The 272,614-nt window shown below is 39.2% G+C and overlaps 7 protein-coding genes across 22 annotated transcripts; 6 read left to right on the top strand and 1 right to left on the bottom strand.

The window, feature by feature from the left end:
* Positions 1 to 11,589: 11,589 nt before the first annotated feature.
* Positions 11,590 to 56,040, top strand: ippk.L (inositol-pentakisphosphate 2-kinase L homeolog). 4 transcript variants are annotated; one of them, XM_018258930.2, is made up of 14 exons: positions 11,697 to 12,107; positions 15,489 to 15,600; positions 24,833 to 24,880; positions 27,615 to 27,710; positions 29,195 to 29,261; positions 34,733 to 34,851; positions 35,652 to 35,741; positions 37,904 to 37,962; positions 41,992 to 42,064; positions 42,775 to 43,057; positions 44,728 to 44,878; positions 46,971 to 47,073; positions 49,860 to 49,939; positions 52,176 to 56,040. In XM_018258930.2, the coding sequence occupies exons 2-14, from the start codon at positions 15,520 to 15,522 to the stop codon at positions 52,393 to 52,395; spliced, it is 1,470 nt and encodes a 489-aa protein (XP_018114419.1). In that variant the 5' UTR covers positions 11,697 to 12,107; positions 15,489 to 15,519; the 3' UTR covers positions 52,396 to 56,040. The 4 variants fall into 4 exon arrangements, with proteins under 4 accessions (XP_041446686.1, XP_018114419.1, XP_018114421.1 ...); XM_041590752.1 differs by lacking the exons at positions 11,697 to 12,107; positions 15,489 to 15,600 and adding an exon at positions 11,590 to 11,688; XM_018258932.2 differs by lacking the exon at positions 15,489 to 15,600.
* On the bottom strand, positions 55,899 to 206,474 carry cenpp.L (centromere protein P L homeolog). Of its 4 annotated transcripts, none has more exons than XM_018256348.2 (10): positions 206,255 to 206,394; positions 199,257 to 199,398; positions 197,275 to 197,432; positions 195,482 to 195,570; positions 194,322 to 194,410; positions 191,327 to 191,423; positions 129,504 to 129,560; positions 58,311 to 58,390; positions 57,479 to 57,570; positions 55,991 to 56,209 (listed from the first exon to the last, which is right to left on the bottom strand). In XM_018256348.2, the coding sequence occupies exons 2-10, from the start codon at positions 199,391 to 199,393 to the stop codon at positions 56,070 to 56,072; spliced, it is 939 nt and encodes a 312-aa protein (XP_018111837.1). In that variant the 5' UTR covers positions 199,394 to 199,398; positions 206,255 to 206,394; the 3' UTR covers positions 55,991 to 56,069. The 4 variants fall into 4 exon arrangements, with proteins under 4 accessions (NP_001108261.1, XP_018111837.1, XP_041445014.1 ...); XM_041589080.1 differs by lacking the exon at positions 206,255 to 206,394 and adding an exon at positions 205,635 to 205,715; NM_001114789.1 differs by lacking the exon at positions 129,504 to 129,560 and having other exon boundaries at positions 55,899 to 56,209; positions 206,255 to 206,474.
* Positions 82,688 to 106,166, top strand: ecm2.1.L (extracellular matrix protein 2, female organ and adipocyte specific, gene 1 L homeolog). Of its 4 annotated transcripts, none has more exons than XM_041590747.1 (10): positions 82,688 to 82,884; positions 89,288 to 89,647; positions 91,588 to 91,776; positions 93,104 to 93,784; positions 94,968 to 95,083; positions 98,700 to 98,835; positions 100,714 to 100,871; positions 101,031 to 101,170; positions 102,230 to 102,556; positions 105,915 to 106,166. In XM_041590747.1, exons 2-10 carry the CDS (start codon positions 89,359 to 89,361, stop codon positions 106,081 to 106,083), a joined length of 2,205 nt encoding a protein of 734 aa, XP_041446681.1. In that variant the 5' UTR covers positions 82,688 to 82,884; positions 89,288 to 89,358; the 3' UTR covers positions 106,084 to 106,166. The 4 variants fall into 4 exon arrangements, with proteins under 4 accessions (XP_041446681.1, XP_041446682.1, XP_041446684.1 ...); XM_041590748.1 differs by having other exon boundaries at positions 82,688 to 82,831; XM_041590750.1 differs by lacking the exon at positions 82,688 to 82,884 and adding an exon at positions 86,124 to 86,174.
* Positions 123,279 to 142,394, top strand: aspn.L (asporin L homeolog). The gene is given in 8 exon segments (NM_001094736.1): positions 123,279 to 123,434; positions 130,840 to 131,130; positions 131,870 to 131,982; positions 132,120 to 132,333; positions 137,245 to 137,355; positions 137,903 to 137,996; positions 139,886 to 140,024; positions 141,668 to 142,394. Coding segments are annotated over 7 exon segments (1,140 nt in total). The 5' UTR covers positions 123,279 to 123,434; positions 130,840 to 130,859; the 3' UTR covers positions 141,866 to 142,394.
* Positions 154,440 to 160,487, top strand: LOC108714577 (osteomodulin). The gene is made up of 3 exons (XM_018258933.2): positions 154,440 to 154,523; positions 156,984 to 157,933; positions 160,110 to 160,487. Exons 2-3 carry the CDS (start codon positions 157,006 to 157,008, stop codon positions 160,430 to 160,432), a joined length of 1,251 nt encoding a protein of 416 aa, XP_018114422.2. The 5' UTR covers positions 154,440 to 154,523; positions 156,984 to 157,005; the 3' UTR covers positions 160,433 to 160,487.
* Positions 174,783 to 189,899, top strand: ogn.L (osteoglycin L homeolog; the record flags this gene model as incomplete). The annotated part of the gene is given in 9 exon segments (NM_001086695.1): positions 174,783 to 174,887; positions 175,263 to 175,505; positions 180,783 to 180,864; positions 182,175 to 182,333; positions 183,047 to 183,249; positions 184,516 to 184,611; positions 186,406 to 187,879; positions 187,966 to 189,635; positions 189,672 to 189,899. Coding segments are annotated over 6 exon segments (873 nt in total). The 3' UTR covers positions 186,580 to 187,879; positions 187,966 to 189,635; positions 189,672 to 189,899.
* nol8.L (nucleolar protein 8 L homeolog) lies at positions 206,440 to 232,048 on the top strand. Of its 7 annotated transcripts, none has more exons than XM_018258926.2 (17): positions 206,440 to 206,579; positions 208,584 to 208,753; positions 209,742 to 209,804; positions 212,427 to 212,505; positions 212,996 to 213,143; positions 215,427 to 215,495; positions 215,706 to 217,736; positions 218,049 to 218,162; positions 218,256 to 218,381; positions 219,640 to 219,733; positions 220,018 to 220,165; positions 220,676 to 220,762; positions 221,434 to 221,717; positions 229,073 to 229,199; positions 229,330 to 229,400; positions 230,135 to 230,217; positions 231,656 to 232,048. In XM_018258926.2, the coding sequence occupies exons 2-17, from the start codon at positions 208,621 to 208,623 to the stop codon at positions 231,707 to 231,709; spliced, it is 3,711 nt and encodes a 1,236-aa protein (XP_018114415.1). In that variant the 5' UTR covers positions 206,440 to 206,579; positions 208,584 to 208,620; the 3' UTR covers positions 231,710 to 232,048. The 7 variants fall into 7 exon arrangements, with proteins under 7 accessions (XP_018114415.1, XP_018114418.1, XP_018114413.1 ...); XM_018258929.2 differs by having other exon boundaries at positions 206,443 to 206,579; positions 208,587 to 208,753; XM_018258924.2 differs by lacking the exon at positions 206,440 to 206,579 and adding an exon at positions 206,789 to 206,897.
* The last annotated feature ends 40,566 nt before the right edge of the window (positions 232,049 to 272,614 follow it).

The following is a 272,614-nucleotide window of genomic DNA, read 5'->3' on the forward strand; positions in this document are numbered from 1 at the left end:
TAGTGCAGTCCCATTAAGGGGAACAAGTGACTGGGATATTTTTACACCACAGGTGCATGACTTTACATTTATCAACATTGAATCTCATTTGCCACTTAGACGCCCAGATTGCCAGTTTGTCAAGATCATGTTACAAGGATGCCACATCCTGGATGGAATTAATTGGGCTGGATAGTTTTGTGTCATCTGCAAACACTGATACATTACTTACAATACCCTCCCCTAAGTCATTAATGAACAGCTTAAATAAAAGTGGGTCCAATACAGAGCCCTGAGGGACCCCACTAAGAACTTTACCCCAAGTAGACCATTAACAACCACCCTCTGTACCCTATCCTGTAGCTAGTTTCCTATCCATGTGAAAACTGAACTAAGCTCACTAAGCTCACTAAGCTCACAAGTGTTCAGGAGTTGGAACATGAAATACTTGTAACCTCAAGTTTACATGGTTGCCTTATCATGGCTGATGTATTATGTTGATGCACTGTGTAATAATTTTGTACTGTTTGGGCCACTTTAAGGTTAAGACCCATTGTAAATATTCTTTCTGCTTTATTTAGAACAGCTCAGGTAATTAATGTAGTTTCATTGTCATTGCCCGGCACATCCTGCCATTCAAATGGTTTATTACTACTTTTCCAGATTGCTCCTCTGATGTCAGTCTATTTTTGCAGACTTGGAAGCATGTGTCAGATTAACTCCAATTATATCGAAATGTTTTTTTATTCTGGCAGATCCAATGTAAATAAGAGTAGTCAAAGATTTCCTGTTTATAGTTGGAATGAGCAATTTCCTCAAATTATTCCACTGCTTCCTTCATTTGTTATCCCTTGAGTTGATATTATACTATAAACTGTTTAAAGGACAGTAATTAAATTACTGGATCTGGCAATGTTGATTTTATCATATCATGAAGGCAGGGCTGCTGATTGGATAGAGCAGAGTGAGCTTTTATGCTGGGCCCCAGTATCCTCAAAAAGCTTCTTGGTCACTCCGAGTATGTTGTGACATCATTGTGTAGTGTCAACACAGAGAAATCTAATTGGCTGGCAGGGGACTGGATGAAGCCCCAATTCAATAGTGTAGAGGTGCACTCCCCACAGCAGTATAAGATGCAATTCCTTTTATTATCCATGTTATCAAGTTTAAGAAATAGCCATTTTGGGTATGCCATTGTTATGTTACGTTTGTATTTGTTTGTGGCTTTGTGCATATTTTTGTGTTATACATACATGTCTGCAAAGTTAGTTTTTCAGGCACTTACATTCCACGTCATAGCCTTGCCCAAATTTCCATAGGAAGAATTGTAGATGGTTTCTACAGGAGCTATCAAACTGATTTTCTATGCAAAAAAAAAATCAACAAAAAGTGGGCAAGTTGGGGGTTTATCTCTGCATTTTATCAGTAGGGAGATGAGCTCTGGGGGCAGTTGCTGAAAACCAGGATAAAAGAACACTGGAGATGAGTGCTGGAAAGAGAGGAGCCTGGAAGGAGAGAGGAGCCTAGAGAAGAGACAGAGGAGCCATTACAAGACAGTATGTGAGGACTACAGACCAGAGGGAAGCCAAAATGAAGCTGACCTCTATTCCATTGCTCTGGTGGTAACAATAATACAACTGTATCATTTTGTAACTATAAATATTGTTAATACTGAGTTAGTTTAATTGTAATCATTTATGTGTAACAATCCATTGATGTACTATGCAATATCCAATCATTTTAAGATACCCTTATTGGTGTGGATTCTTTGTCATAATCTTACAAAGTGAATCGCTTTTAATTTGCAAAAGTGGAGGATCGAAATATGAAAAAAAGGAATGGCAGTTTGCTGTGTGGTGTTTGGTTCAGGAAAGAAAAGAGAAAGGTGTTACAAGCACAGTTTAATGAAAAAAAGTGCTGTCACCCTGACTAGAGGAAAATAACTGCCACCATTGAAGCTGTCTGAAGACTAGATGATCAATTAAGCTACTGTTGGGACCTCTAGCCAAGCACAACGGCCTCCAGTGAGTGTCCCATTGATTACACCAGCATTGGCAGGGTACTGGCAGATATAGATAGATAAAGGGTCTTTACTGTACTGTGAGGTTCTTGTTTAATGCCTTCAGCATAGGAGCAACTGCTCATCTGACAGCTGACTGATCATTCCTAAGAATAATCATATTTTGAATACTTCCAGTAAATGATTCTGCATTACATAAAGAATAATGTACCTCCTGCTATTATTTGTAAGATCCACGTCACTTAAGATTATTAAGGATAATTTACTTTACTAAAAGACTATTAGATTTCAGCCAGGTGTTTCATAATTCCATAATAAACATGAGGCTGAACTTAATTTTTTTCATATTTCATTCTTTAGTGTATTTGTGTTGGAACTATAAATGTGAAAAGGTTCTCCACTCAAATTCCATAACCGGATCCATACTTTAAATCACTAAGGAGGTTGGGTAATAAAAGGCACAAAGTTTGCCCAGAAGCAGTAATCCATAGCAACCAATCAGCAGGTAGCATTTGCTGATCACCTGTTTAAAAGCAAACATCTTATTGGTTGCTATGGGTTACTGCTCCTGGGCAAACTTTGTGCCTTTTATTATAAGAATTTCCTAAAACACTTGAAGGCAATTGAAAAAAGCACAGCACCCAGCAAAATATATCCATATATTATTTGACAATACTTTTCAAAAAAGTCACCACTACAATATAAGTGCCATCTCCTCGCTGTCTTCCTACTGAGAAAGAAATGCTATTGACTGTCACCCCTTTGCTATCAAACATTTCATTGTCCCTTCCCCCACTAGCAGCTAATGAGGTAACAGATACAAGTATAGGATCTCTTATTCTGAAACCCATTATCCAGAAAGCTCTGAAGGCCATCTCCCATAAACTCAATCTTCAGCAAATAATGCTAAGTTTTAAAAATGATTTAATTTGTCTCTGTAATAATAAAGCAGCACATTGTACTAGATAACTTAAATTAATAAATCTATAAAGGCAGTAAATTGTTGAGTTTAATGTTTAAATGTTTTTTAGGTGACTTAAGATTCAAATTAAGGAAAGCCCCCCTATGCAGGAACCCTAGGTCTCAATAATTCCTGGAAACAGATCCATTACTTATACTGTATACAAAAATATGGTAGTAGTAGTAGCAGCTACTCACCTATAGGTTCATTAATATCCATGTCCATAAATAAGCATTAACCCTCAAATGTCACCCTTACGGCCTTAGTAGTGGGTCCCCCTACCAATGGCTTGGGTCCCATAGAGGGGACCATCCCAATAATTTATGATACATAGTAGAATACAAAAACCCAAACAACAACAATATGGCAGAAAACTAAAAACTGCCAAGGTGTAGGTTAAAATACTGTATATTCACAAGACTCCCACAAGCCATGCCTGTACACACTAATGCTACAGCTTCCTCAAGACAGGATACAGCAATAAATCCAATATAGGAGGAGCAAGCGGAAAACACATAACTGAGCTGTAGACAAGACTACTTAAATGTATAACAGCAAGTAAATATTTATACAGCATTATAACTTGTTCTTTTACTTGAGTACACCGTTTTATTGCATTAGTCGTCATGAAATCATGAGTTGGGCAATCCAGGAACACCATCCTAAATTACCTGGAACAATTCTGCTGTTGAACATAGCCAAGAACTGAGGAGAATGGAAGCTGCAACTAGCAGAAGCTTAGATTTGCTTAGATTTCTAATAATGTGTTTACCAGACAAAAATGGAACTGAAAATACTTTTTTTTAAAAAACTAAAGCTCACAAAAAAATTAGGGTATAAATATTACACCTTCTGTACCATCCTCCTATCTTCCTTACAGTAGCTATTGTGTTTTGCTACACAAATTGGAAGTGGTAGAACAGGGGTGCCCAGACATATGCATCTTAGTTGTGTTACATCAAGAAGAAACAGCAATTAAAAAAGCCATGAGAAGCAGAAAAGTTTGTTTGTGAATAAGGCTAGGCTGCTGTAACTTACCGGTCAAGAGTTACTGGTGAATCACAATCAAACTTTTGGGTGACCCTGTAGCAGAGAGCTGTGTGCTGTTAGTCATAGTTCAGAATACAAAGAGGTTTCTTTATTCAAAAGACGTCAATTTATTGCCTGATCGGGTTATGTAAAACAATTATTTTTCAAAATGTCACTATGCAAATTCTGGTAGTTAAGCCAGTCTGTGCATGGAGGTATGTTGGTGATTGGAAAGCATATAATTAGAGTAGCAGGTGTGAGAACCAGAGATCTGGAATGAACAGTCTCAGCTTCACGGATCACTGACATATTTTCAAGTGTTCTAATCCATGATAAATCCATTTTTTAAAGTTCATTGATGCATTCAAATCGAGGGGTGAGGAAAGGTTGTTTGACTTTGTGGTTCTTTACACATTTGTGATTTCAGTCTTGTATGGAAATTCTGTCCATGTAAATGAAGAATTGAGGAAATATTGATAGTCTGCCTCTGCTCTGACCCAAAGGGGCAATTTCCTCACACCTCCTTAAGCTGACCATACATCTAGAGATCCACTCTTTTGGTTTGCTGATCTTTTCCTCCATATGCCCAAATTGAACTTGGATATTTCAGTCTGATCTGATTGTCAACAATGGTAAATGCAGGCTGTTGGGGAGAGGAATTCATTAGCTCATTGATGTGGCACGAGCTGCAGCAGGCTACATTTATGATAGTTGACGATATTTTAAAACCTGCCCAACTTTGGCCAGATATCAGTTATGCATGCCCGTCAGGGGCCCCATACATGGCTTGCCAATCAACATCTGGTTAAAAAGTTACAAATTGCAAAAATTATAGTTTAAAGTGCATAGAGTCCTTCCTCACACCAGGGTTCTCTTTAAGCACAGAGTTCACTGGCTAGAAGAAATTTTGTGGACAAGATTGGAACCCTTGATAAATGCCAAAGTTGCTGGCCAAGTCACTGTCGAGCTTGCTTTATACCAAATAGTGATGTGTGGGCCACCCCGAAACCCACGGGTTGGGCGGGTTCAGGCCGGCTGCAGCATCAAATCTTTGGGTTGCACTCCCCGCCCACGACCTAACACTGCGGGCTCCTCCATTTATAGATTCATGCCTGCCCCGCCCCTTTCGTGATGTCACTGCGAAGAGGGTTTTTAAATGGAGGAGCTGGGTCGGGCCAGGTGCAGGTTGGGTGAGGGCGGGTTATGGTTGGGTGCGGGTCCAAAAAGTATTGATCTGCACATCACTAATACCAACAACATTGGTGAGTTTCCAAGTGCTCTAGCCCTAAAGCCAGAGTAGGACAAGCAGGATTAATAAATACTGAATGGCATGGGAACAGGTGCCCTAGGCAACCTGGCTGGCCACAGCGCTGGCTGCGTGCTTACTCGATCGTGCATGCGCAAAACTGCGCTCGAGCATGCATGCACAAAATGGCGTGTGCGTATGTGCAGAAGCGCGTTTATGCACAAAATACCAGCGTCAGTCAGGAAGAGACGGGACCGGACATGGAGTAGGAGACAGAGCAGGTTCGTGCCTGGCAACCCCCCAGCTTTGCGCCCTAGGCATGTGCCTACTCTGCCTACCCCTAGTTCGGGCCCTGCATGGGAACATTATGCCACGTTATAAACTTCTTAGGCTGGTGGTACACGGTAAGATTCAGGGGAGATTAACTGCCCAGTGACAAATCTCCTCTTCTTTGGTTGACTAATCCCCCTGCAATGCCTTCCCGCTGGCAAAAATGTGAATCGTTAGCGGGGTGGCATGTAGCGCGTCATTTTTCTACGTTGCCTCACGAGGAAACTTAGGGCGACTTCAGATAACCAAAGAGCTTGGTGTGCCATCCCCAGGGCCGGAACTAGGGGTAGCCAGAGTAGGCACGTGCCTATGGCGCAAAGATGGGGGGGCGCCAGACACGTACCTGCTCCATCGCCTAACTCATGTCTGGTCCCCTCTTTCCCCGACTGTGTGCGCTATATCCTTGTTGTGGTGTTTATACAAAGGGCCTGTAGGTGTCACTGGGGGTCATTTATCAACACTGGGCAAATTTGCCCATGGGGAGTAACCCATGGCAACCAATCAAATTGCTGCATTCATTGTTCTACTTGCATCTGACTTCAAAAATCTAGTCACTGATTGGTTGCTATGGGTAACTGCCCATGGACAAATTTGCCCAGTGTTGATAAATGAGCCCCACTGTGCTCAAGAGTCATACTGTAGACATAGTACTTTCTATATTGCTTAAAAGTATTAGAGTTGAAGCTACAGTTAAAGTGTAATGGATGCATGAACCTGCTAATAAAATACTGTTATACTCTACTCATTCTCTGCTATCAAAACATAACAAATTGGCAACGAGATGTCTCTTCTACCTCTGCAGCAGCCTGCACTCCATTAACCTGATGCTTGATACAGGTTCAGCTGTTTCTATACTACCAAAGGATATTTTCTTGAAATACTTAAAGGATCCAATACCTGTGCTTGGTTGTTTGCCAGTAACTGTACAATTTGAATCAAATACTGCAAATTGTGACTTTTACATTGTGAATAAGGGTACTGCTATACTTGGAAGGGATCTCTTTGCTGGATTAAACCTACAATTAGTTGATGGTCTCATTACTACAGCACCAGTGCCTGCCACACAGCCAGTGTCTAAAAGTTCACCACAAAGCAACACTTTACTGGGTTGTGCAAAGAACTTTGTACACAAAGTTAAGTTGAGACCAGATGTAAAACCAGTACGCCAGTCGCCAGAAATTGAGGCGATTGCCCTACTCTATAAGGGAGACTGTCTCACATGAGTGTCATTCTGTGGCTACTAAAGCAAATAAAGTTCTGTCTTGCATAAAAAAGGGCATTAACTCAAGGGATGAAAACATAATTATGCCTCTTTATAGGTCCCTGGTAAGGCCTCATCTGGAGTATGCAGTTCAGTTTTGGACTCCAGTCCTTAAGAGGGATATAAATGAGCTGGAGAGAGTGCAGAGACGTGCAACTAAATTGGTTAGAGGGACGGAAGACTTAAATTATGAGGGTAGACTGTCAAGGTTGGGGTTGTTTTCTCTGGAAAAAAGGCGCTTGCGAGGGGACATGATTACACTTTACAAGTACATTAGAGGACATTATAGACAAATGGCAGGGGACCTTTTTACCCATAAAGAGGATCACCGTACCAGAGGCCACCCCTTTAGACTAGAAGAAAAGAACTTTCATTTGAAGCAACGTAGAGTCACAGTCAGGACAGTGAGGTTGTGGAATGCACTGCCGGGTGATGTTGTGATGGCTGATTCAGTTAATGCCTTTAAGAATGGCTTGGATGATTTTTTGGACAGACATAATATCAAAGGCTATTGTGATACTAAACTCTATAGTTAGTATAGGTATGGGTATATAGAATTTTAATTTAAAGTAGGGAGGGGTGTGTGTATGGATGCTGGGTTTTCATTTGGAGGGGTTGAACTTGATGGACTTTGTCTTTTTTCAACCCAATTTAACTATGTAACTAACTATGTAACTATGAACTAAAGAAACTGGTAAAGCAAGATGTGATTGAAAATTCAGAATCCTCTGAATGGGTTTCACCAATTGTTGTAAACTGGAGGTATTCGATTGTGAGTTGATCTCCGTAAACCTAATAAAGCAGTTGTTATGGATAATCATCCCTTGCCACACATATTTTCAGAACTCTGAGGAGGAAAATTATTTTCTACCCTGGATCTTCAGAGTGCTTATCATCAAATATTACTGCATGAGGAAAGTAGAGACCTCACTGCCTTTATCACCCATGATGGTTTGTTTTGGTTCAAGCGTGTAACTTATGGACTGGCTTCAGCACCGAGTTGTTTTCAAAGACTCCATGGCATTCCTGGTGTACAATGCTACTTGGATGATATAATTGTCTACGCTCCAACTATGGATCTTCATGACAAGTTCCTAAGAAATGTTCTGAAATGCATTGATTCTGCAGGACACTTCAGACAAACTCAGCTGTCATTTCTGGGTCATATAATTTCACAAGATTACTGACTGACCCTGACCATGTCAACGCTGTTACACAAGCACCTACTCCATCTGATTTCCAGACCTTACAAGTTTCTTAGGTCTTACTTCATGGTATTTTAAGTTTATTCCCAACTATGTTTCAGTTGTGGAGCCACGTAGAGCACTACTACGTGGAACTTTGTTTTGTGTGGTCAGAGTCTGCTCAACATAGCTTTGAAATTGTGAAACAGCTAATTGTGAACAGTCCAGCGATAGCTTTATTTGATCCTGCACTACCCACTATGGTTACTACAGATGCTTCAGACTATGGCGTTGGTGCAGTTCTCACACAGATCCATCCTGATCATACAGAGAAAACTGTTGCATTTGCATCCAGAACACTTACAGAGGCAGAGTGTAAGTATTCAACTGTTGAAAAAGAAGCTCTAGCATGTGTTTGGGCAACAGAAAAATGAAGAACCTACCTATGGGATAGAGAATTTACCTTATGCACTGATCATAGCCCTTTAACTACACTGCTTACAACAAAGGGACTAGGAAGAGCTGGAATGTGTATAGCTAGATGGGACAGCAAGGCTACTGAATTTTAACTACAAAATGCAATACAAACCAGGTTTGAAAAATGTTACTGCTGATTGTTTGTCACTCTTACCTCTCAGGGCCGAATTTGAGTGGCGGGCGCCCACAGGTACACATGAGCACTGGGGAGCTGGGCATCCCAGTGCTCCCTATAGAGCGGCTGGGCAGAATTTGCCACCCTAGGCCCGGACCTTTGTGGCGTAGCCTGTTACCTTTACCTGCACCGTCTGATACAATGGATGAGGACATAGAAGTTGTAGCATTGACTGATTTACTATAATCTATAGTTACAGCTGCTGATTTTAAGCAAGCTTGCCTCACATGTCCAATTCAAGTAAAACTATGGGACATCTTACAAAGCAAATAGCCAAATGCTGAGAAGAAACTCAGTCCTGATCTTCAACCTTACTACAGGATTAAACATGAACTGTCCTTAGTAGATGGCTATGTTGTCCGTGGCGCTCACCGCTTACTGGTACCAGAGACCTTGCGAGAAAAGCTCATACAACTTGCACATGAGAGTCATCAAGGAATTGTATGTACAAAACAAAGACGAACTATACTGGTAGCCAGCAATGGATGCCGATGGGGTAACTGCTATTCATTCTTGTGTTCCTTGGCAGAATCATGACAAAACAGCTATCACACATACACAACCACTTCAGCCAGTACCATTTCCTTATTCCGCATGGGAAACACTTGCTATTGATATTGTGGATCCTTATACAGAAGCTCCTACAGACTGTAGATTTGCTATAACCTTGATAGACTAAAAAAGTAAATAGCCTGAAATTGCATTTATTTCTCACATAACATCAGCTACAGTGATAACATTTCTGTCTACAGTCTTCATCAGAGAAGGTAATCCAAAGGAATTAATATGAGATAATGGACCACAGTTTGTGTCATCTGAGTTTGAATTCTTTCTGAGAGAGAGAAATATTGTGAATCGGAAATCTTCAGTGTATTACCCACAAGCAAATAGAGAAATCGAACGATTCACCAGAAGTCTGAAAGAAGCACTACAGACAGCAAATCATACTGGGAAATCTTGGAAAGTATTTACAACAGAAATTCTACATAACTACAGAGCAACGTGCCATGCAACAACCCAATAATCTCCAGTGGAATTATTACATGGCAGACAGATGCGCACTAAGTTACATGTCGCAGGCATCAAACTTCCACAAAATACTGTGCCTACAAAATCATCTACTGCTGACATTGTCAAACATCAACAAGCCAAATGCAAGGATTATACGGACAGAAAACGTGATGCAAGAGAAGTGCACTTTCAGCTTGGATCTTTAGTCAGAATTAAGAAACCAGGAATACTGAAACAAGGACAATCTAAATTTACTACTGACTGTCTGATGGACGCATATGGAATGCAAGTAGTCTTGCACCTGTTAATAATGACTTTGGAGAAGCTCCATTTGATGAAGGACATTTTCCTACTCCTGATGTCAACTGCAATAGATCTGAAGAAAGTGAAGCTATAAGGCATACTAAGAGAATCAGAAAACTACCTGCATGGACCAAGGACTATGTGATCTGAATAATGCATAACATTGCTTTAAGATGCATACTGTTTAATTGTTTCTGTTTATTACATTTGCCCAAATTCTTTCCTACTACAGGGTGAATATGTGGTGCTTATACAAAGGGCCTGGATGTGTCACTATGCACAAGAGTTATACTGTGTACATAGTACTTTCTATACTGCTTAAAATTATTAGAGTTGAAGCTACCGTTGAAGTATAATGGCTGCATGAACCTGCTAATAAAACAATGTTATACTTTACTCATCCTTGGCTACTAAAACATAACACTTGTCTCTTTGCGTCCTACGCATGAGTGTCCGCCAGCGTCAACTCATGCAGGCATTCTGCGCATGTGCGCCAGCATCAACTCGCACATACACGCGCCAGTGTAAACTCATGCATAAGAGTGTGAGCTCCAATGCGTGCACTCATCCGGCGCCGCAATCAGCCAGGTTGCCTAGGGCTCCTGGCTTGCCTGGCCTGGCTCTGGGGAGATTAGTCGCCTGAAGTAGAGATTTGTCGCTGGGCTACTAAACTCTCAAAAATCTTACCGTGTGCCACCAGCCTTAGAGTACATCAGAGAGTTAATGTTGTTTTCCTCTTTTTTGCTACCATCTGTTTATTTAGTGTGTGTATTTGGATTTATTTACAAAGGTGCTTGTGAAAAAGCTTGTTAGTCTTGGCAAAATATTTGTTGTACCACACCCAAGTATGTTTGTACTGGAAGCCAAGAGGATGAGAGAACAAGAGAGAAACATAATTACAGCTTTTAAAAAACACCCATTACAATATCTGCACAACAGGGGCTCATTTATCAACACTGGGCAAATTTGCCCATGGGCAGTTACCTAAAGCAACCAATCAGTGATTAGCTTTTTAAAGCCAGCTGCACGTAGAATGCAGCAATTTGATTGGTTGCCATAGGTTACTGCCCATGGGCAAATTTGCCCAGTGTTGATAAATGACCCCCTGTTGTGCAGATATTGTAATGGGTGTTTTTTAAAAGCTGTAATTATGTAAATGAATGAGTCCTGACATATATTGCATGTTGCTTATAAAAGGTATGAGATTTATTATCTTCAGTGCTTGGGAACTACATTTTAGCTGTAATGCAAAGCAATATAAAATAGGGGACTAATTAACTTTTGCTGTACTATTCATGTTTCTTTAAACAAAATAAAAAATACATAACATGTCTTTTGCCACAGAAAGAGGATTGTGACGTGTGAAGACAACTGTGGAAGTGGGCAACAATCACAACATAAGAGCTGGGCACTGACAGAAGTGGGAGTCGCATTTTACTCATTCAGCCCTCCCTCCTCAGCCATCAGCCTGGCTTACCAGCTGAGGTCTGAGGAGGGAGGGCCTAGAGCTGAGGAGGGAGGAGCAAGGACAGAGGAGGGAGGCATTTCCTAGAGCTGCTGAGGACAGAGAATTTCAGCACTGAGGGCTGGGGAGGGAGGAGCAAGGACAGAGGAGGGAGGACCGAGAAATGGACACGAGGGGGAGATTGCAACATTATTGTGGCCAGGACGGAGGTGTGACTGCTTCTTCGGGAGTGTGAGTACACTAAGAGGCGAGTCTGCATTTTTCTTCTTTAGCAGAGCGCGCGCAGGAGCGTGTATTCTCCGGAAGATGTCCTAAAACGCTTTCCGTTATTCGCGTCGCTGCTTCTGTATAACATTCTCCTCTATCATAAACAACATCCGTACTGATTGGACGGCTGGGCGGAGCTTGGTGATGTAGTCGGAGTAGATGTGTCTGGAGCCGGGCAGGAGGATTGTGGTACAAACACTCACCGGGGAGTAAGCGGAGCTGCTGGGGAGGGAGGGAACGTGTCACGTTGATTGTCCCTCTCTCATCTGTCTACTTGCCACAAGCAGGCTCCGCAATTGCTCGGTGTAGGGTCTGGGGATGGAACCGGAGAAGATGGACGAGAATGAATGGAATTATCACGGGGAGGGAAACAAAAGTCTGGTAGTGTCGCACGCTCAGGTGAGTGAGGGGTGTCATTACTCGGATTGTACCATGTTGTGGGGGGCGAGGAGCTGAGAGGCAGGCGGGGAGGGAACACGGTGTGTAGTGGCGCTCTGTCATGTGCTGTAACATCTCTGCTGCACCTTGTCTGTCTGTCTGTCAGGGGCTCTCAGTCCTCCAGCTCGTGTGTAATACTCACTGTACTGCTCTCCCCTCTCTATCTCAACATCTGAAAGGAGAGACATGCATTTTTGGAGAAGGGCTGGGTGTCTGGACTAAATGGCCAGTGTCTGGGCTAAATGACCAGTGTCTGGGCTAAATGGCCAGTGTCTGGACTAAATGGCCAGTGTCTGGACTAAATGGCCAGTGTCTGGGCTAAATGGCCAGTGTCTGGGCTAAATGGCCAGTGTCTGGGCTAAATGGCCAGTGTCTGGGCTAAATGGCCAGTGTCTGGGCTAAATGGCCAGTGTCTGGCTAAATGGCCAGTGTCTGGGCTAAATGGCCAGTGTCTGGGCTAAATGGCCAGTGTCTGGGCTAAATGGTCAGTGTCTGGGCTAAATGGCCAGTGTCTGGGCTAATGGTCAGTGTCTGGGCTAAATGGCCAGTGTCTGGGCTAAATGGCCAGTGTCTGGGCTAAATGGCCAGTGTCTGGGTTAATGGTCAGTGTCTGGGCTAAATGGTCAGTGTCTGGGCTAAATGGCCAGTGTCTGGGTTAATGGTCAGTGTCTGGGCTAAATGGCCAGTGTCTGGGTTAATGGTCAGTGTCTGGGCTAAATGGCCAGTGTCTGGGCTAAATGAAAGAGCCAGCTTTGGGTAGAACAGGGGTTGGGGGCTCTGGGGTCCAGCACCACTGGAGGCTTTTGGGATGGGGAAATAGACACATTTATAATATTGTTTGCTATAATAAGGATATACACGAGGCATGTGCAACCTGCAGTCCTCCAGCTCTTGGCTTGTATGCGGTGGATTGCTGGGAGTTATCTGTATTACTAACTCACATTTATAAAGCACGAGTATACAAATACTGTCACAGGAGGTAGAGGGTGCTTGCTCTTAAGAGCTTACAATCTAAGAGTTATGGTTCATAAACAGGATGCTAGTGGGCTGTATATTTGTCCAAGCAAGTCCCCAGCCTTTCTACAGTGGCAGCTGTTCCCTAGTGTAGCAGGCCCTACTGATGCCTGTGTGCATACAGTATATGAGTTGGGGGTGCAGGCATTGTATCCCTCCACTTTACACCCTGCATTTAAATAGTGTTATTGCTTCACAGCAATGTTGTTGCTGAACTGTGCCAACACGTGGTGCTCTTCTTACACATCCTGCAAGTTCAGCAGTTGGATGGCTGCAGATTAAAGCAGTTGGTTGTAGTGAAGCTTATTCGCTAATAATGGGCAAACATGTCATTTATAATGACAACAAATCATCTTTGATCTCTGTATTGTGAGGGAATGATGAAAACATGGCTCTGGTTGCTTGGGGATATTGTTCTGTTGTACATAAGCACCTTTTGGGTTAGGGGCTAATGATAACATTCTCAGGTAATATTTCTCATTCCCAAATGGGGTGTAGTGCTGTAACTGCAATAGGGACAGTGTTGCCGGCATATTCCCACTATTATCTGGTGCCGTATGTATGGCAGTAACTGAGGAGCTCAGCTAATCACCAGGTTTAGAACAGTCCCAATCTGCTGAGTGGTACCAACAGGTGTCTGTGCTCTTGAAAAGCAGAGAACCACAGACCTGTATTCATTTTAGTATCTGCTTCTGTTTTCAAAAGGATTTAGGATATGTGCATTGTGATTACATTTTTAGCCGAGCATGTGGGTGTGTTATCAGATTCTCAAAATGCTCAGCTTCTTACACCGGTTAAATGCGCTCTCCTTACAAATAGGCCACACCACTCGACCATAGACTTATACTGAATCGATAAATGGTAGGAAGGGGCACACAAGCCGCAGTCTCAGCTGCAAATCTTTTATTCAACACATGTTTCGGACTGCATGGATCCTTTTTCAAGTGCAAAAATACAAATAAACACATTGCACCTTATACCACACAGCTCACATAGGCTTAGGACAGTAGCAAAATAATTATGTTGTAAGCCAATATCAAAGGAGTCTGAAAAGAGGGGGAAAATGCAGACTCGCTTCTTAAGGTGACCATACACGGGCCAATAAAAGCTGGCGACAGACCGAGTTGGCAGCTTATTGGCCCGTGTATGGGGCCCTCCAACGGTCCTCCCCGATCGATATCTGGCCAGAGGTCGATCGGACAGGACTAAAAATCCCATAGGATCGCGGCCACATCTGTTCGTTGATCAGCCCGATATCACCCACGGTGTGGGCATGTCGGGAAGAGATCTGCTTGTTTGGAGACATCGCCAATCTCTTAATGTATGGCCACCTTTAGGGTAGGGGCACACTGGGCGATCTGGGCAGATTAAGTCATCTGCTGACTAGTCGCCTCGTCCTTGCGGCAACCAATCTCCCCGAAACGCCTTCCCTCTTGTCTGTCCTGCGCCGGCTACAATGAAAAATCGCCCGCTAAAGCACACGCGACGCTTCGTATTCCGAAGTTTCCTCGTGAGGCAACTTAGGGTGACTTCAGAAATCGAAGCGCCGCGAGTGCATTAGCGCAGGCGATTCTTCATTTAAGAAGGCGGAAGGCAGTTTGGTGAGATTGTTGCCCGCAGAAGAGGCGATTAGTCGCTAGGCGACTAAATCTCCCCGAATCTGCCTGTCTGCCCCAACCTTTATTGTACTCTCTTATCTGAAGAGGCAGCAGTCACACCTCCATCCTGCACACATATCCTGTTCCAATCTCCCCCAATGTCTCATTTCTCGGTCCTCCCTCCCCAGCCCTCTGTGCTCAGACCTCAGCTCATAAGCCAAGGCCAAGAGCTGCTGAGGGCTGAGGAGGGGGGGGACTGTGAAATGAGACACGAGGGGGAGATTGGAACATGATATGTGGGCAGGATAGAGGTGTGACTGCTGCCTCTTTGGCCAGTTATATGCGTTGCTGCTTTTGTTTCTACACGTGCTACTCCAGGACAATCAGCAAACTACAACTTCTAGTAGGAACAATCTTGCCAGCACGGGCGGTTATAGCTCTATAGCCCCTCAATGTCCACTACTTATGTGTACTCGCTACCCACACTTCTGCCCCCTTCACAGAGGGAGAACCATAGAGATGCTATAACATTCTCCTCTATGGTAAACAACATCCGTACTGATTGGACGGCTGGGCGGAGCTTGGTGATGTAGTCAGAGTAGATGTGTCTGGAGCCGGGCAGGAGGATTGTGGTACAAACACTCACCGGGGAGTAAGCGGAGCTGCTGGGGAGGGAGGGAACGTGTCACGTTAATTGTCCCTCTCTCATCTGTCTACTTGCCACAAGCAGGCTCCGCAATTGCTCGGTGTAGGGTCTGGGGATGGAACCGGAGAAGATGGACGAGAACGAATGGAATTATCACGGGGAGGGAAACAAAAGTCTGGTAGTGTCGCACGCTCAGGTGAGTGAGGGGTGTCATTACTCGGATTGTACCATGTTGTGGGGGGCGAGGAGCTGAGAGGCAGGCGGGGAGGGAACACTGTGTGTAGTGGCGCTCTGTCATGTGCTGTAACATCTCTGCTGCACCTTGTCTGTCTGTCTGTCTGTCAGGGGCTCTCAGTCCTCCAGCTCGTGTGTAATACTCACTGTACTGCTCTCCCCTCTCTATCTCAACATCTGAAAGGGGAGACCTGCATTTGTGGAGAAGGGCTGGGGTTAGTGTCTGGGCTAAATGGTTAGTGCCTGGGCTAAATGCATAGTGTCTGAGCTAAATGCAAGAGCTAGCTTTGGGTCCTGGCGAAATATACAAATTTATAATATTGTGTGCTATAATAAGTATATACAGTACATGAGGCATGCGCAACCTGCAGTCCTCCAGCTCTTGGCTTTCATGGGGTGGGGTGCTGGGTGGTACCTGTATTACTAATTCACATTTATAAAGCATCAAGTATACAAATACTGACACAGGAGGTAGAGGGAGCTTGCTCTTAAAAGCTTATAATCTAAACGAGTTATGGTTCAGAAGCATGATGCTAGTGGGCTGTATATTTGTCCAAGCAAGTCCCCAGCCTTTCTACAGTGGCAGCTGTTCCCTGGTGTAGCAGGCCCTACTGATGCCTGTGTGCACATGTTGTGGTGCATATATGAGTTGGGGGCTGCAGGCATTGTATCTCTCCACTTTACACCCTGCATGTAAATTGTGTTATTGCTTCACAGCAATGTTGTTGCTGAACTGTACCAACACTTGGTGCTCTACTTACACATCCTGCTAGTTCAGCAGTTGGATGGCTGCAGATTATAGCAGGCCGGCAGTTGGTTTTAGTGACTCTTATTCACTACTAAAAGGGCAAAGTTGTCATTTACAACAACAATGAATCATCTTTGATCTGTTTATTTTTAAGGAATGATGGAAAAAAAAGCTCTTGGTTGCTTGGGGATATTGTTCTGGGGTACATAAGCACCTTTTGGGTGAAGGGCTAAAGATAACATTCTCAGGTAATACTTCTTATTCCCAAATGAGGTGTAGTTCAGTAACGGCAATACGGACAACCCTGTTTAACAACCAGGGCAAAGGGGGCAGTGTTGCCGGCATATTCCCATTATTATCTGGTGCCGTATGTATAGCAGTAACTGAGGAGTTCAGCTAATCACCAGGTCTAAAACAGTCCCAATCTGCTGAGTGGTACTAACAGGTGTCTGTGCCCTTGTAAAGCAGAGAACCGCTGACCTGTATTCATTTTAGTATCTGCTTCTGATTTCTTCTGTTTTCAAAAGGTTTTTAGGATATGAACATTGTGTTTTTTAGAAGGGGTCAGCGACACCCATTTGTAAGCTGCAAAGAGTCAGAAGAAGAAAAAGGCAAATAATTCTAAAAATAAATAATGAAAACTAGTTGCTTAAAATTGACCATTCTATAACATACTAAAAGCTACCTTAAAGATGAACCACTCCTTTAAGCATGGGAGGTGGGATGACTACATACCCCTTGTCACTTGTGGATACTGTGCTGACAAACACTGCCATGGCTGTTTTCATGTGGCTAGTCAGAAATATAGGTAAATGGAGGTTACACTGAATGGAGGTTACACTGAAAAACTAAACAAGATATAGTTGGAGGTGCAAGAAACCTAAAGTTACCCCTACAGAGCAACCAAATATTCACAGTGTCGCATATCAGGTCTGCACACTCACAAAAAACTTAATGTGGCTAGTCACCCGTCTTTCTGCTCAGAAATACAGATCATTGACCTGCTGCTGTAATTGCACACTGCCTTGGGGGCCATTAGAAGGTACACTAAGCAAGATGTAAATAGATAGGGCAACTCACATCTTGCTTAGTTTACCTTCTAGTTCTAGCTTGTACTTCATGGGTCCCCAACCTTTTTTTACCCGTGAGCCACATTCAAATGTAAGAAGATTTGGGGAGCAACACAAGCATGCAAAAAGTTCCTGGGGTGTCCAATAAGGGCTGTGTTTGGTTATTTTGTAGCCCCTATGTGGACTGACATAAAGTAAAACAGTAAAACATTCCTCCAAGCCTGGAATTAAAAAATAATTACCTGCTTTGGGGTCACTGGGAGCAACATCCAAGAGGTTGGAGAGCAACATGTTGCTTGTGAGCCACTGGTTGGGGATCACTGTTGTACTTTATTCATGTGCCTAGTACTTCTACCTCTTGGTAGTGAAACTGTGCTGGTGCTTGCAAAGGGAGACCGCGGAGATTGGGGTTAAACAGAGCATAGTGTTTATATTGCTATAATACATAAAAGCCATGAATATCTTGTAAGTTATATCCTTATAAACTGTGAGTAGTGATGTAATTTCTGTCACATGACTCACTGAAACTTGTGTATTATAATAAAGTATCCCTTTTGCAAAATATAAGGGTATTAGAAGTTACCTCGGAGTTCCATGACCTTCGGCCTCGTGTTTTTATATGGTCATGAAACTCCTCAGTAACTTACAATAACCTTACGCTGAGTGTTTTTATACAGGCCATGGAACTCCGAGGTAACTTCTCATATCCTTCTAATTTACAAGTGGGTACTTTATTCACTATAAACTTGGGAGAAGAACAGCAACTCTTTGTATCACAGCTCTGCTTCCCCCTATAGTTATATATAGTTTTAAAGGTCTTTGTGCCTTGCTTACAGTTTCAGGTTTCCTAAGCTGCCATTCTCTCTGCTATCTGGCTGCAACCTTCCTTTTCACCAGCAATAGCATTAAATAAACTAGAAGGGTGTGTGTCCTAGTCCTGCAAGTGACACAGTGAAACAGTGTGTTTGGCTAAGGAAGCAGTTTACTCTATTGCTCTGTTGCTGCTATAGCTGCAGTACAGACAGCCCTGAGGTTTCTTACAGACTGCACAGACAGATAATCATGTCTTTATTCCCTTCAGCACAGTTTCACTGGAGATTATTTTAGAATATGTATCCAGTAATGTGTGAAAAGAGCACAAACCTAACATACACTTGAGAAAGTCATTGTGTGACTTGAAACATGTTGTGTCAACCATATAGGATACTGTGTGTATACAGTCATGGCTTGGGCAGGGGTTAGGAACCCATTAGCACTGACCTTTTCCACTTCCATACTTCAAATAACAAAGTACTGAGGGCCGGAATTTTTCTAATCTACATGGTGGAGGGCCGATAACGGAAGCCAGTGTTAGCCACTTCCTGCTTTTAGATCACACCCACTTTAAACCACACCCATGTTACCGCAAGTCCATGTCCACATTAATAGCACACCAAAAAACCAAATGGTTGGTGCTCACTGCAGGGATCAGGGCCGGAACTAGGGGTAGGCAGAGTAGGGCGCCATCATTGAGGGGCGCACTTTTAAGGGGATTTTTTTTGTTTTTTAACTTTTCCGCTTTTTTCAAGTGTTTATTTAATAATTTGTTTCAGTAATCATGTTCACCCAGTTGGGTGGAATCCACCTCCTTCACCTTCTCCCTCTTGCCGGCAAGTAATAGCTCCTTCTGTGCGGTGCAGCGCGACGTGCGTATACACGTCAATGATGTCACTGATGCGTTGGGTGACAGAAGCATGGAACTGACGGTCTGCTTGGTGTGGCTCGCTGCTCTAAGCAGACACAGCAGGCAGACTTTGATGTGGAGGGCCACATAAGGGGGGCGGGGGTTGCGGGCTGCCAGTTGGAAAGCCATGACTGATGCAATCTTTGGCAAGATAAACAGTCCCATTGCTCAGTGGCTGGTACATGTTCGCACCACAACAAATGCTGTGGAAGTTATCAAAGTGGGTTGCACATTAGCTAACACAGCGCTGCCAATTTATGAAGCTGTGGGGAAATTACTTACAGTTTCCACTAGCATTTTGTGTTACTTTTACTCGCCTTCAATCAATGAAAACGTTTACATATTTACATACAAATCAAGTGCCGCATAATGCCTCATAACTGCAAACTGTGAACAGACAACATGGGACCAAAAGTGTGGCTAAAGCTGGCCATAGATGCAAAGATCCGATTGGACTTCCCCATCTCCCGACCTGCCATTAACCCTTCAGATCAAATAAAGTAGAACAGAACAGATCAGCTTATGTTCTGCCCCTGACAGCAATCGAACGAAAGTTATGTCCGACAAAAGTTAGTGACCAGTCTCCCACTGGAAATCGTACGATCGGCAATTCAAGCAGAGAAATTATCGGCAGCTGACAAATCTTTTAACCTGTCCGATCGACCGATCTCCGACAGGCAAAAAATGTCGGGACTCTCCACACACGATCCGAAAATCATTCGTACGATTGGATCTTTGCGTCTATGGCCAGCTTTAGGGCCGAAAGTTCGGATTCACCCGACATCGCCCAGCCGTTAGTGGGCATATCGGGTTAAGATCCGCTCGTGTATGGCCACCTTTACACATTTTACATTTGTCTGCTGTTGGTATATATGTATCTCTGTAAATAACATGAAATCAATCCTTTTTGAGCTTTTGACCTAAATCCTGGTTTACTTGGAAAGTGATTAGTGAAAACAATGGCCTTTTCTTCTGTACTGAGAGCACTCGGATTGCACTGAGCACACATGCTGCCATTGTCTCTCGGAAAGTCCTGCTATTTTCTTAAAGCTACTAGATGGAGACCAGCCAGATCTAAATGTACTTGTTGTGTACTGCTGTTTCAATCTGATGGCTGATAACAACACCAACAATATTAGTGCTTTATATGCATTCAACTATAATAACTGTTGCACCGATTTATATAATTTATATTGTTTCTATAAATAATATATAAAGCTGTTGTGTAGCTGTTGGGGCAACCATACAAGACACACATCACGAAAAGGGTCATTTATCATAATCATAATAAATATGATGTTGAATATAATTAGGATTCGGAAAGCACTGAATCCACTATTTTAGGATTTGGCTGAATCCTGAATCCTTTGTGTAAGATTCAGACGAATACCAAACCAAATCTGGACCATCATTTGCATATGTAAATTAGGGGAACAAGAACAACGTTTTTTGACTTCCTTTTTTGTGTGGAGAAAAGTCTCGTGAATTTTGTAATCCTGGACCAAATCTCGAACCGAATCCTGGTGCATCCCTACTTAGGATATAGTTGGTTTAGTTTGGAGGCAGATAAATTGGCTGAATGTAATTCGTGGTTCTTTGCAGGGCTATAAATTGAAAACCTTTGTCAAAATAGGACAGTTGTTGGTGCTTATTTGTAGGTGCTCAATTGACAGATTTAAACTTTGAATTTTAAGCATTTGTTATTGAAAATATACAGTAGGGATGAACTGAATCTGTGCTTCGGCCAAGATTTGGACTTTTGTTAGCAGGATTCAGCCAAATCAAAGTGCCTGGCCGAAAACAAATCTGAATCCAAAAAAATCAAGTGACTTTTTTTCGTCACACAAACAAGGAAGTCAATTATTAGGGGTTGGATTCAGTTTGGTATTTGGACGGTTTTTTCTCAAAGGATTTGGGATTCGACCAAATCCTAAAATAGTGGATTTGTGCATCGCTTATATACAGTATCTTTTACTTGATGAGTAAACCCATGTTAGTTGCAAAACATCTGAACTTCTAAATGCAGGCCAAATTAAGCCATGCCCCCTGAACCTGCCCTCTCCCTCTATTAGACACGAGCTCCTTGTCTAACTTCAGGCAACTTTGGAAAACTAAGCGCTCAGAGTGCCATCCCGCCAGCAATTAACATTCTAGCCGGCATAAGGCAGTTCGGGGAGATTAGTCGCCCCAAAGAAGGGGAGATTTGTTGCCAGGCGACTAATCTCCCCGAATCTAAGTGTGTGCCCTGACACTTATTGAGCATTTCCCTTTCTCAGTTATCACTTTTCCTGTGCTGCTGTGATCTGTTATCTATTTTCGGTTTTATGTTCAGGCCAATGAAAATCACACAATCATCCAAATCTGTCATTTTGCGGAATGGTCGCACTTTGTATCTGCTGAATGAACAAAATAATGAGAAGAATGAAACCACAGGCATATTTCCGCGTATATAACCGTTTGTTTACTGGTGATTTAATGGGAAGTCATGCTAAAGTATACATTGCTCTTTTATAAAACCTTGTGATTGTAAAAATGTGTTTCTGTCTGTGAAAGTTGTTTATTGACATATGTTTAGAACCTGCTGTGCCACTGAAAATAACTGTTCAAATCTTTAATGTGCTGGACGTCTGGTCTGCATTGCTCTCACTCCATAGACAAATACACAGCCTACATGTTTGTCTGTTCCTACCCATAGTCTAGTGATGTGCGGACTGGCCCGAAACCCGTGGGTCGGGGTTCCTGCACAAAATCTTCGGGTCGCGTGCTCTCCCTGCCCGTGACCTAGCACTGCTGGCTTCCGGCCCCAAAATTTAGACTCACACCTGCTCCCGCAATTCACCATGTATTGGTTACTTAAAATCATTAGGCGGGGTTGCAATGAGGCTGTGACCACAATATACAAATAGACAAATACAAGAGGTCCTCTGCACTCAACCCATTATCAATATATTTAAGACATTGAGACATTTTATACATACTGCTACTAATAAAATGCCTTACCTAACAAATCAGGGATTGTTTGTCCATATATTGCAATATATTTAAGCTGGCCAACTACGTCAAGGTCATCCCCGGTGTGTCCTACTCTCAATTTTCATCTGATTCATTAAGAATTCTATTGCTTCATTATATATTTTTCAAAGGGACTAGGTTTTACCTGCAACTTACTTGCTGCTTTCAAAGTAAAACTCCTAAACTTGGCTGCCCTGAGGTGCAGAAGACCTCTTGTATTTGTGTATATATATATATATATATATATATATATATATATATATATATATATTATATATATATATATATATATATATATATATATATATATATATATAAAAACATGGAGGAGCACACCCTAAACTTGTTTAGCTACTTGCCCGGGTGTTCGTTCACATTAGGGGGATCATGAGGACCCAACCTAAACAGCATGAGGGCTGTATTTTCAGGGTCCTGACCCAGCTCTTAAGGGAGTTATTTATCAAAGGTCGAGTTATGCTTTTCCCGAAAAATTCAAGGGAAGTTTTAGTAAAAACTTTGAATTTTTTTGGGATAAAAAAATATTGGTAATTTTTAATATGTCCTGAAGCTGAAAAAAAGCTTGAATCCAAAAATACTCCAAGCCAAAACCTGTCGAGTTCATGTAGAACTCAATGGCAGAGGTCCCTTGAACCATTTGAAGATGTTTTTAGCCTTCATGATTTCCGGGTATTCAAGTTTTTTGGGTATTCAAGTTCAGTGTTCTTGATATAACTAACGTTTTTTTTTTCTTGTTTTTGTTTCTGTGGCTTGATTACATTTTTATCTTTTGGACTCATATGCTGAATCCTCCTCTAAAGTCGACAACCACAAATGATAGTTTTCCCTTTTAAGGTTTAATATTTTATTTCCTGAATATAACTGTTACATTTACATAATTGAAACTAATAATGGAAAGGGAAGAACAAAGTAACAAATGGAGGATAAGCACTAGTAAATGTAGTTGAAGGAAGAGACGGCTTGCATGGGGAACAAGCCAACGCTTCCTTTGTTTCAGTACATTTAGCAGCCAGCAACTTGGATTAAATAAATGGCCAATCACAAGTTCCTCCTCTCGTATGACCAACTCCATTGTGCTATATATTGAACTATACACTTGTAATTGTAAACCAGCGTGAATGACTTGCCACTCTTTCTTTGTTACCCACGCAATGGTAAGAGCTATAAAGCTAACTCCCTTATCCAGAATATATATATATATATATATATATATATATATATATATATATATATATATATATATATATATATATATATATATATATATATATATATATATATATATATATATATATATATATATATATATATATAAGTTTCCCACAGGGCTGTGGAGTTGGTACATAAATCTGACGCCTCAGGTTTATGGTACCTCCCGACTCCTCCGTATTTTCCATGTTCATTGAAAGACGTTAAGTAAACAACATACAAAAAAAAAAATTTGGAAAACCTAAAACAACTTTATATATTAATTGATACTGACATTTAGTTGTACATTAGCTGTTAAATACAATCCAAAATACAGTATTGTTCTTAGCAACAGAATTGATTGATTTTGCCACATCTTCCTTCATAGAAGCTCTTAAATCTGATTTGATTATTTTCAGTGCTTGTATTTAAATTAGGAGTCGGAGTTTGATTCAGTACAGTCTTGGTGACTCTGACTCCTTCTCCAGATACCCAGAATTTATTCTGACTCCCAACTTCACAGCTCTGGTTTCCCAGCTTCTGTACTGCCTCTATTTTTATAGCAACAGCAAGTTACTGAATTACTGAGCTCCACCTGTAGTTAAACATACATTCTCCAAGCCATACTTGTGCCACCATAGAACACCGGGTGCCACATTTCTGGGCCCCCAGGAGGCAGCACAGCAGACCTATGTGTTATCTTCAGTTGCAAGTAATTCAAGGAGCGTGTTCTTTTAATCAATAGGAGGCTTTATATCTCTGGCAGGTTCCCAGTGTGCATATTCCAACTGCAGTTACAGTTACATGAGGCCAAAACTGCCACTTGCCTGTTACACCTTTAACCATGGAACACACAGCTGCTTAATCACTGATAGCTCAGGGTTTATGTGTAATTTTTGTGAAATATGAACCACAGTGTTTAGCTGAACCTACTAGACATTATCACTGTTTTGCTTATGGGAATTTAAACATAGACATTTACTGTGTTCTACCAAGTCTGTAATTGAACTTACTTTCCCACACTGACCTGCAAGCCATCCCACTATTACACTCATCTACAGTTCACCTCTTTCCTGCTTTCAAACGAGGATCACTGACCCTGGCAGCCAAAAAACGATTGCATTTAGAGGCTACAATTGTATCGTTACTTTAACGATAAAGGAATTGTTCAGTATAGAAAAAAAAAACTGTTAAATAGGCTGTGCAAAATAAAAAATGTTTCTAATATAGTTTGTTAGTCAAAAATGTAATGTATAAAGGCTGTGAATATTGTGTTGCAATTGCAGTCATAGTATCTGTGTAATAAAGTATAAATAAAGATGCCTTGTGAAAGGGATTGTCAAGCAGAGATGATGGGAGCAAGGTATTGTAGCTTACATGGAAAGCTGAAACCATTTATACCATATTGATTGTTTTTTTATTTCTTTCTCCCCAGAGTTGTGTGGTTTTGCGTTTCCTCAAGTTTCTTCCTAACATTAATAAGGTAAGAAGCCGTTGCCTCAACAGTGACAACTTTTCATACCAATTAGTTAAGTCGGTTGCACAGCCTCTTTATTATGAAGGTCCCAAAAACCAACAGCTACAGGGCATTTTACAATTCTAGTGTCATTTTTTACTCCAGAGTAGCGGCCCATTGCAGCCATTCAGCAGTTAGCTCTGTTAGGTCAGCACACACATAAATAACTAGTCTTAGCTACACAATTTTGTTGGGATGTATTAAGAGAAAAACAAACAGATCTCAGTTTGACCAGGTTTGGCCCCAGGCCCTCAATCTGATTCTAATATTTGACTATGTTGACACATCAAGAGAGGGGAAGTTAGTACGATAATGCGGTTTTTGGTCAACAGGATGTTTTAACCTGTCTAAGACACACGCTGCAATTCAGGGAGATTAGTCGTCTGGTGATAAATCTCCTCTTCTTCAGGACGTCTAATCTCCCTGAACTGCCTCCCATGCATTTCCACCATTTAGAATGAAAATGGCTGGCGAGATGGCACTCGGATCGCTTTATATTCCGAAGTCGCCCGGTTTCCTCATGAGGCAACTTTGGAAAATGAAGCGATAAGAGTGCCATCCCGCCGGCCATTTTCATGCGGCAGGGAGGCAATTCGGGGAGATTAGTCGCCCTGAAGAAGAGGAGATTTGTCGCCAACTATTCTGCCCGAATTGCAGGGTGTGTCTCTGCCCTAATAAGATGGGCCATTAAGAGCTTTCTATACACGAGCCAATAAGCTGCTGACTTGGTCTGGAGGTGCTGAGTCAGCATGTTTTATCTGCCCATGTATGGCTGCCCTCCACATAAATTAGAGTTTGTGTGTGCGCTCCTTCAACGGGATTAGTTTTGCCTCAGATTTATCTGTCCCAAAACAAAATATATTCTTCACAAAACGTAATATAAGTTTTCAAATAATATACCAAAAAAAAAAGAATCTTTCTAATGTTCTAAAATTTAAAAAGCTACAAAATGTATTCTACCATCCCCCATGTTTCCCAGCAGCAGCTCCTGAAAACAAGTCACTGGCTCTCTAAACTGTTAGATACACTCTGATAACATTTCTTAACACTGACTTGAGGCTTTGTCAGTATCAAATTGTAACTGTTTAGAGCATCTGTGATCAGTCTGAGCTCCAACTGAGCGATTTTGAAGGGCAGGAAATTGAATGAGCTAAAAATGTAAACTTTGGGAAATTAGTAAAAGAACTAAAAAGCCGTCATTGGGGAATATTCTTTGACCACAATAAGTTGTATGAACTGCTTTAAAGGCAATACCTCTTTTCTTTGGGAGGATGAAGCCACATGTGAACTACCCCTTTAAGAAAGCACATTGCAGTCCCTGGGTGCTTCAGTGCAGCTGCTGCGGGGGTCAGAAAGTGACCCTGCTTGATCAGCGAAGTGACTCTTGCCCACTAATTTGGGACTTAGTCTAGCACAATCTAGAAATGTTAGGCTGTCGACGAGCAACATTTAATATGCAGTAAAATTCACACTAGCTGTCGGTGTAACTAATATAGGTAACTACTATAGGTAGTTATACTGACATCCTTGGCGTGGGATCCTTGCGATGTCAGATTGACCCCATGCTGCCTTCTCTGCAGGGTGTGGCACAAAACTCTTATCCCACTGCATCTTCTGGTTGGAGAACTGTCCTGAAAGCTGATATGTGTAACACTGTGTCACATCAGAATGACACCTATAGAGGGGCAATGTAATAAAAGTTGCAATGTTTGCACTAGCTCTAGTAATCCAGAGCAACCAATAAGACCTTTGCTAAGAAGCAGATGCTCAGTATATGGCAGGTATTCTAGATCTGATAATACAAATAACATCAGAAACCTATTTTTAGAGACTCCCCACGTATATGAGGAGGTCCAGGGACTCTGCCTTGAACCTTCATCTTAGGGGAGCGGATATCACTGTGTTGATTGTAGAGCAGGCCCTCAAGGAGCAGTCATCCAGGCCGTTATAGTTAAAAAACAGGTGTTTATTGAAGTACAAACTTCATAGATTACTTACACGTTTTGTGTTCTCACAACTATTAGTCATAGGCTCTACGATTAAGTGTTGTGAGGACACGAAACGCGTAAGGCTGAATCTATGTTTGTACTTCAATAAACACCTGTTTTTTTTACTATAACTGCCTGGAGCACTGCTCGTTTAGTGTCTGCTCTACAAACGACACCATGATATTCTAGATCTGACGCAAACACTGAATTATCTCCTAGTAGTTCTAGCACTAACTATTTGTGGGGTCATTTAGTTTCCCTATATGTATGCAATGTTATATTAAACCATGCATTTCCCTCCAAGAACAAAGATTCTCTACGTTACCCTACATTTACACTATTGACATTTTTTTTCCTGAGTTTTCAAAGCTACTTATAGCTCTTATTTATTAAAGGTTGAAGAGACAGTTCACCAGAATGGAGATCTCCTCTTGGCTCTTTTTAGTTGTACAGGTTTTTTTTTGGCAAACTGTTTGTTGATTCCTTGTTATTGTTTTCTCCCCCTGACCCTTCCACCGAATCATATTTTTATCTCAGAATCATCCTTGTGTAAAGGTAATAGTGCAGCGCTTAAGTGGTCTATGGGTACTTCAGTTATTGTCTCTGCTACAGCAGATTCAGTGGTTACCCCCATGCTGCGACTGAGACTGCTTAATGCAACTTTCTCAGTGGTTTGAGACTAATTGCTGCTTCATTTTCATTTTCTTTCCCAGAGCACAGAAGAAGTCTACCAGCACCTGCACAATATTCTAGACTTCGGCAAACACATCATGAAGCAGTTTCTAGGGGAAAACTACGTTCACCATGGGGTATGTTCAGTTGAGAAATATAACACAGAAAAGATGGAATAGTAGCATACAGTGCGGATCACATGCTGTATCATAGAAGGATTCATACACATACTGCCATGAAGTACAAATTGCATCTACCTTTGTAAGCACAGGGCTGCAGACTGAATATATGTGTGGTTAAATTAAATTAAAGGCCATGTAAAGACTTCATATTACATGAAAGAAATGGAAATGTGATTTAGAAACAATACACAATTATTTGGATCTGATTCCATCTGCCTTTCCTTTCCAATTACCTCTGGTCTAAATAAATAAAAGAGCTGCTTGTAAGAGTGTTTGGGTTATTTGCTCTCTGGTCCAAGTTTAATGTTTAAATGTGTTTCTTCTCGGTTTTCCCTTATTGCAAAGTACAGGTATGGGATCATTTATCCAGAAAGCTCAGAATTATGGAAAGGCTGTCTCCCATAGACTTCATTTTATCCAAATAATCCAACTTTTGCAAAAATTATTTCCTTTTTCTCTGTAATAATAAAAACAGTACCTTATACTTGATCCACACTAAGATATAATTAATCCTAATTGGAGGCAAAAACAGCCTATTGGGTTTATTTAATGTTTAAATGATTTTCTAGTAGACTTAAGGTATAAAGATCCAAATTACGGAAAGATCTGTAGTATACTGATCAGCATTCTAACGTTCTACTAGAACGCTAATATTTGGTTTACATATCTTTGGAATTTTGATACCTTGTCTTGGTAAGGGTAGAGACACGTGCTCAGATTTGGGAGATTAGTCGCCCAGCGACAAATCTCCTCTTTTTTCAGGTCGACTAATCTCCCTGAACTGCCTTCCCGCCAACTAGAATGTAAATCGCTGGCAGGATGGCACTCGGACAGATTCGTTTTCCGAAGTCGTCTGAAGTTTCCTCGTGAGGCAACTTCGCCGGGCGTCTAATCTCCCCGAATCTGAGCGCGTGTCTCTGCCCTTAAGGTGAATTCCTTTTGAGATTTCCTAAAATGCCATTTTGAGACAGAACAGTTTAAAACATCAGTGGATTTTTTTTTTCCACTTCAGATTAAAAGGTTTGCTTTGAATAAAAAAAAAAATGTATAAATTGTATTTGTAATTTGGCATATTTATATAATTTATATGAAAATAAATGTATTCATATTTAAAACAATAATATTGCATGAAACCTCATTCATATGGTTTATAAATGCAGTTAGGCAATTGATTATTGGATATATTTTTTTTTTCAGTCAACTGAATTGTATAGTTATTATTTAAAGATTTACTAAAGTACCATTAGTTCAGTAGTTTTTAAATTTGACTGTAGTTATGTTATACATGCTGTTTCGGATTCTGAGAGATGAATAATGCTTTGCACTTTCATGCTGCTGTGTTAATAAATGTCAGAGGGAGCTCGGGCAGTCTGCTCTCCTCATTACAGAACAAAAGGAACACTGCAGTTTATTCACACGGAATGTTCTTGCCCCTACAGGAAGTGGTCCAGTTGCCTCTGGATTTTTTGAAACGGTTATGTTTGAAGGTTCAGTCAGAGAGACCTGGTAAGGAGAAAAATGTGAACCTTCCAATGATTTCTATATGAATATAATCCTCTCATATGTGTTCATAGATTAACATATCTAGTTTGCAATTCAACCAGAATAGACTCGCCACGTCACCAAAGAGAACTCTGTTTTGCCCGTTTGCTTTACACTGGCTGCATAGCCAAAATTAGTTTCAAGACACATTTCTGTATCTCGGAGAGTGATGTAAGTTTGAGGGGAAAAAAATTTGCCACAAGTTGCATTATTTCCTCTTCAAACGTACAACGTTGTACAGCTCTTCTGTTCAACTGAACCGTTCAGCTGTTTCTCAGAAATCCTCTGGTCACGTGTTGTCCCAATTACAAGATAGTACTCGTAACGACTTGAAATGGAGATCATGGTTGTATACACAATCCCTTTACTTCCTCCATTGTCTTTGTTTGTCTGTCTGGCTTAAAGATCAGGAGGATTTTGTTTTATAAAGGGGTTCAGTGGTTACTTAAATCCTATTACTCCATCCTATTCCATCAGACCTTCAGTTATAGTCATAATAGTCCCCTTGATAAGTTATTTTATATATATATATATATATATATATATATATATATATATATATATATATATATATATATATATATAGATAGATAGATAGATAGATAGATAGATAGATATATATATATATAGATAGATATATATATATATATATATATATATATATATATATATATATATATATATATATATAGATATAGATAGATATATAGATAGATATATAGATAGATATATAGATAGATATATATATAGATATATAGATATATATTCTCTCTCTCTCTCTCTCTCTCTCTCTCTCTCACACTCTCTCTCACACTCTCTCTCACACTCTCTCTCACACTCTCTCTCACACTCTCTCTCACACTCTCTCTCTCTCTCTCTCTCTCTCTCTCTCTCTCTCTCTCTCTCTCGGACTTCATGATGCGGTGGATGTAATAAAATTTGTCAGTCTTTTTTGCTTTACCTTCACCGGATTATGAAGTCCCAGAGTGCGTCTGTTGCTGAGAAACTACCAGTGATGTATGAGACAGCACCCAGGCATGTGTTGATTAGTGTGTGTGTATTCATAGGGTGGCACTCTGCTTCAAAATGATACCCAGTTACAAGGTAAACAAAGCACATATTTTTTTTTAAAAAAAAAGACCAGCAACACTCGGATTTTGCAACAAACAAAAAGGTCAAAGTGACTTTTCGGTCCCTACCTTGCTTCAGAATAAAGACATGATCTATAGCAATATGTTTAAATGTCAGTAGCCTATGTCCGAATTCAAGAAAATATTAGGCTACTGGTTTAGTCATTTATTGTCCCAGTATACTGTATTTCACCTGTGTGCATCTATACTTATCATATTCATAAATCGCTTAAGGCCAATGTCGTAAGGTTCCATTTATTTGCTTCCTTTTGCCTTGTTTTTAAACTTGCACTAACAGTCAGTGCTCACAGGGGGAAATCTTTAGTAAAAAACATAAAAACACAATTAGATCACAATAACCTTTTACAGTGAGGTCCATAAATATTTGGGCAGAGACGTTTTTCTAATGTTGGTTCTGTACATAACCACAATAAATTTTAAATGAAACAACTCAGATGCAGTTGAACTGCAGACTTTCAGTTGAACAAAAAGATTGCATAAAAATGTGAGGAACTGAAGCCTTTTTGTAACACAATCACTTCAGTTTAGGGGCTCAAAAGTAATTGGACAATTGATTCAAAGGCTACTTCATGGGCAGGTGTGGGCAATTACTTTATGTCATTATAAATGAAGCAGATAAAAGCCCTGGTGTTGATTTGAGGCGGGGTGGGGGGGCTTGCATGTGGAAGACAACATGCGGTCAAAGGAGCTCTCCATGCAGGTGAAACAAGCCATCCATAAACTGCAAAAACAGAAAAAACCCAGCCGAGAAATTGCCACAATATTAGAAATGGCAAAATCGACAGTTTGGTTAATCCTGAGAAAGAAAGAAAGCTCTGGTGAACTGAGCAACGCAAAAAGACTTGAACGTCCATGGAAGACAACAGTGGTGGATGATCGCAGAATCATTTCCATGGCGAAGAGAAACCGCTTCACAACAACCAAACAAGTGAACAACACTCTCCAGGAGGTAGGTCTATCGATATCCAAGTCTACCATAAAGAGAAGATTCCATGAACGTAAATACAGAGTGTGCACTGCAAGGTGTAAGCCACTCATAAGCTTCAAGAATAGAAAGGCTAGATTGGACTTTGTTAAAAAAAAACATCTAAAAAAGCTAGCACAGTTCAGGAAAAACATTCTTTGGACAGATGAAACCAAGATCAACCTCTACCAGAATGATGGCAAGAAAAAAGTACGGAGAAGGCGTGGAACAGCTCATGATCCAAAGCATACCACATCTCTATAAAACATGGCGGAGGCAGTGTGATGGCTTGGGCGTGCATGGCTGCCAGTGGCACTGGGACACTAGTGTTTATCCCTGATGTGACACAGGACAGAAGCAGCCAAATGAATTCTGAGGTGTTCAGAGACACTGTCTGTTCAAATCCAGCTAAATGTAGTCAAATTGATTGGGAGGCGTTTCATAATACAGATGGACAATGACCCAAAACATACAACCAAAGCAACCCAGGAGTTTATTAAAGCAAAGAAGTGGAATATTCTTGAATGGCCAAGTTAGTCACCTGATCTGAACCCAATTGAGCTGCATTTCACTTGTTGAAGACTAAACTTCGGACAGAAAGGCCCACAAACAAACAGCAACTGAAAGCCACTGCAGTAAAGGCCTGGCAGAGCATTAAATAGGAGGAAACCCAGAATGTGGCGATGTCCATTAGTTCAAGACTTCAGGCTGTCATTGCCAGCAAAGGATTTTTAACCAAGTGTTAGAAATGAACATTTTGTTTTCAGTTATTTAATTTGTCCAGTTGCTTTTGAGCCCCCAAAATGAAGTGATTGTTTTAAAAAAAGGCTTTAGTTAATATTTTAATGCAAACTTTTTGTTCAACCCACTGAATTAAAGCTGAAAGTCTGCAGTTCAACTGCATCTGAGTTGTTTCATTTAAAATTCATTGTGGTAATGTACAGAACCAAAATTTTAAAAAAATTGTCTCTGCCCAATTATTTATGGACCTAACTGTATATTATGACTGTCTAAGAAATCCTCCAGGCCACTAATAGAATTTAACACTGTCCAGCAGGTTATTCCACAACCTCACTGTCCTCACCATGAAGAACCACCAACGTTGCTTCAAATGAAATTTATTTTCCTCTAGTCTAAATGGGTGGCCTGTGGGTCTTTATTCTTGCCTATGAGAAAAAAAGTTCCCCCGATATCTGTCTCCTAACATCCTCTAAAGTATTATGTCCATACCTGTCTGCCTTGACATATCTAAAGCATTACAGGGAAGATAGAAAGATACTGGAAGTCACAGAAGAGTGCAAGACTGCAAATCAAATGCATCTGTATTGGGCCCGAAACTCTTTAGGTGACTTCTAAAATCTTCATATTTTAAACTAATTCTTATAATACGCAAGAATCAAAGAGTCACGCTAGATAAGCGATATCCCTAAGCACCATTTATAAGTGATGACAACACTAACCATCATTCATCTAGATTCTAGAGAATAACATAGCCCTGGTTTTATTTTATAAGGATTTTAGAAGGCACCGAGGAGCTCCTTGACCATATAAAAGTGCAAGGCTGAAGACATTTGTACAGGTTGCACATCTCTGAAGCGGAAGGGAGTGTAACCATAATGGGAGGGCAGTCTACTTTTTTTTAGACTATCCATAAAAGGAACAGTAACATTGAAAAAATGTAATGAAAATATCCTGTACTGTTGCCCTGCTCTGGTAAAACTGCTGTGTAACTTGAGCCTTTTCTCCTTTCAATGGCTGCCCCCACTGCTACACAGCAGCTTATTTATATAAACAATAGTAGTGTTTCTGAATCAAACACAGCAGTTTTACCAGCGCAGGGCAACACTGCACTTTCATTTTTTGATGTTACTGTTCCTTTAAGGAGTGTACGTGATTAGCAATGAGTCAGGCTGTGAGTAGCCAGTCCAGTAAAATAAACATCTGCTGACATTGAGCTGTTATTTCCCACTCTTATTTTAGACCATGATCTTTCTCTGACTGAACCTGGCCTTCTATTAATAATTCACTTTTTTACTTTCTTCCCCCTTAAAGGGCAGGTTACACTTTTGTATATCCTTAAGTTGCAACGGTAACAAATATATTTATCTGGGTTAGGGATCTTTCTGTGGAGCACCGAGGCTGCTAAAAACATTTACAAGTGAAATAAACCCAACAACAAATATATTTGGCTGTATAACTTTATATAGCACTAGTGTACAAGTGCAGCGCTGTATAAGTGTACAATGTAGAAAAGTACACAGAGGGAGGACACACATCATAATAAAATACGTATAAACGTTCAGAGATTAGGTGTCGTTTGATAAGATACACAGTCGGACTGGACCGGAGGGACACCAGGGAAAAACCCGGTGGGCCCGACCCTTATCGGTATGCGCCAGTTTGTGGCGGTGCGGGCTTGGAGGTGTGGAACCCGGTGGGCCCCTCATGCTTCAGTCCAACCCTGCAGTCGGAAGTAGGTCCTTGCCTGAGAGACCTTATTTTAATATATATATATATATATATATATGTATATATATGTATGAGTCAGTCCAACCCTGCAGTCGGAAGTAGGTCCTTGCCTGAGAGACCTTATTTTAATATATATATGTATATGTATATATGTATATATATATATATATATATATATATATATATATATATATATATATATATATATATATATATATATATGTATATATATATGTGTATGTATATATATATGTGTATGTATATATATATGTGTATGTATATATATATATGTGTATGTATATATATATATATATATATATATATATATATGAGATTTATACCAGTGGCCGTTTCACTGGATTCTATCATTCAGACCTGTCTATAAAATAGTCTATCTAGAACAGTGATCCCCAACCAGTAGCTCGTGAGCAACATGTTGCTCCTCAACCTCTTGGATGTTGCTCCCAGTGGTCTCAAAGCAGGTGTTTATTATTAAATTCCAGGCTTGGACACAAGTTTTGGTTGCATAAAAACCAGATGTACTGCCAACCAGAGCCTCCCGTAGGCTGCCAGTCCACATAGGGCTACCAATAGCCAATAACAGCCCTTATTTGGCACTACCCAGGAACATTTTACATGCTTCTGTTGCTCCCCAACTCTTTTTACATCTGAACGTTGCTCACGGGTGAAAAAGGTTGGGGACCCCTGATCTAGAAGGACTTTTCCTGTTTTCTACAAGGAGAGACACTGGTTTTATGCCCAGCATGAATTGAGCGATCTATAAGATATAAGTTGGAAACATCTCTAGAGCTAATAATAACCAACCCTGCGCTGCTGTTTTTCTGTTGCAGAATCTCGTTGTGAGAAAGAGATGGATGTCAGTGGATATGCAATGTGCCTTCCTAACCTCACCCGACTGCAGACTTTCCCTTTTTTAGAATGCAGGCCCATCTTCTGTATAGAAATTAAGGTTAGTAGCACATCTTAATAATGAACTCTCACTGCTACACCCCTGCACTGAAGGACTGGGGGAAGCCCTGTCAGGCACCACTTTGTAATAAGGGATCTGCAAAGACTTGATCGTACTGAATAGTAGGTACAAAACGAGTAGTGAGCATTTTTATTTTAACATTTTTTACTTTGGATTCTAGATATGCAAGAGGTCAGGTTGGGCTGGTGGGTGGTGCTTAAGGGTTGCCACCTGACCGTTAAAAATGTTGCATGATTGCAATGTTAAGTATAAGGAAAAACCATAAAAACATAGGAAGGCCGATATTTTTTTCTAGAAAAGGTGTCAACCCTAGTGGGGGGGGGGACTCGGTCTGAGTGTTTGTGTAATGTCAGCAGTGGGTGTGAGCCATTGAGGGTAAGGGTCAGTAGTGAGCATAGTGAAATTGCTGTCAAATGAATGTGTGTGTTCCCCTTCATGGCTTTAAACTACTGATTTCTCATTTCTATAGAGCAGACAGAAAGGGATTATTGCATAGGGAAAAATGCAAGGAATTGTAGCCGTGATTGATTTTCCTGTAATGTAAACATAACCCTCTTTGGTGTTAGATTTCCAAATTCCCACCCAGCATCAATGATTAAATAAAGAAGCCGCCATGCAGCAACAAACACACGCTGTGCTTTGTTCTCTGTATTACCATGTAACCTCCAGGCATCTGCAGACAGTGGGATTTTCATGTGGTTTTACTCTTTCTGTGCTTAGATAGGGCCATAAGGATAACTGTTTTGATTTTCAGTTGATGAAATGATTTTCATTTTCAGCCTAAATGCGGTTTCATTCCATCTTCTGCCCATATCACAAAGGAGATCAAGAAAAAAGTCTGCCGCTTCTGCATGCACCAACATCTAAAGGTAACAAGCTTATACGGGACCATCATGTACCCCTCCTATACTCACCCACGTTGTGCAACGGCATCTTAAGTATATTTCATATACGGTTAAGTTAACCGCTTTCCATTTGGTGTCCCATTTGTTGACTAATTAGGCAGTTCCTGGTAAGGAATAAGCTTGACTACCCAAGTGATACTGACACTTAATAAAAAATTATATATCTACATATAAATATAAGGCAAGATGCGGCACTCACAGGGACTTTGTGGAAAAAACCTTTATTGGGCTCAACGTTTCGATCCCCCACAGGGATCTTCGTGAGGATTATACAACAAACCAACACCCCCTAGCCTTTAAACCCACGGGTACGTTATGGCACCAAAGCGCGTTGCTAGGTAACCAGTGCTGTCAATCATTCTTACCGACTAGGCAAAAGAAGGTAAAAGTGCTAACAAAACAAATCTGCACAGGGGAGTTTACATTGCAGAGAAGAGAATACTTAATTAAGGTCAGAAGTTAAAAGCAAGTGTGCCAGATTAACACAACTATTCGCACCTTTTCCTTCCTGGCCAGTCGGTATACATATAAATAAATATATATAACTTGACACGGTGGAGTTAGTACTTGGCTCTCAGTCTAATGATTCATTGACTTGCTCCTGACACTGGATATGAAGACAACGTTGTCCTCTTATTTACCAAGAAGTTCCAGGGAAGCTAGAGGGGAGGTTTTTTACCTGCTGGAGGGTCACACTTTTCATTATATGAAAAATAATTATTCTCTCCTTTAGATTTGCTCACGGCCACCTTAATCATGACCCTGCCAGCTGTTACAGAGTTAAATCTTGTTTGCAGATTCGATGCAAACCGGAGGATTTGAAAGTCAAAACCTTTCTTATATACTCCAGTCTCCCTCAATTTGTGTTACTAAAGGGAAGGTAAAGGCAAAAAAATAAAATCCCGTTTTTACTTTCTTTAATGAAAAAGAAACCTATCTCCAATATACTTTAATATATATAATAATATATATAAGAAACCTGACTGTATGCAGTGAAATTCCCCCTTCGTTTTACTTGCTCTGACAGCTGCAGATAGGAAACTTCAGTCCACCCATAACTGCTCTGCAGGGAAAAGATCATACTTACGAACCACAGGGGGAGCCCCCTCCTTCCCAATCGTGCAGAACTCAAGCAGCTTTGTTTGTTTCCCTGTTGAGCAACTGTGTAGAGATTCATATTGGATTTTATTTTGGCTTTACATCCCCTTTACTGTTTCCAACTCCAGCTGCAGGAACAAGGATCATGGAGCCAGATTTAAACAGATAAACGGGGATTCTCATTAAAGGATTATTGTGCTGCAGCCACTGGTTCTGCAGAGTTGGAGAAAGTTTGTATTAAACAATACAAAAACAATTAGATTGCACGACAACTCAGGACCCAGTGCAGTCTGTATATTCTGATTATTAATCTGTCTTGCTGTATCGGCTTCTGGCAGATATTATTTGACGTAGGCTGTTTTGATAATTTATGACAATCCCCTAAACCTCCCAAAAGAAGCCCAGACCACACTGAGCATGTGCGTAGTCTTGGTCTTGCAAATATGTCTAACAAATTTACAATGTTGATGGTGACCCCTTGTGGCCAACTTTGAAAGCATAAATGATTTGTTTTATTAGACTTCTGGTGCAGTAAGTTCATGTTTATGTTTAGTACGCAAAATACAGCAACTCTAAACAAGATGAATCTGATTCCTCAGGATATGACTATCCCAATGAGGTTACATACAGACCTTCCTAATAAACTCTAAAGAGAGGAGCCATAAAGCTTTTGCAACACAGATCTCCTGTACAAGTCACCGTTCTACACCGATGCATTAGTTGCCCTTTAAGTGGGGGAGGGGGTTGTTCTGGGAAATATTGAAATTTCTATGATCATTTCATGTAGTATGTGAAGCTGTAATTCCAGTGTGTCCTGTTGGTGCTACTTCTTGTTTAGATACAGAGAGGCGGAAGGTATTTGCATAGGGAAAAGTCCTTGCTTTGCATAGGGAATTCTTCTTGTCTCGCTGAAAGTATTCCATTGGCAAACATGAGTATGAGTCCATACTGGTGTTGGAGTTCACTATAAGGGGGGCAGCCTATATTTTGTTCTGCACTGCATGTCTAATGTTTCCATTCATCTGTAGGTTGCCAAAGGAAAGTGGAAAAGAATCAGCAAATATTGTCCGCTGGATCTCTTTTCAGGGTAACTATTCCATTTTATCCCTTTTATATTTTCTGACACATGAATAAGTAAAGATATATTAAGTATTATTACCCCCGATAGATTGGGGGCTCATGAAACTTAAACCCTGCAGCACCTGCAGTTTGGTAGTAGTGCTTGTAATCTCCTGGCGGTGTATCTTATACAATTATAATATATAGAGGAAGTCTGTGCTGTTTTCTAACCTATAGTGTTTCCAAAACTTTATATTTCGACTTAAATTAGAGATTCATTTGTCAAGTGAGAGAACATTTCTGGGTATTGCACGAATATATGGCAACATTAATTCACATAGGCATAGAACCACTCAGATGATTAAAATGGATGAGAATGGGTTTTATTATATGCAGTAGTGACATAAAATGTAAGATCATTTGTAGGTTCTGCTATATTCAGAAACCCATTATCCAGAAAGCTCTAAAATATTGCAACCCCATTTCCCATATGGTCACACCACCTTACAAATTAAATTACCGTTGCTTAAATCTATACAGATACCAAATCTATCCAACTTGGTTTTAATCCTTAAAGGGAAAGTTTACCCAAATAATAAAAAAAAACGAAATAAAAATCTTTTACTTGCTAGAAGAAAATCAAAATCAAAAGGTATGAAAAGGTCCTTTATTGATGGACACAGGCAGTTTCATATATCTGCTGCTAGGTGGCGCTGTGGCTCCTCTTCACTGCTTTATGTTGCTGCATCAGATATTTTCAAATCCCCCTGATATCCATGGCACTTCGGTATTCACGTCTGAACTGGGAGTCCAAATAGGCCCTGGCATTTTTTTGTTAAAGGACATGTAAAGTATTTTTGTGGTGCCAATCTGTGTGCATAGAGCACCTTACCCTGACCTCAACCGCATCATTTTCGCACCCCCATTCGGATCCTACGTCCTGCACCGTCGCTTTGTGTGTAACTGCATTTAACTTTTCACCCGGCGGCCATTTTCCCTGCACGGCGTCATCGCTTCTGGCTTCCTCTTCTAAATGCGCATGTGCGCATAGTCCCTTCTGCACAAAAACTTGATAACGCAAGCTTCAGCTGTACTGAAGCAGAGAAGGGCGCATGCTCCCCACGCCAAACGGCAAGGAGAATTCTGAAGGGAGGGGGGAGAGGGAGCGAGCCAGCTGCCGATATGCAGACAGATCAAGGGAACGGAGCAGCCGCTCTATTAACTTCTCAGTGACCACAGAGGCAGGTATTTAAAGATCACAGTGGGGCTTTTTACAGATAAGATTTTTGGCTGGGGGGTTAACATGTCCTTTAAGGGTAAGGGCAATTCGGGGAGATTTTAGTAGTCTGGCGACTAATCGCCTCTTCTTTGGGGCGACTTATCTCCCCGAACTCGCCTGCGGCATTGCACACATGGAGAGACATGAGACAACTTCGGGCGACTTCGGAAACCGAAGCACCACGTATGCCATGCTGCAAGCGATTTTTCATTATAGCCGGCGGAAGACAGGGGGAAGCCGTTCGGGAAGATTAGTCGCCCCAAAGAAGAGGTCGATTAGTCACCAGGCGACTAAATCTCCCCGAATCGCCAGGTGTGTCCTTACCCTAAAGGTTATTTCTCCAAGCAGTTGCCTTGTCTTTATTCTGGGCACCAGTGAGTCAAAGAGGCCTAGCAAATATGGAGCTGGGTTAAGTATTTGTGGTAAGTGCAGTTCTGCTCCCATAAATTCCATGACATTTTGACAGAATTTCCGGTTGAGAGGACAGTCCCACATTAAATGTATAAAATTAGCCACCTGGGCTTTGGATCTCAGACAGTAAGGAGAGTCCCTTTTCCTCATTGTATACAATTTTTGTGGAGTAAGATAAGTCTGATGCATAATTTTAAATTGTATAAGCTTGTCTCTTGTGCTTACTAAGGGTTAGATAAGCAGTCTTTAATTTCTTCCCAATGGTCGCTTCCAATTTGAGTTTCACCCTAGGCCGTGGGTCGTACCTTTTGGTGATTAAGAGCTTATAGGTGTTTGAGAGCAACATAGATTTGCTTGGGGTGGGTTATGAGGAGCTCTATATGGGATTGCTGTAGTTGTGGTGACTGTGGGAACTGCTCAGCACAAAAATGTGTAATCTGCGCATACCTAAATTCTGACAGGTCGGGTCGAGCGATACTGAGAGCAGCGTGTAATTCTCCATTTGTGTATAGAAGGTCAATGTGTTTTACTCCTAACTTAGCTCAGGTTTCTGCTTCTGAGAAGGATGCAAATTGTGGGAGGTTGCCGTTTCCCCATAGCGGTGTTTTGGGAGACAGTAATCCTGCTTTATTAGCTAGTTGCCATATGGAGTCCCAGGCTTTTTTGGTGGCATCTAATACTGGTGCTAGCGGGCTTATGTCTTTCCTAGTTCTGTACAGTGTATTATGTAGACTTTCTATCGATGTAAAATAAAGAGTTTCTAATATTGAGGCTGGGTTCTCGGGGTCAAGTATTTTCCAGTTCTCTATGTGTGAGATTTGGGAAGCTAGGTAATATACCTCGTAGCTGGGGGGTGCTAACCCCAGTTGGTCCTGTGGGGCATTCAGGGTGTTTCTGGAGAGTGTTGGGGACTTATTTCCCCAAATAAATGTGGATTGGGTACGGTCTATTTCCAGTAGAGTTTTCTTGGGTATGTGACAAGGGGTGTTATTCAGTATGTAAAGAAATTTAGTAAAAAAAAACAAAAAACATTTTGTATATGTTTATCCTACCTATTAATGTAAGACGTAGCTTTGTCCAGTGTTTGCTGGTGTTTTTTAATTTATGATGTATGTGAAGATTATGCAGGGGGAATTGTGCTGGGTCTTTGTGCATAGTTATTCCTAAGTATTTTAAAGTGTTCACTACCTCGAGAGTGCATTCCAGGTCTGTCATTACTGGCGGTTGGTTATCTAGAGGCAAGTCAATGGATTTCTCCCAATTGATTTGGAGCCTGGAAAATGTTTCAAATTGCCTAATTATGGCCATGAATGAGTCATGGGGGTCTGACGCGTGTCTTCCGCATACATTTTTTCCTCAACTGTTTTGTATATAAGGCATTTAACCTGTTGGGAGTGTGTGACTGTAATTGCCATGGGTTCAATCGCCAATGCGAACAACAGTGGGGAAAGAGGGCATCCCTGCCGGGTGCCACGTGTGGGGTGGAACGGAGAGGACAGAATTCCATTCCAAAACTGCTTTTGGTTCACTATACATTAGTTTAAGCCACTTGACAAAAGAGGGGACAAAGCCCAGGCCCTGGCATTTTAAGTACACAGAAGCCAAACCAGTCCCTCACTAGCACAATAAATAGTGAGTGTCTATGGCATCTTACAGCAACCGCTATGGCATTTGCCGGAACTCACAGATTGCTAGTCCAGCCCTGTCAGCATTGGTCAGGATTGTTGGGCCACTGTACATGTACCACTTATCAGTTTGCACAGTTTTATTGGTATGAATATGGCCGGCTTAATACAACCAACTATTATAGACTTGAAAGCATGTTGATGGTGAAATGGAGAAAAAACTGAGTGCTCCATTTTATAGATTGACTCCTGATCTGCCAAAATCCTGAACATTCTAGATAATAGATCCCCTATTTTTGTATATATGGTTTGTTTAATAGGAGACTGGACTGAATCCCAGCCCATGTCTCGACTTAGATTCAATATAGGCCCTGGCATTTCAAGCACACGCAGGCCTAAACAACCCCCCACCAGCCCAATAAAGTGAGTGTCTATGGCATCTTACAGCAGCCCCTCTGGCATTTGCCAGAACCCACAGATCACCAGTCCAGGCCTGGGAATGATGGTACTGAGAATAATGGGGGAGGCTGGGAAAGGATAAAGTGTTTTGTGATGATTTGTGTGCTTTGTTTTTAATAGCCTTTTTATTAGAAGGTTCTAGGCAAGGATGGTGCAATGTGAGAGCTGTGTAAGCCATTAAAGTGCTAGAGGACCGCCCAGCAGCACTCGTTTTATCAAGATGAGCTGCATGATTTCCTCCTTTTTCCTTTATCCTAAATAAATGTCTTCTCCTTTTCTACAGAAATAAGCCGAGAATGCACTTTGCCTTGATGAATCTGCTGCAGGAGTCCCAAAACAATCTCAAGGTATTTAAGGTAAGTGATGATGCAAAGTGATAACATTCAAAAATTCACACATTCCAAATTTAATCTCCCTATTTGATTATAAATGTGAATGCGAGATCGCTCACTCTTCGACCATTGAAACAATTCGATTAATCGACCACCTAAAACCTGCCGAGTTCATGTACAAGTCAATGGCAGAGGTCCGTTGAGCCATTTGGAGATGTTACTAGCCTTCCTGACATTCGAGAAAAACTTGATTCGTACGAATCGAATACAAAATAAATACGATTTGAATTTCCGGGTCGGAATTATTCAATCGAAAATTAGGCATTCTAATTTTTTCATAACCTCCCAGTCGAATTGTGAGTATATTTGAATTAAAAAAAAAATTCACATGAATTTGAAATTCAACCTTTGGGCTTCTAAATCCAGTAGGATGAACTACAGCCTAGTTGGGACAATGTACAAGGTGCTATTTTATTATTACAGAGTAAATATAAAAAGTAAGTCATTATTAAAAAATGTGACTTAATTCTTTAAAATGGATGGCCCTTCTGTAATTTGAAACTTTGTGGATAATGGAATATACACACTTATTCAAGGAAACATGTACAGATACACCATACACAATATTTCTATCATCTCGCATGCTGCTTCTTTGTTATTCTTGAAAACAAATGCGTCTTGTTATTCAGTGTTGTTCCAGTGTATGGTAACCTTTCTTTTCCTTCCTCCCGTAGAATGGTGAATTAATATACGGATGTAGAGATGACCAGGAGCACTTTTTAGACCTCAACGAACTTGCTCACCACTTGAAGCCATTTTTCTTCCCTGCCAGTGGATTGATCAGTGGACCTCAATGCCCCAAAACTGTTGTGAAAGAGTTAATCCACATGCTGACGTCAGTCCTGCTAAATAACAGCACAGACACAGCCAGAGCAGCAAACATCATGCCTATTATCCCCTTGTCCCAGGGAAGAAACTACTGTGAAGCCAGCCATTTCTGCCCACACCTGTTAAACAGTAGGTCCTCCTGTCATTGCACATTATAACTGCAACTATTGCTGAACTCCTTTACATACAGTTGGAATGTTTCAGGCTCTTGCAGATCTACATGCAAAACACCCAAGCTACTGGGAGCTGTAGCTAATTCCTTGTTAAAGGAAAACTATACCCCCAAAATGAATACTTAAGCAACAGATAGTTTATATCAAATTGATAGATTAAAGAATCTTACCAAACTGGAATATATATTTACATAAATATTGCCCTTTTACATCTCTTGCCTTGAACCACCATTTGGTGACTGTATCTGTGCTGCCTCAGAGATCACCTGACCAGAAATACTACAACTCTAACTGTAACAGGAAGAAGTGAGGAAGCAAAAGGCAGAACTCTGTCTGTTAATTGGCTCATGTGACCTTACATGTGGTTTGTATGTGTGCACAGTGAATCTTACGATCTCAGGGGGCGGCCCTTATTTTTTAAAATGGCAATTTTCTATTTATGATTACCCAATGGCACATACTACTAAAAAAGTATATTATTATGATAATGGTTTATTTACATGAAGCAGGGTTTTACACATGAGCTGTTTTACTCAGTATCTTTTAATAGAGACCTACATTGTTTGGTGGGTATAGTTTTCCTTTAAAGGAGCTGTTCACCTTTATTATGATTGTAGAGAGTGATATTCTGAGACAATTTATAGTGATGGGCAAATCTGTGCCATTTGGGTTTGCTAAAATTTGCAAAACTGCGAAAAATTTGCAAAACGAATTGAAGCCATTAGGCGTCATAATAGTTTTGACGCCCGTCAATTTTTATGCGATCGACTATTTTGACCCGTGTCAATTTTTTGTTGAAGCAGCGGATTTTTCGGTGGCAAATTGTCACCGCAGTTTCGTTAATAAATTTGCTAGCGGCGAAACACAGAAATGCGTCGAAAGTTAGTGTCTGGCGAGTTTATTCGATAATCACGAACCAGCAATCTGGTTTCTAGGATGCAAATTACCCTAGCAATCATTGACTGATTTAAATAAGAGACTGGAATATGAATAGGAGAGGCCCTGAATAGAAGTTGAGTAATAAAAAGTAGCAATAACAATAAATTTGTAGCCTTCGAGAGCATTTGTTTTTGGTTTTTTTTAGATGGGGTCACTGACCCCCATTTGAAAGCGGGAAAGAGTCATAGGAAAAAAACTTAAAAAAAAAAAAGATAAAATATAAATAATGAAGACCAATTGAAAAGTTGCTTAGAATTGGCCATTCTATTAGATACTAAAAGTTAATTTAAAGGTGAACTACCCCTTTAAGTTTTACTTCTCCTTTAAACTAGCAAAGCAGTCTGTGCCTTTGTTATTTCCAGCACAACATTATTTTATTCAGGAAACGTTACTAACGTGGGAGAAGGCTGGATGTCCTGATATCCTTGAGCTCCTGGCAGAATTTCTTTGCCCACTTTAAAAACTGCTTGAGCACTTTATTTAAATAATATTAATTTTAATTAAGCACTTTAATGTAATTTTTTTTTTCTGTTTCAAAGCTATAAAGCCTTTTATAAAGTGCTTCTATAATAAGAATTGTAACCGTGCTACTTGCTGGTTGGTTCATGTTACTGTATAGTCAGAGATATATGTTTATTCTAATGTTCCTCTGCTCAGGAGAGAAATGGCCTTTTCCCATCTCTGCAGGTAAACATGCGACAGAGACAACGGGGTTGCCTACAGGCTGCATCTTGTATAAGACTCTGCAGACTCAGATGCTGGACATGCTGGACATTGAAGGTCTCAATCCATTGTACAAGAGAGTGGAGAAGTACCTGGCGGAATTCCCTGAGGAAAGGTGATTGTCTTTGTTTCATCCCATTGACCGGAAATCACTGGTATAATCCCTGCTGATCCTTCTGTGCAGGTTATGCTTGGGGATGGAGGTGAACCTTTTGTTTCTTAAAGGACACGTAATCCTACATTTTCCTACCATGTATATAAATTGGGCATATCTTCCCCACCCAAGCCAAATCATTTGTACGGACTATACCCCTTCCATTTACCAGCGCCATCACATTTTCCTAAAACAAATAGCAGCTCTTACCCGGCGGCCATATTCTTCTGGCAAATCATCAATAACATTGAGATATGTATGCTGTAAAGTTCATGCAATGCAGTATGCAGGTTACAAGGCACAACATACTGTAATAAAAAGTTCTGCTGGGGTTGAGCATTGTAATGGTTAAGCTGAGCTCAGTAGAGGTGGTTAGGAGAATAAAATAGGATCAGACAACTAGAGGACTATGGGAACCAGCAATGCTATCTCTTCATTGGCTGTTAGACTGGAGGGTGTGTTTAGTAATCTGAGCTGAGAAGAACATGCTCAGTAGCCAACAGCCAAAGTAAATTCCTGAGGGAGGGGACAGAGTGGCAGGTAACTAAAGATTTCAAAGAGACTGTTCACTGATTAAATGTTGTGTGTGTGTGGGGGGGGGAGGGAAACATGTCCTTTAATAAACGTAGGAGTTCCTTTTGGTTGATAACTTATTTTATATACTCTCTCTTTCCTCACATGTTACTAGTGATGGTTTGGACAAATACAAGATTCCTCTGCACTCAACCCATTATCAATATATTTAAGACAGCGACATTTTGTGCATACTGCTACTGAAAAATGCCTTCCCCTTTAAACAAAACAGGGATTGTTTGTCCATATATTGCAATATATTTAAGCTGGCCAACTACGTCAAAGTCATCCCATATCTGGCCAGTCCTATGCTCAATTTTCATCTGATTCATTAAGAATTCTATTGCTTCATTATATAGTTTACAAAGGGACTAAGGTTTACCTGCAACTTACTCGCTGCTTTCAAAGTAAAACTCCCAAACTTGGCTGCCCTTTTATTAGACACCAGTGGGATCACCTGACTATAGTTGGGAAGGGTGGGAGCTACAACATGGAGCTGGTCACTGCTCCTGTATAAACTATAACAAACAAGGGAAAGTTGTGCTCACCACTAGTTTCCAAAATCATTAGGCGGGGGTGCAATGAGGGTGTGACCACAAAATACATATAGACAAATACAAGATTCCTCTGCACTCAACCCATTATCAATATATTTAAGACAGAGACATTTTGTGCATACTGCTACTAGTGATGGTTTGCACATGCCTGTGTGTGATGCAACATTACAGTGTGTCCAATACAGGGGCCTATGGGGTTATACAGGTTACACATTCAGTACATGCCCCCACCTTCTGTGTGGCTGTATAAATAGATACAGAACTTTTCTGCATTTCCCAACAATCAGGATATATAAACGATTAAAGGAGATATTTTATGGGGAAAAAAACAAGAATGTGTCAGTGCATTTTACTCTTTAGATATAGAAGGAAAAAGTGGAGTTTTTGGTTTATTGGAAATTTCTGCAAAATCTCTATTAGTCCCGTCCTCCTTTCCCAGGATGTGCAGGGGAGCCGGCGGCTCTCAGCTCACTGTAGGACAGGAACCAATCAGCAGTTAGGCTGACTTGATAGGGAACTGAAACCTGTCTTTGCTTATGTGACTGCGGGGCTGTGATTGGCTGTCCCCCTCCCAGGGTGGGCGTGTCCTAATGGTCCCTGCCAGAAACATGGACAGTGAACATCAATAGGGAGCTCCAATAAAGGGGCCATTTTAAAAGATATTAATTTTTAGCACAATGTAAAACTAGCACCATATAGTATACACAATTGCCTACAAAATTAGGCTTTTTTTCATTTATTCTGTGTGTCGCCTTCAAGTCCATGTGCAGTTCATTGAATTACCAGAAGATGGCAGCAGTGTGTCATCTGTCTACCTTGCAGGGACTGCTTGTTTTTTCAAGAGCAATAGCAAATCATTTAGGGGCACATTCGTTTATCAATAATTCAAAAATTCTCTTTATTGGCATGAATTGTATTTACAGAAGCACATTACTACTGGATGGGCCGTATGATGAAACATTCTTTGAGAAGTTAAAAGACCTCTCTCTGGAAGACGATGGCAGCGTATCATATGCAGTGACCAAGGTAAATATTCACAGACTTCTATAAGATTTCTACCATTTACCTTGTGGAGTGAACAAGGGCTTCATGCGAAAAGCCAAAATGATTTATTTACAGGGTCAGACAGCTGCAGGTGGGCACATTTAATATAGAAAAAAATTACCGTGTAGTCTCTCTTCTCCCGGCCATCCTGGCTCCCTGGAGTGGGAGTGGCTAGCAGGTCGATGGCTGTAACGGCAGCATACATGTGAGCAGGACCTGGGCCAAAAGGAACTTGTCTTTGGCACAAGTACCTCATGGCCCAGCACTGTCCTTTTCACAGGAGAACTGGTCTTTATTAAAGGAACAATTCAGTGTAAAAATAAAAACTGGGTAAATAGATGGGCTAAAAAATGTTTCTAATCTAGTTCGTTAGCCAAAATGTAATGTATAAAGGCTGGAGTGACTGGATGTCTAACATCACAGAACACTACTTCCTGCTTTTCAGCTCTCTAACTCTTAGTTATGGTGGCCATAGACGTAACAATTACGCTCTTTCTTGGAAAAAGTCATTCCAAGAAAGATCATTTGTTTCAATACACACGTGTAGAGCTGAATCATCCATATACGATATACAGGAAGAAACAATTCTACCTGTATCTGACGATTCAGCACTAACAATGGGTGATTTTCAGGTGCCTTCAAAGGCGCCCAATCAAAATTGAGTCCAGCCTCGATCAGCGAGCCGACTGATATCCAAGTCTTTTGCCCATATCGGTCGGCTCTTTTCCCCCCATACACGCACCGAATATCGTACGAAAATTTGTTTTGTACCATATTATCTGTGCGTCTACAGCCACCTTAAGTCAGTGACTTGATGGGGGGTCCACATGGGACATAACTATTCAGTGAGTTTGCAATTGATCCTCAGCATTCAGCTCAGATTCAAAAGCAACAGATATGGCCCATGTGCCCCCCCCTCAAGTCTCTGATTGGTTACTGACTGGTCACCAATCAGTGGAAACCAAGAGAGCTGAAAAGCAGGAAGTAGTGTTCTGGTTATTATGTTAGACATCCAGTCACTCCAGCCTTTATACATTACATTTCTGCCTAACTAACTATATTAGAAACATGTTCTATTTACCCAGTTTTTATTTTCACACTGTGTGTCATGAACCCCGTGGCCCCCAGTCATCCAGTCCGACCCTGCATGTCTGGTCTCTCTGTAGTCTCCAGCTGTCCTGTCTCCCAGTCCAATGAGCCCTTACTTTTCCTATGGAATAATCTCATGGAAACCCGTATATTTATATATTACATTGTTCTATTTGATACTTTCCCCCAAGCTTCTATAAAGATAATAGGCCAGTGGCACAGGGAGCAGTTTGGAGCCTATTACCCACAATGACCCAATAAAATGCGGCATCTGATCCTTTCCTAAAATGGCTCCAAATTGACGGCTGTTTTTACTCTTAATTCAATTCACATTCTCTGCAAAGAGACAAACCAGTTTTATGTGACTTTATGTTCCATGTTTTTAGTAAGGAAAACACAAAGCCAGCAAAACACCAGCAGCGCCAGCAGCCATTGTCTCTCTGTGGGACAGAGTTTGTTTTGTGCTCACACAATTCTCTCCTGTTTCACAGGCTCGTCATAACCTTTAGACTGTAAGTCAGTTACAGAGCCTCACTGCTGTGATTGTTTTCATTGTTGTTCTGTAACACTGCAGAATGAGGGACTGTTCTCTAAATAAAGCTTCGTAATACGGCTGAAAACAAACATTGACTGCCCATTCTAGGAAAGATCACAGTTCGTATTTAGTTTAGTTTTTGTGGTTTTTACATTTATTTACTTTAATTCTGCCGTTCTCAGGCTTGAAATTCAAATTGCTATAATAAACAAGGGAAAGTTGCGCTCACCACTAATTTTTAAAACCATTAGGCGGGGGTGCAATGAGGCTGTGACCACAAAATACATATAGACAAATACAAGAGGCACTCAATCCAGATATATATATTTAGGCCATTGAGACATTTTGTGCCTCAAGCTACTAAAAATGCTTTTTGTAATACAGGGATTGTTTGTCCTATATTGCAATATATTCATAATGGCCAACTACGTCATCTCTGGTTTGGCCAGTCCTACTCTCATTTTCATCTAATTCTATTCTATTGCTTAATTTTACACAGGAATACATTTTACCTGCAACTTACTTGTTGCTTTCAAGGTTAAAACTCCCAAACTTGGCTGCCCTTTTATTGGCCACCAGTGGGATCACCTGACTATAGCTGGGAAGGGTGGGAGCTACACTTCTCTGATTGGTAGGGCTTCATCAACATAGCAACCAAGGACCCATGCTGCTTATACTGTTAGCTGGAATTGTATCCCTGTTAATATCTTGTTACGGTTACATATTATTTGCCTGTAAAGACAAGAACATTTAACCACAGGGTTGTTTTTTATTAAAGGAAAATGAACCTGTTTTTACAGAAAGGAATGTAATAATGTATTGGGGTGTAGTCTTATTGTGTGTGTATCAATAGAACTTTCTGTGCATATTGACATCCATGTGATGGAGTATGTAGTGTTTATAATTGACATCCATGTGATGGAGTATGTAGTGTTTATGTGACTGCACCAAGGCAAATTGTGTACAATAAGCTTTTTATTTTCATGGTTAATTGTGAATTCATTCAGTGTAAGATTACTGTCAGTATAAAACCTAAAGCAGGACCATAAATATATTGTATTAGGTTTTAATGATCATTAAGAATCTCCTTTGAGCCGGGTGGTCTCATCATTGTCTGACGGCACTTTGTGTTGTACTAATACAGATCCAGCAGTACCGAGTGGCAATGACTGCTAAAGATTGCTCCATCATGATCGCACTTTCACCAGCAGTACAGGAACAATGGTACGTCCTCTTGCTTCACACAAACACTGTTTAATGCATGCTCTTAAAGAGATACTGACACCAGAAAATGACCTTTTTTCATATCTATTATAACATTATCTTTGAATGCTATTTATAAATATGCCATAAAAGTATTTGCCTGATGCTTTTACATTACCTCTAGTACCACCATGTTCCTCTGTATGAGGGGGCTGCCATATTTGTGCGTCGCTTATAGAAACTCTAACTGACAGACCGAGACGGGACAGTCAGGTTGGCAAACAGTCAGGTTTAGGAACTTCAAGTAACAATTACTTACAAAAGCAGAACTATCCACGAAAAACATGACCCATAGGTAACTTTTAATGTAGATTAATATTTTGAGAAAATTTTTAGTGTCAGTATCACTTTAAAGGGGTGGTTCACCTTTATGTTCACTTTTACATTTTATAGAATAGCTAATTATAAGCAACTCTTCAATTGGTCTATATTATTTCTTTTTTTGATAGTTTTTTGAATTATTTGCCTTTTTCTTCTGACTTTTTCCAGCTTTCAAATGGGGGTCACTGACCCCATCTGTAAAGGTGGCCATACACAAGGATCTCTCCCCTATATGCCCACATTGAGGTAAGCGGTATCAGGCTGATCCGATCGTGGGCCTTAGGGCCTAACGATCGGATCAGAATGGAGGCCAAATGGGCGGTCGGATCACAGACCGCATCAAGGAAAAGACTGCCTGACCGGCATCTGCTCGACTTTCGGCAGATATTGATCAGGGACACTCGTCGGATGGCCCCACATACGAGCCAATAAGCTGCAGACTTGGTCTGTCAGCAGCTTTTATCGGCCCATGTATGGGGGCCTTAAGGCTACACATTTATTGTTATTGCGACTTTATAAACATCATCTTCCTATTAAGGCCTCTCCTATTCATATAAAAGTCTCTTATTCAAATCCTTGCATGGTTGGTAGGGTAATTTGGACCCTAGCAACCAGATGGCTGAAATTGCAAACTGAAGAGCCGCTGTATGAACTCCAACCACAAATAATAAAAAATAACCATTTGCAAATTGTCTTGGAATATCACTCTCTACTTAATACTAAAAGTTAATTTAAAGGTGAACAACCCCTTTAAGGTGATGGCAAGCTCTGCTTACACAACTGCAGCTCCTAATCACATATATGTGTCCATGTTACACGTTAGTGCATTGACAGATGAATTGCTGTGACCCAATACAAATGGAACAGTAGAAAGGTGCTCATATCCCGTATATCCCCTCGTGGCACCTATTCATTCGGACTGTGAATGCTGTACAGGATTGGCCAGTTGTATGTCTTGTTTACTAATAACCTCTGCACCTCTTGGCTAAAATCTGAAGCATGTTTGATGGGTCAGGAAAGTTATATCTACATAGCCATCAACTGGCTGGTGATAACATTCAGAGCTTGTATAAAAGATACACAGAGATCCCAGTTATCCAAACTCTGCTTGCATGTATGATATATAGTGAATAAAGTACCCCCTATTGTAAAATATAAGGATATTATTAGTTACCGAGGAGTTTCATGACCATATAAAAACATGAGGCCGAAGGCCGAGTGTTTTTATAAAGGTCATGGAACTCCGAGGTGACTTCTAATATCCTCATATTTTGCAACAGCAAGTACTTTATTTATTATAATACACAAGTTTCAGTGATTCATGTGACACAAATGACATCACTAAGCAGCAATTATAACCAATGACATCACTAAGCACCATTTAAGGATATAAGTTACAGGATATTCATGGCTCTTGTGTATTATAGAATTATTATTATTAGGATCTCTGCATGGTGCTGGCCTGCATGGGATAGTTCCTCATTGCTAGACTATTATGCAGAGCAGTTGAGGGCACACAGAGCATTTGCTCCGCTACTTTTAGCCTGCATTTTATTTTTGCAGGCCAAGAGTAGCAGATCCGCTCCTTTCTGCATCTTCCTTGTAGCTGTCCTGACCCCTTCCAGCTGTGTGTAACTACATGGAGATTGGCCTGAAATGGTTGCTCCCATGTTTTTGGGCTGATCTCTGCTTCCTCTCTGTAGCTACACACAGGCAGAAGCTGTTTTGTCATTTCAGCTACAGGGAGATGCAGAGGGCTCCGGGTCCTCACCCTAAGAACAAAAGGAATGGAATCCTGTTTCTTTCAATGCACTGGTGGTGGGATTGGCGGCAACTTTGTAGAATTTATTGTTACTAAACTCCTTTCTTCTTTCAGCCTCGATCCCTGGTCTGTGATCAGGAGCTCACAATCCAGCTTTATCCATTCTGTGTCCATTCTGGATTTAGACCTCAAGCCGTATGAAAACATTCCGCACCAATACAAACGGGACAGTAAGATTGTGAACCATTACTTGAAGAGTATAAAAGTCCAAGAGGATCCCGTAAACCTGTATAAGAAGAGCGAGGATTGCACCCTTCTGCTGCACAAAGTATAATATCCACTCCCCCAATCTGGAGCTGTGAATATGTTAACCCCTTTGTGGCCGAGGTCATTTTCTTCACGCTTCTTGCACATCCTTGCAGTGTGAAATCCATGACTTGTACTTGCAAAGGGGTCAGTCTGTAGCATTGCTGTTGGACTATGTAGTGCACTTGTATTGTGTGACACCCTAACACTGCCCTGGCTCTACATGAATACTAGGATGGTTATATAAGGGGCCTATGCATCGTAGGGCAGAGCCCACCCATTCATTTCAGTTTCCTGCCTGTTTGATACAAGAAGGCTGCTAACACATTGAAACCTATATATTGGAGGATTTTGTTTTACACACAATTAAGGCAAACGTCTGTCCTTGTGCATTAATTTTGCTGCTTTCCTATTGGGTGCCTACAGCTCTGAGCCCCACAATGGCCTGTGCAGTGTTATCTCACAACTAATCTCTATACTTGCACCATTTTGCTTCTCTGCTAACTGGCTTTAAATGTAGCTTTAATATTGCAGCAGTAATGCTTTATGGCGTTTAATGTAATGCAGCAAAGCCAGTTAGTTTGGTCACGGGGAGCCCTGCCTCTATTGAATAGCACTAACTCTGTGCATAACTAGCACCTCCGTTACCTTCCATTAAGGATCCAAATACTTGAAGATATTCTAAAGGAAAAGCAACACTGGACCCTGACAAGGCGGTGAAGTTTCAATTTGTCGTAATTAAACAGTGGAGGAGGGGGTGTGGAAGGAGATCTAAATGGGGTTATGTAATAAAAGGCACTAAGTCTGCCCAGGGGCAGTAACCCCCAGCAGCCAATCAGCAGGTAGAATTTACTAGTCACCTGTTCAGTTGCACACATTTTATTGGTTGCCATGGGTTTCTGCTCCTGGGCAAACTTAGTGCCTTATTTCAAATGGGTGAAAGATCATTAGGCACCACAGTTGCCTTGTTTCTAGTATCTATTTTAGTGGGACAGTGATTGTGACCGCTAAACCTGCTCTAGAGGCCCAGGGAATTCAGAATATGGCACCGGAGCTGCATCCCTTCTGTACAAAACGATTGTGGCAACACGTGTGTAGGAACAAACCTTTCATTCACTTACAGGTAATGGTTATTCTGGAATTGGGTGCAGGTGAAACAAGTGGAGACAAGTTGATTTTATTCTAGGCTGATCCTATAGATTCCCTTAGTGAGCATTTTACTGTCCATTTCTTTTACTTTTAGCTCAGATTCCCATAAGTAAATATCAAACAAAAATCTTGTGCCTTTTAAGAGCTGTCTGGGACCCAGGGGGTATTAGTGATAAGAAAAAATGTATATACATTATTTTACCAGCACTGCTCATGTGACTGCCCATCTGACCCATACATGACCAATTGTGATTTTTAGGAGAGAGACTACAACTCACGTGTGATAATGTGCATGAAATCATTGAGAATATGCGCCTGCAGCATGGAGTCCTCTATATACTCTGGGGCTCATTTATCAACACTGGGCAAATATGCCCATGGGCAGTTACCTATAGCAACCAATCAGTGATTAGATTTTTAAAGCCAGCTGCAAGTAGAACAATGAATGCAGCAATTTGATTGGTTGCTGTAGGTAAATGCCCCCCTATAGACTGAGGGAGGACCCGCAGACGTTGCAGTTGAACTTTACCTTTAAATCAGTATTGTAAAGATCTGTTAGAAATATTTGACCTTTTATCCACCAGTCTGGCACCAAAGTTATAATCCTGTTGCCCCCCGTTTTATTCCCAGGCTGCTGTGCTGGTAACGATTTAGTGACATTTACCTTCTGCAATTGCCTGAAACTTTCTTCTGTGACCTCAGACTGTAATTTATTGTTCAATTCTGCTTGTTCTTCTAAATTCAGGGCCATGTATGCTAAATAGGAATACTGACATCAGAAGTGTTTCCATCTGTGGGATTTATACCTATAAATATATATTATTAGGAGACAAATGTTATACATATGAATGCAATACCAGCAGTGGTTTGGTGAGAATGACAGAAAAAACGCTGTATGCAAATAGTTTCGGTTCAGTAATTCTAGCCCACAGAGCTAATGAGCGGGACTAGCACATACTTTCCCAACAGCACACATTTATTCTAAAGAAACCCAAAATGGGAAATTAAGTGACTCCGCTGCCGTTGAAGGACTGCAGTCTGTGTTGGTTCTATGACTGTACAGTCTGATTGGCTCTGGAGGAGTGCAGTGGTGTCTGATTGGCTGTGGAGGAGTGCAGTGGTGTTTGATTGGCTCTGGAGGAGTGCAGTGGTGTCTGATTGGCTGTGGAGGAGTGCAGTGGTGTTTGATTGGTTGTGGAGGAGTGCAGTGGCGTCTGGCTCTGGAGGAGAGCAGTTGTGTCTGATTGGCTCTGGAGGTGGATAGTGGTGTCTGATTGGATTTGGAGGAGAGAAGTGGTGCTATCAGCCTGCTCTCTGCAGCTGGGCATTGAGAAGTGCTGTTCTTATTCCTGTAAATCTGGTGCTCAAGCTATTGGCACAGGCCAGTAAGTAGTGATGCTATAGGTTAAAGCGCTGGGTAACTTGCTGGCACAATAGAAACCAATGAGGAGGATGACTATGAAACCTCAAATGTTGTTACAAATAGAGCAGTGCCAATGCCAGGAGCCATATACAGAGGGGCCATTGCCTTTCAATGTTGTGTTTTTCCCCCTCACTTTCTATAGAGTTAGTGTGTGTGTAATGTCACCCTGTGTGCAGCCATATTGGCTCTGGTAACACTGTGTCCTGAGAGGCTGGATTCTCTGCCAGATGAAATACATCAGAATCCACTGTATGTTCCAAGCCGGGTCCTTCACACAATTTTATATTCTGCCTAAATTAGCAGAGAGAGACACAAGAAGTATAAGGCTGCTCTTCTGATGACTGGACACTTTTCAGAATGCAAATGGCACAGAAGCAGCAGCAGAAGGCAAGTGATTGGCCTGGCCCAGTATTCACTTGTATGGCCGTTGCTCTGTATATGGCAGTTGCTCTGTATATGGCAGTTGCTCTGTATATGGCACTCACACAAGAGGGGCCAAGCGCTGTTGCTCCACTGAGCTGTTTTTTCATTGGTTCCCAACAACGGTTTTCTAAACCCAGGGGTAAGTTTCTAGTTTCTGGTCTTTCCCCGGGTTGTGCTCCCAGTGATGCCGGAATTTGTGACTATTAAACCTGGCAGCACAAGGCGGAGGAACTTCATACAAACACAACATCTGAACTTTTATTGTAATTGTATTTCTCCCCCTCTTTGCCCTGCATTGAGCATCTCCTACTGACTGTCCCAGGGCTGTGCCTTTAGTCTCTCTGCTCCCAGTACTTTCCTTCAGCTGCAACTGGACCAGAGAACAATAACCTACAAATTGGTTTAACCCCTTAGCTGCAAAGATGGTCTGAAAAACATTGTTGGGGGGGGGTTCTTGTGAGCAAAGGGCTACTACGTGGTGCCCCCTCCTCTTCCTCTCATCAGAAATGGAGTAGGAAACTTCCTGTCGTGCAGAATTTTGTATTTAATGCTTGTATTTATTTTCCAATGTATAATAAATTATATATAATGTGCCATACGTATTGTACATAGCGCATGAGCGAGGATATTGTTTATAAACGGACAAGATTTTTATTCAGTAAAATGCCATTGAGACAACGTTGCGATGGTTTTGCATTTATTCTGCGTCACACACTGGCCTCTGAGTCAGACAAACAGAAGGAGTGAATGAGCCGCTCAATGGAGCCCTGGATGCCAAACACACGCAGGAGATTTCTGAAGGCCGAGGCAGATCCTTCCACCGCTCCGTTAGTATCCAGGGCCAGGGCTGCACAAGAGACAGTGATACATAGGAACAAGGTGACAGGTCTAGGACATCAGCTACAGCTCCAATAAGAACTAGGGGAGCAAATAATTATCAGCCTCATCTTTATGCTGAGCTTTTGGTGTATCTGAGGGCAAATGGCCATTCTCTCAATTCCCATCCTCATCAACCCCTGCCATAGAGACTCAACAATCAGACAAGTTTCAATATTTGTCTTTAGGGCAATGATAAAACAAATGAAATATAAATCTCCTAACCACCTCCTACTGTCAGTCACCTCCCAAACATGATGAGTAATGCTTTAGGTCTAGAAAACATTAATGGGGTTTGTTCACCTTTGAGTTAACATTTAGTATGATAGAGAGGGATATTCTGAGACAATTTGTAATTGGTTTTTGAGTTATTTAGCTTTTTATTCAGCAGCTCTCCAGTTTGCAATTTCAGTAGTCTGGTTGTTGGGGTCCAAATTACCCTAGCAACCATGCATATGAATGAGAGACTGGAATACAAATAGGAGAGACCTGAATAGAAAGATGAGAAGTAAAAAGTAACAATAATTGTGTCACCTTACAGAGGATTTGTTTTTAGACAGGGTCATGGACCCCCATTTGAAAGCTGCAAAGAGTCAGAAGAAAAAGGCAAATAATTCAAAAACTATTAAAAAAATAATGATATATATCTATATATCTATCTCTATCTATCTATCTATCTATCTATATATACATACATACATATATACATACATACATACATACAAAGAATTAAGGTCCCCAATAGATACAAAGATTTTTCTTTGATGAACGACCGATTTTAGTGTTTAGTTTAGAATCAAAATCAGTCAAAAGTTTAGAATCAAACGATTGTGTATCTAACGATTTTTCGTCCGACATCGGTCAGCAAATTGATCGGCCAGGTTAGAAAAGTTTCATTGGTCACAGTGAAATCTATTGTCTAATTGTTTGTTTGTTTCTATGGCCAGCTTTAGCCATTCTATAACATACTAAAAGTTAATCCAAAAATGAACCACCTCTTTAATTCCTTTTATACCTTTATATGAGCGGGAGCTGACTTTGGTGTTTTGGCAGTGGTATTTTTTAGTCCTATAAATATGCAAGGAAAAAAAAAAAACCTTTTTCTAGCAGTTTTCTTTAAAAACTCAAAAAATAAAATAAAATTCACCCAACATGTGCCCCTAAATGTGTGTATAAATGGGAGAGCACATTGTCACACCCACACAGGCTTATATAATAACAATGTAATGTATGGGATTACCTTGCTCTGGAATTTTTGGTAATAAATCCAAGATGGGGATCACTGCCCCTTGGTCATCAATGTGAATCTTCCACACGATCAGCAGCTCACATCTGCACATGAGCAAAGGGACATTTTGGTTACAACGGAGACGGAGAGAAGGAGCAGCCGGGGATGTGAGGGAACAGGAGACCCTTGTGCCCATTTATATAGGGACAGCCACATTGTTACATGTATTCACTAGTGTATATATATATATTCCTGTAGCAGTGTTAGCCAGGCCATTACAGTGGCTACAGAGTGGACTTTGCCCAGAGAAGCTGAATCCACATAAAGAACAAGGTGAGATTGATGCAGTGAGTGGCTACTGGGCCCCACAGCAAAAATCACTGTGAATAGTGGCTAATGAAACGTATGAGTTGGTACCCCAGTAGCTCCCCTATACCTCCCAGCAGTTACACAATTGACTCCTCCCTGCATGACATTCTACAGTCATTCTAAATGAGACCAATAAAAGCACAATGTCACCAGGATCCTGGATATTGCAGCTGCAACACATCACAAATGTATATTGTATCTAGGAATATGTAGCTTTGTCTATACCAGCCCAAGGCAACCACAGACCTTTAGCAGCAAAGATCTGTGTCTCCAAAGATGCCCCAGTAGCTCCCGTCTTCTTTTCTGCTGATTCACTGCACATGCTCTATACTACTGTCACTTACTGAGATTAGGGCCTGAATGGCAGATGGAGGCTTCTGTGAATAGCCTTATAGGGTTGATAAACCTAGGGATTTATTATACACATACACTTATTTGTCTATTAATGTGAACAGCCAATCATTTGTAGACTTACCCTGGGTTTTGGGGATTTCTCAGAGTCATGTACTCAGCAGAGCCTCCAGCTGGCAGTCCCACAGCGAGCGGATACTTCTCCTTAAAAGAAAAGGTCAGAAGAAAGAGTCAGTTGTTGCGGCAGTGACACTTCCCAACTTCTAGGAATGAGACAAACAAGTGAGTGGTAAAGCTGCAGAGCATTTATGTGAATGTAACGTACTCCAGAATCTTATCTGGTTACTTTGCTGCTGTTACTGAGTGCAGTTACTGTTGGGCTCAGTGATAGGACAGATTCGCCCTGCTGAGCCGCTGATGTGATTGATGTCACAGGCAATTCCTCCTGTAGGGGGCGCTGATGAAGAGCTTGGTATATGTATGTTTGCTGTAGGTCATTGCTCTGGCTCAGGGGTGCCTAAAAGCTCGATTGGGATCTACCAGTAGATCTTTAGCTGGTGATCAATAGATCTCACAACAATGTCAACTAACAGCTTGTCTAAACCCCCCTCCTGTCTCATGCTTTTCAATCAGATATTTATGATGTTAAGGTGACACAAGAAATAGTGGTTTGTTAATTATAGCAATATACAATTTCCCATTCATCGGTATTTAAGACATTTTTTAAAGTAATATTTTCCATGGAGCAGAATGCCAACTAAAAGTTACAGAAGGCCGTCTCCCATATGTTTATTTCACACACAGACCAGCTTCCCAGTCTCCTCACACCATCCCCCAGGCTGCAACATTCTAACATCCTTCAAAGGTAATTAACTTTATAAAACTTAACACAGTTTATGCAAATACACAACACCATATACTCCATTTTATTCAAATAATCAAAATGTTTAAACATGATTTCCTTTTTCTCTGTAATAATAAGACAGTACCTTGTACTTGATCCCAACTAAGATATAATTAATCCTTATTGGAAGCAAAGCCAGCCTATTGGGTTTATTTAATGTTTAAATTAATTTCTAGTAGACTTATGGGGGTTATGTAATAAAAGGCACTAAGTTTGCCCAGGAGCAGTAACCCATAGCAACTAATCAGCAGGAAGCATTTACTGGTCATCTGTTTAAAAGCAAACATCTTATTGGTTGCTATGAACTACTGCTCCTGGGCTAACTTAGTGCCTTTTATTACAGATGGGGGTCAAGGTATGAAGATTATGGAAATATCTGTTTCCTGGTAAACCCCAGGTCCTGAGCATTTCGGATAACAGCTCCTAGACATGTACGGAACACATTTTAGGACATCATCAGGGGAACACATGATCCTGTGTGCGCTCTCCTAACAAAGAAGTATGCAGACTCGCTCCCTCCCCAGCTCTCAGTACAAACACTCTCTGTCCTCAGCCCTCCCTCCCCAGCTCTCAGTACAAACACGCTCTGTCCTCAGCCCTCCCTCCTCAGGCATCACCCCTCCCTCCTCAGTACAAACACTCTCTGTCCTCAGCCCTCCCTCCTCAGCCCTCAGTACAAACACTCTCTGTCCTCAGCCCTCCCTCCCCAGCTCTCAGTACAAACACTCTCTGTCCTCAGCCCTCCCTCCCCAGCTCTCAGTACAAACACGCTCTGTCCTCAGCCCTCCCTCCTCAGGCATCACCCCTCCCTCCTCAGTACAAACACTCTCTGTCCTCAGCCCTCCCTCCCCAGCCCTCAGTACAAACACTCTCTGTCCTCAGCCCTCCCTCCCCAGCTCTCAGTACAAACACTCTCTGTCCTCAGCCCTCCCTCCCCAGCTCTCAGTACAAACACGCTCTGTCCTCAGCCCTCCCTCCTCAGGCATCACCCCTCCCTCCTCAGTACAAACACTCTCTGTCCTCAGCCCTCCCTCCTCAGCCCTCAGTACAAACACTCTCTGTCCTCAGCCCTCCCTCCCCAGCTCTCAGTACAAACACTCTCTGTCCTCAGCCCTCCCTCCTCAGGCTGATGGCAGGGGAGGGGTGATGGCTGAGGAGGGGGGGCTGAGGACAGAGAGTGTTTGTACTGAGGGCTGAGGAGGGAGGGCTGCGGACAGAGAGTGTTTGTACTGAGGAGGGAGGGGTGATGCCTGAGGAGAAAGAGCTGAACCAAGGTGTGACTGTAGCCTTTCAGGATGGGTGGGATGAGAGACAAAGCAGACAATGCTGCATTCCTCTGTTTTAGGAGATCGCATGCAGGAGAGTGATTTCCCCTGAGGATGTTCTAAAATGCTTTCCGTATACACATGTATACATCCATTGCCATTCTCCCTGGCTGGAATCAAATATTTCTGAGGTTCTCTGTGGTTTCCCAGATGAATCAACAGAACATTCCTGAGGAATACAGAGAATTGTGTGGCCACATTATTTGAGGTTAGAGGTTTTATAGAGAGGAATGGAGTATATTACGTCTCACATTGCATTCGTTTTTTTTGCTTAGTGAATATGATGTCACAAATTAAATAAATGACCATCAGCAAAATGAATATCTAAAGCAGAGCTTCCCACACTGCAGGGACGACTCTTGCTAAGGCCCAAAGCAGTGAATGGGGGAGTCTGAAGAACATTGAGGTGAATGAGGGGAAAATGAGAAACACTTGTCTAATACACTGAAACCTCCATTTTACATCCCCTGGTTTTAAAGAGATACAGACGCCAGAAATGGAACCATTGTATAAATCTATCATTAGATTGTCTTGCACGCGACATATAATTTTGCCATAAAAGTATTTGCTCAATGCCTATACATTACACATCCTATGAGCGGGTGTCATATTTGTACAGCAGGAGTCTGTTAGTGTTAGAAATATATAATAATATAGAAATAATTACAAGTGGGACTCATCCTGGTGTCACAGACCCCTAACTGCTTATGGTATGAATATGAAGAAAACCAGGTGTAAATTCCCATAGACCATTAACTACGGTCCGCTGAGACAATAAAGGAATTCTGTGACTGATAAAACACAAGATATTTGAGATATTAGTACAGGCCACTTAGAGGGGCGTCTGTTCATCCCTTCAGCTCATCCAAGAACTGAATAGCAAGTCACCTACAGATGATCACACAATGGTACTTTCCAGGCTCTTTATTGTGGGTCGGCCAATGGCTCCATTCGCTGGGGGAGAAGTGTTTCTGCCATAATGTCTCCATTATTACTGCCCAAGATATTTCCATGTGACAGTTAATAAAAAGTGCAGCAGTGTGTGGATCAAAAGAAGAATGAAAAGGCCACAGTGGGGCCCAACCATTTCTAGCAGCTCATTTATTTAAACATTGGAAAGTGATTTTACTGAAACTTTTCTGGGGCCTTTGTAACACACTCACGGCACTCTATTTAAGGGTTCAAGCACACGGGCAGATTTGGGGAAATTTAGTTGCCTGGCGACTAATCACCTCTTCTGCGGTGCGACAAGCTCCCCAAACTGCCTGCCGCCTGCTATAATTACAAAACGCCAGCACCACTGCACTCGCGTTGCTTCGATTTACGAAGTCACCTGACGTTTCCTCGTGAGGCAACCTCGGGTTCGGAAATCGAAGCGCCGCGAGTGCATTGGCACTGGCGTTTTGTCATTATAGCAGGCGGCAGGCATTTTGGGGAGCTTGTCGCCCCGCAGAAGAGCGATTAGTCACTGGGCGACTAATTCTCCCCAAATCTGCCCGTGTGCTTGAACCCTTAGGGGTCACACTCTATTTTCATCCTTTGATCAATATGTCCCTAAAGATCCAATACAAGTGAATAGAGAGCTTTGGCATTGGTGATTGTTTGTTTTTTTTATTCTTCCGAAGTCGCCTCTGAAGGAAACTTTAGGTAACTTTGTGATACGTTGGTTTTACCACCAGCATTTTCAGTTATTTCCAATGGAGATGCATTCACCCTGTCGCCCACTGCCCTAAAGGGGTAATTCATCTTCCAAACACTTTTTCAGTTCAGAGTTTTTCAATTACTTTCTATTTTTCACCTTCTTATTTATTTCTGAAGCAGCTCTGGATTGGGGGAACTGCTGAAGGGGGTCTTTGTCCCTGCTGAGCAGAATCTCTGGGTTTTATTACAGGCAGCTGTGAGAATTGATACAATAGTTACTAATATTCCACAGATGCTGCTGAGAAATGGATCAACTAAAGTAGCAAAATTGTAACAGTTCAGAATCTGCACCTGAATTACTGAGCTGCCAGACTCAAACACCAGAGACATTAACCTTTAAGGGGTTATTCATATTTTATTAAAAAAAAAAACCATGACCAATTTGACCTTATTTATTAATAAAATAACCGGATTGAGCAAAAACTTGATAAAATCTAGAACAAACGCTCAAATTTTTATAGTTTTTGGCTGCAACCCTCCAGATTTTCAGGCTTAACCCAGCGCAGGCCACGAAAACCTTGAGAGCACCTTGAGAGGTCTGAGATGGTGGATTTTCGGATTCTGAATTTTTACAGCAACGAGGTATAATAAATCTAGAAAAATTCCAAGTTCTTTTATCCTCCACGAAAAATTCTAGTTTTTGCCCCAAAAAGCCCAACCAGATAAATTTGAGGTTTAGTAAATAACCCCCTTAAACATAAATTTTGGAAAAACTGTAAGAAGTAAAAAAAAATAGAAAGCAATTGAAAACAACTCAACTGAAAAAAGTGTTTGATGGTGAACAACCCGTACTTGGCATTGCATTATTCTCATCTAAAAATACTAGAAATGTGTTTTTAACCGTTCCCTTATGGCTTTTAATAAAAATGTCTCTAAAATCTTTGGTAGCAGCAGACAGCCAGTTTACTTCCAGTTGGCAGTTTTCTCCAGCTCTAACTATTCTATAGGATGGAACCAATCACAGGTTATGGGTTGGCATTGAGCAACTAAACAGACTTGATTGGGAGCTGCACTGTAACACGGTGTAATGAGAGGGCTGTGATTGGCTACCCATATCCTACTGTAGAGTCCTGCGCGGGTCCATTTTTTGGAACCTGTACCCACAACCTGCAATCTGCAACCCGCATTCTTAGCCGATTGGACCCGACCCGCAAGTACCTTATCCGCAACCCAGACCCGCTGACCATCAAGAATCAGGAAGTGCTGTCATTGTAAACTGGAAGTGACATCATTGGAAGTAGGCGTGATCAGAAAAAAGGAGTAAAAGTCGCTATTGAGAAGACCCACGGAGCGACCCGCAAACCCGCAGGTTTTTTGCAAGTATCCCGCGGGTACCTGACCCGCTGCAGGAATCCTACTGCTCTTCTGGGGTAGAACTATTAGGACACACCCACCTCTTGCTCGTAACATGTAATCAATGCAGGGTTTTGCTTTAACAAATAGCTACATGTCCCCATTAACTTTTAGTGTGATGTAGAGAGTGATATTCTGGGACTATTTGCAGTTGGTTTTCTTTTTTTATTATTTGTGGGTTTTAACTTATTTAGCTTTTTATTCTGCAGCTCTCCAGTTTGCAATTTCAGCTGCTAGGGTCCAAATTACCCTAGCAACCATGCATTGATTTGAATAAGAGACTGGAATATGAGTAAGAGAGGCCTGATGAGTAATAAAAAGTAGCAATAACAATGCATTTGTAGCCTTACAGAGCATTTATTTTTAGCTGGGGTCAGTGACCACAATTGGAAAGCTCAGAAAAAAAGTCAAATAATTAAAAAAAAAAAAAAAATGAAGACCAATTGAAAAGTTGCTTCTAATTATAGATTCTACAAAATACTACGGTCTCCTGGATCCTGAGCAGAAACATAACCCCCAGCTCAGGAGAATGAGACTGAATGCTTTTTCTTCTGGGATACAACAAGGGTTGCCACCCGGCCGGTATTTTACCGGTAAAACACCTGCCAAAGGCCGGGGCTGGTATTACAAATTTAACGGCAATGTAGTTGTAATTTGTAATACCCTTAAAAAAAACCCTTGGCCCACCCCCAATTCGCTCAGAACATACCTTTTTTTTTCAGGCTTCTGGCCATTGCGTGTGTTGCTCCGCCCCCTTGTGCAGCACTGTGCGTGTCTCCACCCCCTTTTGCATCACAGATCACCCCCTTTTGTTCCCCCCCCCATTAGCCAGTAAATTTTTTCTAGAAAATGTGGCAACCCTAGATACAACAGATACCACAGCCAAAAGGGAACACATTCTAGGGGTTTAATTCAGCTTTATGTACATTTTGTTTCAGTAGAGGGGTTTTCAATGACACACACACGCCCCTATATGAAATGGGATATTCGCTTCACTTGCCAACATGAACATTTGAATAGCTGAAATATGTTCTTGCTAAACGAAGGCCAGAGAGGAATATAATGGTTAACTGGGGCGGGTTAAGGCCAAAAACAGAGCACAAACAATAAGTGAAGAAGGCCGGGACACATGCGCTGGTTATGAACACTCGACAGCTCGTTTCATCCATTGAATTTGTGCCCAGTGTGGACTTGGATGATCTTTTAAGCTGCACCTACCAATTAACTGTATTTTTTTTTATAACAATAATTATAAAATAAAAAACTTCAAAGACTTCTGCATTTCTTGAGTTTATGAAACATATGATACACATGGAAGGAATAAAGACCACATGTGCAAGAAATGCACCTTATCCCAGGAGAGGTCGGTGCAAATCCCAGATACATCAGTAGCAAACTATACTGCCCAATGTACAGTGATACCAGCCATCCCTTCGGCAGCATCACCCTATGGACTTTGAGGTGTTTTTCCCTTTAAATAAGGGCTCTTCTGAGCAATTTTGTCATTTACATAATTTATTTTCCAGTTTATAAGGTAAGAACAGTTTTAACACTAATATAATGAATGGGAAAGATCGCCACCTGCTGGTCATTTCTGTTAACTGGACACAGTTTATAGAATAGAAAATTAAAGGGTGGTTCAACTTTAAAGGGATACTGTCATGGGAAAAAATGTTTTTTTCAAAATGAATCAGTTAATAGTGCTGCTCCAGCAGAATTCTGCACTGAAATCCATTTCTTAAAAGAGCAAACAGATTTTTTTATATTCAATTTTGAAATCTGACATGGGGCTAGACATTTTGTTAATTTCCCAGCTGCCCCAAGTCATGTGACTTGTGCTCTGATAAACTTCAATCACTCTTTACTGCTGTACTGCAAGTTGGAGTGATATCCACCCCCTCCCTTTTCCCCCCAGCAGCCAAACAAAAGAACAATGGGAAGGTAACCAGATAGCAGCTCCCTAACACAAGATAACAGCTGTCTGGTAGATCTAAGAACAACACTCAATAGTAAAAACCCATGTCCCACTGAGACACATTCAGTTACATTGAGGAGGAAAAACAGCCGCCTGTCAGAAAGCATTTCTCTCCTAAAGTGCAGGCACAAGTCACATGACCAGGGGCAGCTGGGAAATTGACAAAATGTCTCGCCCCATGTCAGATTTCAAAATTGAATATAAAAAAATCTGTTTGCTCTTTTGAGAAATGGATTTCAGTGCAGAATTCTGCTGGAGCAGCAATATTAACTGATGTGTTTTGAAAAAAAAAATTTTTTCCCATGACAGTATCCCTTTAAGTTAACTTTTTGTATGTTATAGAATCGCTATAAGCAACTTTTCAATTGGTCTTCGTTATTTATTGATGGTTTTTACAACAATAAACATTAACAGAACATGTGGAATTGTGCACCGAGTCCTTATTTATATAAGCAAGCCAAGATCATATCATGTATAATACAAATATAGAATATCGTGAGCCATAGTGGGTGGTGGAGAGAACCAGAAGAACTACTTTATTTTGGGGAGTTAGGCAATTGGATTTCTTTATTGGTCTCAAGCTATAATGCCCAGATTTTATCAAATTTTCAGGGCGAACCCTTTGCAATACAGGTCAGCTTAATAAGTGGTAGTGTTTTATTTATTAGTTCTCTCCATAATTTAATAGTGGGAGGATATGGGCTCATCCACTTCATTACCACTAGTTTTCTGGCGTAGAATAATGTGGCCATACCGTCTCGTCCACCTCCCCCAACAGACACCACCGGAGATTTTACTCCTGGGATTCTGATTTATATCCCTAATAACTGCTGACCAAAAACCAGAGATGACATCACATTCCCATATCATATGAAAAAATCCTGCATTATGGGTTTGGCATCTTGGGCATTATTCTTCTTCTGACCTGCCCATTTGTTTCAGTCATAAGGGGTTAATAAATAATTGGTGTATCGCCTTGAATTGTATAATTTTGTCTCAAGATAAAAACCCATAAATACTCTCAGTAGCCTCTTCCCAATTCTCTGGATCTAGTTCTGGGATATATTGGGTCCATTTAGAGTAGATCTGCATGAATGAGTCTGCACTCGGCTCCAGCAGGGCCTTATATATATCAGAAAGCAGCTTTTTAGTGTTAGGATCCCAGAGTCTGGATTCAAGTTTTGAGCTACCCCATGTTACAATTAGGGAATCAAATTGGGCTTTAAAGGCATGCCTTAAGGTGGCCATACACTATGAGATCCGCTCGTTTGGCGATCTTAACCCCACTAACGGCGAAATAGGCTGAATCTGAACGTTATTTTTTTCATATGATTCAGGAATCTGTGAATGTTCCTGTGCATTTTATCATTGAGTAAGTCCCAAACTCATCTATGAACAAGTGTTTGGCAAAATACTTTTGGGCTTGTGGTTACAAAGTACATGTTCATACATAGATATTCTGCCAGCTATTCCAAGGGGACTATGTGGCTAAAGAAATTTGTATAGATTAATTTAACGATTTGAGCATTTCCATTAGGCGATAGTGAATTCAGATTAGGATGGAAAAAAGTTGGGTCCAACATAGGATTTCTTCAAGTCACTCCTTGGGCTCAGTTATAAAAACTAGGCAAATTTGCCCACCCAAAATAATTGATTGGTTGCCATAGGTTACTGGCCAGCTACAAATCTATCTCGTGAGCCCCACTAACTTGGCCAATTACTCTCAACCAAGAAGGTTTGACAAGAGTGGTACAATACTTCTCTCTGTATCAATGACTATTATTTCAATATGAACCAATACATGGATAAGCATACATACACGTTTATAGATTAACCCCTTACTGTTCCTGTAACTGCCTCTCAAGAATCAGGACTCTTGATGCCTTTATGTCTGTTTATGGGCCCTCATGGACTTAATCCTACAATCCTCTGGTTGATTAAATCAAGGGGGCATCAGTGGTCCTTAAAACAATAAATAACTGTTTACTTTCATAAATGTAGCACAACTTCCAGGACTAGGGTCAGGGCACACAGGCTGATTTGGGGAGATTAGCTGCCCGGCAACAAATCTCCTCTTCTTCGGGGCGACTAATCTCCCTGAACTGCCTCCCCTGCCTTCCCACCGGCTAAAATGTAAATCGCCGGCGGGATGGCACTTGGATCGAATCGTTTTCCAAAGTCGCCCGACGAGGAAACTTTGTCCCCGAATCTGTGTGCCCTGAACCTTAAAGTCCATATGAATTCAGTAGAGTTAGTCAACAGTTACTTATGTACACAGATTCTAGCACCAAGCTATACCCATCAGGGGTTAATAATCAAACATCAGATTTAGTCAACTTGGAAGTGTCAAATCCCAAGCATCAGGCACTTCAAGTGGAACTAGTTGAGCGACAGTAATCCCTAAATCCACTTGTATCCTACTCAGGATGCTAATCCTATTACTTCTCCTCAGTGGAGCTCAAGCTGCTCACAAACTAACATGCACCGATCTCTCACTGCTGGATTGAGCTATATTCACACTATGTTCTCCTATTGGGTATGCAGCACCTCTTCCCAGGCCCTCTCCTGCACCCATGTTCCAGGCAGAGCACATGTTAGGTTCCCTTTTCTAGAACAGAACACATTGTGGCCACTTACTGAACTGCCAGGAGAATACTTTAACTGAGGACAGGGAGCACATTTCCCTCCCAGCTATAAATGATGGCCTACTTAGCTTGCCAAAACCTTAAGTGACTGCCTGAATAAAGGGTAACTACTTTCAGTCCCCTACACATGGAGTAGCTTCAGTGTTTAAAAAATTCAAACTTTGCCTTCCTATATTTATTTGAATATTTCCATGAGAGAAACACAGTGGGGGAATTCAGGAAGATAGAGCAGCCCTTTCACCAGCGTTAAGCGAACGTTCTTTCCCTGCTGTCTCAAAAATATTTATACAAGGTCTGGAACAAAGGTCAAGCAGAATTCTTTAGCTTTTAGACAAGTGGTGGATATGAACCAACTGGGCAGAGAAACTGCAGCACATTTAATTTGATCAGACAAAGAGCCAAGAAGGAAATGCTGGCAGACAGGGATCAGTTCAGTTGGATTGTAGGCAGGGGTACATTTCCTTTCTGTTGGATATGGGCTAGAAATCTGAGTTGCCTCTTGTTTTAAAATTAGTACATAAAAGAAACAACTGAAATGTGCAACTGAATGTGTGATCTTCTCTTGTGTGATCTTCTCTGCTATTTATCGAGCTGTAGTGTTTGAGGCCAAAAAGTATTTATGACTTCACACTATAGCACTGCGTGTATGTTTATATATAATATATGTAACCCATGATTGCCACATATCTGAAAATTTTAACCAGATGTCAAGAAAATGTAATCATTTTGCATTTCATCTCTGTAGACCAAAATGTAACACACTAGTTCCACTCTGCACATGAGCAATGGCTGAACAATTTTAGGATCGGTCCAGCAATACATATGCATGTCTTGTTTGGTGGCTATATGTATGTAGAACTTTATTTGTATATCGCTGTTAAGGAGTCACAGCGCTGCTCAATGCATACAAGTACAATATAAATAAAAGTACAATATATTTATATATATATATATATATATATATATATATATATATATATATATATATATATATATATACATACACACACACACAGGAAGGTCAAGACAGACAATAAATACAGTAAGTATACACAGTACACAGCTCATATCAGGACAAAGATCTTAAGTGCTGTGTAGTAAGAGACATAGTATGAAGGAGGCCCCTGCCCCATAGAGCTTACAGTCTAAGTGGGTGGGTAGCTAAGATACAGGCACAAAAAAGGTGCAAAGGGGACAAAGTGCATATGGTAAAGGCACTGTCCGATAGGTGCCAGGATAAGACTAATCTTCTAGTGCTTCAAAAGGTAGACTCTTAGTTTTTTCTTGAAGAGATTGAGAGAGGACTCCTCACAGAGGAATTCAGGGATGGAATTCCAGAGGTAAGGAGCAGCAAGATAGAAAGGTTTAAAATGAGAGGTGGCAGTGGATGTGGATGGTGTGAAGAGAAGGTGGCTCTGAGAAGAGCAGAGAAAACAAATGGAGGAGAGAAAAAAAATGAATTTCTTTGAATGTTTGCAGAAGGATTGTATATGCAGCCATGCTAAGGATATTAGTTGAGGTTGGACAGGTTCCCTCTAGGGAGAGAGCAGGATGATCCTGGTAGCAGAGGGGGGGGGAGAGAGAGAGAGAGAGAGAGAGAGAGAGAGAGAGAGAGAGAGAGAGAGAGAGAGAGAGAGAGAGAGAGAGAGAGAGAGACTGGTTAGAGGAGATGCAATAGCCTAAACTGGATAAGATAAAGGCATGGATTAGTGTTTTGGCTGTTGTTTGTGAAAGAAAGGTGTGTATGTTGGCTATATTGCGGAGGAGGAAACTGCAGATATTGGCAATAGTATTATTATAATCAGAGATGGAGAGAGACTGGTCGAAGATGACTCCCAATCAGCATGCTGAATTAACAGGGTTAATGGTCATGCACCAATACTAATAGTGAAAAGAAGAAATGGGCTAGGTTTGGGTGGGAAGACCATGAGCTCAGTTTTGGCCAAGTTGGAGATCATTTGCAGCTCTACATAAGGCAGTCTCAGTGGAGTTTGCAGGTCAAAAGCCAGACTGTATAGGGTCCAGCAGATTATTGGTGCAGAGAAAGTTAATAATATGGGAAAAGATGACACGTTCCAGAAGTTTAGAGGCTAATGGTAAGAGAGAGACAGGGCTGTAGTTAGACAAACAGGAAGGGTCCAGTGGAGCATTTTTCATAAAGGGCTTGACACAGGCCTGTTTAAACAACAAGGGGAAAGTACCAGAGATTAGTGAGGAATTGAATATGAGTAAGTACTGGAGTAAGGGCAGGGGCACACTGTTCAAGTAGAGGTGATGGCATAGGAGCAAGTGAGCAAGTTGTTGATGGAGAGGACAAGAGAAATTTTGAGACTTCAGACTCCTTTATAAGATCAAAAGAGCTGAAAAGGGAAAGAGGAGATTTAGGAAGAGTGAGAATATTGAAATCTGAAGGGTGGGAAAATTGTTTGTGGATAGAATCTACGTTGCTTTTAAAGAAGTCAACAAGGTCCTAAGAAATTTAAAGTGGAGGAAGTCGGCTTTTGTATGGGATTTACTCCACGTGTGCTTTGCCATTCATGTACAGGACCACAGAATCGAATCGGAGCGTTCATCCAGGGATGGGGATTGCAGCTCATTTGCATTGTGGCTGCAGAGAGGCATGAATATTGATAGCAGCAGACAGAGCTGAGTTGTTGGTATTTACCAGTGAATCAGGATCAGAGAAATTACTGAAGGAGGATAAGATAGAACTGAGAGAATGCGATATATTCACAGTGCGGGTGTTACAGAGGGGGGGAATAAGTGAGATAGAAAAAGATATGACAGTGATCTGAAAGATGAAAAGGATCATCACTGAATACAGAAAGATTAAGGTTTTTAGTAAAGACCAGATCTAGGAAGTGACCATCCTTATGGGTTGTTGTATTTGTCCTGGAGATCAAAGGAGGCGGTTAGATGGAGAAATCGTGATGGGAGGGGTCATCAATGTGACAATTCAAGTTACCCAGAATAATTGCAGGGCTGTCAGAGCATACGAAAAAAAGACAGCCAGGATTCAAAGTCAGAGAGAAATGTAGTGGGGAGCCTTTACATTAGCATTCTGAGAGAGCCAGTCTGAAGAGACTTAAGCTGGCCATAGATGTTGAGATTTTTAAAAGATCAGATCCTGATCGTGAGACCACGATTATCTCGAAACGATCATACGAATTGTCCATCAACTAAAAAGACCAATTTGCCAGGAAAACAAAGGGGAGCTGCCTGCTTGGCCCTGCAAACATAGATAGATTGCACTGGGGCCGACAAAGATTTTTTGACCTGGCCGATCAATTTCCGGACAGATGTGGACCGAAAAATAGTAAGATGTTCGATCGTTCGAATCCCACTTACCGCACGATAATTTCAAAGGATTGGTCGGGCTTCCCTAAAATCGGTCATTCGGCAAGAAGAATCGTCGAGTCTATGGGGAGCTTAAGAGCAGAAGACATCATTAAAGTGGATTTGTTAGTGACAGAGCGGGTATTAAGCAGTGCACAAGAAAAGGGACATAAGAAGAAGGGAGAGTGGGAATTTGAATAATGTTCGCAGCATTTGTGGGTTTGAGCAGAGGGGGTCCATAACGTGGCCAATGACAGATAGTTATATGGCAGGGACCCGGATTAGGAGAGATATCACCTACAGCTAGTAACAGTAAAAGAGAGAGTGAGGGCAAGTGGGAGAAAGATTTGAATTTTCTATGTTTATTTGAAGTGGTAGTTGGAGGTGCAAGATTTTTGGGAAAGCTATGTAAGGTATAGGAGCAGCAGTGTGTGGAATGGAGTAGAGAGGGAGATATTATGATAGAGTGGGAACAGTCAGCTGGAAGGGAAAGGGAAGAAGCTACCTTTGGAAGCACAAAGAAGAATGACGCCATTAAGTTTAGATCCCAGTTTACTAAACAGGAAGGCTGCCGGATCTTATTATGGCATCATAAATCTCTCGCTAATCCATTATGCACCTAAAGTTCATTTTACCCAAGAGCAGATGTTGCAGGTTTCAGCTACTGTACTAGAAATGGTGGCCACATGCCCAAAATTGCCCAGTATACAGTACTATTGGCCCAAACAGACAAGGAAGTACATTGTGAAAACACTGAGCTACTTTTTTTGGCAATATATAATTTATATGCAGCCAGGACCTGCTTGCTGACAGTACATTAAATCATATAGACTGCGGATCTTTGGAGCTCCCCTACAGATAAATCTTTTACTACAACAACATTAGAAAACATTCCAGAGCATATTTCAGGGTGGCTTGCCATTTAAGTTAAATTCATTTTCCAGTAGCAGACAGTAAATCATAGGGGTATGACTTATTGGAGACATAACATTCTCAGCAAAATACTCAGTTTAGGCATTTGCAAGTCGATGGTGGGGTTTACGGATTCGTTTAAATCAGATATTGTTTCATGCTATTGTTGCAGTACCTGCTCATGGCCTTTAGGGGTGCTGAAGTGATGCAGGCCAGGGAAATATTAACTATTTTACATCTGATGAGACATGCAAGGAGACTGCTAAACCCACATTTATACAAGAACAGGCACTTATCTTCCTTGCACACAGTTTTAGGAACACCAACTTTCATAGGTGGTTGTTTTAAGAAAAATAAATAGTAAAGAACCCCTACATATAAAGAGGGTAGACTTTGGAGGGGATAACATGCAATGTTCCAGACAAGAATATCTTATTTCATGTCACTATTCATTCTCTCTCTGAAACTGATGAAAATGTGGAAATTTTAAGAGTTGCTGAAGTTGAGGAAATCTGCAGTGTTAAAGGAAACCAGATCTATAAGAGCAGCATTTGTGCTTTCAAAAAAAAACTCAGAGCTTCATAGAGTAAGATGTGCAGGCTGATTTCTTCTACCTGTGCTCGCTTTAGGTTTCTTATGTGTTTCCCAAGTCCCTAGGCAGAAGGGAAGCTTCTGGACGAGATCCAGTGACAGAATCCAATACATAACATTGATTCAAAGGAATACTAGACATGAGTTTTTATTTACATGAATTTACTGTTTTTATATGAGACAGGCTAGTGCCACATGCTGTGGAGAAACCACCAAACCACCTTTGGTATGGCATCAGGGAAAACACTCTCACCTTAAAAATCCGCCCCATGTGTACTTTGATTGGTGAATGCTAAACCAACCAGGGTATACTGAATACAGAGCTGCAACTGTTAGCAGCCAATTAGCAGGCAGCATCACTCAGTGGTCAACTTTCTGCACTTTTTATTGCTGATAATTAGGGAGGTACCAAATCCAGGATTCAGTTTGAGATTCAGTTCCCTCCAGCCCGGCGAACCGAATCTGAATCCTAATTTGCATATGCAAATTAGGGTGGGAGGGAAATAGCATTACTTTTTGTCACAAAACAAGGAAGTAAAAAAAATTTTTTTCGCCTTCCCACCCCTAATACCCCTAATTTGCACATGCAAATTAGGATTGAGGTTCGGTATTTGCCCAAAGGATTCGGAGGTTCGGCCGAATCCAAAATAGTTGATTCGGTGCATCCCTACTGATAATAGCAAGAGACGTGCCCCTAGAGCAGAGTGAACGAGGCCTCAAGAAGATAAAGAGCAGAATTTTTGAATACAGGTATGGGATCTGTTATCAAGAAATCCGTTATATAGAAAATTACAAATTACGGAAAAGCCGTCTCCCATAGACTCCATTTTATCCAAATAATCCAAATTTTTAAAAATTATTTCCTTTTTATCTGTACTAATAATAAAAAGTAACTTGTACCATATCCCAACTGAGATATAATTCATCCTTATTGAAGGAAGAACATGTCTAATGGATTTATTTAATATTTAAATACCTTTTTAGTAGACAAAGATTTACATAAGGCTTAATGAATCTGACTTCAAAGAAAACAGTTCTCATGTACTAGAAACAAATAACTGGCTTGACAATAAAAATGATAGCATTTCACTGTTTAAACTTAGTGGTACAAGAAAGTGGGGTACCCTTACGAAACCCACACAGATGCAAAGGAACGTCATGCACATGATGACCAGGTTGAACTCAGAGAACTCAGCACCCCAATTCTGCAAGATGACAGTGTCACTCATGAATGAATGAATGCCACGAATGCTGCTTTCCAAGTCCCTGGACGTGATGCACAGGCTACAATATTGAGACTTAATGGCATTTAAGCTGCAACATTTAAAGCGAACATAATTTGACAAAAAGATCTCGTTAACCTATCATGTCATTTTGTTTTACAAGCAAAACTTAAATGGGCTTTAAGCGTTGTAATGATAGCGGGAAAACTCCCAAATTGCACATTACAAGTTCTTTCATGTTACCCAAGTTGTTACTAATTTGCTATTTCAAGTCGAGAGAATGTGAAGTATTTTTAGAATGCAGAACTTTTATTCTCAGTGTATAAATCAGCTATATAGCCCTGCTGGGAAGTCTTGTGTATTTTGCAAAGTTACTACTTTCCTTGATATTGGAAACTGTCATGGAAGCTGAAGTATCTTAGAGGAAATGCTAAATAACGACCATGTTTGTTACTTGCATTCACAAAAGCTTGTAATGATGAGCGCTTCTTAATTCCTGTCTTGTAAATGCCACAAGACATCATTTAAAGGAGAACTGAACCCTAAAAAGTAATATGGCTAAAAATGTCATATTTTAATATACTGAAATTATTGCACCAGCCTAAAGTTTCAGCTTGTCAATAGCACCAATGATCCAGGACTTCAAACTTGTCACAGGGGGGTCACCATCTTAGAAAGTGTCTGTGACACTCACATGCTCAGTGGGCTCTGAGCAGCTGTTGAGAAGCTAAGCTTAGGGGTCGTCGCAAATTATCAAGCAGAAAATGAGGTTGGTCTGTAATATAAACTGATGCTACAGGGCTGATTATTAAATTCTGGTGCTAGTTGCACTGGTTTCTGAGTTGCCATGTAGTAATTATCTGTATTAATTACTAATCAGCCTTATATTGTGACATTTATATTCTATGTGTACTGTATATTGTGAGTGGGTCCCTAAGCTCAGTAAGTGACAGCAGCACAGAGCATGTGCAGTGAATCAGCAGAAAAGAAGATGGGGAGCTACTGGGGCATCTTTGGAGACACAGATCTTTATTGCTAAAAGGCTGTGGTTGCCTTGGGCTGGTACAGAAGTCCAAAACAAAATGTACAACATTTCTAATTACTTCATGAATAAAGTGTTGCTGAATGCAGGTTGCCCTGTATTCATGGGGGCAGGCACAGGTCTCTGTGCTCCAAAACAAAGAGACCTGCTGCAATTTAACAACCCTTCCATGTTGCAAAAGACCCCTAGTGCCCCTAAATTCCAATTTGCAGGCACATTTCCCTGCACCTAATTTTTCATTAATGACAGCCTATTTGTGCTTCTTGACGTTTCCTAAAATATTTGAGGTTACGAAAGAATTCAGAAAATACAGTTGATAGAAAGAAATTTAGACAGAGACTTTTTCATTGGCCGCCATGTGATTAACTCAATATTTTACAATAGCTTTCCAAACCATAAACTGTTTAAGCTATGATTATTATTCTGGGGAAAGCAGTATCTCATTTCTTATACACAGTTATAATGTCCAGGGTTTTTAATAATAGCCCTTAGGTTATGAAATGTGTTCAAATACTGAAAATGAATACGTATACGGTAACAACATATGTTGATAGGATCACAGAAAGCATGAGCGATGGTGCACACATTCTTACAGCATTACAGTTCTTGCCATAGAAACTAATGATGCAAAAGTAATGACTGTTTTTTATTTAAAATGTGGTCACTAAAATATGCTGATTGAATGGAATTTTTCTGCTGCACAGAACAGGAATATGGATTGCACAGAAATGCTGCTGCTGCTTTGACCATAAGTGATTGGCAGGGTGGACAGACATTGTGTCTATGGAAAAACTACAGCAGGAAATATAATATTCCTGGTGCAGAAAACACATGAAAACTAGTTTTTTTTTATAAAGAAGCTAGGACTTTTGAAATACTACAATATATTTAGCTCTCTCACTACCTACCTATAAAGTTGTGTGTGTGTGTGTGTGTGCAGGACCGCCATCAGATATCACAGGGCCCCATATGACAAAATTTCCTGGGCCCCCTGAGCTGCGCCCACCGCAAGCCCCACCTACAGGTCCGCCCTCCCCACCCCACAGTAAAAAAAACGATAAAAAAAATATCGGTGGCTAGGGTTCCCACATGTTAATAAAAAACTAAAAAGATATTGGTGGTCAGGGCCCCCCATAAAAAAACATTTGTGGCCAGGGCCCCTCCATTAAAAAATATTGGTGTCTAGGTCCCCACATGAGAAAAAAAAATTGGTGGCCAGGCCCCCCCCCACATTATAAGAAAAGTGGTGGCCAGGGCCCCTTAAACGTCCATGACTTCCTGAAGTCAGCAGCTCTCAGAAAGATGGGGGGCCCGGCTAATCAAGTAAGTGTGGCATGGCCGGGTCCCCCTAACCCTCGGGGCCCCCTACAACTCTTCCCCCTGTCCCCCCCTGATGGCTGCCCTGTGTGTGTGTATCTGTGTTATTTCTACTTTTTATAGCTATTTTATTAGCACCCTAGTGCATCCTGTTTGGATATAAATATTTACTTTTTTATAAATTAAATAATTTTTATAAATATTTACATTCTGCATTTTCAGCAAAAGATAACTACTAGTTATTAATATTAAATACAAAATATATCTATCTATACATGCCCATTAAAGTGAACTTCCCCCTTATTGCTTTGACATGTCTCTAGTAGGTGCTGCAGGAAACTTTTCAGCAGAACAAAATGCCTAAGAATAAATTTAACATAACTGGAAATAGCTCCATTTTTTATTTTTCAAGTGTTGTTTGAGGGCAAAAGCCAAAAGGGAATTTTTTTCAACCCCCTGATATTGGAAAATCCTATGGTGTTGTTCATGCACGTTACAACCTGTGCCCTGAAGGCAGTGTTTGAAGAGCAAAGCTGAAAATATATCAGTAGTATCTTAAACTGGTGAAACAACTTACGACCAAAAAAATGCTAAGCTAAATGCAAAAACTGGCAGAATAGTACAATTCTTAAAGGGGTTGTTCATCTTCATGTACTTTTTCAGTTGAGTTGTTTTCAGATAATTCACCAAAAATACTGTTTTTTTCTAATATTGAACTGTAAAGTTTCATTTTCACCTTCTTATGTCTTTCTGAAGCAGCTCTGGGAGGAGGTCACAGACTCTGTAAATTGATATATCAGTTAATCCATTTATCTTTGTCACTACTGAGCAGAATCCCTGAGTTAGAGTCCTGTGCGTAACCAATTTGTTAAACCTGAACCCGACCCGCACCTGGACATGCAACCCGCATACTTACCGGACCCACAAGTACCTTATCCACAACCTGATCCGCTGACCATCAAGAAACAGGAAGTGCTGTCATTGTAAACCGGAAGTGACATCATTAGAAGTAGGCGTGATCAGAAAAAAAAGGAGTAAAACAGGAAGCGCCGTCATCGTAAACCGGAAGTGACATCATTAGAAGTAGGCGTGATCAGAAAAAAAAGGAGTAAATCCTCGATATTGGGAAGACCCGCAACCCCGGAGAACCTCCGACCCGCGTCTATACCCGCTCCTGAAACTTCTATACCCGCTCCTGAAACTTCTAACTGCAACCTGTTTTTGCGGATAACTGACCCGCCACAGGACTCTACCCTGAGTTTCTTTAAAGGCAGCTATTAGAATTGATACAATAGTAGCTAATGTTCCACAGATGCTGCTGAGAAATGTATCAAACTAATGTAATGTAATGTTTTTCCTTTTTGACATGAGCTCATTCAGTTGGGTTTAAATATTAAAGATGCAAGAACCTGACAAACATAAGGTTTGTTTGTGAAGGAACAAAAAATATATACTACATACTAGATGTGTTTATGCACATTTTTACATAAACCCAACTGAATGAGCTTATGGCAAAAAGGGGGGTTTATCTTCCCTTTAATAAAAAGGATCAAATTAAAAATTTCCAGCTCAGGAGTCTTTTTTTGTCATTTAATGGGACTGAACTGCAGACTAGTGTTTTATGTCACATTTTGGTAAAGCCAATTGGCCCAGGGTGTGAATCCTATAGCATTAAGAACACGCCTTTACAATGGAGCGATTGTTTTTTTGCTGCAGGAAAGGGATTAAATCTTTACTCATAAATAAAAGTCAGAGAATAAATATGTTTTTGTAAATTCTCACACGCAAGGGCCATACTAGTTTTTACTTGTATGTCTCTTCGATTTGAATTCTAGTCACTGTATTGCTCACGCCAGTACACTGCCTGCATAAGCTGCCACATTATATTAATAGCACTCGCAAAGTCATAAACGTGGAGGACGATCAAGGAAAAGAACAGAAGCAACTGATAAATACCTGCTCAGTGAGTGCTATGGTTTGGGAAATGTTTAGCTTGGAATCCAAACACCTTGCTGAAATATTAAAAACAGTTGCATGACTTTTAGTTTATTGAGATGCAGAGCAGTTCCTCGAGGGCACAGTTCTACCACTGACAATCATGTTCTACAATCCCCAACCGAGTTTGTCTATATCTATAGCCTTTTGATAGCTTTACATTCTGAAGTTTAAAACAAAAGTGTGGTTAATATGGCGTGAGATTCAAAAAACCCATGCAGGACTCATTAGAAGAGCTAGCAATCTATTATAAGAACAATATGGCAGTGCCATCATTAAATATAGAACGTAACAGATGCTTTATAACTGCATTATGTCTACCACTGATCAGTGCAGTAATATATTTTTGTCAGGGAAATAATGATAAACATAGTTATTTCCAAATTACAAGTATGTTCAACACAAGCCCTATTCAATGAACTAATGTTAAAGGAGAACTAACCCCTAAAAATGATTATGTCTAAAAATGACATATTTTATATATGGCACTTATTGCAGCAGCCTAAAGTTTCAGCTTGTCAATAGCAGCAATGATCCAGGACTTCAAACTTGTCACAGGGGGTCACCATCTTGGACAGTGTCTGTGACACTCACATGCTCAGTGGGCTCTGAGCAGCTGTTGAGAAGCTAAGCTTAGGGGTCATTACAAATTGTCAAGCAGAAAATGCGGTTTGTCTGTAATATAAGATGATGCTACAGGGCTGATTATTAAATTCTGATGCTAATTGCACTGGTTTCTGTGCTGCCATGTAGTAATTATCTGTATTAATTACTAATCAGCCTTATATTGTGACATGTATATTATATGTGTACTGTATATTGTGAGTGGGTCCCTAAGCTCAGTAAGTGACAGCAGCACAGAGCATGTGCAGTGAATCAGCAGAAAAGAAGATGGGGAGCTACTGGGGCATCTTTGGAGACACATATCTTTACTGATTGCCTTGGACTGGTACAGAAGCTCAAAACATAATGTACAACATTTCTAGACTACTTCTTTAAGTTGGGTATGTTAAATATGCAACGGTAAAAAATTATGGACGGGAAGTGTAAAACACAATCTTCCCTGCTAAAGGGCTGTGGCTGCCTTGGGCTGGTACAGAAACTCGAAACATAATGTAGAACATTTCTAGCCTATTTTTTTAGTTAAGCTTTAGGGGGGAATAGTGTCCCTTCGAAGAACCTTCTGAGCAAATATATTACATCTAGTCCCCCATTCCTGAGTTCTTTCAGGTTCTCTGTAGATCGCTTTAAGACATCAAACTCTTTTCATTTGTACGTTGGATTTATTTATGACTCTGACTATAGATAAGTCCCTTTGGCAGTATTGCCGGCTGTAAATACTATTTGGTTGTAAATATCCTGTTAGTTTTGTATAAAAACGGCCAATACTGATATGAGCAAAGGTATTATAAGAAGGACGTAGGTTGATTTGATATATTGTTATATGGATATTAATAAATTGATATATTTCCTTCCTTGGAGAGCGATTAAGGTAGAAAATGCAATGATGTATGATATCAAAACAAGTTATTGGTTGTAATAAAAAAAAAAGATGTTACACTGACCATGTAGGAAGAAAGGATATAGTCCTCTATTGAAAGCAGAACCTGCTACATTCTAATATGTAATATTAATATTCTAATGTAAAGTTCTGCTGTAAAAAAAGGGGGAACAGAAAATTACCCCGTCTGTAACAATTAAATTAATATTTAGTGATAGATTAGTTCCCTACCATTAAGATTAGTAGTTCACTTAAATTAAAGTGCAGTGCGTGCCTAATCATTTAATTCATCAACAATTTTGAGTAAAAACCAATCACTTCCCAGACCAATTAATTCCCAAGCCAATTCATAAATATTACATATAAATACAGACATAAAGTGCCAATTAGTGCATATATCCAATGACTGTTGCCCGATTAATAATGACAATCAGTTCATTGACAATTCATGATTAGGCTCAAATATAATTAAAAATGACCAAAATTCATTAGGAAGTGCCAATTTATTGTAAACAAGGTGCTTTCACTGGATTGGTGTTCTAGAAAAAAAATCATAATTATACTAGAATTATAAAGTGCCATGCAATGAGTATCTATTACTAGAGAGATAGATTAATTAAGAAAAAGATCTAAATCTAATTTAAATTATGACCAGGAGTTGGGAAAAGGACAAAAAGTGCTACAGTCTTGCAGGAAAGTAGGAAGATATAATGAAAAAAATAGACGGTGGAGCTGTCCCAAAGCTGGCTGCCTATTAATTACTAAGACTGGGACACCACAAAGGAGAAGGCAGGACAGGGTAACCGAGACTGTGGCCTTGTAAATTAACTTGCCCTGATCTTAATTAAGGCTATGTTAAACCTGAAAAGCCACAAATCATCGGAAAGAATGGAAAGAAGAATTAGGAGATATGAAGTCGACTGTAGCAACAATGGATGAACTCAACCCACTTATAATGAACCAAAGATAAAAAAGTTTGTTAAAAACCAGAGGTAATAGCGACTCTCTGTATTCAGGTATAGAGCCATCTTTTGAATATTAGCTTGAGAGAATTATTGTACCTGGAGAACCAACATTTTTTTTTTTTTTGACAACCTACATGCAAATATTTCAGATTCTCAAAGCCATAACGTGATTTCTAGTGACTGTTGTCACTCTGTTATCTATGGTTTTCTAATGAGATTAATAAACAGAATACAAACATAATGATCCTGCTCATCAGGGTGCGGTGCTTTATGCCTTATATGCCTTGCCAGCTCTGCGTGTCTTTTCAAATGTAATTAAATGTTGAGAATTATCATTGACAATCTGACAACTCTTTTCCTTCAATAAGCGGTCTTGTTTGTTAGTTCTTTGTTTGAGACTTGTCAGTGACTCAGTTAAGACTGCGGCTTGCCCAGACCTATAAAATTACTCATCTAGCAAAGAGAAAAATAAAGCATCCAGGTAATCACAAAGGCATATAAATATACATTGTCACTTCTGTAAATGATGCAGGAATACTGTTTTTATATGGGGGGGGGGGGGTAAATATAAACAGCAGTCTGGGTGACAACACTTAGCCTAGAGGAAAGGAGATTCCACCATCAGCATCAGAAGTACTTCTAAGGCTGGTGGCACACGGTAAGACATGGAGGAGATTAGTCGCCCAGCGACAACTATCCTCTTCTTTGGACGACTAATCTCCCTGCAGGCAAGAAAGTGAACCGGTTTCCTCGTTAGGAAGCCATTGCGGGAAGATCAGTCGCCCAAAGAAGAGCAGATTTGTCTCTGGGCAACTAATCTCCCCCGAAACGTACCGTGTGCCACCAGCCTTAGAGGTCAAGAGATAAAATACTAAATACTTTTTACCACTCCCCCCCCACCTACATGGAATCTTATCTTACCAAGACTAAATGAATCAAGTCTTACCCAGATTGATTGATAGGAGGTAGGGGGAGCAGAGAGGAGGGGATTCATTTGCATTTTCTGGATCGGTTTGTGGTGTGGAGTGATTAGGAAATTTTAAACTTGATGAACTTGAAACTTTTTAGGGCTGGACATATAATTAGACTGAATAAAGAGTTAACAACTACACGGGCCGACTGTCAGATGAAGATGCTGCTTTCTGCGTCCACATCCGACAGTGGTGTCACGTTTGTGGTGTGGAGTGATTAGGAGTAGTTGTTTCCTCCGACTTTCCATTCAGTTCAATTATATCTTAAAGCGTGCGACTCCATCCGACTTGTCGCGTGCGTTTTATCGGCAGACGCCAGTCCGACGAAAAACGCTTGTGGAGTCCAGCCCTAAGGGCCAGATTTATTAAAGTGTAAGAATAGAGCTCACCACAGAAAAACTAGTAATTAGTAATTGAAAAGTATTTATGCTAATGTTCCTTCCATTGCTTATGAGACAAACCATGGAAACACTTCAAAGCAAGTTGTTGTTGTTAACAAAAAAAAAAAAACCTTGGCCCGAATAGATGTCAGTTACCGTTCTCCTGCACTCTATTATTTTCTCTGATTGGCAAAATATGTGGCTAGTAGCACAGACTGTTTTATGTTCATTTCACAAAATCTTAAGCTTTTTTTCCCCCCAAAGTACTTGTGTTGAACTTGGGCCTGTTGATTCATTCTCACTACAGGTCCCACAGGCTATTAATTAGGAAAAGCCTGATTGTCACGTTGACGGCTATGTTTTGGGTTCCCTCTACATCTGAAACTCCAGAGCAGCTGCCTGGAAAAATAACTTGATAAACTCCGCAACATGTAGTGAAACTGTTTCTGCTTTCAGACGCCGAGACATGTGAAGCTGAGAAAGCGCCAGAGCTACCTAATCCCAAACAAGTAAGCAGAAGCATTGCAGAGGAGTTTGCCTGTGCGCAGATTGCGAACTATTGGTAAAGTACAAAGTCTATTATCCCTCTAACTCCAGCTGAAACCTGTTAAGTCTTAGCCAAAGTCTGTGTTTGTAGGAGAAGCAGATGCAGGGAGCTTTGCTGCTGCGTATATTTCAGGGAGTAAGAAAGCAGTTTCAGGACTGGTATTTTAACTAGTCTTTGGACCAGGTAGCAACACAGCTTTACCGTTTAAAAATAATTGTAAAATCAACAGTTTGGCAGTGTGGTTATGCGTGATACTGAACAATGTAACGATTGAGGAAAGTGTCAGGAAAGACAGAGCGGCCATGCATGCAAAGTCCAGTACAATATCCAGATGTTCAGACTCTGTTCACTAGTAAAGTGGTATTATCCTATCACACATATAATGGAAAAAAACACGGAGTCACAGAGATATGTTACAAGCCCTTCAGCACAGATAACAAAGGTTAGAGTAACCACCCCAATTACTAGTTTGTATATTTTAAGGCTTATTTACTATGATCAGAGGCACAAGAGCCAAAGCACTAAGGGAAACGGAGACATGCCCCTTAATTCTCATTCTAAGAGCTCTTACTGACGATCGGTTAAAGCTGCGCTCCCCTGCGTTCCGTTTTTCAGCGTTCAGCCACAGGGGAGTGCAGGAAGATGCATTTAGCTTTTTTCAATAGGGCTGCACTCACACAGGCGCGTGTAGGCACCGAACTCAGGAAAAATGCAGCATGTTGCATCTCAACCTGCATTCGGCGCCTACACGCGCCTGTAAAAAATGCCTACACACACCATAAAAAATTTTCCCAGAAGAGGCCCAGCCAGGAGCCGTAGCATATTCATGTCTGGTGCTGCCTTAGACAGTGGACCTATGAGCGCCCCTTTGCATGACATCAGCGGATGTGATGTCAAAGCACAGCGAGCATGGATGTGACATCACTTCCACTGTGTGATTCTAGGGGGACCCCTAGCCCCACCTCTGCTGCCGGATTTGATAGAAAAGCATCCGGCAGCAGGGGAAGTGGGTTGTTTTTTTTACCATATAGACAGCTAAGAGCCGCCCCTTAAATATATAGACAGCTAAGAGCTGCCCCCTTAAAGCTGTCACCCTAGGCACAGGCCCTTGAATGCCTAAATGGTAAATATGCCAAACTTTAATTCGAAAACAATTTGATTAACTGAGGGTTGCCTAACATATTGGCACCCCCAGTGAATCAGGATTCTGTTGTCCTTTAATATTCTTTCGTTGGAAGTAGAAATATTATTGCAGCATAGTCCAGTTTTTAGATTTACCTACACTAGACATAACCCCATCACTTTACAGCATACATATGAAGGCATGTAATCTTATCCTGAAACCCATCATCCAGAATTAAAGGAATGCCATCTCCCAGAGAGTTAATTTTAAGCAAATAATTCTAAAAAAAATAATAATAATAGATATAATAATTGAACAGTACCTTGTACTTGATGATGACTTAGCTGCATGAATCCATGTTCGTAGGAAAACAATCTTTTTGGGTTATTCATATTTAAACGGTCACTGTCAACAAACAGCTAAATTACCTTTCTATTTTATTCTTTTCATTCAGATATTTATTCTGTTAAATTTACAGAATAGTTGTTTTTTAAATATAGTATTGTAAATTCTCTTATAAATCAATATAATATTTAAGTAATATTTTCCATCGGACAGAATAAAAACAGTGATATTATGGATGCATATCATTATGGGATAATATCACTAAAAGTATCCAGAATAGTTAATATTGTGTGTGCGCTTCAACCACCTTCTTTTACCTTGTGGGTTGGGTGCAACGCAATCCCGGAAACCCTTGCCAGGGGTGTGCATAGACATACAATACAGCTGCAGAACCTCTTTGTTACAAATAGTAAATACTTTCATTTATTAGGTGAAACAACCAGGCAACTTTTGGGCTTACTCTCGCCCTTTTTCAGGCTTGAGAGAGGGTGAGAGTAAGCCCGAAACGTTGCCTGGTTGTTTGACCTAATAAATTCAAGTTTTCACTTTTTCAACAAAGGTGCTGCAGCGGTATTTTTTTCATGAATATCATTAAGGGCTCTTACACAGGCAGTTGTCTGTCCGCTCCCCTGCGAGTTGCACTGAATTATTGTCAATGGGTCTGTACTCACACAGACGCATGTTAGCACCAAACGCAGGTTGGGATGCAGCATATTGCTTTTTACCTGCGTTCGGCGCATACATGCATCTGTGTGAGTACAGACCCATTGACAATAATTCAGTGCGTCTACTCCTGCGCTCCCCTGCGGCTAAATGGAAAAAAGCGCAACGCAGGGAAGCTCACTAACATAGAACGATCGAAGGAATAATCGTTTGATCGGAAGATTAAATCCTTCGAATCGAACAATTCGAAGGATTTTGATCCAACAATCGAAGGATCATCCTTCGACCAAAAAAAGTTAGCCAAGCCTATGGGGACCTTCCCCATAGGCTAACATTGACTTTGGTAGCTTTTAGGTGGCGAACTAGGGGGTCGAAGTTTTTTCTTAAAGAGAAAGTACTTCGACTATCGAATGGTCGAACGATTTTTAGTTTGAATCGTTCGATTCGAAGGTCGAAGTAGCCCATTCGATGGTCGAAGTAGCCAAAAAAAACACTTCGAAATTCGACGTTTTTTTTCTTCTATTCCTTCACTCAAACTTAATGAATGGGCCCCTAAGAATATGAATGTACAAACAGCCAGGACACACTAGAATATACATAAAAGCTTTACAGTTCAAATATGAACTAGAAACAGTATGTAACCCTCTTAAATCCATTTCCTTTAAAAACTTCCAGTTTTTGTATTTTTTTTTTTTTAAACTTCCTTCTTATAAAAATAAATTTTGACTGCACTTCAAATGTGAAACTGAATCAAAGCACCTGGAAGCTGTTAAAGTGAATATTGAAGTAGAACTGGATTAACATCAAATGTAAGCAGAGGCCTCTTCTAATGAAGCCGTCCTTTTCTTGCTGATACAAGCACATGATTCTGACTCCATTCCCAGCTGTGCCCTGTCAGCCAAAGGACCCAAAGCATTGTGCTGCTTTTCCCCTCTGACAGTAAATGGAATAAGCTTTCTTAGCAAATCTATTGGCTGTTTTATCTTGGCCAAATTGCAACTGTAAACCCTCAGGGAGAGAAAACCACATCCCCTAGCTTTTTCTCTGTCTAACATGTTAGAACAGTGTTTAAAATCTTATCTGCTTTTTAACATTATAAATACATAACATTCATTTTTTTCTTTCACTTTTGAACAGAAGACTATTGCAGAAACTAACTAGGTTATGTTTCCAGGTAAACATGGTTTTAGTTCCAATCTTTTATTAAATATAACGGTCTGCTTGTTTTGTGCATGTTATTATACTCTCTTTTTTTTGGTTTGCTTTAATGTTAAAGGGGTGGTTCATCTTTACGTTAACACCCAAATTTTAAACTCGCAAACGTTATTTAAAATGGCATTTGTGCAAATGTGTAGCACTGCTTGCAATGTAAAATCAGTCGCTGGCGAATATTACATTGCGCATTAACACTAAGCAAAGGTTTAGTGTAAAGATCTGCTCTGGAGTTTCGTTAAAAATAAATATTTTGTCGCAAAAAGCACTTTGCTCTTTGGAAATGTAATTACATGTGCTGCGAATGGTCGCAAAAGCCATTTGATCGCAAACTTTGTGATGATGCCATTAAGGCAGCGCCGGATTTCACTGAGGCGCGCCCCTAGGCCGTGCGGTCCGACCAGGCGGCCGCGCGGCCCTAGCGCCCACCTCACCTTCCCAGCGCGCCGGCGAAAAAACGCCGGCGCAGCTGCTGTAAATGAATGGGGACGCACGCACGCTGGGTGGCATGACGCCCCTATTTTTTTGCCGCCCTAGGCCCGGGCCTATGCGGCCTTGCCGCAAATCCGGGCCTGCATTAAGGTCTTTAATCAGTCAAAAATACACAAACATCATCGCCAACATTCGCAATCCTCTTTGCGCATGTTTTTGAGCTATCAAAAGATATTACATTCCCCCTGCATATTATGCTATAGAATAACCAGTGACCCCAGGGTCATTTGGACCCTAGCAACTAGATTATTTTGTGTTAAAATTTCATATTAAAATACAAATTTTCAGCTCATTGAAATAAACATATCACGGACAACAGGAGTGTAGGATTTGATATTTAGTAAAATGGTCTTATTACTAAGTTAATGGTTTTACCAAGTCACTTCTGCTTCTCAAGCGCAACACTTCGCCAGGCATAGATTCGCCAGGACAACGCTAATTCACTGAAATCCGAAGTTGCGTCCAGGGCGCCGAGTGCTGGCGAATTTGCGCTAGCGTTTCTGCCCTAAACAAAGCAAAGCTGTGCTAGCGTTGGCTAATTTGCATACAACGGGAAGTTAAAGTTGAATGGACGTATATGTTGCAGCACATTACATTACACAAGCTCAGGAAACCTTAATAAAATAAAATAGAGTTGTTATATTGCCCTACACATGAGCCCAGTGTATAGTTTATGTGCCACATGTTAGGAAATGTAGGAGGGAAGCGGGTTACCCCAAAAACAATTTACTCTTTTTCAGCCTATCAACCTGAAAAAGGAAAAGACGCTAGCGTTTTTTGGGACTTGAACATTTTCAACTATTTTTTTTTAGGAAGTCCTATCTACTCTATTGCACTTCTCCTGGTCTGAGGTGGCGAAGGCAAGTCTGGCGCAAAAGGTAACGTTCAGTAAAATCTGCATCTTAGTGAATTTGTGTAGTTACGTCCATTTGCCAGAGCTCAAATTCGCCAGGCGTTAGGGAGCGAACTACCGCTAGAGTCGACCTCTTTCGCTAGCGAAGTTACGCCAGCGACTGTTAGTAAATTGGTGATGTACCGAAATGACGTCATGCTGGTGAATTTTCGATACCGTTAGTCACTTCGCCCTTTAGTACATTTTCCCCAATGTGTTTAACTTAGGAACGGAGAACCTCTCTCCCATCACTATATGAAAACGGTATAGGACTGGACCTCCTAGGGCCCACCAGAAAACCTGACATCCAATGCTGACTATTAATGCTAAGTGGTAATGGTGTTCCATGACACTTTGGTAAATAGGGTTCCTAAATTTCCACAACAGTGATGAGTATCAAGTTGCAAGGAGGGTGCAAATTGTGATGTAGTGAAGACAGGGCTGTGGTGACATTACAGGACAGACTGGGGGATGAGGAATGGGCTGAACTTTGTATGTGGTAGAAGAAGGAATTAAGGAATGCTGCACAGGGTTAAGGAACAGTAAGGGAAAAGATAATTACAAATTTTCCAGCAATGGAAGATGAAATATTGTCTAAATAGCAACTGTAACAGTGGAAGTAAGTAAGTTGCTGGAAAATGGGGCCCACCTAGGCTTGGAACAATCTATGATTAACAGGTTTAGAGAATATACTGCAGGGACCTTCTCCCACCCACCTTCATTTGGGACACATCATTTAGGGGCAGATTTATTATGTGGTGTAAAAAACGGCAGGGTAATTCACCACACATCACCAGGCTTTGCTGTGTAAAAAAAAACGATTTTTTTTTACTCGTTTTTTCTTAGAGTCACTTTCGCAGGAAGTTACTTACAAAAGTCTGAAGCAATGTAACATAATGGCTGAAAATCTGACCTTGATAAATTTGCCATTTATTTTACACAGCTTTTTACACAGTTTTATCAGCGAACATGTTGTTTAACACAGCATAATTAATATACTCCTTAATGTAAATAGTTTTTAGTCTTTTGTTTATTTTGAGTGCTAGATTGTTAAACAGGCCGACTCACTTACATTGTATCACCTGAAAGCAGACCACCATATTTCCAGATTATTAACATATCACGAGCACTAACAGAGCCATTCTTTCTTTTCTTTAGGCTGAAAAAGACCTTCACTGTTATTGGTCTCCATACTATGATTTTTCTTCTATTGTTTTTGACTCTGTAAAAGCAGAAAATCATATTGCAGCAATGAAACTGCTTTGAACTCTGCTGTGCGCAAGTCAGTTGAATTGCATTTTCCACGTAAAAACAAAAGGCGATTATTACACAGGAGGCGATTTTGCACAGGGTCGAGAATTCCCATTTGATATTGTCCTAATGTGTCTTCTTATGCATATTTTCTGGTCCTAGAATGTGTCTGCAAGTAAGGAGTGATTCAAGGTTCTTTTCAAGAGGAACGACAAAAATGTCTGTAGTACCTCTGCCAATGCATATCTACACCCAGATTTTATTTTCTTTTTCCTTTTATTTTCCTTACTGATATGATTGTGTTCTGGGGTAATTCTCTTATCCAATCAAACATTAGGCCAAGGGAGGAGAATAATGCAGTAATAGTTACATAGAATAATCGCTGGTGAAATATACATGATTCTTTTATAATGTTTCAAAATGCATCTTTTTCTTTCTAGGAACCGGGAAACATTCATATTTGATGTTCAATCTCTTTTGGCTGGCTTAATATTTCGATTACAATATCAAAATGAGAACTGTAGTTCTAATCATTCTTCTGTTGTTTATTACTGAGTGGACCACTTGCACCCAAGAAGAACATGCCTCTACTTCTAAATCCAAAAAGAGGAAGATTCAGAACAGACGCAGAAGAGTTTTATCAAAAAGTCCCAATGCAAAACAGCTGATGACTAAGCCCTTAACCACTCCTATTCCAGAAGGACTTATGCCTGTCTTCAATGCAGATGATGCCAAAGTGCATGTTTTACAAACAATTTTAGGTGTGAATGAGCAAGCGCCAACTTACAACATACTACCAGGTACACGATAAAGATTATGTCTAAAGTTTTTGATATAATCAAAATAAATGAAATCATTGGTTGCACTGGAAAGGTGCAACCAGTGAAAAATGGGTCTTTATATGAGAATAGAAATTTTCAGACGAAAGCACTCAACTTTCAAATGGAGTCTGTCGCTGATTTTGAATACTGAGTTAGCTTCCCTTTAACTATGTTATCATGGAAGTCCTGCACTCTCATTGATCTCTTATAAAGTTATGTCTACACCCACTATGCAGCTTCAGAAATATAGTTGTTTTCTTTACCCTATAATTAAACTCTAATTCAGATGTCCACAATAGTACTCAAAGTCAGTACAGATTTTAATCGAGAATTGTGGCTGGGAAATAAATTATGGTATTTTGTGATTAGAGGTTGGGGGGATGAAGCAAGCACAGAACTCTTTTTGTGACTGTCGAGTAACAATGGTAACATTGATTCTGGAGAAAATGTGAAATATTTCAGGCTCCAAAGCCTGCTAATTTCTAAATTAAGCAGCAAACATAATTAGGATTCTGAGACCAAAAGATATAATTACATTCATTACCTGGTAACCCACAAAAAAAAAAGGAGGTCAGAACAGGTAATGATAAATGTTCTAGAAAGAATTTTCTAGTTTTGTTAAGACAAAAAAAGTTGATTATGGAAATGCAGTTAAAGGGGTTGTTCACCTTTGAAATAACTTTTAGTATGATGTAGAAAGTGATATATTGAGATAATTTGCAATTTGTTTTTAATTTTTTATTATTGAAGGTTTTTGAGTTATTGAGCTTTTTATTCAGCAACTCTCCCGTTTGCAATGCCGGCGATCTGGTTGCTAAGGACCAAATTACTCTAGCAACCATGCATTGATTTGAATAAGAGACTGGTATATGAATAGGAGAGGCCAGAATAGAAGGATCAGTAATAAAAAGTAGCAATAACAATACATTTGTAGCCTTACAGAGCATTTGTTTTTTTAGAAGGGGACAGCGACGCCCATTTGAAAGCTGCAAAGAATCAGAAGAAAAAGACAAATAACTATAAAAAATAAATAATGAAAACCAGTTGAAAAGTTGCTTAGAATTGGTTGTTCTATAACATAATAAAAGTTACTTCAAAGGTGAACCACCCCTTTAAACACCACATCTGTTCTCATAACTAATGAGAATAAAATATATAATGTAACACCTGGGGAGTTTTGTTGAACAAATAAACATTTATGAGTAGGCGATATTTTTCAATTATAATAACTTTCCAATGATACTTTTTCAATTATAATGAAAAGCCCTAAATATAATTATTTACAAAATATGTCGACTTGACTACTAAATAAAGGAGGGTTGCAGTTGAAAAATGCATGTAAAGTTTTTTCCTACTCCAGTATTTGATTTGCTTAAATCAAGGTGTAGCACAAAACACCTAAAGGAAGAAATTTTGCCATATGAACCAAGAGCACATAAAACAACCAAAGAATGTACTGAGGTGACAAGGTTGAGGGATGATAAAAGAATTCAATGGCAGGGCACATGAAGATAAAATAAGAGGTCACAGCTTATCCTTTTTCTGGTTTGGAGGCAAAACTGCACTGCTAAAGCACAATAGTGCAAACAGATGTGGTGGTAAATGTGTAATTTATGTTTTTTTTGGTGCAGACTACTAAAATATTTGTAGCAATCTATCATCTTTTGAAGAAATAACCATACATGATTAAGAACAACCACATATGTAAAGCAAACTGAATTTGTTTAGAACTGCCAGACTAAAAGCAACTATGAACATCAATAAGAAATGGAATTGAGGAGGATTCCTGCTCTGAAATTGCTCAGTTGCTTTTATACTGGACTTGATGGTTTGGTCACACACTCTTCCTCGTCACGTACTCATTTGATTTAAAGTTGCAACAAGACATTGCTATTCATTTTATGTTCCTTTTGTTTCAGTGAAGAAAGGCCACTGCACAGTAAATGGAATGGTAATGTTTGAAAACGCAGTTTGGTCCCCTAAGCCTTGCATTACGTGCATGTGTTCAAATGGAAAAGAGATTTGTGATGAAATCATCTGCCCCATTCTAACATGTCCTATTACTCTGACTCACGAGGGAGAATGCTGCCCAGTCTGCAGTAACACCGGTATGTAGGAAGTTTTCTTTATTTAAGAGCAGACGACCTCAAACTGAATTTTAATAGGAAATCGTGTATCTTCTAATTTACAATTACCGTATATACTCGAGTATAAGCCATCCCGAGTATAAGCCGAGGTACCTAATTTTACCTCCAAAAACTGGGAAAGCTTATTGACTCAAGTATAAGCGGAGGGTGAGAAATGCAGCAGCTTCTGGTAAGTTTCAATCAAAAAATTGAGGGTTTCTGCTCCCATTGGAGGTGCGTATTTGCACTAGACCCGAGTATAAGCCGAGGTAGAGGTTTTCAGCATATTTTGGGGGCTGAAAAACTCGGCTTATACTCGAGTATATACGGTATGATCAAATTCTTTATCTGCTGGAAACTATATTGCAGGCCACAAATGTAGTCTCCTTTATTAATGAACACTGACTGAGGAATGGAGGAAGGAATCAGATCCATAGATGGATTTACAAACTAGTTTATGTGTATAAAGAATTAACTTTTTTCATTCTGTTCAATACACTGAGGGGCCCATTTAGCTTGAGGGAAGGAATGAATAAAAAAAACTTCGAATTTCGAATGTTTTTTTTGGCTACTTCGACCATCGAATGGGCTACTTCGACCTTCGACTACGATTCGAACTAAAAATCGTTCGACTATGTGACCACTTGATAGTAGAAGTACTGTCTCTTTAAGAAAAAACTTCAACCCCCCTGGTTCGCCACCTAAAAGCTACCGAAGTCAATGTTAGCCTATGGGGTAGGTCCCTATAGGCTTCCTAAGCATTTTTTGGTCGAAGAAAAATATCGCTCGATCGATGGATTAAAATCCTTTGAATCGAATGATTCGAAGGATTTAAGCGAAAATGATTTTTCGTTCGATCAACGTATAGCGCTAAATCCTTCGACTTCGATAGTCGATGATTGAAGGATTTAACTTCGACAGTCGAATATCGAGGGTTAATTAACCCTCGATAATCGACCTTAAGTAAATTTGCCCCTGAGAGACATAACTGAACAGATATAATGACATGAGATAATTTTGCTTACAGATTGGTGTAATAGGAACAGAAGGGTTTTTACCTGACCTTCATTAGTGGAATGCTGCAGTGTAGGCCCTGGTAAAACAACTTCCCAGTCTAGAAGAATGGGGAGGTAGTCATACTTTTTGGTGTTTTAGTTGCAATTACCTATAAATACATTTAGTAAAACTTTGTACATTTAGAAATTTTCTATATTTAATTAGTTCTTCTCACTGAAATATATCGAGGGTAAATGATTATTGCACATAGTTTCTTGTATTCCTCTATTGTTCTATTTGTGTATTCCTTTAGTTCATCATCACCAACCTGTTCAAGTCCCTAATACAATTTTATTGGAAAATGTACCTGAATTCTCTGGGGATTCTTCAGAGCCAAACAACCTCAATGATCTGGTCATTTTGAAGGCCCCAAAGACACAAGAAGATATGGATGAGTTATTTAAAACAGAAGAAGAAAAAAATTCTAAGAGAGAAAAATTAGAAGCAAAAAAATTAAAGCAAAAAAAGAAAAAGGAGGACCAAAAAAGACAAAGTGAAGAAAAAAGGAAAAAACAGAAAGCCAGAGAGAAAGAAAAAGAATCTGAAGAAAAAAGAAAAGCACATGAAGAAGAGAAAGTTAGAAAAAAAGAAGAACAAAGAGAGCGTGAAGAGGAAATGAAGAGAATTGAAGAGAAAAAGAGAGAAGAATTAAATGCGCTCCAAAGACTACAAAAAGAGAAAGAAGAACAAGAGAAGTATGAGGAAGATGATGATGAGGAAGGTGACGATGATGAAGAAGAGGAATATATTTTGAGAGGAGATGTTTTCAGGATCTCACCAAGATTTCCAGGTTCTCGCCAGTCTGCTGTGATACATCACCCTCCATTACCTTCAGGTTGTTTTATCTCAGAAACGACAGTTAGCTGTTCCAATGCTAAACTAAAACAAATACCAGCTATATCTGATCCTGACGTGAAGAGCATAGAACTTACAGGTAAAAAGTTTCAATCAATACAGTAATGACATATCGTTATAATTTTTTATAACCCTAGTGATGTTTTGTTACACAAACATAAATGTTGCTGTATTTCTGTTTCATTGGGAGGCACATTTATCAATGGTCGAATTTCGAATTCATGAGTTTTTTAAAACTCCCATAAATTCAAAATTCGACTAGTTGAAATTTATTAATAAAATCGAATTTTTAATACCCGGAATAATTTAAACGACCCGAAAATTTGAATCAAATTTGAATTGAATTTGATTTGATTTGAAAGGAATTCAATTGAAAAAAACTCGAATGTCAGGAAGGCTGCAAACTTCTTCAAATTGATCCCTGCACCTCTCCCATTGACTTAAACAATAATTCGGCAGGTTTTAGGTGGTGAATAGTCAAATTCTTTAAGGGCCAGTGTGTGATAAATCTCGAAAATCAAATTTGCATTTTTTTTAAAAACTCAAATCGAGTTCAGATAACGCCCCTAGACGAATATGACATTTTTTTTTTTTTTTAAGAAAACAATTTTTATTCGAGCAAAAGTTAGATACATTTTCTACAGCTCCGAAAGTGCACAATGATATTTCCGTTACAACAGTTGGCATAATACAGGTGTAGAGAATAACAGTGTCATACGACAAATAGAAACACAGGAAGCATTATGCATTGACATTGACGGTAGTTACTATCTTGTACAAATAAAGTTACCAAAACGTCAAGTAGAAATGGATATGTAGGCAGTGGTACATGACATGAAGCCATGCGAATGGTCTCCGCAAGTATTCATGGACTGTTCAACATATATAACATATAAACCATTTTAACAACCAGTGTGGAAGTGATGACCAGTACCGGATCTCTATGTTTGTCGCTATGTCTCAGAAGTGCTAGGTGTCGCAGTGCCGGAGGTGCCAGTTACCCACATTGTGGATGTTCGTCACAAGCTAATAGGAGGATCCCCACTTATAGTTCTCAAGGAAAACCATTCTGTGTGTTGGAGACATTTTTGACCATAAAAAAAATTCGAAAATTCTAATTTTCAATTCAATCCTTTGATAAATCTGCCCCAAAGTGTGTGTTAAATATATAGTACAGTACAGCTAGCAGTACTGTAAATCAGGCTTTCAGATTAATAGTAAATCTTGCTATATGTTTTGTGCACTCTCACTCTGATTTACAGATAATGCTATTACTGCAATTCCAAAAGAAGCATTCAATGGCATGCCAAACCTGGAACGGATTGACCTTACCAGGAACAGTCTTACATCAAATGGAATAGACTCACAAGCATTTAAGGTATGCTTTGGAACCAGAGAAATGCATTGAGGCAAATGTTAATTAATGTAGACTACTTATTTCCACTTTAGATATAATGTTATTCATTAAATATTAGTAAAAGCACTATAAATGTTATAAAGATAATGTTCCCTTAAATTCAGTTCATACAACGAATTTGCTTCCCCAGCAATAACAGCACAAGCAATAAAATAGTGAGTGCTTTGTAAATGTTTGGACTGAAGATGAAGAGCAAGATCTGTGGAACTTCTACTGAAGTCAATTTGGTGTTAACATAAAAAGCAAGTGTCTGCATATTTAGCAAATAATTCTCTGCAGCCTCATATTATGCATCTGCGATAAATATACAATGAATCAGAACTGCAAAAATGCCCTGCCGAATTATTCTCTCCTATGCTTAAATGAAATCATGAGGGATCTTACAGACTCTCTCATGTAAACCATGACCTACAGTGGACCTTAAAAGAAAACAATACCCTCAGAATGAATACTTAACCAATAGATAGTTTATACAGACCTATTAAAGTATCTTACAAGTGGAATATACATACATCAGTAAATATTGCCCCTTTACATATTTTTTCCTTGAACCAACATTTTGTGATGGTCTGTGTGATCCCTCACAGATCACCTGATCAGAAATAACGCAGCTCTAAATGTAACATGAAGTAGTGTGGGAATAAAAGACAGAACTCTGTCCATTAATTGGCTCATGCGACCTAACATGTATGTGTGCCCTTGATTTGTTTATGTGGAGGATATATCGTTTTTATACAGTGTAAATGATACTACCATTATTGTAACTTATTTATCAAAGTAGTTTAGAAGTTAGATATTGCTCCCTTTGTAAAATAGTTTTTTTTTTTTTTAGTAGAAAATGATCTAGGGTGTTATCAGATCAGTGGTGGAAAGAAGTTGGATGGGTCTACTGATAATTGGGCTTGTGAGAATGTATATGTATTGTTGGACTGGGAAGGATGATTATACTATAACTGCATCAGTGGTTTGTGGTCTTTGATATTTATAAACTACTGTATGGTTGTCAACCCTTCCCCCTACCAAACCTGATATACTGTGTTTGTCCACTCTGGAAGTCTGGATTGAGTAACAGGGGTAGGTAGAGGGAATGATGACTACTTAGGATCTGTTGCTGTTTCGTTATTTTCCACGTTTCGCACGTTGTGTAGATGGATTGTCTACAATTTCAGATGAAAATTCCTATGTATGCATATGTAGTACATATAATAGGTTCAGGTATGGGATGAATTGTAGTTCCTGTAATGTATTAGTATATATTTCTGAGTTATGAATCCGGTCTTTCAGATGTCTTACTGTTGCTGCCAAATTGTAATGTCTGATGCTGAGGAAGTTGAGAGCTCCATTAAAAGTGCTGTAGTTTAATCAAACAAATTATTTGTTTCTTCCTGATTTGAAATATTCGGAAACAGAAAGGGTGATAGTATTTTGTCAAATCCTCTTTTTGCGTCAAGGTTTAGAAGAACATTTTTAGTTTCTCAATTTTCCCGCAGAGGTGATTGTGGTGGCTATTGCTGTGCAAATTCCCTGTGTTAAATGTCCATTGAGTATGAAACTATTAAAGGAAAACTTTACTCGCAAAATGAATATTTAAGCAACAGATATATCATATTAAGTGGCATATTAAATAATCCTACCAAACTGGTATATATATTTAAGTAAATATTGTACTTTTACATCTCTTGCCTTGAGCCACTATTTTTTGATGGGCTGTGTGCTGCCTCAGAGATCACCTGACCAGAAATACTGCAGCTCTAACTGGAACAGGAGGAGTGTGGAACAAAAGTCACAACTTTGTCTGTTAATTGGCTCATGTGACCTAACATGTATAGTTTGTTTGTGTGCACCGTGAATCCTACGATCCCAGGGGGCAGCCCTTATTTTTTAAAATGGTAATTTTCTATTTAGGATTACCCAATGGCACATACTTCTAAAAACGTATATTATTATGAAAATGGTTTATTTACATGAAGCAGGGTTTTATACATGAGCTGTTTTACGCAATATCTTTTTAGAGAAGAGATATGAGATGTATATACTTTGAACAACAATAACTAGTAAAGTATTCAGCGTTCTCTCCTTGATTTTCATTCAGTTCTCCTCAACATCTGTGAGCATTGAAAATAGTATTACTCCCTTAACAGTAGTTTTAAAATGCCTTAAGTAGGAATCAAGAATACACCTACTGCTTGATTAGCAACAGACACATTCCAGTTCTCAACTGGCATTGTAAAATCTTCCACTTTACCTCACCCTTCTCCAACAACACTGTGATTTGCTCTATTTACATGCCTAATATTTTATATTGCCCGGGGGTTACAATTTTTTTTTATTACACACAATACACAATTCTCCCAGGTTTGAAAGGGTTGAAAAAGGGATTAGTTAAGAAACCTGCCAATCAGAACCATCAGTGCAGCAAACAGAAGGGGAAACCATGGAAAATGTGGAATTTATGTATATTTGGCAAGTTGTTTAGAATAAATTTTTTGTTCATTAAGCAAAATTTTATTTTTGAGTTCACATACTGATTTAAGTGTTCCCACATTATTTCAGTTCATAACTTTTTCTTGTGCAGTGGGCAAGACTAGGGATAAACAGGCAGTAAAAAAAATAACAGTGCAGAGCTCTTTCCAAAATCTCTCTATGGGTTCATTCGAGGTACACAGAAATCTTACATCATATTGATTTTCAAAAATATTTTCAAAAATATATAAAAAGTAAGTCTGTATCGAGCAGTGTTGGACTGGGACACCAGGGGCCCACTCAAAAACCTTTGACCAGGGGCCCACCCAGTAATCTTAGACCATGTGCACACTTCTCACTCAACCTCTATTCTCTTTTCTTTACATACTATAATCTATTATTTCATCTATTTAGCCACTTTGTTCTCATTGAAATAGGGAATGGCCAAGAAATAGGCCAAATGTCTAGCAGCATGAGGGCCCACTGACACCTGGGTATCGTTGGTATCGAGTTATATGAATATTTATCTGACACAATTCATAATGAAAAGGGCAATAAATTTTATGAAGAAGATGCTATTGCATCCAAAAACCAACAGTGTGTCCCCGCAGATTGCTGTTCTTTATGTTGAGTATGGTTCACAGGATGCAAGTCTGTTGTGCATTTTGAGGCTTGATAGTTACCGAAAGCTTGAAAGTGGTAGTAGCTCCAGGGTTTCCCCCAGAATCAAACTTGCATGCTTTAGAGGAGGCGGATAGGACACACTGCTAAGTGCTAAGCAAGTGGAGTATGTATAGAGGAAGCAGACCCTGCATGTCGCAGGGGGGCCAGGGCAACAGGGGGCCCCTGAACTATGGGGCCTGCTTCCTCTATAGTTAACAGGAAAACCCCCCGTCCCTAGCTACTCTCTTACCTGCTGTGGGGAAGGGGGCGCAAGTCGGCACGGGCCGGGGAGTGGACAGACAAACTAACTAACTAAACAAAAGTAACCTAGTATTTATCTGTGTTGTTCATCTGACAGCTTTCAAATTAACAGAATTGTATTTAAATGTTACTCTATGGACACCTAATATTTTTTAGCATGAAAAACATAATCAGACTTTCTTTTCTTTAGTCACTGAAAAAGCTAAACCGCCTGTACTTGGATGGAAACCTACTGAACCACATGCTGACTGAATTACCATCTAGTTTAGAGGAGTTAAAATTGAACGACAATAAACTCGAGGGCCTCAAAAGGCACAGTATGGAAGGTACAGTATATATACATATTTACAATAAACTTACCTTCAGCTTATACCATACATTTCAAAATTGTACAAGTCTCTAATTGCATATGCATAGTCTACAGCAGAGCTGTCCAACTTCTGTGGTACCGATGGCCAAAATTTTACTGGCCTATGTGGTGGAGGGCCAATAATAGAAGTCAGTGTTGGCCACTCCCCCTTTTAAACCCCCCCCACTGTAAACTACACCCATGTGACCACAAGAACTTTTAAGATCATATCCACATTAACGGTGGTAGCACACCAAAAAGCCAAATGGTTGGTGCTCACTGCAGGGAAATCCCTCATCACTCATATGTTAAAAATTGAAGTCATGTTAAAACATACCCTTAAATCCATATGCCTCATCCTCCCCTGTGGATAATACAACAACCCTCAACACATGATTAAACACCTTAGGGGCCCTTAACAACAATTTCCAAATGCTAACAAACCCCTAGCCTAACAGGCTTACATTCCACAGGTAGCGTAGGGCAAGCAGAGAATGGCACACCCAAGCACCACTGGGCAAGCAGAGAATGGCACACACAAGGAGCACCAGGCAAGCAGAGAATGGCACACACAAGCAGCACTGGGCAAGCAGAGAATAGCAAACACAAGCAGCACTGGGCAAGCATTGAATGGCACACACAAGCAGCACTGAGTAAGCAGAGAATGGCACACACAAGCAGCACTGGGCAAGCAGAGAATGACACACACAAGCAGCACTGAGTAGGCAGAGAATGGGACTTTTTATTAGGGATGCACTGAATCCAGTATTCGGTTCGGGATTCGGCCAGTAAAAAATGTTTTCCCCTACCTACCCCTAATTTGCATATGCAAATTAGGATTCGGTTTGGCCGAATCTTTTGCAATGGATTCGGGGGGTTCGGCCAAATCCAAAATAGTGGATTCGGTGTATCCCTAGTTTTTATACAGGTCATGGAACTCCGAGGTAACTTCTAATATCCACATATTTTACATGGAGTACTTTATTTATTATAATACACAAGTTTCAGTGAGTCATGTGACAGAAATGACATCAGAACTCAGAACTCACCGTTTATAACCGATGACATCAGAACTCACCGTTTATAAGGATATAATTTACAAGATATTCATGGCTTTTGTGTATTATATAATAATAATTCAAGTTATTCTTAATTGAGAAAGCCAGTTGGATGACTGGTGAAACATCTTCAAGATAAAAACACAGCAAATCAAGTTGATTTGACTTATTTCTACAGATATACCATGACCAGGACTAATGAGAATCTTCACAAACATCCCTACCTTTCTGCAAGTGATGCTGGGATCAAAGGTCAACAGGATCCCCATTTTTATATTTCATTGTTCTTCAAAACTCAAGCCAGAAGATGGAGTTAGTGGGGGTTGTCTTTACATCCTACGTATAGTGTTACTTCTATCCACAGCATTATTATTATTATTAATATTATTATTAGCGCAACTGATTACCTAAACTAAGTACTGTTAGTACAACTGAACTTATAAAAACATTTTTTGAATTAATTCTGATCTTACAAAGTTTTTTCTTTTTAATGTATAAACAAAAATTTCCAGAAAAGAATTAAGTATTCAAGAGGCCTCATGTACAAGACCAATGAAGATCAGACCAATTTGGAATACCTCTTCGGTGGCCAAATATGCACTTGTTTGGCAACTTACCTATGCATGGCCAGATTTAATTATACTGTAGCTCTGCAACCACTACTTAGATGATGTGCTAGACTATAAACTCTTAAGAATGCTGTATGTCTCAAAGGTTCCACTTTCTAAGCCAAATGTTTTATGATATTGTTTATTGACAGAAGAGATTAAGGGATGCCATTTGTTTATATTTCTTAGACCTAACAAACTTGATAACTTTGGAGATGGAAGGAAACCAGCTGAGTGAAGGCAATGTCAGCCCCTTAGCATTCAAACCATTGAAACATCTGGCTTATTTGCGTCTAGGAAAGAATAAATTCCGGACAATACCACAGGGACTCCCAGTGTCTATTGAGGTAAAGTATTTTATTTATCTATCTTTAAATTTAAAGATATAAAATAAACTGCAAATAAATAAAATGTTAAATTGGTAACTCATAATTTTCTGGTTATAAATGTAAATATTTAAAGTACAATATTATTTAATACTGTTGGGTTGATACATTGCATTGCAGGAACTCCACTTAGAGAGCAATGAAATTGAAGAAATCGTGGAGACCTCATTTAATCATACAAAAAATCTCCATACAGTTGTATTAAGGCACAACAAGCTTGAAGAAAGCAGAATAGACCCGCTGACCTGGATCTTTCATAAGTAAGTAGCAAAGCAATGGCACCCACAGACAGTGGTGAATAATTGTTAGTAGTAGGTATAGATCCGAGGAATTTTAACATTTTATCACTAATACAGTACTATCTAACAAAATAAATGCTAATCTTAACCAACAGATTTTGGGCATTAACTCAAGGGATGAAAACATAATTATGCCTCTCTATAGGTCCCTGGTAAGGCCTCATCTGGAGTGTGCAGTGCAGTTTTGGACTCCAGTCCTTAAGAGGGATATAAATGAGCTGGAGAGAGTGCAGGGACTAAGTGCAACTAAACTGGTTAGAGGGATGGAAGACTTAAATTATGAGGGTAGACTGTCAAGGTTGGGGTTGTTTTCTCTGGGAAAAAGGCGCTTGCGAGGGGACATGATTACACTTTACAAGTACATTAGAGGACATTATAGACAAATAGCAGGGGACCTTCTTACCCATAAAGTGGATCACCGTACCAGAGGCCACCCCTTTAGACTAGAAGAAAAGAACTTTCATTTGAAGCAACGTAGGGGGTTCTTCACAGTCAGGACAGTGAGGTTGTGGAATGCACTGCCGGGTGATGTTGTGATGGCTGATTCAGTTAATGCCTTTAAGAATGGCTTGGATGATTTTTTGGACAGACATAATATCAAAGGCTATTGTGATACTAAACTCTATAGTTAGTATAGGTATGGGTATATAGAATTTATGTGAAAGTAAGGAGAGGTGTGTGTATGGATGCTGGGTTTTCATTTGAAGGGGTTGAACTTGATGGACTTTGTCTTTTTTCAACCCAATTTAACTATGTAACTATGTAACTATGTAACTATGCTGTGTAAAATATTGGAGAAAAATGTCAGTGATGAAGCCCACAGCAACCAATCAGTAATTAGATTTCAACAGTCATCTACAAGTTAGAAAACAAAAGCAAAGATCTGATTGGTTGCTCTGGTCAACATTGCCAGTGATACATTTTATATAACTAGATTTATTCTGGGTAACACACAGGTTAAAAAAAACATATTTGTGCCGAGATGTATTATATTCATTTCTCAATCTATTCTTTTCAAAGGAACCTGGAATCAATAGATCTTTCCTACAACAAACTCTACCAAGTCCCATCATATTTGCCAAAATCTTTACAACACCTTGTGTTAGTAGGCAATCAGATAGAAAGGATCCCAGGTTATGTTTTTGCACATCTTAATCCAGGACTGGAATATCTCTACCTTTCCTTCAACAAATTAGACAACGATGGAATTGACACAGCTTCCTTCTATGGAGCATACCACTCATTAAGAGAAATGTTTCTTGATCACAATGGATTACAGAATGTGCCAACTGGAATAGAATACATGACAGACCTTCATATTCTAAGGCTTAACAACAACAAAATCAGGTAACGTTAATTTACCAGCACCCTTACAAAGTTAAATTAGGCAACAGTGTGTAATAATTCAGTAGATATGTATCAAATGCATTTTTGGAAATTACCTTTTAACAGTATGGGAGGCTGCATGTGACATGCACTGAAAAATTAGGTGGGCAAAATGACTGAAATCCATCCTGTGTGCCATAGAAATATTCAGGTCAGTAAAAAGAAATATATTTCTCCATCCAAGAACAAAAAAGTGGCAAGTTTTAAGGCAATTAATTAAAACTTTTGTTTCCTAAACTACACTACTTTACACAGCTTTTTTTTATTAGGGATGCACCGAATCCAGGATTCGGTTCGGTATTCGGGCTTTCAGCAGGATTCGGATTCGCCCGGATTCCGGCCGAACCAAATCCGAATCCTAATTTGCATATGCAAATTAGGGGCGGGGAGGGAAATTGCGTGACTTTTTATCACAAAACAAGGACGTCTAAGATGTTTTTCCTTTCCCACCCCTAATTTGCAAATGCAAATTAGGATTCAGATTCGGTATTCGCCCAAATCTTTCACAAAGGATTCAGGGTGTCGGCCGAATCCAAAATAGTGGATTCGGTGCATCCCTATTTTTTATATTGTTTTCAAGTAAAAGTAAACATTTTGAATTAAATTATATTATCCCTTTAACCAGATGGATTATGGATTAAATAGAATGTTTGGCAAATTAGTGCACTCTGTCTATTAAAACCATTCAGCATATTTTTCTCTCTCTTTGAGTTGCAACTAACTAGATCAGTTATCCCAAACCAGTGGCTCATGAGCAACATATTGCTCACCAACCCCTTGGATGTTGCTCCCAGTGGCCTCAAAGCAGGTGCTTATTTTTGAATTTCAGGCTTGGAGGCAAGTTTTGGTTCAATAAAAAACAGGTGTAATGCCAAACAGAGCCTCATGTAGGCTACAAATCCACATAGGGGCTACCAATAGTAATTCACAGGCCATAATTGGCACCCCCAGGAACTTTTTGCATGCTTGTGTTGCTCTCCAACTTTATTTACATTTGAATGTGGCTCACGGGTAAAAAAAGGTTGGGGATCAGTGATCTAGATAAATGAAACGTATGATAAATGTTGCACTTAGGGGGTTATTTATCAAAGGTCGAAAGTTAGAGTTTTTTTATACTTCGAATGATCGCTAATAGTTTCTTACTGAAATATAAAACTCGAAAGGCAAAAACTTGATTCTTTGAGTTCCAGTTGCGAAACCCAAAAACCCAGATTTATCGAGTTTTCGGTGGGAAAAAAATTGAATTGCACGAATTGATCAAGTTTTTGAGCAAAACCCTCTGAAAAAACTCGAACATCATGCAGGCTATTAACATCTTCAAATGGTTCAAGTGACCTCTGCCATTGACTCCTACATGATCTCACCAGGTTTTAGATGGTGTATTTTCGGATTCAAGCTATTTCCAGGGTCCGGATATAATAAATCCAAAATGTTGGAGATTAGCAATGAATAATAAATCGTAGTTACATTTTAGTATTCTGCAATGCTTGCATACACTGGCAGAATACTCAAGCAGAGTTAGTTGTGCCTGACATGGGTATCCCTTGATCACACAATTTAGGACGTGCAAGGCAGAAGCACTAAAGCAGCCATATAACTAATGCTTGGTAACCATAGGCCAGGCAGAAAAGCAAAGTGTATGGGCTCAAACAAGCCCTGCTCATGGTAAATAAGCCATTTTGAGAACTATAGATTTTTATAGTTAAAATCTAAGATATAGACAACATAAATTCAGGGCATTTTAAAAGGCCAGTAACACAAGGGAATAAAATCCCTAGAAATCACATATAGGGGCTGATTAATCAAAGGTTGATTGTTAGAGTTTTTTTTTTTTTTTACCTCGAAAGTCGAATAGTATCTTATTTAAGAAAAAACTGAAATATTTAAAACACGAACAAATATTATTACCGGAAAACTCAAATCAAATTAGACTAATCTTGATTTGAATAAGAGAATGGAATATAAATAGGAGAGACCTGAATAGAAGGATGAGTAATAAAAAGTAATACTAACAATAAATTTGTAGCTTTACAAAGCACTCGCTTTTTAGATGGGGTCAGCGACACCCATTTGAAAACAAGAGTCAGAAGAAAAAGGCAAATAATTATAAAACTATAAAAAATAAATAATGAAAACCAACAGAAAAGTTCCTTAGAATTGGCCATTCCATTACATACTAAAAGTTTACTTAAGGATGAACCAACCCTTTAGTAAAACAGTAGCTTGTACTTGAATCTAACTAGGAAATAATTAATCGGTATTGGAGGAAAAACAATTCTATTGTGTTTATTTATGCATATACTACGGAAAGATCCCTCATCCAGAAAACACCAGGTTCCGAGCATTCTGGATAACATTTTTGTTTACAAGTCTAGGACAGAAATAAATACAATGTCAGATCAGATAATTAGTCTGCACAGGCAGTCCCCGGGTTACGTACAAGATAGGGCCTGTAGGTTTGTTCTTAAGTTGAATTTGTATTTAAGTTGAAACATTTACTTATTAAATGCAACAAGACAGATGTTTGTCTTAACATAGTATTTCTGTTTACCTTTATGTGCTCTGCAGTAGACAACACATACCAGAGGGTATTGGGGCAGGTGATTTAATATATATATATATCTATATCTATATCTATATCTATATCTATATATATATATATATATATAGTCAAACACAAGAGTCCTCTGCACTCAACCCATTATCAATATATTTAAGACAGCGACATTTTGTGCATACTGCTACTAAAAAATGCCTTACCCTTTAAACAAAACAGGGATTGTTTGTCCATATATTGCAATATATTTAAGCTGGCCAACTACGTCAAAGTCATCCCATATCTGGCCAGTCCTACGCTTAATTTTCATCTGATTCATTAAGAATTCTATTGCTTCATTATACATTTTACAAAGGGACTAGGTTTTACCTGCAACTTACTAGCTGCTTTCAAAGTAAACCTCCATACTTGGCTGCCCTTTTATTAGACACCAGTGGGATCACCTGACTATAGCTGGGAAGGGTGGGGGCTACAACATGGAGCTGGTCACTGCTCCTGTATAAACTATAACAGACAAAGGAAAGTTGTGCTCACCACTATTTTTTAAAAGCATTAGACGGGGGTGCAATGAGGCTGTGACCACAAAATACATATAGTCAAACACAAGAGTCCTCTGCACTCAACCCATTATCAATATATTTAAGACAGCGACATTTTGTGCATACTGCTACTAAAAAATGCCTTACCCTTTAAACAAAACAGGGATTGTTTGTTTTTATATAAAAATAAAAAACACAGCATAAAACTTTTGTCTGGTTACAGATCCGTGTCTCCATACTGTATCTGCAGTGCTGAAGAGGAAGGTGATTCCAGCTTAGAGGAGCTTCATCTTGAAAACAACTTGATCAATACAAGGGAAATTTCCCCATATGTGTTCTTTTGCATTAGATCATACTCCAGTGTCATTCTTAAGCCACAGAAAGTCAAGTAAAACATTGCATTGGATTTCCATTATGATTTTTGTAGGTTTTGGAGTATGATTTCACTATGTAATAAAGTCATCATAATCATTCAGTATTATAAGATCATTCTGTTGGTGCTTACAAGACTGCGTGCTACATGACCTGTCTCAAAATTTACTACTCGATTGTTTATGAAAACACTGTGATGGAAAATAATCTCTTTTTGGTTTAGGTGACACTGTGATGTGGTTGCTCCCTTAATAAGGTGCTGTGAAAAACATGGAATGGGTATTTTAAGGTAACAAACTCTGGATGCACAGTCTTGCTCAAGAACATCTCACTCATGTATCAGGAAGGATGGAGGGATTCATTTATGTCTAGGGAAGCAGAGAAAGTGCTTCTGGTGTAAGGACTCAATGAAGCAATTGATGTATTGTAATGGATCAGGGGAGGCAGAGATCATTTGAATGAAAACTATTATCCGGTGGCACAATGCTACAAATGATTTAATTGAAATAGAGACCTGTTCACAGGCCAGGATGATGCCACACCTAAGCCTCGAGGTGCCCCAGTGTAGTCTAGGTCTACTTGTACCAGGCCCGGACTGGCAATCTGTGGGTTCTGGCAAATGCCAGAGGGGCTGCTGTATAGTTCAATAGAAAGGTACCATATAGTGGGCTGGTAAGGGGCTGTTTGGGCTGGTGGGGGCTGTTTGGGCCTCTGTGTACTTGGAATGGAAGGGCCTATTTTGACTCCCAGTCCAGGCCTGACTTGTACCAATGCAGACTGGACCACAACTAGGTGGCTGGAGCTCAAATACAAAGATTGTTTGCTCCCTCAGTTATGTTGGACATTTCCTATGCTCCTGTCAGTAACCATACTGTTGGTATTACTCCACAACCATCATCTCAGTATCTTAGTCCTTCAACCCAAGGTGAAAATATTACAAAATCCTACCTCTCAGAGAAACAAAGTAAGTCAGAGCTCAATTTGCTTCTTCTTTAGTAAGTACATTTTACCTCACCTTCTCCTCCCATACCTCTGGGCCAAGTCTACAGAGACTATAAGGCCAGTTAAGATCTTTCTGGTCTCATGTAAAACCCTTAGGGCTCAAATAAAGACATGCTATTTAGTGGTACTCCAGATTTAGTAATTCAGCCAGGCCAAAGCTGGGAGATTCAGCCCTCAAAGGGTAAAAAGAAATCCCATTCAGGATAAAATAAGGTTTGCCACGTTCAACAAATACCAAATCTTAGTGAGCATCAATAAAAATGTGGTTGAGCCCCGCTACAAGTTCCAAGAAAATGTTTGACCATTAATTACAAAAAATATTATGGCCAGCAAACAGTAAAGAGTGCTATAATTATATGTGTAGCATAAAATTTGATAAGGCCAAGTTCTTAGTGTATGATTAAAATTACAGTGGTGGATGCAGATATTATATTTGTGAGAGATCCTAAGACCGCCAAGGCAAGAAGGGACTGGAGACTGGACTTCCTTTTGATATAAATGAGATGGCCTGTAGCACGTGTTGGTATAATCTTTAAGGGCTCCTTGTAACCTAATGTGCACAGGTTTAAACTTCAGGTAAACCACTGTGTCTTGTTAGATTTTACCCTGGGAAATACTAGGATGAGGCTAATCACTACTCAGGCCTCAAACCCATCTCAACTGAAATATTTGCAGTCTGATATTGTGCTGTACTTGTTGAAGAATTTTAATCAATGTCTCATTCCCTCTCCTGATTTCTCAAGGTCCTTAATAACCCTTGGTGCACAAGGTAGGGTTGTTCTACCATTCATTCATCAATAATTGATTATCTCCTTGTCAACCGGGTCAGTTTGTAAACTGGCTGCAGATTTTATGCTTTAGAGGGAAAACCCTGATCAGTGGTTTGCTTATCAATAGATTATTGATCTGAACAAGGCAGGGCTGCACTTTCTCTGCTTCCCTAGACATAAATGAATCCCTCCATCCCTTCCTGATAAGTGAATGGGATGTTCTTGAGCAAGACTGTCCATCCAGAGTTTGTAACCTTAAAATACCCATCCCACGCCCTTTCCTCCAGTGTCAATTAGAGGACATTTGTCATAAGACTTGCCATATATCTTTTATGTTGAAAGAAATACCATGTACAGTAGATGATAGGTAAATGTAAAAATTGGATAAACACGTTGCTTAAAACAATGATAGCCAGTTGATTTTTGACATTTTTCCCAACGTGTCATTTTGGGGGAAATGTTTCTGAGGGTGCAGTTTTGTAATGTTTTTCTAGATTAAGTGTGTATGCAGTTTACACACAGGATACAACAATTTAACACACCATAGCCTTACTTAAAGGGGTGGTTCGCCTTTAAGGTAACTTTTAGTATGTTATAGAATGGCCAGTTCTTATCAACTTTTCAATTGGTTTTCACTATTTATTTTTTTATAGTTTTTAAAATATTTGCCCTTTTCTTCTGACTATTTGCAACTTTCAAATGGGCATCGCTGACCCCTTCTAAAAAGCAAATGCTACAAATGTATTGCTATTGCTAATTTTTACCACTCATCTTTCTAGTGAGGGCCACTCCTATTCATATTCCAGTCTCTTATTCAAATCAATACATGGTTGCTAGGGTAATTTGGACTTAAAATGCTTAAAATGAAAATTGAAGAGCTGCTGAATAAAAAGCTAAATAACTCAAAAACCTTAAATAATAAAAAAGCAAAACCAATTGCAAATAGTCTCAGACGATCACTCGCTACATCATTCTTAAAGTTATCTCACAGGTGAACCACCCCATTAATATGAGGGTTGTTTTAGCTATTTTACCATACCCTATAGGGTATAATGATGAGCTAAAAAAACAATATGTGCTTATTATTAGGTGCTTTTTGCCTTTTTTAAGCCACAGCAATAGCTTATATTGATAAAATGTTTTAACCCACTAGGGGTGGCGATCTTACTGCTAATTTGTATTTTTACATTAGATTAAATACAACCTGAAGGTTGAAACAAAAATGGAATGCAAATGGTTTCCTGTGATGTATCACTTAATTTTATGTAACCTATATATGTACTGATTATACCTACCTGGTCCTCAATTCGATCTATTATTAAGGACCAGGTTGGTTCAGACCTAGGGTTGCCGTCTTTTATGGAAAAAAATACCGGCCTTCCTATATTCTTGCCGTTATTTCCTATTAAAGGAAAACTATACCCCCAAAATTAACACTTAAGCAACAGATTAATATCATATTAAAGAATCTTACCAAACTGGAATATATATTTAAGTAAATGTTGCCCTTTTACATCTCTTGCCTTGAACCACCATTTTGTGATGGTCTGTGTGTTGCCTCAGAGATCACCTGACCAGAAATACTTCAACTCTAACTGTAACAGGAAGAAGTGTGGAAGCAAAAGACACAACTCTGTCTGTTAATTGGCTCATGTGACCTAACATGTATGGTTTGTTGGTATGTTTGTGAGTACAGTGAATCCTACAATCCCAGGGGGCGGCCCTTATTTTTTAAAATGGCAATTTTCTATCTATGATTACCCAATGGCACATACTACTAGAAAAGTATATTATTATGAAAATGGTTTATTTACATGAAGCTGGGTTTTACACATGAGCTGTTTTATGCAATATCTTTTTATAGAGACCTACATTGTTTGGGGGGGTATAGTTTTCCTTTAATAACATTGGTATCAAGCACCATTTCTACCGGCCAGGCCGGTAAAATACCAGCCAGGTGGCAACACTATTCAGAACGTGCCAGGGTTTTCCCTTTGTCTGGATGCTTTATGTCTCTCAAATGTTTTTATTTGCTAAATAAAAGCTATGTTTTAAGGATTATTGTTTCGGAAGGTGCGGCTTTTTGCTTGAGATTTGTTCCAGATGATGTAAGCCTGTGCTTCCATCCCTTTCCAGCTCCAGAGAGTGGGTGTCCTGCATAGATTTTGCTGAATTTTGTTTTATTAGTTGTTTTGCCCTCTATACTTGTAAATGAGACCTCTTAATTTGAAACGTATTTTTGGGTGGTTTTACAAGTATTAAGACCAACAGAAAGTATATGCATACATATAGTGCTTAGACTGATATCCAGTGGTGGAACTACCGGGGGAGCAGAGGGTGCGAGCGGGCCAGGGCCCGCACCCCTCAGGGCCCCCCGGCAGTTCGCTTATTCCCGGCCAGTTCCTGGCGTACGGAGGGTGGCCCTGCTGTGCGCCCTGCGCCAGGGCCCGCCCTCCTCTAGTTACGTGTCTGCTGATATCACATACAGTAGCATTGCTTACAGCACCTTATGTGACATCACAGATACAACTGTATCACAGGTTATTATTCAGTGGCAAATGACTAGCAGAGTATGATACTGTGCCTGTACAACCAAGCACATGTGCACTGGCCCAGGACAAGGGGTTAGCTGTTGTGTGACTGCTCTCAAATTGCAAAGATCTGAATAAAGAACAGAAAAGACAAGGGCCAAGATGGGGGCTGCCAACAACACTGCTCTATATGATATAGGGACACATTAATAGTGGTAGCATAAATAAATACAGAGTGGCTTTAGTATTCCCTTAAAATCCTAATCTTTTTATAGCAAAGTTACCTGCACTGATATTTTAGTTAAAGGGTTTGTTTACTTTACAAACACGCTTTCTCAGTTGAGTTGTTTCCAGATTGTTAACCATAAATAAATCCTTTTTTTCATCTGCTTTCCATTTTTTTACCGTTTTTTCCCAAATTGAAGTTTAATGTTTTTGTCATTTCAGTGTGTCAATTCTGAACTGTTACAATTTGCTACATTCATTGATACATTTTTCAGCAGCACCTGTGGAATATTGGTAACTATTGTATCAATTCTAACAGCTGCCTGATGAAACTCTGGGATTCTGCTCAGCAGGGACAAAGATAAGAAATGTATCAACTAAATGTATCATTTAGAGCAGTTACAAATCCCCCCCCCGCTTAGAGCTGGCTAAAAATGCCATATTTTATATAGTGACCTTATCGAACCAGCCTAAAATTTTAGCTTGTCAATAACAGCAATGATCCAGGACTTCAAACTTGTCACAGGGGTTACCATCTTGGAAAGTGTCTGTGACACTCACATGTTCAGTGGGCTCTGAGCAGCTGTTGAGAAGCTAAGCTTAGGGGTCGTCGCTAATTATCAAGCAGAAAATGAGATTTGCCTGTAATATAAACTGATGCTACAGTGCCGATTATTAAATGATGTTGCACTAGTTGTTCTGATTTCTGTGCTGCCATATTACTAATTAGCCTTATATTGTGACATTTCTATTCTATGTGTACTGTATATTGTGAGTTGGGCCCAAAGCTCAGTAAGTGACAGCAGCAAAGAACATGTGCAGTGAATCAGCAGAAAAGAAGATGGGGAGCTACTGGGGGATCTTTGGAGACACAGATCTTTACTGCTAACAGGCTGTGGTTGCCTTGGGCTGGTACAGAAGCCCAAAACATAATGTACAACATTTCTATCTACTTCTTTCGTTAAGCTTTAGTTCTCCTTTAAGTTGGGTACGGTAAATATGCAACAGTTATAAATTATGGATGGGTGAAAGAGATTAGAGGCAGATTGCCTTACTTTAAGACCCTTAAAGCAATCAGTGGCGTAACTTGCCCCATGGGCCCAGCAATGACCAGATGGGGGGGGGGGCTGGGAACCTAACCTGGCCCACTTTTGACTGCTTTCCCTGCTACTTAAACAACTGAAAGAAACTGAAAAAACGGCTTAAGACCGATGAAGCAAAGGAGACAAATGTAATATGTTCCCACAAATAAATGGCCAGGTTGTCCAAAGTACCAGTTATTACAAATGAATAATTAACCATTCAGAACAGCTAGTTCACATAAGCAAATAGTTATATTAAAGTTAAATTCATAGTCACAGCATGAAGGGGGTTAACAGGTCTGTTCTACATGGACAAATGTATGCAAAACAGAAGAGAACAGACCGTGACTGCTAAGGCTGCCAAATATTTCTTTGCTTTATTTGGTTTCCACTGGCATTCAATTTCAGAGAGAAAATGGAAAAAACACCTAACTGAACAAGTAAAATGAGAACCCCTCTGGTAGGCTATGTCAGCGGCTTCTGTTTTCATATTGGATTTCCAGTTGCATAAAAATATATGCATTCCGACAGAGCGAAAATAAATCTCTCTCAACTGAAATACATTTCCTTAGTGGTATCTTATTACAGGACTGCTGACCTTCTCATGGTAACCTTTGTAGTAATAAAGCCCATGCACATGGATGCTGGACTGTTTCTTTTTCTGATTCACACAGGAACAAAATATGCATAAACTAATTTTCCTCATCTGAATAGGAAGGAAGGTGCTGAGAAAGTACTGTTCACTTAAAGGGGTTGTTTACCTTTAAATTCATTTTAGTATGATGTAGAGAGTGATATTCTGTGCAGTTGGTTATTTTTTATTACATTTGGTTTTCAAGTTATTTAGCTTTTTATTCAGCAGCTCTCCAGTTTGCAGTTTTGGCAATCTGGTTACCCTAGCAACCATGCATTGATTTGAAAAGTAGCAATAAATGTGAATAGAAGCATCAGCCCGGGGTTTCAGGTAAGTAAATACATGCCTAAAATTTATCACTCCCAAGTGCCAAAAATGTGAAATGTATAGCCTTACACATGTGAATGTTGTAGCCTTACAGAGCATTTGTTTTTTAGATGGGGTCAGTGACCCCCACATTTTAAAGCTGGAACGGGTCAGAAGGAAACATTTTTTAAAAACTATAAAAAAATAAACAATTAACACCAATTGAGACATTGCTAACAATTAGCCATTCTATAACATGCTAAAAGTTAACTTAAAGGTGAACCCCCCCTTAAAAAAGAGAAAAGTCTGTTATAAACTAGTGGGCCCCCCCCCCCCAAAATGTGCTTACACCTTATTACCTTTGCTCAAAATGATTGTTGTGTAACAGGGTTGGTGGCTGCTATGTTCATATTATACATGTATATGAACATGTATTTATTGCCAACCTGATGCTGGCTTTCAGTGTCCATGCTTCTAGTTTGTAATCACAGCCATTACAAACTTAACTGTGCCTTTTTTGATAAACAAAAAACAAGCCAACTTAAGAAAGCAATGTACACTACCCCCTTATTGGGTGGGGGACACCTTTAAAGTTATGCCGACACTAAAAATGTTCTTTACAAAATATTAATCTACATTAAAAGTTGCCTATGGGTCATGTTGATCGTTTTTCCCTGATAGTTCTGATTTTGTAATTTTTGTAATTGCTACTTGAAGTTCCGAAAACTGACTGTCTCTTCTCAGCAGATTAATGCCTAGGCTATAGCCTTGGGGCCCATATAGGTCAGGGGCCCATGTTTTTTTTTTGCAATTTTTATTTTAAAAAAAAAATAATATTTCCGGCATCGCACACGTAGCCTGAGTCCAACGCAGAACAGACACGCAGTCTAAGTCTCCTTGCTTAAATCTAACTATTAGCTATCTTCTTGCCTTAAGGTGGCTATAGACCCACAGATAATATCTTACGAAACAAATTTTCGTCCAATATTCGTTGTGTGTATCCGTGTCCACTAAAGTGGAGTTCAGTATTGATTTGATGAACAGGCAAATCCAAACTACAAGAACCAACTATCAACTATCAACCATCTAGTATAGTGGTGAATTTCAGACTTCAATCACACTGACATACCATGGCCAGCGCTTAACAGACTTCTGCATTTAAAGGAGAAGGAAAGTAATTTGGCACCTGGGGGTGCCAAATATTAGGCTCCCTCGAGTGATTGTATTGACTTACCTGACACCCCAGTGCTCCTATCAGCAGAAAACTGCCGGGGTTATACCAGTGAGCACCACGGAGCAATCAGCTTCCTTCTATTTCTTTCTTCTCATGGCTGCGCATGCACAGTAGAGTGAAAAGCTGAACTTTACGTTCTACTGTGCATGCGTCTGCCCCAGTAAATCTGAAGAAAGAAGAAGCAACAAGAAGACAAGCGCTCGTGGTGCCTGCTGGAATAACCCTGGGCTGGTGCAGTTTTCTCCTGATAGAAGCATCAGCCCGGGGTTTCAGGTAAGTAAATACATGCCTAAAATGTATCACTCCCAAGTGCCAAATGGCTTTCCTTCTCCTTTAAGAGGTAGCTACAGTACGTTGCCTTAAAGTTTGATTATAAAATGAACAGTAGAATTCTAAGACAGTCCACACCTTTTGTATATTTACACTTGGTTGTTCAGCAGCTCTTAGGCCTGTAATTTCTTGGCAAAGATGTGGGTATGAAAAAGCTAGACCCACAACTACAGTCCTTTGTAGCAGTGTGTGTCTGAAAGTGCCCCTAGTAGACCCTCATGTTCTCTTATACTCATTCACAGCACACAATCTGGGCCGCTGTCAATGACTTGAATTTAGGGACGTACTCACAATATACATTATCTATAGACTGCAGGGGCGGAATGGAGAAGAAAAAGGTACATGTGGGGTGGGGAGGGGGTCCCTGAGGCAAGACCCCCGGTGGGTCCCGGGCTCCCCTGTCTGATGCCGATAAATTATATACTGTATAATAGTCATAAAAGTCAATAACAGTCATAATTCAATATATTAATTTACATTTAAATTACATGGCAGGTCAGAAATCCAGTGCATTCTGCTTGAGATTTTATAAAAGGGGACCTGTTGCCCAGATATAAAACACTGTATAATTAAAGGTATTTTCAAATGAATCATAAAACCAAAATTCTTTTATTTACTAAAACATCCATACCAAACTCTCAGCTGTCAATCACATATTGCCTGCCCCTCCACTATGCCTTAGGCTTTCCTTAATAACATTGTCCACATAATGGCTCCTGTCTGCTTAATGTGATTGTGAATTCCAAGACTTCAAGAAAGAAGATTTAAATCATGTATATAGTGTGAGTAAGGTTCATTTTGCATAAATAACATCATAAAATAGGATTTGGAATAATATGACAGGATTCCTTTAACCAGCCCTGTAGCATCAGCTACTATGACAGACAAAACGAATTTTCTACTTGTATAAGCTCTATTATCTGGAATGCCTGGATCCTGAGATTTTCAGGATACAAACTCCTTCGGAGATTTCTTAAGGCCCCTAAAAAGCATTTAACTCAATGGAATTTTAAAAGAAAAAAAAAAAAAGGAATGTATTTTTATTACACAGAAAAAGGAAATCTGTCAAAAATAAGAAATTATTTCTTAAATAGAACTCTATGGTTAATGGGTTTCCAGATGATAGATCCCATATCTGTATGCATATAATACCCAGTGATTCTACAAGCACGTATGAATATAATTTGCATTTACCCCGAGAGCAGGTTCACACATTACTCCCTAGTATTAACCTGCCTGAATGTTTCTGGACATTGAGAGGAAACTCAAAATACCCAAACTAAACCTAAACAGATACAGGGAGATAATAAAAAGTCCATGCAGGTGGCATACTGAGGGAATGGACAGGAAAGAACCCCTTGGATGTTGCTCCCAGTGGCATCAAAGCAGGTGCTTATTTTTTAATTCCAGGCAAGTTTTGGTTGCATAAAAACCAGGTGTAATGCCAAACAGAGCCTTCTGTAGGCTGCCAATCCATATAGGGGCAACCAAACAGCCAATCACAGCCCTTATTTGACATCCCCATGGACTGTTTCATGCTTGTGTTGCTCTCCAACTCTTTTTTACATTTAAATGTGGCTCACAAGTAAAAAAGATTAGGGGACCCCTGCATTAGGGGATACTACTAAGCATATTCAACAAAAATAAGAATGAAGAAAGATAAGTAGATCATACAAATTTCCATAAGTACTTATTAGCATACCTCTTACAATGGATATACTTTCTGGTCAGCCAGTTCTCCCTAATTTTACACCTAAGATACAGTTACTAAAGTTAGATGTTGGTGTTGCAAAAGAAATATATTTTCACAAAGCAAACATCAAGGAGACTTTTCCTGTACCAAGCCTCATAGCAGGCAGTGTAGATGATTCTCAGATGAAACTGGACTGGAAATCCTGTCAAATTTTAAACAAATTGATGGTACTGGGCACATTTTAAGATTGCAATTTTAAGTTCTTTACCATTTAATTAAATTAAGCTTTAAAATACAGATTGCTGCATGCCTGATGGTGTGCAATACAGATAATATGTATTATTTATTACATTCCTTCCCAAATCCCTAATGGTTCCAAGGCTAATGGTTGTTTGTGGAAAATATGATGTGATGTTTTTTTTCTAGAAAGGAACCTTCATTCTTACTGGATTGCATGGTCTAGAAAAAATAAATTGACCAAAACCACAGAAGATATATTGTAGCTCCTAGGACTGTGCAGTATCCAGCTTCTCTAAAATAATATTTCTCAGAGATACTTCTGTGTGTTTTTCCGAAATAGGAAAACCAGATGAATGCTTTAGCAGTGCAAATACTTCATGCTGTGAAAATAGACCCCTGAAAGGGGATGAGAACATCAGTTTTGTTCTCTGTTCTGTCTATTTTCTTAGCCACTTTTAAGTCTAAATATAGTTAGAACTCCATTTTATTGACCCACAGACAAAAAGTGCAAAATAATGGAATAATGGATAAATAAGCTCAGCATACTGTATGTGCAACAGTTCCAGACAAAAGACATTCTTATGTTTCTGTTTATCATGCTGCTATCATCAATTTGTTTGCACTTGTTATTAAGCAGCGAATTCTATACCACACATCTAACTACACTGTGTTCCAGAGTTTAGAACAAGGAATTAAGCTCAAGCAGATTTCTGTAAATACAATGTAAACAACAAAAAAGGCTCACTTATTGTGATGCAGCTGTATTAGAATAGGCTCAGATAGCAGAGACAGTGGAAGATGCAGAATAAGCAAAGTATCTTGTGGTGACACATTGTTGTAGGCGCAGGGACAGAAAAGAAAGAAGGGACAGACCACAAAAAAACAGAAGGGACATCAAGAGACCGTTATACAGACAGAGACTGACCAAGTGAAGAGGACAAGTAATGACAATAAAGAGACAAAAAAGACAGGACTAATGTCAGATACGGGTCCGCAAAGGAAAGAGTCATGAATAGAACAAGAGAGTTTGAACTAGAAAGTCAGCCATAAATGGACCAGCCCAGAATGGTCAGAAGTACTTGTTTGTAAGATCCTCCACTTACTGCAACATTCTGCAGGTTACTTGATGAAAGAAAAGAAAGAAAAGACACAGAAACAAAACACCAGTCAACACAGAAAAAAAGCAGTGCCATCCATAGGAAGGGAGGAATAAGACTGTGTTTTAAGGCTCCTATACACGAGCAGATATAAACTGCCAAGTCAGCAGTTTATTGCCCAGTGTATGGGGCCCTCAAATGGGCTTCCCCGATTGATATTTGGCTTAAAAATCCCGTCGGATCAAGGACTGCATCGGTTGGTTGATGCAGTCCTCGATCCGACTGCCCATTTCCTCCTTATTATGATCTGATCATTAAGTCTATCAGCCCGATATTAAAGAAAACTATACCCCCCAAACAATGTAGGTCTCTATAAAAAGATATTGCATAAAACAGCTCATGTGTAAAACCCTGCTTCATGTAAATAAACCATTTTCATAATAATATACTTTTATAGTAGTATGTGCCATTGGGTAATCATAAATAGAAAATTGCCATTTTAAAAAACAAGGGCCGCCCCTGGGATCGTAGGATTTACTGTGCACACAAACATACCAACAAACCATACTTGTTAGGTCACATGAGCCAATTAACAGACAGAGTTCTGTCTTTTGCTACAATACTTCTTCCTGTTACAGTTAGAGCTGCAGTATTTCTGGTCAGCTGATCTCTGAGGCAGCATACAGACCATCATGAAATGGTGGTTCAGGGCAAGAGATGTAAAAGGGCAATATTTACTTAAATATATATACCAGTTTGATAAGATTCTTTTAATATGCCACTTAATATGATATAAACTGTTGCTTAAATATTCATTTTGGGGGTATAGTTTTCCTTTATTTACATGAAGCATGGTTTTACATATGATCTGTTTTATGCAATATCTTTTTATAGCGACCTACATTGTTAACGGTTATAGTTTTCCTTTAAGACTGCTTAGAATACTGCTCAGTAAAGTTCAGCATACTTAAAAAAAAGTTTCCTTTTAGGGCTATTCCACACGGGGAGATAGCCTTGCGTTTGCGGTCGCGGCGACAAAGCGCCGCGCCCGGCGCAGGCGACAGTTTTGTATGGGCGCCTATGTAAAAACGCCTGTGCTAACCACACGAGGCGATGCGCTTTTCAACAGTCGCCTGAAAATGCCTCGCCAAGCTTTTTCAGGCGACTGTTGAAAAGCGCATCGCCTCGTGTGGTTAGCACAGGCGTTTTTACATAGGCGCCCATACAAAACTGTCGCCTGCGCCGGTCGCGGCGACTGGCGCGGCGCTTTGTCGCCACGACCGCAAACGCAGGGCTATCTCCCCATGTGGACTAGCCCTTAAAGTGAAATACCCCTTTAAAGCTCTGTATTCTTTCTCATACATACTGTAGCAAACAGCTGTTATAAAACATCCCCTTTAAAGTTTCAATTAATTTAAGAGTCGTTATGAAAGCCAAGCCTTTTCAACTGTGACACATTACATATTCATAACAGCTGGGAATTGGCAAATCATAGAAGTCTGACTCTGTATTTTGACCTGCCAGCTTTTGTTGCTGGTAAAATACATAATTTTTTACATATTTTATAGGTGTGCAATAGGGGTTCTATTTTGATTAAAGAAAACAAAGACTTGTTTTTTTTTTTTTTCATTCATTCAAGAGACTGGGTACAGGTCATGACCATATTCTAATAAAAAAATAATGGAATTATTCCCTGTTAGCTAAGAGTTATTAGGGAAAGTATTAGTGAGATGCAAGTGGCAGAAGTGAAGGAATGGAACAAAACATTCTAGCAAAATGTCAAGTCACCTTCAAACACATGACATCAGATTTTGTCTTGTATCTGTCTAACATAAATAGTTGGTGGATGTGTAATAGCGGTCTGTTTTTCTCTTGTATATTTAATGACAAAGTTAGTGACTCAGCTGGCATAACGTTCCCTCGTTGTCTGGCTACTACTTTCCCATACACAACTGCCTGCACAACAACGATTCTGAGAGGTCAGGGATTATTTACAGTGTGAAAGAAAGAACACAATCGACTATCGGTTTTCAGTACTTTGACCAATGTATAAGGCATTGTTCAAATAGCCGCGCATCTCTGTACTTTGTTTTGGATGGCAGAATTCTGTTGCTCCTTTCCCTAATGTTGTGTTGACTGCGTTAATCAGTGTTGTGTAAGTGAAGGGTGGGCAGGAAAACCACATAGGTGTCCTCCCCTACTGCATCTGACGAAGGGGTACGCCCCTGAAACGTTGTTTCCTGTTTGGCATTGACAATAAACACGGGTTATGAACCCTTAAGCATTCGTGTGCTGGAGTTTCGTCTTATTGAGCATTTGTTGGAGGTGCCGTCCTCCTTTAAACCCCAAGCACCGGTGAGGATACTGAGAGACCAGGTGTGCTACTGCTTCTATTTTTCTTGAACTGTCCTCCCCTACTGCCCCATACCTTGCATGTCATTCAGAGACACAAAGTACAGAGTATCAGGAGGTACAGCTGTATCATGGCCCTATCCTCAACTTTGAGGAGGTGGCAGACCGTCAGCTCTCTGCCACCCAACCACATCAGTGACGTCCTTGACAGTATACGCACCGCACAGAAGGTGAAGGAGGGGGATTCCACCCGACTGAGTGACCATGATTACTGAAACAAATTATTAAATAAACGCTTGAAAAAAAAGAAGAAAAAAACCCCCCCAGTAAAAGTGCGCCGCTTAATGATGGCGTCCTAGACAGCCGCCTACTCTGCCTACCCCTAGTTCCGGCCCTGATCCCTGCAGTGAGCACTAACCATCTGTTTTTTTGCTGTGCTATTAATGTGGACATGGTCTTGTGGTAACATGGGTGTGGTTTAAAGTGGGTGTGGTCTAAAACAGGGAGTGGCTAACACTGGCTTCCGTTATCAGCCCTCCACCATGAAAATTAGAAAAATTCAGGCCCTCTGTACCATATAAATTGTACAGCACTAATATAGAATATTTTTTTAAAGGAGAACTAAACCCTAAAAATAAGTATGCCATATTTTTTAATGAATTTAATGCACCAGCCTAAATTTCAGCTTCTCAATAGCAGCAATGATCCAGGACTTCAAATTTGTCAAGCGGGGTCACCATCTTGGAAAGTGTCTGTGACACTCACATGCTCAGTGGGCTCTGAGCAGCTGTTGAGAAGCTAAGGTTAGGAGTCGCCACAAATTATCAAGCAGTAAATGAAGTTGGCCTGTAATATAAGTTGCAACAAGGCTGATTATTATCTGTATTAATTACTAATCAGCCTTATATTGTGACATTTCTATTTGATGTGTACTGTATATTGTGAGTGGGTCCCTAAACTCAGTAAGTGACAGCAGCACAGAGCATGTGCAGTGAATCAGCAGAAAAAAAGATGGGGAGCTACTGGGGCATCTTTTGAGAAACATATCTTTACTACTAAAGGACTGTGGTTGCCTTGGGCTGGTACAGAAGCACAAAACATTATGTCCAGCCAGGACGTGTACCCAATTCAGCAATTCAGTTTGGAGCAATTCAGAGTCAGTTTACTAAATCCATTACGCCTATATAAAGTCTCTTAATTTAGCAGTCTAGAGTTAGATATAGGAGTCCAGTCAGTTTGATATTCTGTTAGGGGCCAACTGATCAAAAATAACGCTGGTGTTTTTTTTTCTCAATTCGAGAAAAATGGCGAGAAAAACCACAGAAGTGAAAAAATATGCAAGGATTTTTTTGACAAAATGTATTAAAAAAAAACAAAAAGAGAAAAGTTGCTAGTGTGAGACTTTTTTTCCTCAAAAAATATGCACAGGAATATGTTCTCACTGTTTTTTCATAAATAAGCGAGCATTTGAGAAAAGTCTAGCATACGTAAAGCTAGTTCTTTCCAAAAGGGTTTTGAGTAGCTTTCCATTTTATGGCTATTGCTTGCTTTACATATATCAACAGAAACATGACTAACATTCGTTTAATTCTGGAGAATAGTGTGATAAGTAGAAAACTGTGATTATTAAGTAGGAATTTCATTCTAAGAGGAATTAATTTGAATATAGTCCCACACCATGTGAAAAAAATTAGCAGCAGGCTTCTGTACAGAGATTATATAGCGTACTGCGAATCTGTAATTTATACAAGGATGCAGTGTGCCATTTGACCATAGCACATCACCAGTGACTCATTTGTTCTTTTATTAGTAAGAAATAAACCTATTATCCTAATAGTGCTACTTCCAGTCACTGTAGTTCAAAACAGAACTGGAGAACATATCAAGCTGTGCATGACAAATACATTGACATTGACCCAAAGGTCAACATATGTCAACTAGGTAAATGTTTAAAGAAACCAGATGTTAAATAATTCTTAAGGGTTAGTTCACACGAGGAGATTTGGGGAGATTTTGCTTGGCCTTGTTGAGCCAACGTATCTCCATCACTATGCTAAATTATAATTAAGCTCTGTGAGTCTCTGGAAGTGCCCTGCAATGTTCCCTTGTTGTGTGAGTCGATCGGCAGAGGGAGCCCTGCAGAGCTATTGCTCTTGTTGGGAAATACATATGTTAAACCCTAAATGGAGCTAGCTACATAGAAACATGCTGGTCAACCTATGTGTCCTACCCTAATTGCTAGAGTAAGGTAAATCAGAGATGTCTGTCTTTTTCAATGTAGTGGGACAACCAGCAATATATATATATTGCAATCGCATAAACAATGGGTTTCAAAAAGAACTGACTAAGAACATGACACTACAATGTTTATTTCAGAGTGGGAGCACAATGCAAAGGATATGTCCACCTTGCAAGCACAAAAATGACTAACTTTTTTCAAAATGTAAAAAATGTTTTTACGAACGAGTATATAAAACACAATACATCTATTTCAGGGACAAGTACAGACCCTGTGAATCTGGAGGGGTCCTTGGAATTACTACTTAATGCTCATGCAAAGTTCCGTAGGTTTGTGAATTCCCTCCATGATATTAGCACAACAGTAGGGGGGTTATTTAGACCTCAAATGAACTTGAATGGTTTCTAATATAAGAAAAAACTTGAATGGAAAGAACTCAAAACAACGAAATTGATTGAATTGATAGAGAGAAACCATGCAAAAAAAATCGAATATCATGAAGGCTATTAACTTCCACTGGTTCAAGGGACCTCTGCCATTGACTTTTACATGACCTCGACAGGTTTTAGATGGTATATTTTCGGATTGGAGCTATTGCCAGGGTCGGAGTGTAATAAATCTCAAATAATTTGAGTTGTTTTTTTTAAACCCAAAAAATAGATTTTTGACTCCAAAAAACTTGAATTTTTCATGGAAAACACAACTTAAATATAAATAAATCTGACCCTAAATTAACTACGTATATCTGAGAAATAAAAAAGAGGAAAACGTAAATCAAAACTGGATCTTAGTAAGATTCCCTGTCATGCTTTATGTTTGATATTTACTATTCTAAGTAAAACATTGCAAGGTGCTATCTACAGGGAGATTCTGATGCAAAGAGGGTCATAAAAGTGACTGTTATGGTTCTTTATACAGCATTTCCAGAGTGGTACTCCTTTTGGCTTTATATTCTAAGAATAGGGAGCCCATTGTTCACTGGGAACTGTACAATGCAATTACAGCTTTATTGTACATTCTGGTTGGGTAATGCAATTATATAAAGGTGCACAGCATTAATAACTGCAGGGGATTTGGTACAATTACATCTCTGATTCACTCTTTTTACAAGATGATGCATACATTAAATAGAATAGAAAAATCTTGCTAGGTGACTGTTCAAAGGCTGGAATTTAAAAAGTAGCATCTGAAATTGGGAGCTTTATACAAATCAAAGTGGTGAAGAAAAAACGGTCTAAATTCAAACCTATATTATTAATGTTTTTTGGACAGCAGATGTATACATGAAAGTCCTCCCTGTATACTTTGTGGCAACATGCCACTCACAGCTTTAGGTTCTCGATGAACGAACTCTTCCTGTGAATGTTTAGAGTTAAATTCAGCATTTGGCACTAGTACAGGTAGTGATGAAAAACATATGAGTGGTAACAAGTCTTAATATCTGTCTCCAGTACTAAAAGGGGATAATTCCGAAGAAGCAGTGTGCTCAAGTATCATATGCAGTGCCAAGAGCGTGTATTTCAGATTGAGCTCATGATTACTGTACTGACATATTCCCATGTCCTGTACAAAATAAGCTGCTACATACAGTCTTCTCAGGTGGATTACAGTTAAGAAGAGTTTCTACATTTTTAAGGTAAGTGTTGATTTTTTATTTTCTTTCCCCATTTTTACAGTCTTATAAAATGATAGCTGACCATATCAATCCAAAAAAAATCTTCTATATTTTTTGTCTGTCACTTAATTCCCAGATTTTGTTTTTTTAAATGTACAATTTCAAATGAACATTACATAAATGTGCAGATATTTCCCAAAATAGAAAACTAGCACAGAAGGTGGATTTTAAGATGAACAAAATGAAAATGAAGTGGACCTGTGTTACAGAAGTGATTACCTTCTCTGTCCCCAGTGCTGAACCATATCACTCACATGCTTCTGTTTCCAACTGTAACTCATGTTAATATGAAAGGAAGTTTACGTTTTAACATGTTTTGGTGTTTTAGGCAAAAACTGCAGTACCTGCTCATATATATTAGCTTGATGTACACTTGGTCTTTAGAGCATAATATATTCTGCAGTGCCAAATGTAATTTTTTTGGCAGAAAACAATAAAACCATATTTTAACCCTTACTGAACTAAATCCTAACAAGTTAAAGGAAATTGCACTTTAGTTGCCACAAGAGATGTAAATATATTGATATATGTTGTATATCAATGTGATGTTGTCCTAAAATGTTTATGTTTCTTTTTTTTATGTGGTTCTAATTAGTGGCAAGCTGTTTTTATGAAATTACTTTTTTAACACTGCTGTAGAGCATCGCTAAGCTTTAGAAATCACTCTGATAATGACTGTTAAGGGCTCAAGATCCTACAGTGATGTATCCAAGGGGTTTTATATATTGACCACTATGACACAATGCTCTATTTCTATAGATGACTAGCATCTTTGCCATACTACTTTGTTGCTTTGTGGGAGTATGTTATATGCCCTTAAACACATTACAAGAGAACTACACATTGAGTTGTTATATAATGGCTGGTCCCTAGTTCACTGTATTTAGATGCAGTACCACTCCTCACCTATTTTGCAGAGAGGCAAGTTTTTCCATAGGTTGCAATAGAACAGTGCCATAAGCAATATCTGTAAACAAAACACCTGACTTTGACCTTTTTATAATGTGAAAGCACAACTTTTTAGTGTTCATCTCTTAAAACTCTGGCACAGGGCAAGAGCTATAGGCTTCATGTCTTACAAAAGTGAAAAATTTCAAGCGTAGAGTTGCCAACGGCAACCAATTAGGTATTTTCTTTCATGATGTTATACTATACTCATAGTAGACTGCTTAAAACGAATTTCTGCTGATTCTTACTGCTCCACAGTATATTTTCTTTTGTTTCTAACAATAAATTGCTATAAATAAAGAGTTAAAAAAAACAAATTGCTGATTGCAGGTGGATCAAAAGTAGTGGAAGAGACTAAAGTAGATCAGAGGATTGATGCTTTCGTTCTACTGCTTCCAACAAGATGCAGATTTTATTAATGCATATTTGTGCCACAGTGTAGTGAAGTATGTCATGCCATGGTAGAACCATCACTACATTCCCAACTTATACTACTGCCTAGTCAGCCTAAGTAGAGGACACAACTTAAAGGAGAAGGAAAGTTATTTTTACATGGAGGTGCCAAAAGTTAAGCACCCCCAAGCGATTGCATTTACTTATCCGACACCCCATCTGCACTGAAAATTTCCAAAAAAAAAATCCCACAAGCATGCTGTTTGTAAGAAAAATTATTTTTATTAGTCCATATTTAAAATATCCCCACATGGAGCCTAACGCATTTCATGCTTACCTAGCACTTAGTCATCTCTCGCAATCTCTCTGCACTTGCACTGGCCCGGTAATTGGAACCTTATTGCATCTGTAGGTATGCAAACGCTAAAGCTACAGGAAAACCACACACACTAAACTAAATTTGAAAACTCCAGTTATATATGATCTATGAATTTTCAATATTGGCTTTGAAGGAACTTAAACGTAAATCTTAACTACATAACATGTTTTTAAAAAAATAAAAAGTTATGATTTAGCATACATTTTGTGCTGATGTAAATTGGTTTAAAAGATTTTTGTTTTTAAAAGCCCAATACATCCCTTACTTTATTTATTAATCTGAATGATTGTAACGAATCCATAGCTACAGAATGGAGCACCAAGGAGTAATTGTTTTCCTGCTTCTTCTTTCTTCAAATTTCCTGCGGCAGACGCATGCACAGTAGAATGAAATAGTCCGCTTTCTCGTCCGGCTTTTCACTCTACTGCGCATGCACAGCCATGAGAAGAAAGAAGAAGCCGGAAGACAAACGCTCGGTGGTGCTCACCGGAAGAACCCCAGGCTGGTGCAGTTTTCTGCTGAAAGGAGCACCGGCCCGGGGTGTCAGGTAAGTCACTTGGGGTTGCCTAACTTTTGGCACCCTCATGTAAAAAGGACTTTCCTTCTCCTTTAATACTAAAGTTTATAGGATGTGCTAAAAGCACCTGGATAATTCTTCAAAATCCAGAACAGAAGAATCTAGGTTACTTTTTAGCCCAACGAGCAGCCAGGGCTACTAATTGGAACCTTATTGCATCTGTAGGTATGCAAACGCTAAAGCTACAGGAAAACCACACACACTAAACTAAATTTGAAAACTCCAGTTATATATGATCTATGAATTGTCAATATTGGCTTTGAAGGAACTTAAACGTAAATCTTAACTACATAACATGTTTTTAAAAAAATAAAAAGTTATGATTTAGCATACATTTTGTGCTGATGTAAATTGGTTTAAAAGATTTTTGTTTTTAAAAGCCCAATACATCCCTTACTTTATTTATTAATCTGAATGATTGTAACGAATCCATAGCTACAGAATGGCATTGGATACAACAATGCTATTACTACAGCTTTACAGCACTGTGTAAAACTATGTCCAATTTATTATTATTTTTATTAATGATAATAATAACAACATGTATTTTTAGAGTGCCAACATATTGTGCAACACTGTTCCTCCAAAGTAACACTAAAGTCATAAAACAAACAATAAAACATCTGACCCCCACATTCCCATATAAGAGTTTTCTACTGGTACAGTAAATAATGAATAAAGATTGGATACATGATTTCCTAATACCGCCCAGCCCACCCAGAAACCTCATTGGGAGAAGAAAGTACAGAACATCTATGAAGAGAGAGGAACATTACAATTAAATAAAATAATCATTTGGACTTCCTTAATGTACCGTAAACTATTGTCTCTTTCTATCAGGGGACTTAGTACAATTTGCAAGAACATTATTTACCAGGTTGATACTTCAGTAATAAACAGCTGCAAGGGCTTGGACACAGAAACAGGAAAATCAATCAAGTGTTAATGTGGGAAAGCCAACAAATGAATGAGGATAAAAAGGAAGCCTGGAGGGAATGACCAGAAGCAAGTCTAAACATAGCAGAGGTCAGGAATGGAAATATACAGCAAATCCCAAACACTGATTGAAGATTGTGTCAACAGCAAACTTGGTTATGCTAGAGTTGGAAATGTTCAGAGCTGACAGCAAATAGCATGCAAATGGCAATGAGATATTTAAAAGGAATAATAGAACATTTTTCATAAACGGGGCAAGGAATAAAGTGCAAAAACACAAAACAACTTTTTTGCACCCACTGCTGTAAGGCTTAGAGATTTGCACCTGATAAAGAAAGGGACACTTTGAAGATGTCAAGGTGCTGTCTACTGGCATGCTTACTGTCTGTGCTCCAATGGAAATTACTCAGGTATGTGCGATAGGCACCTCTTTGAGTTATTCATAGTCAGAGAGAAAAGAAGAGCCAGAAAAGGGGGTGGAGCTTCATTCTAGACAAGGAAGCAACTAAGAGCTGCAGTTGAGCTGCTTGTGATAGACAAATGAAATACAACTGAATGGAGAAAGAAAGGTATGCTGTTTTGGGGGCTGTTTAGAATAATTTTAGAGAGAGCGAGAAAAAAGTTCACTTATTCTTTAATGACACTGTGTTAGTCAAATCTATAATGGAGACGAACCATGGGGTACTTGTAGATAATAAACTTGGCTGTAAAAAGCAATGCCAGTCAGCAGCTGCAAGGGCAAACCAGGTTTTAGGCTATAATAACAGGCATATAGATTTGTGGAGAAGGCCATTCTTCCACTTTATGAGCACTGGTAAGGCCTTATCTAGAAAACACCACTCAGAGTCCAAATAAGGCAACTAAGCTTGTAACGGGTATGGAATGGCTCAGTTATGAAGAATGACTGGCCAAGTTGGGGTTGTTTACACTTGAGAGCAGTGTCAGACTGGCCCTTGTGCTGCTAAACATTTGGCCTATTTCATGCTCATTCCCTATTTCTTTGAGAACAATGAGGCTAAATAGATAGAATAATAGATTACAGTATGTAAAGAATAGAGACTAGAAGAATAGAGGTTGAGTGAGGAGAAGAAGAATATTAGTACTAAGAGTGGGTCCCTGGTCTATGGTTCTTTGGTGGGCCCCTGGTCTAAGGTTTTTGAGTGGGCCCCTGGTGTCCCAGTCCGAAACTGCTTGAGAGAAAAGAAGAAGAGGTTATATAAGTGCTAGGGGAGATATGAAAACTATGTATAAAATCTAAGCGTTTTTTTACAATAAGAGCTGTGAAGTTGTGCTTTCCCTGAAGTGGTTATACTAGCAGATATATTAAAAAGCGTCAAGAAGGGGTTGGAGGACTTTTTAGCAAGTAATACAGGGTTAATGAAAATAGCGCTTAGTAGAAAGTTGATCCAAGGACTGGTCCGATTGCCATCTTGGAGTCAAGAAGGATCTTTTTCCTCCTCTGAGGCAACTTGGAGAGGCTTCAAAAGGGGTTATTCCTTTCTCTGTATCAACTGGCAGTTATGCAGGTTTTATAAATACATAAAAGGTTGAACTAAAAGGGACATGTGTCTTTTCTTTTAGCCTGAGATACTATATATGTTACTATGAAATGCTGTGGGAACTTTAGCATCAAATACATTATATAGGGCAATAGGCAAAGAGTGATAACACTGCAGATAACCCGACCCTTCAAAAAAAAAAAAAAGCATGCGTTTCCATTGCTAAATATGCTCCCTTGTGGTGGATATGAGAATAGGACCCATGTAGGAGAAATAAAAGCAAAAGCTGAGACCTTAGGACTGGGAGATAAGACGAATAGGCGAGCCAACATCTGCCTAAATTGACTTGCATTGTTATTGTGTCTGCCTGTTTCTGAAAGCACAGGATTATGCAAAATGAACCAAGAGGGTTGCCTACACACTATTATTAAAGCTAAAAAAAATACATTTATTGGTTTGAAAATAACATTTTAAATAGTAGAATTAAATTATTTGCAAGGCACACAGTGTAATATAGTATTAAAAACTAAACCATAAAAATCATGACAGAAATGTTAAAGAGATACTGACACCAGAAAATAACCTTTTTTATATATATCATAACATTGTCTTTTAATGCTATTTATAATTTTGCCATAAAACTATTCCCCTGATGCTTTTACATTACCATTCTTAGACTCATGTTCCTCTATGAGGGGGCTGCCATATTTGTGCAGCAGTAGTCTGTTAGTATTAGAAACTCTAACTGACAGGTTAAGAAGGAACAGACAGGTTGACAAAACAGTCAGGCTTAGGAACTTCAAGTAACAATTACTTACAAAAGCAGTGAAAAACGATCAACATGACCTATAGGTAACTTTTAATGTAGATTAATATTTTGTAAAGAAAATTTGTAGTGTCAGTATCACTTTAACTCTTTAAACTGGGTGTCATCTTTGTATGTGAATTTAAATCTGTAACATGGCATTCCATTGCAGTTTCCCCCACACTATACTGTTTAATTCTTTGCTCACAATATACCTTGTCTAATGTCACTTTAAATCGGAACCCACTTTACTTGGATAGCAAAAGATGGGGATGTCTGCATTATATGTGATAATAATATCCTTTTGGTAGTAAAGTGGAATGTTCCTCTACCACTCATTGCTGTAGCTGTATGAGATGTATCTGAGAAAGAACACTGTGGTTTGTTTGTGGTCTGTGTTTAAAAACCAGCAGTGGTAGTTTTGGATTAACATGAGTCATCTCTACAGAATTGTGGATTTTAAAAATGCATACATGGCGCCTCTTACACTTACTTTGCTGTCTAAAAATGTTATTTTGGTTGAGTCCTTCAAGCCTTTCTGTAGTAACCCCTACAGGTTGAAAACAGGATAAAACAGAATGAACAATGGGAAGGCAAGATGTTAATGATAAAAATGAATTGCGTTAAATTAAAAATAAAAAGGTTCCATAAAATATAAAAATGTGGTGTAATTGTAGAGGTTTTCAGCTGAAGCTCGGAAGATATAAAACGATGTTAACATTTATCATCTGTCTCCAATAACACAGACCTTACTGGAAAATCGCAACATTTTTGAAAATATAAGTGTTAATTGCACATTATTGTAATTGCTAGGGCCACATTAGTATCCCCAGTTAACATTTGTAGCTCATCTTATAAAAAGATGGTGCCAAGCATGGTTTGTTAAAGGGGTGGTTCACCTTTAAATTAACATTTAGTAAGTTATAGAATGGCTAGTTTGAAGCAACTTTTCAACTGCTCTTCATTTTTTATAGTTTTTGAATTATTTGCCTTCTTTTTCTGACTCTTTCCAGCTGTCAAATGGGGGTCACTAAAAAACAAATGCTCTGTAGAACTACAAATGTATTGTTATAGCTACTTATTGCTACATCTTTCAATTCAGGACTCTCCTATTCATATTCCAATCTCTGTTTTTCAAATCAATTCATGATTAGCAGGTTAATTTGACCTCTAGCAACCAGATTGCTGGGGAAGGCTGTTGATTGGCTATGTAGCTCCTATGTGGACTTGCAACCTACAGGAGGCTCTGTTTGGCAGTACACATGGTTTTATGCAACTAAAGCTTGCCTTCAAGCCAAGAATTCAAATATAAGCACCTGCCTTGAGGTCACTGGGACCAACATCCAAGGGGTCGGAGATCAACAAGTTGCTCAACAAGTTAATAAAGCCATTGCAAGTTATTACAAATACATACACGTTACGAGGGAATTGAAAGGGAAGTACACCATAAACATAGTCATTGTGGATGTTTACTAAATCGATTTCACAAGTGCACTTTTTTGCACATTTTTGCAATCCCTCCACCCAACATTATTCTTCTAGTTCAATAGTTCCAAAGGTCAGGGAGAAGTTCAAAGACATGAAACCCTGCCCTAACAAAGTTGTAAATATTAGTTATACTGAACTCAACATTAATGTCACCTCCATGCATCATCCATATATTACATTAATTAATGAGGACTTAAATGGATACTGTAACTAGGAAAAAGGGGATTATATACCTGAAAATAATCTGTAATATTAAATAAAGTGGTATATTTTTCTACACCAAGATAAGATGTTACTGCTATTCCATTCACTCAAATGTTTTATTTGTCTATGATCTACAGAATATCTCTGAAACAACACCATGAAGGAATATTTGCTTTTCTATTTTCTGGCTTTGTGCTACGCTAAGCCATTTATTTTACCTCCAAAGTACATGGCACTGACTGACCTCATGTTAAAAGATATGGAAGATGACGACGATGACGACGATGACAATGATGATGATGATAATTCATTGTTTCCATTTAAAAAGAATCTACCATTTCGACCTACGCCCCCTCCATTTGATTTATTTCCATCATGTCCATTTGGATGTCAGTGTTACTTAAAAATTGTTCAGTGCTCTGACCTTGGTAAGTCCATTAAAATGTCACTTATAAAATATGTAATTACAAATATTTTACCAATTATTTCACCAACCAATACATGGCTTAAGAAGATGATATTGCCTGACAATGGAAATGGGAAATCTCCTTTATAGTATATAGATAGTTTTTTTCAAAGGTCGAGTTGTGTTTTCCACAAGTTTTTGAGGTTATTTTATTGGACAAAATGGACAATGTTAGAGGTAGCTGCCCAGCACACCTCTATTATTGCGCCCTAGGCAGCTGCCTCTTCTGCCTACTCCTAGGTCCAGCCCTGTCTATTACTAATGTGGATGGTATGATATGTAAAATTTAAAATACATGTATCTTCCCCTTGGTTTCTTAAATATATAAGAATGGTGATAAAACCAGACTTTGAAGTTTATCTGAGGCTCTGAGAGGCAACCTGATGGAACACCCCAAAAAATTGAGAACTGTAGCAGACAGCAATGATGCAGACTGACTCTGTCATGAAAGCACCTAGTAAGCACAGTCAATGGAGCTGTGGAAATCAATGGAAGCACTTACACAACAAAAATATAATCTGACTCCAGTTTACTAAGGTCCCTGTTTGGGAGGTTCCCTGAAGCTGCATATGACAGCATTATAATATTGCAAACTCTGTTTACACATCCAACCTGTGGCATTATTTAAGGCTAAGAAGACAACTGATGCCATTCAATATAGTTAATGATTATTTAATGAAACTATCGCATGCATTCAACAGGTTTGACCTCCATACCAAATAAAATCCCATATGACACTCGACTATTAGACCTTCAAAACAACAAAATAAAGGAGATCAAAGAAAAAGATCTGCAAGGCCTCACATCTCTTTCTGTAAGTTATGATGAATACAGCTTGGCAAAAGAACAGTAGTGTGACATTGATTTCATTCATTTTATTACTATTTCATCCAAACAAAAGTTTTATAACACAAGTTTTTTGTGTTTTTTTTTTGTTGAATAAACACCTAGGCTTTGTTTCTCAACAACAATAAACTATACAAGGTGCATCCAAAGGCATTCCAGTCTACAAAGAAGCTGCGACGGTTGTACTTGTCCCATAATCAGCTCACAGAAATACCATCCAACCTTCCAAAATCATTGGCAGAGATCAGAATCCACGACAACAAAGTTAAAAAAGTACAAAAGGAAGCATTTAAAGGCATTCATTCATTACATGTTTTAGGTAGGTATGCCGCTAATAAAATAGATTTACTTTTTTTAAGGTGTTATTTCATTTTCAAAATGTAAACAGAAACTGGAACAGTAAAAGTAAACTGACATGTTTTAGAAAAGTAATCAGGATGTCATCCTCAAGTACTTCTTATTAAGCTGGGAAAGAGATTTTGGACAGAGTTTTGACATAAATTCCTGGGTATGCTATCCTGTTGGTTATTAAAAGCACATTGGTATCCATTAAAAGGGATACTGTCACAGAAAATGCATCAGTTAATAGTGCTGCTCCAGCAGTATTCTGCACTGAAATCTGTTTCTCAAAAGAGCAAACAGAATTTTTTATATTTAATTTTAAAATCTGATATGGGGCTTGACATATTGTCAGTTTCCCAGCTGCCCCATGACATGTGACTTGTGCTCTGATAAAATTCAGTCACTCTTTACTGCTGTACTACAAGTTGAAATGATATTACCCCCTCCCTCCCTCTAGCAGCCTAACAACAGAACAATGGGAAGGCAACCAGATAGCAGCTCCCTAACACAAGATAGCAGCACCTTGGTAGATCTAAGAACAACACTCAATAGTAAAATCCAGGTCCCTCTGAGACACCTTCAGGAGCAGGAGAAACAACAGCCTGCCAGAAAGCAGTTCCATCCTAAAATGCTGTCTCTTTCTGAAAGCACATGACCAGGCAAAATGACCCGAGATAGCTGCCTACACACCAATATTACAAATCAAAAAATACATTTGCTGGTTCAGGAATGACATTTTATATTGTAGAGTGAATTATTTGCAATGTACACAGTGTAATTTAGAAATAAAAACTACACCAAAGCATTGGGATCCCATAATGCTTTGCGAGCAGGTACGAGGTACCATCTGCTGGGTACTTTACAAGAGGTTTCCCGAGCATATTTATTAATAGAGCAGTAGTTAGTTTGTTCTAGTGCATGTACCCAGTCAGCTTCATCCATATCTAGCTGGAGTTCTTGGGTCCAAGCTTGGATATATTTGAGTTCCATTTGAGTTCCATATTTGAGTATAGAGCCCTATGCCCAAACACTTTATATAATGGGTTATCTGGTTAAAAACAAAATAGTTCTGTCTCTAGGGCCTGGAAAGTAGACCAGTCTAAAAGATTGCCTTGAGTCAGATGATGACCTTAGTAAATCCTTTGTCAATCCACCATTGAAATTGTGATGGGGACATACCTGGTGGGAATTTGAGATTACAAAAGAGTGGAGAGGCTGGAGTATGGGGTGGTAAAATGGTATATCTATGAGAGATCACATTCCAGGTTTTCAGAGAGAATTGTATTACAGGTGAGTTTGTGAACTGTCTATCCATATAATATGTTGGAGGCTTAGTAAAGGGTTAGTAAAGAGGGGGTTAGTAAAGAGGGGTTAGCCGTTATATGCCATTTTGTCAGTTGGTCTTATACTGCAGCATGGAAATAATTGGTATCATTTCGGATCCCCAGCCCTGCTTGCATTCGGTGGTGAAACACTTTTGTCCTAGCAGTAAATGGTCTAATATGGCCCCAGGAATTTCTGACTCATTTGTTGTAGTCTGTTTATCAGATGGGTTGGCGGGGAAACTGGTATAGTTCGGAATAAATATAAAATGCGTGGGAAAATTGACATTTCAAGTGGGGAACTTCTGCCAAACCAGGAGATGTCTGGGTTTCATGATCTGGGTTTCAAGATCTTTTAGGAGGGATTTAACAAGCTGTTGATAATTAACATATGCTAAATTAGCATATTCTACTGTAATTTTGAGACCAAAGTAGTCAATATATTTGGGTTTCCATGCAAAATCAAAGTTCAGTTGTAATCATTTCTTTTGGGGTTGAGGGAGATTAATACCCATTGCGGTGGATTTAGTAAGGTTGACAGTGAGACCCAAATTGCTGTTAAATAGTTCTAAAATACGATATAAGTTTTGTAAGGATGCCATGGGTTTAGTTATTGTAAGTAATATATCATCTGCATATTGGCAACATTTGTACTCAGTATTACCAGTTGTTAGACCTGATATATCAGGGCACAGTGAATGGCTTGGCTGAGGGGTTCAATACACAAGGAGAACAGTAGTGGCGAGAGCGGACAACCCTGTTTCGTTCCCCTTGTTATATAAATAGGTTATGATATGAAGTTCATGTATTTAACCCTAGCAGAAAAACCATAGGAAATTTATACTGTGTTAGGATTTCCTGTAGACATACCCAGGAGGCTGAATCAAATGTTTTCCCCAGGTCTAGGGAGAAGCACCAGCTGAGTGTCCCTCTCCCTGGCCATGCAGAGCATATTTACTACCCTCCTTACATTGCCACTAGCTTGCTGAGATGGCATAAAACCTACCTGATCTTTATGTATAATACTTGTTATAAAACAGTTTAGCCTAGTTGCATACATTTTGCAAGAATTTTCAAATCAATATTAAGGAGGAATATTGGCCTGTAGTTTTCAACTTTGGTAGGATCCTTTGCAGGCTTAGGAATTGCTGAAATATAGTCGCTTTAAGTATCTGGGAAGAAATGATCAGTTTTGCCAATATCTGCAAATAGATGGCATAGTTGAGGGGCTAATATTTTAATAAAAGATTTATAATAGCGTGCACTAAAGCCATCTGGGCCTGAGGCTTTCCAGTTTTTGAAGTTCTTGATGGGTATTCTAACATTATTGGCATTGCAAACAATTTTTCCTTATCTGTTGTTAAAGATGAGAGTAGGTTTTACATTTTACTTTGAATATTGTATGGGTTTGCCGATATAGCTTGTGGTAGAGCGATTGCAACTTAGTTACTATACCCTCTGGATGTGCCGATGGTCGGCCCTGCAGGTTAATAAGCTTTTGTAGGGTACAAAAACCGTTTTAACTTTCAGCTTATTAGCAGGGAGGGTATTAGCCTTGTTACCATTTTGGTAAAACGTTTGTTTGGTTCATCTCATTTTCTTTTCTGCTTTATTCACAAGACACATATTTAGCGGTTTGTTTTTGTTTTAATTGTATGTGCTAGGATAGCGGAGATGGTGGTTAGATTGGAATACTCTAAAGAGCTAATTTCTTTTGTGAGATCTGTTATTATTTTTTCTCTTTGTTTTTTCCTTGAACCTCCTAATTTTTATACACTCCGCACATATATGCTTTATGTGCCTCCCAGACAACCAACATCAGGTGTTACATTAGTTTCAAAATACTGTAGATTTTGAGTTTCAAGTTTAGTTACAATATCTGGTATATTGAGCAAAGATTCATGTAATCTCCATAATTTCTGAGTGGCTTTTATGTAGATCTCCGTTAAAGCTATTTTAACTGGCAAGTGGTCAGACCATGAGCAATATGGTAAGCTAGATTTTGTTACATTCAAGAGAAGTTGTTGTCAGCAAAATAGGTAGTTTTAAATGAGTGGGAGAAAAATCTATATTCTCTCATAAAGGGGTACTTGTCACACCACACATCAGTTAAGTGGCACTCCATTACATGATTTTGTATGGGGTCTACCTGCAGGGTCGCTAATCTGTTAGGTAGGATCTTTTGGGTCACATCTGTCAATACTAGGGTTAAGTACCGCATTGAAGTCTTCCACAACTATTGTGTCTCCTTTGGCATGTATCTATAGTGAAAGAAAATGTCTATAGAATTGTGGTTGGTTAGTATTAGGAGCATATACTTATGTACAGAAGCTAATGTGACAGGGGTTTCCCTGGTCAAGATAAAGAAATGACCCTGTGGGTCTGAAATGCATTTATGGAGTTGGAACCCAATATTTCTATTTATAAGAATTGCTACGCCGGCGATTTATGCTCTTGGCACCAATTTAGTTTTGAGAATTAGCATATGGGTTTAATAGAACCCATTATAAAAAACGATTGCACCACCTTATTCCAATTAACAATATTCACAATGCCTTGTAAAAGAGTCATAACAGTTGCTGAATGAAGAGTATGCCAGTTTTCCACATTATACCGTGAAACAAATATATTCGTTTAGTTTCTCTGCCAGTTTTGGTGTGAAAGTACAGTACATTGTTTACCATCTTTTTCCAGGATGCCTGATGACAAGCCTATCAAATGCCACTAAACTTAAAAAACAGTACAAATTAATCTAAAATGAAAATGGATTTTACCATTCTAATATATACCTAAGTCTACAGAATTACTTTGTTTAACAATAAAATTAACCAACTGATCTCCTGCTTTAAGGGAAGTGAGGCTTATTAAAATATCCTCAGATATTATGCAGGAACACCCTAATCCAAACAATTTACAGGTAATTGTAAAACAACAGGTATAGTATCTATTATCTGGAATGCTTGGATCTCAACTTGGAACGTCATTTTAGTCATCAAAGAAGATATCAAAAGTAGGACACGGTATGGGTCAGTTGAAACAGAGTGAAATACTGAAATTCCCATTACATTGGGAAAAACTCATATTTTCACACGTTGACCATTTTTCCAGCTACAGCACTTTTTATAATTAGTCTCATAAGAAATAACGACACCAGAAAATAACCCCTTTTTATATCCATCATAACATTATCTTATTATCTCATTATCTTATTTATAATTTTGCCATAAAAGTATTTTCCTGATGCTTTTTCATTACCTTTCCCATGTTCCTCTATGAGGGGGCTGCCATATTTGTACAGCAGTAGTCGCTTAGCATTAGAAACTCTAACTGACAGACTGAGATGGGACAGTCAGGTTGGCAAAACAGTCAGGTTTAGGAACTTCAAGTAATAATTACTATCAGCAAAAAATGTGATTTAATGTAGATTAATATTTTAAAAAGATTTTTTTAGTGTCAGTTTAATTACAAGAAAGCAAACTTATCTAAACTAGTTTTGGAAAAAACACCTGTCCCTTATATGCCTAAAATATTTAACTATATACAGTACATGTACATTCTTTTGGCAGAAATGAGTGCAAATCCACTGGAAAGTGAAGGAATAGAACCTGGAGCATTTGATGGACTGACTGTGTTCCACATTAGGATTGCAGATGCCAAACTAACATCAATACCTAAAGGTCTGTAAAATGTTATTCTCAATCTCAAATTAAAATCTTGCTTCTAAATAATAAGAATATGTCTAAATACCTGGTATATAACTGCTCACATTGGCATCGGACTACACTGTCAGAGTACCAGAGGATCTCCCATATTTTTATTTTTTATGCCTTGCTGTGTCCCATCATGTCATGCTATTTAAATGTATCACTGTCATGTCTTTTTTTCACTGAAATTAATGTGATGTCATGTTTAATCATAGTCCCCCCTGTGGGTACCAAATAAAGCTTGGTTAGAGATGCTAATCTGCAGCCAACAACCTTGGAGGTGCCCATGTGAAAGGCACTTCCCTGCTGAGGGGGATATACACCAAGATTTGAATGAAGCATTGTACTTAAGATATTTTAATGAAAAACTGAATATACTGACACTTTAAAACAATTTTAACAACTGCTCAAATGCTTAATTAAATCTGAACATGTACTAGCATTTATAGGCAACTGCCTGAAATTGTGAAAATAGACATTTTTTACTGATATAAAATTAATCTTGTCAAATTTAACCTAGATTTACCAACATCAATCTATCAGCTCCACCTTGACCACAACAAAATTTCAGGAATTGAACTTGAGGATTTGTTACGATACAAAGAGCTTCAGAGGTAAAAAAAAAAAAACTTTAAAAATCCAATTCTTTTTTTATAACAAAAGTGTTCCTCCTCTAGCTAGCCCATGATAAATTAGTCCTACATAATGCAATACTGTAGATTTAATTCTTCATCTAAAATAAAAGTGTAACATTTACAGACAACACTCCTAGCGATATGTAAATTTACCAGCATGATATCCCTTAAAAGATATATAACCCCCATACAAGAAAACAATCAGTTAATACCTCTTTGAAACCTTTTAATATCTGCCACTCCAATTAGCAAAATGTTAATTATAAGGCTGCAGCATCCACTTAATCATTTGGTATTCCTTCTCCTCCTCTAACCACTCAGCCCACTTCCAAAGGAATTTACTTTGGCTGTTGACTACTGTGCATGCTCAGTTCGTTCCAAACCCATATATTTTTTCTCTTAACCTCCTCTCCTGAGCTCTATACAAGCAGGACTTTCTATCAAATAAGTTGTGCCTGTGTGATCCTGCATTCTTGATTGCATGAACATTACAGTGCACATGTGCTGTTTGAAGATACAAATGTCACTGATGATGCATTAGAGGGAAAATGGCCGGCGGATGAAAGCTGCTATTTCTTTTAGAAAAATGTGATGGCGCTGGCAAACAGAGGAGATTTATGCAGTACATAAACTGTGGGGAAGATGTGTCCAACTTATATAAATGTAGGAAAACTTAGGGTTTATGTGTCCTTTAAGAAATTCCATAAGGCAAATGCTACTTTTTATAGTAATGCTGAGTTTTCACAGTCCCTAAAGTGCATGCTCTTACTAAAATGCATTTCATTACATTTACTTATTACACTTACTCTCAAATTGCTTGTTGGGTGATTAAAACAGTCGCAGGTAGACACTGTGCTAGAATCAGCCAATTAGAGCAGGCGCAACACGTCAGTGAGCCACAGCATGACTATTTAGTTTGAAGCTAGAAAAACATCTTAAGGTAAGGTAGGAAAATTGCTGCAAATATTAACAATAGTAAGAAATAAATAATAAAGATAAATTGGCAGCATATTTATGAAACATCTACTATAGCGGATTGTTTTATAACAGTAATGTATTCCCCTTAAAAAGTAATATGTTTAGGTACTATTTTCATCATTATGAAACTAAGTAATAGGGACATAAGGAAAAACCACACACATATTTATGGCTGTTTATTGGTTAATGTTATTCATCATTAGGGATGCACCGAATCCACTATTTTGGATTTGGTCGAACCCCCTGAATCCTTTGTGAAAGATTTGGCCGAATACCGAACTGAATACGAACCCTAATTTGCATATACAAATTAGGGGATATTTTTTTTTTAACTTCCTTGTTTTGTGACAAAAAGGTCATGTGATTTCCCTCCCCACCCCTAATTTGCATATGCAAATTAGGATTTGGATCGGCTGGGCAGAAGGATTCAGCGAATCCTGCAGAAAAAGGCTGAATCCTGGCCAATCCCGAACCGAATCCTGGATTCAGTGCATCCCTATTCATCATATAATACTGCCTCATGAAGATTAAAATAACACACACAATGAGAGTTATCTGTTCCTTTACAAAGTTCAGATGAAATGGTGCCTGTAGCACATCCATGATTTTTTGTAAATCTAATTTTAGCTCTCAGGGACCTTCTGTCTGCTGAATTCCAGTAAATTCACTAATTTTTAACAGTACATTTAAAATTTAGTCCCATGCACAATGTTAAAGCAAAGCTTTCATAACAAAGAAATAAACAAAGCTCTAACACCTAAACATCCGGCTGTTATAAGGTAGGGTTCAAAAAAATGTATATTCAAAAACATATTCACAAAATAAACCTAATAAATACATTTTGAAATGGTGAGAATTTTTTTGTTGTTTGCTGATACTTTTCTTTTTAGACTTGGTTTAGGACACAATAAAATAAAAGATGTTGAAAATGGAAGTTTTGCTAGCATACCAAATGTACGAGAAATTCACTTGGAGAACAACAAACTTAGGAGAGTGCCACCTGGGCTGGCAGATTTAAAATATCTACAGGTAGGTTACATTGCAAAATGATATCATTGTTCTGAATTGAATAATAACGATTTCAGTGACATGTATTGTATAATATCTACTATCAATGATCAGTTCCAAGGTGAAAGGATCTTAATAAAGCCTTGTATAGCATTTAGAGCTATCTGGCTAATACCCCTGTCAATACAATAAGAAGACACTGTACAGTACTAAAGATTGCCTTACTAAAATTTAGCTTTGTGTTTGTGATCGTTTTGCTTGGATTTGGGTTCCCTGAAAACCAAAAGCATAAAGACACCAATACATGAATATTTCTCAGATAAGCACCCAAACCAAAAGTCATCGTTATTAAAGGAGAACTAAAGCATAACTAAAGAAATAGAAGATAAATGTTGTACATTATGTTTTGGGCTTCTCTACTAGTGCAAGGAACCACAGCCCTTTAGCAGTGAAGATCTTGTCTCCAAAGATGCCCCAGTAGCTCTCCATCTTCTTTTCTGCTGATTTACTGCACATGCTCTGTGCTGCTGTCACTTACTGAGCTTAGGGACCAACACACAAGATACTGAATATATATATATATATATATATATATATATATATATATATATATATATATATATATATATATATAATAAGGGGCCGATTCACTAACTTCGAGTGAAGGATTCAAAGTAAAAAAAACTTCGAATTTCGAAGTGTTTTTTGGGCTACTTCGACCATCGAATGGGCTACTTCGACCTTCGAATCGAAGGATTCGAACTAAAAATCGTTCGACTATTCGATAGTCGAAGTACTGTCTCTTTAAGAAAAAACTTCGACCCCCTAGTTCGCCATCTAAAACCTACCAAACTCAATGTTAGCTTATGGGGAAGGTCCCCATAGGCTTGCCTAAATTTTTTTGGTTGAAGGATAATCCTTCGATTGTTGGATTAAAATCCTTTGAATCGTTCGATTCGAAGGATTTAATAGTAATTGCGCTAAAATCCTTCGACTTCGATATTCGAAGTCGAAGGATTTTAATTCCCAGTCGAATATCGAGGGTTAATTAACCCTCGATATTCGACCCTTGGTGAATCGGCCCCTAAATGTCATGATAGAAGGCTGATTAGTAATTTATTCACATTATTAGTATGTGGCAGCTCTCAAAGCAGTGCAGTTAGCATGATAATTGAATATTCTGCCCCATGGCATCAGCTAATATGGCAGCCCAGCCTCATTTTCTGCTTGATAATTTGCGTGGACCCATCAGCTTAGCTTCTCAACAGCTGCTCAGAGCCCATTGAGCATGTGAGTGTCACAGACACTTGTAACAGAATCCAAGATGGGGAACTCCTGTGACACATGTGAACATCTGGAACATTGCTATTATAGAGATGCAGAACCTTTAAGCTGGTGTTATAAGTTCAATTGCTAAAATATGGCAATTATAGCCATATTATTTTTAGGGTTCTCCTTTAAGACCATATTAGCAGTATTGTCTAGCCTTCTCATTCTGTGACTGCCTTAGGTTGTAAAGCATTGGGAGGTGCAAGGTAATTAATTCTGAAATACAGTAAAAAAAAAAAAAAACAATGTATTTTTTTCCCTGGTTGAAAAGTCAGTCTAAGATTCGAGCATTGGTTTAGATTGTAATATATTTATTTTCATCCTTTTTGTTTTAGGTATTGTTTCTTCACTCCAATAATATTGGAAAAGTAGATGTGAATGATTTTTGCCCCACAGGACTCAAGTTGAAAAAGTCTCTGTACAGTGGTATAAGCCTTTTCAAGAATCCAGTAAAATACTGGGAGGTTCAACCAGCAACATTCCGCTGCACACTGGGAAGAAACAGTGTACATCTTGGAAATTTCCGAAAGTAGCCAGAAATATTAAATATTATCATCACTTCAACCGCTTTGTCGTTTGACACAAGGGCCGTACTAATGAGGCATGTGTTTACAAGACATTTGCATGTATCCATACCCCCCCCCACACACACTTATTTTTAAATACTTGAAATCTGGTTTATAAGAAGAAAATCTACTCGCCAACAGGTGTATCTATAACTACAATTTTATACACAGTGATAGCTAAATATTCTGCAGCAGCTGAGCAGGCTGAAAGTTGTTTCACAATTGGTGCTAACTAAAAAACAAACCGTCATGTTTTATGTTTTTCATAGTTAAATGTATTATTATTAGTTTTATGTATTATTTGTAAAGACTACAAACCTCAAACGCTCCTAATTAGATACCAAATGTATTAAAGCCATTGAACAACTTATTAAGAAAAAAACATTTCTATTTGTTGTATCTATAGTTTCATATTATTGCTACTGAAACTTTGCTGCATTAACTTGGTAAAAATTGATATACATATGTTTTTTTTAAATAAACACACATTTAATCTTCCTTTTTTTTCTCTTGCTTATATATTGAATGATTTTATCTGGCTGCGAACAACACACTCATGTTGTGAGTCATTGGTTGAATGATCACTACGCTACTCATAAATAGCATGAGTTGTTTGAAATGGGAATACATATTTTAGGTTAAGGCAGAACCATAATAAACCATTTATTTTTTAAAGCTTTTTATTTAAAATTTTTACAAAACAAAAAAACAAAAACAAACAAAAAAAAATGAAAGAAAGATAAACAATCATGCTTGGCACTTACAAGAAGACTGGGTACAGCTGTTCACATAGCAATAGTAACTGTCACAAACCAGAGGGATGCAGAGAACATTGAATTATCACGGTGTATACCAAATTATCAGTTCAATCATCTGGTAAAGATACTTGGGGTTGGAATCCAACCATGGTTTACTTTATTTTCTCAAATTTTGCATGTCTTCCTCGAGCATTGTATGTCATTTTGATTAAAGCCAGTGTAGCTTTTATTAACTCAACCCATTGCTGCAATGTAGAAAAGGGGCAAAAATCTAGAAGAGTGTTCTCGATTTTTGCAGAGGTACTAACTCATCTATTATGCCTAATAAGCAGGTCTTGGGAGACCTGATTCCATGGAGGGCTAGGCATTCATTATTGTAGCAAATGACTTCTATCCAAAATGCTGCTACCCTAAGACATTCCCATATTGAATGAAGGAATCTGGCCTCCCCTATACCACATTTCACATCATTGGCTCCATCTAGTTTCCCCATAGCTTTAAGCCTCAGGGGCGTAATGTAGATTTGGTGGATCATCTTAAATCAGACCATTCTCTGCCTGAATGATATAATAAACCATTTATTTGAAAAAAAATTTGAATGCACAAGGTAGATCCATGCTTCTTATCAATGACAATTCGCCTTTAATATGTCCTGCAATTGTTCTTTCTTTTGTATTTACTTTATTCAAGAGGTGAAATATTGGAAAAAAATGAGTTCAGTATATCATGCCACTTGCTAGTCTTATAGGAATGGCATCTAGTATCCCTGTGTGAAACGTTGCCTTAGGGTAATGCAACACAGGGCTCTTTCAGAAATTCAACAGCCCTGAAAGCTCCCAACACTGCCCTCATAAATTTATTTGAAGCCATATCCAGTCAACAATTGTGTAAGGCACCTTGCACCCACATTTATGTTGACATCAGGTGCTTTTTCTGCCTGCTTTTCATGTGTGATAAAAGCCTTAAAAACTCGGTTATCCCCAGAAAAGCATATATTTGTGCCAAAAAACATGCTGATGAAAGTAAAATAGGTGACTATGTCTTTCTACTCCAAACTACCATGTTTTTGGTGCACATTTGCACTTATGTTTTCCAACATGCCCCTGTGCTGATACAGTGCATCCCTATGAGGTTTTCTGTGCGATTTTATTTGGAAATACTGCCATCTATATGCTGGGTACATCGATTCCAAGAAAGGTGCTATTCCTTGTTCAACATATATGCTGTATTGTGGATTTATTTTATAAGCTGGCTAAAGATAGGGAAGGTCTCAGTTATGAAGAAAGGCTGGCCAATTAAGGATTGTTTATACTGTAAAAGAGGCACTTGCCGGATAGGATAACTATATATATATATATATATATATATATATATATATATATATATATATATATATATATATATATATATATATATATATATATATATATATATATATATATATATATATATATATATAAATATAAGGGGGTCATATAATAAACTCTCTGGTGCTTCAGTTTTTCGCCTTCCTCTGGTTCAGCTAGCAGTTAGTCGAAAAGGTTGTTATTCTATGTTAAAACACTGGTAAACTGTCAGTGAACGTGTTTTGAAAGGCAGGAGAACTACGAACAAAGACTGATAAAACTGCCATGTATTTTAACCTCCTACCAAATATCAGGCATGCAAGGAGACTGGTGTGTAATTTTATTACATACATTTGGCCATAAAATATGAAATAATTAAAAAGTAAAAAAGTAATAGAAGTAGTTTTATATAAATATCTGCCTAGTTTTTAGGCCCAATGTTGAAAAAGTATGCTAATAAATATTCATTAGCTTACTGAATATGAACCAGCTGGTGGCAGTATTAGCTCTATAAATTAGCATGTGGCCTCTATTGATCTAGCTTGAATCGGTCAAAACAGTTACAGAGGAATCCTCAGTTAACAGCAGTCTTTCTGAACACTGGATGCCTTTGGAGCCAGAGACTCCAGTAGAGACTGCAACCTGCTCAGGGTTAATATAAATTAGGAAACTTTAATCGAGGGCAGCTTGTTCAAAGACCAAACAATTAGGGATGCACCGAATCCAGGATTCGGTTTGGGATTCGACCAGGATTCAGCCTTTTTCAGCAGGATTAGGATTTGGCCGAATCCTTCTGCCTGGCCGAACCAAATCCGAATTTGCATATGCAAATTAGGGACAGGAAGGGAAATCGCGTGACTTTTTGTCACAAAACAAGGAAGTAAAAATGTTTTCCCCTTCCCACCCCTAATTTGCATATGCAAATTAGGATTTGGTTCGGTATTCTGCCGAATCATTCATGAAGGATTCGGGGGTTTGGCCGAATCCAAAATAGTGGATTCGGTGCATCCCTACAAACAATTATGTAGTCACAAAAAGTACATCATTGCGGTAGTTGTTTTACATACCTGAAAAGTATTCATTAACAGTTTAAAAACGCTGAAAAAAAACCCTACAATTTCTTTTCTGTAAGATTTTTAATGAAGTTGAAACTGGGAAAATATCTATATGCTCTCCCAGATACTGCTGCTATGATTATTTAAACATAATATGAAGAATGTGATACTTATATTTCAACACATTTGAATACTTTTTCTCCAGATTAGTTTTTCAGACTCAGTTTTGGGTTCTTAGATTCCTGCTGCATTACCCATATGTGGCATAGGCTTCAAATAGGGAAAAACTCCCATGCAAAACAGTTTACACATAAACTTACAAAAATTCTTTAAACTGGAGGTTTGTGATGCAACATCTAATTTATAAATACATGCTATAGGTAGAGTTGCCATCTTTCTGCAAAACTGTTTCTGGCCTTTGGTTGGAGGTGCTGGCATGTTCTTAACGTAAGTTACTACTACACTTAGGATTAATTATATCTTAGCTGAGATCAAGTATAACGAACAGTTTTATTATTACAGAGAAGGAAAAGATTTTTAAAATTTTGAATTATTTGATTAAAATGGAGTCTATGGGAACGGTCCTTCCTGTAATTCTGAGATTTCTGGATAATGGGTTTCCGTATAATGGATCCTATACCTATAACAAACACATACAGTAATATGTATAAGATATATAAGTCACTGGAGCATATAAACATTTCATAAATTCAACAGAAGGATGAGTACAGACCAATTAGTAGTTTTTGTATCTTGGATATTTATTATTTTCAAAGACTGCCAAGAAGCCATTGCTTGAGCATCCATTTGGACTAAAACAAAACTTATTGGGAGCCATGTAGAAAAAATATTATTACCTTAAAGGGGTGGTTCACCTTTAAGTACATTTTTAGTATGTTATAAAATGACAAATTCTTAACAACTTTTCAACTGGCCTTCATTTTTTCTTTTTTGAATTATTTGCCTTTTTCTTCTTCTGACCCTTTCCAGCTTTCAAATGAAGGTCACTGACCCCATCTAAAAACAAATGCTCTGGAAGTCTACAAATGCATTGTTACTGCACCTTTTTATGAACCATCTTCCTATTCAAGTCCTCTCCTATTCATATTCCAGTCTCTTATTCAAATCTATGCATGGTTGCAAAGGTAATTTGGACCCTAGCAACCAGATTGCTGATATTGCACACTAGAGAGCTGCTGAATAAAAAGCTAAATAACTCAAAAACCACATATAATAAAAAAAGAAAAACAATTGCTTCAGAATTGCACTCTACATTATACTAATGGGGTTATTTATCAAAGGCAGAGTTTTAGAGGTTTGTGAGGTTTTTATAACTCAAATGTTTTCTGATTTAAGAAAAAACTTGAATAGGGAAAAACTCGGATCAGTGAATTTGTGGTAAAGAAAACTTGGCTAATTTGAGTTTTTGTCGAAAAAAAACTTGCTCAAATTAATTGAGTTTTCAGACGAAACCCAAACATCATGAAGGCTACAGATATCTTCAAATGGTTGAAGGGACCTCTGCCACTGACTTCAACATGACCTTGACAGGTTTTAGCTGGGGTATAATAAATTTCAAAAAATTAAGAAAAATTAGAGTTGTGACTGAAAAATACCCTAGAAAACTCAATTTTCAGGTAAAAATCAATGAAACCTTTGATAAATGTTAAATTGTGTTTTTGATAAATGTTAAATTAATGTTTAAAAGTTAAATGAAAGGTGAACAACCCCTTTAAAGGTTTCAATAAAATTGTTTCACCTAGTTTGCTGGTCAGTGAAATATCAAGGGTAATTTTAGAGATGGGTAAAACAAGGAATCTCAAAGTTTTCATTTTTAGGGGGCTCAACACCTTCACAGATGACTATGTATTCGTTTGTTGACAGTGTCTTGAGATCTACTGATCACCAGCTAAAGGTCTACTGGTAGATCCCGATCTTGTCTAAATCACCCTACTGTTTTATTCAGATACTGTATTTACTCTGTTATGGTTACAAAAGACATAGTTAATAATAATAATAATAATAATAATAATAACAATTATACAATAATAATACATAATAAATGATTACATTCTTAAATATAGCAATATAAGTTTTCCCATAATTATAATATTTAAGTAATACAAATTGCTAAAAATGCTATTATGGATGTAGATCATAATGGGACAAAATCACTAAAAGTAGACCTCACATTAGCAGTAGTCACTCCTGTAAGGTAATTGTGACCTGCTGTCTCATATATTTTCCATCTGTCATCCATATCTTTACTTAAAATCATAACCTACCTGACCCTATGACCCAAGTGCCTATATTTCTGACACTAGTCTCTCACATCTTGAGACCTTGTGGCTGATTTACTACATATCAAACTGGAGAATTCTGAAACATTCACAACACTTTGATATTCTCTCATTTTATTAAAACTTTGCTCACTGTCTGGAACATTTTTCTGATGGTTAAACCGGATACCTATATCAATTGGTCATAATGTGTTTGACTGCTTTGAGTAGTTAAATGCCAATCTCATCTATGGGGTGGTAAACTCTGTCAACAGTAGTGCTGGGCACATCAGCTATATAGAATCCTTCCACCCCAATGAGTACTGCATGTGGTTAGAAAGGATTCAGATTATTACATAAAATAGCATTTTTAAAAACAACTAATATTTGTTTATATACAGTATTAAATTTGTGCTGAGCAGCGGTAATGACACAATGATACAAACACTGAGGGACAGATTTACTAAAGGGCGAAGTGGCTGTCACTAGTGAAAATTCACCATCGCTCAGGCGAACGATCATTACCTCTTTTGCCAGAGTTTCCTTCGCCACCTTAGACCTGATGAACTGATAAAATAAAGCTTCATCCTCCTCAATCTTATGTCAGTGACATCATATCCGGTATGCCGGAAAGTCATAAAAGTTCTGAAAAACGCTGGCATTTTTTCATATTTTAAAGCGGGATTGCCTTCAGAAGTTGCAACTATTAAAGATTTATGTGCAAACATTTTTTTCCAACTATTTGAGGGGCATGACACATTTGTTTTAGGATGGGCTCATGTGTAGGGCATTAGAGGATCTCTTTTGTCTTTATTTTGCTTCTTGGACACTTGTAATAATAAGTGGGCACTAAAAGCATTTCACCAACCTCTCTAATAAAGACGTCTATACGAACTGTATGTCCCTGACTTATTCAAATTGACTTGAATTGCGTAAGAGTACTAATGAAGTATTGTTAGGCAGAAATTAACTCTAGCTAAAGTTCTCTTTGAAATGCTCGTGCGGACGAATTAACGCTAGCTAAACTTTGCCAGCGTTCGGCTACAGAGATGCAACTTCGAATTTTAATGAATTAGCGTAGTGGATTTGCACTCGGCTGAATGCAATGCCGCAGGTCTCTGCATCTTGAAACTGTGTAAATACAGGTTAGGCTACACACAGTGTGCAAGTATGGAATGTGGCCTTTTTTTTGCACACTGCTCTGTTCATGGCAAGTAACACCTATAATGTTCCCGTTCATCACGGTCTCTTGAGACTGGCCCCACTGCAGGATTTTGTTCCAAGGAAAACGCCCTTGCCCTAGCCAGTTTAAGGAAAACTAACCCCCCCCCCAATGCGAAAACCCCATCCAATACCCTCCATAGTGTCCCCTCTCTGCTTCCTCCTAGCATAGTGCATTAGTGAAAACGTGTTCCTAATTGTGAATCTCACGTATCCGTGCTGAGTAGCACGGCGGAGCTGAAGGGCGCCATCTTCCAAATCTTCAGTTTTCTTTAGTAGAGGGATGTCAACACTAAGATATTTGGTGCATGTGCAGTTGGAGCTAGTCCGGTGTTCGTACGAACTGCATATGCGCTGGAAACTCCGTAAATGGCCGAAGGGAAGAAAGAGGATCCGAAGAAAACTGAAGATGCGGAAGATAGCTCCCTTGAGCACACATTTTTCACTAATGCACTATGAGGGGAGGACGCAGGGAGGGGACACTATGGAGGGAAGTGGATGGGGCCCCACTGCAGAATTTTGTTCCAAGGAAAATGCACTTGCCCTAGAACCTAAGAGGAGAACTAAACCCCCCTAATGTGAAAAGCCCAATCCACCACCCTCCATGTACAAGGCACTGCTTTATTATTAAATATAAATTGTTTCTTAAAAATTGGATTATTTGGATAAAATGGAGTCTATGGGAGATGGCCTCTCTGTAATTTGTATTTTTCTGTTTAAGGTGTTTCCGGGTAACGAATCCCCTACCTGTACATGCATTTATCACCCAACCTGGAACAGAACCTTCCAGGTTGGGTGCTTCTGGCCTGAATAGCTCCATTAAGCTGGATGTGACCACATGTCTGCAGTGATACAGTACAATTTGTCTGACCATGTGTGTTGCCAAACTACACAATATGTCAAATGGACATATATATCCCAAATATCTCCCAAGTGGAGTGCTTTTGCATCCCACAAGCCAGCTGTTTCCTTGTGACCCTAGAGCTACAATATATCTGCTACTGCTGCCTGTTCCTTAACATTTTAAGTGTGCCTCTGGCTGTTTTGTTGCCGCTCCCACATGGAGCTGCCCGATACCGTTATGTGTATCAGGCACTCCATCACTCAGTTATGCTTCTTTAGTATATATTCTTTAATGTATATACAACATATGGATCTATAAGTGGTACTAGATGCTCTTTCAGATAAAGACAATTGTTATTTCTATGTTATAAAACACATTTTTTTAATGAATGAATGTATAAATATAAGGTCCAGTACTCTGCTATTGTTTAAACAGAACAAAATGCTTTTCTTCTCTGTGGAGGCATAATCTTTGCAAACTGAGCTGCTCTAACAGGAAACATATGGAAGAGATCTACACTAATTCAGTTCTGGCAAGAGTCCCACATGCCACGTATCACACACCCAAATTTCCACTGAGTGAAAAGGGGACTTCACACATAACCGCCAGCGAACACCAACTCCCCCACGTATATCAGGAACAAGGGAAATCGATTAGAATACCAAATGAATTAACATCAATGTATAAAATGTAAATGTAAGATTAAAACTTTAAACTTGTCTAAAGTTTAAGAAATCTTATGATAATTTAGATTCTGTAGGTGCTCTATATAGAAATGACCATAAAAGTAGCAACAATACAGAAGCATTTTACAATATCAAAATTGCAATAAAAATATACTCTATTAGCTGTTAGATATGCATAAAAAGAAATAAATTGAAACCTAAATTCTCATCGATGATAACTCTTTTCGTCAGAAATTTTTATCAGTGGTACAGAAAGGAATATAAAAGGTAAAATATTGTGATAGCAGATTCTGTTAAAGCCTTTTAGAGGGGTTCTTAAATAATTTCTTGGATAATATTCAAGGCTATTGTGATGTTAAAAGCTACAGTAAATATAGATATTGGCATATATAGTTATATATATATATGTGTGTATAGATAGGTGTTTTATATAGGGTTGCCACCTTTTTATTTCTTTGAAAACAGGCAGGGCAGGACGGTGACTTAGGATGGTGCGGCAGTGACATAGTGGGTGGGCTTAGTGATGGGGGCGGGCCGGGTGACATCAGGGATGGGCCATTGATGTGGGAGGTGGGGCAGATGATGTCAGGGGTGGGACTGATGGCATGGCAATCAGCTATTGGCTGATCGCCATATCAGTCACTTCAATGTCCTGTCCAGATTTCCTAAGCCCTTCCAAAAACTGGGCTGTCCTAGTGAAATCCGGACAGGTAGCAACCCTAGTTTTCTAAGTATGTGCACTAGGATTTGTTTGGAGGGGTTGAACTTGATGGACATTTTTCCAGAGCTGTGGAGTCAGAGTCTGAGTCTGGAGCAATTTTGGGCATCTGGAGTCGGTGTCAGAGTCATTAAAAATGTACTCTGACTCCTAATAACTTTAAATACAATCACTAAAAATAATCAAATTAGATTTAAGAGCTTCTATGAAGGAAGAAAGATGTGTCAGAAACTATTCTGTTTCTAAGGACAATATTTTCGTTAATTTTTCATTGTATTTAGCAGCTAAAAAGACAGTTCTTCAAAGAAGCTTACCTAGTTTAGCATAGGTTTAGTGTGCTGCTAAATACAATACCCAGTACTACCTCTCACATCTTGCTGATATCTGATCTTGCCCTTTACCACACTTTGCGTCTTAACTTCTTCTTTTAGATTGTACATTTTTCACCTCTTCTATCAGTTACTGGTTGCTCAGTGTTCAGTGATTACACCCATTTATTGTACAATGCTGTCCTTTATAAACAGATGTTAGCAGCTTTATGAAGGTCATTTAAGTTTGCTGAAACCTTAAGTGGCTACCAAATTGGTAGTATATTTTGCATAAAAATGCCAATTGATTTGGGCTGTTAAATCTAAGAAAGGGCACAGGCCCTGATTAGGGTCAAAGGAGCATTCTTTACTTGCACCCAGACTGGTGAAAGGAGTGTAAATATATATATATATATATATGTAAATATATATAATACACAAGAAACATGACTATTCTATAAATTATATCCTTATAAACAGTGCTTAATGATGTCATCGGTTATAATGGGAGCTTAGTAATGTTATTTTTGTCACATGACTCACTGAAACTTGTAAATTATAATAAATAATGTATTATTAGAAGTCACCTCGGAGTTCCATGACCTGTATAAAAACACTCGGCCTTTGGCCTTGTGGTTTTATATGGTAATGGTAACATATATTTTACAAGAGGTGCTACTATAGTCACTATACTGTATATATATATATATATATATATATATATATATATATATATATATATATATATATATATAATGCCAAACAAAACTAATTAAGGTTTATTATATGGTATGAATGTCACACAGGAATAGAATGGGTAGAGTGCAAAACAAATACATAATTTTGAGTAAACTGGCATAGCACACCTTAATTTCTTTATATCACGGTGTTAATGTCATATGAATTTAAGTGTGAAAAAAGCAAATTGGTTGAACAAAAAGTTTTAAGGTTACATATCATAGCTAACAGCTGAGTTGTATATATAAATCTAAGTACCGGTAGATATTTTGTGGTAGATCCATGCCGCACAAAGAATTCGAAAGATGGAATGCCACAAAAAAACAAAATATTTCTTCAGAGCACTAGTTATTCTTACATCTAGTACCAAACATTTCTAGGATAACTTTGCCTCTAGTTAGTTTCACGTTTACTTGTATAACTTATACAGGCATGGGATCCATTATCCAGAAACCCGATGGGCTACATGTTATCCAAATAATATGAATTTTTAAAAATGGTTTCCTTTTTCTCTGTAATAATAAAACAATACCTTGTATTCAGCGCTGGCCTGGCGCCCTAGGTAACCTGTGTGGTCACGCTGCATCTCGTGAGCAGATGTGTGCGGATAGGTGCGTGTGAATAGACACATGCATAGTACATTTCAGCCTGGAACAACCGGCATGAGAGTAATGAGAAGAGACCGGACTAGGGATTGGAGACAGAGAAGGTACGTGCCCCCAGATTTGCGCCCTAGGCATGTGCCTACTCTGCCTACCCCTAGTTCCAGCCCTCCTTGTATTAAATCCAAACTAAGACATAATTAATCCTTATTAAAAGCAAAACCAGCCTATTGGGTTTTTTTATGTTTACATGATTTTCTAGTAGCTAAAGTGATACAGACACAAAAAAATTATTTTCAAAATATTAATCTACATTAAAAGTTACCTATAGGTCATGTTGATCGTTTTTCGCTAATAGTTCTGCTTTTGTAAGTAAATGTCACTTGAAGCTAAACCTGTTTTGTCAACCTGACTGTCCCTTCTTAACCTGTCAGTTAGAGTTTCTAATGCCAATGGACTACTGCTGGACAAATATGGCAGCACCCTCATAGAAGAACAGGGTAGTAAGAAAGGTAATGTAAAAGCATCAGTCAAATACTTTTATGGCAAAATTATAAATAGCATTCAAAGACAATAATAATAATAGATAATAAAAAGGGTTATTTTCTGATGTCAGTATCTCTTTAAGGTATGAAGATCCAAATTAAAGAAAGATCCGTTATCCGGAAAACCCCAGGTCCCGAGCATTATGGATAATAGGTTCCATACCTGTACTTAAATATACACCTATATTAAAAGCCTATCCATTTTCCTATAAAACAATTAGAATAAAGCAGGGTTAGGGTTAGGGTTTGTGTGTCTGTGAAGTCAGATTATGTCAGATTAGTCTAGAACAGTTCTGTCCAGCTGGAAACCAACTAAACATTTTATGGCCTCCAGTCTGAAGAGCTAAACGGACATACGGGATAAAATTAATAAGTTACAAACTGCATCATGAACACGTAGCTAATTATGCCTTTTAATGAAGAAATACAAATTTAGGGGGTTATTTATCAAAGGTCAAGTTTGTGAGTTTTTTTTCTACCGCAAACAAACTCACAATGAATGTTTGCTTATTTATGAAAAAAACCCTAATCTAAAAAAACTTGATTGAACGCAATTGGGGGGAAAAACTCGAATACATGCATTGATCGTGTTATAGGCTAAAAAAGAAAACCTTGAATTGATCAATTTTTCGAACGAAACCCACCGTAAAAAAACTGAAAATCTTCAAATGGTTCGATTCTTTTTTATCCTGAAAAATGAGAGTTTCTAGTGAAACTACCCTCTAAAAACGTAAACATTTTTTTACAGGAAAAACACAACTTGACCTTTAATAGAAATCCCCCTTCATATGCAATAGCTGGACAGAACTAGTCGAGAATAAAATTGCTACATCATATGAAAAATGAAGGGTTACTCCATTTATCAGTACTGTAGCAACTTCATAATGATTGCACTGAAATAACATCTGCATACAGAGTAAGGGATTTTAACCTGAATTAAAAAAAAATACTTGGCCAGGTTCAATTTGATGATAAAAAAATGACTCCTAATTCAATTAAAATTTTCCCCACAGACTTCTATTGCTTTTTCAAGATATACGCTTTTCTCATTGAATCTAATCTTGCCCATTATCTGTTAAGGTTGATGTTGCTTAAAAAATGTCTTTTAAAAATAGTTTGCATCAAATGACAAATTCAGAAAAAGAAATCTAAACATGTTATAGTCATCTTCCTCGGTTACAATTTTTTTTTTAAACTGAAGGAATTTTATGCCACACCTCAAACCAAAAATAAGAAGGAACACAGATTAGGCCAACTATTCTTTGCCAAAATTTCAAGGGTTATACTTTATTCCACAGAAGGCTACGCTCAATGAAATGCACATCATTTTAGTTTATGTCAAGACTACTTGCAGTGATTCTTAGCAACAAAGAATTGCTCTGATCTGACTCAAAACAATATCTCTCTGCTAAGACAGGTTGAATTTGCTACATATTCGGGTGTTTGACATTCAGTCAAGTCAGCATTTTAACCAAGAAGACCTGTCTCAGCCTTCATTCAGAGAAAAAAGGGCACAATCATCCAGGTATGAAAATACTTCTAAAAAGTTATGAAGCAGATTGAGTCTTTGATCTGTCCTTAAAAGTAAAAGAGGGCTTTATTAATGCAAGAATGTGTGATTAAATCCCATGAATGATCCAGTTAATAGAAAGAGCGTTTGCATGCCAAGTGTCACAGCTGGGTTTTTATTAGGTCTCAAACAAACTGAACATGTAATAGTTTTGTGTATAGCCAGAATGTGCAATAGTTTGACATGTTTAACAGTACTATTGTTTGGTTTTCATTAATTAGAACATTCCAGAAAATGCAGAAGTTGTTATGTGCATATCATTAATCTTAATTAGCAAGAAAATATTCTATGAAAATCACTAAATCATGTTTTTTTTTTCATGGGCCCACACTAAATACACAAAGTAAAACTAGTTCATTAATCAATGCTTACCAGGCATGCCTGGAATTTTACAAATTTAATTAGTATAATTAAAGGACAGAAACTGTCGCCCAGTTACTTTAAAATTGCTTGATGAACTGCCTGCAAAGCATTATGTTTAATAGTCTCCAGCACCAATGCTAAGTTATTCTTAGTTCATTGCTAAACTATATAAATATAAGTCAGTGAGTGTAGGTCTGAATTTATATGACAGTTGCCATTATGAAGACTCAGTTTTCTTGGTGATTGCACCCTCCTTTATAACACTTGATAGAAATAAGCTAAGTTTTGTGCAACTAAATCTCCTCTATATATATATACCTGACTCAAACAATAGACAGGAAGGAATTCATGTATTGTATCTAAAACATCATACATTTTTAGATCTACATAAAAAATGTATCTTAAGAAATGTCAAATATATTGGACTATATTGGAATACAAGTAAGTTATCTAGAAACCCATTTTTGGAAAGGCCCCCCTCCCATAGACTCATTTTATAAAAATGATCTAAATTTTTTAAAATGATATCCTTTTTCTCTGTAAAAATGAAAAAAGTAACTTGTACTTGATCCCAGCTAAGATATCATTTATTGGAGGCAAGAACCAGCCTATTTGGTTTATTTAATGTTTACATGGTTTTCTAGTAGACTTAAGGTATAAAGATCCAAATTACAGAAAGATCGGTTATCCAGAAAACCCCAGGTTCCAAGCAGGTCCCGTACCTGTATACATATTCAAAAGTAAATGAAGCAAGACTACCTTGCATTATATGTATATGCATTATACACAATATTAGTCTCAAAAGTGAAACATGCTGTAGATACATTCCTCAAAGCCAGCATTGGATGTTAATGTTGATAACTTTTAACAAATGGATGGAAATATAACAGGCATGGGATCCCTTATCTAGAAAACCCATTATCCAGAAATCTTGGAAACACAGGATGGCCATCTCCTAAAGAGTCCATTGTAAGCAAACAAAAATGATTTCCCTGTAATTAGAGCCGCCTTTAGGGGGGGACAGGGGGTACAAGTGTCCTGGGCCTGAAGGGGGGCCCAGCAGTGCTGCACTTTCGAAAGAGCTGGGCCCCCCCTGACAGCGCCAAAGCCGTGTGGCCATTTCCTAAGTCCCAAACAGCCGAAATGCGGAAGTGCCGAAAAGCGTAAGTCCAGAAGTGCCGAAAAGACCCAAAGCCACGAAAACAGCCGAACTCCCGAAGCGGAGAAAGGACCCGAAGTCACAAAAACAGCTGAAATCTAAGTCCTGAAGCAGCGAAAAGACCCAAAGTCATGAAAACAGCCAAAGCCGAACTCCCGAAGCTGCGAAAAGACCCGAAGTCACAAAAACAGTCGAAATTGAAGTCCTGTGGCGGCAAAAAGACCAAAAGTCACCAAAGGAGGCGAAGTTGAAGTCCTGAAGCCATGAGTTCAATTCTACTGAACACCAATTTGTGTTTTTTTATTTTTTTTTAATCCCTTGGCCACCAATGTATTATTTTAATATTCTATAGGACGTGGCGCCAATGTTTTTTTAAAAAATATTCTTTGGGCCTCAATTTTTTTTTAACTTGTAAGGGTGGCCCTGGCGCCAATGTTTTTTTTTTTTTTTTTTTTAACTTATAAGGGGGGGGGGGCCCCTGACCATCAATAGCTTTTTATAACTTGTGTGTGGAGGTTACCGTTTTTTTTTAGCACTGATGTCTGTGTGGTCTTTTAACTGTTGTGTGGAGTGGGCAGGACCTGGGGTGGGGCTTGGGGTCGGTGGGGCCCGGGTGGTACCAAAAATTGTTGTGATTCTAATGGCGACCCTGCCTGTAATAATAACACAGTGCCATGTACTTGATTCTAACCAAACTGCATGAATCTATATCTGTAGCAAAACCCTATTAGGTTTATTTAATACTAAGACTTAGTAAAATTATCCAAATTATAGAAAGCTCCCTTACCTGGAAACCCCCAGGTATCAAGCATTGTGGATAATAGAGCCTACACCTTGATTTGCAAATGACCTATAACCATAACTGTGTAAAAAATCTTATTTTTTCATTGCAGGCTGTGAAAGCATTAAAGAAGAATGGATATTAGTATCAAATTATCAATTATAGCCTTAATATGCTTATCAAGAGGACTTTGCCAGTATGAGGGCTACGACTATGAAACGGATTATGATCCAGAACCCAATGAACCATATCATCCACCAGTTCAGTTCACACAAAATGTAGACTATAGTGACCCACAAATAATTTACACAAATGACTGTGCTAGAGAATGCTTCTGTCCACCAGGCCTAATTATGTACTGTGACAATCGAAAGCTTAAGAATATTCCAAAAATTCCGTCCCGTATTCAACAGCTTTACCTACAGTTCAATGATATTGAAGCTGTGACTATGAAGTCTTTTATAAATGCTACTTCCTTGAAGGAAATTAATCTGAGTCATAACAAAATTAAATCAAACAAGATTGAAGTTGGTGTGTTTGCAAAGCTTCGAAAACTGGAGCAAATCTTTATGCATCACAATGATTTAGAGGAGATTCCATTTGATCTTCCCGGTTCTGTAGAGAGACTGTCCCTTGCCTTTAACAAGATTGTCAGAATAAATGATGATGATCTGCAGGGACTAGTAAAGTTAACCATGCTTGATCTGTGCAATAACCACATTGATAATGTTAAATCAAAGACTTTGAACAAACTTGGGAGACTTATGCAACTAAACATGTGCAACAATAAATTGCATTTCATGCCTGCAAGTCTACCACCATCTCTCATGTATTTATCAATTGAGAACAATTCAATCTCCAACATCCCTGATGATTATTTTACAAATCTTCCAAATCTACTAGCAGTTCGTATGTCACACAACAACCTAGAGGAAATCCCTACAAAGATGTTTAACCTTCCTAATCTTGTGGAATTAAACCTGGGTCATAACAAGCTACAACACGTTTTCTTCATCCCAAGATCACTTCAGCACTTGTACATTGAGGACAATGAGTTGGAAAGTAATACCATTTTGTTTTCTTTATATACACACAAAAAAGTTCTAATGTCAAATGATGGTGGTTAAGTTGGCTTTATTTCCAAACTAGTAAGACTAGCTTTGTGTGCCAGACTGGACTATTTGCATCTGTCACAAAACTTATTTTTTTTTGTTTCTGAAGGGCCCAATTCTTCTGCACTCAAATAGTAGTTCAAAGACTGTTCTTTGTATTTCTTATTTTTCTTCTAGTTACAAGTTTATCTGCAGGGACAATATAAAAATGGCTTTTTTTTTGGTATCCTTACTGTAAAGTTATTCTTTCCCAACATCTTGAAAATGATTGTTGCCCAGAAAAGATATTGTTGCTGAGTCAAGTAAGTCTCCTATGCAGCAAAGTCATAAACTAGAATTATTTTTAATCTTTCCTATTAATACACATAAACAGTGCACACTACTGTGCACTGCATTCACTAATGTAAAGAATAAGTTATACTCTGAAACATAAGGTCTTCCTTATATTTACTACCTCTCACTTTGTGCTTTCCCTAGCTTTCCTCACTCTCTGCTTTATTTCATTTGTTGTATAAAACAAGTAGTAGCATATCTAAACAGGGCAGGGTGCAACCTGCTGTGCCCAGGGCTATGTTTGGACATTTAGGGGGATATTTATCAAAGGTTGAGTTTGTGAGGTTATTGTGAGGTTATTTCTACCTCGAATAAACTTACAACTGGAATATTTGCTTATTTATGAAAAAAAAAAACTGAATGTAAAAAACTCGACTGAATGCAATCAGGGGAAAAACAGTAAAAAAACCCGAAAATCATGATGGCAGAAAACATTTTAAAATGGTTTAAGGGACCTCTTTCATTGACTTCTACATGACCTCAACAGGTTTTGGCTGGAGTATTTTCATTATTTTAGAACCTTTGGTGCATAATAAATGTCAAAAAACTTGAGGAAAACACAACTTGACCTTTAATAAATGACCTGCAAAGTCTTGTACAGGTATGGGACCTGTAATCCAGAATTTTTTTTCTTAATTTGGATCACCATAATTTTGGGGGCAGATTTATTAAAATGTGAGTTTAGATTTTAATAAATAAAAAAAAAAAAATTACCTAAACTCTATTCATTCCTATGGTATTTTTGGAAGTGTATTTATTAAATTGTGAGTTCTAACTTTCACCCACTGATAAATACACTTCCAAAAATCCCATAAAAATTTATATAATGTGGTGAGTTTTTATTTATTAAACTCTAAACTCACATTTTGATAAATCAGCCCCTCCCAAGAGGGTGCAGGCCCGGGTGCGACACCCCCTGCTGCCTCGGTAGTTACATCCCTGTAAAAAATCAATTAAATGTTAAATAAACCCAATAGGGTTGTTTTACCTGTAATAAGTATTAATTATATCTAAATTGGGATTAAGTACAAAGGGCTTGTTTATTACTACAGAGAGAAAGAAAATAATTGTCAATAAAAAATTTAATTTGTAGCTTTCTGGATAATGGGTTTCCTGCAAATAGTTCCCATACCTAAACATAGTACCATACAAATGTATTATATGCTAATAGTTTTCACAAAGCTCACCCAATGACCACATTAGTTCCAATAATTTACATAATACAAATGTTAATTAAATGCAAGTTGCCAGTACAAGCTATTATACACTAGAGTAAAATACAGGGTAAATGATAAGAAAGCAATGACTGACAGGCAGAATGTTTGATGAAAAAAGAAAGGGATTCTAATTTGATGTGAATATGATGGATAACACAGGAAAATGAAAGCAGCTAATCTAATTAGTAAAAGGTTAGAATCCTGTAGACTAGTCTTGGCAAAAAAACATATTAAGCCAATAATGTTTATGTGAATGTCTCTGTTTTATTCACTGAAATGTTAAATTGATTCAGAATAAATTAAGAAAATAAATTAAATTCTGAAGACAACGTAGCTTAGTTACGAACAGTGGCAAAATTTGCATCTGGGCAGTTACCCATAGCAACCAGTGATCTAGATGCAGACATTTTGGAAGGCTTATAAAGTGGAAAATTTAAATTTGGCAGGTATCCAGCAAGAATTAAATCTTTCACAACAATTACTACAGAACTCTTTGATGAAACTGAATACCCCAAATAATGAACAAACTTAAAATATTTTTGTTTACTATACTTACACCTTTGTGCTTTCTTGCAGGTTTAAATATGACAATAATGTGTCCAAAAATTGATCACTCCAACACCAATCGCCTAACATACCTCCGTGTAGATCAAAACAAGTTAAAGGCTCCGATAAGCACTTTTGCTTACCTTTGTTTCCCAAACATGCAACGCATTTATTATGGTGAACAGAAACACGCTGAAGGTGAAACTCCAAAGGTACAGGAGCCTATGCTTACCCATCCCTCAGTGTCAGAAGAAGAGGATGAAGATGAAGATGACGATGACAGAGAAGGCATTGCTGAATATCGCCATGAAGAATATGGAGTAGAAGATAACTTTAATTATTACTCATATTGATCATTATCTGGATAATCACTCCAGTAACGTAATACACGAAAACTTTAAAAATAATTTTAGCAAGGAAATTAAGGGAGGATTAATTGTCACTAATTTTCATTAATTGTCTAATGTTTATGTAAAAACAATAGCTGTGAATTAGAAGGCTTGGACTGTTGCTTACAACAAATATACTGTATTTGCAAAAAAAAGACGCTACAATATATATTAGGAGTTCAGCAGAAAACCCTGATTAAGGGGAACCTGTTACCCCGACAATTAATTAGAAATTCTTTTCTATCATATTAGCTGAGCACAATAAACATTACAGGTATGGGACCTGTTATCCAGAATGCTCAGGACCTGGGGTTTTCCAGATAATGGATCATTCCGTAATTTGGATCTACCTGCTAGAAAGTTATGTAAACATTAAATAAACCCAATAGGCTGGTTTTACTGCCAACAAGTATTAATTAAATCTTAGTTTTGATCAAGTATAAGTTACTGTTTTATTATTACAGAGAAAATGGAAATATTTAGTAAAATTTGGATTATGTGGATGGAACGGAGTCTATGAGAGATGGCCTGTCCGTAATTCAGAAATTTATGGATTATGGGTTTCAGGATAATGGATACCATACCTGTATATAAATTATTTAAGTCTTGTTTCGTTCAGTCTAATAATGGGGGAACGATTGCCCATGCCCAAGCACAGGCTATGAAATTATAGATGGTGAGGAGGGTGAGCAGGTGAGAGGAGTGCAGTGAGATTGCTTAAAGTAATATATGATTAACAGCTCAGATATTTAAATACAGGTATGGGTGTTTTAATAAAAAAAAATATGGATTTATTTTTAATTTGCAACAGACTATTATTATAAAGCTTTTTATATGTGGGTGACAAGTCCCCTCTAATGAAAGGGGTTGTTCACCTTTGCTTTTCTTTTTAGTATGATATAGAGAGTGATATTCTAAGACAATTTGCAGTTGGTTTTCTTTTTTTATTATTTATAGTTTTTGAGTTATTTAGCTTTATATTCAGCAGGTCTCTAGTTTGCAATTTCAGCCATCTGGCTGCTAGAGTCCCAATTACCCTAGCAATAAGAGACTGGAATATGAATAGGACAGGGAATTGATAGAAAGATGAGTAGTAAAGAGTAGCAATAACAATAAATGTGTATCCTTACAGAGCATTTTCTTTTTAGATGGGGTCAGTGACCCCAATTTGAAACCTGGAAAGAGTCAGAAGAAGGCAAATAATTTAAAAACTATAAAAGATAAATAGTGAAGAACAATTGAAAAGTTGCTTAGATATGGCCATTAGATCCTAAAAGTTGACTTAAAGGTGAACCACCACTTTAATGGAAAGAATAGCCGTTATATCAGTGAAATTGATAATTTTTCTCTTTGATGTTGATCTTAAGACTGCTACAAAAATTATATATATGTGATATGTTGAATCATATCAATAACTCTTATACAGCTACTGGTCTTATGAAGAAAGGTCTCTCATGATTGGTTGGTTGTGAAAAAAAAATAATGGTTAGATTTACCACTTTATACAATGTCTAATAAACTGTGGAATACATTTACAGAAGGTTAGCTTAATTTTTAATTCTTTACCATCTTATATTAACATTTCATGCATTTTACTGCTACATAACATGATACAGGCCATGAGCTGCAAGATTGGATAAATCTGTGATACTGATACCTATTTGTTAATGCTATCAACCTGTTCTTTTACCATATTTCACATATATTGTGCTTAGTTATACGTTATTAAGATGCTTGATCCCACTGGTAGAATAATATGTCTGGCTATTTCCTTCCCCGGGGCAATTAACATAGATAAGAAAATAAATGAAACTATATGTGAGATTCAGTTAACCATTTGATGCTATTTGCAATTACTAACCTGGAATCTAACCAGGCTGAGAAGATGAGAGGCATTAAGGGCTGACGTGTTTTTGTTTTCCTTGTTCTTGTTTTGCTGTTAATGCATAATATATATTTATATGCAATGTATAATAGAAACTATAGTATTGAGACCTGCTGCTTCCTTTTATATAATCCACCACCCTTTGCTGCCTTTACCATCCTTTTGTTTTTTTATTTTCTAAATCTATTTTTATCAACTGCCGCTTTCATGAGCAGCAATAAGTCATCACACAAGAGGGCAGGTTTCCTTTCTTTATAAATGTATACACATCTTTATGTTTGTGTGCTTAAAAAAAAACAATAAAAAATAATTACAACAAAATCTGTGGCTATGACAAGGTGTGAGGAACAGTGTACGTTCAGGGACAAAAAGTTGCCACTTTCTATGCTGGAATGGAGGAATCTATTTCTTGGTAATCATGAAGTACCTTGCACTAGCACTCTATTAATGCAACATATTTTTCCTTATTAGCCAATACAATTCTTTAATGCATGCATGCAATGGTTTTGTCTATGGCATGGTGATGACACCATTAGTATAGAATGTTTCAGAGTGCAAGTGGAAGGTCTGTTGTTGGCTTGCTAGGTGGATAATATAAACCTAAGACAGGCTAATAAAACCTACAGGACTATGACTGCAAGTCTGTTTGGAGGTGGCTGCAGCTTGGATAGGTCTAATGCCTGGATAGATATTCATTACAACTGTCCAGAACCATAGGGCTACTGGATGTATCTCTTTCAGTGGAGCTAGATTCTGTTGCTGCAATCAAAAAGTTGCTTAAAGAATTGGCCATTCTATAACATACTAAAAGAAGCCACTTCTTAGTGCTCCAAACCATCCTTGTCGGTAGCTGTAGACTTTAATGGCAATAGCCTGTCTCTGAGCACATGGCAAGATTTTGGATTGAAAAAGCTTTTCAGGCTGAAGTCTGCCCCTTATGCACAATGACAGGCAGTTGCCAGTAAAGTCTATGGCTTCCTGCATGGATGGTTTATAGTAGGAAGGAGAGTTTCCTGCCTCGTTAGTTAGTAAGCAGGAAAGTAGGGATGCACTGAATCCAGGATTCGGCCGTTTTCAGCAGGATTCGGATTCGGCCGAATCTTTCTGCCCAGCCTGAACCGAATCCTAATTTGCATATGAAAATTAGGGGCGGGAGAGAAATCGCATGACTTTTTGACAGAAAACAAGGAAGTAAAGAATGTTTTCCCATTTTTTTCGCTAGGCATTGTCCGAAAAACAAAATTTTTTAGAGGTTTTAGAGGTATTCATATTTTTTTGGAATTTTCAGGGCATATTTTATTTTTCCATTCGTGCTTTTTAAATTCTGATTTTTTTAATATATTTCATGATATTTGTGGTTTTAGAGAAGGTGACTTTAGTTGTGATTTCCAAAACCTCTAAAACCACTAAAATGAGACTGTTGATAAATAGGCCTCCACATGTTCCTGTGTCATCCCTATCGGACAAAAACAGCATTTCACACTGGCCTTGTTGGAATATAGACAACAGCATTCATGCTTACACTTTGTGTGCTATATTAAAATGCTCAAACGGTGGCGCTGTGAATGTTGTTAAAATATGATTTGAGTATTTAAAAATTCAGTTTTCGAGATTTATCATACTCTGGACCTTAAGAACTGGAATTTGACTATTCGCCACCTAAAACCTGCTGAATTGCTGTTTAAGTCAATGGAAGAGATCCAGGGATCATTTTGAAGTTGTTTGCAGCCTTCCTGGCATTGAGTTTTTACAATCGAATCAAATTTCGATTTGAATTTGATTAGATTTTTCGGGTCCATTTAATTCATCCGAGTTTTAAAAAATCGATTTTTATTTTATTTATTGATTGGCCGAATTTATGGGAGTTTTGGGGAGTTTTTAAAAACTAAAATGAATTCGAAATTCGACCTTTGATATATGTGCCTCTATATGTCTTTCCCTTTCAACTCTAGACAACGTTCCTGGTATGTTTGTTGTTTACAGAAAGAATAATATACATTACTTGCAGCTTAATTGTCTTTCTGGTAAATGTGTCAAAGTGGAAATTATGTTGCGAAATTCACTAGGCAGGGACTTAGGGTTGCCACCTGGCCAATAAAAAGAAAAAAAAAATAGGAAGGCCCTAGTGATGTGCAGGCCGACCCCGATACCCGCGCGACCCGCAGGTCGACCTCGCACTTCTCCTCGCGGGTGGCGGGTGCGGGTTGAGCTTTTCTCCTGCACTCCCTGCCCGCCACCTTCAAATGCTGGCTTCAGACTTCCGGGTTCCGGTTTTATAGTCTCACGTCTGTTCGCCCCGCCCTTTTGTGACGTTATTGTGACGTCCTCGGCGGGTTGCGCGGGTCTATAAAAGGACCCTGGAAGTGCAGGTGCGGCCAGGCGCGGGCGGGTTAGGGTCGGGGTGCATGTCAGGAAAACCCTGACATGCACATCACAAGGCCGGTAATTTTGGCAAATAATTGTCTGCTGCTTTACAAGGACTATTCTTCATTAAAATTAGTACCTGCCCCAGTGGAGTGGTCTAATTTGTCTACCACAGACACAGATTCACTAAAGCCAGAGGAAAAACGAAGAGAACACAAAATCCCCAATTATATTAGTGCCGTCAGATTAAACCCACAAGCTACTGCCTGGTAACAATGCTAATAACTGCCTTATGGTACTAAATAAATAGAGCATAAAAAATACACATTTAACTATTCCTAATTTGTTTGTGTCTGTGTTTCCTTATGCCAGTGCATAGGCCTTCTTTCTGCTTTTCCAGGTATGGGACCTGTTATCTAGAATGCTTGGACCCGGGGTTTACCCGAAAATGGATCTTTCTGTAATATTGATCTGGATGTTTCCAAGATTTCTGGATAATGGGTTTTCTAAATATTTGTTAGTTCCATTTGTTAAAATAAATAACAGGTTTCCAGATAACAGATCCCATAGATGTATAGTAAACCTCTAAGCAATTCAAAACCTCCACTCTTCAATAAATAAATAAATAAATTTACACCCTGCGCACTTATAATAATCGGATGCGCAACACAACAGAGGATTCCACCCCAAAAAAGTCACAAATAGTGTAAAAAAAAGTGTATGCACTTCCGTGGAACATTTATTGTAGGAAGTACATACACTTTTTTACACTATTTCACTCTTCAATGGCCAAAAAAATGAGTTACTGTATATTGCAGTCAATGGCTCTACGAGGAACCATAGATTCTTTACACTCATCTATAATAGAAACATTAGAACAAGTTATAATAATCTTTCTTTTTCTGCTACAATTATTTTTCTAGTTTTTACAGTTTCCTAACATTTATAGGCAACTGAACAGAAATATTTGAAGGGCCTCATAGGGTCCCTGTTTGTGCCCTTGCTGTTTTAATTAAGCCAAACATATTTTCCTGGATGAAAGCTTAAAATACAGGAAATGTAACAGCTCAGCTCTTTTATAATGCTATGAATTAGCATGTTTTACAGAGTAAAACCCTTGTTTTATATTGTTTGTCAGCACATTTGAAATGTGAAACATCTGCGAGTCAGATGTCTGAAGACTTGTCAGTCTGGACACATTGTAGCCTATAAAAAATAAATCCAGAAAACTTGTGCTTTTATATATGTAATTAAAAAGGTACTGTCACATTGCTACTAATGATAGGAATCAAGTCTGTATTACTAACTGGTAACAAAGTAATAATTTTTTGCTTAAGCCACCCTACTCAAAATTACTTATTGGTCTGACACTCCATCAGGTTGTACTCTTGCATATGCCGGCCAATAAAAGGATCGGCTCAGTAACCGTCCAGTGCAATTGACAGATCCAGTTTCTGTTTACTATAGAGTTACTATTCGATTCCGGATTCGGCCAGGATCCTTGTGCCTAGACAAACAGAATCCTAATTTGCATATGCAAATTAGGGTCTGGAAGGGAAATCACGTGACTTTTCATCACAAAACAAGAAAGTAAATTTTTTCCCCTGCTTTTTCTTTCCCGGACCTTATTTGCATATGCAAATTAGTTTGCGGATTCGGTTCGTTATTCGGCCTAATCTTTCACAAAGGATTCGGTTAAATCAAAAATAGTGGATACGGTACATCCCTAGTTATTATATAGTTCATTTGTGAAAAGAAGAGCATATAATTGCATTAATTATTATTGTACATGTCACCAAATATTTTTAATCATGCCCCTTAGTAAAAGTGGAATGCCACTACCAATGTCTTAGAAAATGTACAGTACTTTGGTGTAGATGTGGATCTAAGTCTAGGAGCATAGCAAAGGCATTCCATGGAGGCAATCCCTGTCCCTTATGTGTGACATTTTACTTGCTGTTACAGAGATTGTGCAGAATTCTAATTATTCCCTGGGGCAGCAGAGTTTCTTTACTACAAATGCAACACAATACAGTCAATTTCATCAGGACCCACAGGAAACATGGAGAGAAAGTACAAACTCCAAGCAGATAGTGCCCTCCCTGGTCAGAATAAAATCCACAAACAAACCACTGACCTCACATCTATATAAGCAAAGTATCCCAATACATATAGTTTGGTATCCCTATGGAGATTTACATACAACCAGTAGTGTAGCAGAGGCATTCCATGGAGAGAATTCCTGTTCCCTTCAGCCATGTACCTTACAATGAAGACTGGTGATCAGTTATTATCAGCACGAGGCTCATCAAGCAAAACATGCCAGAACAGAACTACAAGAATAAACAGTCATAAGTGTTGGACTAGGTCTCCAAGAGAGAACATGACATCCAGGGCAGCAAGAAAGTGAATTGCTCTTAGCTGGGTCCCACCAACGCCTGGTCTCACATCTTTTGGTACAAGCCAGTCCTACCCTATACAGTCATCCACAGTAATTTTATTTTTGCATTCTAAACAGCAGTGTAACTACTAGGGATACACCGAATCCACTATTTTGGATTCGGCTGAACCCCCGAATCCGTCGCAAAAGATTCGGCTGAATACGAATCCTAATTTGAATATGCAAATTAGGGGTGGGAAGGGGAAAACGTTTATTATTTCCTTGTTTTGTGACAAAAAGTCACGTGATTTCCCTCCCCACACCTAATTTGCATATGCAAATTAGTATTCGGATTCTGTTTTGGCCGGGCAGAAGGATTCGGCCGAATCCTGCTGAAAAAGCCCGAATCCCGAACCGAATCCTGGGTTCGGTGCATCCCTAGTAACTACCCAGAGTGCAGAGCAAACCTGCTCCCACCTCCCTCCCTGCTCACTTGTGCTGTGACAGTTGCACAAATTTTAAGCCACAGGAAGGATTTATGAGCAGCAGACCTCACGGTCCGTGGGCCCTACAAACCAAAGCCACCCCCCCCTCTGCTGCCTCTATTGTTAGGCCACTGATTCTATATCTTTTCACTGTCTACGTTGTCCAGTTAAACACATACATTCCTCATTTAAAGGAAAACTAAACCCCCCAATAAGAAAAGCCCCTACCTACTAGTCCCCCCCTCCCTGCTCCCCCCTGCATAATTGATTACCCCTGAAAGTGTATTGGTGAAGCGTAAGAGCAGCGGAGCACATGGGTGCCATCTTCAGGCTCTTCGGTATTCTTCAGGTCCTCTTCCTATCCATCAGTAATTACCGGCACTTTTGGCACATGCACGTTTGCAACTAACTGGAAGATTGCTCCAACTGTGCATGTGCCAATACAGCATTCACTTAAAAGGAGAACTAAAGCTTAACTGAAGAACAAGGCTAGAAATGATGTACATAATGTTTTGGGCTTCTGTACCAGCCCAAGGCAACCAGTCCTTTAGCAGTGAAAATCTGTGCCAGGGAAGATGTCCCAGTAGCTCCCCATCATTTTTTCTGCTGATTCACTGCACATGCTCTGTGCTGCTGTCACTTACTGAGCTTAGGGACACACTCACAATATACAGTACACATAGAATAGAAATGTCACAACATAAGGCTGATTAGCAATTAATACAGATAATTACTACATGGCAGCACAGAAAAAATTAGCAATTAGCGTCAGAATTTAATAATCAGCCTTGTAGCATCATCTTATATTACAGGCCAGCCTCATTTTCTGCTTGATAATTTGAGATGACTCCTAAGCTTAGCTTCTCAACAGCTGCTCAGAGCACACTGAGCATGTGAGTGTCACAGACAATTTCCAAGATGATGACCCCCCTGTGACAAGTTTAAAGTCCCGGATCATTTCTGCTATTGAAAAGCTGAAACTTCAGGCTGGTGCAATAGGTTCAGTATGTGAAATATGGCATTTGTAGCCACATTTTTTTTAGGGTTTAGTTCTCCTTTAATGAAGAATACCGAAGAGCCTGAAGATGGCACCCATGTGCTCCACTACTTTTACTCTTCACCGATATGTGAGTTTTGTGTTAGGGGCATTTTCGGGGTAATCAACTATGCGGTGGGGAAGCAGGGAGGAAGAACTTTCTAGGGTAGTAGGTGGGGCTTTTCTAATTGGGGGGTTTAGTTCTCCTTTAAGTCCGCTGTTCTAAACCTTTTGTTTGTCCTTTGCTGCAAACTCAGTCTGGAAAGGCCAGCAGCTAATATTACCTTGTGTGTGGCCAGGTTTCTACAATGCTACTTAATCCCACCACTCTCCACCCAGTATAGCTCCACCACCTACCGTTTCTTTTTCTTTGCATAAAAAATATACCTTTATAACTGTGTCTGTAGACAAATGGCATGTTAGCACAGTTACTTAGTGGTTTCCACTGCTGCCTTGCAAAGTGGGCCAGTGGTCCTATGTTTCCTTTCAGACACCAAAAACGTAATTGAGTTTTTAGTAAACTATTGCGTGTATGTTGTGCAAACGTGAAAGAGAAATTAGCCCCACTAAGGGAGGGATTTCACTATGTTGATTCACTGCATGTATTTTCTACTTTGTCTAAATCTTACCCCTTAAAATTGTCGGTGTTGCACAAGTTCCAGCTTTCAACTAGAATGTGGTAGCACCGTGAAATTCTGTAGAGCCTTGATAATACTGGATGTGATCTGTAGCATCTGAGGTAATACCCGTGTCTGGAAATATTTATAAGACACAACTGTGCTGCTAGATCTTAATATCTTGGCAAACTCCACAGGGCCTCTCGCCAGAAGATTAACACGGTGCTGGGCATGCAAGCTCAGCTGGATTAAATATCCAGAAAGGCTGGTACAGTGCATCGCAAACATTGCCTTTTAACTAGTAAGCATTATTATAAAAAGGGGAATGACCCTTATTTCATACATTGGGTCTTGCATGTCTTTTCTGGTTCTTGTGTTTTTAGATCACAATGTGCAGTGAACAACTCCTCACAGTAATGCACACTGCCATTTCATTAGGATGATGATGATGTTGGAATTTGGCAAATGTATATGCAGGGGGTCTGATATAATCAGTTTATTTACACAAAAGGTTAGGGGGTCTCCTTCATATCAATCCGTTATTAATTGTTGTGGTAGCTATTCATTAACCATGACTAAATTTGAAAATTTACTACTAGGGATGCACCGAATCCAGGATTCGAATCGGGATTCGGCCAGGATCCTGGCTTTTTCCCAGCAGGCTTCGGATTCGGCCGAATCCTTTAGCCAGGCTGAACCGAATCCAAATCCTAATTTGCATATGCAAAAAACAAGAAAATAAAAAATGTTTTCGCTGTCCCTCCCCTAATTTGCATATGCATTTAGGTTCCGATTCGGTTCGGTATTCGGCTGAATATTTGCAAAGGATTCGGGGGTTTGGCCGAATCCAAAATAGTGGATTTGGTGCATCACTATTTACTACATTAAAAAAATAAAGATAGCTCTAAAAAAGCCAGAAAATATATGCACTTTTTCAAAAATGATGCAGTGATACAAACATTAACCCAAGCATAATTTCCCTTGGTTTTGGTCCTTGTTACAACTGCAACTGAAGTGGTGTAGGGTGTATAATGTTTCAAAATGATTTCCTTTTCCTCTGTAATAACAGGGGCGATAGTTACCAGGGGTGACTTTTAGAGTCTGCATCAGGGGTCAAAACCCCAAGTGGTAAATGAGCACTAAGGGGCACGTTCTTGCATTTGAGCCCCTGGGTTTGTAAATGACCCCTAAAATATTCTCGAAAATTATTGCTAATGGAACTGAATATAAAATGGCAAAAATTAGTTACTCTCCATGATAAAAAGGTTTACTGTACTTTATGCAAGTTTCCAGTTGCATCTGCCAAAATACATTACCTAACTATAATGCTATCCCTGCTAAGACTTCTATCCTTGTTGAATAAAATACCATCTGAATACATGTCTTTTGCACCTTTCCAGCCAAAGGGGCCAATTTTTCTTTAAAAGAGGCATACACTAAATGGTCTAATTAGTGTCTGTGGGCTCCCTGCTCCTTTAGGCACTTATATCTGCATGTTATTGATGCATAGTTTTTAACTGTCAAGTGATACTTTAAAGCTTTTACTTGTTATAAGCACTCAAAATTGTACGCATCATTATTTTCACAGGGTAAAGCTGAAGGAGAACGCAGAACTTACAGTGCAAATTTGCCCAGTACTGTTAAAGGAGAAGGAATACCATTTTACATTTGGGGGTACCAAAAGTTAGGCACCCCTAAGTGATTACTTTTACTTACCTGACAATCAGGGCTGGTGCTTCTATCAGCAGAAAATTGCAAATTTCCAGGGGCAGACGCATGTGCAGTAGAGCGAAATAGCCGGCTATATAGTATAAAGTTCACAAGCAAAACCGTGAGAAGACCCGAAGAAGCTTGCAAATTAGCAAACGCTAGCGCAACTTTGCTCTGCTTTCTGAATTAACGCTAACGCAAGTTCGCCATAGTTCGGCGCCCTGGACACAACTACGCAAGTTAGTGAATTAGTGTTGTCTGAGCGAATTTTCGCCTGGCGAATCTTCACCGCTTATTAAAATTGCCCCATAGTGCTATGGAAAGTCATTTATTAGGGCATACATACATATCTAGGTCTTAACAAATTATTTTAATTTTTAATCTTAATTTTAATCTTTACTTTTGGAGAAAACTCACAATTTTTTGCTGTTTGTAGTGCAAGTTAGGGAGTGGAAGATAACACAGGCTACAAGGAGGCCATACAGCAGGTGGAAAGTACAGGGCTCATCTGTGCCTTTTGACAATGCTCCATGTGCCAGGTTGAGAGTCTGGCACTACATGCAGAAGACAGCATTCCTTGGGGTGCAAATCATTGTTATACAAGCACTAAGAGGAATACTCTTGTGCTCCTTAGTGCTCTAGTACTTGTGCCTCAGCGAAAAATAATTAAGCCTTAGTATTTAGACTATGTTAAGTCAAATGTTTTACTTGAGCATGGCAATGTCTTTCCTTACTACAGAGCTGCCACATCTTATAATGTTTTCAGGGCATATTACTTTCTCTTGGCATCTCTGCATACTTGTCTTGCACACTAAACCAAAGAAAGAAGGATGAACAGAAAAGCTAGGGATTTATAGCCATGGTAGTGTCCGTAACACTTACATCGTTCAACCACTTTTTTTGTATTATAGTTCATTTATACCATAATACAAACAATCGGACTAGTCCATGGATCAACTTGTACTATGAGCGATCTTCCATAACCCTCTAATCCCTCACTTGCTAAAAAGCCATCCAACCCCTTCTTAAAGCTATCTAATGTATCAGCCTGTACAACTGATTCAGGGAGAGAATTCCACATCTTCCCAGCTCTCACTGTAAAAAAAACCCCTTTTCAATATATAGACGGAACCTCTTTTCTTCTAATCGGAATGGGTGCCCTGGTGTCAGCTGGAAAGACCTACTGGTAAATAAAGCATTAGAGAGATTATTATATGATCCTCTTATATATTTATACATAGTTATCATATCACCCCTTAAGTGCCTCTTCTCCAGTGTGAACAACCCCAACTTGGCCAGTCTTTCCTCATAGCTAAGATTTTCCCTAACTTTTACCAGCTTAGTTGCCCTTCTCTGTACCCTGTCTAATTCAATAATTTTTGGAAAGATCATTGGCAAATCGGGCATAACTGCCTTTGTAGAATAGTGGCTGCATGACCTAAAATGTTCCAATTTTCAATGTGGGAGGGATGTTAATATAACACTGGTGTGTAGACACATTATTAGTACTTATAAGACAGTAGAAGAGCCAGCCAGTACTTGCTGAAGAGGCAATAAGTGGGCAAATACTTTTCACATGGAGTTCAACACAGGCAGGACAAACGTACAAGTACAGGCAGGCATTTATACATTCCCTAGGTGACCTGCTCTTTGACCTGCTCTTTGCTTTGTCATGCTCTTACAACAACCCATTTGTCTTATACTCTGTAGCTGTAGAAACTCCTACCAGAAGACCAGATTACCATGTACTATATATGCAGTATTTTCTCCCAAAGATATTAAGAACTATGGTTATAACTGGAGTTTTCTCGAATATTACAACTCATAGCAACCAACTGTGTGCACTGGTATGATTCTGAAGCACACAGCGGGCTATGCTGGTGAACATGCACAAGGCTATTTATTATATATTATTTAAATTTCCAGCATTCTATTACACAAGTTTGGCATTCAGAATATTATTTGGTATCTAGGAACAGTTAGTGGTTTGAAATAAAGACAGGGAGAAAAATAGGAGTGGATCAATTTGGAATAATACATATATCAGATGAAAAAGGAAAGGAACAATAATTTTAAATGGTAGATGAATTCCAAGCATTATAAGGTGGTTAAAACCTTTGAAACAGTCAGGCTCATAATATACATAGCAGTGGCACAGATATGTCCCTTTGCTTTCTATGTAGCATGCCATCAAAGAGGAGGAGAATTGTTTGGCATCTACATATACCACTGCAGCTGTGCTTATTGGGCAATGGCACATGAGGAGATAAGTTGCATGTGATAAATCTCCTCTTCCTCGGGTGACTAATCTCATCCAAACTGCAACTCATCTCAGTGGTAAAACATATGCGGCTTTTCAGTTATACGGAAACATCCGAAGTTTCCTCGCGAGACAACTTTGGCAAAAAAGGAAATGCTGCACATGTTTTACCACCAGTGATTTACATTATTTATCGCCGGCGGGGAAGCATTTGAAAGAGATTAGTCACCTGCAGAAGAGTAGATTTTTATTGTGGGCAAATAATTTCCTTGTGTGCCACTGTGGATAAGTCAGCTCATCCTGTCCTTGTAACAAAGATTCCTCTTGAGTTTACAAGAATAGCCACCCTTTTTTGGATTTTATTTCAATAATGGCTTTTTATTTTTTTTACTAAAGACCAAAACTATACTTCATAGATTGGACCTACACTTTCCTCCCCCTTTTCTTACAAGCCAAAAGTATATTGCTGGTACTTGCTGCAAAGTTCTTCTCTATCAAGGATTCACTTAACTTAGACCCATTAAAGGTTTAAGTAGCTTGCATATTTGTAAACACTAATGTGGGACCTTCTTTTTACCTACAGTGAATCTTTGCTGTAATTTAGATGCCCAGTTTGCTGCTTTGTCCACATTCCCTTATATGGATTTTTAGTCGTCCTTCATAAATTTGAAAATCCCATACTGCTTTCAAGAGAGCAAGTAAAGTGGCCCACTACTAAATCCTCTGGTATAGCACTTTTATAACACCAACAATTAACGTGTTTTTAATCCTTTAATCAGGGTAAAGGAGTTACTCTACTGGCAAATTAATCTTCTTAAACATTCTTTTGTAAATTACAATAAAACTGTGGATGGGTCCCATTTGCAGTGGCTAAGTATGTTATACCCCTTCCAATACATGTACCTGTATGTACTTTATAGTATAACTTTATTTGTGAGAATACACAGCGCTGAACAATCTTTCAGTGTAGAACACACAGGGAGGACAAGCATTATAATAAATAAAATAACTACCGGTAAGTATAAATATACAGAGCTTAAGTGCCATATGATAAGAGAGACAGCAGGAAGGAGGTCCCTGCCCCACAGAGCTTACAATCTAAAAGTAAAGGTAAGCCTTTAAGTAGCATTATAATATATAATGCAGAAAAGATTGATAGGAAAATTATACGTATGCAGAACATATGGTTTAAACATTTTACCTGACTGTGTATCTTATAGATTTTATGTTTGCCTTGAACAGCAGAACAGCTGCATTGGCGCCTCAGCACTATTTGAAGAAAGGCCAGAAAGTATTTGGCACATATAGGCTATTAGTCAGTAACCCTTTCAGTGTAATGGAAAGCAGCAACCCTCTTTTTTCACTAGCAAAAAGTTTGAAAGGTATGAAATTACCTAAGGTTAATTATTTCGCTCTGCAAGCCTTCTTGTCAATGTATGAACCACTTACAGCTTTATTCTAAAAGCTTTCATGAGCATGTGAGCAGCCCCTACTGACAGATTAAATCTCTAACCCTGAGGGAAAAGGCTGGATCAACCTTCCTTATGTTATGGCAAATTCTTCTAACTATTCAAATTCTCCTCCTAGGAAATATTCACAGTTGTGTTGATCTCCTCAGTTACTTCAGGCTTATGTGAAAGGCACAACAAATAACCCAAAGAAAATATCTACTGTCACATAAGGTAGGTTCCTATATTTATTTTCATTTCAGGTGGTTAAAATGATCTGTGTTTGGTAAAAAAAGAAAAGAGGTTTATTTTCCATTAACATGGAAAAAACTATGTCTGAAGCAAACCCAAATTATTTCAATTATTTGAATTTGTCAGACAAAATGAACATCAGCTAGAAATCTCCCAGGGCTCCAGCGTTACACAAAATAAATACCATATGTTAAGTGCTATTTTATGTTTCAGAGAGTCAGTTTCAGCTATTACTTTTTACACTTTAGGATATTCTTAAAGAGTTAAAAATTATCTACCAAATATTTTTAGTCTGCAGACCCTGCCAGCAAGTAAGGCAGTCTCTCACCATTGTTATGACACGCAGTTCTCTTACAGGCATCCAGAAAGGATTTTACCAAGAAAACATTTTTTAGAAATAGAGCAGCCTGCAATCCAGGCATTGCTACAAGAACAGCTACAATGCAGCCATTACCTGTTTGCTGTTCCCTGCTCCTACTGCTGCCTTTCATATTGTCAGCACCCTCTGTGCCCCAGCAAAGCTTCTCTCATCATGAAGATTACATTTTCGAGGGAAAACTGTTTCAACTAAACTTACAGAAGAAGGCACAAACAATTGAGGTAAGTCATAAATAAATTGTGCCCAGTTGGGCACCTTAGTTAAAAGTCTGGATTCTTTGTTGAGACAATGATTGAGTCTTCGATGTCTTTGGTATCTATATGGTTGCTGAAAACATTAACATTATGTAGAAGGACCTGATTTGAATTACTCTTTCTAGAATATTTTTACTTTGGAAGTTTAGAACATTTAAATAACTATCATAGTATTGTGTTTTCATGTCTGTATTGTGATCTTGATGAAAATGGAATCATGGGTAATCACTACAATTACTATTAACTGGAGCAAGTGGCTTATGGCACATGAAAATGGATATCACTCAAAGTACGAACTTCCCTCACACATTATCATTCTTTATATAGCACATAAATATTCTGTAGCACTTAGATTATACATCATTTGAATCTCTGCCACAGTGGAACTTGGAATGTAAATTCTAACTCCTTCGCACACACATTATGGTTTTTGCAATGTGGGAGGAAACCAGAGTACCTGTGGCAAACCAACAGGAGAACATCCTTACATATAGAACCTTGGATGGAATCAAACCTAGGACTGCTAACCATCATGCCACCATGCTGTGCGACTCCCTTTGGATTTACTGTTTAATTAACATTAACAAGTACAACCTTTACACAAAGTATTTCTATATACTGTATTCATATGTTTAATGGTCAACAGCATACCTTAATGAAACTATGCAATTATATCTTTGTAAAAGGTACTCAGTAATTAATCTACGCTTAGTAATGTAATTTCTGCCAAGGGGCACATTTACTTAGCTCGAGTGAAGGATTAGAATAAAAAAATTCTTCGAATTTCGACGTTTTTTTGGGCTACTTTGACCTTCGAATCAAACTAAAAATTTTCGACTATTCGACCATTCGATAGTCTAAGTACTGTCTCTTTAAAAAAAACTTCGACCACCTACTTCGCCACCTAAAACCTACCGAGCACCAATATTAGCCTATGGGGAAGGTCCCCATAGGCTTTCCTAGCTTTTTTTGATCAAAGGAAAATCATTCGATCGATGGATTAAAATCCTTCGAATCGTTCGATTCGAAGGATTAAAGCGTTTGATCAAACATTTTTCCTTTGATCGTTCGATCGAAGGAAATGTAGTAAATCCTTCGACTTTGAGATTCGAAGTCAAAGGATTTTACTTCGATGGTCGAATATCGAGGGTTAATTAACACTTGATATTCGACCAATAGTAAATGTGCCCCTTATTGTTGTTAAATATGAGGATATTAGAAGTCACCTCGGAGTTCCTTGACTTGTATAAATGCACTAAGCCTTTTGCCTTGAGCCTTTTTATGGTCATGGAATCCCTTGGTTCACTATATATGGCATACTGGCATGTTTGCTTCTTCTGTTGCTAAATTGGTATAATGCATGACCTCAGATCCTCCATCATGGTGTAGTAAACCAAGTAGGGAACCTTATGAGAAGGTGGGGTATGCATTCATTGATTGGGTGGGCTTGTTGGGGAATAAGCACATGATGGTTGGAGTTAGGGTGTAATGGGCCATGTCTGTGTTGGTTTTATTTCATTGAGGCTCCATTCTGTTTGTGGCCAAAACCCACTGCCCTTGAGATCCAGGTTGAGGATAGGCCAATAATTGGGACCTTCCTGGGGGAAGCACCCTTCTAACATATTAGTACAAGTCCCCATGATTACTGATGACAGAACGATGTGTCAAGACAAGACCTTCAAGTCCCATGAAATCTACAATTAAATCATTTAAACAACACATTCTACAGTTGTAGACAAGAAAACATTTCTTAGTCATGAGGATTAAGGACAGATTTGTTCAGTGCTAGGAAAATTGTTCTTACAGCTTCTTACTCCAGCTGCAAGAGTCAGATTTTCATAGATCAGGTGGGATTTTCATTGGAGGACTATTGTGCATTTTAATGCAGCAATGGGCCCTGGAGAACTGGGGTACAGTTTTATTGAGCAATATTGCTTTAGAAATACAACCCTAATGTTGCTGGACTACAGCTCCCAGGATGCCTTCACCCTGATAATATGTTGAAGTATGCTTGAAAAAAAAATAATCCCAAAACTCAGGTCACACTCTTAGGGGTATATTTTGGTACATTGTAGCACCTTCAAATGGGTATTGTACTAAAGAGGCCTGAATTAATGCTGAACTCACAGTCACCATATATGTAGTTATTCCCTTACACCTACGCTACATCTTTTGACTACTAAATTCCCTGTTTACCTCCCATGCACGACTAAGAATTTTGTTCCAAAATAGGGAGTACAAAAAAATGTAAAGGTTATCCTTGACTACCACCCCACACCACAATCATGAAGGACCAATCCAGATGGTTCTATCAGATTACATTCTTCCTGTGCCCTGTGGAGTAAGGCTGAGTATTAAGAGTATGGGTCATGTCAATAGGTTGCAGGGTCAAAGGTGGAACACTGACTCCCAGAAGCCATTAGTAATTCTTCCAACCTGTAAACATCTCAAGGAACCCTCAGTCAAATGTCTTCAACTTTTTCACAAAGAATTATACAATAGTATGTATAATATTTACTTGTCTTGTGGTGGTTAGACTGGCCTAAAATAAACAGGGTGAGATTGCAAGCACATTCATTCTCCATGTGCCACAGTCTTGCTACTTTCTTGAGAAACTGAAATCTAAAAATCTAGAAACTAAATCAGCTTTACTCTTAACTTTTATCACTGGAGTCCTGGAGTAAAGGCATAAACCAAAGTTTCATTACATAGTCCTACGGTTTAGTCCATATAATATGATCTAATAATTTCCTATTTGTAAAAAGACCAAACCAAATTTCCAGTTCTTTTCTTAATACAGGTATCTACAAAATATAGTTTTGGAAACATATTTCAGTGTGGGCACCATTATAAAATTTGAGAAAATGAAATGGTATAACATTTGTGAAATAAAAAACGACAACAAACCAACCTAAGATGAATACTTCTTAAATTGGGCCTCTGGAAAATATGCTAGAATGTCAATTGCAGGACTGGCTTGCATTCCTAAGAGAGGCAGTTAAACTATCAGCAAAAAGGAAATAGCATTTTGTCCTGAAAAAATAAAGTCTTAAAGCCCCAAGGCACGCAATTTAGTAACTGCTGATCAGATGTCCTATATTTCTTTAACATATTTCAGCTAAAGAATGTTCTGAATTTTAACACACTATACAGGAGACCAAGCCATTATATACCCACTGCATACGGTAACTAAATTTAGTGTGAAGTGCATAACTAGAATTGTCGATTTGTTATAGATATATATAGATATACAAATATATATATATATATATATATATATATATACACACACAGTGTATATATATATTTTTTTTTAACTAAAAAGTAAATCATTTATCTATGTAATAAACTCTGCACAGTGTTTACTTTAGGGTAAAATGAAGGCTAAAACCCGTTAATTTCATAACTGAGCCACATGTAGGTAGCAACAAATACTCTGAGCAGACTGGGGGGGGGGCATAAAAAATCCTTTGGTTGGCCACATTCAGCTTGTGGGCCTTCAGTTGGACAGCCCTGTCCTAGATACTGAGAAAGCCCAGCTCAAAGGACAATTAGGGCAATGACACATACAATGACACCGTTTCATTGTGCTGAATGGGAATCACAGGGAGTAAAACACTTTCATAATTGCATAAAAATACAGGAGGTAGTGATTGAGGTTAGTATCCCAAGCAATTGTGCGCTAAATAGGGACTGAGCATTTTGGTGTAGGTTAGTAGGGAGCCTAAAGACTGTAGTGAGACAGCTGACAGAAGCTTGTGCAATGTATGTGCACATGACAGAGAGGGGGTTGTATTAAACAAGGAGAAGGGACCTCTTTAATGGTGAATGGCACTCTGCTAGTTTTCATCCATATGACAAAGGCACTCAAGGCTTTGTGAGAGGATGCTTTAAAGGAACAGTTGAGTGTAAAAATAAAAACTGGATAAATAGTGCAACTGGATAATAGTGCAAGAATAAAAATGTTTCTAATATAGTTAGTTCGGCAAAAATGTAATCTATGAAGGCTGGAGTGACGGGATGTCTAATACAATAGACATAATTTAACTTCCTGCTTTTCAGCTCTATAACTCTGAGTTAGTCAGCAACTTGAAGAGGGACCACATGGGACTTGTGAGTTTAAAATTAATCCTCATCATTCAGCTCAGATTCAAAAGCAACAGTTATGGCCCATGTGCTCCCCCCCTCAAGTCACTGATTGGTTTCTGCTTGGTCACCAGGGTAACCAGAAAAAACCAAGAGAGCTGAAAAGCAGGTGTTCTGTTCTGTTGTTAGACATCCAGTCACTACAGCCTTTAAACATTACATTTTTGCCTAACTATATTAGAAACATTTTTAATTTTGCACATCCTATCTATTTACACAGTTTTTATTATTATTATACTTAACAATTAATTTAAGGAGAGTGATGGTTTGCGAAAACCTTGACAAGAGAGTTTGTTTTATTCTGTTGTATGTAACTGAGAAGGCACTGAAGTTGGGTCACTTGTACATGGTCTTATGTTGATGTATACTTTTTAAGTTCATGAAAAGGAAGTCTAGTTTTGGGATTCTGTAACATAACAAAATATTACTTTGCGTTACATTGCCTTATCTTTCCTTTGCACTAGATTCAGGCCTGTGGCACCCAGGTTTTTGAGTAAGTGCACTGATGAGGTTTTTGTACCTTAAGTCTGCTCCGTTTGAGCAACACATTAAGGGGCAGATTTATTAAGGGTCGAATTAAAAATTTGAATTAAAATTTTTTTTAGGGTCAAAACTGTCAAATTTGACAACTCGACAAACTCGATTCGAGTTTTTTTTAAAAAAAATTCTAATTAAGATTTTCGAGATTTATCATACTCTGGCCAGTTAAGAATTAGAATTCGACTATTCGCCACCGAAAACCTGCCGAATTGCTGTTTAAGTCAATGGGAGAGGTCCAGGGATTTGGAGATGGAGCCTTCCTGACATTTAAGTTTTTTACAGAGAGTTTGATCAAACTCGCTTTGAGTTTGATCTAATTTGATTCAGATTTGAATTCGATTCAAACTTTCGGGTTATTTCAACTCGTCCGAGTTGGAAAAATTTGATGAACAAATTTCTATTCATCTAATTTCGAATTTATGGGAGTTTTAAAAACTCACATGAATTTGAAATTCGACCCTTGTAAATGTGCCTTCCCTTGTTGGTCCTGAATTACATTGCATGTTAATTTTTAAAGATTTATTGAATTTAAACTAAACTCCAGTTTTTTCCTAACAGAGAAATGAGCTTACAGTGGTATCTAAAGACAGATTTAAACGAGATGAGGCCAGCAGCAACAGAACCAAAACAGAGGATGTAGGTGAGAAACTGAATGAACCAGTCAGAATGATACATTTTCCTTTCTCTTTTATCTTAACTGTATTTCCACATGTGTCTCTGCACTTATGACTTATCAAATGAATATGAGGTTTGGAGCGTTGGGATGTGAAAACAAAAATAGCCATGTAGTGGGCCTGTGGAACGGAAAGCAATGGGGCCGATTTACTAAAAGGCAAATTGTCGCCAGTTGATCGCTTTGTAAACTTACCAGACGCAAATTCGTTATCACTACACTAATTCACTAAAATGCGAAATTGCGTCCTGGGTGCCAAACGCCGTTGACTTTTCGCTAGCGATACTTCTTCAGTGTGAGCATTTCATAACGAAGATTCACTAGGAGTCTGCAAATGCTTGAAGTGGCCACTTTTTATTTCAAATGTCCAAGGAACCTTAATAAAGACAAAAGAGATCATATAATGCCCTACACATGAGCCCACTGTAAAATGAATGTTCCACGGCCTTCAAATGTCTGGTAACCCAAAAAAATTTAAGCTAGGACTTTTGCAGGCAATCCCACTTTAAAAAAGGAAAAGTTGCCAGTTTTTTTTTTCAACTTTAATGCATTTTCAGGCAGACAGGATATGATGTAAGTGACATAAGATTGAGGAAAATGTAACTTCATTTTAGCAGTTCGCCTGGTCTGAGGTGGCAAAGTAAACTCTGGCGAAAGAGGCAACGTTCAGTAAAATCTGCACTTTAGTGAATTTCGGAGCAACGACCATTTGCCTGGCGATAGAGTGTGAACTAACGATAGCGACGGTGCCATTTGCACCTGTTAGTGAATTGATGATGTCGATTGGATTTCTGGCGAATTTTTTCTAGCGACGGTCACTTCGCCCTTTAGTAAATCTGCCCCAATGAATCTAGCTAAATTTTAGGAATGCAACAAAAGATATTTAGGGTACACACAGCAAACTGTAACTTTGAAAAAACATAAATATTTTGCACAAGGCTTTTTTTTTCCAAATCTACATTGGTTGTTTAATGTTTTGATAATGAAAGTTATTCATAATCCTAATCTGTAAAATGCATGTGATTCTTTGTCTACATGGTTGTAGAGTTGTTGATATTGTTGGTGCAGAATACAGTGTAACTTTAAAGTGACCACTTCACTGATTGGTGGCCTGTCCATGACATTGTACTGGTACTGAGTAAATTAAAAATACCAATTACTATTGAGGAAACAGCAAAGTGCATTTATTAACAATAATGTGGCTTTTCAGTCACCATTGAATTTATTTTACCCACAAAATTTACTAATATGTTTTATTTTGTAATATATTGTTACAGATTTACCTACATGCCTCCTTTGTGTTTGTTTGAGTGGGTCAGTTTATTGTGAAGAAACAGACATTGAGGAAGTGCCACCTTTGCCCAAGGAAACAGCGTATCTTTATGCACGCTTTAACAAAATTAAGAAAATCACAGCAAAAGACTTTTCTGATTTTCGTAAGTAACAATTCAATTGTAGTGGGTTTTTTTTCTCAATTGGTGCATGTTTATCCTCAGAACTTAAAGGGCACTGGTCACCATGATTTTTTTCCCACTAAAGGTGCTAGCTAATAGAGACTACACTCTGAAGGAAACGGTAGTTGTTTTTCAAAAAGGAGGAAGCTCCTGGTGTGGGGGATCATGTTGAGGCACACGCATGTGCTGCAACTTGCTCATTATGACATCAGCTTACAAGATGGCAACCTGCATTGGGAGCTCCCTTCCGGTGTAGGAGACCTAGTGACCTTTCTTTTTTTTTTTAAAGAGAAGACTATTTTTATTTTATTTCTATTAGTCCACACCTCTGGTGGGGGCAAAAAAAAAAATATAAAAATATAGCCCTTTAAATATAATGGCTACTGGTCTGCAGCTTCAGTGTGCTGTGATGTTTTTGTAGTTGAAATCATTAAATCCCCAAAACAGAATGGAAAGATGCAACAGAAGATATCTAGACAATTTTCTTGTTTTCACTAATAAAATATTAAAATACTCATATTCTGCTTCCCAATTATAAGTACCACATTATTGATTCTTCTCTAATATTTTATATTTTACCTAATGCATAACCCACAACACAAGATTGTCCTCAAACTTCTGCCTGATAATAAAATCACTATATGTAAAATGTTAATCTGGGGTTTACTAATCACGTTTTGTGTTTGTATCCTTAGCTACCTTAAGAAGAATTGACCTAACTGGAAATTTGATAGAAGATATTGATGACAAGGCTTTTGAGAAGTTACCTTTACTAGAACAGCTCAACCTTGCTGAAAACAAACTTACAAGAATTCCAGCTTTACCAACAAAATTAACAGTATTTAACGTCAATGATAACCAAATTAAGAGTAAAGGAATTAAAGCCAATGTATTCAAGGTACTTACCCTGGATTAATAATTAAAACTAGTGAACGTAATGCCCGTTGTGGTAGGAGTGACAGGAGTGAGTGTGAGAGAGGCAGGGGTGATTGAGAGCAGTGGGTCCTAGGGGCAAGGGGGGGGAGTGTAAGCAGAGTGTGAAAGTGGTAGGTAGGAGGTAGGGGAGGATATGAGCAGCATATGACTGAATAAATTCAATGGAACCGTTTTGACTGGATGTCTGTCATGTAACTGCTCTTAAGGGTTTAACAGGTAAATGGTGAAACATTTTCAAAAAAAAGAAAGTGCAGCTGCATTAGACTCTTTAGTTCTACCAGATACTGTATAACTGTGTAAGTTAGTTCGCTTGAGTTTGAGGAAGTTGAACTCCTCTCACTAACTACAGTAACTCTATTGAAAATTTTTTTTACTTTGCCTATTTATCCAGTTTTATATTACACTGAACAGTTCATTTATGAAGATTTATTAAGGTTTGCATTGGAAATTCAAATTCTAAATTTCAAATTGGATTTTTGGTCAAAACTCACAAATTCGAGTTGGGAATAATCTCATATTCCCATTCGAAATGTATCATACCTGGACCCTGGGAACAACTCCAATTTGACTATGCTCCACCTAAAACCTGCCGAGTTCTTAGTAGAAGTCAATGGCCGAGGTCCAGTGACCCATTTGAACATGTTAATAACCTTCCTGAAATTCAAGTTTTTTTCTGAGAAAATACTCGATTCAAGTTTTCGGGTATATTAATTCAAGTTTTAGATATTCAAGTTTTTTCTTAGATAATATACTATTCGAAATTCGAGTTCATTTGAGGGAAAAAAAAGCTCTAACATTCGACCTTTGATAAATCAGCCCCATAATCTAACGTATATAAACTGGTAGATCAAATATAAAAGAAAAAGTGTACCTTTCCCACTTGTCACTGTTTGTAATTATATGAATGTATTATGTTTATGTTGTTCTATAAAAGTTAGAAAGTTTTGCATGGTGCAAATATACATTATACTTTCTTACCCATGATTCCAGGGTAAAAGCAGAATGTTAGAAACTAGCATGCAACATGCGTGCCATTTCGAAATGTAAGTGCATATTAGTATCTGTAAATCATCTGTACATCATGCACAAATTGTGCCACTGGTTTTACTTAACCAATGTGTCTGTGAACTAATATTTTAGACTTTTATTTTACCTTGAAATGTATCAGTTGCAAGAATTGATTTTTAACATATATGTAATCAGTGGAATTTGTTTGTCATTCCCTCAGAAACTTACCAGTTTAGCCTACCTTTACTTGGCTAACAACCAGCTTGAAAGTGTACCACAGAACCTACCAGAGAGTTTAAAAATCCTTCACCTACAGGTTGGTAAACTTACAAACATCAAAGATGTATAACAGGAATTGGACATTATAGTTACATGCATGCCAGCATAATTAAAATATAGGCCAAGTACATAAAACATATATAATATAATACATAATTTCTAGACATGAAATCATGATCTTGATTTTACCCTTAAAGCAAAAACAAAATAGCTAAAAAACTAAAACAACCATCCTTTCTTCCACTGCATATGAGTGGGAGTCACTGATAGTACCTAGTTAGGTAGAGTTCTATATGACTGAGGTATCTTGAACAATCTTAATCTTGTAATGCACTAGTCAGATTCCTGTCTATGGTAACCACCTGGGATATACTAAGATATCAATTTTAAGATACCTTTTGATTCATGTCACATTGTAAGAAAAAGGCCTAGGTGAAGAGCGAAAAAGAGTCATGGTATGACAACTTAAACTAACAAAAAGAGAGTAGCAGCTTTTTTTTGTAGTTCGGTTTATGATGTGACAACCACACAAAGATCTTTACCCATATATATAATAAAACACAGAAAGCTTCATTCTGACCACCCAGTAGTCAAAGAGAAAGAAAGAGGCTGCTCTGATGTTCTTCTGGTTGGCAAAGATTTTAGAAAGGTTTCTAATTTTTTTTGCTAACCAGAAGAACATCAGACCAGCCCTCTTTCCGACTACTTCCTTGGCTACTTGTCGGTCAGAATGGTCGGAAAATTACCAGGCGGTGGTGCTGTTGTAACAAAATTGATTCATGTTAATTCATGTTAATATCTTGGAATTAAAAAAAAAAAAAATAATGAATGTACATTGCAAAAGTGTTTAGGATAGCACCCTCGTCAATTTTACATTCACTTATTTTAAAGGTTTACTTACCCTTCAACTATATGTGGGAGTGCTAATGGAAACCTACATGACTGTGTATGTTGGAGTAGGGAAGACCAAAATGCAGTAGTAACTATTTTTTTTCAATACAAGTATCTAGAATAAGGGAATAACCTTTTCTAATACCAGTTCATACTCCCTGATTTGATCTCTTTTTGCAATAAGAAGAAGGTAAGTACCTTGTACTTGATGGCAACTAAACTACTATACATTTGTATTTATTACTGTATCGACGACCCCCTGTTCTATTATATTACTGTTCTGCTGTACAATACGCAAGTAGCGCTATAGAAATATACATACATACTAGCATATATCTGCGTTGATATTAAAATAATCTCATGCGTCTCTTAAAGGGGAAGGAAACCTAGTTTGCGCAAAACCCCTCCCCCCTCCTGGGTGTTGCCCACCCTCCCTCCCTCCTCCCCCCTGGCCTACCCGTCCCGCTGGGCAAATGCCCCTAACTTGTTACTTACCCTTCTGCGCAGGTCCAGTCCAGGGAGTTCACAGACGAGATCTTCTTCCACGCGATCTTCTTCCTGCTTTGAACGGCGTTTTGGAGCATGCGCAGTAGGAGCTTTGGCGCATGCGCAGTAGATCGTACCGGCGAAATGCTCCTACTGCGCATGCGCCGGTCAAAGCAGGAAGAAGATCGCGTGGAAGAAGATGTCGTCTGTGAACTCCCTGGACTGGACCTGCGCAGAAGGGTAAGTAACAAGTTAGGGGCATTTGCCCAGCGGGGCGGGTAGGCCAGGGGGAGGAAGGCGGGTGGGCAACACACGGGAGGGGGGGAGGGGTTTTGCGCAAACTAGGTTTCCTTCCCCTTTAATGTTCTTGCACTTTTGTCCGGGGAATAAATACAAATTTTATATACTTCTAGGTACCATTTCCTGACAAAGTATGTTTTATTTTCTCTTTCAGCAAAATAACATAACTTCCATCACAGATGACACGTTCTGCAAATCTAATGACACACGTTACATTCGGAACCACATGGCTGAGATCAGAATGGAAGGAAATCCAGTAATATTAGGAAAGCATCCTAATAGTTTTACCTGCCTGAAAACACTGCCATCAGGCTCATATTTTAAATAGAGATCTAGCCTACCAAAAAAGGCTGCATTGCTCATTTAAACCATCAATATTCCTCACTGACATGATCACAGTCTCAGCCTCTGCAGTATCAAGTATCATTTAAAGCTTCGAGATACCAGTAAAGATCAACTGAACAAAGGCCAAGAATAAGATTTCACAGATATATAACATGTTGTAAAATGTAGTAGTCCAATGTCGCATGGTAGAAAAAAAAAGTATTCATGGTTACCAGCTTCAGCCAGTTCAATGGTGTATCTCATGCTATGGCACATCATTTCCTGGTTCTACAGGATGAAAACTTTTGGTATATTTAAAAGCTAGGTTGATTTCTAAAATTGTTTTTTTAAGCGTGATGATCCATTGCTACTTTATTGGCTGATTTATTGCCAAAGCTATAGTCAACCTGGAAATCAATATATTTTATACTGCTTCACTATATCACTGTGTGTCATTGCATTGCTATATTATACATTACTGCAAATTGCATGTTTCTTTTCTTACCTTGGGCAAGTTAGCACTGCTCTTATAAATAAACACATATATATAGAACAAAAATGGACTAGCACTGGTACACTGTGAAAAAAGCGCTGGTCCATTTTATTTTATCTTGTAATTATTGCAATTATATAGCCATTTAGACATATTATGAGTTCAGAATCATTTACGAGAACTAACATGCACAAAGTGCATCTTCCAAGGCAACTGCACACAATAATGGGTTTATTTACTAAACTCCGAATGCAAAAATCACGAAAAAATTTGTGATTCTTTTTTTATAAAATCTTTTTTTTAAAAAATCTCAAATTTTTCAGAATTTATTAAACCCAGAGGATGGAAAAGTCTGAATCTGAAAATCCGGCATCTCAGACCTGTCAAGGTTGCATATAAATCAATGGGAGAAGTCCCAATGATTTTTTGATGGGTTTCATGCAATACCCTGAAGTTTTCTGGGTTTTTGGGCAAAAATCTGAGGTTTCGTGAAAATTGGATGAAAAATCTGAAAAAATCATGAAAACCCGCAAATCAAAATGTGCTAAATAAAGAAGTGCAAAAAAACCAGAGCGGACTTGATCGAAGTTTGTAGCAGAAAATATTGATTTCGGACTTTGATAAGTAACCCCCTGATAATTCAGCCACATACATTGGTGCTCCAGGAAGTTCCACAATACAGATAAGTAAATGCTGGTGCACACAGGGATTTTTTTCTTCAGGATATATCCTTATTCAATAGACGTTTCGATTTTCTGGATAAATGGTTTCTGGATAACGTATCCCATACATACATCCCAAATATATATATATATATATATATATATATATATATATATATATAGATATATATATAGATATAGATATATATAGATATATATATATATATATATACACACACACACACACAAGCGTGTATATCTCTATATCGGTGAGGAGTGTCTTTCGTTAGTCTGAAAAAAAAGTGCAAGCCTTTGGGTCTTAACTACATGAGGCTGAACCTGGGCCTGCAGACATTTTATACACTGCTCCAAGAATATCCAGATGTCTGGAAATGTTTGAAAAGTACATTACAGTAATCATACAAAGTTTCCTTGTAAGGGAAGGGAAATGTATAACAAAGACAGAGGTATTTTGGCCCTTCTACAATCCCTGCAACAAAATATATGTATTATCACCGGTATATCTCTAAAGAAAGCATATAATAACATCTCAGGATTCAAGTTAAAACCTAGAAAAATGCCCTTCCCTATATCAATATCTCTATAAACAACCAAAAAATATCTGTAGATAACTTTAAATATATAATGAACACAAAATTCCCTAAAAGTACTGTAGCTTTTTCATTTTACTATAACATTCTGTATGTGACATAGGCAGCGACAATTGCTTACTCAATCAGCATTTGTGTAAACAACATAAAAAAATTAAACTTGAAAAACTTTGAACTTAAAAATGGTGCCCACACAAACTGTGAACTTGTAGCAGAAGATCAAGTGGGCTTATGTATACTGTACTCTGTATCAGCATTAATAGTAATGTTTAGGATATCAGTCTTTGAGTCAGAGTAATAACACAGGCAGCAACCATGAAAACAGCAATGAAGAGACTCTCTGCCATGCCCCATCTCACTCACATACATTTTTTGTTCTTTTGGTAACAATTCAGTGTCATAGGATAATTCATAAAATTACATTTCTTTTGCAATCTTGTGCATGAAAAAAAATTCCAAAATTTTCTACCCATGTAATCGTTTTGTGATATTTCAAGTATGTACTTTTAATCGCTAGATCTTCCTATTCACATTACGGAGTAATAGTAATAATATTTAAATGTTTAAACATTTCGGCTTCTAATGTAACTTTTTCATATAAGAATGGGGATGTTCCATATCCATAATATATGGATTTGGCTAAATATCCTTTACTACACAAAGGGGGTTATTTACTAAGCTCCGTATACCCGAATTTCCCCGAAATCCGAAAAGTTAGTGATTTTTTGTTATACTAGGCTTTTAAAAAAAAATCACAAATTTTTCGGAATTTATTAAACCCTGAGGGCTAAAAAGGCCGAATATAAAACCATGGCATCTCAAACCTGTTGAGGTTGCATAAAAGTCAATGGGAACAGTCCCATTGATTTTTGGTTGTGTCAGGGGTTTCGGGCAATTTCACTATGTTTTCGGAGGTTTTGGGTGAAAACTACGAAAAATTCTGAGTTTTTAGTGAAAATTCATGAAAAAAAGGTGATAATCTGAGCTTTTCCCACAAAGGTAATTTCGGGAAAATGTAATAATAAATAAGCATTAAAAACCCGAGCAGCTTAAATCGGAGTTTGTAGCAGCCGATATGGAGATAAATTTGGACCTTGATAAATAACCCCCAAAGGATTCCGACAAATTCTGAGCCAAATTTGATTTATTACATTGTAGCGTATGCAAATTGATAAAGTCACATGATATCAAAAGGTTCAGATTTGGCTTGTCTGAAATCTAAAGGATAATAAATCCAAATCTTGGAAAGCATGATGGAATTTGGCTGAATTAATGGATTTGATGGATCCCTATACATATATATATATATATATATATATATATTTTTTTTTATATATATATATATATATATATATATATATATATATATATATATATATATATATATTATATATATATATATATATATATATATATATCTCCATTTGCATGTTTTAATTCAATTATTTTTTAAGAGATTTTATACAATAATAGTTTTGGTTGAACCAAAAGCTGCAGAAAATTATGTTTGCATTTTATATTGTTACACAATTTTGAAATAAAAATATTAAAATAAAAATATCTGTCTTAAATTCTTTAAATATATCCAGTGTACAGCACAAGTTAGAGCAATTAGGATGACCAATATTTGGACATGCTCATATACAAGTAATGAAGAGAAAGCTCTAACAGATTTTTAGATTTTTTTTTTTTCACCCAAGTAAAAATTGTAACTGTATTGTGCCATTCCTTTTTTTTCTGAATTATACTGATGCAATATATAACAATTAGTAAAAAGTGCACACAGAATTAAGCTGCAACACATATTACATTTTAATGTAGCCACATAGGGGGTCCAGTTTTAGAGGTTTGTGAGGCTTTTTTTACACCTGGAATAAAATCGCAACTTGAATGTATTCTTATTTATGAAACTCGAATCAGTCAATTTGGGGTGAAAAACTCGAATACTCGAATTGATTGATTTTTCGGCCAAAAAAAAACTTGACGCGCTTAAAAACGATTGGGTTTTCGAGCGAAACCCACCAAAAAAACCCCAAACATCATGAAGGCTACCCACATCTTCAAATGGTTCAAGGGGCCTCTGCCATTGACTTCTACATAACCTCGACAGGTTTTAGCTGGAGTATTTTCCAATTCAAGCTATTTTAAGCTTTATGGTATAATAAATCTCCAAAAAAAAATTTAACCTGAAGATTTGAGGTTTGCCTGAAAAATACCCCCAGAAACTCAAATTTTTCGGGTAAAAAACAACTCAACCTTTAATAAATGACCCCCACAATTATGCACTCTAAAGGAAAATTGAACCCCCAAACCTCTATCTAAGTTCAGCACCCCTATATTTGCTCAGTTGACAGACATGATAAACAATGTCTGGCAGTGAACCAGACATGGATGTGACATGGTTTAAAAGGGTAGCTAGTGAATTTAGAGAGCTGGTACCCTGGTCTTTTAAAGTGATGTGGTTGGGGAGGGGCTAGTTATCCTTTAAGCATTAAGGTGGCCTTAGATGTAACAATTACAATCTTTTCCTGCAAGGCATTCTTCCCAACAACAAATGCCTACACATCATATTTAGCAGGCTGTGCACTATATAACCCTGAATGCAAAAATCACAAAAATTTGTGATTTTAAAAAAAATCACACATTTTTCAGAATTTATTAAACCCGGAGGATGGAAAAGGCCAAATCTGAAAATCCGGCATCTCAGACCTGTCGAGGTTGCATATAAGTCAATGAGTTTTCGGGTGAAAATTCTGAAAAAAATCTTGAAATTCGGATGAAAAAATCATGAAAATCAGATTTTTTTTCCTGCAAAGCAAATCGCAATAATTGTAATAAGAAATAAGTGTAAAAAACCCAAGCGGATTTGATCGGAGTTTGTAGCAGAAAATATTGAGATAAATTCGGACTTTGATAAATAACCCCCTAGGTATAATGTAAACAAAATTTTTTGCTGAACTTCAATTTAAAAAAAATCTGACCTACCTTGAATTGTTCAAAGGTGTTTTTGCGATGTTCACACCACTCTGCAAAATTTGAAAGGCTACGAAAAAAGAGTAACAGATTTCTTCTTTCTTCCATCCTTAAAATAAATTTTAGGAAACATGTTATTTGCATAACACCTAAATTAACATTTAACCACCCAAATTATTATCCCCCTTGACTCTATTTTGTTAATGCTCTCATTAGATTTTTTTTACCTTACTAACAGTGTTAAGCAATTTTCTGTTACCAGGTTCTCAATAAATTGCATATTTAAAACTATATTTTGTTTTCTCTAAAGATCAGGCAACATAGTTGACTAAATCTGGCCTTATCAGATGTAGTTTGCATTAGTAAGACACTAAGGGGCAAATTTACTTTAGGTCGAATATCGAGGGTTAATTAACCCTCGATATTCGACTGTCGAAGTTAAATCGTTTTTTAGCGCTATTCATTCGATTCAAAGGATTTTAATCCATCGATCGAACGATTTTTGTTCGACCAAAAAAAGATTGCTAAGCCTATGGGGACCTTCCCCATAGACTAACATTGACTTCAGTAACTAGGGGGTCGAAGTTTTTTCTTTAAGAGACAGTATTTTGACTATGGAATGGTCAAATAGTCAACCGATTTTTAGTTCGAATCGTTCGATTCAAAGTCGAAGGTCGAAGTAGCCCATTCGATGGTCGAAGTAGCCAAAAAAAACATTCAAAAGTTTTTTTTCTTCTATTCCTTCACTCGAACTAAGTAAATGGGCCCCCCAACTATTTCAAAATAGGTCAGCAGTGTTTGGATACTGCCTTTGGATTCTGGTGAGCAGGGCCGGATTTACATTGTGGGTGCCCCTAGGCCCACTGCCATTCGCCGCCCCTGTCCCCCCCTTTATTTGTGCAAATTTTCATCATCAATGGGGATTGGCGCATGGGAAATGATTGTATCTCCAGCGCATCCCCAGTGTTTTTGAACCAATGTGGGTGTGGTTGGGCAGCATGCCACCCCCTAAAATCCTGCCACCCTAGGCCCTGGCCTAGGTGGCCTTTCCACAAATCCGGGCCTGCTGGTGAGGCAGCCAGTTGGTAGGTAAGCCCCATGGGCTACCTAGTGCAAGTGTGGGTCACTTAAATGGCCACAATGTTGTGTGCATATTGATGTCATTTATAAAAAGGAACTTGCACAATTTTTAAACCAGGCACTCTTTACCTCCTGCACTGGTTATTGGTCCTATTTTGGTAAGTAATCTGTATGTTCAATGAATACTCCCATTTACTATACAGTGCAACAAATTTTAATACTTTAATAATAACATGCTACGAGTATTGAAGGAGTGTCAATGAGCCCACCCAGGTTGCCCGAATTAATTATTAGCAATTTCATTCACTGACACAAAGGAACCCTCAAATTACTGCCACCCTGAATCCAGGCAGGTTGTTTCATTAAATGCCAAGCTAATTACATGCTAATGCTGTTATTTATCTGGTGTATATTGTAAACCATTCCCACTCTCTGCACACAAGAAATGAAAAGAAAAAGAAAAGAAGTGATTTGTGTCCACTTCAGAGCTATGCACTTCAATAATTTAAAACCTGGCTGCTGGCCACCATTAAAACCTGACTGCTAGATTCCAAGGTCTTACTGCTCTTAAAGGCAAAGGCATTTTTAGAAAATTTAGTTTTAGTTAAAGGGATTCTGTCATGATTTTTATGATGCAGTTTGTATTTCTAAATTACACTGTTACACTGCAAATAATTCACTCTACAATATAAAATGTAATTCCTTAACCAGCAAGTGTATATTTTTTAGTTGTAATATTGGTGTGTAGGCTCCATCTCAGGTCATTTTGCCTGGTCATGTGCTTTCAGAAAGAGCCAGCACTTTAGGATGGAACTGCTTTCTGGCAGGCTGTTGTTTCTTCTACTCAATGTAACTGAATGCATTGCAGTGGGACCTGGATTTTACTATTGAGTGCTGTTCTTAGATCTTCCAGGGAGCTGTTATCTTGTGTTAGGGAGCTGCTATCTGGTTACCTTCCCATTGTTTTGTTGTAAGGCTGCTGGGGGGAAAAGGGAGGGGGGTGATATCACTCCAACTTGCAGTACGGGGGGAAAAGGGAGGGGGGTGATATCACTCCAACTTGCAGTACAGCAGTAAAGAGTGACTGAAGTTTATCAGAACACAAGTCACATGACTTGGGGCAGCTGGGAAACTGACAATATGTCTAGCCCCGTGTCAGATTAAATATTAAAAAATCTGTTTTGCATTTTGTCCCTTTAGTTCTCTTTTAAGGGTATGGAAGGTTTCAGTTTTGATGAAAGGCTGCCAAGCTGGGAATGTTTATATTGGAGAAAAGCACTTGTGGGGAGATACGATAACACAGTAAACTGTCTGATGTTTTATTCAGCAGTAGGTGCTTACAGTAGACACTGTGGTATTTATTAGGGATGCACCAAATCCAGGATTCGGCATTTTTCAGCAGGATTCGGATTCGGCCAAATCCTTCTGCCTGGCCAAACTGAATCCTAATTTGCATATGCAAATTAGGGACGGGGAGGGAAATTGCCTGACTTTGTCACAAAACAAGGAAGTAAAAAAAATGTTTTCCTCATCCCACCCCTAATTTGCATATGCAAATTAGGGTTCGGATTCGGTACGTTATTCGGCCAAATCTTTCGCGAAGGATTCGGAGGTTCGACCGAATCCAAAAAAGTGGATTCGGTGCATCCCTAGTATTTATCAAGATCAGAAGAAAGGAGACAATCCACTAAAATATTCCAAAAAGGCTTATTTTACAGTGAAATGTGTGAAGTTGTGGAATCAGCTTCAAGCGAGGGTTGAATGGCCATCTTGGGGTCAATTAACCCCTCATATGCAAACTAAAAGGGCTTCAGATGGGAATTTTCACCTTTCTTTTGATAAGTAGTTAGGTACTTTTTACACTAAACAGTTGAACTTAATGGATGGCTCTTTTTTTAAACCCAAACTACTACTATTAAGATGTTACCTTGAAACAAACTTGCTCAAGTCAAATTGTTCTCTGCATTCCATGATAATATTAAGGTCAATAACTGATGGACAGGCATTATCACTGCTCTGCAAGAGAGAAAGAGAAAAAAAAATCATGTTCTAAATTAAGTATATTACAAAATAAATAAAAACTTGAAAGATACTATAGATAAAATACCACTGAAAAGGGAAAAAAAACTGGCTATATATGCCAACCCCTTGATTACTTTGGTGTAAGGGTAAATGTTTCACTTGGCAATCTCAGTGTTCTGACTTCAAACATTTGGTAAGTTTTGGCAACATACACAGAGAAATATCTACATATGACAGTTATGATGAACCTGTGAGTGTGACATAGGAGGAATCATAAAATAAAACATGGAGAGAATGATGAAGTCCTGCTTCATTGATGTAATCCTACTTCAAATTATAATATAGGATCTGCAGTAGTTCTCTGCTCCGTGCCAATTCTGTACTGTAAACTGCTAAATCATCTCTTTAAAAATCAAATGCTTATTAAATAGACACAGGGCTAATATTTATTAGACTCTGCATATGATGTGGTGGACTGGGGAGAAGTGGCCACAAATCTGTACAGGCATGGGATCCGTTATCCAGAAACCTGTTATCCAGAAAGCTCTGAATTACAGAAAGGTCGTCTCCCATAGACTCCATATTATCCAAATAATCCAGATTTTTAAAAATGATTTCCTTTTTCTCTATAACAATAAAACAGTAGCTTGTACTTGATCACAACTAAGATATAATTAATCCTTATTGGAAGCAAAACCAGCCTATTGGGTTTATTTAATGTTTACATGATTTGGTCGCGTATCGCCTGTTTTGAAGAGGACAGGAAGTGAAGTTTCGGTAAGTTATTTCTTAATAAAGGCTTTGCATCTTAAAAGTTTCATTTGTCTTGGTGTTTATTTTTCGTTGTATAATAACAAATTTTTAAAAAATGTTGATGTTACTGGTCCTTTAACTAGAGTTTGTTTCTTAAAAGTTTGCAATGCAAAATCAATAGTTAAAAAAAATCTACAAAAAAAGTCATAGTACTTTTTTTTTAATCTATTTACATAACAGAAACAAACATGGCCAATTTACTATTTGTAACTTGTACAAAAAATGACTTGCATTTGTTAAGTCTGATCTTACCTTGGATTCCAAGGTTTGAAACTCCAACTGAAACAAAAGAGAATGACACTGACCTACAAGCCTATATTTATATATAGTTTGGTCATCAGCTGCAAAAGAATAGAAATTTATGTTAAAAACAATGCAAAACAGGCATGTAGACATACATTTTTTGATAAACCATCAGCTGCAAGTCACCCAGCATTCCCTCCAAGCTGTTTCCTTGTGTGCTAGCAACACACATACACAAAACTGTACACATTTCAGCTTTAGCTTAGATCCCCCGCCACTTTCTACACACATTTTTGTGTGCACAAAAGATATTCTTTGCACAGTTAGGGGCAGCTTTATCAAGGGTCAAATTTCGAGGTGATGGGAGTTGTTTTAAACTCCCATCAACTCGAAATTTGAATAAAAAAAAAGACCAACTGAACTTCATTAAAAAAATATATATACAATTTTTTAACTTCGAGTACCGGTTAATAGGCTGTATTCGATCATTCGAATCGTATTCGATTGAATTTGTTTTGAATCATTTAAAAAAAAAAAAAAAACATTGATTTTTCAAAGTTCACCAAATGACTCCAAATAGGCTCTAGGAGGTCCCCCATAGGCTAAAACAGCAATTCTGCAGGTTTTAGATGGCGAATAGTCAAAGTTGATTTTTTAAAGAATCAAATCAAATTTGGACTATTCACTAGTCGAAGTACACGAAAATTAGCTCGAAATTTGAATTTGAAAATTAGATTTTTCAATTCGACCCTTATTAAATCTGCCTCTTTATGTCAAGAAATTTGGAAACTTTGTCAAAATGCTACTAGAGGCTTTTTTAGCATAGGTTGCATGTAATTCATACTGGGTATAATCATCGTTAGTTTCAAGACTACCTGTGCTCATAATTAAATTAAAATCAAAGGCATCACTGTTAAAAATGAATGTCTATAAATTAGTAGTGGATAAATAAAATGACATCAGCTAGTGTTTCGTGTGAAGCTGTAACAGATGGCTGGTCAAAGGCATGTGCGAGGCTTTGAGCCCATTTCTTGATATATGAAGGGGTAGTATATTTAAAATTAATTTGTTTAGTTTTATCCTATTTCTTACTAACATCCTAGTAAGCCTGGTTGCTGACACAATAACCTGTTCCATTAGTTGATCTTACAGAGCACTCTAAAGGGGTTATTTATCAAAATCTGAATTTTTCTAATTATTTTCTGAAATATACGCTGACCAAATGTGTACGGGTTATTTCCCCTTATTTATCAATACATTTTCCCAAAAATTTCAAGTGCGATAAAAAACTCAAAATAATTGGGAAAAAAGTACAAAAATCTGAATTGTACAAATTTTTGCCTGCAAATCATGAAATCTTCGAATTTTTGCACAAAACCCAGCGCAGATAAGGATATCTACGGGACTTCTCCCTATGACTTATATACAACCTTGGCAGGTCTGATATGCCAAATTTTCAGATTTGGGCTTTTTCCATCTCCGGGGTATAATAAATCACAAAAAAAAAATTTTTATCACTAAAAAATCGGATTTTATAGTAAATAAAAAAAAACTAGAATGTTTTGAGTTTTCGGACTTTAATAAATAACCCTCTTAGTAAGGGCTGACACTGCTGCTGAGATACCAGAAAAAAAAACACATTTTAGAAAAACAAAAAAATAAACATGTTAAAATGTATTTGTGCTGTGTATGTATAACAATTACCATAAATTCATATTATTATCATTCATGATGAAATAAATAATGTGCTGTATCATTTGATATAAGCAGATGAAATACCACTTTTGAGCATCTCTACTTACATTTCTGCTCTGTCTTTTTTGAGTATTTGGTAAACTCGAGTCCTGATAAGTTGTTAAGAAACTGCAATTCTTTTTCACAGTCCTCAATTTGTGTCATCAAATTTGCTGAATCTTTAATCCTCTCTTGATCAGGGATAAATATTCCATTATAGGATTGCCTAAAAAAAAATATTAAAGGACATTTTAAAGTGTGATCTAAGAAGTGAAAGTCGAAGGGTGAACCAGAACTCATCACACTTTTCCAGAAGTAAATTCCCCAGCTCTCTGTTCACTTGTAGGGAATTTTTAGGGGTTTATTTATCAAATGGTGACTTCTTACTTTCAGCCTTAAAGTGGCCCTGACACCCAGACACAAAAATCTGTATAATAAAAGTCCTTTTCAAATTAAACATGAAATCCAATTTCTATTAAAACGTTCATAGCTGTTGTAAACTCATTTTAAAATCTCAGCTGTCAATCAAATATTGTCTGCCCCTCCTTGAGGCGGGGCAGACAATTACTTTCACTTTCCATTCAGCACTTCCTAGATGTCACTGCTCTCCCAAGATTCCCCTGCTCTCTAAACCATTTAATTGTGTAGCCAGGCCATGGGGATGGACATCAGGTCCCCCAATCTGGTGCACAAACAAGATTCTGAGATGATACAAGGCTTGTCTTAATAACAGTGTCCACAAAATGGCTCCTGCCTGCTTGCTATAATTATGAATTCCCAGACTGAAGGAAACAAGATTTAAATAATTCATATTGTGTAATTACAGTTAATTTTGCTTGATTAATGTGATAATATAGGATTTTGAATAATTTTTTTGGGTGACGGGTCCCTTTTAATAACTGCCATAAAAATCTTATACAACATAAAGTTGGGAAATATCCTCTTGCCTGATAAGTTGAAAGCATATATTTTTATTACACAAGGGATGTTAAAGCAAAAAAATCTTAATTATAATATATTATATTTATAATATAATCATACAATAAAAATATACAGCACAACTTTTAGCCAAAAATTTACCCTATGTGAGCTTATTTCCAACGCATCAGGATTTCTTTTCCATTTCATGTAGAAACTACAACTCAAAACAGATGTTCTTAATATGATGTACAGGTATGGCACCGATTATCCAGAGTGCTCGGGACCTGGGGTTTTCCGGATAATGGGTCCTTCCGTAATTTGGATCTTCATAGCTTAAGACTACTAGAAAATCATGTAAACATTAAATAAACCCAATAGGTTGGTTTTGCTTTCAATAAGGATTAATTATATATTAGTTTGGATCAAGTACAAGCTACAGTTTTATTATTACAGAAAAAGGAAATAGTTTTTTTAAAATTTGGATTATTTCATTAAAATGGAGTCTATGGGAGGCAGCCTTTCTGTATTTCAGAACTTTCTGGATAATGGGTTTCCAGATCCCATACCTGTACTATATTGTGTCCTCTACTCATTTGCCGCCCTATAAATAAACAGGTTTTTTTCAAGAAGTGGCAGTGTGGGCCAATACAAATACCCATGTTTTCCCAGAATTCAAGCACAACAGCGTGTACGCCAAGCTGCGTCTTCCTTAAGCGGTGTACACTTATGTACCAAAACAGAAGAAATTAGCACATCCTGCATTTTTATTCTGCACAATATCTACCCACTTGCTCTTTCACCTCTATATTTGCATGTTGCTCCTTTTCCAGTAATTCTGTCCAGTAGCATAACTAGATATTACTAGGCCCGCAGCAAATTATTTTTCACGCCCCCCAAAATGTTTAGAAGTTGACCTGTTTTACCAATATTTATTGAAATTTTATATAAAATAGGGAGCTAATGGGACTCCTATATCTCCTGGGCCCCCTTGCAGTCAAAGGGTCTGCTTCCTCTGTAGTTACGCCCCTGATTCTGTTTACATTGTTTAAAATAGTGTTTTTTACGATTAATTTTCATATCTTATTCTATTTGATCTTCAATTTCACATAAAGAAAACCCCATTACTTACAAGGCCTGTTTAATTTTGGCACTGGATAAAAAGGCTGCTTCCGTTTGAACCTCCTTGTACTGTTGAGTAAGCTCTTGGATCTCTTCTTGTAAGCATATGATCTCATCTTCATAGGGGTGATTAAATTCATTCTGCATGATATCTGAAGATACAGAAGAAAGAACAAAAATTGTGCCCATTAGCATAGAGTGCAGATGACACAATTTCTGGGTAAATGTGTAGTATCTTAAGTCTGGGGCACTGCAAAAGTGTAAATTAGCACTGGTGTTACTATGGAGAGGATGTATAAGAAGAAGATGCATTGGGGGCTACAGAAGGAACAGTGCACAAGTAGGAACCTTCATGTGAGGGGAAAAAGATTGAGTGGCTTTCATTATTATCACATTCACTGACAAGGCTCTTCAAGTTATTTGTAAAAACAATTGCTATTGAACGTAGCATTTGCTTAACTCCTGCTCGTTACATTTTGAACAACGTTGCAAAAGTCTTGGTTCCCCAGCAAAGACAGGTTTGTTAATCAGCTGCCTTGTCTTACATTGTATCAACAGTCTTGAGTTATCATGACAAAGGGACCGACAAACAGTAACAATACATATACAGTAACAATACATATACAGTAACAATACATATACAAATAACTTTAAAAAACATAGAAAATGGGTAATAACTCTATATGGGAAAGTTGATTAGAATTATTTTTTCTGTTATTAGGCAAAACATTATTTTTTGGGTTGACATTCGATGCTCCTGTTGTAGGAATTAGTGATGTGCGGGTCGGGTTTTACCTGACCCGAACCCGCCCTCCCTCCTTACGTGCCTGACTGCTGGGTTCCTTTCATAGACCCGCGCCGACCAGTCGATGACGTCCCAAAAGGGGCAGGGTGAGCAGGTGCGCAGCTATAAAACCGTAAGCCGGCAGTGTAATGTGGTGGGCGGGGAGAGCAGGAAGTAGAGCTCGACCCGGAACCGCCAGCCACCCGCAAACGGGGGTGCGAGGTCGGCCCAAACCAGGGTCCCGGCCCATACATCACTATTAGGAATATATGATCATTTTAAAGGTGTGGTTTAGCTTTAAAGGAGAAAGAAACCCTTTCGGCGCAAAACCCCTTCCCCCGTAGGCCCACCTTCCTCCTCCGTGGAGTTTGCAGGCGCCACCTTCTCCCGTGCGATCTTCTTCTTGGATTCCCCGGCGTTTGGTGGCGCATGCGCAGTAGGAGCATTTGCCGGTTCAGCTCTACTGCGCATGCGCCGAAAGTCACAACGAAGGAAAAAAAAAAAAATCGGAAAACTTCATGACTTTCGGCGCATGCACAGTAGCGCTTATACGGCAAATGCCTGCGTCGAAGGGTAAGAAGCAACTTAGGGGCATGTGCCCGGGGGGGAGGGGTTTTGCGCCGAAAGGGTTTCCTTCTCCTTTAAGCTAACTTTTAGTATGTTATAGAATGGTAAGTTTTAAGCAACTTTCAATTGGTCTTCGTTATTTATTTTTTATGTTTTTTTTTTTTATTTGCCTTCTTCTTCTGATTCTTTCCAGCTTTCAAATGACCCCATCGGAAAAACAAATGCTTGTAAGGCAATGTATTTATTGTTATTGCTGCTTTTTATTACTCCTGTTTCTAGGGATGCACGGAATCAACTATTTGGGATTCCGCGAATCCTTGGTGAAAGACTTGGCCAAATGCCGAACCCTAATTTGCTTATGTAAATTAGGGGCAGGAAAGGAAAAAGTGGGAAAAATTCTTCTTTCGTGATTTCCCTACCCGACCCTAATTTACATATGCAAATTAGGATTTGGATCGTCCAGATAGAAGGATTCGGCTGAAAAAGGCCGAATTCCGAACCGAATCCTGGATTTGGTGCATCCCTACATGTTTCTATTCAGAACCTACAGTATTCATAATCCATTCTTTAATTTAACTCAACGCATGGTTGCTAGGGTATTTTGGACATCATAATAAAAGTTAACTCAAATGCGAATAACCCCTTTGATGTGTTCTAATAAAGGATAATACTTATGATATTTGAGATTGTCGGGTCTGATGCGCAACATAATACACATTTCAACATTATACACTAGCCACAGGCATTTATCATGTGTTTGCTGCATGGACAGAATGAATGATTTATTACAGTATCATAGAGTGCTATACATTTTTGCCTTTTTGTACATGATTTTGAAGGTTTCTGGATCCAGAACCAAAAGAATCAGAATATCCATGCTACTATGCTAAAGTAATCAGACTGTCCTATAACAGGATTATGAGTAAATGTAATTTTCTAAAATTCCTTGCTGATTAGTTCATCCTTTTAGCACAGCATGAAATTCTGATGCTGCACAGATGTGATGCTTTTCTTGTAGAAGGTGCGGTTAAACATACTACAAAGGCACTAAATCTCTGTGTGATGTAAAGCCAGGATACCAGGGAAGGCTGTGCAATTTCAGGCAGATCACCTGAGGCAAGTCGTACACATTAAGGGGGTTCAAAGGTCGAGTTATTCTTTCCACCAAAAATTTGATTCTTTGAGGGTATTTTTCAGTCAAAATTCAAATTTTCGAGTTAAAAAAAAAAAACGAATTTTTTGAGATTTATTATACCCTGAGGTTGGAAACAGCTTGAAACCGAGAATACACCGTCTAAATCCTGTCGAGGTCATGTAGGAATAAATGGCAGAGGTCCCTTGAACCACTGGAAGATGTTTGTAGCCTTCATGATGTTCAAATTATTTTCAATGGGTTTAGCTCGAAAACTTGATCAATTCAAGTGTTGCACCCGCAAACTCAATTTGAGTTTTCGAGTTTTTCATCCCGACTACACTGATTTGAGTTTTTTACATTCAAGTTTTTTCTTAAATTAGAAACCGTTCCAGTTGTGAGTTCATTCAAGGTCTAAAAAAGCTCACAAAGCTCTAAAATTTGACCTTTGATAAAAAGAAAACAACAGCCTATTGGCTTTATTTTATGTTTACATGATTTTCTAGTAGATTTAAGGAGTGAAGATCCAAATTACGGAAAGACCCGTTATCTGGAAAGCCCCAGGTCCCGAGCATTCTGGATAATGGGTTCGATAATGGGTCTTATACCTGTTAAAAAAAAAAAAATATATATATATATATATATATATATATATATATATATATATATATATATATATATATATATATATGGAACATGGAGGAGCACTGACCAAACAAAAACCCAACATGCCTGGGTGCAGGTAAGATGTGTACAAAATAGCGAAAAGTTAGTATATTTTCCCTGAGGAAGACGTTATATATATATATAAATTTTATTGTGGACAATCGCTGACGTTTCGGCTGATACAACAGCCTTTCTCAAAGAAGCCTTTGAGAAAGGCTGTTGTATCAGCCGAAAACGTCAGCGATTGTCCACAATAAAATTTGATTTACTACACTTAAGACCTGCGAGTGCGATCTCCACTTCTTCTATTGATTTTCTCCAACGACGACTGCACCCAGGCACAGATTACTTTGATTTCGTGAGTGCCGGTTCCCTACTATCTATATATATCTATATATATATATATATATATATCTATATATATATATATCTATATATATATATATATATCTATATATATATATATATATATATATATATATATATATATATATATATATATATATATATATATATATATATATATATATGTTTGTATTTTATTCCGCACAGAAAGTTCAAAGAGAAGAAATTAAAGTTAATTTCATGCATTTGATTCCTAAGTGAAGCAAATCATTAGAAGTCTTGCTAATAGAGGGTCCTGCCCTTTTGAAAGGAGCCACTGCCACATTTAGGGCAAATTGAATCCGCAGCAACAACAACCATTTATCATGCTGTGTAAAAAGTGTAGTGAAACATTTCCAGTGATGTTGCTCATAGCATTCTATCAGATCTTTACTTTTGTTTTTCAAACTGTTGAAATCTAAATGCTGATTGGTTGCCACTTTTTACACAGCATGATAAATAGGCCCCTCGGTGTCTAGGGTTTTCCTGGCTCTTTACAAAGCAATGTAAAAAGCACCAATTAAAACAGAAACACATATAACAAAGCAGTATTTAACTTGAGAAAGCTCTCCCCTTAATTGGTACCTACGGTTGCCAAATTTTTGTGGAAAAAATGAAACCCACCACCTCTCTGCCTTCTATGCTATAAATGACACAAGTGTCAAGTACTGGCATCCCTTAAATTTGCTGGCAACTTTTAAAATGTTGGCTCTCCTGTATGTCTTCTCTTATTTCCCTATTAAAAATACTGGCATCAAGCATCTTTATTACTGGCTGGGCAGCTACTGGTTGCCACACTTTCGACTGGCAAACCCAGCATAATCTTCTGTGACAATAATCTTATTCAAATTGTCTCCTTTAAGGAGCCACATGAGGGAGGAGGCAGTAGTGATAGGTTATCATCACTCGAGTTGGTGCTTTTTTATGCAAGACAGCACTTTATTAGCTTTAGTAGCTACTGAATGACATTGCCTAGAGTTACACAGCTTATTATCCACAAAATTCCCAGATCCTTTTCAGTTAAGGAAACTCCTAACACACTACCATTTAGTCTATAAATCATAGTTATGTTATTTCTGTCCAACTGGGGCCAGATGTGGTTCTACAAAGGGTTTTTATGGGCCCCTGTCTGCTCAAGGGCTCCATAGACTTCATAGTATCACATTATTTCGATACAATCTGGCTCTCACACAATGTATAAGAAATAATTGACCCACTACGTGTAATAAGATGGATAACATAATTGTTTACCATTTGCCAGTTTTCTGTCCAGTTTTCCAATTTAGTCAAAAAAATCTGCAAAGTGGTAGCATCCTGCATGTAACTTACAGTTTTACACAGTATGATCAGCAAAAATAGACAACTTTTGACAGGGCCACTAGGGAACTGGGAAAAAACCATTGGACCCCTGGCGACCGGCAGCACATGCAGTGGGAAAGCAGGTCAGATGGTAGGGGTTTGTGACGAGGGTCCCTCTGCAGCTTGGGTGGTGGGGCCTTGAAAGAACAGCCTCCTATAGGGGAAGGGAGCCTCCTGGACAACTCAGACCAACACGGAGTAAAGTGCTTACAATGCCCACTTGCAGGTCATTAATAAACAATTTAAAACTATATGCCATTGGAGCTGTTGTAAGATGCCACAGTTGTAAATATTATTATTATTGGGCCTGTGCAGTGAACATTCATTGACATTAGAAGGGCATTTTCCCATATGCCATGGCATCATCAAGTCCTCCCAATAAGCCACAATGTTTTCCACACTGCTGTTACCCCCACGGAGCTGTGGTTCCGAGTTAACATCTCTGGCTAATTTAAATATTTCTGGCAAATATGCAGCCCTCCAGCTTTTGTTAAACAGGTGACTGTATGATTGCCACCTTTCCCCGCTGATAACTCTGGGTGGGTGATGACAGCATCAATTTCAGGGAGTCCTGCATGGTTTTCCTAATTTGGACAGACAGGCAGTTTTGACCCAGAAGGAAATTCTGGGTCAAAACTGGACATGTGGCAACCCTAAGTGGCTGATAGTCTAGAAATTCAGAGGGGCTAATGTCAACTGCCATAGACTGCTGCTTTAGGTTTGGCTTTTGGGGGTTCTGCTCTTAGCAATGCTTAATATTAAGTGTGAGACAGAAAACGCGTCAGGCAGCTTTTTAATCATGTTCCAATAAAATGAGAAGTTTTATATATTTCTATGGATGGTGGTCTGTTGCACACCCATCAGAATAAGATTTGGAGTTCTAACCTTACACACAGCGCCAGATTTGCCGGGCGGTCTTAGCACCCGCCCTACCTCGCACAGGCGCATGAGCGCTGGCGTGCAAGTGATGGACTACTGGGAGCAGCGTGTCCCCAGTGCCCCCCATAGAGCAGCTGGGCAGCATGCTGCCCCGAAAAATTTGCCACCCTAGGCCCAGGCCTTTGTGGCCTCACCACAATCCAGGCCTGCTTACAGGATCAGCATGACACAAAATTAAAATATATATATTTTTTTCATTTTGTATCTGTTGCTCAAGCACCAACAATTTTTAATCGATAGTGCTGTACGGCTACAAGAAATGTTCCCTCTAAGCTGTGCTCTTGCTCACACATTTTGGGGCCAGCGCACAAAGAATTTTGTGTGAAAACACAAAGGTTTGCATATATTCTGATCTGAGCACACAAATTTCAAAGAATTAGGGGGAACATTGGATACAAGAACGGCATTTGCCCTGGTTTATTGCATTGTTTTCTTTACTTCTCATGCAAAGCTGCACCTTTTGGCCCTATTCAGTTTCAATGGTTGCCCCAATGGCTACAAGCAGCTTATTTATATAAACTCGGGCTGTGTTTCCAAAACACACATGCAAGTTTTACCAGTGCAGGATATCAGTAAGGACATCATATTCCAATGCATAAACCCTTCCATCCCTGTGAGCGCCCACTACTGCCTCCTCCCTCACGCAGCTCCTGTCGAGACAAGTAGGATAAATGAAAAAACCCTAATTTTGTAATTAATTAGGAGTAATATATGGTGTTGCTTTTACATGGTGCTAAAAATGAAAATTATCTTTAAAAATAGCCCCTTTATTGGAGCTCCCTATAGATGTAAACTGGTCCGTCTGTGTTTTAAACGAGTGGTGGGCGTGTCCTAATGGTCCATGTCGGAAGCACAGGATGGGGACAGCCAATCATAGCCCTGCAGTCACACAAGCACAGACAGCCTTCAGTTCCCTATCAGGCCCTACTAGCTGCTGATTGGTTCCTGTCCTACAGTACAGTGAGCTGAGAGCCGCCGGCTCCCCTGCACAACCTGGGAATTCAGGGAGCAGGAAGTAGAAGAGAAGGGAGGGACTAGTAGGGTTTTTGCAGAAATATTCAATAAATCAGCCTGAAACAGTACTTTTTTAAGCACAACTCTTCTATATGTAAATGAGTACAACGCACTGGTACATTCTTATTTTTTTACACAAAATGTCTCCTTTAAATAACCTCACCTTTCCCGCTTTTTTGTCTTCTCGTGCGTAGCTGTCACTGAACTTTCCCGAGTTTCCCGTCAAATCGCCTCACCTTTGCTACGGCCGCATCTAAATCGCAGAACGAAAGGAGGGGGGGAGAGTTCTAATCTTTAATGACAACCCAGCCAAATTGGAAGCTATTGGTTTTAATCACAACCTGAACTAAGGTTTCTGGAAGTGGAAGCAGTGTTCCCGTTTGGAACCTGTAAGGAAACCAGTCAGGGCTGTGTGATGTCCCCGCCGAAATTTGTATCCTTCTTTACTCGGTTATTGGTCTGACCCTTGGCTTTAGCGCCACCTCAAGGTAAAGGCTCCTTCCTGCAACTACCCATCCGCTGGCGCTTGAATTCGGAGATCAGTGATTATTTAAACACGTTGATCTTAAACTCCCTAATATTTATTCTTCTAGAAAAGACAAATGCGAGCGTACTTATATGTCCAGCAAATTACTGGATGTCCTAGGCGCCTACACAAGAAAGAAATGCAGGGTCTCCTTCTTATGTGTTTCCGGAAGCGGAACGGTCAGTCCTTGACAATGTTTCTGAGGGGTTCCTATTAGCGAGACGCAGCTTCCGGAAACGGTAGTGTAAGACCATGTGTTAGACGGAATGTTTATGTGCAGGTTAGTGGAGTATGGGAATAACGTGTCCTGGTGCGCCCCAGGTAGACCCATACTACAGGGCCCTTCGACTGTTTGGGGGAAGCTGGGATTTGTAGTTTAATATCGATTGAGTGTCATTGTGAATGTAGTTGTTATAAAGAAGTACTTGCCGAGTAGGTGTCAGGGCCAGACTCTCCAAAATGCACATTTTAATAGGTTCTCATTGAAACACGTGTTAGTTATGTTGTGCCGAATGCTCTGAAGAAAATACTTCGCTTAATGTCATGATGAAATGCTATTGTTACTGGGAATTCTCTGTCAGTAGTTCCTCTATGCGATCTGTTATCTGGAATGCTTGGGATCTGTTATCTGGAATGCTTGGGATCTGTTATCTGGAATGATTGGGATCTGTTATCTGAAATGCTTGGGATCTGTTATCTGGAATGCTTGGGTTCTGATATCTGAAATGCTTGGGATCTGCTATCTGAAATGCTTGGGATCTGCTATCTGAAATGTTTGGGATCTGCTATCTGAAATGCTTGGGATCTGTTATTTGAAATGCTTGGGATCTGTTATCTTGAATGCTTGGGTTCTGCTATCTGAAATTCTTGGTATCTCTTATCTGGAATGCTTGAGATCTGTTATTTGAAATGTTTGGGATCTGTTATTTGAAATGCTTGGGATCTGTTATTTGAAATGCTTGGGATCTATTATCTTGAATGCTTGGGTTCTGCTATCTGAAATGCTTGGGATCTGTTATCTGGAATGCTTGAGATCTGTTATCTGGAATGCTTGAGTTCTATCTGAAATACTTGGGTTCTGTTATTTGAAATGCTTGGGATCTGCTATCTGAAATGCTTGGGATCTGCTATCTAAAATGCTTGGGATCTCAGGTTTTCAGTCTTCCTGTAATTTAAACCCTGTTACTGATTAAACAATAGAACGTTTTATTGTTTAGCCACATATATGAACTTATGTTATGTATTGCTGTCTGATCATTGTAGAGAGGATACAATTTTATTGGAAATTACTTCTGTTTGGATAACGTGTTTCTGGATAATAGATGCCATACTAGAGGCATGCAGACTCTGGTAGGCCAGAGAAAAGCTTTACTCCATTAGTGTAAGGAAAGCCATACAAGCATTCTCCTATTCATATTCCAGTCTGTTATTCAAATCAATGTATGGTTGCTAGGGTGACCTTGGACCATAACAACCAAATTGCAAACTAGAGAGGTGCTGAATAAAAAGCCAAATAACTCAAAACCACAAAAAAAATGAAAACCAATTGCAGATTCTCTTAGACTATCACTCTCTACATCATACAAAAAGTTATTTTAAAGGAGAAGAAAAGCTTAGCCACAATAGTGCAAGCTATAACCGTATATTTATTCTGCAGAATGCTTTATCGTACTTGAGTAAACAGCTCTTGAAGTGTTCTCTGTTTGTTTAGGATAGCAACTGCCATATTGGCTTGGTGTGACCTCACTTCCTGCCTGTCTCTCCCTGCTCACTCATAGCCCTGGGCTCAGATTACAGCATGGGTGGGGGAGAGGAGAAAACTGAGCATGCTCAAGGCTGTGCCCTGGAGGTTTAAGCTGAAAACAGGAGGAGATAACATAGTGGCCTATTTTCAAAGTTTATTAGTGATCATTCTTAGCCCAAATCTAACTGTTTGTGTTATAACTCTGTTCATTATTTTATGCAGCAGAACTTGACCCTGTCATATACAAGTCCTGAAAAGTATGGAAGCATCATTAAAACGTCTCTATGTCGGAGGAATTGGGTCCTCTGTCACGGATTCTGAACTCACAGATAGATTTGGGAAATTCGGGAAAGTGAATGATGTGGACATCATTTCCAGGAAAGACGAACAGGGTGAGAGACTATTTTGTTACAGCTTTTTGCATATAATGCATAGGAGATATGGATGGGAATAATCAATTTCCTGAATTGGTACAATCTGTGCAGGCCCCATTTCCCCTTTCACAACTATAGTCATGGCCCCAAGAACCTGCGAAGGGAAACTTTAGGCAGGTTTCTGATGGTGTCTTATCACTAATAGGGACATGTTACCAGTGCAGCTGTAAAAAACACTGTGCTGGGGCTTGGAGATACTGCTCTATTTCTCCATTGGTCAGCTGAAGGGCTCTTCAGAAGTTTCTGATTGGACAGATCCATATGGAATTAACCGCCAAGTTTTAGTTCCCCTTTGGAAGTGAAAAAAACCTTTATTTGTACATGTTATCACTAATGTTTAAAGGGATACTGCCATGAGAAAACAGTTTTTTAAACAGCATTAGTTAATAGTGCTGCTCCAGCAGACTTCTGCACTGAAATCCATTTTTCAAAACAGCAAACTATTTTTTTTTTTATATTTAATTTGAAATCTGACATTTGGCTAGACATATTGTCCGTTTCCCAGGAGCCCCCAGTCATGTGTTAAACTTCATTCAGTTACATTTAGTAGGAGAAACAGCCTGCCAGAAAGCAGTTCCATCCTAAAGTGCTGTCTCTTTCTGAAAGCACATGACCAGGCAAAATGACCTGAGATGGCTGCCTAAACACTAATATTACAACTAACAAAAATACACTTGCTGGTTCAGGAATGAAATTTTATATTGTAGAGTGAATTATTTTGCAGTGTAAACAGAGTAATTTAGAAATAAAAACTACACCATAAAAATCATGACAGAATCCCTTTAATAACAGTTTACTTTAAACTAGTAGTATAAGATAGTATAAAATAAGTGAAGGATCCCCCTTTATCCTGCTGGCTTGTATTACTCTTCATACTACTGTTTTATTCACTTTTTATGTGCTTTGTAACTAGAGCCAACACTGACTTGTGTTTCTTATTCTTCAGGAAATCCTGTGAAGACCTTTGCGTATCTCAACATCAACATTTCAGAGACAGACCTGAAAAAATGTATGTGCACAAAATGTTCCTTTTCCTCACTGCGTTAAATAAGTCATTTCATGGGAATCTGCCTTCATGATTTGGGTGGCACAACACTGAGCATCCAGCGAGTTATGTCAGCAGCATTTGGAAGACTTTGAGATTGTAAATTCTCTGATTAAGACACAGTTTCAGCTACAAGCAATTTATCCATTTTGAGTGCATTTTTCTCAGTAAAGCATAATCCTAGTAATGTCCTATTAAAGTAGAATCCCAAGTATAAACAACTGTTTTATAATTCCCCAATATAAATGCACATAAACAATGTAGCAAAAGTCAGTTCAAATCAGCAGACAAATTTCACTCTGGAGAATCAAATGACTCCATAACCATTATGGTGCATTACCGGAGCAGGTCATTAGGTGGCAATACTCCGTCGGTTATACTTGGAATATGTATGTCAATATGTCTGACCACACATTGGAACTGACATGCTTGTTGGTTTCTGTGGGGGTTTAAAAGGTGATTAAAAGGATTATGTACACCAGGGCTGCCATCAGAAATAACAGGGCCACGTACTGCAAAAAATTTGTGGGGCCCTCCCTCCACACCCACCCCACCCACAGGTCCGCTCACATGTTTTGTGTAAACAAAAAGACATTGATGGCCAGAGCCCCCACATGTTATTAAAAAAATGGTTGCCAGAGCCCCCCATAAAAATACTATTGGTGGCTAGGAATCCCACATGGTAAGAAAAAAAAAAATTGGTGGCCTGCCCCCCCCCCAGAATTTTTTTAAATAGTTGGTGGTGGCCAAGGTCCCCCCACATGTTAAAAAAAAAATATTGGCGAACAGGGCCCCCCTCAAAAAATTGTGGCCACCCCCCCACTTCTCAGAAGTTTCTAAATAAATGGTGGCCGGGTCCCCTCCATACAATAACGGACCACAAATGGGTTAACTTTAGGGGGGTTCTGTCATGTGCACCTACTTGATAATCAGGGTCCCCCTTGCTGTCAGTGAGCTGCCGACTTCAGAAGGGAGGGCATGAGCACAGGTGGCTGCATTCTCTTCCCTTATTGGTCACAGAAGTTTAAGTCCCAGTAAAGCTGCATGGGGATTGGATGAGCTGGAGGGGAAGTTAAAATCTCCGCTATCCAATCCCTGAGCAGCTCTACTTAAACTTCTGTGACCAACAAGGGAAGGAGAATGCTGTTACAGGACTTATGATGCAGTCACCTCTGCTTCTGCCGACCCTTCCGAAGTCGGCATCTTGCTGAAAGCACGGCTGGGCCCACCTTAAAGGATCAGTTCAGTGTAAAAATAAAAACTGGGTAAATAGATAGGCTGTGCAAAATAAAAAAATGTTTCTAATATATTTAGCACAAAATGTAATGTATAAAGGCTGGAGTAACAGAACAGAACACTACTTCCTGCTTTTCAGCTCTCTAACTCTGAGTTATTCAGCGACTTGAAGGGGAGCCACATGGGACATATCTGTTCAGTGAGTTTGCAATTGATCCTCAGCATTCAGCTCAGATTGAAAAGCAACAGATATGACCCATGTGGCCCCCCCCCCCTCAAGATGCTGATTGGTTACTACCTGTAACCAGTCGGTGTAAACCAAGAGAGCTGAAAAGCAGGAAGTAGTGTTCTGGCTATTATGTTACACATCCAGTCACTCCAGCCTTTATTTTTGGCTAACTAACTATATTAGAAACATTTTTTATTTTGCACACCCTATTTACACAGTTTTTCTTTTTACACTGAACAATTCCTTTAAGATCTTTGACCCGGGACAACACTCCCCCATGATAAAGGGTATCTATCCAAAACATGTTGTGTAATCACAACCTGCAATAAAAGTTTTGTAGAGATTCTGCTGGAGTTCTCCTGCCTTTATTATTTTGATTTACCCCCCCCCGATGGCGGCCCTGATGTACACAGTTAATTAAGTGCAGTACACAATAAAAAATAAATGAGCTATTCGGTTCTCAAGCGTGACATTTGCCTGCTGATTTGTAAGGTTTGGATGGCCAGACGGAGATTTTACTCTGTTAGAAGAACCCTGACACAAGATTAAAGCGAAAACATCACCTATGTTTATAGTGTGATATTTGAAAGTTTCTTTGAATTCCATGTTGTAAGACTTAAACAATAGGTTTGTGTCTCCTAATTATAACTCAGTACAAGGGAACTGGAGACCCCTGCAACCAGAAAGCACACTGAATAGTGTTTTACTATTGTTTTATTTCTTAACATTCTGTTCATACATTCTATTTTATTTTGAGATGCTGCAAATTGTGATAAACATACTTGTCCTTTCCTTAGTTATGACCGTCACCTGGGGATATTTTCTTATCTCTTTAGTAACTTAATAAGTCTGCATTTGAAATACAACAGACTGCTGAGAATTTCTCAGCAATGCAGGTGTAAGCTAACTGTATTAGGCAGTGTATTTTAAATTGAATTAAAATGAATGTTGAGCATAGGGTGTATTTTTTTTGAATGCTATAGTTCTCCCTGAGTGGATTCCACACAACATGATGTGAACTTAATACCTAGCGCATATTTTTTTTATTATGTTTTTTGTCTGCTGGTGGGGGTTTTTTTTTTCCATTATATATTATAACTTTTATTTTCTTTCTGCTGCAGGTATGTCTACCTTAAATAAAACTAAATGGAAAGGAGGAGTGCTACAGATAGAAATAGCTAAGGAAAGCTTCTTGCACAGGTAGATACATATAAGAATCTTCTGCATGTACTGCATGGGTCCCTCTGATTATGGGAGTATGTGAATGGCTAAAGCCATGTGCAGCTTTTATTTTTTTTTTATTATTTTTTTTATTTATTTTTTTAAAGTTTTTATTTATTAACATTTCAATGTTTTAATATGTGCAGCTTTTTTAACAGGATTATTTTAGCAAACTGAAAATCAGCTCCCTTGGCTTCCATTGACTTGCATGGGAAATGTGTAGAAGTGCAGGTGTTAGTGCTTTTTAGCTACTGTTTGCCTGAGCATGTTTGGGTTGGAACACATTCACAAATAACCCCATTGCAATATGAGCAACACCCATTGCAATATGAGCAACACCTAATGTTTGAAGTGTGCCTTGGCCTCTTCATTTTACTTTGGACAATCGTTCTACGCAGAACATCTGTAGGTGAAATATACTGGATACTGTTTCCTTGTTAACAAGTAAAAAAATGGTTCATTTGTGCAGACTTGCACAGGAGAGACAAGAGGCTAAGGATCGATCAATCCTAAAAGCAGAACCAAAAGAAGAGTTGGTGCAATCTCTTCAACAAGCTGGAGTCAAGGACTTTCAGATGAAAGCTGCTGTACCGGGTACAGAAGTGCCAAATCATAAAGTAAGTAGCACTATTCATTTAATCTTGGGAAAATATTAAATAGTAAATCCTGAGCATGACTCAAAGAAAAACTGCCTGCACTGGAACAGCTACTGGATGCACCAGAGTAAATATTATCAGGGAAATATAGTAGAAAGAAACTCTTTTAATATTGGGCACTCCAGATTCTTCCCTGTTGTGCTGCTTGTCGGCTCCCATAGGGCTGATGGTTTGAAACGAAAGCAAATCCTTAAAATAGTATGACTTTTTGTAACATGAACAAGGGAATTGCAGTTTTTTCTCCTGCACTCTGCATGCACAGTCCTTTTTGGCACTTCCACATTCCGTTCAGCATTCAGCTGAATCCTTCATGAAGAATTCGGGATTCACCCAAATTTGGGGATTGGATGCATCCCGATTTAGAATATAATGCTGAAAGTTCATTTAAAAGTGAACAACCCCTTTATGTGATCCCAAAAATGCATTTATGTATGGTTTTTATTTGGAATATTTTTTAACAAATTGTGCCCAAAGTTCCATTGCAAGCTGCTCATCTCCAGAAATTGTTGGGCTGCAGGTATAGTTAGCCATGCACAGGCTTCTGATTGCCCTGGCTATAGTGCCTTTCTGACAGTCTGCCAGATCAGTATCTGGCAAGTTATAAAATCCTTTTGGGAATGACCGTATTGGTTCTGTCTTCTTGGGCCTCCATTAAAGGGGTTGTTCACCTTCCAACACTTTTTTCAGTTCAGTTGATTTCAGTTCACCAGAAATAGAATTTTTCCAATTACTTTTTTTTTCTATGTGTGACTGTTTTTCTAATATTGAAGTGTAAAGTGAAAATTTTCAACTTCTAAAGCAGCTCTGGGAGGGCGGATCTCAGACCGTGTAAACTGTTCTAAATTTATACATTTAGTTGATACATTTCTTATCTTTAGCCATGCTGAACAGAATCCCTAAGTTTAGTTCACCTTTAAGGTAACTTTAAGTATGTTATAGAATGGCTAATTCTAAGCATCTTTTCAAATGGTCTTCATTTTTGCTTTTTTATAGCTTTTGAGTTATTTACCTTCTTCTGGTTCTTTCCATCTTTCAAATGGAGGTCACTGACCCCATTTAAAAAACAAATGCTCTGTAAGGCTACAAATGTATTGTTGTTGTTACTTTTATTACTCATCTTTCTATTCAGGCCTCTCCTATTCATATTCCAGTCTCTTATTCAAATCAATGCATGTTTGCTAGGGTAATTTGGACCCTAGCAACCAAACTGAAATGCAAACTGGAGAAGATGCTAAATAGAAAGCTAAATAACTAAAAAAACACAAATAATAAAAAATGAAAACCAATTGCAAATTGTCTCAGAATATCACTCTCTACATCATACTAAAAGTTAATTTAAAGGTGAACAACCCCTTTAAAGGAAGCTGTTGGAACTGATACAATAGTTGCTAATACTCCAGAGATGCTGCTGAGAAATGTATCAACTAAATGTTGCAAAATTGTAACAGTTCAGAGTCTGCACCTGAATTACTGAGCTGCCAGACTCAAACACCAGAGACCGGAACGTACAACTTTAAACTTAGATTTTGGAAAAACTGTAAAAAATGGAAAGTCATTGAAAAATCATTATTTATGGGGAACAGTCTGAAAACAACGTAACTGAAAAAAGTGTTTGGAAGGTGAACAACCTCTTTAAGATTCAAGCAATGGCATGTGGGCCAAGTGATCAAATCAGTCCAGTTAAGTCCAGCATTTTCCTGATTGCCCTGCTTTTGACTTTCCATTTCATCCCTTAAAACTCAGCTCAATTCCACATGGTGCATGGTAAATCATTGCAAATGACATGCTGAAAACACCACAGCCACATGCATTTGAACCAAATCCTAATCAAACCTGCAGGATGAATATATATAGTAGAACCCCCTTTTTATGTTTTTAGGGGATAAAAATCCAGGAAAATTTCAAATCAGAGAAATAAATTATGCATTAAATGTTGGTGGGACCACAGAAATGGTGTAAAATGCAGATTTCGCTGTATTGTGAGGACAGAGCAGGCTAGCCTGGGTGTCTCCTCCATATATAAATGTAGTAAAGCTGTCAATCTGATGAAACAATGTAATTATAAGACACTCTAGTGATCTGTAAAATAGCAGTTGAATAAGGAACAGACTTCAGCTTTAATTGCCTATTAACCTGCCACAGCTTACAGTGGGAAAATACAAAAATGACTTGCTGGTTAAACTGAAATTAAGAGCAACTAAGCCATTCAATACATTCAACATTTTTACTTTTCTTTTGTTCTAGAATTGGGTGGTCAGCAAATTCGGAAGAGTTCTACCTATACTCCATCTGAAAGACAGTAATAAGAAAAAAATATCCTTTTTTTGGCTTTATTTTGATGTTTTATGCCTGTGTTTTAAATAAATTTATTATTTATTCAGAAAAAGATGATTTAGGGCTATGGTACACAAAAGTTTGACGAGAGATTTGATAATCACTAATGACTAAATGTTGCAGTGGTAAAGAAATATGTCATTTAATTTTCCAGTTTAAATACATATTATTTCCTTTACCAAAGTGAACATTACAAAATATGATCCTTCAAAATACTGCCACAATATTAAGAAGCTAGAGGACACCTCACTTGAGATGACGCCTATTTCCCAACTTACCTGGCACCTGGAAGGTGGTGATGATGACATAAGCAGAAAACGTAGGGGGGAATTCCCAGCTACTAAAAGCCCATCAAATAAAAAACCCAAAATGCTGAAACCCTTAAACACAAAGGAACCTAATGAAAAAACTAAAGGCAACATAGCCAAGAAGAGCATATTGTCTGTAACAAAAGAGTCCCCAGGTACACCACGCAATGCTGAGGTTTCAGGGATCAAGCAAGAGATCAATATGCATGTTGTTAGCAAGAAAAAATGGTGGGATGAGAGTGATTCTGAAGAAGAGATGAGAACAATATTAGAGAGAGAGAAGAATGAAGTGAAAGTAGGTCCTACTCTTGCAACTGACTCCAATCTAGAGATCGTTGATAACACTTTTAAACTGAGATATAATACTCACTGGGGTCACAGAGAGGAATCCACTTCCAAAGGCAGTCAGCCCGACTGTAGCAGCAAAGGGAAAGACGATGATGAATATGATTCGGCAGATACTGATGAGATCATTTCCGTCGCTAAAACTGTGAAAAACGTAAAAGTGGGTTCAGAGGTCAAAGAGAATGCTCTCGCCATTGAAAAACAGTTTCTCCTCGCACAAAAGCAAAAAAGCAACCATGGATCAGAAAATAAAAAATCACAAAAAGAAAGACCGAAAGAGTCAAATTCAGTGAACGAGAATGATGATTTGGGGTCAGAGAGTAGTGACTCCTACTCAGATGAAGAATATGATTCCCTGATGCAGAACTGCCAGCGGGTGTCTCTCACACTAGAGGATTTGACACAGTTAGCAAGCGCAGCTAAAGACACTTCTGAAGATGAGACTATCGAAGAGGAAGCAGAAAGCAATGAAGAACGTGAAGAAGTAAAAACACCTGCAGCTGCACAGAGGAAGAAGAATGGCATAAATCCAGATGATATTTTGGCCTCCTTATTGGAAGATGATGATGGCAGCTCTGATGAGCAACTCAAGGGAAAACGAAAGAAAGAACCACCAGTCAAACTTCCAGCATTTAAGAGACTAGGATCCCTGCTAGTTACAGCTCCTGAGCAGGTGCATGAAGCTTCACTGAGTTCAAAATCAAACTTTTCAGATAGCGGGTCAGATTCAGGGAACCAGAATGATGATTTGGGGTCAGAGAGTAGTGACTCCTACTCAGATGAGGAATATGATTCCCTGATGCAGAACTGCCATCGGCTGACTCTCACACTAGAGGATTTGACACAGCTAGCAAGCGCAGCTAAAGAGACTTCTGAAGATGAGGCTGCAGAAGAGGAGGCAGAAAGCAGTAAAAGTAATCAACATGAAGACGTAAAGTCAAGTGCAGCTACACAAAGGAACAAGAAGAGTGGGACAACTCCAGATGAAATTGTGGCCTCCCTATTGGAAGAAGATGACAGCAGCTCTGATGAGCAACCCAAGCGAAAACGAAAGAAAGAAACGCCAGTCAAACTTCCAGCATTTAAGGGGCTAGGATCCCTGCTAGGTACAGCCCCTAAACAGGAACTTGACGCTTCCCTAAATTCAAAATCTGACTTGTTACCATCCACCAGTTCTACTGTAAAGAACAAAACCTGTGAAACTGATAGATGCAACACTATTAATACAGAGGTCCCTAAAAAAACTGCCGCAGAGAAATCTGTTCAGGATCTTGAACTGTCAAAATCTCAGAAAAAGGGTAAAGTTGAAGTGAAGCAGAGCAGCAGTAGTGAAAGTAGTAGTGAAAGTAGTAGTGATGAAAGCTCCACCTCTAGCTCATCCTCTGCAATCCCAGCTGCCCACACTATGACACAGAAAAGCAAATCAAATGAGCAGGTAAAAACCAGCGCCCAAAATTCCGAAGCTCTCAAACTACAGGATAATAAGAAGAGACTGGCAGCAATGGAGGAGAGGCGGAAAGAGAGGGAACAACAGAAGCAAGCAATAAAGGGAGCCCTATTGAAACAGGTGAGTGCAAACTATAGAAAAGCAACCCAAAGAACAATATTGTCTGTTTACCCAATGTAACACAAACTTCTAGGACTGCCATGAGAAAAAATTAGGTCCTATAGTAGTTATTAGTCTGCCACCTATTTGGGCCCCCTGGGTGGTGGTCCCTGCATCCTAAGTAAACCCAATTAAAAAAAAATTGTCAAATATATTCACCATCTGGCCATTCTATTCTGGCAGACACCATTTTACGCAGTATATTTTGTGCATGCAGTAGTAAGCTTTCTCATTGAACTAAAGACATATATTTTGCTTAATCGTGTTCTTTAGGATTCCCAACCGTCATCGAAAGGCAAGCATATTGTGTTTGATTCAGAGGCTGACAGTGAAGAGGACGATAAAGTGACCCTGTCCACTAATGCTATGAGCAAACCCACTGTGAATGTAAGTCTCTGAAATTTATAAGTGTAGAACGGATCAATGAATTCATTACCTGTCAGTTGATGTAATGTGGATACATTGTATTTTCTGTGTAAGGAACAAAGTAAAACAACCAAGCTGTTTGAGAGCAGCGACGATGAGTCTAAAGAAGACGATAAAGGAAGTGATGACGCAGATCGATTTCAGATCAAATCTCAGTACGAAGGACGATCAGGAGAAAAGGTTGGTTGATTTTATTATGATTCAATAATAACCTGTTTGTTGTGTATTGCAGTGCATGTTGCTTATATTTGCTTATACAGGTATGGGACCTGTTATCCAGAATGCTCGGGACCTGGGGTTTTCCGGATAACGAATTTTTTCGTAATTTGGGTCTTCATGCCTTAAGTCTACTAGAAATTCATTTAAACATTAAATAAACCCAATAGGCTGGTTTTGCTTACAATAAGGATTAATATATCTTAGTTGGGATCAAGTACGAGCTACTGTTTTATTATTACAGAGAAAAAGGAAATCATTTTTAAAAATTTGGATTATTTGGATAACATGGAGTCTTTGGGAGACAGCCATTCTGTATTTGTAGCTTTCTGGATATCAGGTTTCCGGATAAGGGATCCTATACCTGTATTTGTTTTTCAGCTTTATAAATAGAGGTTAGGAATGACAGAAAAATTGTGTGCTTTACTGGCCATTTTTAGTTCTACATTCAAAATCTGCATTGTAGTTTGATAGTAATAAGTGCTCAGCATAGAATTAAAGCTTAATGAAAAAGTAGGGTTAGAAATGCTGCACCACAGCCCTTTAGCAATGACACTCTTAACAGAATCCAGGATGGTGAGCTCCTGTGACAACTTTGAAGGCCTGGACTATTCTGGCTATAGAGATTCTGAACACGTACAGAGGCGCAGTCTGTTCAATATATAAAATCTGGATGTATAAAATATTTTTAGCAATATTAATTTTAGGGTTTAGTTCTCCTTCAGTGTTAAATGTGTTGACATTTTCTGATTGCCATTTAAGTTTGTGTATGGGGTCAAAATGCATTAACCTATATATGAATGAGAACTACATGGATACATTCCTCTACTGAAGGGTCTGCATTGAGGTCATATGCCATCTGATTGTTGCTTTGGGGGGTTAAATAACTATTTCAGGCTTATTGGTCCCTCTACCTGTGTATGGCCATCTTTACTTTGTGTAAAGCTAAACTAAAATCTCAGCATAGACATAATATAAAACAGTATAAACATTGTCTTTATAGCATTTTATAAGCGTATAATCATTTATATATTGCCTTATATATTTCACATGATTTGTTTCTATCTGGAAATCAGCTTAATCAAATGGACAGTAAAAATAGTTGCTTGTCTTATTATGTCCAGTTCATTCCACTATGCTATGGACCATTGAATATATCCCTCCAGTCCTAATAATAAGTATTTGGCACAAGTTAATATGTCCTCCTCATGTGATTTCACAGCTGATGCAATTACAGTCACGTTTCGGAACAGATGAGCGATTTAAAATGGATTCTCGCTTTTTGGATAGCAACAGTGAGGATGAGGAGGAAGAAGGTAAGTTGCGTTTTTATTAGAATCTTGTAACTTAATTTGGAGGCAACCCCAGGGATGCAGGTGCTCTGTAAGATAGTACTAAGGGGTGCAATCTTATAACACTGGGGTTCATAAATAACCTCTACTGTCTTTAACCTGAGGGTAAAACTAAGACCAAGAGAAGGGCAATTTATCGGTTTGTTCATGTGGTATCCTGTCTTGTCATGGCTTGCTTTATGTGTAATTACATATGTGCCATGGAGGTTTTCTGTGAGTTAAAAAAGAAAAATAATTCTAATTTGCAGAAACCTCACAGAAGACTCAAGCAGACAAGGAAGGCGATGAACTGTCTGCAGAGAAGAAGAAAAACCTGAATATTCTGCAAAGTCTGTTGAACATCAATGTAGAGCAACCTCCAGTGAACAAACAGGCAGCAAAGGCCAAGAAGTTCAAGTACGTCTCTTAGCTCAAGTATGCCATGGACAGCCACATGTAATTGAAAGAGACATATAGGATAAGTGAACCCCTCCCTAATACTGTAGGCAATAATGAATAATATATGGTGCTGGTTTCACTTAAATGCTAAAAGTTACTATTTTCTTTAAAAATGGTCCCTTGATTGGAGCTCCCTATAGATCTGCTATGGTCCCTGTTCGTGTTTCAAATGAAGGTCGGTGTGTCATAGCACAAGCAAAGGCAGGCTTGTACCCTATCAGGTCAGCCTAGCTGCTAATTGGTTCCTATCCTATGGTGCAGTGTGCTGAGTGCCGCAGTCTTCCCTACACAGCCTGGGAAAGGAGGCAGCAGGAAGTGGAACAGATGGGCTGGATTAGTTGGAGTGTGGTTTGTCTGGTCAGCCTGATCGTCAAATGAGAAAAAAACAGTGTTGGCCTCGTACATAGAAACTTTCCAAGCATATATGTGTAATTTATTCCTTTTTCTCTACAATTTTTTTTTTCTTAGAGATCTGAATACTTTGCAATATGACCCCACAAGGGAAGACCACGCAGCATTTGAAGCAAAATCTGAAGAGGAAGAAAAAAAAGAAAGGTAACAAATATAATGACTGCTTTAGACCTCTGTAATCACACCTGTTCTAATATAATCAGATAAAGTATTTCAGGTAGTCTGCCAATTGTCTTTATAAAGATTTGAAGGTAGGTAAGTCTGACATTTATTTTACACAATGCCAGTTGGTTTGAATGTACCTGGTGTACTTTTTTAGAAGCTGTCTTGGTACTATCTTTAGCTATAAGATTGTTCTTTATTTGTAGAGAGCATAGGACATGTCATAATCAAGCCAAAACTATTTTATCTTCTGAAATCTAAACAAAGACTATTTGTCTTTACCAATGGCATCACCATTGCTGGTTGTCATGAACCAGCAGTTGCAATTTTAATTAAAATTAACCCCCTCTGTGTCTCTGGAAACTAAAAAATGTGGCCTCAACCATATATCAGATACTCATCACTTTTTCAGCTTTTTCTTTGGTAGATTTAATACAATTAATAGGAGTGGGAGGCATCCCAATTGAGTGATACCTCAGAAGTGTTTTGTTAGATGCCAGAGGTAAGTCGCTGACCCTAATGTGGCTATTTAAGGGCATCTTCTGGCAAATGAAGTCTAGTTCCATAGAAGCAGGCAATTATTTATTTTCTTCATAGCAGATCATAGGGCCCATCTAAACTGCTCTTGATATTTCTGGGGTTTTTTCACGCAGCAAAGCTCAAAGAAAGAAAAAGCGTCTGGAAGCAGAAAAGATTCCTGAGGTCTCGGCAGAAACCTACCATGAGGTAGCAATTGATTTTAAAGAAGTATTTGGAGCATCCAAACCTGACCCAACGACCGGAACCGCATGGGATCAAGAGGAGGAGATTGAAGGATTGGGTGAAGAGAGCTCTGCCGAAACCCAACAGTTTAGTTTCCTGACCGAGGACAAAGAGGAGCCAAGTGGATTCACCTTCTCGTTTTTTGACGCTGGAAACGAGAGTGTCTCAAAAGACGGTAAAAGGCAATTTTGCATACATAACTATTAAAAGTGTATTATGTATTGAAATGGTTAAAATATCTGTTATTCCTTCACATGGCGATGGAGTGAGATTTTTTACTGAAGTTTTGAAGGTCTGCTTGGGGGACACAGGGACCATGGGGTATAGCTGGTACATCCAGGAGGGCAGGACACAACAGTAGAACAAAACTAGCCCCTCCCATACTGGCTATACCCCTAGCAGGAGGAGTTTTTGTTGTGTCCTCAGGAGGATAGGACATTAAAATCCACTCTGCTTTATTATTTTTAAAATTCTGTCAGTTGCTTGACACCAGGGGATGCCCAGGACCTCTACACTGTGTTAGAGGACCCCCATAGGCATCCCCCAGCGTGGGAACTGTCTCCGGGGTGCATGGTTTTTCCAGCACCACCCAGTCTTATTCTGGTCTCCCCTTCACAGGTGAAGACCGACTGGCCGGAAGACAGAGGAGAGTGCCACAGGACACAGTAAGTATTTTACCTGTGCTACCCTTCTCTCCGCCATTATCCCCCTCTCTATGCTATCTGCAGGAAGAGAGTACTCGCTGAGCTATTAGCCTTACATCCCATGCCCCCACTGATGCTGCAAACAGGGTTTGAAGATGTGGGGGCACAGGAGGAAGACACAGGCTATCCTGTGAAAGGCACTGGCTAAAACACTAACATGGAGGCTAGGCGCGTCCCTTTGGTGCCATTTGCCTCACATCTTGCGTGATCCAGGTGCACTCTCAGTCGCGGCCGCCATTTTGTTTTCGCAACGGAGCATACTCACAGGTTCATACAAGAGGAGATCCTCTGCACATTACTGTGGCCTAATTCCTCAGTCTTCCCTGAACCGCCAGTGCTCTTGCTCTCTGGTTTCTTGCGCCAGAGCGCTGGGAAATACCAGCAACAGCTTTTTGCCTACATATAGCCTCCTGCACTGCTTGTCCTCAGCAGGCACAGCTTAGACCAACACACACGCATATATTGCCTTACTCTGTTCACTGTCAACATGTCTGAGGGAACCAGTGACGGGCTCTTTTCCAGAGGGCACCTACTGCCCAGGTAAGATACCTAGCCTGTGCCAGGTGCCGCAAACGTTTGCCTTCTGGGCACAAAGACCCATTATGCAGTAAGTGCAAACCACCTGAGGTTGGGCCTAAACCCCCAGAACCTGCTCTCCCTCAAGTAGAGCAGGACTGTCAGGGGGAATCCCCAGCGCAAAACAGGGAGCCACCAAGACCTTCCACTCCAGAGTGGGCATCACAACTGGTGTCCGGAATACCTGGATTAGCACAATCACTAGATAAACTACACTCCCGCCTTGACAATCCCAAGGGGAGAGCATCTAAAGGCAGAGCTCCGTTTCCATCTGATGAAGAGAGCGTTCTCCTCCCAGACATCTTTCTCTATCCTTACCAGATTCAGGTGAGGACTTTGATCGCTCAGATGGTGAGCTTTCATCTGATTCAGACAAGGAGGGTGATGGATCACACAAATTCTTCAGAATCGGTGGATGCTCTAATTTCCTCGGTACTAGAGACCCCTCCATCTATAACCAGAAGTCTCTTCTGACACTGCTAAGAGCCTATTCAAACGTCACAACAAAACTTCACCAGTTTTCCCTTCCCACTCGCAGCTTGACCAAATCATTTAAACAAGAGTGGGATTCTCCTCAGAGACGTTTTCAGACAAATCGAAAATTCCAAAAACTCTATCCATTTTCCAAGGAGCTTACAGAAAAGTGGTCAATGCCACCTTAAGTGGATCCACTGGTATCCCGGCTCTCCAAGAACACTGCTCTTCCTGTTCCCAATGCCTCCTCCTTCAGGGATTCGATGGATAAGAAACTGGAGAGTATTTTACGCTCTGCCTTCTCAGCCTCAGGCACCGCCTTACGTCCTGTTCTAGCCATGGCATGGGTAAGCAGGGCAGTGCAATCCTGGTCAGAATCCTTGCTTACTGCTAATAGTGACTGGGCACCTCGTCATGAACTATCTCAACTGGCTTCCCAAATCAAGGAAGCAAATGATTACATGTGCGAGGCCTCACTTGATGCAACTCAAGTCATCAGTAGATCATCGGCACTTGCGGTGGCAGTACGCAGATCTCTGTGGATGAAACTATGGTCTGCAGACCTGTCTTCCAAGAAATCTATAACTTCCATTCCCTTCAAGGGCAAGCTCCTCTTCGGGCCCGATTTGGATAAAATTATCAGCCAAGCAACAGGGGACAAGAGTACCTTGCTACCTCAACCTAAGCCACACCCCTCCTTCCGCAAGGGTAAGTTTTTTTTCGTGGCTCCCAAACAAAAAACACGAGATCCTCACCACCAAGACAGTCCTTCACAAATTGAGGGCATTTCAGTGGAAAACAGAGCTCTTCCTGGCAGAGCAGGAAGCTGACTCACAAAAACGGTTGACAAGTCCTTCTCGGCATGATGGTGACCTCACACCGGCAGTCTCAAGGGCAATAGGGGGCAGGCTCGGTCTCTTTGCCGAAGTGTGGACCACACTCATTCAAGACTCTTGGATACACAAGGTGCTAACTCTCGACTATCATCTAAAATTCGCCTCAAACACCCCCCCCATTGGTTCTTTATGTTCAGACTGCCACAGGACTCAATAAAGAGGTCCACCTTCCTAGGCGCTATTTCCAATCTTCTCCTCTCCGAGGTCATTATTCCTGTACCAGCCGCAGAACATTTCAAGGGATATTATTCAAACCTTTTTGAAGTTCCCAAGAGAGACGGTTCGGTACGACCCGTTCTGGATCTCAAAGAACTAAACAAATTCCTTCGACAACGAAGATTCAAAATGGAGCCACTCAGATCAGCAATGGCCCCGGGGCAGTTTCTGATCTCTCTCGACATAAAGGATACCTTCATGTTCCCATTTTACCTCCGCATCAGAGATTCTTGAGATTTGCCACTACCAGTTCACAAGCCTTTCGTTCGGGCTAATGTCTGCTCCAAGGGTCTTCACCAAGATCATGGCAGCATCGACAACAGTCATTCGCAATATGGGGGTTTCCATCACCCCCTACCTAGACGATCTGCTCATCAAAGCGCCCTCCTTCATGGAAGCTCAGAGATCTCTCCAGACATGTATGGACACGCTTCAGAAACTTGGCTGGGTTCTAAACCTGGAGAAGTCTTCGCTAACGCCCAGCCAATCTATGGTTTTCCTCGGCATGCAGTTCAATTTGCAAAACGCAGAGAGTTCCATTGGAACATTCTGAGGGTTTGGAAGAGGAAATCCCTCCTTCAGGAGATCAGACTCTCCTGCAAGACAAGAACATCCCTACTTTGGTGGTTGAACAGCACCCATCTGTCCGTAGGCAGACCAATGGGGGAGCCACATTGGTGTATCCTCACGACAGATGCAAGCCTGTTCGACTGGGGAGCAGTCCTCGAGGGCAGCTCAGCTCAGGGCCAGTGGAGTCCTCGGGAAAAGAGACTACAAATCAATCTGCTCGAGATCCGAGCAATTAGTCTAGGCCCAGTTCACTGGCAACAGTTGCTATAGGGTCAAGCTGTCAAGATACAGTCCGACAATGCCATGGTGGTGGCATACATCAATCACCAGGGGGGCACAAGAAGCAGAGGAGCACTAGACGAAGTCAGACTTATCTTCAAATGGGCCGAATCTCACCAGGTTTACCTGTCAGCAATTTACATTCCAGGGCTTCTGAACTGGGAAGTGGACTATCTAAGCTGACAATCCCTAGACCCGGGAGAGTGGTCACTAAAAGAAGAGATCTTCCACGAGATAACACAGATGTGGGGTACTCCAGAGGTGGACCTCATGGCGACCAGGCACAACCGCAAGGTACCAATGTTTCAGGCTTGATGCAGGGATCTACTAGCCATAGTAGCAGACGCTCTAACAGCAAAGTGGCACTTCCATCTGGCCTATGCCTTTCCACCTCTCCCTCTCATACCCAGGACTCTCAGGAAGCTTCAGCGAGAGCGGACCACTCTCATCCTCATCGCTCCAAGGTGGATCCTGGTTCACAGACCTTCTCAATCTGTCCGTGGCAGAACCCTGGACTCTGCCTCTTCTCCCGGACCTTCTAACCCAGGGTCCCATTCAACACCCAAGCCCAAAGAACCTCAATTTGATGGCGTGGCTCTTGAACTCAAGATCCTTAACGCAGAAGGGGTTCTCCAAGGCTGTAGCACATACCATGTACGTGGCCAGAAAGCCAGTCTCAGCGAGGGCCTATCATAGAGTTTGGTCTACATACCAACAGTGGTGCACACGTCGCAAGACGTGGTTCAAGCGTTTTTCCATCACAAACATTCTAAAGTTCTTACAAGAGGGTCTATCCATGGGCCTATCCCTAGGTTCTCTTAAGTCACAAGTCTCCGCTCTATCAATACTTTTTCAAAGACGACTCACCCTTTGCCTGACATCAAGACATTTATGCAAGGGGTAGCACACATAGCTCCCCCAGTACGAGCATCAGCTGTCCAATGGGACCTCACCTTAGTTGTACGTGCTCTTCAGGATCCTCCTTTTGAACGTCTAGGCTCAATACAGCTTCCAAGGCTTACCTGCTTGCTATCTCATCTGCAAGACGTGTCTCCGAACTCAGCACACTGTCATGTAAACCACCCTTCCTCGTTTTTCACCATGATAGAGCGGTCCTCCACACAATTCCATCATTTTTACCAGTAGTCTCTGATTTTCACCTGAACCAAGAAATCATCATACCAACCTTCTGCCCTGCACTCTCTAATGCTAAGGAGAAGGTTCTACACACTCTGGACCCAGTTAGAGCCCTAAAGTTCTACCTGCATGGAGTTCAGGACATTCGCAAGGCGGGCTCCTTACAAGTCATTCCTTCAGGCCCCCATCAAGGGGGAGCAGCCACAAAATCAAACATTTCACGCTGGATAAAACAAGCGATCCAGAGAGCCTATGTGACACGAGGTAAAACTCCTCCAGCTAGACTCACTGCTCATTCCACTAGGGGGATGAGCACGTCCTGGGCGTTAAGAAACCAAGCATCAGCGGAACAGCTGTGCAAGGCAGCTACGTGGACTTCTGTCCACTCCTTTTCAAAATGTTACCATTTCAACACTTTCGCGGCCTCTGACACATGCTTTGGCAGAAAGGTGCTTCAAGCCGCAGTGGCATCTTCCACTTAGGCCTCACTCTCCCATCCGGAGGATTTAGGGGACAGCTTTGGTACGTCCCCATGGTCCTTGTGTCCCCCAAGCAGACCTGGAGAAAAGGAGATTTTGAGTACTCACCGTTAAATCTCTTTCTCTTCAGTAGCTTGGGGGACACAGGGCTTCCCTCCCTGGACTGAGGCCTTCACTTTCTGTCTGACATGTTACGGTGATGGTTAACTGTTTATAAGATTAGTTAAGAGTTGTTAATTTCCTGTTGACTTTGGAACAAACTGGGCTAAGCTCTGCCTGCTGGGGGTATAGCCAGTAGGGGAGGGGCTAGTTTTGTTCTACTATTGTGTCCTGCCCTCCTGGATGTACCAGCTATACCCCATAGTCCCTGTGTCCCCAAGCGACTGAAGAAAAAGAGATTTAACGGTGAATACACAAAATCTCCTTTTTGCCATTAAGACCTACCTCCTTATACAGAATAAGGGGGCAGCAAACCTAATTCTAAGCAACTTTGCAATATATATTCATTACAAATTTTATATGGTTTCTACGGTATAGTTAATGTATATGTTTTATTATAGAAAGCAGTATTTGTCTCTTTCTATTCTCTGCCCTGGTGGCTCAGACTATTGATACAATGTAAGACAAGGCAGCTGATTAACAGATATGTCTTTGCTGGGGAATTAAGACTTTTGCAATGTTGTTTAAAAAGTAACAAGAGTTATTAAAAATTTCAATAGCTATTGTATTTACAAATAACCTTAAAAGCACTGAAAATTTTTAATAAATGTATATTGGAAAGTTGCTTAGAATTATGTTTTGTTTTATTAGGTAAATTTTTATTTTGGGTTTGACTTTTCCTTTAAAGACAAGGAAAGACACAACCAAAGAATTGCAACATTCTTTCCTTGTAGTGAAAGATATTAGGGAATAAAAGTTTAAAAAGGGGTTGTTCACCTTCCAAACAATTTTTCAGTTGTTTTCAGATTGTTCTCCAGAAATAGACTTTTTTTCAGTTGCTTTCCATTTTTTTAGTTTACCATTTTTCTTTAAAATCGAAGTTCCATGTTCCTGTAAAAAATGTATCAACTAATGTATCCGTTACCGAGTTGCCCCCCCCCAGAGGCTGCTTTAGAAAGACATATGAAGGTGAAAAATTAAACTTTAAAGGAGAAGGAAAGGTTAAAATTAAGTAAGCTTTATCAGAAAGGTCTATATAAATACAACAGTAAACCCTCAAAGTAGTGCTGCTCTGAGTCCTCTGTCAAATGAAACACAGCATTTCTGTTCTTCTATTGTGTTCACATGGGCTTCTGTACCAGACTTCCTGTTTTCCACTTCAACCTCCAGGGCTGGGGCTTGAGCATGCTCAGTTTGCTCCTCTCTCCCTCACTTTTCTTTTCTCCCTCCCTCCTTCCATCCCTGCTGTAATCTGAGCCCAGAGCTATGAATGAACAGGGAGAGACTCAGGCAGGAAGTGATGTCACAGAAAGCTAAAATGGCAGATGCTATCCTAAACAGAGAGAGTTTCTAGAGCTGTTTACTCAGGTATGGTAAAGCATGCTACAGAATAAATATAGCATTCTAGCTTACACTATTGTGGTTAATCAATTGGCAGTAAACTGCCTTGGTATCTTAAATATTAGAAAAACAGTCACAAATAAAAAGTAGGGATGCACCGAATCCACTATTTTGGATTCGGCCGGACCCCCAAATCCTTCACTAAAGATTCGGCCGAATACCGAACAGAATCCGAACCCTAATTTGCATATGCAAATTAGGGATGGGAAGGGGAAAACATTTTTTACTTCCTTGTTTTCTGACAAAACGTCACACAATTGCCCTCCCGCCCCTAATTTGCATATGCAAATTAGGATTCGAGTTCGGCTGGGCAGAAGGATTCGGCCGAATCCTGCTGAACAAGGCCGAATCCTGAACCGAATCCTGGATTCGGGGCATCCCTAATAAAAAGTAATTGAAAAAAGAAGTTATTTCTGGTGAACAATCTGAAATCAACTGAATTGAAAAAAGTGTTGAAAGGTGAATAACTCCTTTAAGAAGTAGCCTGTGTCACATGTTTTCAATCACACTACAAAAGGAAGGAAAGTAGTTGATAAATCTATTATTGTCAATGTGTCTTTCTTGTTGAAGTTTCATTTGGTGTTTTCTCTTATTTACCGGTAATACAATATTTCACTTGTCTGGCAAATTTTTCTATAGAAACGTATAAGATTGAAACCATTAAACCCGCCAAAGTGGCTTGGCAGGAGGACCCCAGATTTCAGGACAGCAGTTCTGAGGGAGAGGATGATGATGAGCCCAGCACAGGGAAAGAATCCAAAATAAGGTTTGTGCTATATGTCACACAGTATTATATATACTTGCAGTGCATTCCATTATGTATACTGTATAATATCTATATACCATGCTAAGTTCCCCTTGTATTCAAAATCATGATATCGTTTCACCCCCTGCAGTATGGAGACCAAGACACCGAAAAGCACCATGCGGTTTTTCTTTTTCGTGAAAGATGATGAGAGGTTAAAGGGTAAGTTCATTGTAGATTTCTTGTCCAGTGATATATTTCATGTTCCCACACTTCTGGGTTTATTTATTCGTATTGTTTTTACATACATCTTTCGTTCTTTGTATTTTAAACCTTGCGGTTTATTGAATGCATTCAACTCCATGGTCATATTGGGTCCATTATTGACCCCACTGGACATCAGCTTAACCTTTCAGCTGCTGCATTTCCATGTTAAAGGGAATGTGCTGCTGGAAGTTAAATTGGTTATGTGGCTTAGTTTTTTTTAGGGATGCACCGAATCTAGGATTCGGTTCGGGATTCAGCCTTTTCAGCAAGATTCGTCCTGGCCGAACCGAATCCGAACCCTAATTTGCATAGGAGACATTTGCATATGCAAATTAGGGGCGGGGAGGGAAATTTCGTGACTTTTTGTCACAAAACAAGGAAGTAAAAATAGTTTCCCCTTCCTATCCCTAATTTGCATATGCAAATTAGGATTTGGTTCAGTATTCGGCCAAATCTTTTGCAAAGGATTCGGGGGTTCAGCTGAATCCAAAATAGTGGATTCGGTACATCCCTACTTTTTTTTTTATTATTTATTTATTTTAAATGGCACCTTCACTAGGGACCAAGGGTCCATGGGATACACGAGGAACAGATACAAATCTGTGAAGCTGTATCTGATACTGTATCTTGCATTGCATTAAATTTTTAATTTTGTTGTTCTTTATCTCTTTTCATCTCCCGGCATACAGAGGGTCCAAAAATGTTTTTCCAATCTTCAAAGCTGACAGAGCTGGAAGAAGCCTGGGAACAGCGTAGAGACTATCTATTGGAGGTAATGAGTGCTGTTTGGGTCACTTATTTAGTGAATATGTCACAATGAGCACAATGGGTTGGTTTTCCTTTCTTATTTGTGTCTGTGTCGTGGATCCTCCTAATGCAGTTGTGAGACTTGCCATGCTAGGGGCCCCCGACTGAAGACCAGGTAGGGTGCGATTTTGTCTCCTAGGAGCCCGGCCTGAAAGTTAGAGTGAATTTGGAGTAAATGTGTTTTTGCTGTACTGGGAACTATGGATAAATGGCTTATACAACAATCTTTTGATTAGTCTATAAACTTGTTTTCAGGCAGGAGGTGGGCATAATTAAAAGCTTAACGTCTGGGGGGCTGTTATTGAAAAAGTATGAAAACATCTGCCCTATTCGGTTTATTTATGATCAAACTGCTCCCTCTCTGCAGCTTTTTCCCCTGAAAACAGCTGATTAAACCAGTGACCCGCAAGCTTAATGCAGCGTCTTGTTAATTGGTAGTCGATCATGTAATTGTAGACTGCCCACCGTTAATTGAGTTGTTAAAACATGATATTTTGGAGGCTTCAATACTTGGCTAAATCTCCTTGGCAGTGATTGCTAACCCAGTGTTCAAATAAAACCATGTTGAAAAATAAATAACTCTACCATCTTCTATCACTAGATAGCATCAGTGTTACTATAACCACCATACCACTATATATTAACTTACTATATGGAAAGATAGATACCCACTAGACCAGGTACTGCATTCATATACAGCACTGAGTGAGGTGATTTTGTAGATAAACCTTCTCTTTTTGTTTCCGTCAATGTTTGTGTTTAAATCCCTAATATTGCAAAAAATGTTGCCAAAAGTTTTGCAACTCTCCACTTGTCGCCTCCCACTGTTGGCCAAAATATCTATTTTTTAGGTTGGCCTTTGGCATTTCACATTTCTCCACTTAAAAATCTGTAAGCTGCTACAAAATATGACTTGTAGAGAACTGGCACCTTCAAATGGTGTATTCGCAATAAGAGTCAACTATAAGTACAAACACAATCTTCTCTGGTTTTGGCATTATGCCCCATCAAACTTCAGCCATTATTTGATATGATGCTTGGCTTTTGCATATCTATTTTTATTAGGGATGCACCGAATCCAGGATTCGATTCGGCCTTTTTCAGCAGGATTCGGATTCGGCCGAATCCTTGTGCCTGGCCGAATTGAATCTGAATCCTAATTTGCATATGCAAATTGTGGGGTGGGCGGGATTTCATGCGACTTTGTGTTACAAAACAAGAAAGCAAACCAATTTTTTTCCACTTTTTCCTTTCCCGCCCCTAATTTGCATATGCAAAGTAGGGTTCGGATTCGGTTCGGTATTCGGCCGAATCTTCCAAGATGGATTCGGGGAATAGTGGATTCGGTGCATCCCTAATTTTTATATATATCTTTCTAGCTAACTAATATCCTATTTTTCCAGGAATGCAAGAAAAGACACAAAGATGCCAAGAGGAAAGTTAAAGCCAAGTATTAATGCAATGTCTGTCATATGGCATTGGATCCAGAAGGGCACATATTCCATGACATCGGCTCCACTGCAAAATGCTTTTTTTTTTCTCAATCCGTTTCTGCTGTGCGTTTCTGCTAAACAGATTCACAAGGGAAATGCTTCCTATGGAAGTGACATTTAGTGCCCAAGGTATCGGAGGCTAATAAGTCTATTTATACACACAGCCAACCTCAACAGGGTGCAGCATAATGTCTCTGGCATCACCAATTGTGCAGTGTACAAATACCAATAACTTTCATTATTAAATAAAAATGTGACATTTCTAAGATGTTACTTCCTTATCATAAATCATTTAACAAAGTATTTTTTGTCTGCCTCTTTGTTATTAATGTTGTTTATAACTGTACCAGTTGTAGAGTGTTAATTACCAGTCAAGTGTGTCAGCACATTGCAGTAGGATAATGCTACATCAGAAACTAGTGGGCATGTTCTTGACTAGCTGCTGAACATCCATGTGACTTTATTTTAATTAATTTTGCATAACATTTCAGGAATGCTAAAACAAGCCCAGTGAAACAAGCTGGTTTGTGAAATATTCCTTTTTTGTATAAAGCATGGGTAATTGTCCTGAAAATTCAAGTTAAAAGAATGTTGATTAGAACAGTTACTCTGAAACCCTGTTTGGCTCCACTTTGCAACAGAAATGTCTGTCACCTCCTATGGTTTGGTAATTGTACTTCTTCCAGTACAAACCATCTGATACTCATTATGCTAGTTTTAGTGTGTTAGTTATTGATCGCTTATGTTCCTCAGTTCTGATCCTAACTTTCCTTGAGGTTTGTCCTATGTACATTTTACCACATGGGCATTTAAGCCCATACACCATATATTCAGAGTTAAATGATATATTGTTTTAAAGTATGAGTTATGTATTCATGATAGAATTGCAACTCCTACAATTCAGGGATGAGGATGTCCTGAACTTAGGTGGGCCCAGGGACCTCATTTTTCTGAAGATCGGATCTTACCAACTTATCATCATCATCATCATCATCATCATCATCATCATCATCATCACCACCACCACCAAAGCAAGATATTCAGCCTTATTTATAAAGTGCAAATAAATGGGTGCAAACCATAATTTTGTTTTTGACATTTGCACCATGCTGTACACTTTCCACCATGGATGCACGCTTTTACAGTATAGAATGGAGCACAAACACCTGCATTCTACCATAAATACAGATATACCAGTGTTCCACAGTGTTATATGTATGAGGTGCAGGCTATTGTAGGCACCCAACACTTTTTACTCACGCTCGCGGAGCGTCAATGGCGGAGCCCGTCCGGACCGATACGTCTTCCTGCTAGGTCGCAGCTCTCGCGATAAGCCGGTCACTCCACACCGGCTAATGCTTCCAATCCGAAAAAAACCAAGTCGCTATCAAGCGCTGACCAAGTATTCAGGAATCCAGTTCAATTAACATCAAATATAGGCTTTTATTCGCACATTTAAAAGGAATTACAGTGGAGGGTGTACAAGTCTAACGCGTTTCATGCCCCATAGCTGGGCACTTCATCAGAGTGATTGTGTGAGTACTTAAATAACCACGTGTGAGCATGTGATCAAATTAAGGGCAAGTTAATACCTCAATGTGATACATATAATAAAAACAGTTCTTTTATCACATATACTAAGATTTAACATATTAGTATATTGTAAATATATATATAATTATACCATATAGGTGAACTTATACATAAATAAATAAATAAAATATATTTTATTTATTTATGTATAAGTTCACCTATATGGTATAATTATATATATTTACAATATACTAATATGTTAAATCTTAGTATATGTGATAAAAGAACTGTTTTTATTATATGTATCACATTGAGGTATTAACTTGCCCTTAATTTGATCACATGCTCACACGTGGTTATTTAAGTACTCACACAAGTGCACACAATCACTCTGATGAAGTGCCCAGCTATGGGGCATGAAACGCGTTAGACTTGTACACCCTCCACTGTAATTCCTTTTAAATGTGCGAATAAAAGCCTATATTTGATGTTAATTGAACTGGATTCCTGAATACTTGGTTATTGTAGGCACCCGCCCACACCTAACTTGCATGTAATTCAGACACAGAAGTTAGGGATTGCTGCAGCATGGAGCCCTTGTGTCCAGTGCCTTTTAAATTAGGTCCACCTTGTTTCACTTATTTAATGAGAAGACACATTAATCCAATTAAAACTAAGTTGGGTGTAAATTAGTTTGCCATTGCAAAAACTGAGTGAAAGTGAACATGATGACGTTTATTCAGTCTAAAGCTTGGACTTGATTCTTATGAAGGCAACATGTTTTTAAGAGGCTAAACCATATAGTTACATGTTAATTTGGGTTGTAAAAAGACCCAAAGTCCATCAAGTTCAACCCTTTCAAATGAACCCCTAGGCGCGTGCACACGCAAAAACATGCGCATGAGTGCGTGTACGTCGCAGCAAAAAAGAATTGTTTGTTTTCATTACAGACATTTAGAGCTGAATTGTCGGATATACAGGTAAAAACAATAATATTCTACCTGTATCTGACAATACAGCAATAACACTGGCTGATGTTTGGGAGCCTTCAAAGGTGCCACTCAACAAGCCAACCAATATCAAGTCTTTTGCCAATATCGTTCGGCTCATCTTCCAGCTTAGTTTTGAAAGATAATATCTGTGTGTCTATGGCCACCTTTATACCGTGTTGTGGCCTTCAGAGAGGGCATTTTGCACGTTAGGTACTCTCAAGAAATGCTTTCAATAGCAGGATACTGTCTTGCATAAAAAGGGGCATTAACTTGAGGGATGAAAATATAATTTTGCCTGTTTATAGGTCCCTGGTAAGGCCACACCTTGAGTATACAGTGTAGTGTCAAGAGTGAGTTTGTCAATTCATCCATTTACGTTTGTACAGTACCCAGTGAACCGAAACAACATTCCTCTAGGACCATGGTGCTACACACAACAGGCCCCCAGCCCTCAAGTATGAGCTGGATACATTGCAGAAACATACAACTAAACTGATAAAGGGGATGGCCAATTTCAACTGTGAGGGGAGACTGTCATGGTTGGGGTTATTTTCTATGGAGAAAAAGCACTTGGCAGGCGACATGATTACGCTTTACAAGTACATTAGAGGACATTATAGATAATAGCAGGGGACCTTTTTCCCATAAAAAGGATCAACACACCAGAGACCACCCGTTCAGACTAGAAGAAAAGAACATTCATTTGAAGCAGTGTAGGTTGTGGAATGCACTGCCCAGTGATGATGTGATGGCTGATTCTATTTATGCCTTTAAGAGGGGCTTGGATGATTTCTTGAGTAAGCACAATATCCAAGGCTATGTGATCTACAGTTGGTCTAGATCAGTGCTGTCCAACTTCTGTACTACCGAGGGCCGAAATTTTTCTTGTCTCCGTGGCGGAGGGCTGATATTTGAAGCTAGTGTTGGCCACTCCCTTTTTTAAACCACACCCACGTTATCATAACAAATGTTGAGTATACCCACATTAATGGTGGTAGCACACTAAAAAAACAAAAACAAATGGTTAGTGCTCACTTTAGGGATATCATTCATATGTGAGCAGGCAGAGTTTTGAACACACAGGGAGCATAGGGCAGGCAGAGTATGGCACACACAAAAAGCATAGGGCAGACAGTATGGCACACACAGGGAGCATAAGGCATGCACAGTTTGCCACTCACAAGGAGCATAGGGTAGGGAGAGTATGAAGCACACACAGAAAATATATGGCACACGCAGGGAGCATAGGGCGGACAGAATATAGTTCACAATAGAAGCATAGGGCAGACAGTATGGCACACAGAGCATAAGGCAGACAGACTATAGCACACACAGGGAGCATAGGGTAGACAGTATGGTACACACAGGGAGCATAGGGCAGACAGTATGGTACACACAGGGAGCATAGGGCAGACAGTATGGCACACACAGGGAGCATAGGGCAGACAGTATGGCACACACAGGGAGCATAGGGCAGACAGTATGGCACACGCAGGGAGCATAGGGCGGACAGAATATAGTTCTCACTAGAAGTATAGGACAGACAGTATGGCACATACAGGGAGCATAAGGCAGACAGACTATAGCACACACAGGGAGCATAGGGCAGACAGTATGGTACACACAGGGAGCATAGGGCAGACAGTATGGCACACACAGGGAGCATAGGGCAGACAGTATGGCACACACAGGGAGCATAGGGCAGACAGTATGGCACACACAGGGAGCATAGTGCATGCAGAGTATAACACTCACGAGCATAGGGCAGGCAGAGTATGACACACACAGGGAGCATACTGCATGCAGAGTATAACACTCACGAGCATAGGGCAGGCAGAGTATGGCACACACAGGGAGCATAGGGCAGATGAGTATGGCACACAGGGAGCATAGGACAGGCAGAGTATGGTGCACATATGAGGATATTAGAAGTCACCTCGAAGTTCCATGACCTGTATAAAAAAACACTTGACCTGGAACTCCTCCGTAACTTATAATACCCTTTAATTTTACAATATATGGTACTTTATTCACTGTGTATAGTTAATATGTATGTGTTTTTATGTGCACTGAGCTTTGTTTAAAGGTGTGTGTGGGTCCTAGTGGAACACCAACTGATAACCAGTTTCAGTAAAAGTATGGGGGGGCCCCAAAATTATTTTGTATGAGGCCAAGTATCTTCTAGTTGCACTGCTGGTAGTTGACATGGCAACTCTAGTAGTGCACCCTTAATGGTTAGCCGCTAGCCCCTTGTTTCCATGCAGTTATTTTTCACCCGCATGTGCCCTGACATCTGTCATTTTTGCAGTCAGGGTTACTGAGCAGAAGGGAAGTTTTGTTGCCTGTCAGTTTGCCATTAAATACAAACACATAATGGTGCCTTTCATCCTGACTTTCCTCTGAAGAACCTGGCAAGGCTATTCTCTGTGGTGCAGGGATCTTTTTGTCCAGCAGGTGGAAGCACCAGTGCAGTTGGAGCAGTGGAACATGTGGTAAGTTGAAGCAAACCGATAAATCTAACTTTGTTGTGACAGAGAAGGAGCAAAGGGTGGAGGAGCTGCTGTGGGTTTAACCCCTGCTCTGACTGTACAGCTAGCTCAGCTTGGCAGGAGAGGATTTGTAGCTCTTTGGGCCCTGCACTATACCACAAGCTAAATACCTGCTAGGTTATGGACTCCCTTTGCATTATTTCCTCTGTACTCCCTGCATTGAGAGGGTGAAGGCTCATTGCTAATGCGCTATTGGATGTAATACAAAAAAGAAAGGTTGTGGGTGCACACCTGAGGCCAATTTCAAAAAGTCTAATTCCCTGTCTCAATGATTCAAGTAAAAATGCTAGTGCATATAGTTTTGAAACAGGGTTTTTTAGTTACAAAGTTATGATCATAAAATTGATAAGCCGCCATACCACGTCAAGGTAAACCCCATACGGTGGTCCCTAACTTGTTTACCTTTAATCATAGTAAAATAGGTATCTTACCTCTCTTCTTAATAGCATTACTTCATGTGAACAACTCCTATGCCTTGGTTTTAAACTGTGTGCTAAATCCTCCCCCGCCAACTGCTATGCGGCTTTTAAATGGGAGAGACTGCCTTCAGGCTAGATCCTCCCATGCCGCTAGCATTTTCGGCTTTTAAAAAGCCTGATTGCTGGCTGGGGAGGATTTAGCCCTCAGTGAAAAAACAGCGTTCAATGGACATTGATTACAGGTAATGCTAAAATGCACATAAAATATAAAACAAGATAGGGACCGCCATTCGGGGTTTACCTTGACGTGGTATGGTGGCTTATCAATTTTATGATCATAACTTTGTAACAAAATAACCCCTGTTTTGGGTACATATGCAATAGCATTTATTATACTTATATATATACTTTAAAGCCTTTAGAGTGCTCCCACAACCCCCCTGTTTTGCTATTGGATGTAATGCATGGTTGCATTTATTACAGTTCATGTTACTCGCTGACGGGCAAATAAATCCATGGCTCTTTTATAGGGTTTATTTTTCATTAAAATCCATCCCTATTCCCGCCCTGAGCACTTGGACGATTGAAAATTCCACCTGATGACAAAATGTACAATTCTCATTAAGACCTTTTTCCTTTGGTCCAGTGGTTTTACTAGAAGCTACTGGGCCCCACTACATAATAATACATAATTCCCCATGGGAAATATGCAACATACAGTTTGAACTGAAAGTGCACATCAAGCAGGCTGGGCTGTGTTGCTTTGTGTATTTCTAGTGACACAAAACACTAACCTTCTGTCCCAGGCTAGTGAGCCCCTTCTGTAAAAATCACATTATTTAATCTAAATTATTATATAATCTAGAGCACCATGCTGCTATGTATCCACTCTGGGCAGGGCAGATTCGTAGCTCAGGTATGAGATCCCTTACCTGGAGACCCGTTATCCATCATGCTCGGAATAACTGGAATACCATTTCCCGTAGAATCCATGTAAAACAAATCGAGTTTTTTAAAGTGATTTCCTTTCTCTCTATAATAATAAAACAGTAGCTGGTAGTACGTGATGGTCACTAAGCTCCATGGACCCATATTGGTGGCAAAGCAATCCTATTGGGTTTATTTCATGTTTAAATGATTTTAAGCAGAGTTAAGGTATGGGGATCCAAATTGTGGAAAATCCCTTATCCAGAAAACCCCAGATCTCAAGCATTCTGCATAATAAATCCTATACATGATTAGTACTTTTGGTCTGTTTACCCTACTGTGTATATTATGATAGCTAGGACGACGATAAATCATGCCAGAGTGGTGTTCTATTGGGCCATTATAAAAATATTCATAATGCAGGCAGCCAATTTATGATTATTCAATGGGGCTTGAAATCCATATACATATACAACTTGGACACATTGTCTTGGAGATGCATTAAAAGGTGAGGGGGTGTCAAATGTTAGGGCACCTCCCAAGGATTGTAATGACTTACCTTATACCCCAGGCCGGTGCTCATGTTAGCAGAAACTACACCAGCCTGGGGTACTTGCAAGTGACCATTCTCTTCCTTCCTTCACGTGTGTGTGCAAGCGCAGTAGACTTAGCCAGGACTTTAACAAAAAAGCCAGCTTTTTCACTCTACTGCATGTGTGGGCCGCTGGATTTTGAAGAAGAAGAAGAAGGGAGCAAGAGGATTACAAGAGAGTGCAGTTTTCTTGAGCACCATCCCAGGGTTTCAGGTAAGTCAATAAAATCCATTTGAGACTCCCCCTTGGATTGGATGTTGTAAATCCAACATGTATTCATCTATTTTTATCTCCTAAAATATAAATAGGGAAACAATTGCAGTTAAAAATCCTATTTAAAAAGCCTTTATCTGGTTTATTACATGTTTTCCCTGTTTATGAAATATTGGATAATCAACAAAGGCCTTGTAAACATTGCCCCCAGTGGCCACACAGCTTCATTGTTTGGCTATTTTAGTACCAATCATCCCAGTAAGAAAATCTATAGAAAACATGTTGATAATATAGAGAGGATATCTACTGGATCTGGCGTTCCTTTATGTATGATCAGGAAATGCATGGGCTGGCAATCCCTGGTGTATGCTGCACGTAGGTGTGATGAGTGTGTTGCATTTGCTATTTGTCAGTGTAAACACAAAGCAAAACGATTGGTGGAGATGGGTTAAAAGCTATGCATTTCCCCATTCTTTGCTGTTTTTTCTCATGCCAAAAACAAGTAGTGTTAATGTGTCACCCTAGTTAGGTGTGCGGATATCCTGTGTCAGTGACTGTACTCTGCCACATTCACTTGACGTCTGTTCTGCTTGTAAGAGCTACTGACTGTTATTTTTATGTATTAATAATAAATGGGTTATATTTTATATACAATAAATGGGGTTGTATACATTGAACATACAGAATTACATACAAAGCAACCAATAAATGGTACAAGGGGTGAAGAGGGCCCTGCCCATAAAAAGAGCTTGCAATCTAAAACTGTAGTCCCTTTATCCGCACTGTACTTGTTCTGTAAGACCCCTAGCCTGTCTCTAGCACAACCAGTAACATGGCCGTCTAGCACCAGGTCTCACTTGTCCAGGTAATAGGCTTGTCCTCGAGAATAAGCCACTCAAATGACAGTATCCATTATATCCATCCTGTACTATAGCAGAGATAGGTTTAAATCTCGTCCTCTCAATCACATTGAGACGCGGCATGAAGTAATAGCTAATAAAAAGCAGCATGACAGATGTATGGGAGGGGGGCTCCTCAGCCATTTCAAACAGGGCACATTCAATTCAGGAATGTATAGATAATAATGAATATGCTCAGATAACTGGTGCTGAACTGCAAAGGGCACCAAATTGTGTTAGTTAGAGCCCTAGGCAGCACTGCATGAGAGTATTGCAACTTTCTGTGCTCCATTCATATGCAAAAAAAAATTGATGCTGTGGTTTGCACTTTGCATCTAGCCCTGGTACAATTGGCTTTTAGCCCCCAGTTATTTTAGGTGCTTTCTGGAGTAGGTGACTAGGCTTTGAAAGACATAGGGAAAGCATAAGAGCAGAAGGGAGATAGAACTTGAGTTCATTGGACCTGATATAGCAAAATACAAAGTGAAATAACCCACCTCGGTGCTCCATGTGGTCTGCACTTTGCCTTGACCTAATGAAATTTGCTCTTAGCCTCCAGTGGTTTTTGCATTAGGGCAAAATGCAAAGTGCAAACCACATGGAGCACTGAGCTGGGTTATTTCACTTTTGATTTTGCTATATCAGGCCAAATTAACTCCAGTTCTTTCTCCCTTCTGCTCTTAGGTTTTCCCTGTGTCTCATAGTCTAGTCACCTACTCCAGAAAGCCCCTAAAATGACTTATGCCTCTGGGGGCTAAAAGTAATTTGCATTAGTGCAAGGTGCAAAGTGTAATCCACATGGAGCACTGAGATGGGGTTTTCCACTTTGCATTTTGTTATATCAGGTCCACAGAACTCCTGTTCTATCTCCCTTTTGCATTTGGGCTTTCCCTATGTCTCTCAGCCTAGTCACCTACTCCAGAAAGTCCCTAAAATAACTATGGAGTAACCATATGTAACAAATAACTGACCATGCAGCCATAGATGTATATAAGTGTATCTTCAGTCAAGGAGATGTTTGTATACCATCACAGTGCCCTAAAATAGGGTTGGAGAACCTACGGCAAGAAAGAACAACTGTGGCCTCAATGTGAAGGGTGTCTGAAGGCTTTTAGCTGTTGCTGAACTACACCCAGCCTCACACTCACTCTGTTATACACTAGAAGCCAATGCACCTGCTAAGGGCAATAGTCAATGTCTTGCTCTTGTTTTCCTAAAACCTCTACCCCATCCCCACACTCAAATGAGCAGGACCCACTTCTTTATATACTGTATCAGTCTCTGTTTGTTGGTAATGTGTATATTTCATGTGCACACCTTTTTTATTGCACAGTGCTGCACAATATGATGGCACCTTATAAATGATTGAATAATCATTTAGACTGTAAGCCCTACGGGGTAGGGTCCTCCAGTCTTTTGTCTCCTTGACACTGAGCACTTAATCTGTATTGTATTTTAAATGATGCACTTATTGTTACTTTTTATTTCAATGACCCCTTGTTTGTTATTTCTAATTTATTGTTTTGTGTACAGTGCTTTGCCCTCAAGGAGCGCTTTACAAATAAAAATATACATACATACATACAAACATAATAAAATATTGCTACCCCCTGGATATACATATATTTTAAGCTATTCTATTTTTATTTGAGCAAAAGATTGAACTTTATGATGTGTGCCTTTTCAGGCTGAACTACTGTATCACAGTGTTTCGGGAGAAGGATGCTGGGAGTTATAAAGTAGCTCAGCAGCTAAATAATAATTGATATCTCTTTTTCTAAATGTGTAAAAAGCTTCCTATATTCATTCTGACTGCTGATCTAATTAAGAAAAAACATTTTTCTTTTCCTGAAAGGAGTTTAGGGAGTTTGCAACTTGTTTTTTCCATTTCGGAGGGATTAGTGCCCAAGAAAATATACAAGACAGGCCCACTGGAGGAGGGTGTGGCAGCCCCGATCATTCCATAGGTTTGCAGCTTGTTTTCATCAAATTGTATTGGCTGGTTCTGAGCACAGACGCTCACACACTCACACATTCTCACACATGCCCACAATCCTCTCCAAACAGCCTGGCCTGGAACCCGGCCAAAGATTAACATTGAGGCCCCACCTCTGCTGCTCCATTCAGGGAATGCAGCCCCCAGGCCTTACCCAATCAGAACAGCCCTGGTATTGTTTGACAACACAGCAATATGATCTGAGGGAGTGCACCCATCTGTGGGATCTTTGCCCTGTCTCCCATCCCCTTTCACTTCCTTCCTCTGATATTGTTTTGCTGCGGCGCTTCTCTGCCTTTCCCCCTCCCTTTACAGCTCATGGTGCCTGTGATTGCATGTTTGCAGCAAGGCCAAAGGCTGTGGGACGTGCGTTCTGTGTGCAGTAAAGCATTATAGTTATTATTGTTATCCTTTATTCACACACACTTATTTAGACAGGGATTTATTTACCAGGGGTACAGGCATGGGCCGGAGTCACATCACTCATGGCGGGTGACACTTTATACTATATACATATATGACATGCACAAACCCTGAGGGACAATGTGGAAATATATGACACTTTGCACCTGTTTTTTGCACCTTATAATGAGCCACATAGTCTCAACAGTGTGCAGTGTACAGACAATAGAGGCCTCAGACCAGGTCATACACTTGATCTCGACAGCAGACTCAAGAGTGGCCCCTTATTGCTCATTCTGGAAGACACTTGCACCCTGTTGTAAGCTGTGCTCTGCGGTGAGCAACGAATAGTAAATCCGGGGCCCATTGACTAGGACAGTGTCAGGATGCACAGCTTGCTATGTCCTTCCCATCTGCCCTGGCAGAGGTCCCCAACCTTTTTTTTTACCCATGAGCCACATTCAAATGTAAAAAGAATTAGGGAGCAACACAAGCATGAAAATAGTTCCTGGGGTGCTAAATAAGGGCTGTGGTTGGCTATTTGGTAGCCACTATGGGGACTGGCAGCCAGGTCCGGATTGAGAATTAAAATAGGCCCTGGCGTCTCAGGTACACAGAGGCCCAATCAGCCCACATAGAGGCCCAAACAGCCCCCACCAGCCCACTAAATACTGATTTTCTATGGGACCTTATAGCAGCCCCTCTGGCATATGCCAGAACCCACAGATTGTCAGTCCGGGCCTGCTGGCAGCCTACAGGAGTCTCTTTTTGGCAGTACAGTACACATGTTTTTTATGCAACCAAAACTTGCCTCCAAGCCAGGAATTCAAAAATAAGCACCTGCTTTGAATCCACTGGGAGCAACATCCAAAGGAGTTGGTGAGCACATGTTGCTCATGAGCAGTGTCGGACTGGCCCACCGGGACACCAGGAAAACTCCCGGTGGGCCAAAGTGTCAGTGGGCCCTCAGGTTGCTAAACTTTTGGCCTATTTCATGGCCATTCCCTATTTCTATGAGAACAAAGAGGCTAAATAGATGGAATAATAGATTATAGTATGTAAAGAAAACAAACTAGGAGAATAGAGGTTGATTGAGGAGATTAAAAGTACTGAGAGTGGGCCCCTGGTCTAAGGTTTTTGGATGGGCCCCTGGTGTCCCAGTCCGACACTGCTCGTGAGCCACTGGTTGGGGACCACTGCTTTAGACCTTGCATCTCAGAATGATTTGCATTGTTCCCCAGGGTTTGTGCATGCCATAAATGCAGTGGGGAGAGGCGAGGACATCTGTGTGCCTCCCCTAACCAGTGTCGGACTGGGGGTTTCCAGGCCCCCTGGGGCTGCCACATCAGGGGCCCTTAAACACACACACACTGGGCCTCCAACCCCATCTATCAACTTTTGCCAGCCGAAACCCTCCTTCATTCATGGAGTGCAGAATTTCAGGCAGGGGGCGGATCTGGGCTGGCAGGGCCCAGGGGTTTTTTTCCCCGTGTCCGACCCTGCCCCCCCCCTTTGGTCTAACACACTGATTAGGAGCGCAATCTCTGAGCTTCAAAAGAGAGCACAGATCCCTGCAGCTATTTGCACATGGCCCCATGCAATTGGCAAAATGCAACAAAAAATTGCAGATTGTGGACTTTTTGGCACTTAACACACTGTGTGGGTAGGGTTGCCACCTTTTAGTGAAAAAATAATACCGGCCTTCCTATATATTTAGCTTTTTTCCCTATTAATAACATTGGGATCAGCCATAATTTTTACCAGCCAGGTGGTAACCCTATGTGTGGGACATTATAAATCAGCCCTCTAGAATCTGCTTACTTTTAAAAACAGGGGCATAAGCCAATCAATGTTCCCTCTAATTCCTTCTTGGCTATGTGAGCAAAAAAAATCTTTTGTACACAAACTTTAAACTTGTGTGTGCAGTTTTTAAAAACTGTGGCTTAAGGTCAGAATTAATACAACATTTTGTGTTTTCACACAAAATTCTTTTCGTGCACTACAATTTTCTGTGTGCGCTGGCCTCAAAATTTGCACACCTTACAGAGAACATTGCCTACAAAAGTGTTTGTACAGGAAGGGTAGTTATATCTCCTGTACCTGAGAAGATTCAGTCAGGAAAGATGCATTCACGTTAAATAATTTAGCAGACACAAGTATCTGCCTGTTCATTTAGGGCACAAGTGGCACTTCCACTTCAGTTTCCAGGTGTAAAACAATCTATGTAGCACAAGTCTGGCTTAAGATTCAAAATAAGCTCTGGCATTTCAAGTACACAAACAGCCCCTCCTAAGCACCATTCTATGGCAGCTTATAGAAACCCAGCCATCTGGCATATCCAGATTGCCATTCAGGCCTGGTAGCACAATACAGGGAGAGTAATGACCTACTGTAGTCCTTCAATCACCTTCCCTCTGTATTTTGCATCATGATCCTTCCATCTGCACTAAAGAGTGTTCAAAATACTGATTTCACACTACTCACAACCATTACGAAGCATAAGCGAGGAAGTGCAACATGGGATGTGTAAAAGCCTTTAAAGTGATACTAAGACTAAAAAATTATTATTCAAAATATTAATTTACATCAAGTTACCTATAGCTCATGTTGATGCTCATGTTGGTTTTTAACTGATAGGGCTGCTTTTGCGAGTAATTGTTGCTTGAAGTTCCTAAACCTGACTGTTTTGTCAACCCTTCTCAACTTGTCCGTTAGAATTTATAATGTTAAAAGACTACTGAAGCTGAAATATGGCAGCTTCCTCATAGAAGAACATAGGGGATCAGAGTTTTGGGGAAGGCACAATGTATGTAATGATAACTTGGATATGGATGATAAGAGTGGGATTTTCCAGGGTCAACAGGCTAGGGTGTTTTAGTCAATCAGTGCCAATGTGCCAAAATGCCCACAGTTGTGCTTATGTTTTGATATGAAACAGATTGCACTGAAAATATATGGGAAAATGTCAGAGTATGAGTCTGTAGGCACAAATTCCCTGCAAATATTGACACAGACTGTGATGGGAATACTGGAATGACTGCCAGCTTGAATTTGGTTGTAGGGTTCTCCTGTGTTAATGCATCATATGCATTTCATGTGATTCGGAAGAGGAGGAATGATGGAAGCACCAGGCGCAACTAAAGGAAATTCCAAAGAGTTTCTTTGGGTACAAGTACTTTTAATGAATAGCCAGGGCCGAATTTAACTAGCCAGCACCCCTAGGCCCTTTCACCAGCTCATCGTGACTGCCCCTCCCCTTCACTCGCCTGCATTAATTTACTTTCATTGACAATGGAGCGCTGAAGATTGGCATGCGGGATTTAAAAAACAAATCAAATCTCCTGCTTGTCCCCAGGGTTTCAGACCCAATTTAAATGCAGTGGAGTAGCTTGCTACCCCTAAAATCTTGCCATCCTAGGCCAGGGCCTTTGTGACCTATCCACAAATTTGGGCCTGGATACAAGTATCTTAACTGAATGGGATTTTACACACAGGCCCAGATTTCTATTTGAGCCACCCCTAGACCAGAGGGTCCCTCCCACCTAGGGTTGCCACCCGGCTGCAAATGCAAATGCAAAAAAAAAACCCTTGGCCTGCCCCCAATTCGTGCAGAACTTACCTTTTTTTCAGTGTTCTGGGCATCGCCGCTGTGTTGCTCCACCCCTTTTTGTGTCATGGACCACCCGCTTTTTGTGCCCGCCCCCAACCGGCGGGTAATCTTTTTCAGTAAAGTTGGCAACCCTACTCCCACCTAGGGTTGCCACCTTTTCCAGTAATAATATTGGCCTTTCTATATATTTATCTTTTTCCCTATTAATAACATTGGGATCAACCATCATTTTTACCGGACAGGCCAGTAAAATAACGGCCAGGTGGCAACCCTACTCCCACCCCTCCTGAGCATGCCCCCCCACCCATTGTGAGCGTGCCCATCTCCCTCACGAGCCTTTAGGGATTAGGTGCTTCTGACAAAATTGGAATGCGGTTGGACGACATGTTGCCCCTAAAATCTTGGCTACCTAGGCCCAGTCCTTCTTGGCCTTACCACAAATCCAGGCTGGTGAATAGCTGTCATTTTTGCATGGACAGAACTGCTGTTGTGGTTGTAAATGAGCCCTTTTGTGTAACAAATCAGAGGGCTTCAGTTCAGTTCAGTCCAGATATGTTACCGGTTATCCAGATTGCTCAGGGACTGGGGTTTTCTCTACTAGAAAATTATTTAAATCATTTAGACTGGTTTTGCTTCCAATAAGGATTAATTATATCTTAGTTTGTATCAAGTACAATGTACTGTTTTATTATTACAGAGAAAAAGGAAACAATTTTTAAAAATATGTATTATTTGGATAAAATGGAGTCTATGGGAGACAGCCTTTCCATAATTTGGAGCTTTCTGGATAATGGGTTTCAGGTAAAGGATTTTGTTAAGGCACATTTCTTTGGTTGCTGCTGGTGTGGGAGAAGGGCTTTGCAAGCAGTAATATTTCCCCCCCTGTGGGTTAGTTTGCATAAAATGATTAAAGAGATTTATAGATATATTATACATTAGATCTAATTACTTTGATCCTTTATATGCCTGGAAATTTTAAGTCATTTGTTCCTTTATCTGAAGGGCCATTTTTGCAAAGAAGTTTGGGGCTGCAGCTCCATCTGCTCCTTTGGAGCTATCTTTCACTATGATCTTTTCCAAAGCAACTCAGTCACTTATGAGACATAACATTTCGAGTATTACTAATTATACCAACTATTACTTAAGCACAAAAACGTCTCTCCCCACAGAACCTACATTTGGTTTCCTATACAGGTATCCGATGGTCATGCCTAGTATGTCAGCTTAGAAAAGTGGCCTGTGGGTACCCATATAAAGTTCTATAAAAAGGTTCCCCAGACTGGCACCAGACTCTTATGGCTAGATCTCGTGTCCTAATGGGTAACTAAAGTCCCAACTCAAATTTTAATTACACAGTCTCCACATGCTACATAGTCTTCTGTCCAATATTCAGCCAATTTACAGGTGCAACTGCAGTGGCCCTACTATCCCATGATCCAAGAGAAGCTGCTCTGCCCCAGACTTCAGGGTACAGGTGTTAATATACATCAAATACCCTCCAGAGGTCAGGATGGTGGAGGCCAGAGGGTCAGTTAAGGCTGTATAATGGGCTCTATCATATGTGCTACTGAACTGATGAAAGTGGCAAGTGGAACAGCAGCTGGAGCATAACTAGAATGATGTTGGTTGGAATTCATCAAGCTTGCATATGGATTTACTGCTGCTGCTACTCAAAACATTGCGCTACACTTGTACACAGACACAAATGGTCTCTGATATAACCACCCTTACTCCTGCTTCATCTTTCCTCTGTGTCCCCTGCTAAACAAATTACAACAGCTGTGTATGTGAGGCCTTTTCCTTTCATGGCCTACACTTGTATCTCAGTGTGCTGTGTGGCTTCCTATTTCACTGCGCCTGAGATCACGGTGCCCAATCTGGCATCTGATATCAGTACATTCCACACCCGGCTGACAGACAGCTGCATATAGAGCACAAGGGCGACATTGATCCATGCAGCGTGCCTCCACTTCCACACGTCTATCAACTTCACATTCACATATTGCCTGCTGAGTGCACAGGTAGCAATGAAAAGTATACCTCCCAACATTTTTAAAACAGAAAGAGGGACAAAAATGTTTGACCACGCCTATTTTATGGCCACACCCCCTAATTACCATGTCTATTTTTTTGGGCAGGTTATGGAAAGTTTGAACACATATCTTTTAGGGTTCAGGTTTTATGTGTTATTACAGTTTTGCTAATGAAGGTGAATTGCCCTTTAAGCTGCAAGTCAGTCTCCCCAAGAGACCTGCTTATCTTAAATTGTTTCTTTGCTTATCTTAAATTGTTACAAATTTCTCTACGTGCACCTGCCATGTATTCAGGGCTCTCTCCCAAAGCCACTTAAGTTTTAGAAACATTGTATCTTTTTCTTGCATCAGTGCAGGAGATCAAAGAAACTTGGGACATTTCAGTAACAAACTGGGACTGCAGGTTGAGCTGTCAAAATCGGGACTGTCCTGCGAAAAACAAGGACAGTTGGGAGGTATACAAAAGGTTAACATCCTGCAACGCATTTTATGCAGAACAGTATAGTGCAGGCTGTTAATACAATGCAAACATGCAGTAAAATTTTCATATGTCTCACAGATGTTGTTTTGCAGTAGTATATGCCAGGCATGACTACAGTTCTTGAGCCAGGATAATCAATTAACTAAATGTAATGTATATATGTATATTGCAGAACTACAATAGACATTAAAGGGCCTTGCTGCAAACCTTTCTAGTTCTGATCCCCAAAACCAAGTTTAAAATGTAAGGGCCCCTGGTAATACTAACCTGGCACAGTGTACCCCTGGTGCTGACATGTTGTTTAGCTGCCATACAGTTTCTCCTTTTAGTTTTGTATCAGGACATAGGATATTGTTTGTAGTGTTTTGCCTCTGTACATATGTGAATATTTATATACAGGAATGGGATCTGTTATCCAGAAAGCTCTGAATTACGGAAAGGCCATCTCCCATAGACCCCATTTCATCCAAATTATCCGAATTTTAGAAAATTATATTTTTTTAATCTGTTATTATAAAACAGTGTCTTGAACTTGATCCAAACCAAATTATAATTAATCCTTACTGAAGGCAAAACAAAACAAGAGGGGTCACCTTTAAGCTAACTTTTAGTATGTTATAGTATAGCCAGTTCTAAACAACTTTTCAATTGGTCTTTATTATTTATTTTTTACCCTTGTCTTCTAACCCTTTCCAGCTTTCAAATAGGGTCACTGACCCCATCTAAAAAACAAATGTTCTGCAAGGCTACACATTTATTGTTACTGCTACTTTTTTTTTTTAACTAATCTTTCTATTCAAGCCTCTCCTGTTCCTATTCAAGTCTTTTATTCAAATCAATGCATGGTTGCTGGGGTAATTAGGACCCTAGCAACCAGATTGCTGAAATTGCAAGCTGGAGAGCTGCTGAATAAAAATCTAGATCACTCAAAAAATCACAAATAATAAAAAATGAAAACCAGTTGAAAATCAAATATCTCTCTACATCATACTAAAAGTTAATCTAAAGGTGAACAACCCCTTTAAGGGATGAAGATCCAAATTACAGAAACAGCTATTATCCAAAAATCCCCAGGTCCCAAGCATTCTGGATAACAGATCCCATACCGTATATGCTGCAGAACTACAAGCCCACCAATTGCATTAATAGACATTATGGGGCTTCACTGCAAAATCTTTGTAGGTTCCCATCCCCAAAAGCAAGTTGAAAATGAAAGGGCCCCTGGAGAGCTACGGAATAAAAAGCTAAATAACTTAAAAACCACAAATAATAATAAAAAAAAAAAACTATTGCACATTGTCTCAGAATATCACTCTCTACATCATACTAAGGGGCAAATTTACTTATGGTCGAATATCGAGGGTTAATTAACCCTCTATATTCTACTGCCTAATGGAAATCCTTCGACTTCGAATATCAAAGTCGAAGGATTTACCACAATTCATTCGATCGCACGAAAAATCGATTCGATTAGAAGGATTTTAATCCGTCGATCTAACAATTTTTCTTCAACCAAAAAAAGATTGCTAAGCCTATGGGGACCTTCCCCATAGGCTAACATTGACTTCGGTAGGTTTTCGGTGGCGAACAAGGGGGTCGAAGTTTTTTTTAAAGAGACAGTACTTTGACTATTGAATGGTCGAATAGTCAAACGATTTTTAGTTCGAATCGTTCGATTCAAAGTCGTAGTCGAAGGTCGAAGTAGCCAATTCGATGGTCGAAGGAGCCATAAAAACATTCGAAATTCGAAGTTTTTTTTATTCTATTCCTTCACTCGAACTAAGTTAATGGGCCCCTAAAAGTTAATTTAAGGGTGAACAACCCTATAATCAATCCAGTATCAGGCATAGGCTATAGTTTGCAGGGCTTTGCTTCTGAACATATATGGCTGGGGACCATTACACAGTTGCATCACTAATAGAAGCTAACTCTTTGGTAGAGCTGTATTTAATTTAAAGCAGTTCAGATGCAGGCTACTGTGGTTTCTGTATCCCCATACAGAATGAATTTACTATAAAACATGAGTACTACATTTGTGTCTTTATTAAAGGCGTGACACGCTGATCAAGTTAACTGATTCTGCAGGTCTTAAAAATACCAGTAGTAAGTAATACCTCTGTCTGTCTAAAAATATATCTCCCTCAAGGTTGTTGTGGGTGTTGAGTCTTATAGTTCTTGCTTGTCCCTGCATCACATTATGACTGTATCTAATCTTGCACTGAAATTCATAGAGTGTCACAAAAAGGTTTATCTGGAAAGATAATTTACTATATTAACCTAAAGCACAGTGAAGCTGCCCTTTGTGTTACCTTCACAACTTCATTGGTAAAGCTACAACATCTCTACATTAATGCCCCAGTACCTGTGTAAAAGAAGCGCACATGTACAAACTGGCATTTAGTGTCACCACATTTTACACCAGTTAAACACCAGCATTTGTTTTGCTGCCTCAGCTTGTCCTTTTGACAGTGGTTTATGCCAGGTCTGAGGTGGCATGACATAATGGTATAAATTACAGCTTTAGACTAGAATAAAAAAAAACAGACCTCATAAATACCATGATTAATGGATGATTTTCCCGATTGCAATGCAAACCATTCATTGACATAAAAGCACAACAATGAAGCTTTATCATTTATTATATAAGCCATATTTGCCACTGTTTTTTTTTACCCTGTTTCGAGTATAAATTCTTTTACACAGCATCGTATGACCCGCAGCTTGCTCACATATGAAATAGTATGGCATAGAATTTGATAATATACTTATACTTTTAAATATACTTTTTATAGATTTCAAAACCTATCTTTGGCTCCAAATGCTCCCAAGCTCAGGCAAACCATGGCTTCCGTCTCCTGACTCTTCCTACTCCAACACTAGGTTGTTGTATTTGTCTGTCATTTAGGTGATTTACTGTGACCCCAGCCAAGTATGCCCCTTAGTGGTTGTTTTTTAAGTACTTTTATCTGTGGTCCGGCCATTCTCTACCAGGTGCAGCACCTGTGCAATGCAGTCCTGTCCATTCTATCTGCCATAGGGCAATGGGTATTTGGGTAAGTACAGGTCTCCATTGCAGCGCTCTGTTACTCATGTTTCTGAATGAGGGGACTGGTAGGATCAGGGCCACCATCAGAAACTTTGAGGCCCCATACAAGTTATTTATATACCCCCCACCCATGAACCCAAGTTTGCAGTACCAACATTAGTTAAGTCAGTTCATTGGGAGTGAGTGGAGTTTAAACCCTACCCACCTACTTTCCCGTGTCACTCTGCTCTGTCTGTCATTGCTTTATATACAAGTTATGTAAGTGTCCACAAAGTAATGTAAGCTTTGGACCCAATGATGTTGCTGTGGGGCCAGTAACTTGTTATTTCCTTGCTGTAAGGTTCATGTATGAGATAACTCATACAATACAGTAAATATATCCCAATATAAATACCTGATGTTACCCTACAAGGGCAATGGCCAGCGATAAATCTCTGCTTCGGCGGGAGACTAATCTCTTGGGCTTTCCCTACCACTATGAGGGAAGAGGTCCAATAAAGTTGAAAAATAATGATGGATATTTTTATTTTCTGGTATTTATACAGCACCAACCTATTTCCACAATGCTTTACTGAGATTATACATCATTCACTGCCCAAATGTTGATGGAGGATGGGGGTAGGGATAATTTTACAGTAAATATATCCACATATTTACTACATATAGGGGCAAATTCACTAAGCGCCGAAGCGCCGAACGCTATCATTGCTTTGCTAGCGTTTGGCATTTTCGTTACTGCGCAAATTCACTAACGAACGCTGGCGTAGATTCGCTAGTGTTACTTCGCACCCTTACGCCTGGCGAATTATCGATACGGACGTAACTACGCAAATTAACTAAAGCGCGCAGTGTACTGAATGCTACCTTTTACGCTAGACTTCCTTCGCCACCTCAGACCAGGCGAAGCGCAATAGAGTAGAGAGGGATTGCTTCAAAAAAAGTCCCAAAAAATGCTGGCGTGTTTTCTACATTATGGGATAGGCTGAAAAAGATCGAAAAAATTTTTGGGGCTCCCCTCCTTCCCCCCTACATTTCCTGACTCATGGCAACTTACCTATACAGGGGGCACATGTGTAGGGCAAAATAAAATTTTTATTTGATGTTTTGAAGGTTTCCCAGGCATTTGTAGTGATTCTACGTATTCCTCCGTTGAACTTCGCTTAGCGAATCAACGCTAGCGCAACTTCGCAACCTTACGCTACCCCTGAGCGCAACTTCGGATTTTAGTGAATTTGCGAAGCGCTGGCGAAACTATGCCTGGCGAAGTGTGGCGAAGTGCGGCGAAGTGCGGCGAAGTTACACCTGGCGCAAATACGAATCTTAGTGAATTTGCCCCATAAACTCTAACAGTTAGGTTGGACCGATCCAATTCCAAATATTTAACAATTATATATCAGACTTAAAAAGAAAGTGTGAGGAGTTTAGATGGCGGTCCAGTAGGAGTGCGATGGGGATGCCCATCGCACCCACGGCAAGGACACCTGTTGCATTCTCTCTCGTTGCATGCCGAATCCTGAAAGAACAATGCTTGCGCCTCTTCCCGGGTTTGATGTAAGAGCTGCGTCTGGCGTTAATGCGTTTACCACAAATGTAAAATATTTAACAGAGCCATGCCCCTTTTCACTTTGCCCAATGTAAGGTCTATATAAATAGTTCCTGGGTGTGATTTCTAAGTGTTGCTGATCTATTCCTGACCCTGCCTGTCGCTGACCTTGTCTAGTTCACTACCTTTCCTTACCCATGCCCGAGTACTGACTACTCTCTCGGATCCTGCCTTGTACTCCGATATTGGTTTGTTTTACTCAGCCTGCGACCTTGACTACTCTCTCGTCGTTTGAATCTGTACTTGGTCTCCTGATTGATATCGACCCGGGCCCTGTCCCTCGACCATGCTTCTTGTTCTCCGTTCCAGTCAAAACTTCCGGATCCCTTGCCTGACAGAACTCTCTTCTTGGTCCTCTCACAATAAGACCTGGCAGCACCTGAGTAGCGAAGGGCTCCTCCCGAAGCAAAAGGTGGTTGTTAAAGGCGGAAGAGTGATCCGCAAACGGAACCTCAACGCTAGTTCTGGGTTTGGGACTCTGTCCGTAACAGCAGGGTCGGATTTACATATCAGGCACCCCTAGGCCAGCTGCTGTTCATCACCCCCATTCCCTTTCCTTTGTGCACATGTGCAAATTTTCAGCATCGGGTCTGGAGTATTGGTGATTGGTGCACAGGAAAATTTAAAAACTGTTGTATCCCGTAAGAATCCCCAGTGCTTCCTAACCAATGTGGGTGTGGTTGGGCAGCATGCCAACCCCTAAAATTCTGCCACCCTAGGCCCGGGCCTTTGTGGCCTTCCGTCAAATCGGGGCCTTACAGAAAGCATTAGAATTATAAATAAATAAAGAGATTTGTCAAGGGAGATACATTTCTCCTTTGTCCCATGGGACACAAATGCTTCACAGTAATCAAAGCAGGCATATTTAGCTGCACTATCTATGTATGCTGCAGACCAGGAGATTAAATTATTTCCCAAGGTGACAAGGTGCTGACCCAGGGATTATATAGACATACTGAATAAACCAGTAGGCAACAAACTGAATTTTCCAGGAGGAATTGGGTTATATTAACTGAGATTTGCAGGTCTGTACTTGATTCTATTCTTCCTGTTTGACTTCCCTCCTCTCAGCAATGGCTGGTCTTGCACAATCACATACAGTTAAATATAATAAAATAAATCAGGCTTCACTGTGTTATTGAGGCGCTTAAGCGGTGATATGATAACTAAGTATAAATATATAAGGGTATAGTTTAATAATCTCTCTAATGCTTTATTTACCAGTAGTAGGCAAACAGAATCACTGGCACACGTGGCAATTCAGGTGCCGGGTTACCCCGTGCTCTTTATTGTGCGGACGTGCAACGTTTCGGGGTGACAACCCCTTTATTTACCAGTAGGTCTTTCCAGCTGACACGAGGTCACCCATTCCGATTAGAAGAAAAGAGGTTCCGCCTAAATATTTGGAAGGGGTTTTTTACAGTGAGAGCTGTGAAGATGTGGAATTCTCTCCCTGAATCAGTTGTACAGGCTGATACATTAGATAGCTTTAAGAAGGGGTTGGATGGCTTTTTAGCAAGTGAGGGAATACAGGGTTATGGGAGATAGCTCATAGTACAAGTTGATCCTGGGACTAGTCCGATTCCCATTTTGGAGCCAGGAAGGAATTTTTCCCCATCTGAGGCAAATTGGAGAGGCTTCCTCTGGATCAACTAGCAGTTAGTCAGATAAAAAAACAAAAACAAAAGGTTGAACTTGATGGACGTGTGCCTTTTTTCAACCTTACTTACTATGTTACTATGTTACTTATATTCCGTATCAGGGCATGTTTGCTGGGTATGTGGTGTTCATTTTCTGAGCTATCATAAGATACAGGATACAATCTCATATGTGATCAATTTACATATTTGTGAAAACAGTCATTATATTATATTTCCATTAAGCTTTGTATGATTTTCCACTATTTGTCCTGCAACACTGGCCTTATGTGTGTGTGTGTTTCAGAACAGTACATGCGACTAAAGAATAAATTGAAGTTGATTTTATGTTTTAAAAAACAAAGTATTTACATATATAAATGGCCTTTTAACGCATATACTGTATATTTTAGTCCTCGGTAGGAAAATATATAGCTGCTGACACAGGGACTCAAAGCAGAAACAGATGAATCAGTCGGATCACCACCGTGCTAAGTGACTACAAACCTTTTATTTGTACAATTAAGCTCACACTAGGTGTTTCAGGCAAATACTGCACAAATAAAAGGGTGGTAGTCACTTAGCACTTGCTGTGACCTGACTCAATTCTTTCAGCTGAATCTCTGTATATGTGTGTGGCCTAATACATAGACCTAAACACACTTTATTATAGAGCTACTCACTTGCTGGTGCCTAGACATCCTTGAGTGCAAATGTGAAATTCTTCAGGGAACTTTAGCCACAGTCACCACTCTAACTAACCCTTGTACAGCGCTTTCAGCAGCTATCACTCTCCTATCTACTTTTTGTATATTTATATGATGTATCATGATTGAATCTTAATTTTTCACATACTTCAACATTAAACCGTCCTCCCAGTAAGTCTTTCTGAGTGTCACTCCTAAAAGATATAAATACCCAAACAAATATTGTGTTTCTTGGGGTAAAGTGATTTTCCTGGGCAAGCAAAGTTACAGGCAGTCTCTGGGTGGGCTGGCAGGGTGAGACCCTGGGACAGAGTACCCCAACCAGTGGGTCAGGAGCCACATGTTGCTCACCAACCCCTTGGATGTTGCTTCCAGTGGCCTCAAAGCAGGTGCTTATTTTTGAATAGCTCTCAAGGAAATGCGTCTCACAGGAAAATAAGGTTGGGGACCCCTGCCGTAGATCATGTCCCAGAAAGTTCCCAAGGAAAAAGAGTGCCATAAGTGAGTAAAGTGTATAGTGTGCAGTGTCCATTAACTGTGAAGCTATTGGCTTTAAATTATATTCAGTTGTATATCTTTGAGATGGCATTAATAAATAACCCACATAGCCAGTGTCTCTCTTGACCCTCTCTTGGCCTCGACCATAGGAAGGCTTTATTACATACAGGGGTGTAACTATAGAGGAAGCAGACCCTGAGTTTGCAGGGGGGCCCAGGAGTGTAGGGGGCCCAGTGAGACCCTAATTAATTAGCAATTTTAATATATCTTGGTAAAATAGGCCAACTTATAAATATTTTGCTGCCCTAAATTGAATTTGCTATGGGGCCCAGTAAAAACTAGTTACGCCACTGATTACATACCTCCCAACTGTCCCATTTTTCGAGGAACAGTACTGATTTTGACAGCTCAACCCGCAGTCCCGGATTGTTACTGATATGTCCTGACTTTCTCTTTGATCTCCTGCACTGAGCAGCCAGAAAAAGATACAACATTTCTAAAACTTAATTGACTTTTGGCAGAGAGCCCAGAATACGTGGCAGTTACAGTTAGATACTTTTGTAACAATTTTAGACAAGCAAAGAGACAATTGTAACTATTTAAGATAAGCAGGTCTAGACTCACAGCTTAAATGACAATTCACCACCATTAGCAAAACTGTAATAACACATAAAAAGTACATAAATTTGTTCAAACTTTCATAAACCGCCAAATGTACATGGCAATTAGGAGATTTGACCACAAACACAGGCGTGGTCAAAAATTACACCATGCTCCACATGCCAAATCTTTTTGTCCATAATTTCCAAAATGTTGGGAGGCATATTTTGGGCAGTTTCTGAATGTTACAACAAGAGATCCATTAACTAATGGAATAACGTTAAAACAAAAGTATTCACTAATACATAATCCATCAAATATATAAAAAAAACAGACATTCGTATTGACTTTTCTAGAAAACGCTTCAACGCTCATTCCAGTGGCTTCTTCAGTTCCCTCAGCATTAAAACCCTTAAGGGTCATACAGTCACCAGCAACCAATCACAATTATTGCATTGAACCATTCAGGTAGTTGTTAGCTGAAACTCGCAGAGGGGTGAAAGTGAGATCCAGTTACAATGGTATTATGATTCTCATTGAGGCAGGTGTTGATTCTTCAATGAACATGTCAATTGTTGTGAAACCACTGAGGAAAGGATGTCAAAGAAGTATTGTAGGTTGCTGACAAGTGGTGTCCAGGCCTGTTTAGGAATCCTTACACCTTTCAAACCCTCTATTTCTTCTGTCCAAAATATGCACATTATTGTAGTCAAAAAGTGTAGATTTTCCTTCAGATGTAGATATATTGCTGAGTATTGTTTTGATGAATTAGCCCTTCTAGAAATTGCTATGTCTGTGTTCTTTAATGAGTCCGCTAAAAGATGAGCCACTTCTATTACATCAGGGCCAGAATCACATGAAAGTTATCTGTATTTATGTTTACTGAAGAGAGCATGATAATTGCAGGAGGGGTAATGTATTAACAGGTAAAGTTTTGTAATACAGGGGTAAAGTTTGTCCAGGGCTCAAAACCCATAGCATGCTGTCAGATGTTTGTTTTATTGTTTTAAATGTTCCAGATCTGCTGATAATATGCAAAGTATTGTATGCATAGAATCACACATTAGGATCTATATCTAGTTACACTTTTAGAAGCAGATTGTGATAAAACTGGTTTTAAAGGGACATTTACAATCATTTGAGTGGGTAAGTAGCGTACTTCCATGGTGCTGCTGTGCTAGTCCACAATGTACAGCAGCCATATTGCTCTGTCTTTTTATCAGCCCCTTTGCTGGTGGTTCTTTAGCGGTCATTAATTGTGCTTAATCCTATATAATAAAGTTCAAGTGTCTCTGCGTCCAGTCCCTGTGTCCGTGGGATTGCGCTACTGTGCATGTGCCCCACGGACCGTCTCCTAGCGACGTAGATAGACGCGCAACGGACTACATACTGTATGTAAATAATATATATAGAGGTGTATGACATTGGCAGCAGGGGGCAGCTCCGTGTGCCCAAACTAAGCAGTTACCTGCCTGAGCAGAGGCACCCGGCACACGAGAGGTTAATGGTGGCACCCTGTGCCCGAGTGCAAATGAGCACGCCCAATCAGCTGGTCCTAATGGCTGGGAAATGTTCTGGTGAGGACTCCGGATATTTTAATGAATAATCATGGGCTTTGATTGGTTGCGCGAAAGCCGCTTCTCATTGGCTGCCGAGGCCGGCACTTAATAAATAGGGTGCATAAAAGCCGGAAGACGTGACCCAGTACCCTGCACACTCGCTCCGAGCAGATTCCCACACAATGAACCACGTGACTGCGCTCCTCTTGCTCCCGGTGCTGCTGATCAGTGTCAGTGCTGGCTCCTATGATACCGACCCGACCCCAACGACTCACAGTTGGGCAGCAGGAAGGGCAGGCTGGCATCTCACAGCTCAGGTGAGACAGGAGGGCACACACATATGGGCACACAGTGCTGGGGGAGGGGACATGACTGACAACTGGGGGGAATTCCTTTTGGTGCCGGCAATTTCCAATTTTGACCATAAAAAGTGCCAATAGCCCTTATATACAGGGAGTGGTACCCACCCTCATCCATTACACTTATCCCCAAATGCATGCCAGTCATTCTATTATCCTATATAATAAAGTTCAAGTGTCTCTGCGTCCAGTCCCTGTGTCCGTGGGATTGCGCTACTGCGCATGTGCCCCACGGACCGTCTCCTAGCGACGTAGATAGACGCGTAACGGACTACATATGTTCTAGCGCCCGTTAATTTAATGGGCTTAATGTCTAATCCATATATAATACACAAGAGCCATGAATATCCTGTAAATTAGATGCTTATAAACAGTGCTTAGTGATGTCATCAGTTATAATCAGAGCTTAGTGATGTCATTTCTGTCACATGACATGAAATTTGTGTTTTATAATAAATAAAGGCATGTATTAAGGTACATGTTGCGTGTACTGTTAACTGACAATACAAATGGGACTGAAAAATTAGACAATTATTTACCCGTCATTAAACAGTTAAATCTTAAATGACAGGTTCTCAAGCCCAATGTTTTAACTTTCAAAGTACAGTGTTGTCAGAATAAAATATTTTTACATGCACCAGAAAGCATTGCGCAGTATTGTACTGTAGTACTGTAGTAGGGGGGTGTGGGGTGGAAAGTTTATTTCTTGGTACTCATGTGACTGTACTTCCTTTCTGGCCAAAAACAGCAAAGATTCTAGAAATACTCAAAGAATATCATTTATACTGTGAGTGATGAGTAAGATTAGCTGAAGAAAAAGTCAATGGAAGCATTTAGAGTGCAAAATATAGAAACATGTAAAATGTGAACTGCAAATATGACAACAAACAAATATACTTTTACAGATAAAACTTCTAAACCTTCCCCACAAAAGTGTATTTTACAATGATGTGCCTTATATCACAAATCTTATCTGCAAGTATTCTCTAAAGCTAACACTTTCTACCACCAATGACCAGTAACGTAACTAGCGGGGGGCGGGCCCCCCAGTAATGTAACTAGCGGGGGGGCGGGCCCCCCAGTAACGTAACTAGCCCCCAGTAACGTAACTAGCCCCCACCCCCCTCCGTACGCGATTTTCACTGCGGTTTTAGAGGTGCGTGAGCTGCTGGGGGCCCTGAGGGGGTGCGGACCCTGGTCCAATAGCACCCCCCTGCTCCCCCCGTTGTTCCGCCACTGCCAATGACCTTAGACTTTCCTCCTCCCTATTAACATCCCCACATGCCCTTTTATTGGACTTAAATGAAAACTATACCCCCAAATTGAATATTTAAGCAACAGATTGTGCTGTCGTGTAGTAATTATCTGTATTAATTACTAATCAACCTTATATTGTGTTAAATCCTTCGACTTTGAATATCGAAGTCGAAGGATTTAGCGCAAATACGATTAAATCCTTCGAACCGTTTGATTCAAAGGATTTTAATTCATCGATCAAACAATTTTTCTTCGACCAAAAAAAGCTACCAAAGCCTATGGGACCTTCCCCATAGGCTAACATTGACTTCGGTAGCTTTTAGGTGGTGAACTAGGGGGTCGAAGTTTTTTTTAAAGAGACAGTACTTCGACTATCGAATAGTCGAACGTTTTTTAGTGTGAATCGTTTGATTCGAAGTCGAAGGTCGAAGTAGCCCATTCGATGGTCGAAGTAGCCAAAAAAAACCTTCGAAATTCGAAGATTTTTCCTCTATTCCTTCACTCGAGCTAAGTAAATGGGCCCCTAACTGTAACAGGAAGAAGTGTGGAAGCAAAAGACAGAACTCTGTCTGTTAATTGGCTCATGTGACCTAACATGTATGGATTGATTGTTTTGTTTGTGTGCACCATGAATTCTAGGATTCCAATGGGCGGCCCTTATTTTTTAAAATGACAATTTTCTACTTATGTTTACTCAATGGCACATACTACAAAAAAACTATATTATTATGAAAATTGTTTATTTGCACAAAGCAGGGTTTTACAAATGAGCTGTTTTATGCAATATATTTTTATAGAGATCTACATTGTTTAGGGGGGGTATAGATTTCCTTTAAGCCGAGCAGCTCCTTCCCTGCCAGTGTAATTCATTATCAATTATTATTTAATTGTTCCCACAGAAGATCTTTATATCATGAAGCAAAACATACCCATAAAACATCCTACTAATTGGCCTACTGAAAAATCAGATTGCCATATGCATATCAATAAATATTGCCCTTTTACCTTTGACCTTAAGCCGCAATTTTGTGATGTTCTGTGTGTCACTCACTGATCACCTGACAGGAGAAACATACAGGTTCTAACTGTAACAGGAAGAGGTTTGGGCTGATGTAACCTAACATGTATATGTGCCCTTGGTTTGTCTGTGAGCACAGTGTCTCATAGGAACAAGAGAGCATTTCAGTAAGGGATTATACCATGGCACATAATATTAGAAAAATAAAATTTCTATGAAAAGACTTTAGGGGCTCATTTGCTAAGCAGGACACAGAGTGCAAAATGCAAAAAAGGACAGCAATTGCCTGTTTTCAAGGGGCTAGCCGCAGGTTAAAACAGGCCACAAAGACCTGCAACTAGCCCCTTGAATAGAGTAATGCTTGTGTTAGAAGAGAGACAAAGGGGGATGTCCCCCCTCCATCCCCCTACCTGTCTCTTACATGTCAAGTTAAGGAGTGGCAGGTGGTAAAGACAGGGTTTAGGGTTGCCTCCTTTGACTTAAGCAAAAACCTAACAAGGGACAGGATGATGTTATTGAGTTGGAGTACTGACATATGGGGGAGTTATGACATTGGGGGTATGTGTGTCCTTCATGTGGGTGTGGTTTTTACATCAGAGGTGGTTATTGGCCAGATTAGTGTTTGGGCTTCACAAGGCTGAAACCCAAACAGGCAGTTGTGACCCAAACAACCCGAGAAAAAACAAACTGTTTGGGTCAAAACCAAATAAGTGGCAACCCTAACAGGGCTTGTCTGCACCTCCTAACATTGTGGCTTTCTCAGAATGACCCAAATTATTCATATAAATGTTTTAAAGATGGGCTATTTTATGTCATTTATGTAAAGGTTCAGGGGTATAGTTTCCCTTTAAAGGGGATCTGTTAACCACACAGGGAAATCTGTATAATAAAAATCCTTTTAAAATTAATCATGAAACCCAATTTTTTTTTAATTAAAACAAGCATACTGGATATAAACTTGTTTAAAACTCTCAGCAGTCAATCATATATTGCCTGCCCCTCCTCTATGCCTTAGGCATAGAGGAGGGGCAGGGAATTACTTTCATTTTCCATTCTGCAATTCCTGGATGCCACTGCACTCCTTACATTCTCCCTCCATCTTCAACATTTAATTTTGTAGCCAATGCACAGGCATGGGCATCAGGTGCCCAATTTTAGTGCATAAACAAGATTTTGTCATGATTTGGCAAGATTTTAACTTGCTTTAATAACAGTGTCCACAAAATGGCTGCTGGCTGTTTGATTTGATTTACAAGACTAAAATAAAGAAGTTTGAAATCATATAATATATATATATATATATATATATATATATATATATATATATATATATATATATATATATATATATATATATATATATATATATATAGTCAACTACAAGAGGTCCTCTGCACTCAACCCATTATCAATATATTTAAGACAGAGACATTTTGTGCATACTGCTACTAAAAAATGCCTTACCCTTTAAACAACACAGGGATTGTTTGTCCATATATTGCAATATATTTAAGCTGGCCAACTACATCAAAGTCATCCCATATCTGGCCAGTCCTATGCTTAATTTTCATCTGATTCATTAAGAATTCAATTGCTTAATTATACATTTTACAAAGGGACTAAGTTTTACCTGCAACTTACTAGCTGCTTTCAAAGTAAAACTCCCAAACTTGGCTGCCCTTTTATTAGACACCAGTGGGATCACCTGACTATAGCTGGGAGGGGTGGGAGCTACAACATGGAGCTGGTCACTGCTCCTGTATAACTATAACAAACAAGGGAAAGTTGTGCTCACCACTATTTTTTAAAATCATTAGGCGGGGGTGCAATGAGGGTGTGACCACAAAATACATATAGTCAACTACAAGAGGTCCTCTGCACTCAACCCATTATCAATATATTTAAGACAGAGACATTTTGTGCATACTGCTACTAAAAAATGCCTTACCCTTTAAACAACACAGGGATTGTTTGTCCATATATTGCAATATATTTAAGCTGGCCAACTACGTCAAAGTCATCCCATATCTGGCCAGTCCTACGCTTAATTTTCATCTGATTCATTAAGAATTCAATTGCTTAATTATACATTTTACAAATGGACTAAGTTTTACCTGCAACTTACTTGCTGCTTTCAAAGTAAAACTCCCAAACTTGGCTGCCCTTTTATTAGACACCAGTGGGATCACCATATATATATAATGTAAGTGAAGTTTATTTTGCTTGACTTACATCATAAAACAGGATTTGGAATTATTTTTTTAGGGTGACGGGTCCCCTTTAAAGGAACAGTTAAACCAAAAAATTAAGTAATGAAAATATAATGTACTGTTGTGTTGCAGTGGTAAAACCAGAGTGTTTACTTCAGAAACACACACAAAGGCAGAGTATACACAGCAGATAACAGATAAGCTCTAGTATGTACCATACAATGGGATTCTTCAGAACTTATCAGTTATCTACTGTGTATCCTGTGCATGAATAACTGCCCCCATGGCTACACAGCAGCTATATAAACTAGAGTACCGTATACTCTAAAGCAAAAACACCAGTTGTACCAGTGCCTGGCAACAGTATATTATATTGTAATTCCTTTAAAACACTTTTTTGGTGTTACTGTTCCTTTAAGCATAATGGAAGACAGGCACAATATTTAGAAAAGTATGAGAAGAAATTTAAAATTAAAGAACAATGATTTCAGAAAGCATGGGATCCATTATCCAGGAAGCTCTGAATTACAGGAATGTCATCCCTCATAGAGTGCATTTTAATCAATTCAAATTTCTAAAAATGATTTCCTTTATCTCTGTAATAATAAGGCAGTACCTTGTACTTGACTATGGTGTAATGAATCCTTATCAGAGGCAAAATAATCTCACTAGGTTTAATCTATGTTTAAATTATTTTTTTTGCAGATCTCAAGTATGGAGAACCAAGTTATGGAGAGACCCCTTATCCAGAAACCCCAGGTCTTGAACATTGTGGATAACAGGTCCCATAGCTGTACTGCATTTAGCTGTCTCTATTTACAACCCCCTCCACCAGAGTTTACTGAACAAATGTTGCACTGACTGCAGCAAGTGCCACGTAGCTGCTTTAAATGTGCCATCAGTGCAGACGTCAACTGTAAACCAAAGCTGAAGTGAATATTGTTTTAGTGTAACAGAATCTAATCTCTTGCAGACCTTGAAGAGTTCAGACACTTGTATAAGAATTCATCTTTTTTACATTCCCTCCTCCCATTGTGTTTACACTGGGACACAGTAAACACTTAACTGGTTTAATGGGTGACTATAGCTTCATTATCAATGGTGCAGTATGTTTGCTAAGCCGGTGTAACCTTAGGCTAATATAGCATTCTAACTTGAAATATATGAAGCTAATGTCACTTATTTTTGGAAAAATATGTATATTATTTATAATAAATGTGTAGTAAAACTATGCTCCTATTAATTTGAACTGGCTTAATGGGAATAGTCTTCTTTTGCACTGGTAACTTAATGATCTTTTAGAACAAAGACCAATTGTCATTATCTTTACAATGCATGCAAAAAAGGTGGTTGGTCAATGTGCATTCCCTGGACCCATTCTTTACCAATATGCAATTGTCTGTAAGTGCATACAATTGTACACAAAGGTGTTTTTAGTTGCAAGATCGATTACAATGTAATAGGTGGACGGCTGGATGTTTCCTTGCTGTATATATCAATACACACTGTCTTCGGCACATCACTTACTTTTCTTTTGGGTGAATTCAACTCCTCAGGCTACTTCCAGGCCAGTCTTCATACTCGATTTCCCATAGGGAGGAAGCACACCAGAAACTTCGGCATTGCCTTTAAATCATTTATTTCAGCAGAAAATGGCACAAGCTTTCGGGGTCAACCCCTTTCTCAGGTGCAATCCTTGCTGTATATCTCATATACTTTACAATTCATAAATGATGTTCAGAACAGGGTAACAACATGTATTTTTTTTTGTTTAGCCATGAACAATTAATAGAAAATTAAATATTGACTTTTATACTTTATATACAATTATTGAATATATATATATATATATATATATATATATATATATATATATATATATTTATATATATATATATATATATATATATATATATATATATATATATATATTTATAAATATTTAAATTTTTGGTTATGTGTTTGTTAAGAAATACAGGTATGGGATCCATAACCAGAAAGCTCCAGATTATGGAAAGGCTGTCTCCCATAGACTCCTTTTAATACAAATAATTCAAACTTGTAAAAATTATTTAGTTTTTTTCTGTAGTAATAAAACAGCACTTTGTACTTGATCCAAACTAAAATATAATTAATCCTTATTGGAAGCAAAACCAGCCTATTGTATTTAATGTTTAAAAGATTTTCTAGTAGATTTATGGTATGAAGATCCAAGTTATCCAGAAAACCCCAGGTCCTGAGTATTCTGGATAACAGGTCCTATAACTGTATAATACACAAAGGCTATGAATAATCTGTAAAATATTTCTTTATAATACACAAAAGCCATGAATATCTTATAAAATATATCCTTATAAACTGTGAGTTCTGATGTCATTATAAACGGTGAGTTCTGATGTCATTTCTGTCACATGACTCACTGAAACTTGTGTATTATAATAAATAAAGTACCCCCAGTTGCAAAATATGAGGATATTAGAAGTTACCTTCGGCCTCATGTTTTTATATGGTCATGAAACTCCTCTGTAACTTATAATATCCTTATATTTTACAAGAGGGGGTACTTTATTCACTATATAAACCACGAACATGCTTAGCAGTTTTATCAGTTATAACTGCTTAGTGATTGGAGATATCACTTGTTCCACATGACTGAATGAATCTTTTTTTTCAATGAGAAATAATGTACTCCTGCTTTCATATACTAAAGACAGTAGAAGTCACCTTGCACCTGACCATCACTATGACCTGTATAAAAGAACCCAAACTGTGGTCTTGTGTCTTTACATCGTCAGTAAACTCCTCAGGGATTTACATAGCGGTTGCCCCTAGGCCTGCTGTCTTTTGTCGTCCCCATCCCCTCCCATTTATGCGCACAAATTTTTAAAAAACTATTGTACCTTCCGCGCATCCCCAGTGTTTCTGAACCAATGTGGGTGCGGTTGGGCAGCATGCCGCCCCCTAAAATCCTGCCGCCCTAGGCCTGGGCCTTGGTGGCCTCTCCACAAATCCGGGCCTGATCATCTATCTATCTACCTATCTGTCTGTCTGTCTATCTATCATCTATCAATTAGGAATGCACCAAAGCCACTATTTTAGGATTCATCTGAATCCCAAATCCTTTGTGAAAGTTTTGGCCGAATCCGAACCCTAATTTGTATATGTAAATTAGGGAAATGAGGGGGAAATCGAACCGCGTGCTGCATGTGTGGTTAAAAATTTTTTGACTTCCTTGTTTGTGTGATTAAAAGTCAAGTGATTTTTTTGAATTTGGATTTGAAATTTGCCAAATCTGAATCCTGCTGAAAAAGGCCAAATTTTGGCCGAATATCTAACCAAATCCTGGATTCAATGCATCTATCTATCTATCCATCCATCCGTCTATCTATCTATCTATCATGTCTTTGCCATGTAACTTTCATTCCCATTCAAGGTGGGAACTGAATTGAGTAAAGACTGAGGCATCCAACACTGCACAGATCTGGACTTCAGTAGCTACTTCATGGGGCATATTTAATTTGGGGGAAAGTGGCAGCAATGTGGCTCGGGAGGAAAGTTTTTGTGCAGTGGGGCAAGAATGAAAAATTTGATGGAGTGGACCTAGTTCCTATTTACTGGTAAACCAATAAAATGTTAAATTACTAACTGTCTTACACAAGAGGCTCTACTGACTAATACCAAAAACAGCAAGTTGAGTCTAATGTCTGAATCTCATCTAGAGATATTCCATTCTCTAACACCCCTGATCCCTGATCTGCAACAATACTGCTCAATCAAGCCCCTTGAAGACCATGACTTGATTTAATTACATATACGGTAATTAAGAATTCAGATGAGAAATCGCAAAGGTCAGAAATTCCAAAGCTGTGCACCTGGTCCCCTAGGCCCAATGCCAAGATAAGATGATACATGTAGTCAAGTCTCTGTGCTGGAAATATCTCAAGGTAATAATCTGCAAGTTTTATATGAGCTCAAGTGATAAAATGCTGGGCAACAACAAATCACCAGAAGATGATGTACAGTACTGATTTAGTATTATACATCATACAGTATATAGTCAATCAAATGTATAGTTCACAATGGGAGTATGTGGTTCAGTGGTGGTAGAAATAATAAGGGTTGCACCTCCAGACATGGAAGATCTATTTTTTTATTTTTTAGGGGCACAATCATCCACTTTTTAAAGACATTTGCTCTAATCCACTTGGTCAATGTCAGTAAATCAGAAGTGCTGAATGCCTGGAAAACCATTCATATGTGAAATTAGGTAAAAGCATTCCATGCAATCTGATTGTGACCATTGTAAGGAATTACAGTGTTCCCAACTTTTATACATCTCAACTAATAGTCTAACAATCGGGCACACTGCATTGGCACGGATGTGGATTTTGGTGCCAAAATGCATAGTCCGGGGACTGTATCTGCTCTGCATGCTTATAGAGAGGTAGACTGATCAGAGCATAGGGGCTGTTTCTTGGCCTGTGGAATCAGCCTGGTGTGTCAGGAGCTTAATCCCCATGAATCTATATGGAGTGATGTTGTTTTCAACTAAAGCAGATATTTTATTATTTTTGTTATTTGTATTATTGTTCAAATATGTATCCCTCTAAAATGCATCAAAACAAAATGCAATTTAGTTATTTTAGTTGTACTTAAGGGCAATGACACAAGGGGAGATTTACTACGTGTTCAAAAACCACTACCACTGGTAATAAATCACCCTGAAAATGCCTTGGTGTTCATTAACCTTGTAAATTACTTCTAAATCCCTCTATATTGCAACATAACTACATGCAACTGTCTGATTTTAATTGTACTTAAGGGCAATGACACACAGGGAGATTTGTCACCCGCATTCAAAAATCACCACCATGGGCGACAAATAGCCCTGAAAATGACTTTACGTTCACTAAAATTGTAATCGCCACATGTAAATTATATTATTGGTGGTGATTTGGCTTAAAGGAGAAGGAAAGTCATCTTGCACTTGGGGGTGCGAAATGTTAGGCACCCCAAGTGATTGTACTGACTTACCTGAAACCCCGGGCCGGTGCTCCTATCAGCAGAAATCTGCACCGGCCCGGGGGTTATACCAGTGAGCACCACAGAGTGATCCTCTTCGGCTTCTTCTTTCTTCAAATTTCCAGGGGCAGACGCATGCGCAGTTGAACGAAATAGCCGACTTTTTAGTTAAAGTTCAGCTTTTCGTTCTATTGCGCATGCACAGCCGCGGGAAGAAAGAGGATCACTCCATGGTGCTCACTGGTATAAAAGAAGGAAGCAGGTACCGGCACACAGGTGCAATTCAAGTAGGGGAATTAGCCCTTACGTGTTTATTCAGTCGACACACAACGTTTCGGGGGATGCCCCCCCCGAAACGTTGTGTGTCGACTGAATAAACACGTAAGGGCTAATTCCCCTACTTGAATTGCACCTGTGTGCCGGTACCTGCTTCCTTCTTTCGTGCAGTATCGTGGAAGTGCCGACTTCCTAGGGTCTGAGCACCAGGTCTACTACTCCTTAGGGCTCGGGTGTGCACGTGAGTGTGTGGCTCACTGGTATAACCCTGGGCCGGTGCAGTTATCTGCTGATAGGAGCACCAGCCCGGGGTTTCAGGTAAGTCAATACAATCAATTGGGGGTGCCTAACATTTGGCACCCCCAAGCGCAAGATGACTTTCCTTCTACTATTAATCGAATCGGGCAGATTTTAAAATCGTGACAGATGAGGAGCACATCTGCGTGTTAATGCAGTCCTAGTCGGAAGGGTTGTATCAGTCTGATTTGACCCAATGCATAGTTTCCAAATAGGGTTTATCTTTTTTACTATTAATAACATTGGGATCAACCATCATTTTTACTGGCCAGGTGGCAACCCTAGTTCCAAATGGGCAACAGATTTGACTGTTTGGGAAACTTCTGACTGTATATAAAGACCTTTATAGCCAGTTGTTATTATTCAGCATCCTTTCAAAGTCTCCAGTACTTTCAGCAATCTCGTTGTTAATGCACACATTATACCAGATCCCTTTCTCATGCTCAAAAGAAAGTTGACGTGGAGAAGAGATAAAGGACTTTAATTTTCTATGTGATTCCATTGTTACCCCCTCACTCCACTGTTTATTAGGGGTAGGAAGTGATAGTTTATTGAGTAGATAGTTTGTTCTAGCAAACAAAAAGAGCTGATTGTACTAAGTTATTATGCATTTTAAGTAGTATGCACCCCTGGGAGACTCCCTGCTACTCTCTGGCCAAAGAGGAGGAGCCTGGTCCATGACTAACATAAGCAATCCTTTGCATCTAATTGGAGTACTACAAGTCCCAGCATCCCCTGGAGCACATTTAGCAGAGAGGTAGAAGGAGGTGCAATAACAGTAACACCTTGCAAGATATACTACACTATTAGTAACTGTATGTAGTATTCATAACATTCTGTGCTACCAAGATAATACATCTGCAAGCTGCCAAGAGTTATCCCCATGTTTACTGCTTGAGAAATCTCCCCATAAACTTTCCAACAGGGTATGTATTCTAGAGAACAGTAACTAAGAAACCCTCGACTTTTTAATAATGCGGAAGTGCAAGTCCCTTTATCAAGTATAAAGAACAGTCCCTTTACTGTCTCTAATGGGAATCACTCAGTACACAAAAATGTTAGTTCATTATCAGTTTAATATGAAATGATGCCTAAAAAAATAGCATTGCAGTATGACCTTTCTCCTTAGCACAGTGATCCCCAACCAGTAGCTCGTGAGCAACATGTTGCTCTCCAACCCCTTGGATGTTGCTCCCAGTGGCCTCAAAGCAGGAGCTTATTTTTGAATTCCAGGTTTGAGACAAGTTTTGGTTGTATAAAAACCAGGTGTACTGCCAAACAGAGCCTCAGTGTAGGTTGACAATCCGCAAAGGGGCTATCAAATGTCCAATCACAGCACTTATATGGCACCTCTAGAACATTGTTCATGCTAGCATTGCTCCCCAACTCCTTTTACTTCCGAATGTTGCTCACGGGTTCAAAAGGTTGGGGATCCCTGCCTTAGCATAATAAAGCTGATTGTGTTGACTTCAGCGACCATGTTATCGAAACTGTCACCATGTTAAGGCTCCTTGGAGCAAGATATAGGATGTCCTGTTCCTGTGTTGAGTTTTTCTCCATTGTCGTTTATGTCAGCATTACTATTGGGACGTCCTAATCACTTCCAGTCCCTGAGTCGCTGACACAGTGACAGATCATTTCTCAAGCAGGCCAATGCCATCTGCCTATTACTTTGGGATTCAACTTGACAATGCACCTCCTTGTACTGCTCTGCAATAGGATTCTGGGAGTTGTAGTTCTGCAAATAGATGCAAATGAGTGCTTATCTCCATCCAGGGGTAAGCTTATACATGTGTATGACATTTACCTGGTGATTCATGTATGTGCATCGCATGCATATATATATATATATATATATATATATATATATATATATATATATATATATATATATATATAGAAAAATTTATATCAAAAAATGATATAAGTCCCAAAGCTTTCTTCAAGTAAAAAATATTAATTTATTGAAGTACATTTTAAAAGAATTAAAGCTGGTACATACTACCCCCCATATCCCACCTTACGCGTTTCGCACCCTCCGGCGCTTAGTCATAAGCGCCGGAGGGTGCGAAACGCGTAAGGTGGGATATGGGGGGTAGTATGTACCAGCTTTAATTCTTTTAAAATGTACTTCAATAAATTAATATTTTTTACTTGAAGAAAGCTTTCGGACTTATATCATTTTTTGATATAAATTTTTCTATAGTTGATGGCCCTTTTGAACTGGGGCAAGTCCCGTGGGCTTGGTTTGATTAATATGGACTCCCGATTTTGTATAGAGTAGTATATATATATATATATATACATAAATAAATAAAGACATTGGTCATTCTCCTCTTTACAGCAGGATTTTGGACATTTTAGGTACAACTATTTTCCAGTACCATGCAGCCCAAGGATTGACCCATACAATGTCTGATTGATTGATCCACAGGCCAAATGGAAGGGATACTGTCAAATGGGCCATAACATGTCTGGCCGCCTTTGCATTATTTCTTTAAGGCCGACTGCATTTTATATCATGTAAAACACGGCACTGAATCATCAATGTGAAATCAAGTTATAAATGAAAACTAAATTGGAATAGCATACAAGCCCATAACACCCAGCCTACACGTATCTGACTGACTGGCCAAAAGGTTGAGTAGAAGCAAACTGTCCAATACTTATATGGCCACCTTTGCAATATTTCAAGCTCCCTCTGCCTAAACAAAGTAAAGAGAATATGCAGCTTCTATTCACTTTTCATCAGAGTTGATATCGTTGATCCATCAGTTCCCACTGTCCCATTGTCAGACTGGGGTTTGTCTGGGGACCACCAGGGCAGCCTTTCATAGGCACCCGTAACCCAGTTGTGAGCTCCTCCACACACACTGACAAAACCCCCTGTATGCACCATGCACCTTTTACTCCATTCCCAGCAGGGAGTGTGTCTGGGTCGGTGGATTTTTACCCGGTGTCCAGCTGGCCCAGTTTGACCCTGCACTCAGGGGTGTAACTATAGCGGAAGCAGACCCTGCGGTTGCAGGGGGGCCCAGGAGTGTAGGGGGCCCAGTGAGACCCTAATTAATGAGCAATTTTAATATATCTTGGTAAAATAGGCCAACTTATAAATATTTTGGGGCCCTAAATTGAATTTGCTATGGGGCCCAGTAACAACTAGTTACGCCACTGCCTGCACTGGTCATACAAGTTCAGATGGTTGAACAGTACAGATAAAAATGACTAAACTACCTGATTAAATCTGGGAATGTATGGGCAGATTTAGGAACTGGAAGGTGTAGGGGAGGAAGATTCAAACAATCCCAGCACAGCTGCTTGTTTCACTGTGCAGAAAGATAGCTCAGGCAGACGGCACGAGCCCTTGGAAAACTGCCAGAGGGAATCAGGAGCAAGAACAGTGGCGGAACTATAAAGGAAGCAGACCCCGTGGTAGTGGGGGCCCAGATCACAGGGTCAGCTACCTCCATAGTCACTTTAATGCTTGAACATTTGTAAACCCATGCCCTGTTCTGCAGACACACGTGAGCCAGCGCAGAGAGGGGGTGGGTAAATCGTAGTGTGCATGGGGCCCCTCAGATGTATTTTTCAGAGGGGCCCCGACAGTGAGCCTTTAAGCTGCTGAGCAAGAAGAAAAGTTTTTATGTTTGAGGTTAATGCAATGATTTGAATCCATTTTCTTCAGTGTTTCCTATCATAACTGGAGTAATGTAACAATTTGAATCCTTTTCCTACTTACTGGGGTTACAATGCTCTAAATTGATTTTCTGCAGTGATCTTACTGCCATCATTGCTATTGTCAGCACCACCAACAGACAGGACTGCACTTAATGATGGCGGGGCCCTCCCTGCTCATCTTGAAATACAAGTCCCAGTATCTCCTAAAGTCTTGGCTGTGAATGGATGCTGGGAGTTATAGAGCAGCAACAGCTGCAAGAGACTGGTTGGTCATCACCATTCTGCATATTGCTTCTGCTTATGGGGCCCCACGGTTGTCTCTCCTTGCACAACAGGCAATGTCTAGTAGGAGGTTCCGAATATTAAATATTAATAGTAAATGGAATGTTGCAGACTAACCATTTGAAGACTTGCAGCTGTGTTTGTACTTGGCCACTACCTTGCTGCCGACATAC

This window comes from Xenopus laevis, chromosome 4L (assembly GCF_017654675.1).
Source record: "Xenopus laevis strain J_2021 chromosome 4L, Xenopus_laevis_v10.1, whole genome shotgun sequence".
In the NCBI taxonomy this organism is placed as follows: domain Eukaryota; kingdom Metazoa; phylum Chordata; class Amphibia; order Anura; family Pipidae; genus Xenopus; species Xenopus laevis.

Bases quoted from the DNA above. Each gene is read 5' to 3' on its own strand.
- LOC108714577 (XM_018258933.2), top strand. From the start codon at position 157,006: ATGGATATTAGTATCAAATTATCAATTATAGCCTTAATATGCTTATCA. The intron at 157,934-160,109 runs GTAATACCATTT...GCTTTCTTGCAG, and splicing joins TGAGGACAATGAGTTGGAAA to GTTTAAATATGACAATAATG.
- nol8.L (XM_018258926.2), top strand. From the start codon at position 208,621: ATGGAAGCATCATTAAAACGTCTCTATGTCGGAGGAATTGGGTCCTCT. The intron at 208,754-209,741 runs GTGAGAGACTAT...CTTATTCTTCAG, and splicing joins TTCCAGGAAAGACGAACAGG to GAAATCCTGTGAAGACCTTT. The intron at 220,166-220,675 runs GTACGTCTCTTA...TTTTTTTCTTAG, and splicing joins GCAAAGGCCAAGAAGTTCAA to AGATCTGAATACTTTGCAAT.
- cenpp.L (XM_041589080.1), bottom strand. From the start codon at position 205,686: ATGGAAGGGTTTATGCATTGGAATATGATGTCCTTACTGATATCCTGC. The intron at 194,411-195,481 runs GTAAGATCAGAC...TCTCTCTTGCAG, and splicing joins TTCAAACCTTGGAATCCAAG to AGCAGTGATAATGCCTGTCC. The intron at 57,571-58,310 runs GTAAGTCTACAA...GCTCATGTGCAG, and splicing joins AGAAATCCCCAAAACCCAGG to ATGTGAGCTGCTGATCGTGT.
- ecm2.1.L (XM_041590747.1), top strand. From the start codon at position 89,359: ATGAGAACTGTAGTTCTAATCATTCTTCTGTTGTTTATTACTGAGTGG. The intron at 95,084-98,699 runs GTATGCTTTGGA...TCTTTTCTTTAG, and splicing joins TAGACTCACAAGCATTTAAG to TCACTGAAAAAGCTAAACCG. The intron at 98,836-100,713 runs GTACAGTATATA...TATATTTCTTAG, and splicing joins CAAAAGGCACAGTATGGAAG to ACCTAACAAACTTGATAACT.
- ippk.L (XM_018258930.2), top strand. From the start codon at position 15,520: ATGGAACCGGAGAAGATGGACGAGAACGAATGGAATTATCACGGGGAG. The intron at 37,963-41,991 runs GTAACTATTCCA...CCTTTTCTACAG, and splicing joins CCGCTGGATCTCTTTTCAGG to AAATAAGCCGAGAATGCACT. The intron at 43,058-44,727 runs GTAGGTCCTCCT...CCATCTCTGCAG, and splicing joins CTGCCCACACCTGTTAAACA to GTAAACATGCGACAGAGACA.